This window comes from Gambusia affinis, linkage group LG09 (assembly GCF_019740435.1).
Source record: "Gambusia affinis linkage group LG09, SWU_Gaff_1.0, whole genome shotgun sequence".
Classification (NCBI taxonomy): Eukaryota; Metazoa; Chordata; class Actinopteri; order Cyprinodontiformes; family Poeciliidae; genus Gambusia; species Gambusia affinis.
This window is the reverse complement of record NC_057876.1, coordinates 13,594,984-13,835,431: the sequence shown is the minus strand read 5'-3', so window position 1 is coordinate 13,835,431 and position 240,448 is coordinate 13,594,984. Positions and strand designations below refer to the sequence as shown.

At 39.5% G+C, this 240,448-nt stretch overlaps 23 protein-coding genes across 44 annotated transcripts; 8 read left to right on the top strand and 15 right to left on the bottom strand.

The window, feature by feature from the left end:
* Nucleotides 1-20,131: 20,131 nt before the first annotated feature.
* On the bottom strand, nt 20,132-25,846 carry LOC122837645 (neuronal acetylcholine receptor subunit alpha-9-II). 3 transcript variants are annotated; one of them, XM_044128138.1, is made up of 7 exons: nt 25,653-25,846; nt 25,208-25,353; nt 22,534-22,688; nt 22,178-22,358; nt 21,706-22,057; nt 21,206-21,632; nt 20,132-21,043 (listed from the first exon to the last, which is right to left on the bottom strand). In XM_044128138.1, exons 1-7 carry the CDS (start codon nt 25,699-25,701, stop codon nt 20,839-20,841), a joined length of 1,515 nt encoding a protein of 504 aa, XP_043984073.1. In that variant the 5' UTR covers nt 25,702-25,846; the 3' UTR covers nt 20,132-20,838. The 3 variants fall into 3 exon arrangements, with proteins under 3 accessions (XP_043984073.1, XP_043984072.1, XP_043984074.1); XM_044128137.1 differs by having other exon boundaries at nt 20,132-21,632; XM_044128139.1 differs by lacking the exons at nt 25,208-25,353; nt 25,653-25,846 and having other exon boundaries at nt 20,132-21,632; nt 22,526-22,638.
* A 1,695-nt stretch (nt 25,847-27,541) lies between these two features.
* On the bottom strand, nt 27,542-34,439 carry ube2ka (ubiquitin-conjugating enzyme E2Ka (UBC1 homolog, yeast)). Its single transcript, XM_044128136.1, has 7 exons — nt 34,067-34,439; nt 33,450-33,543; nt 31,361-31,419; nt 31,170-31,252; nt 30,284-30,383; nt 28,863-28,991; nt 27,542-28,760 (listed from the first exon to the last, which is right to left on the bottom strand). Exons 1-7 carry the CDS (start codon nt 34,127-34,129, stop codon nt 28,686-28,688), a joined length of 603 nt encoding a protein of 200 aa, XP_043984071.1. The 5' UTR covers nt 34,130-34,439; the 3' UTR covers nt 27,542-28,685.
* Nucleotides 34,440-34,959: 520 nt separating this feature from the next.
* On the bottom strand, nt 34,960-42,571 carry klb (klotho beta). The gene is made up of 6 exons (XM_044128128.1): nt 41,659-42,571; nt 40,372-40,885; nt 40,010-40,281; nt 39,666-39,922; nt 37,077-38,002; nt 34,960-36,750 (listed from the first exon to the last, which is right to left on the bottom strand). The coding sequence occupies exons 1-6, from the start codon at nt 42,415-42,417 to the stop codon at nt 36,326-36,328; spliced, it is 3,153 nt and encodes a 1,050-aa protein (XP_043984063.1). The 5' UTR covers nt 42,418-42,571; the 3' UTR covers nt 34,960-36,325.
* A 1,257-nt stretch (nt 42,572-43,828) lies between these two features.
* Nucleotides 43,829-48,147, top strand: tlr1 (toll-like receptor 1). The gene is made up of 2 exons (XM_044128129.1): nt 43,829-44,018; nt 45,626-48,147. The coding sequence occupies exon 2, from the start codon at nt 45,633-45,635 to the stop codon at nt 48,039-48,041; it is 2,409 nt and encodes an 802-aa protein (XP_043984064.1). The 5' UTR covers nt 43,829-44,018; nt 45,626-45,632; the 3' UTR covers nt 48,042-48,147.
* A 616-nt stretch (nt 48,148-48,763) lies between these two features.
* Nucleotides 48,764-57,263, bottom strand: ints10 (integrator complex subunit 10). Of its 2 annotated transcripts, XM_044128131.1 has the most exons (18): nt 56,673-57,255; nt 56,526-56,593; nt 56,342-56,445; nt 55,776-55,915; nt 55,607-55,688; nt 55,372-55,512; nt 55,118-55,292; nt 54,769-54,938; nt 54,544-54,683; nt 54,250-54,403; nt 54,039-54,121; nt 53,021-53,176; nt 51,957-52,065; nt 51,110-51,189; nt 50,835-50,997; nt 50,610-50,703; nt 49,702-49,770; nt 48,764-49,210 (listed from the first exon to the last, which is right to left on the bottom strand). In XM_044128131.1, the coding sequence occupies exons 1-18, from the start codon at nt 56,799-56,801 to the stop codon at nt 49,054-49,056; spliced, it is 2,214 nt and encodes a 737-aa protein (XP_043984066.1). In that variant the 5' UTR covers nt 56,802-57,255; the 3' UTR covers nt 48,764-49,053. The 2 variants fall into 2 exon arrangements, with proteins under 2 accessions (XP_043984066.1, XP_043984065.1); XM_044128130.1 differs by lacking the exon at nt 49,702-49,770 and having other exon boundaries at nt 56,673-57,263.
* Nucleotides 56,435-63,001, top strand: slc25a51b (solute carrier family 25 member 51b). Of its 4 annotated transcripts, XR_006371803.1 has the most exons (3): nt 57,677-58,037; nt 60,210-61,259; nt 61,331-63,001. XR_006371803.1 is itself a non-coding variant. In XM_044128135.1 (2 exons), exon 2 carries the CDS (start codon nt 60,264-60,266, stop codon nt 61,197-61,199), a length of 936 nt encoding a protein of 311 aa, XP_043984070.1. In that variant the 5' UTR covers nt 56,435-56,495; nt 60,210-60,263; the 3' UTR covers nt 61,200-63,001. The 4 variants fall into 4 exon arrangements, 3 of the variants coding, with proteins under 3 accessions (XP_043984070.1, XP_043984067.1, XP_043984069.1); XM_044128135.1 differs by lacking the exon at nt 57,677-58,037 and adding an exon at nt 56,435-56,495 and having other exon boundaries at nt 60,210-63,001; XM_044128132.1 differs by having other exon boundaries at nt 60,210-63,001.
* A 2,062-nt stretch (nt 63,002-65,063) lies between these two features.
* On the bottom strand, nt 65,064-95,391 carry frmpd1b (FERM and PDZ domain containing 1b). 2 transcript variants are annotated; one of them, XM_044128126.1, is made up of 17 exons: nt 95,078-95,391; nt 87,034-87,185; nt 82,468-82,584; nt 79,197-79,369; nt 77,948-78,050; nt 76,936-76,981; nt 76,573-76,677; nt 76,295-76,390; nt 75,454-75,579; nt 75,220-75,339; nt 74,379-74,512; nt 73,096-73,222; nt 72,773-72,865; nt 71,887-72,069; nt 71,364-71,565; nt 69,738-70,709; nt 65,064-69,546 (listed from the first exon to the last, which is right to left on the bottom strand). In XM_044128126.1, the coding sequence occupies exons 3-17, from the start codon at nt 82,572-82,574 to the stop codon at nt 67,019-67,021; spliced, it is 5,115 nt and encodes a 1,704-aa protein (XP_043984061.1). In that variant the 5' UTR covers nt 82,575-82,584; nt 87,034-87,185; nt 95,078-95,391; the 3' UTR covers nt 65,064-67,018. The 2 variants fall into 2 exon arrangements, with proteins under 2 accessions (XP_043984061.1, XP_043984062.1); XM_044128127.1 differs by having other exon boundaries at nt 71,418-71,565.
* A 5,304-nt stretch (nt 95,392-100,695) lies between these two features.
* tomm5 (translocase of outer mitochondrial membrane 5 homolog (yeast)) lies at nt 100,696-102,514 on the top strand. The gene is made up of 2 exons (XM_044128125.1): nt 100,696-100,934; nt 102,222-102,514. The coding sequence occupies exons 1-2, from the start codon at nt 100,814-100,816 to the stop codon at nt 102,254-102,256; spliced, it is 156 nt and encodes a 51-aa protein (XP_043984060.1). The 5' UTR covers nt 100,696-100,813; the 3' UTR covers nt 102,257-102,514.
* Nucleotides 102,515-103,554: 1,040 nt separating this feature from the next.
* LOC122837635 (zinc finger and BTB domain-containing protein 5-like) lies at nt 103,555-106,369 on the top strand. Its single transcript, XM_044128123.1, has 2 exons — nt 103,555-103,930; nt 104,063-106,369. The coding sequence occupies exon 2, from the start codon at nt 104,297-104,299 to the stop codon at nt 106,286-106,288; it is 1,992 nt and encodes a 663-aa protein (XP_043984058.1). The 5' UTR covers nt 103,555-103,930; nt 104,063-104,296; the 3' UTR covers nt 106,289-106,369.
* A 147-nt stretch (nt 106,370-106,516) lies between these two features.
* grhpra (glyoxylate reductase/hydroxypyruvate reductase a) lies at nt 106,517-111,263 on the bottom strand. Its single transcript, XM_044128124.1, has 9 exons — nt 111,008-111,263; nt 110,639-110,769; nt 109,475-109,547; nt 109,269-109,385; nt 109,047-109,135; nt 108,817-108,918; nt 108,500-108,635; nt 108,256-108,386; nt 106,517-107,143 (listed from the first exon to the last, which is right to left on the bottom strand). Exons 1-9 carry the CDS (start codon nt 111,094-111,096, stop codon nt 107,022-107,024), a joined length of 990 nt encoding a protein of 329 aa, XP_043984059.1. The 5' UTR covers nt 111,097-111,263; the 3' UTR covers nt 106,517-107,021.
* Nucleotides 111,264-112,376: 1,113 nt separating this feature from the next.
* On the top strand, nt 112,377-129,303 carry si:ch211-203d1.3 (protein phosphatase Slingshot homolog 3). Of its 3 annotated transcripts, none has more exons than XM_044128119.1 (18): nt 112,377-112,533; nt 114,084-114,087; nt 115,980-116,146; nt 119,277-119,314; nt 119,405-119,594; nt 120,446-120,561; nt 120,675-120,743; nt 122,253-122,318; nt 122,968-123,150; nt 123,625-123,718; nt 123,850-123,978; nt 124,215-124,261; nt 124,387-124,533; nt 126,147-126,347; nt 126,462-126,663; nt 126,746-126,838; nt 126,914-127,009; nt 127,996-129,303. In XM_044128119.1, the coding sequence occupies exons 3-18, from the start codon at nt 116,099-116,101 to the stop codon at nt 128,131-128,133; spliced, it is 1,857 nt and encodes a 618-aa protein (XP_043984054.1). In that variant the 5' UTR covers nt 112,377-112,533; nt 114,084-114,087; nt 115,980-116,098; the 3' UTR covers nt 128,134-129,303. The 3 variants fall into 3 exon arrangements, with proteins under 3 accessions (XP_043984054.1, XP_043984053.1, XP_043984055.1); XM_044128118.1 differs by lacking the exon at nt 114,084-114,087 and adding an exon at nt 113,771-113,772; XM_044128120.1 differs by lacking the exon at nt 114,084-114,087 and having other exon boundaries at nt 115,981-116,146.
* mrpl18 (mitochondrial ribosomal protein L18) lies at nt 129,302-132,881 on the bottom strand. The gene is made up of 4 exons (XM_044128122.1): nt 132,563-132,881; nt 132,322-132,490; nt 130,573-130,807; nt 129,302-129,573 (listed from the first exon to the last, which is right to left on the bottom strand). The coding sequence occupies exons 1-4, from the start codon at nt 132,648-132,650 to the stop codon at nt 129,496-129,498; spliced, it is 570 nt and encodes a 189-aa protein (XP_043984057.1). The 5' UTR covers nt 132,651-132,881; the 3' UTR covers nt 129,302-129,495.
* A 527-nt stretch (nt 132,882-133,408) lies between these two features.
* On the bottom strand, nt 133,409-142,055 carry tcirg1b (T cell immune regulator 1, ATPase H+ transporting V0 subunit a3b). The gene is made up of 21 exons (XM_044128117.1): nt 141,841-142,055; nt 140,759-140,877; nt 140,425-140,503; nt 139,546-139,694; nt 139,333-139,428; nt 139,160-139,221; nt 138,537-138,663; nt 138,374-138,456; nt 138,162-138,255; nt 137,772-137,984; nt 137,517-137,667; nt 137,270-137,409; nt 136,601-136,758; nt 136,395-136,485; nt 136,188-136,306; nt 135,830-136,043; nt 134,810-134,929; nt 134,637-134,723; nt 134,427-134,547; nt 134,135-134,306; nt 133,409-134,001 (listed from the first exon to the last, which is right to left on the bottom strand). The coding sequence occupies exons 2-21, from the start codon at nt 140,873-140,875 to the stop codon at nt 133,908-133,910; spliced, it is 2,487 nt and encodes an 828-aa protein (XP_043984052.1). The 5' UTR covers nt 140,876-140,877; nt 141,841-142,055; the 3' UTR covers nt 133,409-133,907.
* A 566-nt stretch (nt 142,056-142,621) lies between these two features.
* prpf19 (pre-mRNA processing factor 19) lies at nt 142,622-148,162 on the bottom strand. Its single transcript, XM_044128116.1, has 16 exons — nt 147,923-148,162; nt 147,589-147,738; nt 147,210-147,286; nt 146,800-146,941; nt 146,577-146,650; nt 146,420-146,485; nt 146,298-146,339; nt 146,115-146,189; nt 145,960-146,035; nt 145,738-145,847; nt 145,416-145,571; nt 145,269-145,338; nt 145,020-145,193; nt 144,415-144,497; nt 143,410-143,515; nt 142,622-143,321 (listed from the first exon to the last, which is right to left on the bottom strand). The coding sequence occupies exons 1-16, from the start codon at nt 147,939-147,941 to the stop codon at nt 143,224-143,226; spliced, it is 1,518 nt and encodes a 505-aa protein (XP_043984051.1). The 5' UTR covers nt 147,942-148,162; the 3' UTR covers nt 142,622-143,223.
* A 689-nt stretch (nt 148,163-148,851) lies between these two features.
* Nucleotides 148,852-155,249, bottom strand: LOC122837630. 2 transcript variants are annotated; one of them, XM_044128114.1, is made up of 11 exons: nt 155,024-155,181; nt 154,584-154,641; nt 153,297-153,311; nt 153,082-153,212; nt 152,498-152,633; nt 151,971-152,255; nt 151,471-151,809; nt 151,208-151,389; nt 150,028-150,129; nt 149,839-149,937; nt 148,852-149,767 (listed from the first exon to the last, which is right to left on the bottom strand). In XM_044128114.1, the coding sequence occupies exons 2-11, from the start codon at nt 154,633-154,635 to the stop codon at nt 149,546-149,548; spliced, it is 1,563 nt and encodes a 520-aa protein (XP_043984049.1). In that variant the 5' UTR covers nt 154,636-154,641; nt 155,024-155,181; the 3' UTR covers nt 148,852-149,545. The 2 variants fall into 2 exon arrangements, with proteins under 2 accessions (XP_043984049.1, XP_043984050.1); XM_044128115.1 differs by lacking the exon at nt 153,297-153,311 and having other exon boundaries at nt 155,024-155,249.
* A 1,413-nt stretch (nt 155,250-156,662) lies between these two features.
* On the top strand, nt 156,663-163,943 carry LOC122837629. Of its 2 annotated transcripts, none has more exons than XM_044128112.1 (11): nt 156,663-156,779; nt 157,358-157,400; nt 158,166-158,311; nt 158,621-158,750; nt 159,660-159,929; nt 160,025-160,315; nt 160,411-160,553; nt 160,637-160,681; nt 160,881-160,997; nt 161,625-161,765; nt 161,854-163,943. In XM_044128112.1, exons 2-11 carry the CDS (start codon nt 157,361-157,363, stop codon nt 162,031-162,033), a joined length of 1,503 nt encoding a protein of 500 aa, XP_043984047.1. In that variant the 5' UTR covers nt 156,663-156,779; nt 157,358-157,360; the 3' UTR covers nt 162,034-163,943. The 2 variants fall into 2 exon arrangements, with proteins under 2 accessions (XP_043984047.1, XP_043984046.1); XM_044128111.1 differs by having other exon boundaries at nt 156,773-157,256.
* Nucleotides 163,944-165,898: 1,955 nt separating this feature from the next.
* LOC122837628 lies at nt 165,899-169,663 on the bottom strand. 2 transcript variants are annotated; one of them, XM_044128109.1, is made up of 4 exons: nt 168,625-169,648; nt 168,241-168,300; nt 166,639-166,741; nt 165,899-166,368 (listed from the first exon to the last, which is right to left on the bottom strand). In XM_044128109.1, the coding sequence occupies exons 1-4, from the start codon at nt 168,814-168,816 to the stop codon at nt 166,016-166,018; spliced, it is 708 nt and encodes a 235-aa protein (XP_043984044.1). In that variant the 5' UTR covers nt 168,817-169,648; the 3' UTR covers nt 165,899-166,015. The 2 variants fall into 2 exon arrangements, with proteins under 2 accessions (XP_043984044.1, XP_043984045.1); XM_044128110.1 differs by lacking the exon at nt 168,241-168,300 and having other exon boundaries at nt 168,625-169,663.
* Nucleotides 169,664-170,458: 795 nt separating this feature from the next.
* Nucleotides 170,459-179,733, bottom strand: rnf20 (ring finger protein 20, E3 ubiquitin protein ligase). Of its 2 annotated transcripts, none has more exons than XM_044128107.1 (22): nt 179,596-179,733; nt 179,121-179,301; nt 178,959-179,027; nt 178,774-178,872; nt 178,533-178,680; nt 178,251-178,436; nt 178,048-178,163; nt 177,718-177,864; nt 177,565-177,639; nt 177,365-177,484; nt 176,280-176,459; nt 176,054-176,189; nt 175,013-175,134; nt 174,779-174,935; nt 174,360-174,684; nt 174,079-174,196; nt 173,808-173,957; nt 173,506-173,718; nt 173,147-173,272; nt 172,873-173,013; nt 171,569-171,673; nt 170,459-171,131 (listed from the first exon to the last, which is right to left on the bottom strand). In XM_044128107.1, exons 2-22 carry the CDS (start codon nt 179,289-179,291, stop codon nt 170,955-170,957), a joined length of 3,081 nt encoding a protein of 1,026 aa, XP_043984042.1. In that variant the 5' UTR covers nt 179,292-179,301; nt 179,596-179,733; the 3' UTR covers nt 170,459-170,954. The 2 variants fall into 2 exon arrangements, with proteins under 2 accessions (XP_043984042.1, XP_043984043.1); XM_044128108.1 differs by having other exon boundaries at nt 179,622-179,705.
* A 2,370-nt stretch (nt 179,734-182,103) lies between these two features.
* On the top strand, nt 182,104-185,197 carry aldob (aldolase b, fructose-bisphosphate). Its single transcript, XM_044128102.1, has 9 exons — nt 182,104-182,255; nt 182,869-182,981; nt 183,070-183,281; nt 183,377-183,431; nt 183,510-183,670; nt 183,753-183,836; nt 183,924-184,098; nt 184,512-184,711; nt 184,947-185,197. Exons 2-9 carry the CDS (start codon nt 182,870-182,872, stop codon nt 185,040-185,042), a joined length of 1,095 nt encoding a protein of 364 aa, XP_043984037.1. The 5' UTR covers nt 182,104-182,255; nt 182,869; the 3' UTR covers nt 185,043-185,197.
* Nucleotides 185,198-193,402: 8,205 nt separating this feature from the next.
* Nucleotides 193,403-197,556, bottom strand: LOC122837626 (membrane-spanning 4-domains subfamily A member 4D-like). Of its 3 annotated transcripts, none has more exons than XM_044128105.1 (7): nt 197,466-197,556; nt 197,136-197,295; nt 196,938-197,048; nt 195,225-195,281; nt 194,965-195,084; nt 194,749-194,862; nt 193,403-193,949 (listed from the first exon to the last, which is right to left on the bottom strand). In XM_044128105.1, exons 2-7 carry the CDS (start codon nt 197,265-197,267, stop codon nt 193,896-193,898), a joined length of 588 nt encoding a protein of 195 aa, XP_043984040.1. In that variant the 5' UTR covers nt 197,268-197,295; nt 197,466-197,556; the 3' UTR covers nt 193,403-193,895. The 3 variants fall into 3 exon arrangements, with proteins under 3 accessions (XP_043984040.1, XP_043984039.1, XP_043984041.1); XM_044128104.1 differs by having other exon boundaries at nt 197,136-197,361; nt 197,466-197,536; XM_044128106.1 differs by lacking the exon at nt 197,466-197,556 and adding an exon at nt 197,396-197,413.
* A 1,981-nt stretch (nt 197,557-199,537) lies between these two features.
* tmco6 (transmembrane and coiled-coil domains 6) lies at nt 199,538-205,655 on the bottom strand. 3 transcript variants are annotated; one of them, XM_044128099.1, is made up of 13 exons: nt 205,425-205,655; nt 204,370-204,470; nt 204,178-204,290; nt 203,901-204,084; nt 203,697-203,801; nt 202,762-202,853; nt 202,537-202,653; nt 202,313-202,430; nt 201,832-202,012; nt 200,530-200,624; nt 200,272-200,439; nt 200,051-200,175; nt 199,538-199,962 (listed from the first exon to the last, which is right to left on the bottom strand). In XM_044128099.1, coding segments are annotated over exons 1-13 (1,491 nt in total). In that variant the 5' UTR covers nt 205,516-205,655; the 3' UTR covers nt 199,538-199,961. The 3 variants fall into 3 exon arrangements, with proteins under 3 accessions (XP_043984034.1, XP_043984036.1, XP_043984035.1); XM_044128101.1 differs by having other exon boundaries at nt 202,313-202,427; XM_044128100.1 differs by lacking the exon at nt 199,538-199,962 and having other exon boundaries at nt 200,050-200,175.
* A 467-nt stretch (nt 205,656-206,122) lies between these two features.
* Nucleotides 206,123-213,763, bottom strand: tcof1 (treacle ribosome biogenesis factor 1). Of its 5 annotated transcripts, none has more exons than XM_044128093.1 (9): nt 213,471-213,763; nt 212,362-212,502; nt 209,514-209,566; nt 209,332-209,405; nt 209,150-209,211; nt 208,917-209,079; nt 207,003-208,364; nt 206,822-206,922; nt 206,123-206,705 (listed from the first exon to the last, which is right to left on the bottom strand). In XM_044128093.1, the coding sequence occupies exons 2-9, from the start codon at nt 212,467-212,469 to the stop codon at nt 206,676-206,678; spliced, it is 1,953 nt and encodes a 650-aa protein (XP_043984028.1). In that variant the 5' UTR covers nt 212,470-212,502; nt 213,471-213,763; the 3' UTR covers nt 206,123-206,675. The 5 variants fall into 5 exon arrangements, with proteins under 5 accessions (XP_043984028.1, XP_043984030.1, XP_043984032.1 ...); XM_044128095.1 differs by having other exon boundaries at nt 213,590-213,745; XM_044128097.1 differs by lacking the exon at nt 212,362-212,502 and having other exon boundaries at nt 213,637-213,756.
* Nucleotides 213,764-219,785: 6,022 nt separating this feature from the next.
* arsia (arylsulfatase family, member Ia) lies at nt 219,786-222,715 on the top strand. The gene is made up of 2 exons (XM_044128092.1): nt 219,786-220,099; nt 221,317-222,715. Exons 1-2 carry the CDS (start codon nt 219,786-219,788, stop codon nt 222,713-222,715), a joined length of 1,713 nt encoding a protein of 570 aa, XP_043984027.1.
* The last annotated feature ends 17,733 nt before the right edge of the window (nt 222,716-240,448 follow it).

Below are 240,448 nucleotides of genomic sequence, written 5' to 3'. Positions count from 1 at the left end.
CAACAGTGAGAGTGAGCTCCGTCACCCCCTCTGGGTGTAAGATGGCTTAATAACTCGCATCAAAGGCATAAGAGCAGACTTCCTATTGTGAGACAGTAACATCATAAACCATGCAGAATATAAGAAAAGATCAGGCATGAAGACTTCCTGAAAATGCTCTGATTAGAGGTTTAAGCAGTCTTGCAGATCTGGTAAAAGCAGACATTGCTCGCAACAAGCTGCTCCTCTTACTTTTCCTCTCGAGAAGAGGATATAAAAATAAAGAGCAGTCTCTTAGTCAGGAAAATGAAAGCTGATTATAGCACCAGTTTCTGTGAAATAAGCAGGGATGCAGGTTTTATAACATGCTAAAACCCTATGAATAGAGAACGCAACAAATCCCAAATAAACTCGAGTTCATAAAAGAGAAAATTCTTACACACTTGAAATTAAAACGGTAAATCCAAATCCTTTCAAACAAATTTACACAGAGTCTAATTCTCAAGACTAAAATGTAAAAAAAAAGTGACACAAAAAGTAAACTAAACAAATTACTGGAGACACAGATAAACTAATCTCAGAAAAGCAGCAAATTAAATATTTTTTCAGCCTCAAGCAAGCAATGAGTATTATTTTTACAATATACAAGTAAATATGTTTAAATTATCCAATAATGGCAAATAATGATGATAATACTTTTGCAAACTAATTTGTTTTTTTCCACATTAAGTGGGCCTTTCACTGTGTGTCTTGTTTATACAGTATTTTTGTGGTTGTGGTTTCAGCTGTATATAAAATAACCATACAGATAGAAAATCAAATACTGACTAGAAATTGTCATTTCCAATGTTTTCCTTATAGTTTTTTGGACGAACACATGCATTATTTTACATCTGAAATGCACACAAGCATCTGTGTGAAGACAGTGGGATCAATACTAATAATAGTACTTGTGTTTTATTTATACTAGCTTGCAGCGTTGCCAGAACTTGCTGCAGAGAGGATTCAGTCTAGTTGCATTTACGTCCACAAAAACGGTTAAAGTAAAGCAAAACCTCAGCACTTCGCATCAAAAAAAAAAAAATACTGACAAAAAAAATATGAACAAAGCAGGAATGCGAACTGCATAACTTCATTACCTTCTCTCATTATTAAAAAAAAACATTAAGTAGAACTTGTGATTGAATTCTTACCCAATCTCCTTCAGTTGTACCCTGAAGAAAATTTCAGTATAAAACTGAAACACACAGCCTGGCAAGGCGAAGGCTGAGAAGGAAGCAGGAAGCCCAGGACAATGAGGCTTACATAAAGTTGGCTGGATTTGGTTCATCCTTCTCATTCAGACAGACTTTGGCATTCTGCATGGCTTTGTTTAGCGCATCCCCATTCTCCTCTGTGTATTATGGACAGATAACTTACACCAACATCAAAACCATGGAAACTATCAACAACAACAAAAAAAACAACATTCAGATGAAAAATGTTTCTTCTATTTAGTTTGTATTTATGAAATGTTACTCTCTCTATGAACTGAAACAGACTCCAGAGCATTCATGTTTATACATGTTTGTTGATTTCCTTATTTTATTGCTTCCAGCAGTTTGGCTTCCATCACTGGAAGTTGGATTTCTCTATTTCTAAAGAACTACGGCCATAAAAGAACAGTTAATACTCAACCAATAACAAATAGAGCCTGTTTAGAAGAGGCAAATTAGCTTGAAACAAATGAGGAATTTGTTTCTTGGGCAAGACAGACTAAGACAAGAATGTGATGGATCTGAGACATGAGGCAAAAACCTTTTGACACCCTCAGACGGGTGAATTACTCCAGCACAGGCAATGAGAGCTACACGTGTGTGTATGTATCTTTACTTGAACATTTGTCAATGCGTGTGCCTACATAAAGACCCTGAAATGAGACCAATGACTCCACTGAGGCACGGTGCTCAATATATGCCTTTCATTAATTACAAGCCCTGTTTGAAATGATCTGTACTGGCTCACAGGTAGACAAGAGCCAATCAATAGCTGTGTGATTAGAGGAGTTGGTTTACATTTTCACCAACCGAGAGACTCCATTTCCATCGGCTTGATGAACAGAGCCCAGCCGACGCTGAGACAGAAAAGCATTCAAGAGCACAAGACGGACTGAGCCTAATGAGTGTGGCTCATGGGTACTAATTAACATTCTACCGATTATTAGAAAAGCAATATGCAGAATAGAAGGAATGATTTGATGATAGAAAATAGCTCTATCCCTAAAATATGTTGTAACTCAACAAAGCAGCGCTTTCTGGTAGGTTTTATTCAGTAAAAAATAACCAAGTTCAACCCTACTCAGTTACACAAAGCAGAGTAGGGTTTTGGTGATCAGAGAACTGTCTCCGATCACCACGCAGAAACGTCTGCATTTCTAATTAAAAATCGGACGATCGCTAAGGAACACAACAGGCTTGAGTGTAATGGTACATCAGATCAGATAATCGGGATCCGTAAAGCCTCATCACGTCAGAGAGCTGGGAGAAGAGACACGCTGGAGACTCCCGCCTGTACAGTGTGGATGTTTGAGTGCGAGTGTGCATGTCTACATCAGAGCAGGTGGTCTAGCAGTCACACTTCAAGGTGGGATCGATATCCTTCCCCCTGCCGCTCAACCAAAGCATCCAGTTTGCTCTGGGCTGTGGAGCCCTGTGAGAGGTCCTGCAACAGGTCTGGAGAGAAGAAATAAATGCTCTGCTGCAGAGCAGAATGAATTTTTATGCTTTCCTTAGTGAAGAGTGTAAACACTTCCAGCATAAAGGACATGCAATCAACGGGCAGGCTTGACTTGAATTGCAAATTATATTGCGGAAATTACAAAAAGTAAGTTTAACTATGTATTTTACAATTATGGTGCTGCAAAGCATTTTGAAAGCTAACAGTATAAAATGTCTCGTGAAAGTATCCATACAACTTGAACTTTTCTGTAATTGATCATGTCACAACCGAAGACTTTACAGATCTTTACAGATCTAATGCAAAGTAATAAAATACTTTAAAATTAACAAGATGTGTGTGTGTGTGGGGGGGGGGGGGGGCGTTTTTTAAGTTTTTGCAAATAAAATTAATCTTCCACCCCCTTGTTGATCCTAAATAAAATGCATTGCCTTCAGAAGGCACTTTATTAGAAAATACAGTTCACCTGTGTGTAATTTAATCCTGGCAGAAATAAGGCCTCCGAGGTTTGTTAGTGAACATTAGCAAACAAACAGCATCATTAGGACCAGGGAACACAGCAGAAAAATGAAATAAAAGTTCATTTTTATTTGTGAAAAAATTTGACCTGTCCAATGTATCCTTCCTCTCACCCAGCGGGTAGAGTAGTTATTTTGCAATCAGAAGGTTGCAGGTTTGATTCCAGCTTCTTCCTGTCACATGTTGAAGCCACTTAAACTGATTTGCATGTATACATTTGTGAGTCCAAAGGGGTGATTGTTGCGTAGCGTAAAGCACTTTGACTGGTCAACATACCTGGAAAGGCTCAGTCCATTTATCTTTCCACTTGAAAAACAACTGCTTTATTTTAATCAAATAAAACCCCTCAAGGTTTGTGGCTGAAGCATGACAAAATGGGAAAGACGTCAAGAGATATCACCCCCTTGGCAAGACACAGCATATTAAGCAGTATGTAAACAATAGAGCGCAGAGTGCTGCCTCCATTTCCTTCCAGTATGAACTCCACAGGGTTGCTGACAGCAGACAGAGAACACCTGGGGATCAACAGGATAAGACACACTTTCTGAAGCCTCTTATCGCCGCTCTCAAAAGACGGCAGGTGTATCAGCTTCGCATCGGAGCAGAGTACAGTGAAAAGTTTACCAGAACTATCAGTGACGCACACTCATAGACACACACACACACATTTCTTTGCTTTCATTCTGTTCAGAATGTAACTCCATATTTCTGTTTAAAATAGCATGCCGAAGGGTATCTTTTCCAGTTATTAAAAAGTCTCACCTTAGACTCCCATCCTCTTTATTAACTGGAGTGCATCCTCAGCCAACAATATTTACATGCAGCTGAGGTTTCAGCAGACTGTCGGGTTTAATGTGTGCTCATACTGTATGATATATACAACACAAAGGTCTCTGGAAATTTACTGCCATCATCCCTTTTTTTTCATTAAAAAAGATCAGATATTCCCTTTGTAGTCGTGTGCTGGGCATACTCCTGTGTTCAAGTAGAAGATAAAGAGAAAGACTGCCAGTAAAGTCATTCAAAAGCCGAAAGAGCGTTCTCCCTCTTCCTAGTTTTTCATACACATCAGAATCTTTGTCTCTTTTTCCAATTTTGTGTCTTACACTCTTTGCAGCCTTTGGAAAAACGAAATTGGCCGGGTGTTTTATGGCTCCCGTTATGTTTCTGTGCAATGACGAAGGCTGTGTGGGTCACAGTGAGGGCAGAGATGCCCTCCGTCATGGAAAGACAACAATTCTCGTTTCAAGAAATTACAACATCATCAAAAAAGTAGCAGTTATCAGTTCACAATCCTTCACAAACAGTAATATATTTCAAGCATGTATTTCTCTTCATTATAATGATCCCGGCTCACAGTTAAGGAAAAGAGAAAATCCAGTTTCTTTGAAAATGTTTATATTAAAGGAGATCACAAATAAGATGTTTAAAACTGAAATGTTATGTTTTGGTCATGTTATGAACTACATCATGGGGAAAATCGCAAGCCACAAAACGTCACGGCTAAAGCAGGAGTTGGCTGTAAACAGAGTTTCATCCAAGCATTTTAATGAGAAGTTAAGTGGACTGAAAACTATGGTTTCAAAAAAAGCCACAGAAAGAACAGAGATAACTGGAGCCTTGAGAGGACAAAGAGACAAACCTCATTAATGGGTTTACTGGAAACTCTTAAGGCAAAGACTCAATGCTCCAAGAGTCACCACACACCAACAGCAGTCTGTGGAGTATTAAAAGGAACATGAGGCTCCAGAGCCAACAGTGAAAATGAGCTACAAGCTGACCGCCTCCACGCGGTGCTGCATCAGTGGAGAAATTCATGCGAAAGGAAACCTGAACAAGTAATGAGTGCATATACTGTGCAGTATGTGGAGTTTTTAGCAGTCAAAAATGCCAGTATTAAAAATTCTTCATCCATTTATATGAACTTTTGATAATATCCTAATTTATTGAGATCCGCATGTAAAGTCTGATTAAAACGCGTAAAATCTGAGATGAGCCTCTAAGAGGGAGAGATGATTAAGGTGGCAGTGGTGTTGAAATTCTTCATGATTTAATCTTGTTTTTCTGACGTGTTGCTCTAAGTTTATGATTAAACTGTCAAATCTTTCCCAGTCAGACAGTTTTTTATGGCTCAAAGTCAAGTACAGACATGTTAGTAGAAAGGACAAATAAATTATTTATGTCTTAGGAAACTAATCTCAGTAGCCAAAGTCTTTTCACCAAGGTGAAATCACAAATACTAAATAAAACTGATAGAAAGCTTTAGAAAAGTCAACAGAGAGAAAACTCTCTCTTGTCCCGAAGGAGCTTGGCGGGAAGCAACTCAGCTTTTAGCTTAGCTTGGAATGCAAGTTTTTCCCAACAGTGGGGTTCCTGGCAGAAGCTCTAACCCTCCAGTAACCTCATTGATTCACTAAACAGAAGCCTGTATTCCCCAGAAAACCTTGGACTTCATCAAGACTGGAGACGAAGGAGAGGAGGAACAAGAAGCGCAGATTAGAGGAGACCGAACCGGAGGGATGGGGAAAAAACAAGGGTAGAGACGGGAGAAAGAGGAAGGCAGCCATCATAGACAATAAAAGTGTGTCAAATTGATTTAATAGAAATAACTGGAACAAAATCAATTTATAAAGCCACTCACACACAGAATGCACACCATTTGTCCCAACCGGTGACCTTTACAGTCCGATCGCTGGATGAGAGGAGTTGCTGATTAAATCTGTACACAGAAGGAGGATTTACACCCAACTGAAGCAGCCTTGTGGTGTTGCACACCCTGCAACCCACGCATGCATACACATACACATAGTGGTCTAATTGGTTGTCAGTGGGGCACCTAGTCCATAAAACATCTGGCAGCACCACAAGGTAAAGCCTTGGCTTTAGAAGTATATCTGGGAAGGGTTTCGGCGCTCTTGGTGTATAAATATATGCTTTAAGTCCAATCTTGTTTACGAACAGAAGTGAAAGAAAAAAATGCTTGTGATTTCTATTTCAAGCATCCTCAGCCCTGCTGCACCTCTGTGTCTGACCTACGCATAAAGGAATAGGTTGACTGATGTTTTCTAGTTGCTTTTTTTTTTTTTCAATATATTATGTTGGTTTTAAACCCATCAATATAACTCTATGAAATATACATGACCTTTTCATTGTTTTTTAAGTGTAATTTTTGTAGCCAAATCTCAAAAAGTCAGTACTATATATGGAAGATGGTGTGTTATTTGGGTCTGCAGAGTCTGGGTCTGTACATAGAAGAAAGACCAGATAAAAAAAAAATCAACCAGATATTTTCAGCTGGATAAGAGGATGATTCTTAGCAACACACAAAAAAAAGAGAGTTGTTTTTTGTACTTTTAAGAATCTAAGCATTATCTAATCATTTTACCGATTTCATTTGTCAGCAAAATTATTGAAAAAGCTGTCAACAGTTAAATGGCAAGTTTAAATCTGTTAGGGGGCCGGTTTGTTAGATCTCCAATTTATTTCTTCATTTAGTGTTTATGCTGACTTTCTCCTCTTCACTTCATAATCTCAAATTTGAGTTGTGTTGCATGCAATTGTTCTCAACTTTGACATTTAAAAACATGCACTCTTCTGTAACTCTGAGCAGGATTTCCGGCTATACGGATTTCTCTGTTCTCGTGCTTTAACTGTTCTAAGGTATCTGTCTGAAACATCTGAAAACCAAAATTTATATAAAAAGTCATGATGCCAACCTTTTAAATAATATTCCCCAGGGCTAACCTTTGCACCACTTTAACTTCTTCTGTGATCTCCTCCTTTCGCTGTCATCTTTTGACATAGCATGGACATCACAGAGTATGACGGAGGGGAGGCACGTTTTATCGTTTGGCGCCACTGTCAAATAAAAGGTACGGCTAATTGGTTTGCTGACATTTTCAGAGCACAATAGAAGAAAAAAAGTGTGTTTTTATATGGCATTGTTTGCAGTAAAATATCTATATTAGAAAAATATAGATATTCATGCTTCCTCAGTTCTTTCAATAATTTTTTTCCAGACTCAAATTTCTTTATTCTGTTTAAATGCTTCAAATAAATGTATTGATATAAATTTATGGACTCTCTTTGGGACATTTGAGAACAAAATATTTACCTTAAATTTGATTGTAATGTAATGTGTTATTTATTGGTTAAATTACAGACAGGTTACTGTACCCCGAATGCACACTCTTCAAAGCAAAGTTTGTGAACCTTTTTTAACTTTATTTTTCTAATATTTCAAAAAAAAAACTCTGCATGCCTTCTGTGTTATCCTATTTTTAAGTCTGCTGAAGGTATAATGCACATCTGGCTGATGAGAAGGCAAGATTTTTCCTTAGCTGCAAAAGATGACACAGATAGTAGCTCAAGGATGCCCTGTCATAACCTCATTGCTGCTACTTAATTAAACCTGGGAGGAAGCTTGAGTTATGTCTGTTCCTCTCCTTTACAATTATCTCTCTCCCTCTTTTTCTCGTCATGTCTGCGCTCTCTCTCTCTCTCCCTCAGCACCGTTCGCTGCAGGAGGGTTGAAGGGCACAAGTCGCATTACAGGCAGATGGTGTTCCATGGCAGCAACAGCTTGCCACATTCTCACCGCTGGGCTAATAGGCTGAAAAGCCAGAATGCTTCAAGGGGTTCGTGCTGCAGCCAAGGAATTAGCAAGCACTTAATATTCATTCCACAAGCCCCAAATTTCATTTTTGCAAAGGTCGATTTCCCAGACAGGTTGTGGCAATCCACTTGTCCTGCCTCTTGCCCCCTTCACAACTTCAAATTCCACTTGCTCTTTTCCAGGGTTTAAACCTTTGAGTGTGGGAAAATTTCCAGTCACCTAGCTGCCAGGCAACAGAGTCCCACCGGGAGGAACATGCCAACTCTGTTTTGTCAGGTTTTTTTTATTCAGGTGTCACGCATCAAAACCAACACAGATTTACTCTCAAAGAAAATGTCTTAACCGTCTAACCAACAAATGGACTTATTCCAGAAGTTAGATACATTTGATCAATAGAATTAAAACTGAAATTCAGCCTGGACTAAAGTAGAGGATTTAAACAAAGACTAAAAGAGAAACATTCATCATTACAGTATGCAAACTTCAACCAAAGTACTAAGGTTTTAAGGACTAGATGACTAAATCTGCATGCTTTATCCACACCCAATTAATTACAACTGAAGATAAACGAGTCTGAATGATCAACAAGTCATATCAAAACCAAATAAATATGCTAGTTTTTGCTGAGGACTTCAATAAACTGTTCCATACAAAAACATTCGGATTGATTTATTTTGAATGCAAAGTGAATATTTATCAAAGGAGAATTTAGTGAACCAGTGTCCACCAAATGCCCCTTTATAGTCGATTTTTAAAAGGACAGAAGCTAGGTGATCCCATATGTCATGTTTTATGTGTTTGCCTTACTAAATTTTACATCATCAGTCCAGATATTTCCACCCTCCCCAAAATTTAGACCTCATTTTCTCTTTTCATTGTGACCAAATGTGCTTGAGGCATCCAAGTCTATATATAGCTTTTTTTTCATCCTACTTCTTTTCCAATATCCCCGGGTGACCCCTTTTTTTATTCTCTACTAAACCTCTCTCTTCTCACCATTCTCTAAAGGAGAATTTAGTGAACCTGTGTCCACCAAATGCATAGTCGATTTTTAAAAGGACAGAAGCTAGGTGATCCCATATGTCATGTTTTATGTGTTTGCCTTACTAAATTTTACATCATCAGTCCAGATATTTCCACCCTCCCCAAAATTTAGACCTCATTTTCTCTTTTCATTGTGACCAAATGTGCTTGAGGCATCCAAGTCTATATATAGCTTTTTTTTCATCCTACTTCTTTTCCAATATCCCCGAGTGACCCCTTTTTTTATTGTCGACCTTTTCTCTCTCACTCACCCCTTCTCTCTCTGTCAAGGTTGAACTTTATAGAAGCCAGAGGTGTAAAAGATGGCGAGTGAGCGTTCTAAAGACCGCCTCATTGTGTTCACGCTTTATTGTCTAGCAAGACGGATGCAGAGTAACGACCTGCCACCAACACATGGGGAGACCTATTCATTCCAACCGAGGCCATATTTCACCAGGCAACAGTGCAAGTGCACATGTCTGTGCATGCAAGAACTGTATGGCCAACGACTACGTGAATGTTAACGTGTCTTTTGTGTTTCGGCCTTCACTGATGATGAAACTATATTTTTTATGGAATATGAGAATAGAATAGAATAGAATAGAATAGAAATATTCTTTATCATCCCACAAGAGCAAGAGCAGCAAAGTAACAGACAATAACAGCAAATAGACTCACACAAAGATAGAATCTAATATGAAAACAGAATAAAGAATAAAATGCAGTGCAGTAAGGGCAAAATTTTAACACAAATCAACTTTTATGTCACCTTTTACAGTCTGCAGGATGCATTAAAAGACTTCACATCATGTTATTGTTTTAGAATCGTTCTTCCAAACATTATTCCTCCCTAACTGTGAATGGAACAGAGAAATAAAGCAGAGCAAAAAAAAAATAATAATAATTGCAAAACAATTGAGGAAATTAGTTTGCTTTGTGAATGTCAAATATTTTTAAGCATTTTGAGATAAACTATGATAGTATAATGAGCACACAGGATTCAGGGATAATATAAAATACACTGAAATACCTTCAAAATATTTTATCACACTTTACAATGATTTGTTTTACGCAAAAGTATTTTATAAACTTGTTTACAACTCCTGAACTTCTGTTGTTTTCTTTTCACGTGGTGCAGCAACAAAATTCACCGTTCACTATTGGCTGAGTCAGACAATCAGCCATAATGTCCTCTAGCAGTTCTTGATTTGTTCAGAAAGAAAATAATTCCTTAACAGAGTAATCTGAGGATTACAAGTACAAATTATTTGTGTGAGTAATGATGCATCTGTATGTCATCATTTCTCAGAATCTAATGATCCAAGCAAAAAAATGTTCTCTTAGTTACAGCCAGGAATGTCACAGAAATTTACTCCTATCTCTTTTTTAATCCATGCTATTAAAAACAATTGATAACACCAAATTGACAAGAGAAGATTGTTAAAACATTTAGTAAGAGAAACAGCAGGAGAGACTCTGAAAGCCATCATAACGGATGGTGATTTAATTTTGTATAGATAATGCGATGAGATCACGGGTTTAATTTCCTCGTGATTAAAAGTTCACATGATCCCTAATTAGAGTTAATCTTCTCCCTCATTTGCCTCCTTCGCTCTGTCATTTGTTGTGTTCGCGCTGGATTGGCGTGAAATCAAAGGGCCGATGACATGAACAACATCAGGCGTAATAAACATGATGCATCAAATAATTATAAGCCACAGCAATTATAACAAGTATGTATGTAATGTATGTCAGTCTAGAATTTATTTTTATCCTGACAAATACTTCTGTGTTATGGTACACATATGCACAAATGGCAGCACTGGCGTTCTTTTATTTCTGTTCATCCTTAGGTTTTGGTATTTAAATTGTCAGAGTCTTTGGTCATTTTTACTGGGTTTTCTTCTTTTCACTGATTCCCTTGTTTCCCTCTGCATTCATCCTGAATCAGTTAGTCTTTTCCCCAAACAGCAGCAGAACATAGAGTTAATTACTCTCACCTGTTCCTCGTTTGATTCATCATGTCTCCTTATTTAAACTGTTTCCATTCAGTCCGTCTCAAACATCTCTGTTGTTTAGCTCCCTATGAAGCAGAACTAGTGGTTTATTGAGGTGACCATAGCTTCATAAACCTCTTCTTATCAGCGTCTGTCACCATGACAACATATGCGCCAGAGCAGAAACAATCCTATTTTGTCCTCTCCACACCAAATAAGATTTTTCACTCCAAATCTTTTGTGTGTCCAAACTGCTGTGTTTGTATGCACTGTATTCAGAAGACCGTTTGAAGTCAAAACCTGTACACTGAGTCTGGACAGCAGAAAACCAATTTCAGCCTGCTGTAGATAATCCTTTTATCTTTGCGTATAATGTTGTACAAAGTGTACTTAAAGCAGTCAAGTTATCTTTATCTGCTGTCCAGCAGGTGATGTTTGCAATATTTTTAAATATAAAATTAGCTCTCATAATAGGTAAAGGCCCTCCCGATCCCACTAGGGACAAGGGTGTTAGAAAATGGATGGATGGATGAATTGGTAAAGGCTTTGGTCTGTTCGCTCAGATACGAATAAGTGGATTCATTTGAGTATTCACTTTGTTATTTTTTTGGCTATTCTGCCTTCATCCTGTTATTGTAGTCCTTTCTCTTAAACATGAAAGGGCAACAGTGTCCAGATTGTGTCCAGCATCAAACTTGTTATTGAGCTGATAACCAGCTGTGTAGTGCAGGTGTTTCCTTTGATGTTAGGGTAGGTTAAGCTGAAGGAAACCCAGTTATATTGAACTTTCACCATATTTTAGGATCCCTTGTCCTCATGTTTTATCGTCATTCCTGTTTTTTCCCCATCATGTTTTGTTTGGGTCCCATCAATGAAACTAGACTTTAAGAACAGAGTTAGGGTTGTTTATTATTTTTTTCTACACGTCAAGATCTTTATGTTTCCAAAATAAATTAAGAATCAAACTAGAAGTGACATTGACCAAAGGAGATACTAAATCAAACTTTGTGTTTTTGATTCAGACAAGGGGCAAGCAATTCATCAACATTCAGTCAGTTTTGTGTTGTGTTAGTAAATCTTAATTGATAGTTGATCTCATACCGCACCAGAGATGGTGTGAATTTTTCTGGTGTATGACTGCTCTGTGGCAGGGAAGTGATACACTGTTCAATAACAAATTGCTTTTGAACTATAGTGAGATTTAGCTGGTAATTACTTCATGACTTTTTGTTTTTATTTTCGAGTCTTTCACAATTGTCTGTATCTTCTTACTTTTAATATAGTTTAAAAGAGCCTGCTTCAGTTCTCTGGTGTTTTAGTTGGCAGTAAGTGTCATGTCCTTCCTGATTACTTAGAGTTTAATCTGTAAAATTATCTGTGGTAAACATTTATTTAAAATAACTGTATTGATTTGATTAATATAGCTGACACCAATTTTAAGCAGTAACTGTTAATATGGTTGTCTATGTTCTAGCGCCCTACTTATGTGTACATATATGCATCAAAATCTGGATATGAAATAAAAATTTAAAATTTTCACAGTAAGTGTCAACATAATAGCAAATAGTTATTCATTATTATAGCAGGATGATAGTTTGACATATATTACCTTAAAACTAAATCAGTTAGATTATACATTTATTTAAGCGCACGAACTAGTATTGTTATTGACAGCTATCATATCAGAATACCATTCCTGTCTTTTTCTAGATACCAGTCACATAAATAGTAATTTTTTATGGATTTTCTTCATTGAAACATTAAACCAGAGCTCTATCCCGTTACCCAACAGTCTTCTGCTTTTATTCTTAAAATACACCTGAAACATATTTCCCGTCCATACAGCTAAAATCTGACTCCATTTTAGGAAACAAAAAATGGAAGAGACTGCAAAAGCATGCAGTGTATCATGTCAGGACGAAAGAGCATCTGCCTTCCCTCTGTGGGTATACTGTTTATTCACTACACAGTGCAAATGCAAAGGAAAAAGGTTTTCCAATGTGTGTGTGTCCAATGGGCACGAAGGGGGAAAAAATCTCTTTACGTTACCGCAGAGCAGCAAACAAAAGGTGGAAATGAGATTCATGCATTTCTGGAAGCGTGAAACCACATTAATTAAATGATTATGTACATGCAGGGAGGCTATTACAAGCGTGGTCACCTCCTGTGTTATTTCCACCAGAAAACTGACTCCGTACTACAACCCTGAAACAGAGACACTGCTGTTCCCTTATCACAACAAATCATGGCAAACTGTTCACTGGGTTCCAGCCAAATGCACACAGTGCATCCCCTAAAGGGCAGGACAAACAGACAGATGTGCTTGCAGGACATTTACATACACACCCCCACACACACACAGGGGGACAGAAATATATGTGTTCATGTGATAGAGCTTATCTTAAATTGAATAAACACAGGCATGTAACATTAGGAGTTGCCTTTATGGCCTCTTAGGTTTACAATTGTAGGCATTTCTGCAGAAGGTCTTCAAGATAAGCCCTTAGGAGACAAACGTTCACTGTACACTGCAAAACAAACCCCAGAGGAGGTCCAGACAGCTGGGTCCATAGAGGCCAAACTGTAGTAGGTCACATGCAATGAATCATAAACAGCCATTTGAATAAAATACAGAGATTTCTTTAGCTACACGCCTTACACCAGATATTTTCACCAAGCAGCCACCCTGCAGGGTTTCACCAGACGGGAGAACAGAAAATTCTCTGAAATGAACAAAACAAAATCTGTCCTCCAACAGCATTGTGTTGGGGCTCATGTTGAGTGTTTTTTTTGTTTTTTGTTTTTTTTTGTTGTTGCTTACATTCAATTCTTCAACAATGAACACTGACTGATGCTGACTCCCGTCAGACAAATTCCTGGTGCTAGAGTGAACCTAGATACAGTTGCCAGGTTACTTTTTTCTTGGTTTCACAATGTTCTGCCTCAGTAAACCCTCTGAACTATAATCTAACACGGACAGGTGAAGAAATAGTCTTTGATTTAGGTAACACATTCTCTTGTCAACTAAAATGCTCAGTCCTTCCAGTAATTAAATATCTGCTGAGGCATACTAGTCGTAGATTTCTTTGCTTCTGGTCAAGGACAAAAGAGTCTATCATGCTATAAACGCCAGCAAAACACAGTGGTCCAAAAAGACTCTCATTACAAAGAGACAGCAGCGGCCACAGTCAGTCTGTAAAGTCTGGCAGTCCAGCTGGACATTTTGAACAATGAAGCAGAAACTCTCTACAGAAACCAAGAAAAGGAAGAGAGAGACAAAAAAAATAGAAATGAATAGAGACTTTCATTGTTTGCTCAATTAAATTTCAAATGGAAAAGACTCATAAAACTGAGTTTACATAGCTGCGTAGAGGAGTACATGCCTTGGGACAAGAACAAGTCCTATAAGCAACTAATGAGATTCAAACCTTGACATTGTCATCGGCCTCTAATTCAGTGATGAAGGACCTTCTTCATCAAGCAGGAAGAAGTGATTCATGTATGGAATAAAAGGTCAAAGAAACATGTCAGGTTAATAAAAAAAAGTCTAATCAAGATCAGAGTCAATATCGTCATTATTTTTGTGTAGATAGATAATAGTAACAGGCCAGTACTTTTAGGCTGCAATATGGCATAAGCAGGAACCTTTGTTATGTGTAGATAGGAGTAATACTCACAAGATCAATAGCAGAGCTCATTAGCATTTGCTCTGTATATTTTCTGCTGCTGAAGCACTTCTTCTTGATCTCAACTCAATTTTGGATCAGTCACTAGAAGCATGACATGTAATGTGTGTGTGTGTGTGTGTGTGTGTGTGTGTGTGTGTGTGTGTGTGTGTGTGTGTGTGTGTGTGTGTGCGTGGGCGTGCGTGTGCGTGTGTGTGTGAGTGTAGCTCAGCATTCCTCACCTGGTGAGGCCCATTTTTCCATCAAATTCTACATTGTGAGGACGCACTGCTCAATCAGGGGCACAAAACTTGAGCCCCATAGAAAGAAGTGCTGTTTTGGGATTAATTTCTTATAGGTTTAAGACTAAGATGTGAATTGAGACTAGGTTAGGGTGTGGCATGTATCGATAATGGTTAGGTTTGGCGTGAGGTACAGAAACGAATAAAAAATGAATGGAAGTCAATGCAAAGTCCTTGTAAAAATACAAAGACATATTATGTGTGTACATGTGTGTAGGTTTACTGCAGTTGTGCCTGCCACTGTGGGTGGATCGTGTCATCACTCAATCAATTTACGCAACAGAAATTTGTAAAGAAAAGAAGTGCAAAGTTAAAAATCTCTCACAAAAAATGATATCAATTTAAAATTTTCCAAGTGAATTCAGAATTGTGTGACACAAGAAACAAAACTTCTTACATACCTCAGATGTGAATGTGAACCTACATAACCTCCAAGTCACTCAAATGTCCATTCAAAGCACACAAACCATCCGTGTTTGTGGTGTCCCAGGATCAGAAGTCATGAGAAGTATTCAACCTTCCTAGGTTGTTATTTTCAAGCTGTTAATCTGAACGACTGACAAAATAAATGGAAGTTTCTTTTGTGAATGGGAAGAAGTATTTTAATAGGATAGTTTTACAACACATATATTTTTGATTTTTTTTTTTATTGTATTTTTGTTAAGTTTAGATATTCAAGAATGTTTTAAATAATTAAGATGTAAGTTTAGCTTGAAATGCCGCTCGATCACTGTCTCAAGCTATTAATCTGAATGCTCTTTGTTAAAATTAAGCGATCAAAACCTTGGGAGTACAGTAACATATTTTTATTCCTTGTTGGTAAATGTGAACTTTACACATTCTATAAATCTACATCTGACTGATTAAGTCATATCTCTCCTCAGTAATGAACTATGAAATTCTTAAACAAAGTTTGAGCAAATGAGTTGGAGAAAGATCACCATCCAGTGAGCATGCCTGTAGACTGGGAACGGGAGGTTGTTGACTTCTAGTCTAGCAATGTGTTGTAAGTTCCACCGATTTAGATTGTGTGAAGTTTCTCCAGTTTTTCCATTTTTCTCTGTCTATAGTGTAAATAGAGAAAAATGAGTGTGTTTCTATTACAGTCCAGTGTTGGGGACCGTTCACAAAGCCAACACCATATGCCACCAGGACCGGGACTGCTTGTCTAGCTTTTCCACTCTCTGATTGGATAGCTGTTTGTGCTGAGGCCAGAACATCGTCCAAGCAGAGATACAGGTTTCAGGACCCCATGTGTCCAGATCAAATCTGGCTCATTTCAACTGAGGAACTCCATTTTGTTCAACACCTGAGGCTGTTGTCAGGTGCTATACCCTCTGCAACTTTTAAACATTTAAGGAGTTTTAATGACTTTAAATTACTTCAGAATCAAATATACCTTCTGTTGTTAGGTGTTTGCTTTTGTTTTGTTTTACCTAATTAGTTCCCATTTTGTTAAGCTTACAATTCTGATAAAGTCCATCCACTATGACAAGATTATGGAGCAGGGAATGAGGAATACTGCATCTGATCTGCATAAACTGAGGAATACGTAGATCAACTTAATCCAAGTTCAGTGGATGAATTTCAAATGTGAAAGAAAACCTTCATGCCTATGAGGGTGTTCCTGCTACCTGACCTCTCTATCCACCGACATCACGTCAAATCGATTTCCTCTCCTCCTGCAGTGGCAGTTGGCTCACTTCCCTCCCCTTATCAACATGATGATTACACACCCCTGTGACTTCAGTCACCCAGGCCCAACCCTAGTGCCAGTAAAGAGATTATGGGCAAAATTGATTTGTAGCTTCACACATTTCCCCCTGGTCAGTCAAGCATTTTTTTTTTTGTCCCTTCCACATGCCCTTCATCAATCTATCCACATTCAATTCAGCCTGTCAAATAACTGCAGCAAAGCAATTAATTATCATTTGAAATGGTGATTCATTCTGTTAGGAATCAAATAGGTTTAACTTGCAAACTGGGGTGTCTGACTAAATCAATAGAAGTAATAAGAGAATTGTTAGTCCCCTCAAATCCAGAACACACAAAATGCACAAAATGGAGATCATTTTTATGCAAACGTAGGTCAAGGATCTTTGTCAAAAATCAAACACAACGCAGATCAAATGCTTCCAACTGCAGACACCCGAGGGAGAAAGATCCAAAGACACCTCCCACCCCCGAGCACAAATCCCCTGGAGCACCACAGGGACAACAATAAGACATGCAGAACAGAGCTGAGCTTCTACAAACTTAAGCTGCATGAAAATATTGCCTTAGCCCATGCACATTCATTTGCTGAAAAACTAGACACTAACTGTGATTTTGATCATTTCTGGCAGGCTGGGCACTGGCTTACTTGAGGCTTACTGCAGTGTGCCCTACAGGTGAGCTATTAGATAATGGATAAGACTCAAAAGATGCTCTGTTTGCATCACTATCTGCTCTTTCACATGTTGATTTTTATATCCATGGGATTTTTAGAAAAGACATATAGCATTTTCTTTTTTTATATAAACTCCAGACTTTCGCAGTAGTTTCAACAGATTTTGTTTCTTAATATTTAATTTTGCATTGCTTCAGTTATTATAAGTTGTAGCACACTAGCTGAGTTGTGTCCTGTCATTCTCGTTTTCACAAAATATGTGAAAACAAGAATGATGTTTTGTTTGTGTGTTTTGTCAAAAACAACATAGGTACATATTCTTCCTGCTATCTCATTGCATTTCTCCTCTTTTATTTATAGGACTCAACATCTAAATGATATAATCTTTACCAGAATTAGTCGAATCTTTCCTCAAATGTAGAAAAAAAAAAACAGACACACTATATTCCATACATTTTTATAGCGAAAATGTAAGATATTGTTAGTAACAAATTTACTCACTATGGCAAATGTAGGAAATAATCTACTTAACTAAAGAAGAGTTTTAAGGTAAAATATCATCCCAGTGATGCTACAGTGCAGTATAAACCTAAATATAAAGACACGATCAAGCTGTGAACATTCATCCCACCAGTCTTTTTCTCAGTGACCTAGCTGCTTTGCTTGTTCAGATTACATAGCTTACACTCCGGCTCAGCATAGTAATAACTTTGTGGGACGGGATGAATAAAACAAACAGCTTCTTCCCATTTCTGCATGCAGACTACTGCCAGGGAAAGACGATCAGCGGAAACACTCAGCAGCACAATAAAACAGCGAACTGCCTGCTCCCCAAGCATGTTCTGTACATGAACTCAGTTTTCATTTGTAGCTTTCAGAGTTTTTGTGAAAGTTTTGAGTGGATGATGTGATGTGATTTGCCCTCATTTAACTTCTTTGGGAAGTGGGGAAGAGACAACTACCATTTTTATTTTTGCCTCTCAATAATAAAATGGCATAAATGGGCCAATTTAGAAGATAAAACAGCATTGGGAACTATTTGAAAATCTGATGCTCCTGTGGTGCCATGTCAAGCTTCTTGCAGTAAACCTCAGGGCGAGAGAGTAATGCCTGAAAAATGAGCGCCCTCTACTGTAAGGTTTGGCTATTGTGACGAAATCTCAAATGAGAGCAGTTGACATTTTTCTTCCTTTGAAATAACTATGAGTTTGTTTTGCTTTTAATTGCATTTCCTGTTTGTTGCTGGGAGTTAAGGCAATAGTGAAACAAGAGAAATGATTAATACTTATGACAGGATCCTAGATCCTTTAGTGAATGTGTCCATATTTTTGAAATTTATCTTTTAGACTTATTTCAAAGATGGAATTTTCACAATTACACTGGCAAAAAATTATATATATTATATAAAATTATATAAGTCACAGCCAAATGCTGCTAATCAAATTACCTCCACAAAAGTATACGTTTTTACAGTTTGCTTTTCTGAAGAATGAGTGTCAACAAAATGTCGAAACGGAAAGGCATCAGCAATAACCTTTGGCACGCAAATTTTGCTGCTCATTAATCTGAAAAGGCTTTTAATTATTGCAAATAATTTTAACTCCCACTGAAAAAGACTGACTGAAAACAGTTAAAATAGTCCCTATTGTGTGGAATAAATTTGACTCAAGGTCAGATTGTAAATTGCTCAGAGAAACTGTCAAAAATGTAAATAGCTGAAGTTAAGACTTTAGAGCCCTCAGTTAGCATTTAAATTGTTGAAGTTCATAAAATATAATTAGAAAAATTCCTGGACAAATCTACTGGTATGATTGCCAGCAGAAAGCCTCTTTAAAAAAGTGGACCCTGGTGGCTTATGGTTATAACATTATAAACCACAAGAGTTCTGGAGCAATGCTCCTTGGACCACTGAAGCCAAGGAAAACATATTTAAAACACACAGAAAACACATTTTATGAAGAAAACCGCAGGAGAATACAAAATCAAAATAGCTATGTTAAGCTTTGGTCTGGTGCCTCCAACTTTTAAAACCTCCTGTGATCTTTATCAAGCTATTTCAACATCCCATCATTCCTTCTGCCCTCAAGCCCTTTATTTTTATTCTTGTCCTGCCTTGGATTCATGTTTGCATACACAGACAAGCACACAAACACCAACACAGTTAAAAGACTCGCAAAGTTTAAGGTGGGGGCTGGGGTGGGTTTAAAGGAAAGGGGTGTAAGAGTGTACACTTTGTGTTGCATAATTGATACTCCCTATTGCCTTACGTCCTCACTGCTGTGCTGGCAGAGCAGCAAACAAAGCTGGCTCATTAACTATTCACTGGATAATTTGAACAGAAAAATGATTCTGTGGATCCGCAGCACCTCGTAGCCCTGAGGCATCTGATTTCAGAGTTGTTAATAAGACATGTGCTGTCTCCACTGGTCATATTTTAACTTGACAGCAGATCCACCCACGTGTTCAGTCAGTGATCAGACGATGACGAATATTCAAATCAAAACTGGGATTGTGTCGACACAGACGCCGCACGGCAAAAAGCCTGCTACATGTGTGGACTCTATTGCTTGGGGAAATAAATGATCAATAAGACTTATATATCAATATATTGATATATAAGGAATATATCAATATATTGTTTTCATAAACAGGCTATATTGTGAAGCTGGTGAAGAATAGCAAAGAATTGAATACCTTTCAAATGCACTAAACAGAGGTTTTACAAAGTCTTTTTTTCCAAATCTGGATATGCATTGACAATGGAAGACAGTTTAAAAAATACATTTGTACCAACATAGATATATAGAAACTGAGATCGACTAAAAATTGCTTAGAAGATTAAAAGCTGATTAATGTCTCAAAATGAGTGGCTTCTTCCCTCAGCATCATTATTGCGACACTCTATGACAGAAATGTATGTTTTCACCCACCTGCCAGCATCACCATCACGTTTTCTGCATTAAAATAAAAACAATCATCCCATAATCCCGGAAAACAGGGCTTTGATGTTTCGAGACAATGAGAAAATTAAGCAGTGATCCTAACATAACAAGTTGAAAAACCAAATTAATAAGATGTTGAAAGTTTATTTGCAACAAAGGGCTTCAGATCACAGTATTCGGAGATGGATATAATTATATAGTTGCAACAGCAAAGTGAACTGAAAATTGTATTTGTGATCCCCTGAAGAGTTTCCTCTTTATTTCAACCTTTTATTTCTGTTAATTCTGATTACTTTTTACAGCTGACCAACAACTCAAAATTTTGCCACCCAGAAAATTTTAATGTGATTTTTTTTTATGCAGAAATATCATGTTATAGGCATCACAGTCATAGAAAGAAATTTGAGTCTTGAACTGCAAAATGAAAATTTTTGCAACCTTGGGTAAATCTAAAATGCCATCACGTTGTTAATTCAACATTTTTCTTGTTGATGTATAGCACACGTTGCTTGTTAGAGACAAGAGAACAAACTTTCTCTGCCATTTTCTATCTTTTTCATCAATATCCCACCCCTATAAATCAACTCCCACACATTCATAACAGCAAATGTTTACCATGATATGGTCTTATCATCAGTTTGCATCAGACCACAGAGCATTCATTGGGTCAGATTTCCAGCCACACTGGTTGGTCATTTAGCCTTGCCAATGACAAGAATGCTCATAAGGAAGACCATGACGAAGAAAATCCACATGAAGAACCTGTCCATCACCTTAGCAATCTTTTTCCACTCTGCCCCCTTGGCACATGTGGCCCTCTGCTCTCGGAAACAATTAGCAATGTACTCTACGTTGCGGACCAGCTTGGTGTCCACGTTAGGAAACCCGCTGCCAAAGCTGCAAAACACACAGGGGCCAAAGGTCACGGTGGGACCCTGAGGTGGAGGCTTTTTGTCTTCAGGACAACATGGAAACTTTTGGTCCTCCAGGTGACCTGGAGGCTTCTGGTCTTCCATGCAGCAGTCGCTCATTGTGATTTTACCATTGGAGCCTTCATACCTTCCAGGTGCGGATCTGGAGAGATGGCTGCTCTCTTCTCTCGTAATGTGGTGCTGCACTTTCACTCTGTGCTGCTGGTGCTGCTTGGAGGGTTGGGGCCGGGGGTCTCTGTGACGCCGCTGGTCCTCTTGGCTGCCGGGACCCCGGGGTTTTCCATTCGCATGAATGTGAGAGTTAACCTGTGGGTGGCAAAAGTCATCCTGGAGGTAGTGAGAAGATGAAGAAGAAGAAGAAGAAGAAGAGCCAGAAGCACAGTTCTCGCCCACTTCGTATACAAAGAAAATCTTGGACATGTAGTCAATGATAAGCACTTTGGCCCAGTGTGGGACTGGTTTGGCCTCTACGCCACAGAAGTGAATGTTCATGATGAAAATGGTGAGCGCTGTGGAGGCTGTGACCATGGTCATGGTGGCAATGTAGTACTTCCCTGTGGAACAAGTACAAACATGAACAGAACGATACTTCATTCAGTGTACACAATAATAAAAAGACACTCTCACCTATGAGAGGCACACTTTCTGATGGTGGCATGCTCTCAGCCACCATGAGCTGGAACACAGTGAGAGCCAAGAGAACCGTCACCCCGAGGGAAACCTTCTCCCCAGAGTCTGCAGGCAAGTAGAATCCCAGAGGAGCCAAGAAGGAGATCAGGAAACATGGCAGGAGGAGGTTAAAGATGTAGAAGGAGGAGCGGCGCTGCAGGAGCACAGTGTAGGTGATGTCTGGGTACGGATCGGAGCAGCAGCCGTACATTATCACGTTCTTCGTGGCCGGCATCCCATGGCATTCCCACTCCACATTTTCAACAAAATCAGAGAGGTCACCACTTTCCATGCCCATAATGATATCCACCTGGACGTGGAGAGATGGATGACAAAGCAGAAGTGGTGCACTGAAATTTGAGAAAATAAATATCTACAAATGTGTCACTACAGAAAATAAATCCCACACAAAATCCCCATATTTCCTTACCTGGTTGCCATTGTACGTCCACGAACCGAAGGTGAGGTTACATTCCTGGCTGTCAAATGGAAAATAAGAGACGTCCACAACACAGGAGCTCTTAGTGATGGCAGGAGCATCCCAAGTTATCTCTCCGTTGTAGCGCAGCCTGACGTTGGTGTCCATTGGTCCTGAGAAATCATCATCAGCTCTGAAGGTAGAAGGAAAAGTTGACTCCCAACAAGGTAACTAAAAATGGATGATGCATTCAATGTGTAATTTTGACGATATTTCATCCAAACGGGCCACCAAGAACATTTTCACAATTTTCTCAGATGGATATCTGGTGTGAACATGTCTTTGCGCTGGACGACGTACTGGCGTACTTGTTATAGAGGACGAGGTCGGGCCGCCAGACCAGACTGCTGGGTATGTGGATGACGTCCAGACCATCGTAGTCTTCTGTGTTCCATCTCAGGTAGGCATCGTGCCATGTCTGCCTAATCCACAGGTAGGCAATCAGCACCTGGTTCCTCTCATCCTTCACACACACAAAGGCACAAAGATGAGAAGCGCTATTTAAAAACACTAACAGTGAAAAAGAACATGGGGAGAGTAAAATATTTAAAGTTAGATCTAATATCTGTGTAATAAGTTATATCTAATCTCAGTGGACGTCACACGGAAGTGGATGTTAGAGAACATAAGTGGAAAAAACTGTGTCATTAAGACCAAGGAACACAACAGACAGATAAGAAATAAAGCTGTGGAGAAGTATAAAGCAACCTTAGGCTATAAAACAGTACCACACATTTTGAGAATCTCAAAAAGAGTTGTTCAATCCATTATTCAAAAGTGTAAAGTGCGTCTTATAATTGCAAACGAACTGAGACAAGCTTTCCCCCCCTAATCTGACAGACCATGTCTCTAAAAGACTTGAGACTGGGGTGAAGTTTCACCTTCCAGCAGGACAGTGACCCTGAACAGCCAGAGTGGCTTAGATAAGCAGATTTGTGTGTTGGAATGGCCCAGTCAAAGTCCACACCTAAATCCAGCTGAGAATGTAAGGAGAGACTTAAAAATCTATGCTCATATTCTCTTCACCCCGTCTGACTCTTGATGTGCAAAGCTGATAGAGAAAAACCTTAAAACAACTCTAGCTGTAAATTGCAATAAATAATAATAAAGGGGATTTTATTTGCAAAGTGTTGACTCAGGAATGGAGTATCAGAATTAGAAATATTGTATACAAATTCAATCCGTATGTTGCAGATTTTATACTTATAAGAAGCAATGAAAGCTAAGCAAATTTTTGCTTCCACTTCCACAAATCCAAGGGCATTAATACTTTATAGTCTGGGGGCTGTTAGGGCAGGACTTGGAATATATTCCCTGCAGCAGCCTGCTGTAGATTCTGCTTTCTATAATCTATTATGATTCAAAGAACTTTTTTTTTTTTTTTTTTTTACATTTATTTCATCTATTTAACCAGGTAAACCCCATTGAGATCTGGATCTCATTTCCAAGAGGGACCTGGGCAGAAGTCTGCAATACACAACAACATGATAATCTAGAATAGAAGTGTCCTAAACATCCTGCAAAAGCTGCAAAAAGACATGAGCCCTTAACTTCTTTCCTTGATGCTCATCAACACAGCTTGGCAAGAGACACTGAAATGTTCAAGACAACAGAAGGCCAGAGTCATTTATCAATATCAGGTGAAAGAGGGCCCATAAGCAAAGAACAGAGAGCCGCATCGAGTAACAAAACACCCTCACTCAGAGTTTTGCACAGCTCTCTTTCATGTGTACTCTGATATAACAAGCCAACAGCAACACACAGCTTGGTAGATAGATTACATTAAGGTGATGCGCAGCCTCGCTAAACGCATTCACAATTCAGCTGGTGATTCACCGAGGAGTGACACGTCACTGAACCTGAACGGGAATCTGAACCAGTTGTATACAAGTAGGCCATACAGGGAGGTTTTAACAGTTACAGGTCTAACTCTCATTTATTACCATCAGCGGTTAAAGCTCCAAGGGATCTGCTGCATCAATGCAGTGACAATAATTCAGGGAGAACTCACACTCTGGAACACTCGGCACAAATAATCCGTTTTTATTTTCATGTGATTCATCTCAGCTCGTGTTTTCTCTGGTTTTAACAAATTAACTTAAGCAGAACTATTTTGTTTTACAGCGATGTGAGTAATATCCTGGCATTGTTATTTTGTCGTGCAACGGAAAAACATTCTGCCCAGAATCATCACGTAACACAATCACATTTTGAATGCAAAACTACGTTTGAAGATAGATCATTTGGGATTTTTAAACACTTTACTTGCTTCAGAATAAAAATGTTTCATATGTTTAGTGTTTTAATATGTGCCAAGGCAGGCAGAGCAGCCAAAAAATATTGCTCACGTAAATGTAGCACAACTTCAGAATATTTTTACTCAAGTAAAAGAAAAAGTAGCCATCCAAAACATCAATCATTTAACATTTAAAACCTACATAATAATCAGATGAACCAAAACATAAAGTTATATGGAAATATTGGTATTTTAAGGGGAAAAATAAAAATAACAAAATTACAAAATCAAGTTAAAAAAAACTCCAAATAAACTTTGCTTTATTTGGAATAAACTTATGAGACTTTCCATATAAAACTTATGAAACTTTCATAAAAACTGGACATGTGTCCTGAATTTTTGGATTGAACAAGCTTGTACTTCATTCAATTAAGTTTACTCACAGAGGGTAAAGTATCCAGAAATGTGTTCTTCATAATAGAATTTCAAGTAAAAGCAAAACGTGCAGCATAGGGCACAGCGGCAGCACAGGGATAAAGCCTGCAATTCATGAACAAAGGCCTCAATCCTTGACCTGGCTGTCCCACTGCAGCACAGTAAAAATACCCCTAAAAGTACATCGTATTTTTTTCCAAAAAGTAACTCAAGTAATGGTGAGTTACTGCAATTAGTTATTACCCAACTCTGAATAAGTGGCATTTTAGTGTACAGTGCATTACGAGACGGGCTTGTAACCCAGTACCCACCATGTCTTTGATCTGAGAGAGGGTGATCTGTAAGGTTACGTTGAGCGCTCTGTCTGTGTCCTCCACAGGCCGCAGGGCACTGGAGTAATTCTCCATCAGGTCGTTCAGCAGCTTCTGGGCATAGTGGCCTTGAGCGCAGTAAACCACTGAAGGGGCAAAATAAGACGAGGTTCTGGTTTAGATGAGATGATTAGAATTGTCTTTTTTCTCCAAGCTGTAGATCATGGGTTATCATTTCAAAATGCTGGAAAATGTATTCTTTATTGTTGCCAGCTTCTATATTCAAATTGCATTTTCAACAACATATTATTGAAACAAATGGTATAAAGGAAGTATGCATCTATTAAACTATACCTATTTGATTATAAAAACAATTTTTTAAAAAAAATAACAATACAATAAGAAAAGCCAAATGTGTAGGAGAAAAACAATGTTCCCAACTCACCTTCAGGGAGCAGCACTGTCAAACAGATTACCTGGATCATCTTGGACATCTTTAGATATCTCCCAGATCAAAGTTAAGGTAACTTAAAGAAGAAATCCAACAGCTTTCTTCCCCTAAAAGGCTTACATGATGCCCGTTCAACCCCAGTTGAACTCAGTTGTAGATAGCAGGGCACCGTTTCATCTGGCCGTCCCTGCAGCTCTCACTGCTTGGCGGGGGAGGCAGCATGTCTGGCTGACAGGGACACGGAAACAAACTCTAGCTATCACATAGCAGCAGCAGAGCGAGGGAAACAGGATGCCCGCGAATCATCGCCTCACTACACATGCAGAATTTTTTCTTCCTTTCAACTATGCTGTCCATCCAGTTGGGCCACCGCTCCGCGCAGGCAGCATTATAACACCCTGCAAGAAAAAGGGCGCGAGAAATGTGAAATACGTTACTTTCAAAGTGATGTCATTTGGTATACTAATTGTTTTCCAGGGGCTTCATCATAAGGCTATTCAATTTAGACCTCAAATTTATCTGAAAGATTGTTTTAAGAGTCATTTGCAGAAGCACTTTTTTCTGAGGCCAGCATAAATGTCATATGGCTGATTTGAGCAGAAGTTAAAGACTTTAGAGGCAGTGTTTCTTCTTTATAATTCCACCTGTAGGTATCATTTGGATCCTGTAGTCACTGGAAAGAATCCACAATAAATTTAAAAATAGAGTAAAAAACAAAGAAAATCATTCTCGCCTGAAAAAAAACAAGAAAAAAAAACAAAAGACAAAATGATCATTAACAATGAATTCAACGCAGCAATGATCAGTGTATGTGAAATTCTAGATCAATTTTTCATGGACAGGATGAATTCAAAAGTAATAGTTGCAATAGAGTAACTTCAAATTTTACAACATAGCAATATCAAGCCTTAAAGCTGAATTTTGTGAACTCATGAGACGCCTACATCTAGTCTGCAACAGAAGAAACCGCCTGGGGGTGGATGAATTTTGCAAAGCAGTAAAAAATTAAATCCAAACATCTCATCACTTTGTAGCGTGGTATTTGGTGCAAGCAAGGTGAAAACTGTTCATTTACCTGGCAGAATTTGTGGATAGATTCAGAGGCACAAGTTGATATTAAGCAAGGCATCTGTTGTACCTACTTTCTGTTTCCAATAAAAGAAAGACAAAACCCTGAAAACTGGATACAGCTCACAAATGTTCTTCTTTATGTTTTTTTAAGATACTGTACGTGAGCTGAATGCAAAAGCAATTTTATGACTCCACACAATTTAGGATATGCTTAGCCACTGGATGTTTTTTTTTAAATTGAGTGGTTCGCACCATTTTCACTGCAAAGTAAACCCCTGCAGGTTGAATCCCTGAGTTAATGTAGTGCGTCAGCCTCGCTTTTTTATTCAAATGCATGCAGAAGTAATTAAATGTATAAAGCAAGGTTGCCTTGAGCATAAATAAATCCTGTTTATCAACAGTTATGGTTAACCTTTTAAGGAAATGCATATATTAGTGCCAAGAATAGGTTCTCGCATACTTTAAATATCTTCCCGTTAAACAGATCAATGACTTTCAAGATATTGAGGTTCACCTTCTAGAATGAATGGGATCTAATGCAGTCAAAATTCCAAATCAGAATCCAAACAACTTGCCGCAAGACTTGAAAACTGTACAGATCTGCCGGAGTTTGAGCCATTTTGCAAAGGGTGCAAAACAATCGAGAAATATCCCAAAAGACTGTTTTTTCTGCAGTTGCAGCAAATAGTCATTCTACACAGTAATGACTCAGGAGACTGAATATACGCAATGTTTGGGGTTTAAATATTGTCGCACAGCGCTGTATAACCAGACAACAAATAGCATTTTGAACAGAAAAAGCAGAGAGCAGGTTAATTTACACAGACTTTAATCTTTTTATTTACAGATGAGTCATTGACATTTATTTGTTGATGCAATTAATTCTAGACTTGTCACAGGTTTTGTTGAACATCAATTTTGTTTGCTTCTCTTTCAGATTAAAAACAAGGAATCAAATGCATCCATGTTCCTAAATAAAAGTGTTTTAAAAAGAAAAGGAGAAGGCCAGATGAAGAAAAGTTATTTCAAGCTATGTGGCAAAAGTGGAGGAGAGGAATCTCCAACGGGAGCTGCCAGATGTTGACTGATGGGGGGATGAGAGGGGGTGGGGACTTGGCATGAGGATGGCTACTGTGAGAACACCTGCAAGACTCTTAATGAGTTGTTTTCAAGAACGCAGAATAAGCCCACCTACACGGTGTACTACAGTCAGTGCTGAACTCCTCTGTGACAGAACAAAAATGTGATTGGGGTTTACTCTGATGCTCATCTTTTCTCCAAATTAAATATACCAGCACTGCAATACATCATTAGCCAGATGTTCTCAGTTTTCTGCAAACTGTTAATGTGAAAAAATTTATTTTGTTTTAATAGTCCGAAGACATTAAACCGAATGAGTTGGGAGCAGGAATTTTTAAAACAGATTTCTTTTCTTTTTTTTTTTTTGAAAACAAGCCAAAAGTTTATTGAATAAGAATCAGGAGCAAAAAAATAAAACAAAGCTGCTTTAAATGGTTTGACCCTCTACAACGAAAAGGTTAGCATGAATGAAAAAATAAATGCACTGCATAGGCAAAGATAAGCCGCTGACAGCCGCTTTTTGGACAGAACCAGAAAACTGGGACAGAGTGACAGATGCGGGTAAAGTTTGGTTTCTATTTCGTTTCAAAGTGGATGTCGGTTGCTGATTGTATCACTAAGTGGAATGTTGGGTGGCCTTAAAAAAACCAGAGGTAAGAGCTGACAGAGCAGATGATTGGAGTGTGATACAGCAGACGGGACAGAGATGTCACACGGTGAGGACAGAGAGGAGGAGAAGGGGAACGCGTCCGATGTAAAAACAGAGGGTGGGATCGAGCAGCATTCGCCTTCAGACAGCAGGAGTTTGGAGGAAAGAGGGTGTGTACGGTTGAAGACAGACGTGTGGATCAGCAGGAACACGAATGGTGTCGAAATTCAGTTACTGAGGAGGAGCTCTGTTGCCGTCTCCACGTCCCAGGATTTTGACGACAACGCCACTATTACTGCATTCTGGAGACAAAAACAGAGATTGGCTTTAATCTGCAGCATCATGCAGCTCTGTGACACAGACAGGTGAAGAGAGAAACTTGACGTTTACTAAAGCATGCTCACTTTTTCAAAGCCCATGGCACAGAGTTTGTCTATTTTGCGTGTGTACTCCGGACTGGAGACGGGAGCTCCTGCGTAGACGTGAGACCAGAGTTTTGCTGTCTGTTTAAACATCTCTGGATTCTGCTTGTACTGAGGGGTGAACAAAACAAACAAACAAAAAAAAGAGTTTATGGAAGGGGTCTCAGCTTGTTAACGACTAAAAGGAATCTTCTTTTGTCTGTTTGAATCATATCAAGCTGGGAAAAAATTGTCCGTTTTCTCATCTTATGCTGCCAAATTCATAAAGTTTACAAACAGATACATGTCATGTTATTTATGTCATACAAAAATAAACACTTTTTATAAACACTTGAGTACTTCTACATTATTGACACATTATTAAAGTAAATGCATCTTGCTCTGGTTCCAAAGGGTAGTGGTTCTTTACATAAATGACCCAGCTAATAGTTTTCAAATATACAAAGGCTAATGTCTTCAGTTCAAAATAATGCAGGCATAAAGCCAGATCTGCTCTTTTAAAGTTTAAATTGCTCTACTGCTGAATCACAGATTAATTTATGTCCTTTACCGACAAAAACAACGACATGTCTACATCTCCAAAGTGCATCAAAGAATTATTTTTATTTCTTTGCAAACTTAGAATCTTTATTGGTGCTGTGAATCCTCAACGTTTATTTGCACCTTAATTAATACAGTGTCATGTTGTAAAAGAAAGCACATGAATAATGTCAGAAATATTGCAAAAAATAAAAACTGCTTATGTGTCGCTCAGATAAAAATACCTGAAAGATGTATTTAAAGTCTGTTGTTTACTCGTAATAAATTTTCAAATAAATCTTTAGTCTATCCATTTGTATCCAATGGCGTGACAGACATATTCAGCCAGAAACCAGTTAAAAGGCAATAAGAGCATCATTAAAGTTGACACTTGATCTCCTAACGCAGCCAAAGAGTCCGGTGAAAAGTTCATATCTTTACCTTTGTCAGAAAGAATTTAAAAAAAAACCTTTAAAAAAATCAAAGTTCAGCTAATACATTTAAAACTCAGACTTTAGTAAAGGAATCCTCAGATTATAGTTTTGTACACCTTACTTGAATAATGTGCTGCATACGTGAACTGATAAACAGGATGTGGCAGCTCAAACTTTATTTATTTATTTTTTTCACATTCTAGCAAAAAAATTTCCAAGTCATTCTGCAAGTAATGAGGTCAAACAAAAAGTTGAAGGTTGAATGGTAAGTTTTAATAGTTTGTGCAGAAAGTAGACACAGAAATAATAAATGAAAAAAAAAAAACTTTGATCTGAAAAAGTTTTCAGTACAAATACAAACAAGGGGTAGTTCATGTTTTAATATGATCAAACAGCGAATTTTAGGCAACTACAGATTCAAACATAACACTGAAAATCAAATGCACACACCTGATTGGCTACCACAGCATCCTGTGGATCATCTGGTTCTGCTGCTGCCAGTAAGGCTTGTAATGACAAGAGGACCGTCCTCAGTGTCATGGCTGCTGCCCTGAAACGTCATCACAATCAGCAACAAACTAAACGAGCTCCGAAACCACAAACTAAACAAGTGCTTATGCACAGTGCACTCAACAGTATGATTAACCATCCATTCAAGCTCCAGTGGTGCATTCAAATCGACACAAGATGAAGCAGAAACTATGACACATTTGAATCAGCTCCATTATTATAGGTTGAGTAACAAAATATTGAAAACTGCCAATACTCGAGCCATTACCAATAGCAACACTTACTTATACAGATCATCTGAGGAGCGTAAGCAAATCAGCAGTGCAAATGCATTAATACACAGAGGAAATAAACACGTCAGGTCGCCGCCCTGTTATTCTGCATGCTGGGGATCGGTTCGCTCTGTTCACTATGGGAAGCATTTTGTTGGCATGGCTCTAGTCCATCTGTTGCCTTAAGGTTTTGATTTACTCCACCAGCGTTAGAAAGTGAGCTGCAATGTATGATGGGAACCTCGGCAAGAACACATAATTCTCCACAAGATATGTTTACTTAAAAGGCGAGCCACAAGTATTGATTGCTGTAAGTTACATGGTACATCCGATCATGTTCACTTTCTAAGATTATGAACAGCTGTTAGAGTCTTTAAATGAAAAATGAGTCAAAGTGTTTCCTTCACTCATAGTTTTACATTTAGGATGCATCTCAGAACTAATGGGTTGAAGATGTGAAATAACCACAATTATCTTATCTAGCCTTAATTCTTTACTCTTACATAGTTGGAAAATTATTTAAAAACTTGAAATCTTGGCAATGATTCACTCACCACTGATCTTTAAGGATGTCCAGACATATTGCACCTGTGACTGAGCTGATATTGGGATGCCAGATCTTTGTGATAAACCGCACCTGAGGTATTGAAAGAAGCAAGGAGACATGCACAGATGAGCAAAGTGACAGGAATTTCTTTATGCATCACAAAGATCATTAGTCGCAACAAAACAAATGAAACCTTACCTTGGGTGGATTGAATGGATACGTCTCTGGAATTTTAATTTCTAGTTGATATCTACCTCCTGTCAAAAATAGACCAGTAACACAATAAAGGAAAGAGGTTTGAATATCTAGGAAATTTAAAACAGAGAAATTTTAAAATTGATTTAGTAAAGAGTAGTGCTACAAAACTGTTTTTTTTTTAAAAAAAAAAAGGTAAGCAATGTTGCAATAGCAATACTGGTTTCAGTAAATCCACATTTCATTCACCAGTCTTTTCTTTTCCATCATCAAAGAATAGTTATTATTTATGGTTCCACAGTGGGAAAATTCAGGTGTCACAGCAGCAAATTAAGTTAAGTGGAGACATGGATAGTCACCCAAAGATAAAAAGTATAAAAACTCTAAAATACTCTACAGTAAGAATATATTCTCAAAACAGAAAAACAATACTGTGTTATTTAAAAAAATACTATATATAAAAGCAATGTGTAGCTTTATAGGTTAATTCAGAGAAGATAAATGTACAACATATCCATGGGTATAAATGAACATAAAAACAACAGCAACGAGAAACATGTCTCCATAACTCTGATCTCGTTATGGATCAAACTGCATTAGGGTCATTAAAGTCTTGTCAACTGCTCAAAATTATAATTGACGTGTACAGCAGTAATGCAATTACTTTTGCATTTCAATTTTACATGCAGATCTTGTAAAGATGCTTGCAATTCAATAAATTCTGCCGTTTTAGTTCATAGTGGAGCTGCACATGCACATTTTTTTAACGCACACATTAACATGACACTGCAATATAACTATCTAATATTCCAAAATGGATTCTGAAAGCAATTAAAGGAAATGTTGCAGAGCAACAATGAAAGTCAATTTTATTGGCCTAATATATTTTTGGCAGTCAGTTTTAATGTGTGGCCCTTGAAATACTGTAGTCTTTCAAAAATGTTATCCAAGCAGTTGCTTGACATCATGATGGTAATCATGATAGGGATTAAATATAGGTCTTTGCACTTTAAATAAAGTGTCCAAAAAATAAAAAATCTTTTTGCTGCATAATTTATTTTGGCACGTCTTCAAGCACGTCAAATTAGAATGTAAAGCAGAACGGTGATTGACAGATGCATCACCCTAGCAGGTTTAAATTCACACAAAGCCTATGCCAACTGAACCCTTCTACCCTTAATACCAACCCTCATTCCAACCGTCCTTCCAACTTTTCTTCCAGCCCTCATTTGAAACCCTAATTCCAACCCCAATACCTACCAACCCTCCTGCCCAAGCTAATTCTAACCCTAATTCCAGCTGCTCTTTGAACTATAGTTAAAACTCTCCTTCTAACCCTCCTACCGACCCTAATCCCAATACTCTTAAGTCCCTACTTCCAACCCTCACACCAACCCTTCTCCAAACCTGCATACTTTTAGAACTTTTCTCTCATTATTTTGTAAGGTATCTGCTGTCCTAAAGGCAAATGTTTCTAAACAGAATAAGAGTGAATCAATGTTGACCAACCTGACAATTACCTGTTGAGGTAACAATAGCATTTTAGTTTACAATCTATAGCTTCCATGCTAGATGGAGCACATTGTCAATATACTAGTGATAGCTCTCTTGCTAATGTTAGCATTTTAGAAAAGTAAAGATTTGCTTTTCATGTACTTTAAGCTGATGTATTCTTACTTGCATATTGCATTAATTAATTTACTTAGTCAACATGCTAGAAGAGTGAAAACCTAATAGATTTAGTCAATGTTAGCATGCTATTGACAGCAATTCATCTAAAAGTAGCTTTTTAGCTAGCATTTTATACATTGCTGCTACCACAATAGTTTGAACAGTTCAATGCCATCAAACATGGAAGTGACCCACAACCATTAGCATAATAAGCTTCAGTTTCTAGTTGCCCGTTACTCTAAACATTAAAACAAAACTTGGAAAATGTTTTATGGCAATACCTAAAAACAATCCATAGATTTTGGCTTTTGCTTAAAAGTAGCTTTACAAAATAATCCATTTGATGTAGCCTTACTGTCAAGAAAGCTGTGCAATGTGATTTTTTTTTATTTATTATTATCATCCCCAAAAAATACCTCACCTTCATATGGCGTGTCAGGAGGCCCTGCTATTTCTCCTTTGAGTTCTGTGAAGTTCTCATCAACCAGGTCTACCTTTATTTGGTTTTTGCTTGTCTGGAAAAGCAAAAAGAGAAAACACTGCCAGTTAACCATCCATGCTATCATAAACACTTCCTCATTAATTGTCAACTCATGCAACATCAGGATTATGAAAGGTTGCCCACAACTTGTTGCATATACAGCTCTATGTGTAAGAGTGATTTCAAATTTATTTCAAATGTTGTATATTGGAGTAAAGATAACACGTGGGTGATGTAAGCTTTAATTACTACAACTCTCAAACATTTGCTTGGATTTCCCCGGCTAGCTTAGCGACCACAGAAGGTACCCTACTTAATAACATCCTCAAGAAACTTTGTAAGCTAAAATATGTTGGGCCATTTTAAAGCAATTTTTACTCTCTACACTTACGACCACAGTGGCACATTATGGTGAGCTGACGTTTGTCGCCACTTATTATCACAGTCAATACAGTTAGCTTACAGCTAGCCACTTTAGTGAGCAAGCGTCACTCATTCAGCCACAGAAAGTGAAATAAATTCAGGTACGACTCAGAGAGGCAAACACGACAACCAACCTCTTCGCTCTTCAGAACCTCCTTGAACTCCCGTTTTATCCTCTGAACAGCAATATTGGCCATGGTTCCCCCAGTGTTCCCGTCCGGTTGGTTGGTTGGGGCCTCGTCGCCAGTCCGACCAGTCAGCTAACGCTAGCTGCTTTTACCGACAACAGCTCCTGACTTTTTTTAAAATACACGGACTCAAAAATAACAGCTGGAACGTTGCTCGCCTCCTGTCTCGTCGGTCCCCGAAGTTGGTGGGAAGCTTAATCTGGGGGAAGTAGCTTAACGTGAGTCTGTCATCTCAAATATGCAGCAACAACACAATGGTTGGTAGAACAGAAAACATTTTAATACCAAAAACTGCATGCAGTCTAGAGGAGACAGGGTCATGTGATCAAAACCATCACAACGCTCTCTTCCATTGGCCGATCAGTTTACAATGAAAACCCATTATTATTATTATTATTATTATTATTATTATTATTATTATTATTATTATTATTATTATTATTATTATTATTATTATTGTCATTGTTGTTGTTGTTGTTTGTTGCTATTTACTTTTCCCAAAATCCTAAATTTAAAAAGCCGTTATATGACATATAATAAAATGAGATAAAAATATAAAATAACGTGTTTAACAGTTTGCAAGTTATTTTTTTGAAAACGCCAAACTGTGGATTTTCTTAAAAATTATTGTTTATTTATTAATAATTAAATTAAATTAGGTAAAGTAACAGGTAGGTAAAATAAAATATTGTAATATAGATTACAATAATCTATATGAAAGGCTAAGTGTTTTTCTACTTTTAGTCCCAAAACCTTTAAAAGAATGTATACCATCTTGTTGGGAAACGTAAGCTATTTTATGTAAATCAAATTTTATTTCATCACATATTTTCCCACTGTACAGTTTAGCAGCACATCATATCCGAAATTTAAAAGTGACAAAAACTGACAAACACTCAACAAACACTACAGGGTTGTGTCTTCCATGCATAGTTTCCTTCTGGCAACTTCTCTGTCAATAAGAAGCCTTAACTCTTGACTGACACCGGTGCAGTTGCATTAAATCTTTCAAAGAGCTGCTGTGGCCTTGCATTTTATGTTTCTTGTTTTTTTCTCAAAGCAGACTTCCAGACTGATTGTTTTATCTCAGAATCACGTAATAACACCAGATGGCACTGTTGTTCCATCCCAGGAGAATTACACAGCTTGACGAACGCTTGACTAAGGACGACCAGACTTCTTCGTATAAAAACTAGAACTACACACAATTAAATTAAAAATTGTCAGAGTAACACAAAAAATAACATTTTTTAATAAATGTACAATTTTCATGAAGCTATTTCATGTTGTTTTCAGTACTGAATGCCTTAGGCAGGTTGAGAAATTGTCAATTTAGTAATCTGTAAAGGTGTAAATAATCACACACTTGAAGTAGACTCATTTTTTTAAGAATCTGGTTAAAAGACAACATTTTTCAGTGATTTCATGTTTGGTCATTTCACAAGCACAAACTTGAATGTACTCTGGATGTGAAGCAGCATGCCAATAAAAACTGACATCTTCATGGTGAAACACGTTGCTGGCATCATAATGTTGTGAGGATACTTTTCCTCACTAGTGACAGTGAAGCTGGCTAGATTTAGTAGGAAGAGGAATTAAGCTAAATTTGGGGCGTTTCTATAAAAAATCTTGACATAGGGCAGGAAGATCACAACTCAAAGTTATAATGAGATGGTCTGGATAAAAACATATTAATGTACTACACTGACTCTCCCTGACACAAAATCCAATTCAGAATTTGTGGAAAGATTTAGAACTCGATATTCACAGGTGCTCTTCATCCAGTTTCCAGACATGTAAAGATACCCTGAATGATATAAACCATTGGCTCAATTGGTTGACTACAAATGCAGGCCACATCTTTTAGGTTTTTGCTTTTAGAAAATAAATAAATAAAAAAAAAACATTTAAAAAAACATTGTCCTCCTTCTTCTTCACCACTATATGCTAGTCTATCAAGTAGAACAATAACAGTACATTGAAGTCTATGTCTGCAAAGTGGTAAAATATGAAAGTTAAAACAGTGTTTACTTTCTGTTTGTTGTGACTATGTAAGGCCAATTGTTTTGACATGTTTTGTGACACACATTGCAAGTGAACTCATTTGTCACTGCAAGAAAAATAGACACTAATGATGGACACACAGGTGGATTCTGTGGTTCTTCTCTACATTTTTTACGGCACAAATTAAGGTCCTTACTACAGCTAGTATCTAACATCAGCACATAAACAATATGCTGATGCTTTATTTCTTCTCCTTTGGTTCTCTCTCCTGTTCTTCCTCCCTCTGCCATGTTTTTTATTCCTCTTGCTGATAACAATGAAGATGATGAGTGCAGCTAGCATGGCAGAGGTTATTAGAAGGCAGCCCCCAAAAACCAGCATTGGTTTGTTCTTCAACATCCACTCACACGTCAAACATTTTTCCTGCTGCTCAGTGAATTTACACAGTTGCGTTGTGCTATTGTTAGAAGAACCACTGTTAGCGATGATTTCTCTGTACAATGCAACAGAGGCCTTGGCTTTGGATTGGTGTTGGGTTGAGGTAAAAAGACCAAACAGAGGGGCATGTCGATCTTGGAGTTTCCACACATAGAAACCCTGTAAGTTGACTCCATCAAGATGGTAAGCTGAGAGTACAGAAAAGAAAAAGTAAAAGTTAGATTTTATTTTAAACTCCGAAGGGTTTCGTCATTATCAAACATGGGAACAAACTACTTAAAACACATAACTGTATGGTTCACTATCAGCAAAATATGGAACAATATTCAGCAATTGCCTCTCCCTTCTTTTGTGGTTTGATTATTTTCATGTCATCTCATTAAGTCTGACTTTTATGGTAGGAACCAACACGGTCATTAAAGCAGTATTGCCTATGGGGATAGATCTCTGTTTCAACATCTGTTCATGTGTTTCTTATAGCCAATAATTCCACAAGACATTCAAGATAGCTTACCTTTGAGAGCCTCCTGTAGATAACTCCTGAGGTAATACTGCCTCAGGTTATCCTCTACTGAAGCTTGGTCATCAATCCCACTGGCTGTGACAATGATAGGAAGAGTTCTGCCATACCTCTGATTCACCCATTTCAGCATCTTCCGTAGACCCCAGGGTACCAGAGCTTGCCCCAAGCTGGAGGACATCCAGGTGGGGTCTGAGAAAGTTACACAATCATGCTCGGGTGCTGGTTTCTTTTGGAGGATGTCCTGTTTGTGAGGATTTGGAGAAACTAAACGTGTTGTAAAATGATTCAAGGCAATAAAACTCAATGCCCCGTTCAGCTCCTGTCTCTCAGTTGTGGTAAAATGAGGAAGAGGTGTTTTGGAAAGTCCAAATACCCTTGCTCTTTCACCCAGGAATTCCCTCATTTCATAGGGTTGTTGCCCCTTTTTCTTCTTATCTCTTGTGTCAAGCAAATTGTCCAAGAAGAATCCAAGTTCAAACAGCAGAAATCTTTCTGTTGCCACCGTATGTGACTCTAGAAAAGGGTTACCAGGGCTGGCCCAATCAGCATGTAGAGCGAGAGATACCAGTGATTTCTGTTCACCAAAATACTCCTTCTCATGTAGCCTCCAGGCTTTGGCATGGGCTATTAGCAGATTATGAGCGGCTTGATGCCTCTCTGTGACATTGGAATAAATATCTATGAGTCTGTTTGGCTCATTGATGGTGATCCAGTAGTGAACCCAGGTACCCAGCTCCTGATAACAAAGTGCTGCATATTCTTGAAAAGCTCCCACTGTAGTGTAATTCAGCCAACCACCAGACACATGCAGTGGCCCTGGCAAACCCAAGTTCGGAGCTCTGTGTGTTGGGTGGTACAGGATGACCATAGCTTCCAGGTGTAGCTTCTTGATCTCTGTCAGCACACAGCGGTAGTACCTTTTGGAAGTATAGAGGAAGATGTTATTTTTTGCACTCTGGATGACAAATCGAGTAAAAGGAAGGTCAATTAATTGTTGGGAAATGCAGTTCCTTACAAAGACTCTCATATCCCTTACAGTGGTTCCCATTTAAACCACACATTTCAATGTATTTCTTGCAAGTTTATGCACTAGACCACATATGTCAAAGTCAAGGCCCGCGGGCCACATCCGGCCCGCGAGAAGATTTTCTACGGCCCCTGGGATGATCTTGATTTATTATTAGAACCGGCCCGCAGACCGCAGCAAGCCGGCACCCCATCTGAAAAAAAATGCGAGATGCACGCACCCCCCCGTTCGATCCTCACAACGCACGCACCCCCCCGTTCGATCCTCTGGCATACGCACCCCGTTCGATCCTCTGGCGCACGCACTTCCCCCGTTCGATCCTCTGCACGCACCCCGTTCGATCCTCTGGCAGCATACGCCCATAACCCCCGTCCGCAGGAAATTTACGTAGGCTTGGGCCGGTCCACTGCACTAGACTATATGCGTCATTTAAAAAAATTTCTATGAACATTCGATCAGTCCGGCCCTCGGCTTGTCGCTAAATTTTTTATTTGGCCCTCCGTCCATTTGACTTTGACACCCCTGCACTAGACTAACATAAGTGTAAATAACATGAGGCAAAACAAACTATTTCCATATTGATATGCAGTTGTGGCAACAATATGTTGTCAGCATGCTCTGCTACAGTGGAAACTGGAAAGTTGTTCAGAATTAATGTGAAGGGACCAGAAAAATTTATATCATTTGTAATTTTGCTCATTTGTATCCTTGACACCTGAGAAAATACTTTGATGAAGCACCTGTTGATGCAAGTATAACTGAAAGTTTTTCAGAGTATGTCTCTACCTTCTGTGGATCTCCAGAGACTGGAATATTTGCCCATTCTTCTAAAAAAAATAACTCAACCTAATAATAGATTGAATGTATCTATGAAGATCAGTTTTCAAGCATAACCAAACATTATCAAATAAACTTAGGTATGGACTTTGGGACGCTCTAACTCATTAATATGCTTTAATCTAAACTATCCAATAGCAGCTCTTTAGGTTGTTGTCCTACAAGGGGGTGAACCAATTTAAGATTGATGTTTAAACGTCTTTAGGGAAATTCTCATGGCATTGATTCCACAAATACTTTCCTACTACTACTCTTCTATAAAGGCCATTTATATGTAACCTTTTTACCTTAGCTGTGGATCTCTGCAGCTTCTCCAGAGTTATAGATTTCCTTTTGACTGGTTACCTGATCAATACCTAGCCTTTATGTGTCCTTACTCTTTCCATTCTTGTTTGTTGGATTGAACAGTGCAACTGGTAACAATGAATTGTACTTTAGGGCATCATAGTAAACAGGATGGAATACAAATACAAGCCATGCAAAACATTTTCTAATTTTAGTTGTTGAAAAAATATGTTGAAAACCATTTATCAGAAAAAAAAGAAATACTCAGGCATTTCAGGTTGTACTGTGACAAAATGTCAAAACTTGATGTAATATTAATATTCTAAGACACTTCAAATTTTAGCAATAAAAATGTTTCCATTAAAATGTATTAAATTAAAGTAAGCTGAATCTTTCCACACTCAGAGGTTTGTGTGTTTGTTGAGCTCTACCTCAGGGCTTCGGTGTTTATGTTTGAGCGGCTTCCCTCGGGTAAAATGAGAGACCAGTTAAGAGCAAAGCGGTAATGAGATGCCCCAGTGGATGCAAACAAGCGGAGATGATTGCGAATAGCCAGATAATCTGTGCACTGGGCAGCTCTGGTGTTCAGCTTCACCCCTGGGAGTGGTTGCAGGGATCCGTCTCCTGTGAGGTTCCAGCTGTATACGTGAGGGTCAGAAAACTGGGGGGAGAAAGGGAGGAACCGGACCTGCAAAACAGCAAACAATTAAGACGAAAAAATAAAAGAATTTGTTTTGCTTTCTTTAATTATAACTCATAAAACGATGCATTTTACCTGCAGTGTAGAGTCTGCTATCCCCCAGTGAAATTTACAAGGAAAGTGGCCTTCAACATCTGTTGATGAGTTTTCATCAGCTGGAAAACCATTGTCATTGACAATTTGCTTGAAGTATTGAGCTGTGGTCTTGGGAACCCTGGTTCCGTTTGGTTGATTGAAGTCAACGTAGAAAAGACCTCTTCTCACACTATAGCCATAATTCCACTCAAATCCATCCAACAATGACCAGGCTGAGTAGCCAAATACCTGCACACCATCAAACTTGATGGCTAAAATAAAAATGAAAAGACTTCAGTATTTATTTTCTAAGAACTAGATGTGCTATTTAAGAGTTTAGATCCAAGAGATTTCCTATTTACCCTGTAGGACTTGGTTAATAAAACTTTTCATCAGATAGATGGCAACTGTGTCTTCTCTTCCAACGCTGGCGTCAGAGAACCACCCCCCTTCTGCCACCAGTACCCTCAGGTTCCCATACTCGAGTTTTATCCAGCCCAGGAGGCGTCGCAGGTCTGGGGTGATGCTCTGCCCATTGTGTAACAGGTTCTGGCCAAGACGGAAATTGTTTGGCCCAAACGACAAAGCAAAGAAGTCAGCTGTTTTCTGCACCCAGAGCTTCTCTTCAGGGGTGAACATGGGCATGAGATCGGCATATTTTATTTTCAGAGAGACTGGATAGTCCCCGGCACCAAAGATGGGATCAGCAAACCATCCAAGAATGGCCTCCATCGACTGCTGACAGAGAGCAACGTTGGCAGCTGTGGGCTGACCTCTGTGGGGTTCAACCCAGTGGGAACCTAAAACAATGGATACTTTACCCCTCTGAGTTGGGCGGAACTGAGTGTTGTATCTCTGCCATGCTTTGGCGTGTGCCTAAAAACAACAATGCAGACTCTGTAAGGATGTTGTTAATTTGTTGGCAAAACAATAAAACAGTACAAAAATAGTTCAACTAATAAAATTCATCTTAGCTGAATCCCTATTACATGTGACATCCTGAATATATTTTATGGTATTTTGTAAAACTCCCACAATATTAAAATATTACGAGCTTTATATATATAGGGCAAAAAAAGAGGTACATTTGTAACAGCATATTAATAGGTATGAGGAAGTGGAAAATCACTATTTACTTAATCTATCTGCTTGGTGTTAGCTGGGAGCAGGCCAGCTGTGCTTGACTGCATAAACGTAAGTGAGTATTAATGAGGCGTATCTCCGTGACTTCCTGACACGCACACGCAGATTCCCTCCACCACGAAAGTGCTGATGTGGTGGACTTTGACCCCAGTGTCTCTTTAAGTGTCCTGTTTACTTATCACAAAACCTGTCAATATGAATATAGCCAACCAATCATCAGGCAGATAAAACCACAAGTGAGTGGGGATGTTTTGTGGATTATTGCCTTAATTAAATGGAGTAGTTATGTTGGATTAAGAGACTTGTAAAAGTCATAAAAAGACAAGTGATCCAGTCTATGTTTGCTACTCAGTCCTGTGACCTAACGGCCATTCTGGAGATATAAACATTCATTGACCATCATAAAATGATAAAGCTGTAGGAGTTCAAAGTTTACTCACAGAATGTGTGTGTGTGATCTTATAAACTGTACAAAGAAAGTTGTTGAGTAACCCTGCACGACTCACCCTGATCAGGTTATGGGCTACCGTGAGAGAGCTGGAGACCCCCCCTTTTTCTCCAGGAGCGTGCACTCCTGTCCCATATCCTTGCACGGCCACCAGGTATGGGTTGTGCATTGTGAGCCAGTATTTCACCCGACTCCCAAAAGTACTGAAACAAAACGTTGCATACTGCTCAAAATGCTCCACTAACGTGCTATTTTTCCAGCCTCCATATTGATCTTGGAACACCTGTGGTAGGTCCCAATGGTAGAGAGTCACAATAGGCTCAATTCTCTTTTCCAGGAGCCTCTCTATGAGGCGACTGTAGTGATCCACAGCAGCTGCATTGGGCTCGCCAGTGGCATTGCCTTCAGGGAAAAGTCTGGGCCAGGAGAGGGAGAAAGTGTATGACTTTACACCGAGATATCCCAGTGCCTCTACATCTTCTTCCCAGCAGTTGTAGCTGTCACTTGTCACATCTGCGGTCTCTCTTGGAAAATAATCACTGGTAGAGGAGTGGGTAAAATGGTCCCAAATGGAGACGCCTTTCCCATCCTGGTTCCAGGCTCCTTCATTTTGGAAGGCCGATGTACCTGAGCCCCAGAAGAAACCTGGGGGGAAGGTGTCCTGAAGAAAAGACTGGTCTTTACTAATGGGGCTTGGTTTAGGTCGCTGCCAGATACTCCTGCCTTCCCCAGGAGAACAGACCGCCCGGTCCCAAGGAAACGTCAACAACAGAAGGGAAACCAAAAGGTGTGTGTGACAGGAAGGATGGTTCAGCATACTGAAGGAGTCCACTTTGTCTTTAAAATCCACTTTGAAGACGGCAGGTGTCAGTCAGTTTTACCATGATAAATCCTTTTCTAGCTGAACGTAGATCCATCGTAAGTGAGAGAAAAACAGAGAAACAAAGAAAGAGAGACATTGGAAGCCTCAAGGTACTGCTGTGTCCATCTGACAACCTGGTTAGCCTGCCCTATCTGTCTCTCCCTCTGTGTACTTCTGCTCCCACTCAGCCCCTCCCTGCAACATAGATTCACACATACAAAGGTTGACTCATACCCAAGCAAGCTGCTATTACTGTCTTTCAACAGATTAATTCTTTCTATTAATTCTCAAAGTAATAGAAAAGTTTGATTATATCATCAAATGTAAAAGCAAAGAGTAAAACCTCATTACACTTAGTGACTGTATCAATGACTTGTTTTTCTTTGGGGTATTTTTCTACGCAGAACATCCTAGTGTCAATAATTAGCTTGTACTCTGATCCTGAAGAAATACTCCTCTGGAAACCCGTCTTAGTTATGAGGTTTTAATTAATAGTTGCCAAATGTTCACGACGAATAAACAAATTAAGTTAATTTTTAGCCAATTTACAAGAGATGATCCAAGTTGTTTTCCTTTTTCATTGTTTTTCTTATTGCAAGAGGTGGTAAGGACATTTCCAGTGTTCCCACCCAGATCTGATCCAATGGTACCAGGTGACAACGAACACACCGCATTATGTGTCTTTATTAAATTTAGCTCTCCTTTCTGTATATGTGCCAGTCAGTCACCCAAGGCAAAAAAAAAACCAAACAAACAAAAAAAACGCACAGGGTGGCAGAGGAAATTGCTGGGATATGTGTGTCTTAAAAATAAAAAAAACCTTTCCATCACAGTTAAAGCACATCAAAGAATTATTTCACCTTGTCCAGAGGAAGAGATTGTAGTAAGGTAAACAACACAGTCACTCTGCTTCAAGGGATAGAGGCGTAAGCTAATTAAAAAGTGACAAATATCTATTTACTATCCCCACTGGCATTATTGGGTCACCATGATGCTAAAGGATGGAAACTGCTGAAACTGAGTTGACCTATCATTTGTGAAACTATGTTGCAACACTTTTCTTGGAAATGAACCAAAGCTTTTAATCTTATACCATTAAAAATTTTGAAAGACGATATCTTAAATGAATTATTTTAATAATTAAAGAAAATAGAACTGAATGTTCAAAAGCACCAAAATAATCAGATTTCAGTATCTCTACTGTCTTGTCAAGAGGCAGAAGTTTCTTTTGTTACTCTGCTCTGTGAATGGAACAGGAAGTGAAAACGGGATGTGGATGTGAGAGAAAAAGCACAACTGGTTAGAGAAGAGCTTTCGTTTCTGTTTCCCATCAATGTGTCTATTTAGTGCAACACTTCTACAAATAAGGAGCAGAAGCTAATCCAACACCGGAGTTGATGCTTGTCTTTTGAGAAAACTTTTTTGTTTCTTCCTTCCATTTTGTGAAAATAATAATAATAATAATATGAGTAAATTACACTTTTTTCCCATCTTGGAGAATTTAATCTTCTGTGACTGAGATTTGGATAAAAAAAAAACATCTGAAGCTATCTGAGGTTTGTGCACGCTGTCCTCTGTTTTTACAATAATATGCTTGTTGAAGCTGTGTAAAGTGCCTTTAATTTGAACTGTTTAGTATATTAGTTTTTTTACCAGGAAGATGATGAAAACGCACAGAAAAGGATTAGGATTATTAAACCACTGTGACTTGCAGAAGTTTTCACATGCTTTGAACATTTTCAAGGAACAAGCAAACTTCATTCTGGTGAAATTTTATGCAACATAAAATTCTAAAAAAAAAAAAAAGGGTGTTATGTATTTGTATTTAATCCTCCAAATGAACACTTTTAACCAAATTAAAATGATATTACAGCTGTAGTTTTTTGTGTTATGTCTACAACGGCTTTATACATTCAAATTGTAGTTTTTACCAAATTTTCTTTGTAAAATAGCTCAAGCTCAGTGAGACAGAACTGGACAGAGAGCTAACACACACCAGGCTATAATCTAAACCATTCCATTATAACTCTTACTGTATATTGTTGTTATCCAAAATTCACTGTATATTCAGCATGAACAAAATCATGAAAAACTGTTATATGGTTACAAATATAGCTACATGGTTTAGATGATTTTGGTCAGTACCAATAATGTTTGCTACAGAAGAACTTACTATGATGTCATAACTGTAGATAAATTACTGTAATGATCATAGTATATAGTCCTGATACAAGTCTATATATAAAAAATTATTTCAAGTCAGTGATTTATTTCTTTGAGTGTATTTGACTGATGTTATGATAGTTTCTTTAAGAACAATTCTGAGTGTTCCTTTTTTATTTATTAATTAGTGTTAGTTTTCTGTGGGTGAGACAATAGCGTCCTCTAGTGTTACTAGATCTTGCTAAAATGAAACTATGCAAGTACCAGTCAGATTTGTGTGCATTAGGTAGCTAGTAACTAGTTACAATTATTTGAGTAACGTTTTGGAGGAAATGTACTAAAGGGTTGTATTACCTGATCCATACCAACTTTAATTTATTTAAAGGTAAAATATTCATCCCATAAAATCTTACATGTTAGGAGAGACACCTCGGCTTGCGTCCCAAAGCAAATAACTTTGACTAAATGTATCATCACAGTATTGTTTTACATTTACTTGAGTAATATTATCACAAAGTATCTGCTCTTACTTGGGTAATATTATGCTGTTTGGTTTTGTGAGTTCTGGTACATAAGCTTGGTATTTTTTCAGTACTGTTAATTTTGATATTGCACATTCACATATCCAACGATATTAGAGAAACACAGACTTCCATAGAGTGAGATGTGTGCACACAATTGTATACAGTATTCCAGTATTTTCTGAAACAAGAAAAATAATAATAATTAAAATCATAAATTACTTTCCTTCCACTTCACATTTAAGAACACCTTTGTTTTGTTCTACAGAACCAATGAGATACACTAATTGTAACATAAAAATATTTTTGAAAAGTTCAAGTTGGGAGTATTTTTTTATTTGTTACAAAAGGGATTAAGTAAAAGCAGGATACATTAAACATTTCTTCTACATTAAAAACTTTAATCAAGGTGAAGTAAGCAGGAGATGTTGCAGGGACACTGTCACAATGGTATTAATCCACATCTCCCATTTATCCAGACAGGCGATGGGGCCCTCGACTGCATTCCTCTGGGTAGCGGCCATATTGGTGGTGCTGCATTTGTGTACTTCATCCCATGACAGCATCATAGACCGATCATCTAGAAACCTCTCTTCTGTTCCGACAGACCTGCCTCTTGCTGCAGAATATATCGACCTGTCATGCAACCACATACATCAGCTCCACAAGGGGGAATTTAAGAACACGACCCTCCTTCGGTTCCTGAACATGTCGTGGAATGGTTTGGAGCACATTGACACAGAGACGTTTCATGACACGCCACTTTTAGAAAATCTGGATCTGTCGCACAACGTGCTGAGGAACCTGTCAGACCAACATTACTTGTCATTTACAGGGAATCTCAGAGTGCTGAACATGGCATGGAACAAAATTGAGAACATGACTTTGGGAGAAGAGTTCAGTTTTCTAAGAAAACTGGAGAGTTTAACACTTGGAGCAAAAGTCATCAGCTTAGGGGATTTCAAGAACATCGCTAACGTGACGTTATACTGCTTGACCCTTTCTCTGGAGGGGGAACTTGATTATGAAGCAAACAGCTTAATGGATATTAGTGCTAAAAAAATTCAAGTAGATCTAAATGGCAGAGAAATAACCCAGAATGAATTGCTTGCTGATGTGTTGTCAATCTTTGAAGAAGTCGAAGTCAGGAATACACGTGGGGGCTACCAATATGTAAAAACGCAGCTTAGCAAAAGAGCCATAATTTCCACTCGCACTCTTTCCATGAACAACATTGTAATTGATTGGAACGATTTAACTCAATTGGTAAATGCTACTCTGTACACATCCATTGCCCACCTGAGCGCCTCTGATGTGGCAATAAAGAACCCCCCATTTATAGACACCCCTCTGACAGAGACATCTTCAATGCAGTCCTTCACAGTCTCACAAGTAGTTGTAACCTCCTTTATATTCTCCCAGGAGGCCTTGTACAACTTTTTCATCAATCTGCCAGTAGAGCACTGTGCAATCGTAGAGACTTCACTGATTCACATGACATGTCCAAAAAAACAGAGCCCCATCCTTGAATTGGACTTTTCTTTCTGCGCGCTGTCTGATTCCGTCTTCTCCAGATATGAAGGTCAAGAAACAGTCGAATGCAAGACTCTGGGCAACATACAAAATCTCTCTCTGGTAGGCAATAATCTTAAGAATCTTCAAGTAGTGAGTAAAAGGTTGCAGTACATGAAATCTCTGCAACACCTGGACCTCAGTATCAACTCCTTTGTGTATGATGGTTCCCTTGAATGTCTGTGGCCACCGAGCATCACTGTTATGAATCTTTCTTCTGGAGGTCTAACAGATAATGTTTTTAACTGTCTACCAAAAGGGGTAGAAACACTGGACCTACAGAACAACCAAATTTCTGTAATACCACAGTTCATCCTCAAAATGCAAAATCTCTCTTCTCTGAATCTGAATGCCAACAGGCTCCGTGACCTGCCGGTATGTGATAACTTCCCAAAAATGACTGAGCTTCTGCTGAAGTCAAACTCCCTCCATGCACCTTCACTGAGAAAGCTGAAAAGCTGCCCTAATCTGAAAATCCTGGATGCAAGTGACAACCCGTTCACCTGCACCTGCCCTCTGAGACACTTCATTCGCCTTGGCATTCAGACTGAATATGAGAGTGGCCACTCAGGTCTTGAACTGTTAAACTGGCCAGAGAGCTACCACTGCATCTACCCTGAAGCAGTCAGGAATTCCACGTTAGAAAGCTTCCAGATTCCTGAGATCTCTTGTAGCGCCAGCCTTCTGGCAGCCACCATCCTGGTTCCTTCAGTGGTACTGATCGTTACAATTTTCTTTCTGTGCCGACGTCTGGATGTGCCTTGGTACGTGGGCATGATCTGGCAGTGGACTAGAGCCAAACATCGAGCAAGAATGCGGCAGCTTCGACCCGAAGACATGGTGGGTATTGAGTTCCATGCGTTTGTGTCCTACAGCCAGCACGACACAGACTGGGTGAAGAATTTTCTGCTTTTGAACCTCGAGGGTCCTGTAGGAGGGCTCAGAATCTGCCACCATGAAAAGGACTTTGTGCCGGGGAAAACAATTATGGAGAACATCATCACATGCGTGGAGAAAAGTCGCCGCTCAGTGTTTGTGCTCTCCGCTCACTTTGTCAAGAGTGAATGGTGCCATTATGAGCTTTACTTTGCCAGCCATCAGCGTCTTTCTCAGGGGTCGGACAGCATTGTGCTGGTGCTGCTTGAGCCTCTGCCCCAGTATCTGATCCCATCCAAGTACTACCAGCTTAAGTCTATGATGAACCGCCACACGTACCTGGAATGGCCTCAGGACAAAGCCAAACATAGGCTGTTCTGGGCTAATCTGAGGGCTGCTCTGCAGACTGACCTGCCAAGTAAACTGATGGCAGAAACAGAAGAGTAACTCCGTAATTACCCAGATGAGTTTAGCTGATTGTTACTGTAAGATACAAAAGACCACAATAAATGTATGGCAAATGTATCCACTTTGGTCAGATTTTACATAAAAAGTTGGACAAACAGAGGGACAAAATGAACAAATTAATAGATGGATGAGCAGATTGATTCAAGGAAAGTGTAAATAATGGGACAGGGAAAAAAAGGGATGGAGCTACAAATGTTTCCCCAAACTATGTTTTCTTTTTCAATAGTAGCCAGTACTACAAAATATATTGCTCAGATTCCGTACTTTTCCAGAGTGCATATGAGCACTAAAGGAAGTGTGAACCGGACAGTGGAATAAAAAAGATTTAGTTAGACCACAACAGTGCTTTCCAAGAAGAACATCAGGACCAAACTTGAAGCCATAAATCAAAACAGCTGTGGGTGTTCAGGTGATAATGGAAAAGCATACTTATCCTAAAAATGTCAGAAGAGATAAAAGAAAAAAAAAGTCCCGTGTTGCCTTCGCACCCCTGTTTAATTGATTTATTAGAAATGCTTGCTGGTTGTGATTGTGAAAAGTATTTTCCTGTTATTTTGTGATAGTAAAAAAGTTTGGGAATGACTATGCTTAAGCATTGTAAAAATGTGCAAGTTTTACTTTCTGCTTTTTTTTTTTTTTTTACATCGAGGAATTACATTTTTATATAGATATGCTTGCACGACGCGAAATAATGTATTATCTGCATTTTAACCACTCAGACATTTAATGGCAACATTAATATAAACATACAATCTGATCAAAACAATAAAGAGTATCAAAAGGCATTTGAGTCTTTACTCGACATCAACACCTACACAAAATGTAGGGAAGGTTGTAAACGTTACGGTTCTCTGAAAATGACAAAAGCACAACGGACACCAAAATTTATCCCAAACTGACTGCGAGAAGAGAACACTTCAATTGTTTGAGTTCTAATATAAGTCCAACTGCACAACATTTGTGCAAATAAAAAAAAGACCCGGGCCAGGTGTTAAGGAAGAGACTGGATGATGATTATTTTCTCATTGATGCAGAAACGGTGAAGCACACTGAGTAGATTTTCTCCACAACGTGACACCTGCCTCTCCATGGCCAGGCGAAAATCCTCCTTCACTCCCTTGGTAATCCCTCGAGTCACAGTGTGGTGTCTGCAGGACGAAAATGATAAAAAAAATAAAAATAAACATACAAATGGTCAAAAATATATCGATGGACAAAACTGGCATTAATATGACAAACACAACAAAAACACAGTCATGGTAACATCATGTTGCTTTTTTTCCCTTCCACACACAGATAAGACAATTTACTTTAAACCACTTATGTTGAGTATTACAAATAAAAACGCTATAAAAACATGTCCACAAATGGGATGAGATTGCTATGAACTGTAAAAAACTAAACTGACTGTGCAAAAACACCGACATCATCCTCAGATAACAACATTGATGACCACAGAAAAGAGGGGAGATGAATTAAATTAACAAACAGCAACAGGAAATCAAAGAACGACCAACTCTTGATGCAAAATGTCCCAAATTAAAACTGGGGAGGGGATGACAAGCCTTAATGCTGGAAATGGAGGAAGGGTGACTGGTGTGGGCGGGATGGGGACTGTGGGAGGAGGGGCCTGGGGTACCTGTCCATTGTCTGCACCCCTTGGAGCAGAAGGGTATTTAACTCCACCCCCAGGGCGGGGCTAGGGTTCCTGAGGGACAGCAACATTCAACAACTCTGTCAGTGAGAGTTAACTTAAGAATCTACAACTGCTACAGCAATGAACCAGAGAGTTTAAATACTGCTTTATAGTTTAGCACACACAGTCACTTACAAAAATATTTACAACAGCTGAACATTTTCATATTTTGTTCGGATACTATTTCAAACATCAATGTATGTTTCTGATAGACCTGAATAATTGTGAAATGTGGGGAAATGATGGAAGTGTGGTGTGCAGATGTATTCAGTCTTCCTGAATCAATCCTTTGGAGCAAATCTTTTGGGGGTAGCTTGGAACAGCTTTGCAGATCTAGAGACTCTGACAGTCTCAAGTCTTTTGCCGACTCTAACAAGGTCTTTTAGGACTTCTTGTACTGAGCTCAATACATCTTCACATTACCTTTGACCAGCTGTCCTTTCACTGCTGGAGAAAAACAGCACGATCACATTTCACTGGGGAAATGGTGTGTGCAGGGTGAGGTGTACTGTTAAGTTTTCTTCCACATATAGCCTTTTGCAAGTAAACCAAAAAGTACAACTTCCTTTAACTCCACTTGTATTTATCAGACTTCTAGTAGAGCATTGTGAAGTTTGTGGTTCTAATGAGAAAAAAAACGTGAAAAGGTTAAACGTGTATGAATATTTTTGCAAGGGACTGTTCTCCTATCTATAAGGTGGCTCCATTAACAGTTCATTTAGTCCAAAGCAACAATTTTCCCCACAGGCCAAGTCTATGTAGCTAATCTGCTTTCTTTAAAAACATCAACAGAAAGGGGAAGTGGAGAGTCACCATGCGAGCTGGAAAACTTCCCTATGGTTGCCCCTTACTTAATCAGCATTCCCTGATTAGGCAGCAGCTCCAGCTGAATTCTCCCTCCCTCTGGAGTCCGCAAGTATGCAAACTCCTCCAGCATGTCGATGTCTGAGTGTTGTAATGAGTTTAAGTAAACCAACACACCGGACATGACAGAAGAGCTGATGAACAAACAGGCCATGCAAACGTGTCCTTATCAACTTTGACAGTATTGTGTTTGCAGTGACAGATAAGGATACTGGTGACATAGTTGAAGAAGTTCTCATATTGGAAACTCCCTTGTTGACAGATTTTATCAACAGCCTTTAAGAATAGCATCTCTCCCTGTGGCCAGTCAAGCTGCAGCAGCACCACCACGTGGCCGAGAGACAGGTCGTCACGGCTGTCTGTGAAGGCTCTGAGCTGGTCGACCAAAGAGAAAGAAGAAAATGGATCAAAGCATCGCATTTGAAAGAAATCGGTGCTTGTCACTGATTTGAAGAATTAATTTTAAAGATTCTACTAATCCAAGTACCTTAAAGCAAGCAAGCATCAGCTGGAGACAGAAAGGTAACACAGCTCTGCTGGTGCAGGGAAGCAACCGTAGGTCATTACCTAGTTTAAGCAGATATAGAAGAATTGTTTGGATGAATAATTAACTCATTAAACATTTTCATCGTACATTTAGCACTTTCTACATTAGAACCATTATTATAATTTACTTATGCGATACAATATTCTACTCCTAAATGTTGTGTTTTCATAAGCTGAAAGAAAGGCTTTAAAACATGAGTGTGTGCAATTAATCTGAACAATCTGTTCCACTAACTCAGTAAATTGAGTTACTGAAATAAATGTACTTTTCTATAATCTAAGTCATCGAATGGTTGTAACAGTACAGAATTTGAACAGAAATTTCAGGACATAAATCCATCTTCAACAAGGAAGTAACCTATGTCGCTTACAAGGCATAAACTGTTCACAACAATGAAAGTATATCAAGGTTCTACAAACATCAGGTTAAAACTTTCTCTAATACCATCCCTTATCCTCTCAGTGCATACTGAAGATTAGCTGAAAAGATTAATTTGTTAGTTTTTCTTTCCATTCTTACAGAAAATAATATTAACAATTGTGAAAACCACTGATATTCATGGTGCGGAAACAAAAAAAAAGCCTTACTCTTTTAAAAATAGTCTTAGTAAGCTACGGAAGTCGTTTTAAACACATTTTTGTTAAAAATATTGGTGGTAATACTGAAAACTTGTGTTATTTTCAGTCAGAAATATTCCAACCAATAAAACGATGGCCTAAACTCCAATAGAAATTCAGATTGGAACCCAGTAATAAACAGAATATGTGGATAAAACTATAATGCTTACCTTTCCTGGTCTTGGATTTGATTCTGCTCAGATCTTCTGGTGCTTTGGTCAGTTCTTGGTTTGGGGGGACCAGCCCACTCACCACATCTAGGAGCTTTTCACAGGCCATCTGATCAACAAAATGCAACCCAATGTACATAAAAGATGCAAAGGCTCATTAAATTAAACAGGAAAAAATATTTTTCATTCATCCATCGATTATATAACACGGTTATCCTTGTGGGATTCGAGGGGGGCTAGTGCCTATCTCCAGCAGTCAACAGGCTATGTAGTATACACAAGTATACACCTTGGACAGGTCGCCAAAATTTATTAATATTATTGCCACCACATACTTTTCTCCTATTGTACAAGCCCAAGTGACATTAACACGTTTAGCACATAAGTAATATAATGAGCCACTTAGGCTACATCCACACAGCAGGGAAATGAGACCTGTACCCGACTTTTTCATGCTCTTTCAATGCTAAAATTGGTTACTTTTTGTGACTGCACTTAAATAGGTCACATAATGTGGACAAATCAAAAACTACTTGAAATATGGTGTCCTATTAATCTCTGAAAAAATTTAAAAAGTGAAGTTTCAAAATGTTGGTTGAAACAGAGATTTTCGTACAAAAAAAAGATACCGAGTGCACCAACAGGAACATTTTTACCAAATGGATGACAATTCCCATTATAATCCCTGACTGTTACACTTGTAATGTAATTGTGTATTATGTTTCTCAATCAAAATTTAATCTGGTAAACATAACCTTAAAGAAGTAGTTTTGACCTCTACTGCCACCTTCAGGTCAAGTGCTGGTTGTTTTCTTTCTAGGACAAAGTACATGGCACTTTGCTGATGAATTATTGTGTCATTAAACCGGTTACATATTAGCTCAATATCCCTAAAACACACAAAGTTACACAATCAGCTAAATACAAATACAATACATCAGATCTTAGAGCTAAACGATGGTAAGTCTGAATGCATTTTCTGTCAAATTTTTGAATTAACCCATGTACGCTTACCAACATGCACCTGAAACACTAGTAGAGTGAAATGGTGTGCATATGTTTACCCTGTACTCTCCCAGTGCATAGTGGCAGGATGCCTGCTGTATCAGGGCCCTGTGGTGCTCCAGGCTGGCCTGGCCTGTGGGGCTCTGCTGTGCAGGCTGAGGCTGCTGCACTGACGCCATCTGATGCAGGCTGGAGACGGCCTTGCGATAATGGCCCTGGGAGCAGCAACCGAACGCAAACAAAATTAGTACAGACAAATAAATCTGGTAAGGCAGACATGGAAAAAGACAAACAGATACATAATGAGGCAAATATGTTTATCTACTTAGTGTAACCAGTCCTCGTAATTTATTACAGACAATAAACAATATTAAGATTTAAATATATGTCTTAGTTGCGAGTTACATTTCCCTTAATTTCAATATGCCAAAGGGCTTCTGCCACAATTGGCAAGCTGAATTCAGAATCTTACGATCTTTTTAAATTGTTATGACTTACATTAAGACCTACAGGAATTTTGAGAAATAATAATAACTTAATCAGCAAATAATTTATTTATTTAACTTGTCACTGATTACTTAAGTTAAATAAGCCCTAATAAAGTTAAATCACTGATTCTTAGGCATGTGTCACAAGTGGGTTTTTTTATTCATGACTTAATGTCTACAGTAGTTAGTAAACTGTTCTTTTACAGGGTTCATTGCTTCCCTATATAGTGGGACTTGTAGTTTTGTCACAGCAAACGACAAATTCTTCAGCAAGAACGAAAAAAATTATACAACAAAACAATGCTACCAGAACATATCTCAACCATCTCCAAAGAATAAACATATCATATATGGAGTATAATGATAAACAAGCACTCACAATTAAGACTTAAATACATTTAATTTAAAAATATTTCATATTCTTGAAGGCCAAAAATATGGATTGAACTATTGAATTAATGACTTTTAGGAGCTTCCAGAAATCTTGATATTAAATATCTCCATTTAAAAGTAACAGGAGATCATAAGCAAATATGATCTTCTGTTCAGAGCAGCTGACAAAGTAAAAGGTTTTGAGCAAGATCCTTGCCTGGTGTATAATCATGTCAGAGAGGAAAATTCTGAACCAGAGCCAGCTTTCTGTCTTCCATGCCATACATATCTTCTTGAACTCTAAAAGACATCAAGAAACAAAGTCAATTTCAACAAATAGCGATTCAACTGACTGATCTTACGAGCCATCTAGGTGAAGAGAATATGGAACCCAAAAAAAACCACAGGAATCCATTAGTGGTGCTTACCAGCTTCCAGACCATCGTGAGAATGGAGCAGGTCCCAACTTTCCCTCGCCGTACGGAAACTCTCCAGTGTTTCTGACCAGTTGGGCATCTCTGTCTTGTTGACCAGAATGTGTCGGCCGCGGCCTTTCCCCAAACCTTCTTCATCATCGGAGCTCTACAATAATATGTACAGAGAAAAAAAAGGACATCACACCATGAGTGTGTTTATGTGCTCCATTTAGTGCTAAGACAGCATTTTAAAGAAATATACCAATCTTTCTTTGTTTTCTAAGAGAATCTCAAATCTGTTCTGACCATTGTTTTCTCTCTCCCGTCAGCCAGTTTCCGTTTCTTATGTGCGTGCTTCAGCATTGCTCTGTCCACCTCCACATCGCTGTACACCGAACTCAAGTCCTCCACCAGGATCCATGGTCCTGAAGTCATTGCACCAACCCCTTCAAAAAAAGACATGCACATTTAAACTTATAAGATGATAAAGAAACACAGCAACCTTTAAGTGCTTTGAGCACAGAGACTGACCCTGGAACAGTGACGGTTGTACAGCAGAGACATAGAGGAAGGCACTGCGGAAAAGGACGAGTGCAGCACAAATGACCACCTGACTGCAGTAGCGGGATCTGGTTTCTCCTTCGAGACCAGGCAGGTAGCGACACAGCTCTTTCACTCTTTGCAGCATGTCAATATAACTCCTAGCGCACACAGACACAAGGACCACATATTTTATCAGTTGCATTAAAACTTTCATCCCAAAATTTGTTTTCTATGCAAACACACCGCAAGAGTCTCGAAAAGAGTAAATAATTTTATAAATCAGACATTTACTGGATATTTTTCAGGATTTTCTATGAGCTAGTCAAAGACAGCCTACCTCTGTCCTTTGTCTCCCTGCCACTCGCAGCGAGCACCAACGACAGCGACGATATCAAGCAGCCTCTCCCAAGGTTCTGCAACTACTGACGATTTCTCAGACAGGCCATCAATCACAAACCGCTGGGAGCCACGAGACACTCCAGGAGACTTTAGAGCTGCACCATCTTGGCTACCTAAAGAATACAAGGCAAATAAAAATGTAAGAACATAGAAACTATGAAAGGCCTGCAAAATTTTGGCAGTACGGTATACCTTGTAACTGCACATCAGACGAAGGTCCACGGGTAACATAACCGATGTAGAATTCAGCTGCTTTCAGGATATATTTCTGCATTAGGCTTGCAGGCAGACGCATGTCCATATTATTTATGACCAAGGGAAGCACATCACATACTACAAAAATAGAAAATTGTGTTAAGAAAAAAAAATTATGCTTCTTTCACAAATGGCTTGGATTAAATGGATTTCAATCATAACTATAGCTGACCAAAAAGTTTTCTGAAGCAGTTCACAGGAGACTCCACATTTTCTGATGCCTCTGCCTCCAACAAAGTCTCTCCTAAATTAACCTAACAACACAGAGCAGACCACTAAACAGGTTACACTGGATTCACATCTCAAAACATCAAGAGTTGCTGGAAGGTGTTATTACACACCCCGTGCTGGACGACAGACTCTGGAAAGCGCTTCAGAAGGAGCAGCAGCATCTCTGCCTTCTCCAAGGTGTTGAAGCACTGCTCTGTGGCTTTCAGCAGCATCTCACACTGTACACGGCCAGGCAGCGTCTCAAAAAGAGCTGGGCGAGGGAAAAAGACAAACACATATGGTTAACAGTGCTATATCTTAAGAAGAATCTGTGAAATAACTTTTTAAAAAATTATGTACACAACGAGCTTAAACAATTTTGCAAAAATCCTCAACTTTCCATAAGTTGGTAGGTACTTACCCCCAAAATACTACAAATGCCGCAAAAGGCAGTTCAATAAAGTACTAATGGAATGTTTAATAGGTTCTTAGGACACTTTTCAGTATTTCAGTGTGAAATATATAAAAAAGGAAAAACTTAAAAGCATCTATTATTTTCCTTCCACTCTTCAATTATCTACTACTTTATGTTAGTGTGTCACAAAAGTCCCAATGAAAGCAGTTTATTGTGGTGGTGTGACAAGCTGTGATAAAAGTTCAATAAGTATTCCTACTTTGCAAGGCATTGTTCTCTCACCTCTTAGAAATTGTGCATGTTTGTCCTGAGAGTCACTGCGGAGGGCAGCTGTGATGACACTGATCTCACGCCACACAATCGGCTGATCTGGAAAGTTTATGAACCTATTGGGGGAACACATGTTTGGCAACTTTTAGCACAGGCTGGACATAAGGTGGGTACTGAATCCCGTGCTGTAACTCACATGTCATACAGCAGTCTCCCAGCCGAAGCTGTCCTCTCTGCATTGCGTTCAATGATGTACATTTCATACTGTAAAAACAGCAAGGGAACTGAGCTTCTTAGCAAATGACAGATGTACGTTTTGTTAGAAATAGATGCTTAATATTACCTGTATGTTGAAATCTGTTGGGTATAGGGTTCTGGCTGTTATTAGCCAGGCTTTGGCCGCGCAGGGATCATCAGAAACCAACTCCCGGGCTCTTTTAACCAAAAACTCACAGTCTTTTTGCGCCGACATTTTATTAATCTATTATTGTTCATTAAATTAGACTAATAAACAAAGAAACCACACCAGCAGTCAAGACTGAGGCGTGAGACAAGAATTCTCCACATGCGCAAACACATTAACGGCTGTATTAAAGACTAATAACGGCAGATAGCCGCTCTCTGCAAAATATAAATAAAATGCTAGCAGAAAAACGTTATTTAGCTAGCTATAGCTACCCGACTGTAAGTTGATATCTAGGCAATAACCAGCCATACAGAAATGCTAAATTACAAATGTCTTGCATAAAGATAGAAAGCAAATACTACACTTAGAAAATAATAAAGCATTAAAAACCACCGTGAGTTAGGCAAACCAAGCTAAGCTAGCTTTGATTTAGCCTAGCTAAATAGAAGAAAGCTAACATCTTCCTCTATTTGTTTAAAGACAGTTGGAATTGATACTGAAGGTGTCCCACCGCCACCTTCTGTCCAATGCGCAATTCGCAGACTGTGGTGACAGTTTTTAATTTGACGTCAAAACGTTCAAGCGATTAAAAAAGGCTTCATTTGAAACATTTACACACATGAATGTAAAATAATTTATAGAGAAATATTTGGAAACAAGTGTAGAAAATTGAGGTATTAATATATAAAGTCACTCAAAGAGTTATTTATAGTGCAAACAACTGAAATAACAAATAGATCTTTAAATTAGGAACTCCAAATCTCCAAGTAAAAATACTTGCAATTGAACTAGAACTACCAATTTAAGCCATTTTCTTTTTCCTTCTGAGGGCACGGACAAAACAATAACAAAGCAAGGCAAATGTGTCTTTTTAAATTACAAACCCATCAGTGCCACGGTTGGAACGTTACTATGGTTACAGTAATCTTGCTTTACGGCACACTGCTGTCAAGCAGATCAAACGAGTTAGCTTGTGTCTCCAAACAGCACGAAAAAATATATATATATATATGTGCGTCGAACTCACGTAGATAAATTGATAAAGCCATACTACTCATTACCTATGTCAAAAAGCTTAATGAAATGAGTTTCAAAAGTATAACATTTTATCTTAAATCTGTGTGAGCCTTAACGGTAGATTCAACTTCGTAGCAATGCGCATGCGCAGAAGCTTTCTTGGTGTCACGACACGTACTTCTGCTGGAACTCCAGACACGACCTACACAGCGTTGGCCTGTTTACCTTGCAAAATCGACCCACCTGTCCAGGTACAGGGCAGCAACCGATCAGCGCACATAGCAGGTAAGCGCTCATCTATGAGCTTAACTGGCAGGAAGAGGCTACTTTTACTGCTTGGCACTTAAAAGCTGTCATTGGGGTCTTCAAAGCAGCCGTCAATTACCACCTGACCATTTGGACTGTGCCAAACCTAACATGCTTAGGAGACAGGTATTTTATCTGTGGATTGTGGTTTGTTTTTTGAGCGTTGTCCCAATATTTTCTGAGTATGTATTTACTGAAAATCAATATATGCGAGGAGCCAAGAAAGACCAGAGTAGAACTAGCTTATGTTGCTAAGTTCTCTAGCCTTCTGTGTGCTTATTGGGATAAGCATGATAGCCGCTTATAATTTTTGTTATTATTATTGGCGTACAGACACACGAAAGTTACTAATGTTTTTGAATTATTGTAACTGAAAAATGTTGTTTAGATAGGCCAGTCTTCTCACTACGTGTGTAAAAGGAAAACAGGCGTGACTGGACATGTTTGTGAACTCGTGAGTAATAATGCTTGCTGCATAGAGTGTAGAATAAAGATCCAAGTGTGACTCAATATCTGAGTGTGAGTTTGTCTCAGTATATTAAACCGGTTTTCTGTGTAATTTTACCACAGTTGGCAAAACGCCTGTAGTTCTATTCTTTAATCAGCAAACATATAAAGAAGCATTTTGCCAATTGTGGCAAAGTTACAGGTCAAGCAAAGTGCAAAACATGATCATTTTCAAAAGCAGCAGAGCAAGAATTGCAGCATCAACAGCTCACATGTAACTATTGGTCTGAAATTCAAATTGGCCTGTATTTATTCATGGAAAGTAGAAATCTTCAGGGCAAAACACCTGCGTGAAAACTACTGTGTCACGGTTACTAGTACCCACATGCTGTTCTCACCTGAAACTGTGTCTAAAGATTTTTGGCTTGATATTTTGGTGTCTTCATAATCTGTTTTTAGATAATGTAAAAACATTTTGCCTCTTGTGCTTTACTACATAAAAAAAAGTGCTTTAAGCAAGTAACTAAATTCACCACTATTCTAGACATTTATTTTCAAATGTGTGGGTTTTTTTGTATTTACTGGAGCTGATTTGTTGCTTCTGGAAGGAGGAAAAGTATGTTTAAAATAGATTTAAATGTTAATTATTCATTTAATACTGTACATATACAGTGCTTTTAGCCCTGCACTTGTGCCGATGCTCTTGCAGTTGCCCTGGCCCTTCCTATGACTTTGGCCCTAACTTATCAGTCCGTTGTGTAATAATCCTTATCAGTGGGCTGTTGAGGCTGCCTGTTTGGACAGGCGTTAGTCTGGTTGTAAGAGTTTAATTTCTGTCTGATGATGGTTGCCATGAAATGATTTTATTATTACCGTGTACGCAAAAAGAAACTCGTGAAATAAATCACCTCAGATATAATGTTGAAATGTTTTTAAAGCAGGTTAGAGAATTTATTTTCCAGAGTTGGTCTATATACTGTCCCAGTTTATGTTGTACAAAAAATGAGCTTTTTAAAAGATTTCTTGCAAATGTGTTGATACTCCTTGCATTTTTGTAATACAACAAACTTGCTTACACAAAATAATGTGCAGCTGTGAAGTGGAAGGAGCAGAATATATGAATTTCAGAAAATGCCGGGTTGTTTTTCCTCTCCCTCTTTTGGTGGAAAAAAAATTGCCACAGCATGATGCTGCCACCGCCATGTTCAATGATTAATGCTGCTCAAAGCTTGGGAAATTGTTTTATAGCAAGACTTTGCTTCCTACAGCTTTATCCCCAATTGTTCCACTGTGCTCCTTGGGTTTCATTATTATTCACTGATGTTCTCTAAAAATCCTCTGATGTTTTCACAGAATAGCTCTACTAACACTATGATCTATTTACAAATTCGATGTCTTGTGAGGGCTGCTGGTTGTCCTGAATTTTATTTATGGGTATGACATTAAATGTAGTGCATTATCTACACTACACTTTTCAGATTTTTATTTAAAAAATAAAATATAAAAGCAATACATCACGATTGTGTGTTTATTTGTTCTGATTAATGACATAAAATCCCAGTAAAATACCTATGTTTGAGGCTATAATGTGTGTAAAAAAAAAAAAAAAAAAAACAATGGTTTAATTAAAATGTTTTAGTTGTTTCACATAAATGTACTTGTTGTAAACATGTTGCGATGTCTGTTTCTGTCATATTGTTTCAGTGCTGTACAGAGTTGATGTGATGCCGGAGGATCAGGCAGTGCACTGAGCCTCTCATGGCTGTCAGCACCATGGACTCCGAGTCGACCCGATCACCTCCACCGGGGGCTGGCCTGACAAAAGGAGGCTCCTCCCTGTTGCCTGATGGGATTCTCGGCGCCAGGTTGGGTTCTCACGGAAAGCACTATGTCTGTGGCTCCATGGCAGCCTTTACCAACATTTTAGTGACCTTCCCAATTCAGAAGGTGTTGTTCCGCCAGCAGCTGCACGGTGTGCTGGTTACCGAGGCGGTGCAGCAGCTGCAGAGGGATGGGCTGAGGAATCTGTACCGGGGCCTGCTGCCCCCACTGCTCCAGAAGAGCACCACAGTGGCCATCATGTTTGGGCTGTATGAGGACTTCTCCAGAGTACTACAAAAGCACGTTTGCGGCAGCGGCGTGCCAGAGCTTGTCACCCGAAGCTTTGCCGCGGCGCTGGCGGGGACCACAGAAGCCATCCTCACGCCGTTTGAGCGCGTTCAGACTCTCCTGCAGGATCATCGGCACCATGCGCGCTTCAACAACACAGCGCACACCTTCCGGACACTCCTGACCGAGTATGGCGTCCGAGAGTGTTACCGCGGCCTCGTGCCCGTACTCCTCCGCAACGGTCCCAGCAATGTGCTGTTCTTCGGCTTGCGGGGGCCCATCAAGGAGCTGTTGCCGCAAGCTAATAACAAGGCGGGTCACTTGGTGAATGATTTTGTGTGTGGAGGGGTGTTGGGAGCAGCTCTTAGCATTATGTTTTACCCACTAAACGTGGTCAAGGCGCGGGCTCAGTCTCAAGTCGGTGGAGCCTTCCAGCCGTGCCGGAAGGTGCTGTTAACGGTGTGGAGGGAGAGGGGGGGCAGCGTAGTCATGCTCTTCAGAGGAGCCCATCTCAACTACCACCGCTCACTGATCTCCTGGGGGATCATCAACGCCACCTACGAGCTGCTCCTGAAGCTCTTATGAAAGTAGGAACCAACGTGGTGAAATAGAAGATGTATCCAAAGGGAACGCCGACGTGAAGAGGTGGGAGGTGTGTGGAAAGAGAATTTACGACGTAAAGTCTGTGTGGTTGATGTCTGACTCTGTTATTCCAGGACTGAGAGAAGAGAGGGGCCAGCTGAGAGTGTAAGATAACCACCTGCCATTGTTACTTTTCAGTGTTGTAATCATAATAAAATCAAGATGCACACTTCAGCCTTCACATAATTGGTGTCAGGGTAAAAATGGTAGGCCCTTGTTTGGTCTGAGGAGTGTTTTTTTACGGCATCACTTGATTTCCTTCACTGTTTTGTAGAAAAAATGTGTTTCTCTGTATGTGCTGTGGAGGTTTGAAAATCATATCCCTCTGTTCTGTCGACCAAAAGCACTTTCTCTGTCAAGCTAAATTTCTGCCACTTAAACACTTTTGTGCTTTTGAACATTGAAATGTCCAGAGTCTATTTGTCAAGAGATTCTTAGACTTTTGCCTGTTTATTTCTCACTTGCCGCTTATTGCAAGCTTATGATGAAAATATTAAATTATTAATGCCTATGAAATTTCTCACTTATTTTTGGAATAAGGCACAAAATATGAAAATGTCAGGGTTACAACTAGGGATGCACCAATTAGTGCAATTGGTTGCTTTCTATTGATCAACTGATCAGTCCTCACCAGGGCAAAATATTCAATTGTTTTTTTTATTAAGTGCATCAAAACTCTAATCAGATTTTTCAGTCTTTAACTAGCAAATTACACTATGATGCACAATTCTGATTAAAGATAACAAATGCTTCAAGGCATTAACGGAAATAATCTTGTAATTCCTTCGTTTTCTGTTGGATTCAAACCTACTTGTGATTCGTCTTGCGGGAAAACAAAATCAAACTCAATGGACAGGTCAGGTCTCAATGATGGAACCGCTAAAGATCAAGTTAAGACTGATTGGTGCGTCTGTAGTTAATCTGCGGTTTGTTTTTACTTGTTTTCTGAAGTGCCACTGGCAAAGGTTCTTTGAATTTAAACAATCCACACCCATATTTGCATTTTTATTTATTTTTTTATTTATTTAAAAGTAATCAAATTATATTTAGACTTTGTGACCAACATGAAAATATACCCCGTAGTAATCTTGATGTGCACATTTTGCTCCTTTCAATAGATTTGGACCCTTTCTGTAATGCAAAAATATTGAAATAAGTGCTATTGAATGTTCATTCTCCCCAACTGGATTCTGAAACCTCTCTTGTTTTGTCCTGCTGATATATTCTCCGATCTCGGTCGCTCTCCTCCCTGTCTGTAACATCTGTTGACATAATGGGCTCAGATTTCAAGCCTGAGTAGTTTCGGCCACCCCACCACGGTTCTGAGCGTGCCCGACAGCCCAAAGAGGAAAGGCACGTTGCTTGGACATTCGAGAGGCTGAAGATTAATGGTGGCGAGTGAAGACAGGGGCAGAGGGTAATGTTCAGTGGCACAAAAAGCTCAAGCTGCCACATAAAGTGGACCGTTTGGCCTAATTTTTCAAATGTTTTGCATCTCCTTTCACTCCTCCCCTCAATGTTCAAGGTTACATGAGGTTTTGGGGGTTTTTTATTCTCCTTTCAAACCAAAGCTTGTGTATTCCAGTTTTACAGAAGAGTTCTTCCTGCTGGTTTTAAATAACTTTGCTTGTAATTGCTCTGAAAGTCAGTACGTTACGTTGAAACTGTAAAGTTATTCACTGCAGCTAAATCAAGTCTTTGATATGAATAAAAACGGATCTGTTGCCTTGGTGTTTCAGGACAAATAGGAAAATTGTCGTATTTTTATGAAAAAAAAAAATGAACATGACAGTGCCTTTCTAAAGTATTCGTGGCTCCTCTTTATTGTTAAAACCATAAACCTATTTTAATGGGACTTAATGTGACGAACATCATAACGGTGAAGTAGAAAGAAAATACATGATTTGAAGAATCTAAAACATGCACTTGTATTCAGGCTTTGTGGGTGTCAATCCTTTGTTGCATCACCTTATGGTTTTACCAGTTTGTCCCATCTAGAGGCTTTTATTCTGTTTGCAAAATAGCTCATTCAGATGGAATGTGAACTTGAACTTTTCATGCCTTGCCACTAATTGTCATTTGGATTTTGACCTGGACTTTCCCTGAGCCATTGTAACACAGTTATTCTATACACAGCATTCAGCTATAGCTTAGGCTATATATTGTCAGTAGTTACCCTGCTGACAATACCCCAATCCTATTTCTTTTGAAGCAGCCCCTAAAAGCTTGTCTTATGGGGTTGCCTGGTATTTTGCTAAATTCGTCTAGCAATTCTGATAAGTCGCTTTAGTTGCAGAAGAAACAGCATTCAAAGAGCATAATGTTGCCACTTTAACACTGTTTGTGGTGGGGCTGTGTGCAGGGTGTGCTGTTATCTAAATATGGGACTTTTTTAAATTTTTTTATAGCTTTTATTCTTTAAACTTTATTTTTGAAACTCTTCCATGAGTGTCATATTTGTAGAGTGCAACACCAGAGGTGGCAGGAGTGTCTTGGTCGCTTGTGTGAGTAACGCTTCCCTGTCAGGTTAGGCGACTTGCCACTTCTTGCCACTACAAATCTACTTCTGGTGTTCCTTTTGGAACATTGGTGAAAACCTCAGAGGGGCCAGCTGTAAATTATAGTAACTAATTAGATGACTTGTGAAGTCTTCTAAAGAATTGTATTGAGAGGAATCAGAGCAAAGTCGACTAAATACAGGAGAGTACCACAGTTTCCTTAATGTTTTGCAAATATTTTTTCAGGAAAACATTTGGTGAAACTATCGTCTGTTGTTTTACCTCACAGTTATGCACCACTTTTTGTTTGCAACAAAATCTTAGCAATACCCATAAAAGATTTCAGTTGCAAGGTGTAAAAGGTCAAAGGGTTTATGAATTCTTTTGCAAGGCACTGTAATGGGCTAGTTATGGAACAAGCATTGTGAAACTAAATGAAAGATTTTTGCTTATTTGTGACATCTATACCAAGTCCTTTGTATCCACTGGTCCTCACTGTACAATACATCACCTGTTTGGCCTGCTCTTTGCGTGAGATACACTCTAATCCCTGCTTTTTGATCACTCACACAACCTGCAACCATGTGCTGTAGAAAAGATGAGACTTGGCTCTCACTCCCGACACAATGACTAAAATAGTGTCACTGTGATAATATATTTTATGTTTTTTTAAGCACTGAAGAAGTTCTGGCAGTGAGTCTACGCTAATGATTGTTACTCTTCAGGTGACTACATCAATGAGTCAGACAACAGATAAAAATCAGATTAAGGACAATCTGATGTGAGGACTTTGGCTCGAGAAGGGTTGAGCTGCTGTAGCTACAAAGCCTTTCAGCTCCTGGTTGCTGTTCACACTGAGATGGTCATCAAGGGGTCATTTGAATTTGAAGGGATAACATTTTTGCCTTCGATGTCATGAGTGTTTTTAATAATAGAGGTTAAAATGCTTGCCTGGATTTCTTAGAATAAAGGAGTGAGAGATGAGAAGGATATCAAGGATAAAGAGAGACGCTTCAGTTCACAGATAAACGCTGCCTTAGCAGACGGGAAAGCGAGTTAACACCGGGAAAGAAATCCAACAGTAATCCTCATTAACTGCATTAGAGGTTCAGACATGTCAGTGCAGATAGTGACGTTCAGGTTCACACTCGCATGCATTCCTCTTTTTATTTTCACTTCAAATGACCGCAGTTTGCTTGTCAATTTAAAGTTCACAATGTCATAAATAAGACGTATAACGAGTAGATTCCGGGCACATGAATTTGCTGATGCACACATCAACAATGACAAACTGAGTAAACAAACAACATTAAGGTCAGTGTGTATTTTATTCCCAAACAGTACAATTCTTGTTACATTGACGTTGTTGGATGTAAATATGGCAAATGGACAGCTTATGTAGAAACACATAAGTGTTTCATATGAAACTGTGCGTACGAACAGAAGAGTGTAGCAGACTCTTCTTGCTCTTTGAGCTGGTCTGATGAACAAAAGAAAAAAAAAAAGACAAAACACATTTGGGGCGTAATAGAATGGTTTGTTTGTGCAGTGATTGATAAAAGTACCAGAAAAAATGGCAGCTGGAAGTCTCAATTAGGAGGTTTGCCTTCATACCCATCACATTTTCCTTTGTCACTTTGTAAAACAGAAATACCTCTCTTCACCAGTGGACTGAATGCTAAAGCAGCCTTCATTTTGTCAAATCCCCTTACCATATTTACAGGAGTGGCTACTGACTGATTAGTCTTAAGTGCCTGCCTGTTGTCAAAAGTGGCTCAAGTAAATCCTTCACGGTGGATGGCTCATCAAGCGAGCTGGCTGCGTCTTGTGAAATGGCGAGCTGATTAGCGAATGCTTCACATCAGCAAACTGATCAGGCAATGTAATCCTTTTAGCGGCGATTCACAAAGAGATCAGTACAAACAGTCTTTACATTGACAATTGCACATGTCATGCAAATCTTGCAAGTTGTTGCAAATCATGATGCAGAAAGTTTCTCCAAAGCAAGACCAAAAGCCAACATTCCAAGCAAAGTAAAACACCCAACATGTTTACACAAGTATAACACATCTGGTATTGGTTTTAATGTTCGAATGGAAAGAAATAAAAATGGCACACATCGTGCAGGGGCAGAGGGGTTTATGTTTGCATAGGCATAAACTAATGTAGGACACAAATGTATGTCTACAATTCTGACCTTAATCAGTTCATCTGTCAGTGTTTTATTGACAAAGTGGTGTACAAAGAAGAGCGACCCAAAGCAAGGAATATTTGTGGCTCAGTGTTTTTTTAAGACTTTGGATCTTTGCTACATCTGGACAGAGTTTAACAGTCACCCTTGTGCCAACTACATAAATAAGGTCCACTGTTTCACTGCCTAAGCCCCCATCCCAACATACCCAGACAACAACATACATAGACGGAGGTGTTTGGATGAAAACAAGAATGTTCTAATACTGCATATATTCGGGTAACGGGAATATTACAAAGAAACTACAGAGCATAATTCTGGATGGGGGGGAAAGACAGGAAAAAGCACTTCATACAAGGTTATGTCTCACAAAAGGTGCAATCTGTAACAGTCAAAAGTGCTCTCCCTGCTGTGTAATAGAGTTTTGTACCCCATCTATTTGTGATTGTGAGTTTTAAAACCAAACCCTTAAAAAGGTGTAAACCTTATACATATAAAAACAAAACAGCCATTTATTGAAGTTCAAAACTGTAATAAAGTACATTTTCTAAGTCTTGTCAGTAACCGCAATGCAATAATAAACTTATTAAAATGACAATTTACAGATTACACCTTGAAGAGTGAAGATTTTGTTCAAAAGCAGCAAAAGATAACATAATACTGTCTCAAAGACGAGGGGGGAAAGAAGAACAAAGAAATCCAGTGACATCCATTTTTTTTTTTTTTTAAGTTTCACTCACCAGAGATCTGTACATGGCAGATAACGGTGCAAACATTGTAAAAATAAATACATAAATACATACATGGATAATCATTACATACATACACATATTGTATCATAAAATAAGAATAAAGTAATTATAAAATTCATATGTACAAATGCATAGTCCATGTGTTACAAAGAGAGGCAGACGTCTCTCGAGCCTTATGTGAGGTGTCAGTGTGTGTATGTAATTTGTTGTGGTGTGCATGGCACTTGTACAAAAATACTGGAGTTGCAAACCAATTTGCTATGTGGAGGTTTCTCTTGTCTCACCTCAGCAGTCCATTGTTTTGGAGTCTGAAGGTTTGGGTCAAAAATTGAGAGGTACACGGCCAGGTGTGTCCGTGGTTTCATGTGTGGATGTCCGGAAGAGTTGTGTGAGTGCAAACACTGATGATATGAGCAAAGTGCAGCGCTTGGCAAGCAACCTCACTCCATCTTCCTCTCCTTGACTCTGTCCAGACCCCACACTCCTACTACCATTCACACCACCAGTCCCAGCTGTTTCAACAGCTCCAACAAACTCTCGGTACAGACCAACTATCTCCTTCAATTTATCCATAGGCTGCTGCCCATCGTCGTCCTCATCCTTGTTGACAAGTCTTGCTTTATGGCAGACATCACAACCAGGACAGGGGTTTGTTTTCAGGCAGGCAGCTGACAGCTGAACCAGTGCGCTGAAGCTAGTGGTTAAAGAACGAAGAGCCTCATCTGGAGCCCAGCCAACACGTGTGGCTCGCTGACATCCAGATGCTAGTCGACGAGCCTCTGCCTGGAGAAGACTCCTTTCAGGCTCTGTCATAATGATAGGACTTATTCCAGTGCAGCCCTGTCCTACAGCAGTATTGTCTTCTGTTCCATTGTGATTTAGGTCTGTGCTCTTCAGTTTTGAGAATTGTTGAGGCTGGTCAAGTGCCCCCCTCTCTAATACAAGTAGAAGTTGATCTATGTCTTCCCGCAGAGAGGCAAAGCCACCCTTTAGTCCTCCATAGTTCTTGTTGGTAAGGGAACGAAGACGACCACTGAGTGAAACTGTAGGTGAAACTGGACATGAAACCAGAGGACTCAGTTCAGAGGATGCAGTAGAGAAAGTCGACAGTGGCCGAGGGTTGTCCCTCAGAAGTGACAGAATGTTGGGTTTTGGAGAGGGTGTTGTTGGAGAAGATGCCTGAGCAGGTTTGGGGCGTATGCGGCGAGAGAACTCATAAACCGTGAGTTCCTCATCAAAGCTAACCCCATCTTCAGTGTCTCCACTGAAACAGTTGGCATAGACAGTGCGACAGCCACAAGACTCCCGATGTTGCTGTGGAGGAGTAGTGTCCGCTCCAGAGGAGGTCGGTGAGTCCCCTCCAATCTGCATGCTTGTCACACCTCCCAGGCCGACAGCTGAATGAGGCCGTGACTGTGGCTGCTCTGAAGAAACACTGCCACTGTGTGGACTGTTATCTCTAAAACTCAGATTAGGATGTGAGCCATTTGTTCCACTGGCCTTTTTCATATGTGAACTTACTTCTGGAGCCTCTTTGATGGTTGCAATGACAACCTCTGCTCCGTCATCTAAGATGCTTCCTTTACTTCCTGATTTTGAGGCTATTGACTCTTTGTCCTTTACAGGGGTTTTGTTTAAGTCTGATAGACCACTTGCTACAGACAAACCGGAACCAAAGCCAGATGTGTCTCCATTGATAGAACTTGTGGAGGGATAGTCCAGATTTCCTAAAATCTCCTGGGAACGAGTCATGTACCATGGTAAAGACTGGATCTTTCCTCTCAGAGCAGAAGCTGGTAGTCTACCTCCAAGGCTGGAGGAGCTAGTTCTCAGATCAGATCCTGAACCAGATCGACCAGGTTCTCTGCTGTCAAGGCCTCCAACACCTTTACAATCAACTGAGGTGGGTGAGGTGGTAATAGTGAGCGGTGGATCTGTATTTTTTGGAGAAAGGCTCTCATGGCTCTGAGAAACCCTCCTAGGTCCTGACTGGATGCTGCCATTGCGATTGTTCCATGGGTGGATCCCATTGGATGTACTGATAGAATCCTTAAACATCCCTTTATTTGGATCAGTGGGAGACACAGGAGAACTAGCAGGTAAAGATAATGGATGAAAACTGATGGAAGAAGTAGGTTTGGGGGGAACCGGTGGAGGAAGAGCTAACTTTGTGCCCGAATTTGAGCGAGGGACAGAGTGTGAGCTTGGTGGACTTTTTGTTAGAATATTAGATCCATTGACTTTCTCATCAGTTCTTGATGTTTCCTTTTTATCCGAAATTAATGTTTTGTCACTAGTAAAAACATGTGATCCATTCTCACGCAGCAGATTTTTGTTTAGTTGCAAGTTGTTTTCCTGTTTGTTAGTCTTTTCCTCTGATTGCAGTGTTGTGTTTGTTACTGTCTGTTTTTTACATCTCACTGCTGTAATCATTGATGAAGGAAGAGGCAATCCACCTAATGTGACAGACTTGAACTCCATTGTATCTGGCTCCATTTCCAAAAGTTCAGAAGACAAATGTCCAGAGGCATCTCCATTGCACTGGGCATATGATCTTCCATGTTGGGGTGACTTGGGAGGCATCATCTGAGGTTTGGGAAGCAACTGGGGTTTAGGTGCCAGTGGTGGTTTGACTTTTGTTTCAGGTTTCTGACATGACTTTGAAGCACTCGGTTGTGGGTGAACAAGTTGGTTTGTGGAATCTTTTACCAATTCGGATTCCTTCTTCATTTTAGGTGATCGGGGTTTACTGGCAAGAGGGGATGATGGTTCTTTTCCTTGGACAGATGGAAGACTATTCCAGGTTCCACTCAAACGATTGGCATTTCGCCGATCAGCCAGTTCAGCATCTGTAAAAGACAGAGAAAAAGAGCAGACAAGATATACAGACTGTTATTGTGTAAAGATGTCTTTGAAAGAAATAATTTTTAGGTGTTTTCAAATATTACAGTCACTTAAAATGACTGTGCCTGTATCAATAGACCTTTGTAAAGAATTACATAAAAATTGTCTTTTGTGAAAAAAAAAATCTAGAACAAACCTGAAAAATCTGGAACTGGTGGGGTAAATCTATCTTGTGCATCAAAAAACTCATCTTCTGATTCTGAGACATTGTCCTTTAACAAAAGAGCTGGTTTTGGATTTGGCGAAGGAGTAAGAAAGAGACTGTCCTCATCTTTAGACAGGCGGTGCTCAACTTGTGCTGATTTACTTCCAGGAATTGAACTTGTTCTTACTGGGACTTTGGGAGGAGTCTTTTTCTTTCTTTTAATGGGCAGTCGTTCAAACGGTGTGCTGTCGATCATTCTCAGATCTCTTGAACTAGGGATCTTAGATATGCGTCTCAGTTTGTGTATACCCAGGTCCTCCTCCTCCTCGTCATCATCATCGTCATCGTCATCACTTGTGGCTCCTGCTGGACTAGGTAAGAAATCATCCTTGGAGAGCTCTGCAAAGCAGAGGAAAGAATTATCATTGCCACGGTAGTTTAGGTTTGTGGGTCGCAGGGGTCCTTGACGCTTTGGCTCAAGGAGGTAAGGGTGGTGCACATCCAGGTTTGAAGGATCTTCACCCGGGCTTGATCCACGAAGAGCGTCCAGGTGAGAAGGGGCTTTGGCTACAGCATTGCTTTCATCCAATGCAGTGCTCAAGGAACTGCTGGACAAGCTGGAGAAGCTGCTGGTAACTCTTGGATCAGTGTGGTACCAGCTGGTCTCCAGGTTCATTTCTTCATCCACAACTTTAAATTTACATAAGCCATTTCCTGTTGCACCTACTTCCTCTTCACTCTCGTTATCCTTGCCTTCTGTTGTAACTATTATTTTTACTTCCTGTTTGCCTTTGTGTTGTTCTCTTTCTTTTCTCTCTTCCTCTTTTCTCTTTTTTTCCTCCCCTCTTCTCCTCTCTTCCCAGTCCGTACTTGCGGGGTCTGAGCCTTTGTAACTCTGCGAATCCATTGGATCATCATCATCTGTGGAGACATCTGACTCGCTGCAGCAGCGGGAGACATAACCTAATGCACAAACCAAAGACAAGCGTAATACAAAGTTTTATGGATGCACACTGTTGAAGAAAATTACGTTCAGTTATAACAGGATATCACAGAGGTTATCTTTATCCATACATGTATTGCCTAATGATATACCCTTCTGAAACCCGGAAGAAATGCTCGTTTATTCTTAAATGTGAGAAATTTATAGCTAAAATATATTTTATTTGTTTCTTGATGATCATGAGGCCTCGTTTGTTCTAAAAATATAATGCTGTGAGATTACTGATTGCTTTGGACTCTGGACAAAATTCACTATGACATCTTTGTTTTTCCTTCAAACAGATTTGTTTCTTCTTAGTTGATTTGGAGGGGATAAATGTCACATTATTTACAAAAAGGTTTGTCTGATTATATTTTTTACGTAACAAACTTCAGCCCTTTTAATATGTGTTTGCAAGCCTTTTATATGATTTTAGAGTTTAGACACATTTATTAAGACACATTGATAAGTTGTACTTCTCAGGATAGTGGCCTCTACAGAGGAGAAAAATAACTCCGTAAACAACTCTGTGGGTCTCAGGAGGCTACAGTATATTTACATCTGATGTGGAAAATGTCAAAAAGGCCAAAGCCAGAAAGTGATAGCTTTAAGTGAAACGGGGGTTTTTTGCTCACTTGTTAGGGATTCATAGCACACTCCCTCTATTACGGCAAACCTCCCACACACACCTTCTTCAGCAGGAACCCGGTGCACCCTGACTTTCGGGCGCCCCAGACGGAAGACATTAACACTTGGATCCACCAGGAGTTTGCAGTAGCCTCCCAGCAAACACCCTAAGTCTTTGGCAGCCATAGAATCCATCAGTAAGGCAAATGGCTGAGAGAGGGGAGGGCATTGGAGAACATTAGGTAACGCAGAGGCGATTAAAGCCAAAGGGTAAGAAAAGAAAGGCGGAGAAGTGGGAGAAAGAAGGAGACAGTGTCACCTTTGTGTTAGAGAATTATTATGTACATTAGCTCCCAAAGGTTACGTATTCCTGAACTTGAGGAAGCATTCTTGACCTATATTTATTCTAGCATGAAATTTGGCACAAAAATAGAACTGTAAGTGCATATGCATGTTTTTATCAATGACAGTGCCAACATGTTTATGAATTATACAGTATCTGGATGAACAGGTCACTGGTGACTTTCCTACCTTCATATCATGCAGTGAAATGCGCAGCAGGCTGACTTTGTCCGACTCGGATAGCAGCTCCACTTTGCTGATGCTGCTGAACTCAACCAATGTGGATATCATGTTGATCTTGTGGTTAATGACTTGACTCAATCCATACTTGGCACCTACTAGCAAGCTGACCATCACTTCCCTGTCCTGAAGCTGAACACAGGTGAGAGCACACAAAAATACAATAAAAGGATATCACAGTTATAAGGCATATCAACAAGCCAGGTGCTTAAAGGTACACCTGTTTACTTGCACATGATAGCAAATCGCTTCATTTAGACATCTAAATGGAATGAGGACTACTTATTGAAGCTTAAACCAAATATCACAATTGGTAAGAAACTGGATTTAAGAGACAGACTGGTTTGAGTACATCAGAAACTGTTGAGCTTCCGGGATCTTCATATAAAACTATCTTTGGCTTTACAGGGCTTTGCTTAACATAAGTGTACAATGGAGTTCAACATAAGTGTTGTTGCTAGCCATGTCTATCCCTTTATGGCCACAGAGTACCCAGCTTCTGTTGAATACTTCCTGTTGCACAGTGTGCCATGTGTCAAATCTCCATAGTCACCAGATGTAAATCATCTAGAGCACATTTTGGTGAAAATGGGAGCTTCTTAGCCTCGATGTGTACTAACAAATCTGTTGCAACTGCATGATGTCACGACGGCAACATAAACCAAAATCTCTGTGATTTGTTTCCCTTACCTTATGCCAAAAATAATTACGATTGTTAAGCGAAAGTCAGAGGCTAAATAAGGGCCTGAAGCAGTACTACCATGATGTACCTAGTAAAGTGTCTAGTGCTTGTATTTTAGCAATTGGACTCACACACCTTAAAAAAGGTTCTTACCATCATTGTGGCCGTGTAAGACCGTCCACCATAAGAAATGAGTTCTCCAAGCTGAGTAAGGTAGGCCAATCTAGCTTGCGTAGCCGTTATTACCTGGAACACAAAAAAAGAGAGAAAATATAGTAAAATCAAATCAGAAATTCTCTGTCTAAGCAGATAAGCTTTTCCTTAATTACTCCGCTGCCCACTATTTATAATTTTCTAACAACTTTAACCGTATAGGACATTAACAGCTGAAATTCTCCCAAAACCTTCAGAATACAGACACTATCTTTAACCGCTTTCTGTCTTTTTCTGTCACTCATCTGTCATTCCTTGTCTACCTTCTGTCGTGGCTCAAGCAGGGACTGGATTTTTTTGAGGTGGTAACTAATTGCCTTCCTCAGGTCCTTCTCCCTCATGTTGCTCAGCAGCGTGGGTGAGATAAAGCTGTCCAGGCCAAACTCCTTCCTGCCAACAACACACACACAGGAATGAAAATCAAACTTAGAAGAAAGTGCTCTGGTTGCCAGCACTATTTGTCTTATTACTAAGAATAAATTATATATATAGAAGGAACTTAAGACAAAGAAGATCTCATTGTAAAGGCAACTGTGAAGAACATTTAGAATTGAAAACAACATCAACATACTAAAATAAAAACTGCAGCTATCTTTTTACATGGGAAAACAAAACTCTTTGTTTCTGAAGCTAACATTACCCTTGTTGGCAATTTAACTGGGTTTTGTTTGACAAGCACAGCCTTAAAGGTGAGAAGGTTTGCATGAATTCCAGTATGCATACCAGTTTGTGCTGCTAAACCTTTCCATGCATGTCAGTAAATGCAAAGCATGTTGTTTTTCTTGCATAAGTGCACGGAAAACTACAAAAATGGACAGAATCCAGGATGTTGTGCAAGCAATTTGTCCAGGTTTCTGAAGTTTCACTGCTGTTAACCACAAAGAGAGAAATTCATTGATGCTATATTGTAAATAATTTTGCCTAAATAATAATTAGAAAGACTACACAAACAAGATGACCAACACAGTGATGCTACTTATAAGAATATTTAAAATTCTGTTTTAATTCTAAATGCAAACATTGTAATACGTAGAGGGTAAAATCCCTGATAAGATAGTTAACAGTAATAATTTAGATTAAATTGACTTTTTTTGGACAGACTTGTCAGATTCTCTTTTATCATTATAACCTCATCACGGTGAAAAAGTTTTGTTTTAAATCTGCACTAGTAATGAAAGAATACACAGATAATACCAGAATTTGTATCAGACATTTAACAATCCCACCTTAACCTCCTGCCCTTTCCTTTAACCTAAAATCAGGCCATAACCTTCTGTACCACTTAAAAACCACAATTGCATCCTCACACTCCAGCTTTAGTGTATTTAGGTTATTGTCCTCAATACACATGCCCAATATGTTCCATCACATTAATAAATGACGTATCAATAAATTAGCATCTTCAGTCTAGACTAATCATAATCCTGAAAGCAGCAGGGCACCTCACTTTCTAGATCATCAAAATCATACATGCGTCAAAAGGACAGCCGGCAGTGACCTTCATGTTGTAACCTTAAACTGACCCAGACGCACACATAAGACTCACGTAATGCTCTTGATAGATGTCCGGGTCTGTCCACAACTATCAAGTCTTTCATGCATGTGCAAGGCAGCCAGACGGAGCGCCGTGTTACACTTCATCTCCACAGCAAAACGCTCCTGTAGCACATCTCCAACACTCTGAAATCATCAACAACCACAGTGAAATGCGTACAGACGCTGCATACACACATCCATGTGAAAGCCTGGCTCATTGCTGTTTCTGCCCTAATGTACCGCCGGCAGAGGCAGAGGTTGAAAACAAAAATAGGCAACTCTAGAAGTCTTTCAAAGTAAAACCGACAGTGGGAACTCCAAACTGTCAGGGAAAACAAACACAGCAAGATGCAAAGACTGTTTTTAAAACATTAAATCAGCATCACATAAGTGGCACTCCTGTGGCTTTTATTGTGCAATGAAAACATGCACAGACTGTGTACGACTTTGCATATGTTGGTTTTACAAAGAAGCCTCAGAGCTACGCATCATCAAAGTGGCAACTGCTTAGAACAGCAAATATGAAGATTAATAGAGATTCAAAGAGGTGCAGGAATAGAGTAAAGCTTTTGTCACACGACAGAAGAGAATCATAAGAGACTGGGACCATCTTGAAATGATCAGAGAGATTCACAGTGCAGCTTCACAGTTCTAATAAATCCTTCAGCTTTGATGATATTATTTCTCAGTTTTGGGGGATTTTTGAAAGAAAGCACATTGATTTAAGTTGTGAACTAAACAAAGTACATACAATCTTTTCCTTAACTTTATGATGTATGGAGGTTTCTCCAAGTTAGTCACTAAAGCTGAATGAAAAAATATAAGTAGTGCTGTTGACAGGTTTCTCTGACCTGCAAAAAGAGATACTCAAAGGCTAAGGAGTCCTCCTGCAGCATGTCTGTGGGGTCTCTGGGAATGAAGCAAACCCTGAACAGACATCTATAATCATGTGAGTCTTTTTTCTGCACCACCTGGTGGAGACAAAACATAGCAGATCCTAAATGCATTATACAGACACTTAGCTAGTGTGAGCATTCTTCCCTGCTTACCCAGGATGCATGTAAGTTTGTCTGCAGATCCCTTACCTTTTGTATGAGCTCATCTTCATGCAGTAGCAATAGTTTTGTGATGCTATACTGCTGCTCTAGTACCAGACCAAAGTACTCAATCACACGGATGGACAGTTTTTCCTTCAGAGTCAGAACAATGTCCTGGAAAAATGGAAAAACAAAATTTCAACCAACTAAAACAAACTTGCTTTTCCCAGTCTGCTGATGCCAGATGGACGATCTCACCCCTCTCCTCAGTTTTTGCCTGGCTGGGAATAAAAAAAAATAAAAACAAGGGAAATCCAAGCAGGAGACGTTGTAAAGTGAAAATAAACTTAATCCCACTGGTGGTGAGTTTTGGAAACAATTATCCTAACATGCAACCTCTTCCGGACACATTTAGTAATTATCATTCCTTAATCAAGAGAGTTTGTGGCAACCGCAGCCAGTGAACATGCTACAAATTACAAAACACGCCCACATTCCCTTATAAACTTGTTCACAGCAGAGACCCACTCATGATGGTTTGCATGCGAAACCCTTCACCGGATTTTCTCAAAAAAAAAAAAAAAAAGAAAGACGTGCTTTTTCAGAAAACCAAAGCTGTGTCATTGGACTTTGAACAGGATAATGATCCAAGCATGTGGCTAAATATTTACAGAATTGATTCCCAAGACTTTGAACCTTTGTATTGGGTTTCATGACGTACAACATGAATGTTCAATATGTCTGACTCGTATTAAGATCGAGATTCATCTTGGTCTCTTGGGTAACAACATGGATCAAATTTTTATTACTAGCTGATGTCTAAATCTTTTATGAAAATGCCTCATTGAGCTCAGAGGGACATAATGAAGGTGAAAACAAAAACCCCTACCTTCACAGAGGTTGTATTGTCAAACTTAAAGGCCTTGGTCTGGCCATTCTCGAGATAGACTTTCAGGACATTAGGAAGGAAGAGAAGAGAGTTTCCCTATTGGAAAAAAGAAAGAGGAAGCTGTTAGACATGTAAATAAACAAATAGTAAAATGTACAGTTGAAAACTAAACGCATTTCAAATGTGAGAATGAACAATTTAGAAAAAAAATTATTCATTAATTCCTTTGTGGTAGGGTTTCTTTCTTCTTTTTTTTTTGTCAGAGAAAATGTTTCTACCTGAGTGTGCCCATTGACCACCACCTCCTCTGCAAAGCGCACTTTGACTGGATTACTCCTCAGACGAGCTCTCTTCTCTGCTGACATTATGGATGACTTCGGATTCTGCAAAACAAGGGCTGTCAATGAACAAGCTTATCTTATAGCCAGCAATAAAATAAGAAAATGCCAGTCTGAGAACGCAAATTGTTTTAAACAAATCATAATTTTCACATTGCAATTCAGTTTAAAGAATGAGGGAACATGCAAAGTGACTGTCACATCTTAGGAAAAAAAAAACTTGTTTCAAATGCCAAATGTGGTCTTTTGACTCTATGAGACCTTGCTAATATTTTTGAGATTGAGATTTTTCTTTGTACTCACTGTCATGTGCCGCAGAATAGTCACATTAATGCAATCCTCCAATTCCCTGTGTGGACAAAACCAACAAATAATAACACAGATGCACATACGTCTTTCTGTACCTTTGTGCACATTTAACTTTTCCACATTTTTGTCAAAGTACAACCACAGGTTTTTAACAAGCTGTTTTTTTTTTTTGTTTACAATTAATAATCTAAAAGTGTATCTTCTGTGTGTGTCTAAAACTACCTTTCAACACCTTGCACATCTTGGGATTGAAATTTATGCTTATTCTTTGCAAAAGAGTTCAAATGCAGTCAGAATGAACTAAGTTTTGAAGGCTCAGCAAAGACTCTCAATCAGACTTAGGCCTGCACTTTGACTGGACTATTCAAACACATGAATATGCTTTGATCCAATCTTAGCTCTGGCTGTATGACTAGTGGTGCTTGAAAAGTCCTGTTTGAAGTTGGACCTCTTTCCCCTTTTTAAAAACGTTTGTATATTTTAACAGGGTTTCCTCCAGAATTGCCCTGCATGTTGCTTCATCCATGTCTTCCACGGAGTTATCTCTGACCTATCTCTTGTGCTCCTTCATGATGCTGTTTGCACTCTAATGTTCTCCAACATTAGAGCCTCTGAGGCCTTCACAGAACCTCTGGATTTATATGAAGGTTAAATGACCAACAAGTGGACTGAATTGACCTTTTAAAGAACTTCTTAAGGCCACCGTTTACGCTGGATTTTATTTATTGGGATTACAGAGTAAAACTTTGAATACAGGTTTCAGATTTTCATCTATAAAAAGAAAACCATGTTTTCTTTGACTTTTCTTGAAGTTGAATATTGGAAAGTGGTGAAATGTTGAAAAGTACAAGGCGTATGAACAATTGCCCAAAGTGCAAGAGCTCTTCCACGCAAACATAAACATGAATGGTACACACACTCTTAGAAAGCGTAACCATAAAACAGCTCAGAAGGTGAATTTAGTCATCGTTCTGCTCTGTCATAAACCTTAGATAGATACTCTCACCTCAAGATGTTCTCCACCAGCTCGGCACTCAAATCCTCCATCACTTTATCATTTATCTGCAGCACCTGGTCTCCTGGGAATAGGATTCCATCTGCAGGGCTCCCTGTGGTACACACACACACACACACATGCACACGCTGAACATAAACCCTGGCTGCACATGCAGCAACATGCACAAGCAGAACACGTCACAGAGCGGCACACATGCTCACTGAACAGGGCTGACTCAACAGTGTTGAGCTGAGCTCTCCAGGACGTGAGGGGTTACAGTTATTCTGGGTTTCTTCCAGTTCGCCTCTGCTCTGCCTACTCTGGTTATTTATACTCATTTGTCTTCAGGCAAGAGAGAGGCACAGCAGTTTCATCTCACTCTGTAGCAAACGCACAGTCACTTGCAAGCCTACAGAACATGTGGGATTGTCGACACACAGGCACATAGCTTCACGTTGCTCTGCCTACCACTCGTTTTTTAGCCACTCAGGGAATGCTGCGAGCTTTCACACAAACACACACTGCAGCTCCACCCTCCTCTCCTGACATCGCAGCCTATATCCTCATTTCTCTGCTTTCTTCCTCTTTATTTTTTAAGTCATTCTTCCTCATAATTTCCTTAGGCCTTCTCTCTTTTTCTGACTCCTCCCATCTCAAAGGCGATAGGCATCTCTCTCCTCTGCCTTCCTTTAGATTTTCGCACACTCTTTTTCATGTCTGTGTCGTGTTTGCACTTAATCCGTTCACTGCTGACAAATCCCACTCTCTGTTGGATGTCCGCTGTTATCACCTCCCTTTCACCTTCTCACCATCTTTCTTTGGCAGCAGACAGCAATTACAGAGTTGAGGGCAGGGTGGGAGTCTCCTCTAGGCTTTTTATCAGATTACTTGACAAGCTCGACGTCAAAGCGATGGATCAGCATCTTTGTGTCTTACCTGCTCCTGATACCTCCAATCAGAGAGGTTTAAGTGAAAAGTGATTGAATTTGGGAAGGATGAGCAGGTGGCTCTGCTGTTTTCGTGGCCAGCTCTGGCACAATGCCGAACACGATGGGTGACGGCCAAGAGAGACTCACCACGTGTGTGTATGTGTGCATTTGAGTGGAGAAACACACAAAAATGTGCAAAAATGTGACTTGCTGCAGGCAGAACACAGTTTCATAAAGCAGGTGGCTATTTGGAGAGAAGAATTAGAAAACAGATTACACTCATCCACATAGACAAACGTGTGACGCACATGCAATCACTCAATGTGTACCTGGGGCAACATCCCTGACCAGCAGGGGGCTGTCCGTGGTGAGAGCGAAGCCATGTCCGGTGCTCCGGTCCAGGACGGGGTCTCTGGTGATCTGCAGCGTCAGTTTAGCCTGGAAGCTCTGACTGGACAGACTGTTGGAGCGCTGCGACCGCCCATCGCCAAGGAGACGCTCTCTGAGGAGGTCAGAAAGGAGGACAGGTGATCTGACTAAAGGTGGCAATACTCATCCACAGATATTAAGCACATTTAGAATTTTTATTAATTTTCTGGTTATTTTGAAAAAAATATGTTGTTTTTTTTATAATGAACCATTTGTATCATATTTTCACTTAACACTTTACACTTTAAGAATTTGGGAATTAATTATGTCACTTATTATTTTTATCTTTTTTTTTTTTTTTTGCTTGAAAGTCAAATTTAAGCATTACAACCATTGGAAAACTAAATTTTAGCCTACATTAATCTTGTAATATCTGTCCATTTGTCCAATCGCAAGATATCCAGAGCATGACTTTATGTTTTGTTTGTTCTCCTTTAGAAAAAGAAAGGAATAAAAGGACAGAAACAGAAGGATAGATAACGTTACTGTAACATGTAATGTGTTCCAGGAAACTAACATTGGTCGTAATCCCAAACACAGGAGAGACATGATGGTAGCAGCATCATGCCATGGGGACAACAAGCTGCATGTGGCTAACACTACAATGGAATGGTTTAGATTCAAGCACATTCATGTGTTGGAAGGGTCCAGTCAAAGTCCAGACTTAAATCCAATTGAAAGTCTGTGGCAAAACTTGGAAAAAGAAAGATCCTGTTCACAATTCACTTGAACCACCCATATAAGTATTCACTCATTTTCTTCCACATCATATGTATTATTAGTGTGCCTGGATGTTCAAGCTGGAAAGTTTAACTCATTTTGTTTTTAAACATTAAAATACTCACGCAAACACTTATTCAGAGTAAGTGTCCGTGGTACTAATATACACATGAATCAACCCCTCATAGATTAAAAACGTAAATATATTTTTGTAAGAAATTATTTAGGCCTTGCTGAATTACTGCAAGTTAAACCTCAAGAACTTTTTTATTCACCGGAAATGAGGATTCCTTCTAAAGCAAATTGCAGAAAGCAGCCTGAGCCTTGGGATGGGTGAATATGTGTTCTGGGAGCTCTTGTTTTAAATTTGATGCCAGCAGCATCTTCCAAAATAACTCATGGAAACATGTGAAGGAAGATATTCTTAGTTACTTTTTTTTTTTTTTTTTAGCAAATCAGTAAAGTCAGAAAATCTAATAGAGGCTATGTATTTAGGAAACAAAAACATGGGAACAAAATACAGGGAAATAACATAAAAACACATCAGTGTGCCCTGCGTTAAAAGATTTTATTGTGATCAGTAGTGCCAATAAAATACAATAAAATGTTACTTTGTACAAAAGCAGTAAATGGACAAAGATTTCATGCCCACAGGTAAAAATAAACATGGCTCTGTGATGTTTATTAATGCTGAGCAACAGAAACAGGACTTTAGAGCAACATGTTGTCAACTAGAAAGGCAAGTCTTGCTTTTTTTTTCTTTGTCAAAATGCTGCTAAACCACATTCTAAATGTGTTACAGCAGAATGACTCCATGCACAAAGACTGTCTCCAATGAGCCGCCTTCTAGTCAATAGATTATCTCACATCAACACTTCAGTCAACAATGGAGAGAAACTTCAGAAGAAGTATTTTGTTACATAGGAAAAGGGAATTTAACTTTCAAGGAAGAAACTCATTGGAGTCTGATGTCTGTTATGCTTTCCATCAAAAAGTTTGAGTTGACTGTTTGTATATTTAAATTTCACAAATTATGCTGCAGTTCACAGAGTCATACGGTCACCTCAGTGGGATGAAGTTCACATTCACATAAAGACAAATAAACACCTTCTTTCAAATCTAACAGTGTCATCCTTTATTTGGTTCTTACTTTTCTCTTCAAATGATCATAACATGGCAAAGTTTTCCCAGGAGCATCTACCAGGAGGAGTTCCTGGTATCTGCTTCCTTCTTCACTGAGAAAGAGAAAGAACTTTGCCGGCTACAAGAGGATGGCGAGCGTTTCAACGCATATTTGTGGTTTACTGAGGGGTGGGGGGTGAAAGGGACAGTCAGAGATTGAATATGTACTCGGCAATGTGGTATGTGTCTTTTTGTATGGGTGTGGGAGGAGATCTACTCTGTGCGTACACCAGATTAAGAAACAAACCTTCAAATTCCCCAGCTTTATATCAACAGTCTCTGCTTTGCTGTGTTATAAGGAAAGTTTAATACTGAATAAGGTTGCGCTTAGAAGCATCTGAAAGCAGCAACAATTTTACAAGTTTTTTTGAGGATAGATTAGTTTGTGATGAATTTCACCTCAGTCTATTTTACATTATTGTTTGGTTAGATTTTGGGGGTTTTGTTCATTATTTATTTGCTTATTTTGTGGCTGCACCACCACCATGTTTGACAGCTGGTGTGTTTGTACTGAAATGTTGAGTTGGTTGTTACCAAACTGCTTTGTGGCCAGGTTAATTAGTCTCTTTACATTGCCCCAATGTAAGAGTGTGTGAGTGCGTCATTGGCAGACACTTTTACTACATCTGTCCAAAGGACATTATTCCAAATGTCTTAACGTTCATTTAGATGCAATCTTGCAAGCCTAAGTCTAGCTCCCATATTAATTAGATAAAAGAGGCTTTCAACAGGCACTCTTCCAAGCAAGCCCTATTTACTCAGTCTTTTTCTAGTTGTACTCACAAACTTGCTAACTAAGCCTCGTGGGGGCTGAGATGTGGCTCAATTCCTGGGTGATTTGAAAGTTTTGAATTTGCTGAGACGTCCACTCCACCGGCCTCTTACTGAAATGTTTTCAGTTTATGGATTCTTTTCCCACAGTGCAATTGGGAAGTTTGATTTGTTTCTGAAACAATTGCCTCTTAAGGGTCACGTCTGTTGTCTTTCATTCATTGCATTGCAACACACACGAAGCAGCAAACTTTCAAAGATAAACATCTGCTAGGACTGGCAATTTGAAGCTCCCATTATTTTTTGAATACATAAAAGATTTCTTTCTTTAACTACAGACGCGCATGATGTGTTGGTGTTTGTTCTTCTGAAAACCCATCATCACACAGTTTGTTCCACAGCTATTTTCTTTTTTTTTCTGGTTTCTAGAAATTTTCTCAAGTTTAAAAAACTTTTTTTTTGTTTACAATCTTCTCTGCCTTCTGTTCTTCCCGTTACCTGCTCAGAGACTCTCGAGTGCGTCGGATTATTGTTCCCACCACCTGCTGCACCCGATTGGTCCTCCGAGCTGGAGACCTGCTCCTGCATCGCTCATTCTCCTCCATTTATCTGAAACTAAAAAGAAAAGAGTGAGGAGAGATGCTTGAGAGTTGCTGACACGACCACAAAGAAGCAAAGCACAAGTGGGAAAAGGATGAAAGAATGTAGAAGGATCAAATCAATTAGGAACCACTCATTGGGTTCATTGTATCTGTTTTTGGAGTCTTGTAGTTAAATTTCAATTTCCGTGCTCCTGTATATGCAGCACATGTTGTCTGGCTTGAAAGCAATAAACAAACAGATATAAAAAAAGAGAGTCCGATCAGGAGAATTGGGTGGAGCTTATTTAGCATGAGCAACAGCACATGACTCGATCAGCAGCAACTGACACGTCACACAATGGTAGGATTTGCATTGGAAATGTCAACAAATATGTCCAACTCTGCATGTTTGCTGCAGCTCAGCAGCTGTGCATTTTTATGCTTAGCTTGCCCTTTGAAGCGGCGAGCTGTGGTGACATGGTGAATGATGCAGGGGCTCGGTTTGGCCCTCAGGGCGGAAAGCTGTTCAGCGCTGACTTCAGTTCAAAAGTCAACTTTGTTTCTTCAACTACTTTTCTCTCCTGTAAGGCATTTGATACACAGCAACAGAGAGGGTAGATAGTTCGTTTGCATTCTTTATTTCTTTAAATTATACTTTACAGAGCAAGTTTCCCAACACATGCTTATGTTCAGCCTTTGTTAGAAAGCAAAACTTTCAGAGCTGTTAAATCAGATTTACAGTGCCATGGAAAACTATTTACACATCTTGAGGTTTTCCACACTTTCTCAAATTAAAACCACAAACTTCAGAGGATCTTATTGATTGACCAACACAAAGTATCAGTGGCTTTTAGAGTGCAAGCAAACAGATACATCATTCCTAGATTTTTATTTGCAAATAAAAATCTGCTGATATGCTTAAGTAAAGTTCACAAATTTCTTTTAGAAGTTGCCTCTTAAGTAAATAAAGTCCACCTGTAATTTAATCTCCTCACAAATCCAGCCATTCCGTGAAACTGACCAAAATGTGGTCACCAACTAAAAGACTGAAAGGATGAACGAGAGAGCAACAATCAGAAAAGAAGGCAAGAGGACAACAGTAACTGGAGAAGCTACAGAGATCCACAGTTCATGTAGAAGAATCTGTTGACAGTATGACTGTCAGTCAAACCAGGGTTTTGCGGAAGAATGGCAAGAACTCAGTCATAAACATTCCAGTTTGTGTTTGACACTAACTATAGGGGACACGGAGAAAACACGTTTAGAGACGGTGTTTTCTCTAATGTGAACTTTATGGCCAGCATGCACAAAAATATGTGTTGCAGAGGACTAACACATCATGCTCAAAGTGAAACCTTCTGATGGCTATATGCTGCTCTGAGGATGTTTTTTTTTTTCTTCAGCAGGAACAGGAACACTGGTCAGAGTTGATGAAAAAATGGGCGGAGTTAATTAAAGGTCAGCGCTGAAGGGAAATCTGTCAAAGGCTGCAAAGCACTTGACACTGGGGCGGAAATTCACCGTTCAGCAGAACAATGATCCGAACCATACAGCCAGAGCAAATTACATTCATGCATTTGACTGACCCAGTCAAAGTCCAGGGCTAAAAACAATTAAGAATCTTTGGCAAGACATTAACGTCCAATTTGATTGAGCTTGAGCTACTTTACAAATTGCCCATATTTTTAGTTTCTCAGTACAAACCCCTGAACATCTAAAGCTTTGGAGCTGCAATTGTAATGGAAGAAGATATTGTCTCTAGAGATATTGATCAACCATGTTCCACACTATATATTCAGATCATTTCAAAGATGTGCATCTTTTCCTTTGAAATTATACCCTAGTTTATGTTGGTCTATCAAATAAAATACCTACAAGATTAATTAATGTTTGGGTTTGCAATGTAACAAAATGTTAAAACTGTTTATGAGGATGGGGGTAAGGGTAATACTAAAACGTGGCTTTGCTCTGGACACCTCATTGATGACTTGTTCTGGGCACGTCCCACCAGGAGGAGACCCAGAGGAAGACCCAGGATACGCTGGAGCTGGCCTGGGAACGCCTTGGGATTTTCTAGGAAGAGCTGGCCCAAGCGACTGGAGAAAAGGATGTCCAGGCCTCTGGATGTATAGATAAATACATGCTATGTTCATTTTCTTTTAATCTTTATCTACTGCTGATGCCTTCACTGCCCTCTTTACACCAATAGATGAAATAAACCCAGAATATTTGGCCAGAATGGTGAGAAACTCAACCCAGACCTGATCAATGTGGCAAACGGTGATGGATGTGTTCCTGAAACCTAACGATCCTTGGAGAAACTCAGCCAAGACATTTTGATCAGCTTTCAGAAATATGCGAGCCAGCTTCTTCAACCAGACCTTTTGTTCAGATCTCGAAAGTCTTACATCAAACTTCTGGCGGCCTGCCGCTTTTGTCCGCACCATTTTAAAAACATGCCTTTTCAAGTAAATGAGTAAAGCTCGGGGTATTTCAGCGAAATTACCCTACTGTGCTTTGAGGTCTAAGAAAAGAGTAGACACTGCAGAGCAGTCAATAGTTGATGCAAAGAAATGCTGCTGTGAGTCCAAACAGCAGGGTCTAAGCTCATTTTGCTGGTTGTAGGCCAATGCTGACTAACTTTTCTCCCTGTGTTAGCAGCAGTTGTAGTCCTGTCCCATAAGAGGATTAAATGCCCTGGGAGGGCACAGGCCTGGACTGGTCAGGGTGTCACTTTAGCACCTCCTGCTTATCCGGACTGAAGCAGATTGATGTGGATGAGGAGGACTGGGTGAGACGGGATGACAAACAGATGGCCATTGAGGACCGAGTGTAATTACGGACACTTGTGCCGGTTTCAATCAGGCAAGAGGCACGAAATAATGGCATCCGCGTCACATGCAGCTGATCACAGAACGTTTTCTGGCTTCTATTGAAGACATTCAGATGGTATGTAACTATTATAAAAACATCGGCACAAAGAGGCTGCAGAAGTATTCTAACATCTTTAAAATAGTACACTCAGGTTTGAGGCAAGACTTTAAGAAGGTGATATTCACAGATACTCTCCATTCAATCTTACTAAGCTTGAGGAATTTTGTAAAAACCTATAGTGTCTAGATGAGCAAACCTAGTAGACTCAAGTGGACTTGGACCTGGAATCCCAGCAAAATGTGATTCTTGGTATTCAAAGTATAGGCACAGAAGGGCTAAGTAGATGCACTCCACTCTTTTCAGCTTTTATTTATTGAAGAAAAACAAATCTTTGACCTTAGAGTCATGCACTTCTTTCTGTTGGTCTTGTTAAATACACTATTGCAGTTTTTACACTTCAAAGTATGAAGAAGTGAACACATAAATATCCAAAATTAATATATACTAATTGATCATGAACAGTTAGTTAGCAGTGACCTAATGGATGCTTCTCTGACTAATTCTTTGGTTCAGTGGCCTGTTTTTTAGGTGGACAACCAAGTTTTGTTTGCATTTGTCCCAGACCTTTTCTATTGTCAGATGATGAACTAAACAGAACAGAACACTGTGAAACTAGCAAAATATTTTTTACAGCCTAACTCTGCTTTAAACTTCTCCACAATTTTGAACCTGGCCTGTCTGGAGTGTTCCTTGGTCTTCATGTTCTCTAAAAAACCCATGAGAACTTCATAGCTCTTCCAGATTTATGCTTAGATTAAATTACACTCAGGCTGATTCGGTTAGCTAGCTAGCTGACTTTGTGTGGCAATTGTTTAGACAGGATTTTTATTTAGGAAAAAGCAGTTGGGACTCAGCAATAGTGACACATTATACATGCAATTTCACACCTACTCTCTTTTTGTAAAAAATAAAATAAAATAAAATTGCACGTGTTTCCTTCCACTTTACACTTATGTGACAAGTTGAGTTTGTCTATCACTTAAAAGTGCTGTAAAATATGTTAAAATGTGCTAAATTCTGAAAATGTTCAAGAAAGAAGTTTCAAAGGTGATCCATAGAAGAGACTTTTTTGTGTTTAAATGCAACAGTCACTGTTGAGCAAGACTATAATTTTTGCTGCTGCTTTTTCACTCACGTCTTTCATTTTCTCCTTTTGCTCTATAACCTTCTCTGTCCTTGCAGAGTCAGGTAGTCGTCTCCGATGTCAGTCTCTGTGGAGCAGCAGCAGCAGCTGAGGCGGCCGTCCTTTTCTTATATGCATGCACTCCAGCAGTGGCTCCATTGCTTTTGTTCTCAGAAACTACCAGCTTCACCAATGCAGCTAGTTAGCACTTGCAGTAATAAGAAATGCATGCTGACCCAGCATTTCAGCCTGCATGTCCCTGGTATTAATTGTGATAAATTACAAGAGCAACCTGAAGGTTATGAAATGTGGTTTGGGAATTTTAATCACAAACATTCTCTCAGAAGCTTCAGATTTTTCTACATATCTCACCAAAGAGATTGATGGTTTACATTCTGAATAAAACATAGTGAAAGCATCACTCACTGAGTTGTAGCTTGCCTCTTCAGGACTCCAAAACATGCATGCCCCCTTGTCTTCTGAGACGTCAGCTCTGTGACCCCTCCGGGACTGGCTGGAAAAGGGTGGACAGGGGTCCTTGCAATCATTGGGGCCCAAGCTTATTCTGGCGCTGCCACCTGTGCAGGACGAAAAGGCTGTCAGGAAAACATGTCAAAGTCAATAAATGGAGAGTGTGTCCAAGCTTATATTTGGAACTAGACACGGTGTGTCTGATTTATATTTGAATCCTATTTATAAGTAACAAAGCTACATTCCAGTTGTTGATGTTTTCAATGGTGAAATGCAAGTATGTCAAGCCAAAGCAGATGTGAGCCCAAAGCAGCTATGTGGCTGTGGTTTTCCAGGAGGCCCCTCCTCTAAGTCCCAAAGGCTTCCTTTGCTTGCTCTCTCTTTCTCTCTCTCTCTTTCTCTCCGTCTCACTCTGTCTTTCTCTGTCTCTCTCTTTCACCCTCCTCTCTGTCTTTCTCTTTGCACGGCGCTGTAGAAACAAGGCACTCCGTCTTACAATGTCTGGATGCTTAAATTAAATTTTCATACAACCCAGTTTAAGCCAACAGTTTTTACTGGGAGTGTTCTGGAAAGCCAAAAAAGATGCAGTTTAGAGAGAAGAAAGCTGCCAGGCATAGAGAAATCTTGGCCAGGAGTGAAAGAAGACAAATCTTTCATATAAGCATCAGAGCAGATATGGCTGAAGCCTTAGCTAGCCTCTGGTTTGGGGAGAAAAACATACCTGGGGAATGCTTTGCACTTGAATAAAGAATAAAAACGCTGAAAATGTTTATTTCTGTCCTTCGATGTTGATCGGTGAAGTCAAAGTCTGGTGCAAAAAGAGGGTGCAAATCAAGAAAATGACTGCCTCATTCATGTAACTATTCAATCAGGCCTACACACAGCTCCTTTAGGAGGCCCATGTGTCCCACTAGAAAAGCCAGTGCAGGACCAAGGCACACAGAGAGCAGAGCACATGAATAATACATGGACCTAATGCAGCTAGCTCAGCCTCCAACTGCCTTCTTCTGCCCCTCTGCCAAGACAGGCAACAAGGACAGTGGCTTGAAGAAGAAGAAGAAAGGCGATGAAGAGGTGGAGACTGTAGAGGGGCTGAGGAAAGGGGCAGCAGCACAGAAAGAAGAATTAGCTGGGGGAACTAAAAGGAGAAAAAGGGCAGGATATCGAGTGAGAAAGCAAAAGAGGGGAGAATTTTAAAGAGGGTGAAAAGGGCAGGGCAAAGAATTGAGAGAGCAAAGCTGCAGGAGATTGTGGGGGAAAGAACAAAAGTTTCTGCAGTTGGAGGCAAAGGAGGACTGGAGGAAAAAAGGGGGTTGTGAAAGGGAGGACTGCTCCAACATCTGTGAACAAACAGCGCCTGTCAAGAGAAACTAATAAATCAGCATCTGGTCAGTAAATAAACATCAGCTGAAACACTGTCACTTTCTTCTTCTGAACTTTCAGAAATGAAAGATATGTTTCCAGTGTAGAGATAGCATTCTAATATTTCAAACCTGACTCATGTATATTTGTGCATCTAGAAAGCATATGATGAGTTTGCTCCTCATCTGAATCAATATGTAATCTTAATGCAGTCCTCTGTTGTCAGGACATAAAGTTCCCAAGCTTGCCGCTCGTAAATCTCTGCGTCAGACTCCCTCAGTCGTTCTCCCTGTAACTTCACGTGGAGGTTAAAAACTGGATCTGCCCTCGGCAATCAGAGCTTGTCTCGGTCCCCTTGTTTCTATGTCTGTGCCTCGTTTCTCTGAGGCAACCAACCCCCCACTCTTACTGCTCGTTTTCCCACACAATATGTCTCTGTCTGTGGCAAAACAGTCTGTGATTCAGCCCCCGGTATGAGCACACATGCGCTTCATAGAAGTAACTCCACTCTCTCCTCGGGGGATTCAGAGGTGGTACTAAAAGTGTAGTTTCTATGGAGCCAGCTGAACAGAAAACTGTTCTAAACCCAATTAGTGCTGCCGGGTCGTTCAGGGTCACAGTGGACTAGAAACTCGTGTATGGATGCAGTCTTTGGAAGGAAAATTAGGCCATTAAAATGAGTAAAAACATTAAGAAATTGCTCTTAAACAAAGCCTTGGCCAACTCCCACAAAAGGCTAAATTAATTTGCTGCAATAAAAGAAATATAGCTAAAAACAACCAGACATGCTTAAAAAAACTTACATGTAGTGTAAAAATGATTGAACAATAAAATCTTTTTGAGATTATATACTTCGGGAATTGTATTACTTCAGATTCAACAGTAAGATTTTTTTCTCTTTTTTAATTTAATTTTCAAATCTTGCTCTTATTGTTGTTTTCATTATTTTTGTAGCTATACAGCATTTTGTAAACTCATGAAATGAACCAGTGTTGGGTTTGTGCATAATAATAACTTATCAATGTCCAATTTTTTACTAGCAAAAAGCCCATTAGTTGTTGTTTGCTCAGGCGAGTCTATTAAAAGCGTTCCTATATGATGATGATGAGGTGACTTTATTCCAAGCAAATTATTCTTGCCAGTTTTACTACTGTAAACAAATGTTGCTATCAGCCAAAGATGTAAATACATATCACGGGCTCTGAATGATTAATTCATTTATCAAAGAAAAAGAGTCATGCAAAACAAACTGGCTCTAGATGAGAATAACATTTCCCATCTTGCTTAATCTGGGATTAATCGGAACTGGCAGTGTTTTGTTAATTTGGGAAAGTTGTGTTCAATTTCACATACGTATTTCCTGCAGATGCTTTTCATCAGATTTCAAAACCTTGCAATCGTTAAGGTTAGTGTTCATGATTCAACAATGAGAAAGAAACTGGGCGTAGAAGGCATCCATGGGAGAGTTTTAAGGTAAAAACCATTGCTAGCAAAAACATTTGACAAAGCATATTTTGGTGAGGCACAAGACTTTTGGAAAATATATCTTGTAGACTGGTTGAGGCAAAAGTGACACTGACTAAAAGTTGTGTTTCTTGATATATCTAGTGTGCAACTATTTCAAAAATGACATCAATACCAGTCAAAGCTGGTGGTGGTAATATTAGTCTTGGTTTGCTTTGTTTCAGGATCTGGAAGTTTTGCTGTAATTACTAAAACCATAAATCTGGCTCTCAACCAGAAAATCCTAAAGGAGAATATCTAGCCACTAGTTTAATCTCAAGCACAATATGGTGGGGAAATAATTCAGAGCACTTCAACAAGTCCACCTCTGAACTGGTAAAAGTAAATAAATAATGCTTTGACAAATGAAGGTTTTGGCCTACTCAAAGCCTGTATTTAAATTTAAGAGCGATATGAGTATTCATGAAAGAAAATCATACCTTTGATACAAACTTCAGAAGTAGTAAAGGTTATTCAAGACTTGGACACATTATTCAAGTATGTGGAGCGCTGCATGGTATTGACAAATTGTTCCTTACAGAAATCCTTGTGTTGGCATGTGTAAGATGACACCCCATTGTATAATCCATTCCTCGTCTCCTTTAACATGAAGACAAATTCACGACCCTCAAAGCCTATTTTAAACTTGCAGGATGTTCTCTTTTTTTTAGGCTCAACAAACCCAATGGTGACATAAAACTTGGACTTCAGGTCCCACAAATCACAAACAAGCATATATATATGTAAACGCCCTCCCTGGTGGAACACAACACACCGGACACAGCTGCACCCCAGGAGGCTCAAGGCTGGAGCAGCAGGGGTTGGTTCAGCAATTCAACATTTTATTTAAGCTCACAGTTGTTGCCAATAAAGTTGGACACAGACTTCTGGGAACACTGAGTCCTGAAGCAGCACACTTGGCCCAGAATATGTGTGAATATGCGTATCGCAAGAGGTGAATTGGGGAATTTGAATTTATGTGAAGCAGCTGAGCTGTTTCAAATCTCATAAGCAGAACAACAAGAAGGCGGCACGGAAAATATCTCATCGAGGAATGAGAAATCCACTCACAGCAATAACTTACTTATTGCTGTGAGTAAGTTAACATTGTGCTGAATAGGTTGCAAAACAAAAAGAAGCACACATATTGTCAATTTGTCCATATGAAATGGTAGTTTAATTACAAAAAAAAAAAAAGGTTTGAGAGTAGATAGGAAAATAGAGGGAGCTAAATGCAGGACAATTACAGAAAAAACTATTAGAGACCACAAAAATCTTGAGACTCAGATCAAACCATGTTCATGTCTTGTAATGGCTCAGTCAAAGTCCAGATCTCATTTCAATTAGGAATGTGTGGCGAGGCTTTAAAATTGATGTCCATTGACTGTCTACAAAAACAAAAAATGTTGCAGAATAGCATAATATTTCACTAAAGATCCACAAAGCTACTGGAGACATACTTGCTGCTTTAACTGCAGTGAAATACTGTATTACAATGTAGTCCATTGTAATACGGACTACAATGACATAAAAAATGATTTACTGCAGTTAAGGGGGTTTTATTACCCCCTTAACAAACAATTAACAAACAGGTTAATTGTTTGTTCCCTTACAAACAATTAACCTAGGGATGCTAAACGTGAATACATGCCACACTTTTCACAATTTGGGTTGTGAAAAACTTTTGATAATATGTTTTTCTTTTCTTTATAGCTCAGTCGCTGCTCTAAATGATGTTGGCATCAATTATCTTTATCAGAAGAACATATTTTTTGCCATTTCCCGGGAAAATGGCTAAATCTACCAAAACTGTCCCAGCCATATTAATCTGCAAAAAGCTCAATTCATTTTATGAGCAATTTATTTTATGTTTTATGTATCGTCACTGAAGAAAAGATTGTCACTGTTGCTTTATTGAATTCTGCAGCTTATTTCCCTGTCTGTTGCTTTCCAGACATAATCGCATCTTCTCCTCTTTGTTCAGTCCGTCAGCTCGCTCCATTAGATTGATGAAGACGGCGAGCTTTCTGTATGCCAGTTGTTTCATTTCCCCTTTTCATTGGCTGCCTGGCAAGACTTGTGCTTCCCCAGCTAACTATTAAATAATGTGTTGTTTAATGAGATGCATATCATTACAGATCCTTGTCAGCAGTTCTGGGTGTTTATGAAAAGAAAAGTAGACAGACCCACACTGAGAACATCTTGATGTCTGAGGAAGGTCTTTGGATACAAGTCTAAGGTATCTGTCTTAATTTTAGTCAGTGTCAATTTCCTTCAAGTCTGGGGATCCTTAAAAAGCTGCACAGTAAAGGCTTATCTTTAAGAAAATAAAATATGAGGGCCATTGAGTTTGCAGGAGGCAGCTTAAGATCTATGGGCCCTGGAACATTATATAAAGTATAAAGACCTGGGGGCAATTTTTAATTTAGACCTTAGCTGTTTGCATGCTGTAATTTATCATCAGTAGGACCAATTACTTTCTGAAAGTGATCCAGAGCTTGTTTTCTGAATCATGCTTTTATGACTTGATCAGTTGCCGGTTTGATTATTGCAAATTATTTCACAATTACAACTACATCAAAACTCAGCAGTGGGAACATTTACAGAAATGAAAAAGAGAAAAAACATGATGATACCTGATAGCAAAGCTCTTTTGGACTCAGTCCATATTATTTGTTAAAGCTGTTTCTGTTGTGCAAACCTTCCAGGAGATTCAAGTCTTATTTCCACTCCCTGAAGAGTGTTCCCATTTTTAAAAGTAAACTGGAGACATGTTTTTCATTCCTACATTTTTTTGTGGATTGTAAATAAAATGGCTTTATTCTAATTCAACTTTTAAATAATTTTTTTGCTTTTATTTAGTAAAATAATTTTAATTGAAATCATTGTTCATTTCTCTGAACCCTTTATGTTTGGTCTACTTTTTTGTCTTTAAGCATTTCTCTTTATTTTGTTACATTCCAATATTGTAATTCCTTTATTTAATAACGGAAGTCTTCATATCCAATTTTACTAATGTGTCTTTCACTAATAGAATTGTTTTCTATCAAATGTTTTGTTCATTGCACTAACACATGTGAATACAGCAGTATGATTTAAACCAGCTTCTTTAGCAATGACCTTTTATTGCTTATTTTGTGGAGGGTGTTGATGACTATCTGTTGGAAAAGTGTCAACTCAGCAATCTTTTCCGTTGTCATAGAGATACCGACATTGTGGTTTTCTTTAAACAATGAGTGTATCTTATCTTACGTAATAACAAAACTTTTTGACTAACTGAATTTTGTTAGCTAAGAGCTAGAGATCAAGATAAACATAAATAAGTCAAAGTCAAGTCAATACTTGAAATATAAGTCTATGTAAAAATATATATCTGATATTAATTTCTTGACTTAAATTAACTTTACATGTTATTCGACTTTATTAATTTTTAAAAAAATTAAATCTTCATTTAGGTATCCTTGTAGCTGTTGGGTATAATATTGACACTTATTTATACTTTGCAATTCATGCATCTAGAATAATTTAGTAAATTAATATTTTTACCCATCTTATCTGAATGTTTACAATGTAAGTGAAAGCTCTTATCTTTCCAAGATGTCATCCGGTCATAGACAGAGTTGGCCTACATTGTGGCACCACTGCTGCCAGTCAACTCAGCAATCACCATGATGCTGGAACATCAATGAGGTCATCTCCCCCTTTTCCTTCACAGGTGTCACACTGCCACAGTTTGTGCTACAGATTAAATACAACGATTTAACCCTGCATAAATTAGATTAACAAATGACTTTAAACAACAACCAGTTCCTATAATGTTTATGACTATGGTGTGTTTATCGTGCTGATCTACCTCTGAGTAGACTGGAGCAGCAATTATCATCCCTGCTTCACAGTCTGGCCTGCAGACATGGAGGGAGACGGAGGGCGGGGGGAGAGCAGAGCTGGCTGCAAAAAGTGGGACAGAGCTGGCGCTCGTAGATTGAGGCATAATGCTGCCGTGAAAGCATCAAGTCTGTCCTGATGTGCAAGTTCTGCCCGTCGTGATTTTCCTTCGGCACAATGACCTCCCATCACATGCTATGTATAGCACACATTCCTGAATGACACCACACAAAGCCTGCAGCAGTTGAAGCGCACACGCGCTCACACACGGGGAACACAAGAACGAAAGCAAAACACCGAGCATCCATTTTTGTGTGTGACAGAACCAAAACAGTATACGGATCTGATTTATTTATTTTAAGAGCACCGATGTACAGATGAGGAGGATGGGGATAGGGATGTGGGGGACGCAGAACTCTGAAACGCTGTGAGCGCTCACATTGTATCATATCATGCATTAAATGAAGGCCCCCAGAACAGCGAAACGCATCGTTCCGGTCTAGTTGTGTTGCACATGAAGAACAAAATGTGACTTGATAGCTAAAGGATACGACTACAAAGACAGAGGGAGAGAAAAGACGGGGACCACCGTCCTACTATGGCTGTACATCGCCTACGCCCATTCAAAAATGTTTTACAACCCAGATCCTGACATCACCCTCCCCTCCGCCCACCTCCAATCCCCCCACAATGTGTGATCCGGCAGGATTTAGTCCGTGCGTTTCCAATGATTTCACTGCGCAGAGCAGAGCGTGTGTTTCCATTCCTGCTGCACCAACCATGTGTTAGCGAATGTGGCGATTTAAATATGGTTGATTGGTCAGCTAAGTGCTGCCCGTAATTCTGACTCATATTTAACACCTAACTGATCCGAGATGTGAGTACGAGTTCACCCATAAATGCTTTATAATGGTCATTATGGTTCCCATCAGACTGACCAAACATTAACTTAGACAGGTGGGCGCAACCGTGGACCCAATGTGGGCAGAACAAAGAGAAAAAAAAGGGGTCAGTGTTTCGTTGGCTCGTTGTAATCTTAATCGGATTTAAATCTCTCGTAACCCTGAGACACACCGGGTGTAACCCGCAGTCGGTGTGGAAGTGACCGTCAGTCGTGATCCGGTTCCTCGCCGTAAACGTTAAAACGAACGGCGAGGATTGGAGGCGATCGGTGCCGCCGGTGCGTCACATCCAGCCGAGCGCTCCCCTCCATCAGACAATAACACCGGGAAATACCGAGAAGACTCACCTCGTGGTCTGAGGAGAACACAGACAGACGGACCGGGGTGTGTGGAGGGGGGGCTTAATCCCCCTCCCGAAAAGATCGGTGATCCGGAGAATTTCAAAAGGGGGGTGAGAGGATGGTGGTTGATTGCGAGAAATCCACGGCGCCCAGCCGGAGCAGAGGATGAGTCTGGTGGTGGTGGTGGTGGCTATACGCTGGATGCTGTCATCGCGCTGGGACTGCTCTCTCGGCTTTAATCCGCGGCCCTGAGCTCAGAAATAACCCACCCCCTCCCTCTGTCAGCGTCTCTCCTCCCTGCCTCCATCCCTGTCTGTCCGGAGGACCCGCGCCCCTCCTTCACTAAAAGTAAAACCCAGAAAATAACAAGATTCATGCTGTTGGGAGAACTCAATACTTTTTAATCTGTAATGCTTATCTATGCAATATTATTCCCTCATATCTCCACCTTTTCATTAGTAAACAGTCTTTAAATATAGCGAAAACATATTCACGAATTAGCTAAGTTACATAATATTGAATAAAAATAAAGGCTTTGTTGAATTTAATAAGCTTTTTCCTGTAACGCGGTATTAATGTGTAATTGATGAATAAATAATGCCCTATTATTTATCAGTTGTATCTCTTACAAGATTAACTAAAATTACTGGAGACTATTTGCTTTTACTGTGCATACTGGAACCAGTTATTTGCATATAATATAAAAACCGCACAGACTTTTTTCTCAATATCAGACTAAACCTCTCATGTTTCAGTTCAGTTAAATTATTTCTATTTGATTAATCTTTTTTTCTCTTTTATGTTGTTTTTTTTCTTTCAAGTCGTTCTGACCATAATTTCCAAATGTCTGGCGATTAATTTGTTCAAGCAACGTGCATTCAAAAAATTCAGAAGTCATACAACTCAAACATGTGGAACAGAGATGAAAGTATTTTTGTGCAAAACAAAACTAAAAGCCTGACTGCAAGAGGAACACAGTTTCATTTGTATGTCTTGTATATTGCAGTTTTTAACACAAAGCTGTTTATATTACTCATTTTTCAGTTTTCACATGCACTCATAATGACACAGAGATATATAAAACTATGACTGAGGTAGGGAGCCACATGGCTCTGTGGTAGAGCAGGCCACAGTCATCAATGCTGTTGTCCTCGGTTGAATTCCCAGCCTCAGGTCATTTTTAGGAAGGCTTTCTATTCTCACTTTGCCTTTCCTACAGCTTCTGTTGAATAAAGGCCCTTGTTGCCATAAAAGCCTTTAAAAAGGTTGTCACTGAGGTGTTTGGTAATAATGATTATCATAATATTATAGGAAATGAGGAAAAACCTTCAAGGTTGCAAACATGTTCCCATCTTTGAAGTACGAAGGTGACTGCAACATGGTATGTTGATTTGCAGGAGGTACTAGAGTTCATTTTCAAATATATGGCATTGTGCAGAAAAAAACATTATGTGGACTTATTGAAGCAACATATCAAGACATTAGCCTGGAGGTTAAAGCTTATGGACAAGTGGGACTTGCATTTAAGCAAAGACCTAAATACACCTCTAAATAAGTTGCAAGTATTGTTTACAGACAACAAGGTCAATGTTTGGGAGTGGTCATAACAAAGCCAGAGATCTCGGTTCTAAAGGCCATTTGTGTAAAGTCTTCAAAAAATGTTGTGTGAGCAAAGTAATCTACAAACCTAAAATGCCACCACAGTATTATTATTATTATTTTTTAATTAATTTTGAAATAGTTTCAGATAAAATTTATTCTATTTTCTAAAAGAAAAATAATAAATTAACAAATTTCATTTTGTTTACAGTTAGGTAAGTTAATTTGTTTACATTTATAATGCTTTCCTGAGGTGGGGACAGGCGGAACCTTCGTTTGGAGGGGGCGTTGCTTCCAGGTTGGTTTTGGGATGGACTTCCGGTCTGCCCCAAAAGCAATCTGGATGCTAAAGGGCAGCGCTACGTTTCATTGCTGACTCCTGTTTATTTGTCCTCCAGGTCAGTATACGGTAAAGAAAAATACCAAAAGTACCTTGTAAAGATGTTTACGTATTAGTTGACCAAAATATATCGTTGAGTCAATGTTTTTAGGCACCATTTTGTTAGTTTTATCAGGTGAGGGTAATTTTGGCAACATGCCAGCTCGCTCTGAGGGCCCTTATATCCTAACTTCTCCATGTTGAGCTGTTATATCTTAAGGTTTCCATCTTGGGCCGTTATATTTTAACTTCTCCGTGTTTAAGAAGTTTAATTTTGCTTTCTTTGAATGATATTCATTTAAAATGCAGTAAAGCTTTGTGACAGTTAATTTGTCCTGTCTCGTGCACGTGGTTGTCTTCATCTGGGTCCCCACCCAGGTGTGAAGGTGTGAGGGGGCTGATGTGTGAGGTTCATTGTTTCCTGAGAAGACAAAGTTTATAAGACAGTGGCAATGTAAAACATTATTATGGTGTAATATAAAAGGTTTGTTTGTTAACAATTTAAATCTGTACTTCTTTCAAAGTACAGTTGGGAACTGAAGCCCCTTAGCTTTTTCTTGAATATGTTACCCTGCAACCTTGGAGGGCTGAGGGTAATGTGTGTGATGATCTTCCCTCAATGTGTGGTGCTGTGGTATAGAAAAGATGAGACACACACGTTGAGCTTCCGTCAGCATAACAGGAAGATTTATTCTTCTTCAGTACGATGAACATATTTTCAAATGTGTTTTTTTTTTTAGCAATTCAAATAAAAGTGCATGAATTAGTTTTTCAATATTGTAACATCCTTCACGACCTATGCTACACAGATAAAATATACTTTTATGTCCAAGCATCTTTCTTACAATAGTACCTTATCTGCCAGATAAATAGATACAGTACTGGAAAAAAAAAAGGTGCATCAAACCAGTTCAACATGAAATCAGTAGTGCTTCAGCCGTTTCTCAGCTAGCTTAATACATAGAAACCAAAGTCCGCTAGCATTAGCATACCCCAGCCTTCAGAACTGTATCCCGTTTTTTACACAATAATAATAATGCGATACACAAACTGGACAAAATGACTCAGTAGTCAACAACCGATTCAATAAACTCTTTAACTCCCAAAGGTCATCAATATGTATGTATAAAAATACATTTTTACTAACCTGTGGTATAGAAAAGATGAGACACACACGTTGAGCTTCCGTCAGCATAACAGGAAGATTTATTCTTCTTGTGTGCTCAGTCCTTTCTGTGTTTTATAAACATTAATGTTGTTTCCACATATCATCTCCAATGTCCGCTGGACTTCGGGTTGCTCCGTGTCAGCTGTTTGGGATTCCCTTCTGTAATTTCCCTTCAGAAAGCACGACGAGAATCCACTTGGCTACCTGTCACATTCAACTGGCTGCGTTAACGCTCCCAGTCGGGGAAAACCCCTGATTTAGATCGGAGCGGCCACAACGATCTACCGTAACACACCACACACTACAGGATGATCACAAGCGACAATGTTAGAACGATCAAAGTTCTAAGATTGTCTTAAATGGAAAATGTAGGTGTGAACTAACGTGTAGTGTGAACTTTTGCATCAGGTAGTAGGATGTGCCCATCTTCTCTATTTAAATCTAATGATTACTGAAGGGCAATATAGTATACAGACTTCATAATCTGCACTCTTTTGGTTGAATGCAGTATTTATTTACACTTTGGTGTTTTTATTCAAGTACATTTTTGTTAGAAGAGACTGAGAATCCATTTTATTTTTGTTTTTGGTTGTTTTGTTTATTTTATCAGTTCCAGTGTTAAGTGTTGTTTTGAAAATAAAGTGTGTCTATCTTTGGCAGGAAATCGCATGCCTTATTATGTCAATTCCATTAAATCAGTGTACAAAGGTCTTCAAACAATACTATCGTCTATCACAATAGCTGAGACAATTAATCGCTTAGCAAAATTTGCTATTGTGACAGGCCTACTTCTGACTATGGACCACTGACAACAAAATCTAGAATGCTAAATAATATTAATAAGAGACTACACATTTTACTCAAACCCACACAAAAGCTACTCTCGAATAGATGACCTATTCATAACTCAGCAGCATATACATAAAGTAGTAAAATGTAACATAGAAAACATAACTATAAGTGACCATGCAACTTTAAGCACAAGTGAGGAACCCTGTTTCAGATACAGGAGAATGAATGTCTCAATCATTTCTGCAACAGACTGGCGACCTGTCCAGGGTGTACCCCGCCTCTCGCCCGGAATGTAGCTGGAGATAGGCACCAGCAACCCTCCCGACCCCACAAGGGACAAGGATGAACAGAAAATGGATGGATGGAAATCAAGGAGTCCCTTAAGGAATACTTTGAAATAAATGATAATGGGGAATCGGCGCCTGTACGTTGGGGTTTACCCTGGTGAACGAGAGGGTAGCCTCCCTCCGCCTACGGATGGGGGGACGGGTCCGGACTGTCGTTTGTGTTTACGGCCGAACAACAGTTCAGATTACCTACCCCTCTTGGAGTCCCCAGAGGGGGTACTGGAGAGTGCTCCTCCTGGGGACTCCCTTGTTCTGCTGGGGGACTTCAACGCTCACGTGGGCAATGACAGTGAGGCCTGGAGGGGCATGGTTGGCAGTGTTTTCTTCATGTATCTGTACTATACTTAAGTATATTTAATAATGGATACTTTCGACTTTTACTCCACTACATTTTACAGTAAGTATCTGTACTTTCTACTTCAACTACATTTCTACAAAACCGTCGCGTTAGTCCTTACATCCAAGTCGCATTGCACTTTTTTTTTCATTAAAATGTGACGTTCAGGCGCTGTAAAATTCAAGCAATAACGTGACCTACTAATTACGTGTGTCGGTTGTCACCCATCACCTCCTCCTTTCACTGGCACGCGGAGCTCCAAGACATTCGCAGTGCTTTCCACTAAGCGGGAGATGATGTCTGTCTAATCGTCAGTAATAGAATTTCGCTGCATAAATAATAAGATTTGGCGACATGTAAAATCAGCAGCGTTTCACTTTCACAGACGGTGGGGACTAAGTCCAACTTTTAGCGTCACTTGGAAAGGAAGCTTAAAGAAAGGTAAGCTATGTGGACGTGATGCTAGCAACAACACTGCTACGTGGCTTCTTGGTTGCATGTCCTCCCTCATCCACCTTCTTTCCATCCCCTTTCTGTTGGATTTCTTTCAAAATAAATGCCATTAGTGGCAAAAAAAAAGAAAAAAAAGTGAAGTTCATGTTATGTTAGGACAGGAGACAAGATGTTTCCATCCCTGAAATTATGATGCATAGAATCACATACCTAAATCTAAACTGTCACAGAGTAAACACAATAAAAACACGCTTTTTCTGTGGTATTGTTAATTAAAATGGCACATATTTCATGTATTAAAATTAAATGTGATAGGTACACTTAATGATGTTTTATTAGAGGTTAAGTAATGCATTCAGGAAGTACTTTTACTTTTAATACTTAAGTATTTTTAAAAGCCAGTACTTTTTTACTTTTACTAGAATACATTTTTGTCTGTGTATTTGCACTTTTACTTAAGTACATTTTTTAGTAGTTAATATACTGTGTGCACCGTAGGAGGGCAGTGACGCTCTCAGAAAAAGAAAATGGGGACAAGTTTGTCCTTCTGTGCGCACCGTACCGCTCGGTGTCCTTGTTTCCGGTTGTGCATTTCCGTTTCACGTGAAGGGAGAAGAAGGTGAAACTTTCAACCAGATAATACATCTGAGGCAAAACCGCAACAAAAATGTTTAAACTTGAAGGACTGGGGCCTAAAATGGACCCAGAGGAGATGAAGAGAAAAATGCGGGAAGACGTCATCTACTCGTTACGAAATTTCCTCATTTACGTCGCTCTGCTCAGAGCCAGTGAGTACAGACAAAAATGGCATTGAAAATCCGCTTATTTAAGTTTCTAAGTAATATTTAATCAAAAAGCAGAGTATTTTACCAGGTTTTGACCTGCATGATATTGGAAAAACATGCGACTGTGACATTATTGTTAAATATTTCGATGAGTTTAAGAATTTGAACCCACATTTTTCTAGCTCTTAACATTTAATGACGTCCCTACCACTCTAGCTACTTAGTAAGATCTACAGACACGACACATACAAGAAATCTGAATATTATTGAAAAGTTAATTTATTTCAGTTACTCAGGTCAATAATTGAAACTGAGTATATGCAGATTAACGACTAATGTTTTCGGCCTTTGTTACTGTTATAATTTTCCTTTCACAGCTAATGAAAACATGACATTTAAGATTAAAATATTACATCAAACCACTGTTAAAAATTATTATAAAAAAAGCAATTTTTAACACAGAAATATGGACTCGGTGAAAAGTATGTCTAGTACCTGTTAAAAGTTATTTTCCAAAAGGCACTTTAAATCTAACAAATGAGCCTCATCAGAACCCATATCCTTGTTTCTTGAATATGACCGTTTGGTGTGGGCATAGAAGAGGAAAAATTAATTTTGTCATGTATACTGTCCGTAAACATAATTCGAATGCATTGCACCAGAAATATAAGTTTCCTAATGTTGCTTTCAAGCAGTCCTTTGCAATTGTGAAATTACACACTTAACTTGTGTTATTTGTTATATTGTGCAGGTGTGTTTCCATCATTCTGATGTTTATAGATTAACACAACTGTAACAAGCTGATATTTTTTCCTTGACTAAAATATGTCAAACAAGGCAAATCTATTGGCCAGCAAAGAAACTGGCTGCCAGTTGGTTGGCAGGGTGCAGCATCGAGTGGGAGAAGGGTAGCCCCACATTACTCTTTGCTGCACAAAGCTGGTAAAACTCCATTCTCTTTCCAGTACGTCTGATATTTCATTACAAAGGTTTTAAGCCACAGGAGCAGCAGTTTTTAAACTAAGATTTTAGTTAGTTTCTGACTAACTAAAATGCTAGTTAGTTTTGAATTAGTTAGTTATGTATTTTTTATATATTAAAATACAAATAGCTTTGTATTTTTTGACGGCAGTAACCATCCCAACCTAAATCCAGGGAAGCTCTATTCCTGCCAGATATCTTTCATTAACGATAGATGGAGTCTGTCTGCTGCGTAGTTCTTCTCCGGCTTATGTCGTGCTTTTATATTTTGTCGTTTTTGTTTATGTCTTATGCTTCTTGTGTTCACAGCCCCATATGTGTTAAAGAAACTGGACAGCATTTGAGTCGAGTTCCCTGGTCCATGCCCCCATCCACAGTTTTCTACATCAGACATGGCGAGGACCTCCTCATGAAGCCAGCTCGGCCCCTTCCTGGATCTCTGGAAAACCACCAATGTTTTTCTTTGGCTTCATCTGAGACTCTTGCTGTTCTCATGTTCAGTTTGTGAACTTTAGTCTTATTTTTTTAAGTTTAAACAATATGTAAGCTTTGTCTTTTAGTAATGTGTGATTATTCAACAAATAAACTATTTGTTTATTTGATTTTGTCAATTTAAAAGTGTGAAATTAATTATTGCAGTTATGTAATACTGAATAGAAGTTATGAATTTATATTGTGCTTCCCTTGTTTTACTGACCAGTCATACATTTTCATAATGTCCCTTAGGAAGTTGCATCTGCAGTGCACACTAAATAGCCATCTACATGATCCTAGTATAATTCTGGTTGGATATTAAACACTGTTTCTGTTAGGTTTAGTAGAGTTCATTTAAATTTGTTTTTTCCCACACACCCAGTTTCCAAGCATAGATCATGAAGTAAGGATCATTCTACAAGCTCAGTTTAACGTAATCCTTTTCATAAACCTCTTGTGATGTGTGTTTGCAATCAGATAAAAACGGCCATTTGTGTGAAAGGTTCACCAGTCTGACCCAAATTGTCATCCTCATAAGAAAGAGCCTTGTTTAGGATGGTCAGAAACTACCAGAGCTCAAGTCTGACCAACTGGAAGATCCCAAAATATTGGCATCCGCAGTTAACTAACCCAGTTTATTAGTAACATGGATTGAGAAGGTGCCAAACAAGAAGAAAGTCACAGCCATCAAGATTCAAATTTGCTGATGCTCTCGTGGACAACCAAATATCTGCTGATAAAGTTTTATAGTTGAATTATTCTTTCATTTATTTGATAGCAAAACTAGTTTTATGGTTCTACCATTTCTGATAAAGAATCCATTTATGGTCAGATTTACTCCAGGAGTTTGCCTGCTATTTTCTTTGAAACTTAAGGGACAGAGGGCTGCACAGTGGCGCAATTGGTAGAGCTGTTGCCTTGCAGAAAGAAGGTCCTGGGTTCGATTCCCGGCCCGGTGTCTTTCTGCATGGAGTTTGCATGTTCTCCCTGTGCATGCATGGGTTCTCTCTGGTTTCTCTGGCTTCCTCCCACAGTCCAGAAACGTGACTGTCAGGTTAATTGGTCTCTCTAAATTCTCCCTAGGTGTGTCCTGTATGTCTCTGTGTTGCCCTGACTGGCGACCTGTCCAGGGTGTACCCCGCCTCTCGCCTGGAATGTAGCTGGAGATAGGCACCAGCAACCCTCCTGACCCCACTAAGGGACAAGGGTGAACAGAAAATGGATGGATGGACTTAAGGGACATATTAAAATATTACTGTAGATTTCTGCAAATATATTGCGCTTGACCACACAAGTGTAAAAATTTCACATTTTCATCATTGCATATTTCTTGAGTTAGATCTTTTTTTCTTCTATTTTTAGAATTTTAATTTTGTTTATTTAATCTTTTTTTTTTTTACCTTTTTTGCCATTTGAAAGTAGATTTTTTTTCTACCCGATGTTGTACTTCCCCAAGTTTACCACTTGGGGGCGGTGGTGTTGCTGGAAGAGTCAATGAATGAGACTGCAAAAGGACGGGAGGCTCAGACAATGGATGCGATTATGTGAGTGCTCTGGATTAAGTAGCGATGTTATCACAAAGAGGCATGGGACTTGACATAAACCGAATGTTTCAGCAGCAGCAGCGGAGAGAAATGTGCTGACACTGACTTTTTTTCTATTTTTTGGTGGTAAAGCTCGCGTCTGCACCACATCCCTCCGTGTTATTGTTGATCCAGGCCCGCCCATACTCCACAGCATCTCCGGGAAAGCCGAGGACAATACTTATCTATTCATTACAAGATAGGAAGGTGAGTCTGCTGAGGAAGAAGGAAGAGATGTGGACAATATTAGTAACCTGCGTATAAATATTGTTTCTATAAAGCAACGGATGCTCGAATATTCTTAATTAAGAAGCTCCATTTGCTGTGATGGACTTTCCAGGACATTTCCAGCATATTTTCAAACAGCTCAACCACCAGCGCCTGCATGGCCAACTATGTGACTGTGTGGTGGTGGTTGGTGGTCAGAGCTTCCAGGCCCACTGCTCCATCCTGGCTGCCAGCAGCTCTCACTTCAGGGCTCTCCTCAGCTCCATTGATGAGGGCTCAGGAGCTCAAGGAGAAGGAGCCCGCCATGTGTTGGAGCTGGATCCGGAGGTTGTGACACCAGAGGCCTTCTCCACCCTCCTGGACATGATCTACACCTCCTCCCTTTCCTTAGGGGCCTCCAATGACATGGACGTGTTGTTGGCTGCATCCCATCTCCACCTCAATGCCGTGGTCAAAGCCTGCAAACTGCACTTGTCCAGGAAAAACTTTCCTGCCTCAGCACCTAAAGGCTGGAGGTCAGTGCAGCATCACCAGCTGCAGCAAAGTCTGTGCTCTCAGGGGAAAACCGTTCCACAGCATCTGGTAACCTCAGCCACAGAGGAAGACTCTGAGATAGAAGATATGGGAATGGAGGTGAGTCAATCTGGAGAGGATGAAAGCCAAGGCATGGAGAGGAATGAACAATTCACAGCACAATTTTTGAGACAAAAACGAAAGTCAGATGAGGAGCTCCTTGGTGACAAGAAGAGGATGTTTAACTACAAAGAGTGTTCACCCACTGTGACCAGGAGCACAGAGGAAAGAGGAGAACATCTTTCATCATCAGGCTGCCTGAAGACGACTGGCAGGCAATGGGACAACCGAGGTGACGATGAAGATGAGGAGGAAGAAAAATATGAGGCAACCAAGGGAGAGTTGGAAGAAATCCAGCTGCCGTCTCAGTCAGACAGCAGCACAGGAGGGGCCGGAGTGTGGAAAAAGGCTGATGATACAGATGGAGACACTGGGGTTAAAGTTCAAGTTGGAGAAGAGGAGCAGGATGAACCAAAGATACTGATTGAGGTGAAAATGGAAAATATGAGCTCCTACTCCAATGATTTAGACACAATACCAAACAACTCTCCTCCATCACCACTAGAGGCGCAAATTGGTGATGAAAAAATGAACATGGCTCACCCAGCAGAGGCTGATGGTGTAACGTTATCATCACAGCTGTGCACAGATGTTCACACAGATACGTTGACAGGCTCTGGAGATCTTGGTGGGGACACAGTGGACGGTGAAGGCCTGGACAGCTTCTCTGAACTTGCCTTTTCCTGCTTTCTCAATCCCAGCAGTGAAAGTGTAATGGGAGCTTTGGGGGAAGAAGATACTCTAGCTAGTTTGACAGCTGCTGCTACTGCTGCTGCTGCCGCCAGTGATGCTCCTACAGTTCCTGGAGATGCAACGACACGGAGTCAAATGGCAGAAGAAGCAAGTACGTCTTCTGTCCAGCCTTCCGACTCTTCATCATCTCTTGTTTTTCCAGTAACCCCTGTCCCTTTGCAGCAGATTCTCCCAACTCAGAGCTCTGGATTCAGTGATACAATCATCCTCCAACCCAATCAGAACTCCTTGGCAGGGTTCTTGAGCGGCATCAGACCAAGTCTCAGCCTGGACGCCTCGCTCGTCCAACCCTCGAGGGCCGGAAAAAGCTCTGGGGCTCCGACTTTCCGTCGCATCGCCCCCAAAGTATTGCCTGGATCAGAAACTTGCACAGACACTCCCTCTGGAACAGCAGGTGATGGTACAGATAGGCCAAGCCTGACTAGAGCTTCTGAGGATGTACTCTCAAAGTGCAAGAAAGCTGCTGCTGAGGACCACGTGCTGCTGGTGGAAGGGGAAAAGAAATACGCCTGCAAGATCTGCTGCAAGACCTTCATGAACCTGACGGACTGTAAGAAGCACATTCGCGTCCACACTGGAGAGAAGCCCTATCCTTGTCCAAAGTGCGGCAAGCGCTTCAGCCAGTCCTCCCACCTCTATAAACACTCAAAAAACACCTGCATGAATTTTAAAGATGATCAGGCCTTCTCAGACTCTCTGCTTTAATCTGTGCAAAAAACACAATTTGGTCAAAGTCATGAACGTTTATCATACTGAACTCGTAAAATTCTTAACTTTATCTGATATGAAATAAAATAAATTCATGTCTTTTCCTGTTCTACACTGTATGATTTCCTGTTGTGGTTCTTATAAATTAAGGCAATGATGTAAAGATGCTATGAAGACACCATGACTCAGACCAGAAGAAGTGAAAAAAAAAACTGAAAGTAGAAATGTTGTATTTGGTCATCTTTTAATTTTATGACTTAATTAGATGGTAAAGCACCAATTTTGTACATTTAAATGACAGTTAAGTTCTTTTCTTCAAAAAATGATCTCTTTATGCAGAGCAGGAGTGTTTTTATGTTTAGTAAGTGCCGATCTGCAACATCAATGTCTGAATAAAGTACTGATCACCATGTACATGCTCATTTTTATAAGAAACACATTCTTAACAAGATAGTAAAACATTACTTCTATATTATTTCAGATGGTGTGATGAAAGATCTGTACTATCTTTAAAAAAATAATAGTAAGATTCTGATTAGACACAGAGGGTGTACTTAACCTTCTTTCGAAGAACTTTACTACATGTATTAGTGTGACAAAATCCAATTCTTAAGGTGCTAGAACATGTCTAGACTGTATTAGTTCTCCCACGACTATTTTCTACCTCACTGTACAGTTTTCATTTTATCTTCATGAAGCAGCAGTAGGCACGGCGGTTCCTTTTCACTGTCTACAAGCGGAGTTCGCTCGGCATGTCCAAGCCCTGCAAACCTCCCAGCAGGTTCTGAACAGTCAGTGCTGACATGACGCCTCTGGTGGAGTAAGTGGCACTGCCTATGTGAGGTAACACAACTGCACAAGGAAAAGGGGACAGAAGGAAAAGGCCAATCATTTACATTTTTGCTTATAAAAGTGGAATACAACTGCCTTTGCAAACCATAAACTTCAGTGCATTTTGTGGAGATTTTATTTGACTGACCGACACCAAGTAGTGCAGAATTGTAAAGTGGAAATAATATTATTTATTTATGCTGTTTTTAAAATTCTTTACAAATAAAAACCTGAAAAGTGTAGCATGTATGTATTCAGCCTGCCTGATTCAATACCTAAATAGAAGCGCCTTTGCTGCAATTACAGCTGCAGGCCTCAAGCTTACAGCACAAACTCAGGCAGACTGAACAAAGAGCATTTGTGCAAATCGATTTTTAAATAAGATAGATTTAGATTTAGGTCTGACTGAACCATTTTAATACATGAAGATGTGGTCTCAAGATCTGCCTTGAGACCACATTTTCAAAGTCTCGATTTAGCTGTTTTTTCTGTGTTGTCTCAGATGTTTTGGTTTCTGAATTTTTCTCAAGACAAGAAAAGCCCACAGTAACACGAGCCTTTTTTGCTGCAACTTAGTGTGAAACTACTAGCTGTGTTGTGAGAAGATAAAAGGAATGAGAAAACAAGAGGGAGAAATATTTTCCAGTGCAACTGTACAGATATTTTTCTGTCTATTCCACTAATCTGGAGCTTGCTTGTAGGTTACCTTGATACTGAGCTGCCACTGGCAGATTTTCTTCAAATGTTTTCTGCAACACCTACAACAGTTTTCTAAATGGTCTCTAATTGGTTTAGTTTTGGTCTCTATCCCCTGTGTTCTTGTCTTGACTCCAGCTCCAGACTAGGGTCATTGTGCTTCCCTCTCCAAAGTCTTATACAGTCTCTTCCAGACATTCATCTTTCAGGATTTCTCTGTATTTATCTCCATTCATAAACTCTGATCAGCCTCCCAACAGTATGATGCTGCCACCACCATATTTCTCCTTAAGGGTGATGTGGAGTGTTAATTTGTCCCACATTTAGTGTGCAATCCCTTGTGTTGCTGTGTTACCTTAAATCCCACAAAAATGCAATGAAATTTGTGGTGACAAAATGTGAAAAACTTCACGGGGTATAAATGCTTTTGTACTTACCACAGTTTTTCAGGGTAAGAAGCGGGTGGTTTGTTGGGAGAGGCTCAGGTGTTGTAACATCCAGTCCGGCTGCAGCTATCTGTCCGCTTTTAAGAACCTCATACAAATCTTCCTGGTTCACCACAGCTCCTCTAAAACAAAGAACTACTTACATCGCCATCCCCATGTAGTGCAGCAGCAAAGATACCAGAGGGCGGCCTGCATCTGCATGCCTGGCTCTCATGTGCAATCTTTGAGTGTCTACCTGCTTGAGTTGATGAACACTGCAGTTTTTTTCATCTTGCTGAAAAATGCCTTGTCACATAGGCCCTGAGTTTCTGGTGTCAGTGAGCAGGAAACCACAACGAAATCACTCTCTGACACAAGCGTATCCAGGGGAACTGCTCAACAAAAAGGAGACGGAAATAAATGTGAAACGCAGATGATCGAATGCACAAATTAATTTTTAAACTAATCCTTTGTACTATAGTTAAAAGTTTAACTTTGCGCTGCCATTTCCTCCTCACCAGACTTTCCAGAATTCCCACTTTCACTTTGTATCATTTCCAATGGTTTTCTTACCAAACTCTCCGTTCACCTTTGCAGCGTGGGCTTTAGCAGTCCTTCCAGTATACAACAGTCTCTTAACCCCAAAAGGAAGGAGTCTCTGAGCTATGGCCATACCTGATCACAAATATTCAACCAAACATATCATGTTTTACAAGGTCAAGTCATATAACACCGTGTTGTTTGAATGACACAGAATCTGTCACGTAGATCTTGAGTTTCCAAGCAGCAACAGAAAAACAAACCAATGCGTCCCAGTCCAATGACTCCCACAGTGCTGCCCGACAGGCCGTAACCGCACAACCAGAGAGGTTTCCATGAGCTCCAGCCACCACTAAGACAAAGAAAAACACCTTTATCTAATAAGAATGTAAATTCAAGCAGTTGCTGCCATTTTGGGTTAAAAAGTAACAGAAACACTAATAAGAAAAGTAATTAGTATAAATGAGTAACTCAATGAGTCTAACTTTTTGACCTCCTCCACTCCCTCTGGTAACCGGCGAGCAGTGGCCAGGAGCAGAGCCACGGTCAGCTCTGCGGTGGCGTCAGTCAGGACATCCGGAGTGTATCCGACACGTATGCCGCTGTTAAAAGGGGCAAACAAAAGTTTTTATAGCTGAGAAAGCATGAAGCATTTCCTTTCAGTGTATTGGTTTCATTTACTGAAGCTCACCGCTTTTTGATCTCGTCTAGAGCCAAGTGGTCGAATCCCACAGACATGGTGCTGATTACTTTAAGGTTTGGCCCTAAAATCAGACAGGGAGCAGCTGAAATGTTGTGCAGACTTTGTTTTAAGACTGGATCAGAGAAAAAAAAATGACTCAATTCTTCAATAAGTTACAGTGCCTTGTGAGTGTACTCATAGCCCTATATGGGTGTTTTGGGGGAAGTCTGAAATGAAGCAGCACACAAATGTGAAGTGGAAGGAAGAGAAAACATGATTTCAAAAGTTGTTGTTTTTTCTTATCTAAAAATGTGTCATACATTTGCATAGATCTACTCTGATACCGCTGAATAAAACACAGTGCAACCAGTTCTCTCCAGTTGTTACCTAACTAGTCAACAGAGCTTGAAATTTCCTAACACTGGAAACTAACACTGCAGGTCGCTGTGAAAAGATCATCCACACTGTGAAACGTAGAAGTGGCAGAATCATGCAACGGGAATGTTTTTCTGAAACATTCACACCACCTTTTCGCTTGGAAATCCTTTTTAAAAACAAGGTTTTTTTTCCTACCACTTTGTGTTGCTCAGTCACATATAATTTATTTAAGTACATTGGGGTTTGTGGCTGTAACATGGTGAATAGTTTGAACTGTATGGACACTTCTTCAAGGCAATGCAAATGAAACAGAGTTACTGACATCTGGCACCATGATAAACTAACCCACTTAGTTCAAGGAAATGAACAATGCAGTTCTATTTTTGAAGAAAAAATAATCTGTAAACATAAAAAGGGTCCCACTTGTTTGCATTTCTAAAAGAAATTCAAACAATTACTCTTTTGTTTTGCATTGATTGTTCTTTTAATGCTTTAGTTAGATTTTTCAACCAATTCTCAGCAACAACCATATGGGTCAGTCTAACTTGTAAGTTTAGCTATATTTAGCTATGTTTAGGTGCACTAATTTTGCTTTTGAGTAATAGCAAAAACCATATAATATTAATAAAAGACATCATTTGTGGTTAACAAACATTTAAAGAGCTACAAAGGATCCATGGGATGTACTGTGGGTATCATGTCACACAAATGTATTATTCTAAGATGCATTTGGATAGTTGCTTAGATTAGTTAAGTAGGATGACTGCATGGTCTTGCTATCAGAGCGATGCCTACCTGCAGCATCCAGAACTTCAGCATCGATCTTGTCTGACAGCAAACACAGAAGACCATGAGCTCCCTGGACTCCTTTGAGAAGCTCTGCCCTCGGGACAGGCTCATCTGAGTCCCACTGAGACACCTCACATCTGTTTGAGTGGAGACAGAAATGAACGAAAAAATGACAATGGGATTTATTTGCCGCTACTACAAACTAAATGAACACAGACAATGAGTTGACAATCATCTCGTATGAAAGCATTGCAAACATGTTGAAGTTTTATGTAACTTAGGGTCAAATGATCTCAATAAACATGAGCGCTAACTAGCAGGTTTTTAGTTTATTATGCTGTTTATTCATTGAGACTGCTATAAAACTCTTCTTACACTCCAGTCGCTCCTGAAAGGATCTTCATTCCCTCTTCAGGGATGCGCCTCGTTATGAAAACCTTCATCAGTTCTCTCACTACTTTCATTACAGTTCAACAACACAGATTATCTGAACTCTCTTTCGGGTAGAAAACGACCTATTGTTGCAGCTTTAAAACTGTCTAACCTTGAGTCAGCTGCACCACTTCTTCGGTAGGCGGGCACGACACAGGAAGTGCCCGATTTTATGCTTAGTGCGCATGCGCAGAGTCCCGTGGCAGCAAATCGCTTCCCCTTTAGTTCAGTGTGTGAAGTGTGTGAGAAGAAAAAGAGAACCTCTTGATTATTACAGAAAACGCTGTATTAATGCAAAGCACAACACAGTGTCAGGCGGAAAACGACCTGTACTTGAGCTCATGAGAGTAGAAAACGCTTGCGCAATTTCCGAAACATAATATTCAGACAGAAATCAAACTACCTTAATCAGTGTGGCATAGATATCCAGTAGCCTACATGTAGATTACAGCAAGTTAGTTAACGACGTTCTTTTACATAAACATAATTGGCTATTTTGTACTTATAGATAGTTGTAATGACAAGTACATATTTATGTCTTTCTTACGTTTAAATATGTTTTCGATTGTTTGATCGTTTATGTTTTTTTATTATTTCATATTGAAGATTTCTTTATTAGTTCTAATGGGTCTCCAGGCCATTATGTTAGACGTTTTCAATAATTATGTACTTTTTATTGTATTTTTGTAGCAATAATAATAATAATAATAATAATAATAATAATAATAATAATAATAATAATAATAATAATAATAATAATAATAATAATAAACATGGGTCATCTGCGTTAATATAAATGTTATATTATATTGTTAAACTCAATCATTCTTGTGGACTTTTGCTGTTAGTAAGTTCCTTATCATTCACGCCTTTCCCTATATGAAACACGATGGTGGCAGCATCGTGCTGAGGATATATTTTGTCTTGAGCACAGGGTGAAATTCCTGAACTGAATCCAATATGTGACTGGTGCTCGCTATCAAATCTGGCAGATGGCAAAGCACCGACACAAAGCAGTCAGAGAGACACTCCAAAATATTTGCATCTATAAAAGATGGTTCATTAATCTAAATCACATTAGATTTTTATTTCCAAGAAAGACACTTTGAAAACAATTTTTTTTTTCTCCCAATGTCCGAAACATAAAAATGCCATTAAGATACATGAAAGTTTGTTCATGAACACTTGAAAGATTCCTTCCACTCAACATTCTGAATCGTCTATCTGATAAAAGTGAGTAAAGTGACTGTTAAAAGGGTTAATTATTTTTAAAGGCTTCCTGTGAGTCGCGTCACCGCCACCTCCTCCTCCTCCTCCTCCTCCTGCCCTGCCCGACGGAGCAGCGGCCGCTCGCTCGGCTGTAAATGGTCTGTTGACAGCACCAGAGGGCGGAATAAGGAGCTCTGGGTACGGAAGACTTACCCAGACGCCAAAACAGGAAATTAGAGCGGAGGACCCCGCCTGGAAAGGTAGGATATCGATTTATTTCTAGTTACGGATTCTCCTTTCTGCTGTCTTTGGAGAGTGCAGCCCCAGCAGCAGTAAAGCCTGGCTGGTTTAGCTCGGTCTGCTTGCAGCTGGTTCACAGATTCCGCTGCTGATTTGTTGCGTGTTTGTTCTGCTGCTGTGACGAACCCCAGAGTTACTTTTAGCGCACTTGTTAATCAAATTGTTTATTTACGAAACAGCGAAATGTCAACAATACAAAATTAGTATATTTATCAGCAGAGCTGGGGCTTAAGAAACGTAATTTCTGCCGTATATTGCAGGCGCCGCTCCGCTGTTCCTACAGTGATGGGCAGCAGACCACAGTACACACTGTGCTTTGCATGAATAACGGGGAAAGCTGGCCAGGAAATTCTGTATTTATTGCCATCTGTTGATATAGCTGCCCAGTTATTGTCTTCCTCCGATGTTACTCACTCCTCTGCTTAACCAGTCTACTTTAAGTAAACTTATCGATGCGTAAGTCGATAAGTTTTATCCAATTTTAACTTCCCTTTACTTGTAAAATGTTATTTTTGGGCTATTATAAACTGAGTCAATTTAAGCTCAGAAATTTTGCCTAATGGTTTAAAAGTTGTTTAAATATATAGGAATTGGTCGCATTGCAATCACCATTGTACTCAGTGTGCGCAATAAAATACTGGACTGCAGTATTTGCAGTGCATTATACTAGGCATAAATATTATGACTTAGTGGCAAATGCAACTGGTAGAATTTCAAATGTTTAACAATACTATAGCAATTATTTGGTTTTCCAAAGGTGCAGCTCTAAATTGCTGAAACTATTCATTATCTTATTTAAAAGCTGGTCCTAAAGCCTTCAAACCTTTCTGGACACTCAGTCAGAAAGGTCCAGTGAGCATGAAGGGGTTTTTTTCTCGCTGATACCGACTTCTGATTTTCTTTGACTTGCTAATTCTGATTTTGACTGATTCTGATTTCTTTAAATACTCCAAATAAATCAGTATTTAAGCTATAAAGAAGCTATTCTCTTGATAGCTTCTCTATTTAGAGAAACTACCTTTTCTTGATAGAAAAGGTAGCTTTAAATCTAACACAAATGTAAAGATTCACAAGATTATCCCCATTTGTGAGTCAAAGCTATAAAAAAAAGAGTTCTAATCATATCTCTAAAATGATTTTTGTTGAAGGAAAAAAGTGCAAAACAATGAACCAATTATTGTTGCCACTTTAGATCAGAAGTGATAGGATATGTTTCGTTTGCTTTCAATAAGTAAGTTAGGAAAAAAGTTCTTCAGTATTTCACCTGCTGATCAGCGTTCAGTCAGTCATTCACTGACTGATTGGTTGCATCTTCATTATCCTCTCTTAGCAATTGATGCAAAAGGTAAATTGAATCCCAAATATTAGAGTGCAAAAGATGACAAACTATTTGTAGAATATTTAAAGGAATAACCCATTTTTACATTTTCCTTATTTCTTTCTAGAAACTTTTTCATTTAGGATGCTGTGCGGGTTGCATTGTCAATCACATTTTGAAAACTCCAAAAAGAAAAGTGGCAAGTAAGCTCTTTTCAGAAAGAAACCTTTGGATTTTCTTTTACACAAAAGGTTTTGTGGTAGGAGTATGTTGTTGTAAAGATAAGATTTCCCCCACAAAATGTGCTAAGCCCGGTGTTTGGGTGCTTGGCCAGTCATTTATCCAGCGCCCATTGTGTTTTTGAGCTAAAAAATGTTTCAAATGACAAGAAATTTTACAATATCACTTGATAATTATGTGTTATTAAAATATTGGAAGATTGAGCGTGCTGTGGTGGCGTAGGGGATAGCGCAACCCACATTTGATTCCTTGAGTCCTCGACCCGGCCGTCGCGGGTTCGATTCCCGGACCCGACTGACATTTGCCACATGTCTTCCCCCCTTTTCTTCCCCCTTTCCTGTCAGCCTACTGTCATATAAGGGACACTAGAGCCCATATATATATTGGAAGATTAATACCTGAACACCAACTATTAAGTTTAAAAAAATGCAAGTATTTTAAAAAGACTTAACAAAATAAGCAATGCTTAGCCTGTTGAGGGCACAAGTAAAGCCTGGTGGCCCGCCAGACTTATAATACACTAAACCCTGAAAGATCATCCTCAGATCTGTTCTGCCAACCTATAATGTTCCTTCTGTCACAGCTGTTACACAACCCCAAAGCATCATAGAACCAACACCATGCTTGTGCAATCAGGGTTGTCAAATGGGCAGTTTTTATTTCTCATAATATCTAAATTCTTATTTAACCCTTTTGATATATTAATCTGCAATCATCTGTAGTATTTGGGAAATAGCTCTGTAGCAGAAAGGTGCTCCAACATTTCCAGAGTCTGATAAATCAGCCAGAAATCACAGTCTGGAAATTTTCCCTTGATCAGAGGATTTGCATATAAAATATTGACAAGCTGAATTTTTTAGTAAGAACTTCCACCATTATCAGTTCAGAAAAACAACATGTACTTTACTGCACTTTTTTCTGAGCTTAGAAAAGCTCAGAAAAACATTAGGACATCGGCTCTTTGCATAAATGGGAATGATTTTATAATTTCTTGAATTTCTGTTGGATTTATAGTCCTTGCCTGTATCAAACACACTATAGCATGTTCAATTGTTTCTTTGTTCTAGTCAAAAAAATTCACAGGTCAGGCGTCAAAGAAAATGTACAATCTGGTTCAGCCCAGATTCAGCGCATTTCTGGTTATAGCATCTTACAGATGATACTCATGGCTGCTTATTATGAAAGGAGGTTTTAAGAGTAAGAGATGTGTGGAGCAAATTTGCATCATCTGATCTTTCAAAATAATGTTCCATAGCCTTACCACATTAATTACTCTGGATTATTTTTTCGCCTTGCATGAAATCACTTCTGACAACTCATGTTATGTACTGGCATTTAGTACATGTTGACCCAAAAGGTATTTCGTACGGCTGTTTAGTTGTTGTTATCGCTCGTACATATTTCATTGCACCACTGCCAAGTATTTTATCCTTAGTTGCATCTAACTTGTGAAGTACTTTGTGCACCAGGAGCTGTTTGAAATGTCCTATATGAATAAATTTGACATTGCCATTAAAAGCTGTATAATTCCAATTGCTCTCATTTTACTTGCAGTAGTTTTTTTTTTTCATGAGCAGCTTTGCGCATTTTTTTCGACATCAGTTCTTCAAAAACGGCTTCCTCTTTACAGTGACAGAAGTGTTGTTGCCCAGACATTTTTGTTCCACCATTTCTTATAAGGTTAGACCTTTGGCCATGTTGAAAGATAAAAAGATATAACTCCTTTTTAAGCTCTGGATAGTGTAATATTATCATCAAAAACACAGTAAACAAAAGCATACTGTATGTATGAGCAAGAATGTTATTTAATGTATCCAATCTAATCTTATTATCTGCTTGCAATTTCAGAAAAAAAAAAAAAAAAAGTGCCCTCGCACCAACGGCTTGCTGTTGGCTGAGGAACCTGCAGAACCTGTCTGGGCCTGCCAGAAACCACTGGCCTGCTGGAGTAAGACTTGTACTGTGCAATGGCTCTGTTGACCTTGCACAGGATCCCGTCCATCTCCACCTCCCCCGTGAGTCTCTACCCATCTCCATGTTTACTGTCTCCTCAGATATTCAGTTGTTTACTTTGCATGTAGATCAATCAGAGCATCTGTTTGTGCACAGACCTGTTAGGTCTTCTTTGTGTGTGTGTGCGCGTGTGTGTGTGTGTGTGTGTGTGTGAGGGGGGGAAAACGAAAGAAAAAACAACCCCCTGACTGTGTCCCTTTGTGAATACCCGCACAAAGTTTGCCTAGAGGACGATGAGTCTTTTGTTTATTAATTAACCAAGGATTTGATTTCGCTGATAGATCTTACCGCAGAAACCATTAATAGAAGCAAATGAATAGTGTTATTTCTGTCTGAGTGCTTTTTGAAGCTGTTAAACACATACACATTATCATTGACAATTGTTTTTTTCCCTTTTTATCTTTTCTCTTTCACTCTCTGTCACACAGTCATGGAAATAATGTCAAAAGTCTGACTGTTCTGTTCTTTATCATCGCCCACTAATCCATAAATGACTTAACTCTGACTCCAAGTCTCATTCTTTGCATATTTTATCACAGAATCTAATCACCAATTATCTTAACTTGTTTTCTCCTTTTTTTTTTCTTTTTCTTCAACCACTCCTCATCGTTCCTCTCCTGGCTCCTGCCCACTTCTCTTTAATTTTCTTTTCTTGACTCTGTCTGGACTTGTCAGTTGCGTAAAAGGTAACGTTACTGTCTCATGTTTCTTTCCATGTAAACTCGTTTTCTCCAGTGCTACTGCTACTTCTCTCGTTTCTCACCCCTTCTCTTTTCTTGCTACATGTTTCATCTTTATATTTCTTCTTCTTCTCCTCCTCCTTCTTCTTCTATAATTTTGGCTGTTTAGTTAAACCCCACCTCCAGCTTCCATTTTAACAATGTTTACATGTAAGTAACATGTTTCTCTTTAGTGTTCACAATGAAAAACAACAACAACAACAACAACATTAGTGTGCCATTTGTTTGTCTTTAATCAGAAAAGTATGATGGGAGGCCACTTGAAGCAGTGTGTATCAATGTGTAATGTTTTTATATACGCTAACTATAAAAATGAGAATGCAGTATATGAAAATATGTATTGCAAGAACTAGGATCTGTAAAAGACAGAAAAATGTTTGTGCATTCAATGCAATGGGCTCTGTTCTTAAAATATACAAATTACCAGATAGGATTAGAAAAAAGGATTTGACATTATTTTTATTTCATGAATCCTTTTATTCTGACTGAATAACTGAATTCTACTTTCTTCAAAGTCAAACGTTTACACTCACTAAGATTTGCTTCGTTTTAGCAATTTTGGAAGGCTTTGTCTGCTTTTGATAACTTAATTTACATTTGTATTAATTGTGGCAGACCTGTGGATGTGTGTTAAGGCATGACTCAGACTATTTCCCTGTGAGGCAGCATGGGAAATTCAAAATCAATCAATAAAAGACACGGGCCTCCACAAATCTGGTTTCCAGATTCCTTAAGGTGCCACATCAATCTGTTCAGACAAGAATAAACTTGTCTGAACAAGGAAACAGGTTTTGTGCAGAGACCTGTTAGATTTGTGTGCGCGTGTGTGTGTGTGGGGTGGGGGAAGACGAAAGAAAAGACAACCAGCTGGGGTGTGAATCAACCCCAGCTGGTAATAGTGTCTTTACCCACAGCGAAGCAAGTCCTGTACCAGCATGCGCTGAAAGGCCTCCCTATGAGGAAGAGGCCATCACTCCAAAAGCAAGATTTTTAAAATCCAGATTACAGTTTGCAAATGCAAGTGCTCCTTTTTGGAGACATGTCCTTTGGTTTGTTGAAACCAAATGAAAGTGTTTGTCCATTATGCCCATTGTTACATTTGGAGGAATTAGAGAGAAGCTTGGAAGCCTGAGAAGTACAGAGGTGGCAGAATCATGATGGATGGGCAATTAGCTGCAGGATGAACTGGCACACTTCACAAAATAGACTGAATCATGAAGAAATCAAATTAAGTGGAAATATTAAGGTGGTATCAAAAGCATCATTCATGAAGTTAAAACATGGGCACAAACAGGTCTTGTGTGCCCTTGTGGGAGATTGGCAATATCAGTGTGCACAGCATGTTTATCCCAAAGAACTGACTCATTTGTTTAATGCAGCGTTAAAAGGTTTTGGAAGGTGGCAAAGTGGTTGTGTCATGAAAAAACTAAGTTGTTTTAGTTCCCAAATCGGCCAGAAGCAACTTTTTCAGTAAAATCTTGTTTAAGAGATAGAAATATTAAACTTTTTTAATTAAGTATCGTTTTAGGCTGCTCATTATCTCGCATCTATGTCTGCTATAAACCCAAAACAGAAAGACGTAAACTCTGTTGAATTGCTTAATTGTTATATTGAATTCACCAGTAGCATTCCATATTGCATGTCTACAGTCATGCAGCTCCGGTGAAGGACAAAAAAATTTCTTGGTGTGGCCATCACAAAGCCCTGACCTATAATAGAAAATGTCTTGGCAGAGCTGAATGAAGGTGTGTGCAAATGAGGCGGCCTACAGACCTCACTCAGTTACAGCAGGTCTGTCAGGACAAATGGGGAAAAACTACAGTGAAGTATAATATATTGCACACTACACTTAGTCATACAGATTAAAGGTAATCAAATCAAATACTGTAAAACTTTGAGTTTGAAGGAAGAAATTTGAAAAAACTTCAAAAGAAAAGTATTATTCCTGGATTTTGTCATGATTAAATGAAGGAGGGGAAGGCTTACCACACATGTACACTCATCCACGAACCTTGGCTGAAAATAACTCCAGCATGTACAAGCATAATAAATGCTATATACATACAAATCCATTCACTAAATTAGAATATTACTGAAAAGCTCATTTATTTCATGGTCAACACTTTATATAGATTAATTACACACAAATGCATGTTTGAAGCCTTTCTTCCTGTTAATTATAATGATTTTCCACTTGCAATTAAAATATTACATCAAAGCAACAGGCTATTTTAAAACACTATTTTATATCTGCCTAGAGGTTATTTTCAAAAGGCGCTTTTAATCTGACAAACGAGTCTCATCGTAATATAGTCTAATTTGTTGAATTTGACTGTATCTCATTCTGTCACCTTTCTTATGAGATTTTCTTTCGAATGTATTCACTTTGAAGGATGAAAGCTTCCAAAGGAGAGGACAACTTCAGAAGAGGTAAATATCTACTCATTTTCCAATAACCCTAACATGGTTGTTTGAACATAGTCATATAAAACTGATCACTCTGTGTCCGTCTGTTTCCAGAGAGAGCTTTGCTCTCATTAAAGGAGCCGCCCTTCTGCTGGAAGATGACAATGCTCGGGGTCTCAAAGATGACACTTCTTCCCACGACGTGACTTCTCCTGTGAAAAAAGGCGGTGGAGCGTCAGAGACGCAACACAGACACCTCCATGCCATGCTTGAACAGCTCAGACCGGAAGACACCATCAAGCTGGTGAGCCCCGATGTTGAAATGCACGTTACGTACAGCTCTGGAAAAATTACCAGACCACTTAAAATGATCAGTTTCTCTGATTTTACTCTTTATAGGTATAAGTTTGAGTAAAATGAACATTGTTCTTTTATTTTATGACCGGCTGACAACATGCCTCTGAAATTCCAAGCAAAAGCAAAATGTAGTGTTCATAATAAGAAATGGTCAGAATGATTAAAAAAAAGACGCAGTGTTTCCAGACCTCAAATAATGCAAAGAGAACATGTTCATATTCATTTAGAAACAACAGTATTAATATTTTAACTCTGGAATGGTTCAGAAATCAATATTTGGTAGAGTAACCAGGAGGTTTTCAAACGGGTTCAGTGCAGTGGTCTCTTATTTTGTTTTCCCAGAATTATATATGTAATTAGTAAGGCCTAAAACTTGAAGTATGGGAAGAATTTGGCTTACAATCACTCCTTAAAAATTCAATTTTTAGGCTTATTTCTTTGTATTAAACCAGCTACAAGGTTGGGGTTTTGATAAAAGAAAAATGTAATTTGCTGATGCTAATTTGTTATTACTATTGTGGAAAATGGCTAGATTATTTTTAGCTATGTTTCAGACAGCCTCACACTGTGGATATGAAAGATACGGTTCATCCTCTTCCTTTTTCCTTAAGCCTAGTGTTTTCCTACCTTATCTCACAGTTTTTCAAGGTGAGAAGTCAGCTTATGATACTTTGTACCATGTAGAGCCAGATAAATATTTTTGGTTCCGTCAGGCGTCATGTTGCCTAGAAAGCATGTTTATTTTTCTGCATTGACTAGTCCTGTGGCTCTGTCCTCCTGACTCCTCTTGTCACCCAGGCGGTGGAGCTGGAGTCGGTCAGCCCGGTCAGAGTCAGGTATCTGATCGTTGTCTCCACGCTGGCAAGCAAACAGGAGAGCATTCTGCTGGGCATGGATTTCCCCAGCTCAGAGAGGTGAGAGAATCTTAGATGATGGTGTACTGTTCCACAGGCAGTGCACAGGCTAACAAAGTTTGCTTTAACCCTATCAAACCCAAATTCCTTACCTGCACTGTGTCTCGTTGCAGCACTCATTGCACTATCGGCTTGGTCCTGCCAGTTTGGAGCGACACACAAGTGTATCTGGACGGAGATGGGTAAGAGACATTTTAGACATTTTTGGACCTAAAGAGGAACGATCTAGATTCAGTGCACAGCTTCAGTTATTACAACTAAAAACCAGTGATCAGGCCCGAAACCTGGGAGTAGTGATGGACTCTGACCTGAACATTCAGAGCCACGTAAAGACAGTCACAAAGACGGCTTTCTATCACCTGAAGAACATTTCCAGGATTAAAGGACTAATGTCTCAGCCAGATCTAGAGAAACTCATCCATGCGTTTATCTTCAGTCGTATTGATTATTGTAACGGCGTCTTCACAGGTCTGTCCAACAAATCAATCAAACAGCTGCAGCTGATCCAAAATGCTGCTGCTCGCGTTCTCACTAAAACCAGGAAGATAGAGCACATAACACCAGTTTTAAAGTCTCTCCACTGGCTCCCTGTCGCTCAAAGAATAGACTTTAAAATACTGCTGTTAGTTTATAAATCACTGAATGGTTTAGCACCACAATACATTAAAGATCTGCTGCTGTTGTATCAACCTTCCAGAACCTCTCAGGTCTTCTGGTTCTGGTCTGCTCTGCATCCCCAGAACCAGAACCAAACGAGGAGAAGCAGCATTTATCATCTATGCACCAAAAATCTGGAACAAACTTCCAGAAAACTGTAAAACAGCTGAAACACTGACTTCCTTTAAATCTCAACTAAAAACCCACTTGTTTAGAGTTGTATTCGATACGTAATCAATTGCAAATTTATTGACGGAATCTGACTTGATATTGTTTTTATTGTTGATTCTATGTTGCATTGTATTTTTGTGTTTGATTTGATGTAAAGCACTTTGAAATGCCTTGCTGCTGAAATGTGCTATACAAATAAAGTTTGATTGATTGATTGATAAAAAATGTAGGATTAAGGATTTGAAGTGAAACCAGTCTGCAGTCTGGTATTTGGGATTCCTTCCAGAGACGTGTTATTTATAGAGTTGACTCATTTTGCTATAAACTACACATGCTCACTCTCTCAAAATCTCTTACATAAACATGAAGCTCATGTGTTCACGGAGAGTTCAGCAGCTGAAAGCTTTAGTAGTTCTGCCATTTGTATTAAAAGCATCAAGTGTTCAAATGTCTGTAGAGGAGCGTTGTGAAACATCCAGGCTCACATGGTGTGAGAACTGTCTGCTGTGTATTAACTGATCCACCATCACATGCTGAGCGTCACACAAGACGCTTTGATCGGTTGCCATGTCTCACCAGCGTGTTCACCCCTTATAAGGCCCTATCACACCTCTCGCTGTGACGGGTTGTTTTCTTCTTTCTCGCTGCCTTCACATTTTTATTTTTCAGTTTGTTCACCAGATATGTCACTAATTTGCACTGAAAACGTCTTTCTGCCCTTTCTAGCTGCCTGTGTTTTGCCAGTATTTGTTTCCTATCAGATTTTCCTTCCTCCTTATCTGTGTCTTCACTGGAGTTTATCAAGAGTTCATATCTTTTTTTTTGTTTGTTTGTTTTGTTGTTGTTGTTTTGTTTTTTTGCAGTGGTTTTAGTGTGACGTCAGCAGAGGACACCAGAAATTTTAAACCAGTTTCAATGCAGACCATGTGGTGAGTTCTCATGCTGATACAGCAGAAGTAAAAACTACATTAACAAGGAGTTTTAGGGAGAGGCCAGGATGAGCTCAAATTTCATTTTTAACCCCCAGGCACTTTAGTGCTTTTTATTTCTTGCCAGTTCTCAGTCAAACTGGAATAACAAAAACATATGGAAAAAGAGGCATCAAGTGCCAACCTATTACCCCAACTACACCTCTTTCAGAGGTGTTTTCACACCTTGCTGTGGCCTTTGGTCTGTGGTAACAACACATTGGTCTCACGCTACCACATTCCAGAGAAGAAAAAAATTTGTTTTGATCTATGTCATTTCTTTGAAGAAATTAAACGTTTGGTTAAGCGCCACTTTTGCCAATTGTTTCTGCAATCTTTTCGATCGCTCGCAGCCCAATGAGCAATTTTCCTGCTCTTCTGAGGATTAGCTGTTCAGTTCCAGCATCCCAATCCTCGCTTGGACCTGACCAAATGTGAAAAACTTTAATGGTGTGAATGCATTTGCAGCAAAGGGACAGTAACGAACAGACACAACCATGCAATCTTAGATTGTACTATAGTCTTTTTTTTAGATTATTATCTGTATTTAGAGCTATCTGCTTGCACCAACCAGTGATTTAAATTCTCCATCCGTTTCTTCTCGTTTAAGGTCAATCCTGCAGGTGCTGCACGGCTGCTGCGAGCGGGCAGTCAAAGCAGCCTTGATCCCAGGCTGTGGCCTAGAGTGGGCCCAGCACTACTCCCGGCACATTGAGTCCGATCGGTTCTGCCTGAACGAGTGGGAGGCTATGAACGACCTGGAGTCAGTCCGCAGGGACAGTAACAGACCGAGGTTAGAGGGCTGTTTGTTTTTTTTACTTTCATTTTATATTAAATTAGTGATCTGAAACACTCCAGCCAGAGGTGGAACGGGAAGCTATCTTCATGTTATTTACTTAGTTAAAGGTTGAAATGCAGCCGTTTTAAACAGCTCCACAACAAGTAGGTCATGCATGAAAGATCTTATCTCAATAGAAAGTGCATTTAGACACAAAGAGGCCTTTATAAACGGTTCTTACTCTGCAGATACAGTAAATAATGATTACATTTGCAACCGTTCTTAAATATATCTGAACTGATCTATTTGCATAGAAGTTGATTAACGTTTAGTTGTAGTTGTGCTTTGTAGCTGATTTCTAGTTTGTCAGGTTTCACATCTCCATGCGGCTGTAAATTTGAAATGAGTTATACTGTTTGTCATCTGTTCCTGTTGTTCAATGCAAATATGTCACAGTGTGTTAAAGCTTGTATTTCCTTGTTTGAAAAGCTCTGAAGACAGAGTTTCCAATGAAAGGCTCATCAAAGAGCACCTGAGAGACATCATGAGAACCGAAGACCTGGACAACCTCACGTCTAAAATGGTAAGACATGTGGGCGGAGGACCGAGAAGATGTTTGTCTAAAACGGCAGGTTCTCAGACCAGCAGGAGGTTTAAATAATTAATGAATGTGCACATTTTTGTTTTCTTTTTTTTTTAAATTTGTTTCTGCAGGTGCACACTGCTTTGGAGTCCAGGATAGGGTTTGATATGAGAATCTACAAGGAGTACATTGACAATGAGATCTTGGTTACCATGGCTCAGATGGACAAACCCTCAAAAATATTTGATTACCTTTACCTGGTAAGTGTTTGTGTTCCATAAGGCTGTAGTAAAACTTACTGCCATAAAGAGGGCTTTCCCTGCTACAGAGATCAACAAACTGACAGAAATAAGCTTTCGCCAGGATGTTGTCACATGACCTCAACTTCCCCTTTGTGAGAGATTGTGTGTCAATAGCGATAGGGAAGACAGCTCCGCAGGCCCTTTCCGCCTTCTTGTCTGTTTCACTAACTTTCTTTGTTAAATCGTTGTTTCAGGGCTCTGAGTGGAACGCTGCTAACTTTGAGGAGCTACAGAAAAACAAGTTGGTGTTTGTTCTTGCTTCCAACTGTCCCTACAGATCTGTCTAAATGTCTCTGTGTCAGATTGTTTAATGAGGTGCATTTCGTTTCGCTGAGTCACTAATCTGCTCCTGCTTGTTTTTCCCAGCGTCGGCTACATTCTGAATGTCACAAGGGAGATTGACAACTTTTTCCCAGAATCCTTCACGTACATGAACATCAGAGTGTACGATGTGGAGGCTACTGACCTGCTCGCTCATTGGCCGGACACATACAACTTCATCAACTCTGCGAGGTGGAGCTCGTTCACCAAACACAGTTTAAAACTCTCCAGGGTGCACAGTTTAAAATCAAGCACTAAGAGTTCACAGTTAAGGCTGCATGATAGTGAGGAGGTTATTTCCACCACGCTCCATGATGGTCATAGTGCACCCATCAGTTAGGATTTTCAACACTTTAAATCAAACTTTTCTTGATGCATTTATGCTGTTTTTTTATTTTTATTTTAAGGGTGAAATAATTATACAACAAAAAATTTTTTTAAAGTTGTTTTCTTCAATCCTGCTCTGAAAATGCATGTAGAACTGATGGTTTGGATAAATGCCACCAAACACCATATGTTCAACAAACAGTTGGAATCAACACATTAACCAGGATACAAGAATATGTGAGAAAACTAATTTATCTGCTCATAAATCATTGTGAAATGTGATCTTCTGTGTTGACGCACTTTCACTTCTTCCTTTTCTGTTATTTTAGGTAGTTGGAAGTCGCACTAAAATGTGAACAGTAGGTCTGAAAGGACTACTAGGCAGAATTTTGTCATCTTTAAACAAATTTAATTAATATTTATAACATTGGGCTACATTTTTAACTTGCTTGTTGCTGTCTTGAAACCTGATAAGTCATTAGGATAGCTTGACTGTTGCCACAAATATGGTGGAAAAACAAAGTGCTACCTCAAAATACAAACCAAAGACAACTATTTAGCAAAAAATAAAAACTATTAATGCTTTAAAATGGTAGGTACAAAACCTAATTATATGTTCTAGCTACCCAGTATATCTGGCCATTATTTATACTTCAATGAATTTCCAAAGCCCTTTGATCATTCTCATTGAGAAGCTCCATAACAGATAAAACTTCTCCAGTCAGGCGACAAGTCGGCCAGTTTGATGCTTATAACATTTAGGTGAGATATGTTGCAATTTGGACTTTGTCCTGGGTTTGTTTGAACCCTCGGCACAAGTAGATAATCTCTGAGACAAACTTTGACATAAGTACGGTGAAGATATGAAGTAAATTTTTTTTATGTAGGCCACCTCTGCAATTTGAAATGAACATAACTCTCTGTAGTTTGATCTGAAATTTCACCTGACTGACACATCAGAAAGTCTGTCGCAATAAGCAATAAATCAGTTAATCATCTGATCAATTAAAATGAGCTCAATAATTTCCATTCTGATAGAAGTTAGAAAACAAAATTAAAGGGTCATAGTCCATTTAATTTATTGTTTATACTGTGTGTGCTTTTTATTTTTTGTTTAATTTATAGTTTTTCTTTGCTGTGTTTTATTTTCAGTATTTAAAATATCTTCCAGTTCCAGAAAGTGGCATCACTGTTTTTCCAAATAATTTCTGAGATCATTTATTGTTCAGTAAAATTTGTTGTCACAACAGGCCCACGCATCAACACTAAAAGAGACAATGACAACTTCTCTATTTTTTAGGTTTATTCAATTTTAGAGTGTCTGATTTTTGAAACTCTGAGTTCTCTTTAGCAGACTCGTCAGAAGTTTCCCCCTGTATGCAGCATCTCTCTTCGGAACGTGTTAAATTGCAGTTATGCCTCAGTTCCTGCAGCACTCTCAGCCTCTTGATTGATTGTCCCTCCTCTGTGTGTCACAGGAAGAGCGGACAGGCGGTGTTGGTGCACTGTAAGATGGGAGTGTCTCGTTCTGCATCCACGGTGATCGCCTACGCCATGAAGCAGCAGCACTGGTCTCTGGATGAGGCGCTTTCTTACGTTAGGGACCGGCGGTCCATCGTCAAGCCCAATGACGGTTTTCTGAAGCAGCTGCAGACCTACAGCGGTATCCTCAGCGCAAGGTGGGATCCGACGCTGCATGAAACGCCATGTTCTGTCAAAAGAAGGGCTGATGTAAATATTTGTCCGTTCTGATTTAATGAGAGTGAGGAGCTGTGATGTGTTCATCTTCGCAGCCAGCAGCGTCACAGCGCTCTCTGGAAGCCAAGACAGAAGTCAGTCCGAAAGGACAAGGGAGAGCAGGTCGACAAACCAGGAGGGGAGGACAATGATGAGGAGGATGATGAGGATGAAGACGAGGAGGATGTTGTAGACAGTCCAGATGAGAAAGATTCAGTCAGCCCAGATGAGGAAAGTAATTCAGAGGAAGAACAAGAGGTAATTTTATAATTTATTTTTAAAAAAAATGATTCAGCATTTTAAAACCGACTGATCTCTTTTGATTCTCAAATCCGTTCAGGTGTTTGAAGGACCAAGTCCACAATCTGACAACCTCCAGCTTCTCAGGCAGGAAGGAGCAAGTCCCATTATCACTATAAACGAACCAGACAAGGTGAGCCGATTGGGGTTTTTCACTTACGGCGCAGCTGCAGACATCGATGGTTTACTACGTCTCTTCATTCCAAAGGTTGTTCCATGTGTGAACCGCAGTGGCAGGATGAACCTCTTCTCCCTCATGCAGTCCATAAGCGAACTAGATGACATGGATAATGGACACGAACCGGTAAACAAGATGCTTATTCTCATCCTGATTACAGTTTAGTTTCAGTAAAATAATTTTCTAAAATACAGTGATTTTTGGGCCAAATTTTGTCTGAATTTTCTGCAAACATACAGTCAGTTTGTCTACTGACAGGTCAATTTTATCAGATATGGCATCATGTCTCTTATGTCAAATTATTGTTAAAGGGAACCTACAATGCTTGAAGTTTGTGCAAGAACAAGGCAAAAGGAAAGTTGTTTTAGTATTTAATTAGAGACACGTTTCTGTTTTAAATTCAGAAACAGAAGTAAGAACTTTCAGCATCAGCTCTGGAAATGTCACTTGGTGACATTTCTGGGTGAGAGCTTTCCTGTGATTCATCTTCAGAGAAATGCCCCCCAAAATAGTGTGACTAAATATTATTATGTTCCTCATACTTACCAGAGCTTGTCTGGTATAAATATTTTTAATTTGGAAAAAAATTTTCACTTGAAAATCGCACCACTATATATTAGGAACTACTTAAATAGACCAACACAAAATATCTTATCATTCTCAAAGGGGAAAGAAAATACACAGTTTTTATTTTTTGTAAGTAAAGGGGCTCCTTTCCTCCAATACCCCTAAATGAAATCCAGTGCAACCCATTACCTTGAAAATAATAAATAGTCTTTGTGTAATGAAATCTCATCGTAGATAAATCTGTCCTATGAAGGCCCCAGAAGTTGTTGGAGAATATTAGTGATCATGAAGATTAACAAAAACAACAGAGAGGTCAGGGATGAAATTGTGGTGAAGTTTAAAGCAGGATTAGTTTATAAAACATTAAACGTTTCTGCCTCCATATATATATATATATATATATATATATATATATATATATATATATATATATATATATAATTTTTTTTTTCTTTTAGTACATTGACCTCCACAGGTTTGAGCCACTAGATTTCCCACATGATTAAATATAGACGTTCACAACAAACTGTTTATTCTGTCCAAAGCTTCCTGGGAGTCCGAGACGCTCTCCGAAGCAGCGGAGGCGCAGCCACGGCCGAAGGGGCCTCACACACCAAAGAGCATGCGTTGATGTGTCACCAGAGCCGCGGTCTCTGCCAGACAGCGGTCAGAGCAAGGACTAAAGCGACCAAGGAGGGGGATTATCAGGAGGGACAGGGACCAATAACGGAAATCCCAACAGTGATGAACCCAGGAAACATGCCAAGGAAGTTCTGTTGAAGCTATAATTTACGTTTCACCAGTCCTTCATTGCACATCTGAGCTCCTACTAATACCTGGTTTGTTTTGATGAGGTTCTCTCTGCAGTATTGCTGCACCTGTGGCAGGCAGGATTTTATATAGAGATGTCACTGTGTAAGTGGTATTACGATTATAAAATGCTGTCATTATGACTCACCAGAGCCTCCTTCTGCCCTAATGGAGCTCTTCCCTTCCAACACTCCGGAGAGATCTATGCAAGTCCTGTAATCTCTCGTTCTCTGGCAAACACCAGGTTTCAAACTGCCACCTGTTCACATCTTTTTCTTTCCTGAAGATATTTCTTCATCTCTGATGTAAAGATTTGACTGTATCCAAGCTGTGCATTACGGACCATGTTAAAAGGCCAGTTTTATGGCGCATGCCTGATTGCCAAACTGTTTTTTCTACATGCCAGTGAATATATTTAAATAAGAAGCTAATGTAAGGAACAATTGCAGACCATTTTATTTTTATTCTAATGTGTACACCAGGACTGCATGAGTGCCTTCGACCTGAGAATGACATATTTGCTGGTGTTTTTATGGTTTTACTATGAGGAAATTGTCCCATCTTGTATTTGTCCTACAGTCTCACTTGGCTTCATCAATGCGACTACCAGAGATTGTGTTTATTTACAATGCATAGATATCCATGTATAATTGCTGGTGATCTGGGTGCATGTTTTTGTGATTATATACCAGCCTGTGAGACCAAATTGTTCAGGGTTTCTTTTTTTTGTGTGTGTATTTATATGAACTTTATTATCCACCAGATGCTGATATGGAATATTATTTCATGCTGGTGTTATTCTTTGAGTACAACCAAGCTAAGGCTTATTTCATTAAACCTGCATGTGCACAAATTCAAAGCATTTACATGCACTTTATAATCCCACACTGTTCACACTGCCTGAGGCAACCCTGCACTGCACCGTGATTGGAAACTTTTTAAGTTGCGCCCAAAGCTGGTTCTGTTGTAAGCTCTTGGCTTTCTCCACCTCACTCTCGTTTACAAAACATTCAGAGTGACAAATAAAGAAATCACACTCCAAACATTTAGTCTCTTTATTAAACCACAAGATCTCAGGTAAAAGGCATTATTATTCAAATTCTCATAATATTGCCATTTACTGTCATCTCTCTAATGTAGCTATTTGTACAGAAACAACAGAACTTGTTTTAGATACAGTGATATATCGTCACATATACAAATGAAGATATACATCATTTGTATATGTGACAAATTTAGGTCCCAACATATTTCCTTCTGGGTTCACTGAGGATGACTCCTCCCTGCTTCATTGCAGCTCTGAAGGCTTGAACCTGCAAGAAGAAGGAGATTGAAATATATTTAAAAAAAATATGCATTTACTTTGAAACGGTGTGAATCGGTGATTGGTTAATGAGGAGTCCTGAAACGTTTGGACACTTTGAAAAAACTGTCACTGAATACTGACACCTGCTGGACCATAAAAATACCTGCAGGCAAATTAGTTGACACTGATTTGATGACCTGGTATATCCAATAATATAATTTAAGTCATTGTGTTTTAGATTGTATTATATCTTCATTTAAATTTGAAATATCTATTTTTAGATGCAGGCAAATAATGTGAACATCATGTGAAAATTTAAGCAAGCATGTTGCAAATACGGATGCATGCAGACAGATTTTATTTCCTACAAAACTTATTTTAAAAATACATTTTTTCCAACGTTTTGAAATCGAGTCCGTTGCGTTTTTTTTTTTTGTTTTTTTGTTTTTTTTTATACAACTTCTCCAGCTGCAGAAAACATTCGCTCACACGGCACAGATGAGGCTGGACTCTAAAGTGCAAAGAAACTGTAAGGAAAGGAGGAAGAGGTTTGGACAAATTGTCTTTTGGTTGCAAGTGAGTGATTCCATGAGCTTTAGATGGCAAAATAGCTTTTCAACAAAAAGTTTGGAGGAAAAAAGAACTTAAAAGCTGGTGCATTTATTTGCTGTCCTATGTATTAGAAGAACTAGAATAATGATTACTCCTCAGTTGGGAAATTCAGGTTTTAGTAATTTAAAGTTATCTTATTCCTAGAAAATATGGATCGCTACTTAGGATCTGAAAGTTTGACCCATCTATTTTCAATTAGAATTCATTTTTACAAAAAAAAAAAACAACACAATTGTCTTTAGAACCAAAGGTATCCAACTCCTAGAAGCAGTAAAATTCATTGCACAATGTCAGTGGAAGTAGTTAGTACACAAAGAAATGCAGAAAAAAACAAAAACAAAGCATGAGGCCTTCAACGCAAAGTAATCCATCAGATTCTGCAACCAATACTCACTCCCTGGGATCGGTACGTCCAGGGAATGGCCCGGTACACCATCCTCATGATGCCCGCCTGCTGGCATCGATGCGCCAGCACCTCGCCCACAGCCTGACACGCCGCCACGCAGTTTGTGGAAGCCAGCTCCTTCTTCACGGCCCACTCTTTGGTCGAACAGGTCAGCACTGGGACGGGTGAAGTGTAGGAGAACACTTCTGCTGTGACGTGATGTTGACTGCGAGAAAACATCAACCTGAGAAGAAGAACAAAACAGAAGTAGATGGTGTAAAGATTATTATTATTTTTTTTATTTAAAATGTTGTTCTCACAAGATGAAAAAACATACTTTGTTCATTGAAAAAAAAGAATTTGGGTACACAAGTATACTTTTATTACAGGTGTTTCTAATCCACACACAAACAAAATATCCAATCCTTCGCCTGGACAATGAACAGGTCAGCTAAATCGGGGGGAATCCAAAATTAATATTACACTTGTTAAAATAAAAGTATTTTGTAATCTATCCTGAAAAAAGTAAATATTGTCTAGTTTGTCTTCTTTCCAGAGCAAATATCTTAGAACACTTGAAATATAAGACAAAACTAACAAGATAGAGAACCTTACTTTAAGTCACTAATTCCTTAATATTGATGGAAAAAGTCTTAGTTCCACTGGTAGATTATTTCATGTACAACAAGATATTTTTCCCATATTAAAAGTGAAATAATCTGCCAGTAAAATTACAACTTTTTATTTGATGTTAAGGAATTATGTACTTAAAACAAGCTGAAAAGTGTGTGTGTGTACTCATTATGTGTGTGGGGGGATGTTTGTATAAGCAACAGAATCAATTGGAAAGAAAAAAAAAAGGGAGAAAAATTCCCCATGTTGCCAAGTATGAAATGAGGGAATTAAAGTTGAGGAACCGGTCAAACCAACGTCTCCTTGGCAGGAATCAGACAGTCAGCAGCAGAGTGAAGGGCTTTTAAAAGGTAAAACATTTAAAAAATCACGCTGCACCCTTGCTTGCCTGAGGCGTGCGCTAACATACATGCAAAACAAATGTATTTTTTTGCATTTTTTTTCCCAAAAGTGATTTTTGTGAAAAAATATTAATAAATGAAATAATAATCAAATAAAACAAAGAAAAAAATAATTTTTTAACAGTATTAATAATAATATCACCAGTCAGGAATCAAAATTACCTAACTATCTCACAATCAGCAAGTCAAATACTGACGAATATTTTCTTTCCTCTGTTATGAATATTAGTTGTTGACATTTCACACTATAGCTGGATCACTTTACATAAATTGTAAGGAATAAGGTGTATCCAATATACGCCTTATTGACCAATTTCAAAACAAGTCCTATTTCTAGGCTCCTATAACTTCCACCTTTTGATTCTTGGGAAGATTATAACTCAAATAATCCCCAAACTTTGTTTTCATCTTTTCAGTTTTCAGGCCTTTGTTCTTTTCAGAGATGGTTCCCTCTATCTTCTATATAAATATCTAATATTTTATTTAAAAGTCGCGTCTAATGTCATTCAGGTAGTTAATGTCTCATTTCAAGGCCTTTATTTTTTTCAGCTACTGAGAGGAGACAAAAGTCCCTTGAGATTGTTTTTGAGTTAAAATACATTAGTATTTTATCGTGAAAATTTTGAGAAATATTAAGGCAAAGTAGATTCAAGTAGCATTTTGCATTGAAATAGCCTCGACATCACACCACTTTGAAAGTGGGGATCCAAAGATCTCTTTCTACCTGTGGTAGAACTGCTGGTGAGGCCAGGTGGTCTTCCAGCCCCGGTCCTTCACAGCCAGGGCCATCTGCTCCAGGTTCCGCGGATTTCTGTTCACGAAGGTCGGGTTGACGGCTTCGTTTTCATTCGGGGTGGGCTCGGGCCGAGGTGCAGCCTGACTCAAACACCGAGCTGGTACCAGGAACAGCTAACCAGTTAGTAACAGCAGCGACTCAACGACCGCAGCACTGTTTGTTTACTTACCTGAGTGCTTTGAAGCAACACCAGAATCACACCGCTGAATTTGACCCATCAACAGCCGAACACTTCGATTAATTTCCCTCAAAGCCATCTCTGTTTGACCTCTGTTCCACTTAGACAGTCAAATTCAGTTTATCCGTGAACATCCAGGCACACTTTGTGCCCTTAGATAGGTTCAAACCAACTCCCCTTTTCCTACACACTACTTTATAAGGTTTCACCGTGACAGAGGGAGCGCCATCTTTGAGACTCCAATAATATCCGGTTCACTTGACTGGGTGTTACTTGAAAAGAAGCACGGATAGAAACAGTTGATTATTCCGAAAAATAGAAACTTGGGAGGGATTACTTTGTGTAGCATATGTATATTTTTATGCTTAATTGTCTATAAACAAGTGAAAAAGACATTTCAATTTGCTCTTTCTTAAAACTTTTCTTCAGACAATAAGGAAGCCCTTTTAGTTAGATTAACACCAAATTTATTTATTTGGATGCAAGATGCTGTCACCTTGAACACCGTTATATACTTGAGTAAAAAAAAGTGAAATTTAAAGTATTTAAGAAATAACAGGAAAGGCAACATGGATAACTGCTAATAATTTGCTAAGATTTAACCTCTAACTTTGTCAACCTCGATGAAACCTTTAAGAAATAGCTTTAAATGTTTGCAGTGCATTTCATTTAGGAACAATAGGATTTTCAATGCCGACTTATTTGTTTTAATGGTTACAGTTACCAGACTTGCGTACTTCCCACATTTTTGATCACTTTATAAAACCAACATTTTACAACAGAAAGTGTAGATTAAGAGCAAGTCCACAGGTTGGAAAAAAATACCCCACAAAAAAGTAATCAAAAAGCAAACTTTATTTAATTTTCAATTTATTTAAATGTATACAGTTAAACGGCAAAAAAAAAATAAAAAAAAAATTGGACATTGTTGGGACATGATCATGAGGGAAGGAGTCTTTGGTTTATGAATATCATTCAGACTGAAACATTCATCAAGTCATCAGTGTCAGATTCCCTTAAACAGCAAAACAGACTCATTTGCAGACGTGCTTTCCCTTTTCATAATTCATGTTTGTTATTAATTCAATTAGAGCGCGTATGTGTAACACTGTTTAAATTATTACAAAGGGGAGACGAAAGAATATTTTCATACAATAATGTCATAATCGAGTGGACACATGTTTTTGTTTCTATTGATGTAAAAATAACAGTCAGTATTATTCATCATGATTATTGTGCAAATTAATTTAACCATTTCATGGCATACAGGCAAAAGAAGACCATCAAGATTCACTTATACTTCTGTTAATTGAACTGATTTGTACTTTTTGGCCCATCATACAGCAGCTGAAGCATGGATCAGAGAGTGGAAAGAGAATGGACTGAGTTTATAGCCCGTTCCACTGTAGAACTTGTTCTGAAACTCCACCCTGCAAAAGAGACGATGTAAGAATTAAAAAGAACGAAGCATGGCTCTGATTTCACTGGTAAATCATCACCAGGACAATCTGCGAAAAATAAATTCTCTGAAACATTTTTCCTCTTCCTTCCTCGCATCCTTACCAGTGCAGACGGAGCGCGTGCAGGAAAGCCGAGAGCCCCTCCATGACCAGGAGGATGGAGACGGTCAACACGGCGAAGGCGGCGAAAATTACAAAAAGCAGAGCCGATCCGACGTAGCCCTCCCACTTCAGCGCCAGACGCATGACCATGACCCACAGCACCTCTGACAGCTCTGTGGAGACAACACCAGTGACTCACAGTCACAGAGCAACGACTGGTTGGAAAAACAGATGAATACCAGACTGGGCAGGTTTGACTCCAAAGAGGAAGTCATGTGTGTGTTAGCACTAACGTGCATGAGCCAAGCTAAGGGCCCAGAGCCGTAGGTAGGAAGCCGTGTTGGAGATGCAGCCCAAGCAATACTCGATGGTGTGGATGGCCTGATGCATGAACACATCCGCAGCATCAAACTCCTGCAGGCGACACGGTTCGGATCGTCAAATTAGAAGCATGAGTGCAGCAAAGAAAATTGAATCTGCTTCATAAATTCAATCACAGTTACCTCCTCGTCAGCCGGTCCGCCCTCCACCTCCCCCTGCCGAGTGTTGACCGAGCCCTCGTCGGTCACCAATGGCTGTCGTTCCTCGTCCTGATATCACAAAGAGGCTAAATCTAGCAAACGATGCACTTCACAGTCTAAAAATAGATAAAGCTCGCTGAACCCTTAAGACTTACAGTGCGTCGCCGTCGTCGTCGTCTGGATTTGAATGCGACATATTCACACAGGGGTTTCCCCAGCAGGAGGACAGGGACTGAACACAGGGCCAGCACCACCAGGACCTTCTGAACTATAAGCTGCACAGGGAGAACAAAAACATGTTCAACAACAACCACACAGCAGCCAATGCAAGAAATCTGCTCATATTGGTTTATTCAAATACCTTGGAAAAGTAGTCAACATGTTCTCTCTAATTAACTGAGCAACAACTGCAGCACTGTTTGCTATTATGGATGAGTGTATAACTGGATTCATGTGTTTGCAATAAACTTGGAATCTGATCTCTGACAGCAATCTGATTAACAGGATCACGTTTACAGAAAAAAAAAACCCAACCTCAAGCACATAAGTGAAAAAAGCATGAAGGACATTATAGTTACTCTGTGCACTGAAACAAGCAATTTTGTACATTTTCAGCAAAACAATCCAAATTTGTTAATAATTTCATCACATTACAACCTCAAACTGCAATGATTCTTTTGGGTTTTAAGCAACTAAACAGAACAAAGAAATGCACAAAGTGGAATGACAATGATAAACATCCAAGACAATCGATGAAAAATTTAATTAAATGTTCAAGCGTGAAGACACAGCCTAGATGCACAATGGTTCTACAACATATTGACTCCAGCCAGCAGGATATGAATCCACCGAATGGTAAAAAATGTTGAAAAACGTATATTATTTTTGCTTCATTTTCAAAATGATGTACCTTGTTGTGTTAATCTGTCACATATAGCCTCAATACATTGTAGTTTGTGGTTGCAAAGTGATGCAAATAGTTTTTGGAAAGCAGAGTAAATATCAAAAAAAATATCGAAAAACATAGGTAATAGTGTCACTTTAAAGATCACAAGCAGAACCTTTAGGAAAACAAATAAATTCAGCATCTTCCTGAGTGTTGAGTAAATGAGTGCACGTCTATGAAAACATTGGCCTCCATTACATATGTGGCTGTGTTGTGATGGAGCACACACCTGACCCGTGTACAACTGGGGGTTCTCCGGGTTGTCTGTGAACAGGAACATGTCTATGAAGTGGATCAGTATGCTGGGAGCGATTCTGGACTGAGCGGGCGTGTAGACGATCCATTTAAAGACCACCATGAAGATGAGGTACCCGAAGAGGCACAGCATGAAGAACAGCTCCGGGATCAGCACAAAGAAGATGCTGCTGATCTTGCCAAAGTGCCTGAAGAGAAACACCAAGACGGAAGTGAAAACCAACTCTGCAAGAAACAAAAACCAGACCAGACGGATGTGGGAGGAGGAGACAGATTTTTTTTTTTTTTTTTTTTTTTTTTAGAACAACAGAGAAAGAACCCAGATGACTAACCAGTAGTTGAAGAACGACAAGCAGACTCCAAATGTCATGTGAATGACGCCAATGATGACAGACATCTTCATCTTGTACGAGTTTAGGAAGGTTAGCTTGTTGTTAGCCAGGCCCCAGACCTGACAACAATAACCAAAAGGCAAAATAAGATTGGCTTCAATTAGGTATTTAATTAAAAAGAAACGATGAAGGATCTGACGGCTGTACCGGGTCGATCCCAAAGGGATATGGGCTGATGAAAACCCCGGTCACGTTAGGATCCATGGACAAGAACTGGTTCCCCTGCAGCACCGCCGAGCTGAAGCAGATAACATAAATGTAATAATTAGAGTGGGTCAGAGAGAAAACAAAGAAAAACTGGGTGATTAAACAATATTTATACATTGTTGAGAAATTTAATGACTTGTCCTCACTTCCAGATGTTCTTCTCAAACATTGGGCCGACGTGCCACCCGGAGCTGAAAGTTTTCATGCCTCGGCTGAAACACTCGTTGTAAATGGCTCCCGTGTAAATGGAGAAGAGGCCCATCAGCAGAATCAGATAACGTCCTCCAAACATCATCCTCCAGATCTGGAAACAGAAACGCGTTTCACTTACAGCCAAAACCCTGGAATGCCCCACTCCAAATGCCTTAAACTAATTAAAACCACTTTCAGAAGAGCAATGTTTCATTGGATGCATGTGTCACTTGGCTAATTTCCAATTCATTAGGAAATATGACTAAAACACAGACAGGATATAAGCTTTGACTAGAGATGAACTCAGAAAAAAAATGTTTCTTTGAAATACTGAATTCAATAGCTGTAGCTTAGCAATGATTTTTTATTTTTTGTTCTAGTTTCTATGAAAAGAAAAACAACTAAATCATTTAGTCTGATTTTCAGATCAAATCTAAAACTGTTTAAGAACCTATTAAAGCAGAAACAGACTTGGCTAATATACATTCATATCTCGTTTTCCAACTATGACTCTACGACGATCAATTAAAAAATGTAATTGCTGAACTAAGAGTTGAATTATGCTCTGAATGCATACGTTTAAGCAGAGACGAAGGAGAGCTCATCTAAAGGATGGAGTGTACCTCATTGCTGTTGTTTTTGAGTTTGGGGTCTTTCTCCTCAAGGACCATCCAGAGGGCAGCCAAAGACATGAGTAATCCATGACCCACATCCCCGAACATCACAGCGAACAGGAAGGGGAACGTGATTATGGTGTACACCGCTGCAGAGGCACGGGGAGGGGGTGGAAAGAAAACGGTTGAACAAATTGGCTGCTTTTGATCTCTGCTTTAACAGAGCCATCTGATGGATAAAATGACAGAGACAAACCTGGATTGACCTCCCGGTAACTGGCCACTCCGTAAGCATCAACAATGTTCTGGAAACCCGTTGTGAAGGAGTTGAGGGGGAACAGAGTGGGAGGAGGGGTGGAGCAGGGCAGGCGGTTGTAGAAGGAGTCCACGCCGCTGCCACTCTTCCTCTGAAAACAGAAGGAGAAACAGAGCATCGGTTAGTTTTTTTTTTTACTAAATCTAATCTCCAGCAGCATTGCACGTCTCTGATTTGCTGCTGCGTCCATCTCACCCCTCCTTCTCTGAGGGCGCTCTGCAGCTCCGGCAGCTTGGCGGTGGGACACCAGGCCTCGGCGATCAGGCACTTATCGGTCACAGAGGGGCTGCAGAGGTTCAGCACCAGCTGGATGGCCTTGCACTTCTGGACCCGGACCTTCCACTGAGGCAGGAGAGCCACGGCTCGCTGCAGCAGCTGCTGCAGAAAGGCTTCGGTCTGAGACAACACCTGTGAAAACGCGACGAGGAAGTGAAAACAGGGAGTTTAGCGACACACTGCCCAGAGAAGACAGAAAAAAAAAGGAACATTCTAAACACATTTGGTACTTTTGGGGTTTCCAAAAAGAGGAAATGCTGGTATTGATGCCGAAACAAAAAAAAAAAAAAAAAAATAAAGGATACTCACTGATTTGATGTCTTCAATCCGACCTTGAAGGCCCTCCAGAATTTCTTCTCTCTCAGTTGTACTCTCTGGGTATGCAAATGTCTGCGTGTGGAAGCTGCTCGACGTAAAAGAAAAAAGAAAAAAAAATAGATAAATCAGCCTGATCAGGAATGAGAGAATACTTTAACTAGAAAGTAAATAAATAATCTGATAGATGCACAGGTTTCACCCACCAATCACAAATCTTCTTCACTTTCTGTCCGATCTGATCTCCCCAAAAGGAGATCAGGAAAACGGTCCACTGCACCATTTCCCCCTGAAGACCGACGGGCAGAAAACAGAAACATGTTACATTTAAATGAAACTGAATTAGAGATCCTGCCTCCGAGCTCTTACCGTGTCCGGGTGCTCAAGTCGGTCAGCCATTTCTCTAAAATCCACGATAATGTAACCGCGACATGCCCGCCATAGCAACCGTTCAAACGAGGGGACCTTCCAAGGATGGACCACTCCTGCAACAAAGCTGAGGCGGAGAGGAAGATGGGATTTAAAAAAAAAAATCTAAATCTTTGAGGAAAAACTAGAGAGGAACCAGTCAAGGTTTTCTTGGTTGACGTTAATATCCAAATTTCTTTAATCTTGCTGATTCGTTTTTTTCAAAAACAACAACACATAAAGCAGGAGAAAATATCTTGTGTGTTCTTCGTCAGAGCAGCAGCTTTCAATCCAACGTTATATGAAGAAACTACAAAACTACCCCCATCATACATCAAATGTTTCTGTAATCCATTTCCGATTTTTATTTAACTCAAACCCAAAGCACGTGCTGTTGAATGATTTATTTATTGCCTGAAAATGGACAGAGTTCTTAATTTTATTGCATTTACAAAGTAGGAAAGTAGATCAAAGATCAGATAAAATACATGGAAAAATTGGTTGAACTTGAAGTCTGGCTGATTGATCTGTGCATCGTTAAAGAAGAAGAAGAAGAAGAAGAAGAAGAAAAAGCAGACATCTACCTAAGGCGGACATCTTGGCGGTGATCAAACAGGCCTTGGCTTTCCAACACAGGTGGTGGTCCCTGTCAACGGAAGGTGGAAATTGTTTTTTATCGGTCTGTTTTTTTTTTTTTTGCTCCATCAGTTTTGAAGAAACTCTAACAGCAATGTCGAGATATCGCGTGTGTAAAGACCTGCGTGGCTGTGAGCGAGTGCGTTTGGGTCAGGACTCCTTTGTACTGGCAGAGCTGCGTGAGCTGAGCCCGGAGGCTGTCTCTGTTCCTGGACACCTGGAGGCAAACAAACGGGACACGCCCCATCAAACGTTACATAACAACGCCGCTAAAAGACGCAACAGAAGCCCGTCAGCACCGACTCGCAGTTGTGTTTCTTTTATTTTTTTTTACCTCTCTGAGCTCTCTCGCCAGCCTCTCACTTTCCTCCTCTATGGTGATGAGTTCACGCGGCTGAGGGGCCGAAGGCACCGGGCTCGGAGGGGCCAGGGGGCGCTGCAGGGGCGGTTTCAGGGAGCGATTGATCTCCTGCTCCAGAAAGGCTGAGGAACAATGTCAAAACAGAAAATGATGGAAATAGATTAAAACATACAACTCCCAAAACATAAGAGTCACGCTACATCTTTTCAGGATTCCTATCTGAGGGCTGAGACAGCCACTGAGGAACATTGGTCTTGCGGTAGGTGAAGTATTTTTGCCTTAGCATGGCCAATATCCAACTGCTGTGGGACCATTATCCTGCTGAAGGACCCTGTGATCAGTGTTTTTGGAATTCACTACTCGAGCCCAACATGTTTTCATTTAAAAAGTCAGCATACTTCAAAGATTTCATGATTTCTTGCACACGCCTGAGCCTTTGGAGAAGGACCAGATCCTGACATTTTGTTACAGAAAAGCAAAGTTAACTTTTAATCTGACCAAAGAACACATTTCCACTTAAAGTCCCAGTAGATTTTTACTTCCTGTTCACTATGAGTGGTGGCAAGACAGACTTAGGTCCTCATCCGGCGATCTCACAGTCCCAGTTGTTTTAAAAGTATTGATTATTACTCTGACTGTATGTGTATCCACAGGTCAGTAGTACTTTCTTGTGGCCTTATTTTATTTTCTAACATGGCATTTTTTCCCCCCTCACTCAGTGACTGTCCTCAGACTATTTTTCAGTGAGATTATGTTCCCGTTGTAATATATGAATCTATTTTAAGACTTCTGACGCATCTCTATCACGGTGTGCCTGTAATTGTTTAGGGTGCTGAATGAGTCGGTTCTTACAAAAAGTCTTCTCGAGCTCTTCACATCGCCTGACCTCGCTGACAAACTTCCTCTGGAAGGCATTCACGTTAGGATTTAACTAGAAAGATACAAAAAATGAGGAAGATGGCACGAGGGGTTATTTGTGTTCAACTTATTGCAAAAGAAGGAAGGAAAATGTTTGGTGTGTCTAGCAAACCATTCAACTTAAAGTAATTGAAAGGGAGAAACTTATTTTAATGGTATCATGAAAATAAAGATAGAATTAATCAGCAACTTGCAGAAAAAAATTTAAAAAATGAGCTCAGATCCTATATCGACGCAAAAGTACAAATGATCACTGTAATTGACTTACATCTCTAAACTCCACCAATCCCAGCTCTCCCAGTTCGCTCACACAATTGTAAGCCGAGTCGGACTGGAGGAAGAGCTGCACCAGGCACACCTCCTCACTTCGAAACAGGGACCCCATAACTGCAAACAGAAGGAAAACCAATAATACTTCCACTTTCAAATCGCAACACAAAACCAAACACTGTTGTTTGGGCAAAAAAATATAAAGACTTCTTATTTAGTAAAGGACAGAAAGGCATTGATTTGTCAAAAAGAAAGTCCACAAAGAGGATGTGGCTTTGGTTGGTGCACTAAAAAAATCAACTGACAAAGCAGCGATTTATGTGTGGACGCTTACAAACGGGAAGTAGCAGGTTCTGCTGTGGCGATCATCAGGTGGAATTTCCATTTTTGCAAATGTATGTTAATAATATGACGTGTGTAATTCCTCTATATATTTATTCTCCAAAAATGAAAAAAAAAAAAAACCCAACAACAATCATGTACTTGATTGATTGATAATAAAGTATATTATTCTATCTCAATTGGATTTAGATGTTTGAAAAACTTTTTGTTACCAAGAGATATGTGGTCTCTTTAATTATATTTTATTTTTTTTGTGGATTTTTTGAAGGGTCTGGTCTGTTCTGCTCGACTAAAGTCGGTAACAGAAATCATCTGACAGAAATCGATTTAACAAACAACTCTGTGTGATAGCCAATAAATGTATTAAGGGTGCATGACAAGACAAAAAAAGTAAATTAATCTTAAAAGTAACTTTTCCTGGGGATAAAGACTTTGTCGATAGTTTTTTCCCCCACATTTTCTTTCACAATTAACAGTTTTTTTGTTTCGTTTTTGTCACAGTTCCGTTCCAGGGAAACAAAAGCTTCAAATTAATAAACCTACCGCATTCTTAACGTACTGAGAAAAATGGGAATAAAAATCTACAGTACGTTGATTTTAAATATGATAATAACACCAGTTAAGGTGGGAAATGGAATTCTACAGTACGTTGATTTTAAATATGATAATAACACCAGTTAAGGTGGGAAAAGTAGCTCCCGGTTAGCAGTAAACAAAGCTAAATCAGAGCTGTCTCACCTGTCTTTCGCCTGGACCCCTCTGTGTCTCCTGTGGACACTCTCTGTGGCTGTCCTGGACGGTACCGATGGACAAACCTGGACAAAGTGGAGACGTGTTTCTAGGTTCCGAGGTGAGTTATGATCTCTTGGCTCCCATTTCCCGTTCATGAGAGTCACGTTACCCCAGGACTCACGTGACCCAGGACTTTCCTGATCTTCCCTAGTTTCACCATTAGGGGGCGACGTTTTCTGCCGCAGTGATATAACCTGTCCTGTTGTGATGGCGCCAACGCCATACTTCATCCTGTACTTTTATGTAGATACTGAAAACACACTTAAGATCAGATCATTTTAGACCAATAACATTTTTTTAATGCAGGAATATGGGCTCGAATTCCTGCTTAAAACCTGCTATTTTCAAAAGCTCAATTTTAATGGAATATAGTAACTCCTCTCATTTAATTAACTAAACAGACATATTCATCAAACTCCTGGTCGCTTTAATTTTTCATGTAATGAGCTTTTGTTTTTTCCCTTTAATCTCATCTATACTTATTTTTAACACCACATGGAATGTGTAGATATTCAGCATTATAGATTTTTTGTTTTGTCTTTTTGTGTAACAATTTGTTTCAGATCAGCAAGACAAAAATATCATAATAATTTCAAAATGTATTTTCAAATGATTTATTAACAGGAGAAAAAAACCTATCCAAACCAATTTCCCCCAATTTGAAAAAGTACACTTACAAGTAATAAAGTCACTGATTTATGTACATCAAATTAAAATGTGGACAACATAACTTGAAAAAGATATTTTATTTTATCATCAAAGGCAGAGGTGTATCAGGTACAATAGTAGGTAATGGCAAATGTACAACTGAAAAACATGTCAAAAATGGAACAAAAAATTTATGACAACTCAAACAAGGTGGAAGGCTAAAACAAATAAATCTTCTACATCTGTTGGTTTTACTGTAGGATCACTACAGATTTAATTTGATCATTCCCTACAGATCCAGTAATGAAGCTGGTCTACATTAAAAAGCAAAGCTGATCATCACCAGATATAGTTGTTGAAAGAGCAAACTGAACTGTTTCACAATCAAATTAAAACCTCCCTAAAAACAAAAAGAAATAATAAAATCAATAAAACCAACTGGGAAATAGGACAGAAATTTCCTGTTTGTTATTGTTCTCAAAACCAACAAACAAGTTATGTTATGCTCATACTGCTGTATTTCTATGTGCTTGCTTTCCTGGATATGAAGACAAACACAACATCAGAAGTATAGTTAACATTGACTTTTTTTTTTTTTTTTAAATGACTGTGCTTGGAAATGTTACTCAGTTACATGTCTCTCAACTGTCCTCCCCTGTTCATCCTGAAATTCTTTTCTTTCTACAAACTGTAAAATCGGAGACTTCTGTCCATTCCTGCAGATGTCAGGAACTTGGCATTTTCTCCGAAGGAAACTCCAGTCACCAAACCAGTATGATCTGAAAGGTAAAAAGAAAAATCAATGGCCATTCGAATGTACAGATTTACTGCCACAAACAACAGATGATTGGCATTTCGTCTCCTCACCTGTGAAGTTGAGCACCTCAGACCACTGCTTGCAGATGTAGACACGGATGTCAGACCCGCCTACAGCCAGGTAGGTCCCGCTCTGATCAAAGACCAGAGACTTCACCTGAAAGAGAAATAAATACTAATCAGTTTCAAGAAAAAGTCCAGAAAAGAAAACTACAAAAAGTCGAGTGCTGCAGCGCCGAAATGAGTTTTCACTTGGTTACTGGCAGCTGATGGAGAGGACAGAGGTTTTTCTAGCATTTTTATAGTAAACACTGAGCAGAAGTTTTTACTGAAATAAGTAAACTAAACAAAGAAAAAACTTTCACAATGCATCACCTCTAACAATAAATGCATCCATTAATAAACAGTCATGAGAAAAACATAATGTTTAATGTTTAGGCTCCTCAGTATTTAGAGATCTTCTACTTGCTTAGAATCAGGTTTAAACTATCTTTCTACAACATGTGAAACTATTCACCCCCCTTGAGTTTCTCCTCATTTGGTCACATTACATTGGAAAGAAGGGTTTCCACTGCAACACTGACTGTGTGTTCAGGGTGCCAAGAGAACCTCTGCTCCAGTTCAATGCAGCCTCACAGATTCTCAATAAATGCATCCATTAATAAACAGTCTCCACCACCGTGAGAAAACATAATGTTTAATGTTTAGTTGCAAACCAACAGCTCCTTGCTAATATCTTCTACTCTCTATTTTACTTGGGACTTAGAATCAGGTTTAAGGTTTATTACAAATGTTTTGAAATTAGGTTAGTTTCAAGGAGTGAAAACTGATAATACCCAACTTAAAGACTTCATTTCTAATTTAGAAATCCCACACGATTTTTCTTCCAAGTCACAATTATGAAGGATGAGGACTTTTGTAAGCAACCAAGATATCAGACTTTGTGGATGAGAAATGAATACTGCTCCAGACAAAGTCTAGAAATACATCACGTCAAAAAAAGCAACTTCTCAACACTGACATGTTTAAGAAAAGAGAAATATCAGTTATTTTTACCTCATAGTTGTTGTCCAGAGATATAGTCTTAAAGTTCTTCAGTTTCCTCAGATCCCACAGTTTCACAGAGCTATCCTGGGCACCTGAATAAAAGAAAGAAAAAAAATATCTTTTTCAAATAAAAAGTGCAAAAATTCAGAGAGCACTCAAAGATATACGGGTACTTTGTTACAATGTATGGGAGTGAACATTCACTGTGTAACTTGTGTTCTTTTCCTAAAACAGACGTAGGTAAACTTTACATAAAAATGAATCACAAAGTACACACTCAGCAAGATTTTAGCCATATACTCGATAGGGTGGACATGGCATAGTTATGTTACTTTAAAGGAGATTTATCAAAAGCAGATACACTTACAGCTAGATTGTTTATATTTTGATCTCTGCATTTAATCTTTTTAAACTAAAGATCAAATGTCAAGCAGACAGTTTTCAACTGTTCACTGCTAAGCTATTAGACTAAAGATGCTGCATCCAGGGTATTGTGTAGTGTGGAGTGTGTTCTGATATCTAGAAATGTGTCTGAAACTTTCCAGTTCTAATGCAGAGTCAAAACAAACAAACAAACAAAAAAGAATAAGATCAATAAAGTGTAAAGTGCAAACCTGTGGCCAGATAGTATCCGTTCTCAGAGAAAGCGATGGAGGTCACAGGTCCGGAGTGGCCAGGGAAGTTGGCCACGTTGGTGCGCTCCTTCAGATCCCAAATCTTGATCTGGGAGTCGGCCGTACCGGTGCCAAAAATGAGACCATCAGGGTGGAACTGGGCACAGGTGAGAGCTGTGGAACCAAGAGCAGAATAATCAGTGCCCACCTGGAGACTTGACACATACAACCATCCACAGAGACACTTACCACAGCCAGCACTCTCATCAGTGACTTTGGTGAGAACGCGACCAGTTTGGATGTCAGAAAAGGCCCAGTACTGAAACGGAAAAACACAACCAGGTCAATACAGTGAAGCAGTAGAACTTTGAAATCTGTTCATGCAGCAAAACCCACCTGATCCTCAGAGGAGCTGAGCAGGTAGTCTCCTGTAGCATGCAGAGACAGCCCGGTGACTCCGGCTTCGTGGGCTCGCACCACCTGAATGCAGTTGCCGCCGGTAACGGACCACACACGGATGGTGGCGTCAGGAGAGGCAGAGAAGACCACAGACTGGAGAGGAAAACAGGTTTGAATAAAATTCTCATCAGACATCTCTGAAGATCCAACTTTAGATCTTTTAAATAAAATACAAACTTTTATTTATGACTTTAAAAGAAAATCAGAAACTCTTTATTCTTTTAAATAAAAGTCATAAACTCGTAAAGAAGAAAGTCACCTGGGATGGATGGTAAATGACCGAGGTGACCTTTTTGGCATGACCTTTCAGAGTTGCCACAATCTGCTCTTCGTTCTTGTCAAACACAACCACGTTCTTATCAGCGCCACCTGGAAACAAAATAGGTTTACGTCAGAGTCTTCAGGGAATTAAAAATGTGCCCTAAAATTACTGGTTGAATAATAAATGCAAGCAAAACAACGGCAGAGGTTTTCAGCGTACCAGTGAGCACTTTGTTGGTGTCCGAGGGACACACATCCAGGGACAGGATACCAGGAACGCTGGCGCTGTGAAGGCCCTGCAGTAGAACCAGAAGGAGATTGTAAATAATCCAGAGAGAGCGCCAAGCTTCATGACGAGACCGAATCCACACTTACAGCATGTGAGGCCACTTGGCGGTACTTGCTGAGGTCTTCAGCTCTGACCAGCTCTTCTGGGACCGTTTTTCCTCTCTAGTGAAATAGAAGGAAATAAAAAGGTAAAGTATAGAGCTTAGACTGCATGGAGCGCTGACTGCACCTCCACTGGATACAAAAATGCTACATAAGAAGCAAAACTACCTTCTTTCTCTCTGTGGTGAGAATAGTAGCTTTGTCTTGAAGCTGTGAATGGAAACACGATTAAAACATCAGAAAAATTTAAAACTGTAATGAACTCTGAACTGCAGCGTGAAAGATCTTACCTTCTGGATGATCTCTGGGGTCATTCCCACCTGTTCGCTGATCTCCATTGGCTCTCCACCACCACCCTAAAAATGGAAGGAATAATTCAACCTCATTAAAAGAAATAAAAATCATAAATTATTAAGACCCTTTACTAGTAAACTCCAAGCTACTCACAGCAGCAGCTGGCTGGGAGGTCTGCACAGCCTGAGGAGCCACCAGTCCAGCTTGTGGTTTAAGCGTAGCAAGAGCTGGAAATTAGAAAAGAAAAAAAGTTTCTAAGAGAACCTTTATAAGCAAAACAAGAAGTTTATCACATTTATCAAACACATATTGTCACAAAATACAAATCTGGTAAAAAAAAAAAAAACAACATCCCTGCTGCCAACTAAAAGCAGACCTTCTCTTGCAGCAGTGACCTCTTTGTTAAGCCGAGCGATGACTCTGCAGGCTGCATCGTGCTGATATAGGGCATGTGAGAGTTCCTGACGAGTCGTCTGCAGCTGCTGCCGCAGAGTGAAGCTATGCAGCATCACAGCATCCTACAACACAACACAAGGCAGGATCGAGTCAGTTTTTACTTTGGTTCTGAAAATACTAGTTAGTATAAGCTGCTGATAAACAGGAAATGCTAACATGACTTTCAGAAATGACTCAAGTAACATGTACTGTTTACAAAGGGCGTGTATTAAATTGCTTGTATTTACTGTTCCATTTAAAACTTTATAGATGCAAAACAATTATTGGTGATGAAAAGCAATATCTGAAACATAAGTAAGTATAAGTAGATTTTCTGACTGCAGCACTCACCCACTCATCTTGAAGTGACTTCAGAATGGCAGGGATGCTTGTAGCTGATGGAGCCTTTGGTCTAATTGGATGAGTCACTGAAACAAAAAAAACAACAAACAAAAAAATAACAGTTTTCAGTTGTATTTGCTTATATACAATTTTAGACATTTAACATTATTCAATAATCATTAGTTAATTTAACTATTTTTTAAAAACATTATGCAGTATTTTGATTCATCGTGGTACATTGATTGGATGAATAGGATTGATTTGATCATATATTTCCATATAACTTAAAATTAATTCAACGTGCTTTTCGTGTAAAATGCCTTAACATTACATTTGTTATGAGATTATCGGAACCCTCCAAACCCAAACTATGGCTCTGTTTTTTTACCTTTGATGTCCACCAGCTGCTCCTCGGACAGCGGCTGTCCGTTCATCGGGTCCGTCCCATTCTCAGCGATGTACTTCTCGATTAGCCTTCGCTCGAACACATGATTGGACACCGGGGAGATGCACGGGTGCTCCGGTACCTCATTGCAGACTGGGGGGGAAAGTGTAATTACTTATTATGACTCAAACTACAGCAATAATAAGGCATAAAACGCGTCTGAGAAAACTCTCTGAGGTAGAAGGCGGTCTGCATGGCGGCTAACGTTAGCCACATTAGCTATTAGCATAAGCTAACATACTGAATCCGTCTCACGAACTGATACAGTTTTACTTACTTGCACAAACCAGAGACATCTTCTCAACACAGCACTGATACTCTCCTCCTAATAGTGAAATATACTTGCTGCGAACCTAATAGCTTTAATTCGGTAATGTATGCCTAAGTTATGTTTTGTTAAAATCGTAAGTGGCACGCTGTACTTTCATTGCCGCTATAAAAGGAACTGATGTTAAGTCTTCTACGCCGTTTTCCTCATACGTCAAAACTCAAACCTCTGCTTCTGCACTGCCCTCTACTGTCAGCTAAATGTAATTGTTACGACACTTTTAGAGTGAATCAACATAAACCAGGATACCTGGAATTTATTTAACTCAGTTAAGATGCGACTATAACCGGGATTTATTTAACTCAGTTAAAGTGTGAAATATTGTATTATATTAGATCCATAGCATACAGGTTGACATATTTAGCATAAATATTTTTGCTAGCCTTAATGATTATAGAAAACCACTAACTCAGTTTCTCAGAAAATTAAAATATACAGTAGACTGATAAAAAGGATTGCTTCACACAGATGTGTAAGCAATATATGCACTCATCAATCTATGTGCAGTGGGAATAAAGTTGGGCATAAAAATTTGGATCAAAAGCAACATGGGTCTCTGCATCTTCATTTTTTTCTAAATTTTAAAAATTAAGTGCAAAATTTATTTCAGTCTGGGCTTCAAACTTCGAAAGACTGAGCAACAATTCAGGGCTTTTTTCATTTGGCCCTCAGATGCTTCTGATGTTTCTGGACTTTAAGGTTCAAGGAATGGTTCAAAAGACAAGTCAAAAGTGCTTCCCAGGATTGTGTAGGCCACAAAATTTTGTATTTTCATTAGTTGTAGACCGTAGTCATCATAATGTGCAGAAATAAACACCCTAACCCTCATACATCACTTTCCACCATAGATCCCTAGTTAAATAAATTATAGCAATACATTTACCATTCCATTAAAGAATTTATTGAAATACACATGCAGAAAAATAACTGAATATCTTTAGATATGTTTGTTAAAGATACATTTGATTTTAGAGATAAGACTTTATTAGATAAAGGATTACTTAAAGACTTAGTCATTTTTCCAGTATACAAGGTTCAAAGATTAACTGCTTGATTTGCCGTTACAATATTTGGAGATACATGCCATATGTCTATACTACAGTTTTCTCAAAGGTAAAACCACTACACCTGCAAGCATACATAAACTGCAGGACATACGGGATATCTATAATGACGGTTACTGTAGCAACAATAGGGAAGGAGTCAGTATAATGGGCAAGCACTTCAGTTCATACTATATTGATGTGAAGTGATATGAATTCTCTCTTGCAACTTTAGAGTTACACTTTTGATATTATAGCCCTAGAGATGAGAGAACACAAACACTCAGTAAATACAGTGCAGATCATATCTGTCCTGAGGATTTAGAGGTAGATAACAGTAGGATATTTTAAGAGCACCATTAACCAGTGCAAAGTGAGACAGGAAACTCAACACTTCCCTCATGATTCAGAAATCAGTACAAACCAAAGAATTAAAACTGTGCAAATAGTGCCATGATGTCTTCTTAGAATCAATTAATGGAATTTCATCTTTACTTTGCATCTTTAACTCCTGGTCTTTGTCCCCGTTTTATAAAAAGTCCAATTTCTTCGAGGTGTAAACACTGCAGGATTCTGAGCTGTCCTCGTCTAGTGGCAACGTGGAAAAGAAGTCTTTTGATTTGCTCCTTCTTTGCTCATCTCTGTCTTTGTTAATCTGGAACTGGACGCAGTCCTCAGATGAGTGGAGGCAGTCTGAGCCCCCAGGCATAGAAAAGTAAACTTTCTCGTCTTCTTCACTGAATTTATCCAACTAGGGAAGAATAAAGACATGTTTTTAAAAAATAATATCATGTAGAAGACACAACTAAAGCTTATCTTTACCTCAGTGGTCAAATTATGATGGGGTGAGCTTCCAGGTGTTTGCCTTTGTACATCCTGGTTGTCTGCTCTAGGACTCCCTGACCCAACAGGAGTATAACCCTGTAAGTACAAACATTTAATGGTCAGATTAAATGTTTAATCTCAATATTCATTCAGATTCAACAGTTTCAATAATATTATTTGCCTTACAGCATGAACCGGACTGGGCCTAGGGGTCCATTTTCTTGGTGTTGGAGGCTGTTCGCAGTGACTATAGTAGGATGGGGGTTGTGGAAGAGGCTGACTGTACTCCTGCCATAAGAAACACAGACAAGTATGAACTCATGACATTTAAATTGACCAGACAAAAGAACTGCTTCTCTTCTTTTTTTAAAAGATTTTTTGGCCTTAGTGGCCTCTATTTGACAGTTAGTCAACAGGAAAGTGGGCAATGAGAGTAGAGGAAGACATGCAGCAAAGGCCAGCAGGCCGGGAATCAAACTTGCAACAAGGACTAAGGCCTCCACACGTGGGCCGTGCCCAACACCTACACCAGCACAGCACACCCCTCTCTTCTCTCTTCAGTTTTAGTTTAGATCTGATTTCACTTTGTAGCAATTTCAAAAACTTTGTCCAGATCATCAGTTCATCCCACATTTTAATTAGCTGTGTTGGTTGTTTTACAGCTTTATCGCAAGAGCAAATTTGAAAACAGCATTTTTGATTCTCTCTAGGATTAATATGATATTTAAGTCTCACTGATAATCAAGTAGTAAATACTTGAGAAGTGAGTGAGTGAGCAAATGAAGTAAAGAAAGAAAATAAAGAAGAAAGGAAGGAAAAAATGATGGCTAGAAATTGGGAATGTGTGCCATGCGTTTGAATTCAAACCACTTTACACAGATACCTGTAAATAAAATCCAGTAGAATCATTCAGTTTCAGTAGTTAACTATTGAATCCTGTGTATAATTTAATGTCAGCATAAAGCCAGCTGCTCTGTGAAGGCCTCAAATTTATGAGGGAAAAGGAACGCAGCACACGAGTCATTGATAATGCTGTGGAGAGGTTCAAAGCAGTAAACAATTCCCCAAGCTCAATGTTAAAATAGGTTGGTGAGGCATCTAATGCAGAGAATGTCAAGGATGAACACAAAATGTTGGCATGACTCCATAGTAATACCAACATTTGAGATTATCTGAGAAGCTTAATAAACCATATGCTATTTGAAAAGTACATCACTAAATATATCCTTACACCATAAATCGAGAACATGCATGTTCCATAAAGATGTAGGGATGGGGTGTCAGTGTGGTCACAGTGATAATAAGCAGATTATCGTCCCCAGTCGTCCTCGTCCTGCGTTCAACGTGTTGGGTCTGAATCTCCTACCTGGATGTTAACTCTTGGCGCACTAGCTGGAGGTGTGCGGTTTGTCCTGATGCCGGTAATGATCTGTGAGACGCTGCAGTTTGGGTAGCGTTTCATGAACAAGATGAAACCAGCCAGAGTCACAAACATGCCAGAAGGGACACTGATGGACTTGAAGAGAGCTCGCCAAGTGGCCCTTTTTTCTGGAAGAATCACAGAAATAGGAAAATCAGGAGAAAAGCTTAAACTCAAATATCTAAATGGGGGAAACACACAATGCTCACCGATGATATGCAAGTAGGTGGAGGACACAATGTTTCCGTCCCCATCTCTGATTTCATACAGCCCATCATTCCTTGGCGTAAGTCTGGTGATAACGACATCGTGTACTGATCCGTTCCGGACGAGAGAGATGATACCTCTGTAACGCAGGTCGTGGTCCATTATCTGGCCCTCACGAAGCAGCTGGATGGGCCCGCGAGGAGGTTTGGGGTCAAAGGGACCCAGAGAGGATTCATCTGGAATTCGACTTGGGGTAAAAATGAGATGGACTTGATGGACAGGGAGAAACAGGGGTAGGTTTAGAGACTCCTTGGTGAAACGTGTAATGTTGAAGGAGTACCCTGGAAAGGTATGCAGAGTAAAAGGAGAATGGATGACAAGTGAATAGATGGGAGAATATTAGGGTTAGGATGGAAGAACAAAGACAAAACATGATTATTACCACACACAAAAAAAAAACAAGGAAAACAACAAAAACAAATCATGTTTGGTTTCCTCTCACCGCGAACAGAGAGGGTGCTGCGAGACAGCACGTTCCCGTCATCGTCTTTTATGGTGTAGTTGCCTTGATCTGCTTGCGTCACTCTCTCTGCCACCCAGACCTTGCCTCCACGCAGCAGTCGTCCCCGTCCCGCGTTCAACGTTTCAGGGTTTGTTCGGTTCCATAGCACGATGGGCCTGGCCTCAGGCGGCGCACCCCGAGGAGAGAACTCCAACACAGAGCCGTTTTCAGGGATGCTGTGCTCAAAGGTCTCCCCATAGTTCTTGCGGTACGGCTTAATGCATTCTGAAGATATAAGGTAGAAAGCAAGTCAGCTTAATGGAGAACTGTAGCTCAGTGTCGCAGAAAAAAAAACATTTGTTTTACTAAAATAAAGGAATACAAATAGATCTGATAAGTATATCACACCAAATCAATCCAACATTTTAATATATCAATCCAAAGAACTAGTGATTGATAATTAATGAGTATTGTACCAGATGAAATATATATGAATTAATTTAGCCCGAGGCTAAGAGTTGTCGCACCTGAAACAATCAGGTGAACGGTCTCATAGGTGAAGCCAACAGACAGTTTATTGGCATAAAGTCCCTGATCTCTGAGAGTCGCTTCTTTCAGGACTAACGTCTTATCTCTGGTCCACTCAAAGCGTGGATCCCTCACCTGAAGATAAAGAGAGGAGAAAACAGTCCTAGTCAAAACACTCTGCTCCTCTACATCTCTCTGAAGCAAAAGTAAATAAACAAGATGTACATCATCTGAGTAATTAATATTTGATTTAGTTGAATAATTAATATAAATAATGGACTATATTAACTTTGATTGTTGGATAAATTGAAGAGTTCATTAAAATTAATTTGTAAACTGGCTTTACTGTTTGGGAATGGAGTCCCTCTGTTTGTTTAGAAATTACAAAATCTCCGCAGTAAGGAGAAGAACTGCAGAGGATTATTAACCATGTAAGATAGACCGGCAGAATATAGCAACAAGTACGAGTAAAGCACAGCTCTGATATGGAGAAAAATCAATCTACTTTTTGGCTGTACTTTAACCTGTTTGTATCTTAAGAACAGGGAAAAGCAGCGACACACTTCCACACACTTCCACTCACTGTGGTTTTTTCAAGCAGGACTTGTCTCGGCCCCTCAGAGTCCGGTGTAAACGTCACAATTCTGGATGTGGAGTCCACCGGCAGTCGAAACTCCTTCCCAACACACACAGTCTGAACTTTCTCCCTTTCACCTGTGAAAGACCAAAAAAAAAAACTATAGGAATGAGAATACATTCAGTAGGTGACAATTTTCATCAACAAAAATACTCACTTACCTAATAAATCCCAACCTGTAGGGAGTATTATTAACACTATTAGTTATGTTATCGAGCACAAAGTGAAGACGTCATACAAAACACTTAGATGTGATATTTATAGGCATAATTTGGCCCTGAGGCCAGAAGCAATTCTTAGACATTCTTTATTTTCCAAGATCTGGTTTTGGAAAAGACCAAAGTTATCTTTTAGATCAGGCTAAATAAATTTATTAAAACATTTAATTAAAAATTCGCTTTAACTATGTTAAACTGCAACTTAAAGGTTTTGGACTAAACTTGGAAACACAATAAAAATGACTCCATGTGTAGAATAATAAGTTGTCATTTCATCTGTTTTATATAACGATTCAGAAAAAAAAAGTCTCTTTCATATGACAATTTGAATTATATATTTTTTTCATTTTCCAAAATACCACCATCTACAGTGACTATTTTATCAATAATGCACACTGACTGGGAAGATAAAGTCACTTTGAAGAATAATTGTTAGTTGGCTACTTAGTTCGTTCTAAAACATAATATCCTAAATGCACAGCATGCAGCATTATGGTGAGATTAGCCAAAAACATCCCTTCTAATCCTGACAACACTCTGAATCATTAATACACTCTGTTACCATCAAGTTAAATACACAGAGTTCTACACTTTAATATAGTTAAGTTGCGAAATGCTTTTGTACATCAGTCAATCCTGAAAATAAGCCTGTAACATTAATCATTAAGGGATCTGGTCATCTGATTATCTTACCTGTACAATGTGTACTTGTTTGATTCTGCTTATTTGTGTTTGCGTATTGATGTTTGTCAACATTAGTGCTATGATACAGGACAAATTTCAGACTCGTCCTGACAATAAAGAAATATATTATTGTAACATAATTAAGTAGTATGGAGGGAAGGCCTGACTGCAGAGGATGTTGTTGTTGATGCTGTTTCTACATTGTCTGTGGTTAAGTGTATTGTCCAGACTGTCATAATCATTTTTTGTTTTGTTTGTTTGTCATGTGTTCACCCACTGAGCAAAATTTCACTATGCAACAATAAAATATCTATTCTTTTCATTTACACATGGTAGATTTGTGGAGGCTTTAAATCAGGTTCTGATTTGGGCCCCATTCACCTTGAGCCAGCCCTGCATTTCAAATAAAAATTCCAATCGGTCAAAATAAAAGCAATTTACACCGACATAGTAAATGGACAACAATTATTCTTTATCTTATTTTAAAAGGTCAAATTGAAAACTGGTCTTCAAATGAGTGTAACCACAACTAAAACGCAACGTTACCTGAAGATAGAGGAAGGGCAAATAGCAGGATCGAGAAGACGTAAGGGTGCATTTTGTCCTGTAAAACACAGCAAAAGGCAGGTTGTTCCGTTGGTAAACATAATTGTCATTCATGCCCATGCACTCTCCGCTCTGAAAACAAGTGACCAGTCTGAACACCGCATGCTTTCATCAATCAACAAGCTGCCTAAGGAGGGGGCTGACTAACAAGCTATGTGAATTTCTCCGCACTGACAATCTCCCCCGTTAAACAAACAAACAAGAAAAATTCACAGAGCATCTGCCTGCTCTGTCACTCATTAGGTTCCATCATCTGTTAGGAGACACGGGCACTCAGGTCTCAAACATGTCCCCTCCCCCCTCATTCAAACATCACTCACAGGGAGGCAACACACCGATTACTGACGGTCAACAAATGATCTCTCTGTCTCAGAACTCACCTGCAGCCTGGATGCAAACACCTACGCAGAAATATTCCAGCGTTAATATGGATGAGGATAAGAGGATGATATAGCCTCGTCTGCAGAAAGCGCATGCGCACTGACCACCCTTCCCTGATGGCGATCGACTCCGCCGTTCAGTGTGATTCTCAGCAGCGCTGCCACACAAAGGCACCACGTGATCCCGTTTCATGCGTCACCGCCAGCGTAAAAAGTGTGTGCGTTCAACGCGCTGCACATGTTGAACTTAATTTACACGGGTTGAATTCGAGGTGCAAGGGGATTTTATAGAACATATAAATCAAAAGATTCAGCGCTGAACGAAAATATAACCACTGAGAACAGTGATGAACACAGCATTTCCCAAACGACGCATTTTATTATCCAGAAAACTCCACAGAATATTAAAATTAGATACAAATGAAGATTAACATTAAAAGCCTAGAAAAGTCAGAGTACTGCGCAAAATGAAGCACCTGCAAGAGAATATTTAAAATAATTTACAAAACAAAAAACACCTGTGTCTGTTCAATCTGTATTGAATAATAAACATGTATAAATTTAGCAAAAGTAGACAGCCAACGAATATATATAAATAAATCCGATAAAAGTCAATAATAAATCAATCTAATCTAATCTAGAAAAATAAATCAATTAATGTAACTTTTTATCTATTTTCAGAAAATTACACAGTCACCGCCTTGAATCAAATCATATTTTTATATTCCCAGACAGGAATCTGATTTTGTCATGGTGAACACTACCAGAGTTATTCTGCCATAAATATTGTCCCACATTCTTTCTTGACAATTAATGGAAAGAGATTCATACATAACCCACTATAGGTGATTGTAGATTTTGAATAAATTTAGTTTGCACCATTTTTTTGTACATTTGTACTGGTTCATATTTACATTACCTTGTCCTCTTTCAAAACAGGTGTTATGCCGAGAAGCTCATGCCTGCCGAGAATTGCATGCCCTGTCGCGGGAGCGCGCATCGCTCTAAACCCTCGCATATTGATGATAAAACGGACTGAAATATGACCGAAGAGGAAACTTTTAAAGATATTCGTAAAATAATCACGTTTCTTAACCATGTAAGCCCTAAACGGTGGGTCTTAGTTTGCAGACTAATTGAAATAAATACGGTTTTTACATCTTTATTGAGACATGAGTTGAACTTTAGGGACGATACATTTTAATTTCTGAGCCTGCCAATATCCCCCTGTCTATTGTCCTGTTGATATGAAACTTATAGCATTAGCTCAGAGGACAAGTGTCATTAAGCAGAAAAGGTGAAATCCCTCTTAACTCTTTATACCTCCATGCTAGCAGGGGATGCATCTTAGGGAAAAGCCTATTATTAGCCTGCTGATATCTGCATGCCCTCTTTATTTTCCTAAAATATTATTTTATTGACATAAAACTTATACCAGCAGTTCATGGAACAAGTGTAATCATGCAGAAAAATTGTGTTTCCTTTTAGGTCATATTTCAGTCCGTTTTCTCATCAATATGCGAGGGTTTAGAGCGATGCGCGCTCCCGCGACAGGGCATGCAATTCTCCGCAGGCATGGGTTTCTCTGGCCGCCCGCATCACATCATCCCTCCGCCCTCACCAGCTCCACGGCTCGCTGCCTTGCTGGCGGCCGAGCTGTGCGCTCTCTCTGTGCGCCAGATGATCCCCGGACCTGCGCGGCGTGGTGCTGTGGAGCCCTCTCTGTCACTCCGCGCAATCTTCCAGGTTGACGAAAGTAAGGGACGTAAATGCTACCGCAGGGCGTGGTCGCGTCTAAAAGTGGACATTTGACGTTTAGTCTTTTTATTTTTAATTTTTTTTAAGTTGAACTGTTTCCATTTTAGTTTGATATTAGAGAGGGCATGGGTGGTGGCAGACTTAAAAGTCTTCCACCATATGAAGGTTGGCTAAAATAACTATGTCCAATTTAGGCATTATGTTTACCTGAAAAGGGGAGATTCTTTATTTTCATGTTTTACATTACTTATGTTGACCCTGACATGAATACCATTCGATTGTGCGCTAATTATAAATGGATTGTTCTTCTTCTAAGAAATTGAGCTCAAAATTGGGACTAGTTCCATACGGATGAGTTTTGGCGGAGGGATATGTGTTCGCGTGACATGATCTTTGACGTATTCGTTCGTCTGTCTAGCTCGGTGTTTTGGACTCCTTTTGAAGAGCTGGCTATCTGAAAAGATTGCACAAAATGGTTGTTAAGACTTATTTATTGTGTTACAAAACTTGCCTTGGGGAATGTAAATAAAGTAGTTTAGTGCACTCTAAATCTCGTTTTTCCGTCTTTCTCTCCAGGACATGTTGATACTGTTGGTTACAGTCTTCTGCGCGCTCTGGGGTGAGAAAAATTTACTTATCAAGCTACATTGTTATGTAGTTTTATTTAAGATAAACTTAATTTACTGTCCAAGAGTTATTCATGCAAAGGACTTTGAACAGTTAATAATAATTCTGACCATCATCAATTTAAAGTTTTAAAAAGTATTTAGATCAGGACATTGTGTCCTGCTACCTGTCTGTGCGCCATCTAGTGGTAGAAAATAAGACAATTATTGGTGGAACTTCCAAGCTACAGAAAAACGATACATTCTGGATAAACTGTGTGCTTCATATTTTTGTGAACATATTGAACGATGCTTAAGTGGCTTCTTTCAAAAGCTATAAGCCAGCGTACTTCTCTTTAGTACGTCTGCAGAAACAAAATAATCAAAATAACATCATACTCGACTGTGATAGGGGAATTTATAATTAGTAAAGACATTAGTAAAGATATTATGTAGTGTCATTGTAGGAGCTATTTACCAATTTTAAGATAATTTTTAAGAATATTTTGAGATTTAAAAAAAAAATCCTCTGATGACTCAGCAAAAATGTCTTTACTGCCCTACTGGGTGTGTCAGGAAGGTTGTGTATAATCATTGTTATGATAAATAAATAAAAACAATTATTGTGTTTTAGTTTACAATGTCTTCAGGAAAATGTATCAAACATTCTTGAAATAATTCTCATAATTGTCTTTGTTTTTTGTTTTATCAACCCTATTTATTTTTTTTTACCATGAGACTCATAATTTCCTCTCTGTTCACTTTTTTTCCTTCATCAGGTCCCTCTGCTACTTTAGAGCGGAAAGAAGTTTGTTATGGCCAGGACCTTACACTTCCCATGCACATTCAGCTAAATATTGGAGAACGCCTGTATTTTACTCCAAGTAATGGAGGCAAGACGAAACTACTGATAGAAAATGATAAGGTGAACCACCTGTTGCTGTTCTGGTGTAGGCTGGGAATAATTGTGCATGCAGATGGTGATGTTGTCAAGTGAACTCAAAACTCACATTATCTTTAGGTGTATTAAAAGATCAAGACCATTGCTGCTTGATTGTGTAGTCTGACTGAGCCTGAGCTATTTAACAATGAAAGAATGTGGGCAAATGGGAAAAATTCTTGTTGTAGCATGACAAGATGGAAAAGATTTAGGGGCTATGAATACTTTGAATGGCAGTGTAGATGTTTGTGTTTTCTCTCACAAATTAACATGTTTGTGTTTTCTGTCTTTCAGGTAAATGAGCCACGATTGAAAGTTGGCAGGTTTGCCACCAGGCTTACAGTTTTAACCAGAAAGGATGAAGGATATTATTCAGTGCCATATAAAACTTCACAAATTACTCTGTTGGAGTTGAAAATAAAAGGTGAGAACCTCATACTATTCTTTGCATTATCAAATGATGACTCAACATGTGATTTTATTATTCTGCTGTGTTTTTAAAAAAATATAAACTAGATAAAAACAAAAACTGGTTAGTTGCTTTGATCACCAAGAATCATTTCAAAAACGTTCTGCCTCTTTGTATATAAGGAATTACCTGGTGTCTTCTATTCATTTGCAATCTCTACACTGGTGGTAGCCTGATCCCGTTAGCTCAGTATATTAGACTCAATGGACTTTTTGGAATCTCAAAGTTTTATTTGATGTAATTTAGCCTCTCAGGTCATTTCGTGGCAGGCCTAGTTTTTAATTACATTTCATCTAGAAGTTTATCAAACAGTCAATAGAAACTGCCACCACACAAACCTCATCATGTTATTGTCCTGTTTATGATTAGCTTTCAGTTGCAATAAAACCTAAATCTGAGTTGACAGTTGGCCAGTTGGGTTAATGTACCTAACCAGTCAAAAACTATCCGGTCATGAGATCTGATTATTTAGGACTGAATGTCGTTTCAGGTGTGAAGGAGGTGCTTGTATAATGTTGTCTGTTTATTAATGAATCAGTTGTGATGCTTGTTACTGTTGGGTTTTAACCGGAAATGGACATTTGCTCGAATCCATTTGCAGTTTTGCATTGAATTAGTCCTTTTTTGATTATCATTCTGTCTGACTAGATTTTGCACACAGTCTTGTGCCAGTTGCTCATTCATTGTGGTCCTTCTGTAGCACAAGTTTGAAACCGTTTTCTGTCACCAAATGCTTTTTAACAAGGTCATTTAAATTCAATTCACTGATTGAGATTTTCAAACAGAATAACCTTTTAAAAAGCTCACAGCATTCTAGAAAGGTTTTTTGTATGTTTGGTTGAACTTCTTAATTTTTATTTTCAGACTGTGCTGAAGAGATCGTCAAGGATTACATGGATGAATGGTCTTATCGGCTACCTAGCCAGACTCACTATGTGGAATACACTTCGCCTCACAATGAAGATGAGACATTGATTCTGTGGAATTTAACCAATCCTCAGAGTGAGAAAAGAAAAGGAGACGTCAAGAACAATTTCTGGACAATCTCTGGTGTCACTCAGGCAGACAACGGCTACTACAACTTCAGAAAAAAAGAAGGCACTCTTCCTTCAAGGGTACTTCTCACCGTAAAAGGTAAAACTAGAAGCTTTGTTGCAGAATCCTGAAAGATTTTTTCCATCTTACTTGCACAAATTACATACTACTCTTCACTCTAATCTGTCAAACAGAGAAAACTCGTAACTATGATTCAAAAGCGAACGAGGATCTTCTTATCATGAACCCATGGACCGGAGGATCCTGGACCGTGACGTTTAAAGAAGATATAGGAACTAAACAAGAAACAATAATAGAAAATGGCTATTTGGTCCGGGGTGTTAGCAGGTTCTCTGGGAGAATTGGTATTCAAAGTGATGGCATTGAAATAAGGTCTGTAGAAGCTAAGGATTCTGGTACTTATGAGTTCAGAGACCCACAAGGCAACCTGGCGTTATCTGCTCGTGTGTACGTCGACGACCATGGTGAGGCATAACACACTTACATTTTTCATATTGAAAACAAGAAATCAGTGATCATTCAAACTAATGTCTACCTTCATATCTCTATGTTCCTATAGTCTCGCATCACCTGGTCACATATGTTGTTGTTGCCGTCGTCGTCATCGTTTTGGGGATGTGTTGCTGTTTCTGTTGCAAAAGGAAATGCTGCTGTAAAAAGAACAAATCTGCAGCTACAGCAGGATCTGCTGCTACTTATCATGTATGTATTTATTTATCTAAATTGACTCTAAAGTCAGGTGTTTTACTTCATGATTACAACTCTTCTACAATTTCCCTAAAAAGGACAAGTCTGATTCAGCTGCCCCATCACCTGCCGTGTATTATCATGTAAGCATTTCTTTTTTTTTTTGCTTAAATAGCTTTATTTTAAGATATTTTTTTGAAAATAACATAAATGCGTAAAATCTAACGCCCACTCCCTTTCACTATAAAGCAGAACTTTGTAACACAAATAGAAAACACAGCAGGGGGAGTGAATTTACAAAAAAGGCTTAGTTTTATTTTAATATTCTCCTTTCAATTGCAGGGTACAAGTCAACCAACAGGACCAAGTTACCCAATTCAAGCATCTTCGATTTACACTCCTCATCCAGCAAACCCTCCAGCCTACACAGGGACTGTAGCTGCTTCCATTGAACAACCGGTAGGTTTGATACTGAAGGGCTTCTGATGAGCTTCCACGTTTAAAAACCCTAATTAATGAATGTCCGTTTCCGCTGCAGTTTGTAAACTTAAAACAACCTCTAGTTGTAGTTGAAACATGATTTAAAAAAATTAAAAAAGAGCAACCACCTACAATCCAGCAACTTTTCAGAGAATGATTGCTGAGTTCATTCAAAGAGAATGGACTTTCTTGATGTGAGCTTATAGAGAGGAGCTAAGGTAAAACATGGTAGAAGTTAACTGATTATTATAACTATAAATTATTGCCAATAAATTACAGCAGCATCATGTAAAATTCTGAAATATTAAAGTGACTCAAATTCTCAAATATCATAGCATACTTGTTACAAGCATTGTGCTTCTCCATTTTGAGACAATAAATTCTATTCTATTCTGACAATGGTTACGTTGTCTTCCTTTTCATTAACATCCAAAAGATTGGTGCCATTTTCAGTAGTTCTGCATTATTACCATTGGTCTAATTAATTTAATTAATTGAAAATGGACAAAAATTTCTGCTGCTGTTTATAAATATTTATTTTATTTTTTCATATTTTTCGTATCTTTGCAGTAGTGACTTACTATTTCTTTTTTTTTTGTTCTACAGCCTTCGCAGCCTAACACCGCTGTGTACCCTCCACAACCAGCCAATGTCTATCCTCCACAACCAGCCAATGTCTATCCTCCACAACCAGCCAGTGTAAACCCACCACAGCCTGAACCTAGTCTATATCCTCCTCTTTCTGAGGTACATATACACATTTATGGTTAATTTTTGGCATTTCACATTTAATTGTTTTCCTGCTTCATCTTTTCTGTGAAACTGCTGTTTTCAGTTTGGACCTCCAGCTTCTCAGGGATCTGCAGCAGCTCCTACGTTCGGCTCAGACCTGTTCTTTCCTGATGCTGAGCAGAGATTTCAGCTAAAAGGATTGGCTTCTCTCTCAGCTCCCCCTCTCAGTTCAGATGCACCGACCTGTGATGTCTACAACTCGGATAAGCTGAACTTTTTGTGAACGCTCTCCTGAACACTGTGTTGATGGAGCTGTTTCAGCCTTTGCTGGACTTTCATGCTTTATTTCTCCAGAGGCCTTCTACAAATCCCGGGACCACGCTGCCTACAATAAAAAGACATAAATCACATATAATCAGGGATAGGCAGGGGCGGACATACCAGGAATTTGGTACGATCGCAGTCCACCACTAAGACTACATTAAATTTAATCAAGACTGAGACAAACCACTATTGGTCTAGACTAGCAATGGAGTTTACACTGAAGCAAGTCAAAATATTTCATGTACATTTTAGAAAGATGTCATATGGAATAATCCTCATATATAGATCTAACAAAGTTTAAGATGGGTTAAGGAGCTACATTGTGTCAAGTTTTTGAATAAAATTAAGCAGAGAAAGACAGCAGCTAAAAAAAAAACAATGGGAACATTTTTCCAAATTTAGTAGTTTAACCATTTAACCTCTACAATTTTACAGCTGCAACACATGGTGCCACCAAGACTGCATCAAGAACCCACCAATTGATCCAGAACTTTCTTTTGTTGTGCATTTAGTTTTTGCATTTGAAAGCTAAAAGTTAACAGGGAGAAGGTGTCCTGATCAAAGTGTAGTCAGATTTTAGTAAAATGATTTGTGATTTCTTCCTGTATGTTGTTAACGTGATGAATGTATGAGATTACATAATACGCTTAAGCAGGACTGGGAAGGTAAATATCGGCACCATCCATTTCTCTCTTGTCAGAAAATGCATGTCGTGCAATCTCACAGCACGGCATGCATTCTGATGTCACCCAAAGATGGCACCAGATTTTGTTTACATGTCGTTATTTTACATGACATAACATGTTTTGCAGAATAACACAGGTCTCCCAGTGCGACTGTCATACCTGTGACATCTATTTTAGGGTAAAAGGAGATGGGACTCTATAAGTCAATTTAGAGTTTTTGGAGTGGGTTGCATACACAAACACATCCGGGGTGGCATTATTTTTGTTCCCTATTGAGAATTAATTTAATGTAAGAGGAAAAAAAGGCAACCAGAAAATGTTTTGGTGCCCGATGGACCCGATGGACCCGATGGACAGTCCGCCCCTGTAGTATGCACTGACACCAGATTCTGTTTACATATCGTTTTTTTTTTTAGTAGAGATCTCATCAGGCCAAGTCCAAAGAATTTTAAAAAATGTAATCAACTTCATATCATCTGTAAACTGTTTCAAGTGCAAATCCGATTCACTGCGAACACAATGACTCGCTACAATTAGGGTAGCCAGTAGACGCAGCATCATAATCACTGTGTGCTGGAAAAACGCAATCAGAGAAAATGTCAAACATGGAGCTTTTTACATTAGATTAGAAAAGATCTGCTAGCACTGGGTATTATCTTTAGGGACAAGAACAGGACTGTCAGAAAAAAAAGTTGTAAATCGCTAAGATAATTGATGCATGAGCTATAAAATAGTTTAGATATTTATATATACTAATATATATGCACTGATTAATGTAATGAGATTGCATTGAATTTTTACTTTTAGATTGTGTTTTCTCAGGTAAAAAAACACCCATTGTTTTTAAACTACCATATTGACAGTTATATAAATGCATCTCAAAGTATATTTAAAAGAAATCACTATATCAGAAATGCCTCCAAAGAAGGGTAGATGTAGATTTTTACCCTTGTTACAGTTTTTCTATTTGTTTTTTGCTGAAGACACCACTTTCTCTGAGACTTTTTGATGTTAGGATTAATTGGTGCTGTTTCTTCTTTTTTTTTATATATATACCACACTCTGTTTTTTTGTACAACATTGGTATGTAATTTGTGTCTGTACATTACTGTTCTTTGAAACTTGTTGCGACATTAAAGGACTTAATTTTCACTTTCAATAAAGTGAAAATGACCATTAAGGATTTTAGAGTTTGTGTGAATATAGAAATGTATCTACTTATAAAATTAGTATAAAATTATTGAGTGGTTCAACTTAAAAACTGAAGTGATTCAATTGCTGCCTTAAAAAACATAAGTATCGGAACTTAGGAAAGAAAGTTATACTTTAGGCACTTTTAAAATTGTCTTAAATTGTCCTAATTTTTTTTCTTGCTTAAAAGCTTTGATGGAAATCTCACATATGTTTTATTTGTTCTGGTCTCAAACAGTCAACTTGGACATAAATGTAAATATTCAATTTTGACTTTCAATAATAAACTTTAACCGTTTGGTAAAAAGGTTTTATGGTGAGATGAAATAAAAGATAATTTAACGCGGTGGCAAGAAAACCTTTTTTAAACCTAAGAACATTGTAGCAACAGATAAGCATGAGGGGTAGGAGCATCAAGCTGTGAGACTGGTTTCAGAGCAGTGGCTCTTCCTCATTTCACAAAGCTGAGAACTGCATTCTTCAGCTTTATTTCAACACAACTACAAGGAAGTTAAACGTGACATAACTGGAGCCAACTGGATTTTTGCCCAGTTAGATTTTGTCCCAACTGGGCAAAAATCCAAAGCAAGTCAAAACTTTGATTTGATTAAAAAGGTAAGCATTAAGCTTTTGAAAGAGAAAACCTTAAGGAAGTTGTAGACGTCTAGCGGAAACTACGCAGTTTGAGTTTCTCTTGCGCTTTCTTGTAGTTCTTTATATCTGTACATATTTTCAACAAACTGTGGAGTTGGAACACAGCAGTACCTTTTTGCTGCACTCCTTGTTAAAGCCGTGTCATGAGTGCATTAATGAAGATTAAAAGGTCTTTGCAACACTTCCAGAGCAGAGTGCAGTATTTAAAGCCACAATCAGGTTATTTTAAGACATTTTAGTTCCATCCATCCATTTTCTATACACCCTTCGTCCCTAATGGAGTCGGGAGGGTTGCTGGTGTCTATCTCCAGCTGCGTTCCGGGCGAGAGGCGGGGTACACCCTGGACAGGTCGCCAGTCTGTCGCAGCATTTTAGTTGCATTTGCAGATATTTAAATTTGTCAGTTTATAGTGTAAAAAAAAATAAAAAATCTTCTAAAACTAGAAGATGTATGCAGACTTTTCTTCAGGCCAAATGAAGTCCTGAGAAGTTTTTATTTGATCCATTGTGTCTATTCCTCGCAATACTGTTAAAGCAAATGTAATGACATCTATGAAATAACTTATGTTTTATTTTAGTTTGCTAATTTAATCTAAAAAATACATTTTAAACATCATTCTGGTGGCAGCCAAGAAAGATGTAGCGGGGAAGGGTAAGCTGTTGATGTTGCTGTCCAGCTCAACTGACTGCTTTGCGTGCATCACATTTCACTCTGAGACAGGCATGAGCATAATTAAAGTTTGACATTTAATGTATATTAATAAATCAGCACACCACTTCCTTGAAAATATTTCCAGACACATTTCTCCCTTAATCTGCTGGAGCTAATTGTGGAATGAACTTCCTGAAAAGCTGAATGGTCTCTTAAGTTTTGATTGCATACATTTCTGTTTACTGCAGGTTTCTGCTAAAAGTCAAAGATTTCCATATTATTATTATATTTTATATTATTTCATTCTTTTATCTTTATTTCTTTGTAGTTTGCATTTTACCATATTTCTAAAATGCACAATTATGTTTTTAATGTTTAAGTTATATTTTTCTTTTTAACTCGTGTAGCACTTTGAATCATGGTTTATGAATTGACCTTAAGTCAACTTTAAAATATACTCAATAACATACAAAGTACTTTAATCCCTGACTCTATCATTGCTGCACTTCACTTGTAGCTCATCTTTAAGTTACCTGTTGCATTCCAAGTTTGCTTCCTGCTGACTTTGAGACATGGATAAGTTCTATAATGTATATATTTCTAATATTTCTATGTCCTGTCTGAAAGTAGAAAAAGGGGCATTTTTTGATTAAAAATCTCAGAGATAACTTTATTTTTCAAAGTTGTCACAAATGTAGAAATCATTAAATGTTGCCACTTCTCCCCACCAGCAGGAACGCCAACCTTCGCCCCCCACTCTACTCCTCTTTCCTCCTCTCTACTGCCCTCAGCCGGTTCTCCAGTTTGTTAAGCCGGCCCTCCAAACTGGAAGTCTTCTCGGAGCTTGAAGTGAACAGAGTCAGCAGGGCGACCACCAGCACCAGGACTCCCACTCGAATCGCTGTCGTCTCTGCGGAGGCGTGCTTGTCGGTCACGATCAGTCCGAAAAGCCAGAGAGCCAAAACCGTTTTCACAACCCAGAACAGCTGCTTGAAGACGCCAATCAGCAAACGGAGAAGGATGGTCAGAGTCCAGTAGGCGATGAGGCCCACCAGACCCCACTGGGCAACGGCGGTCACGCCCTCCGGGGTGAAGCGTGGCAACGTTGCAACTGTGAAGACAAGAACTCCGGTTTAGGGTTTGCTATTTATTTGTTCTGGAGAACACAAGACAGAACCCACACTCACACCTAAAAACGTGTGGCAGCCAGACTGCCCACGGGTCCAGCTGCATATTTTCTCTTAAGCTCTACTCTGATTGGCGCAGAAACTTATCACACTGCAGCATGCAAAATGTAATCAGCGACACACCAATGCTGAGAAAGCAGCAAAGTCTAAACACAGACCCAGTGTCTCAGCTGCAAAACAATCCTGGTACCCACCATCAAATCCTGTGACTCGGAGGATCTCAGTGACGTAAACGGCGATGACGTTCAGGCCGCTGGCTGCTCCCTCAGCAAAGAATCGGATTGCGGTCGACAGAAACTATGGCGGAGAAGGGGAAAGAGAGAGAAGGGAAACAGTGAGAGGCATGATTTTGGAGCAAAGACGATGGACAACATTCTGATCAAGTAGGGGCAAAACAAAGAGAAGATACAGCCAGCCACAGAGTCGTTTATCATGCCGAAACAGAGATTTACAGCAGGAGTTGGCACGAGCCCATAAAGCAAGAGGCCTTGAGGTGCTGCTCCTCATGATAGGAGAGACAGCTGGGAGGAATCCCTCTCTATTCATATACAGTGACTCCTCACAACACCAGAATCAGATGCAGCACAGTCTTATTCCGTAAGCTCAAGGGTATCCCGGTCAGATGGACTGAGGTCTTATCTGCACCTGTTGCACTGCACAGTAACACACGGACCGTCCACAGTGTTAGAACAAGTCCTAACATCTGACACTTAATATCAGAATGTGGCTTTACAGTGGTCTGCATGAGAGGACAGATGACACTGTAGCTGTACAAGCTGTCTGAGGAATGCTTGTGCAAACTCCAGAGGAAGGTTTTATATCAACAAAAGGACACAATGTATGATATTAATAATATATCAAAAGCGGATGTGCGGCGGAACAGAAAGGCTTGAATTAAATACACTAACTTCATCTGTCAGACCTTGAAGTTTCTCTGCTACATTATGTTTACTTGCGCTGAGTCAGAGCTGCATGTAGAGCTGTTGTGTTTGCTATTACCCAAAACCCTCGCTTGTCCAGGTTCAGTTGGAGAGATGTTGTTTTGCTTCTTTTTTTGTTTTTTTGTTCTTGGTTGCATAACGAGGCAATTTCCATGCCAGGGATTGTGAGCGTGTTCACCCTCGATTTTTACATTCTGAGATCTGCCAACTGAGTCACAGTGAGCAATTTATTATCTAGCGACACAAAAACTAAAATCTTATCTTCACAAGCTCACAGCGGGGAGAGAGGCTGCAGGCTCGCATGCAAATATCGCAAATGAGGCAGTGATGACTTCACAGAGGCCATTTTGCTTCAACCGCAGGTGTTGCATGCATGGCTAAGCTGAACTGGTCAGCTCCAAAGTTTCAGCGGCGGCCCCAGAGTCTTGTGAAAGGTTGCAGTGGACTTAAATTCCCTGGCAGAGTTTTTGTTGCTTTATTAAAACAGATTGCTGTTTGCAGAACTTGAAATTTAGAGAAAAACTAAAATCTCAAGTCCCCCAAACGTATGTGTGGCTAAATACTCCAAATCTTCCCATTTCAAACCCTAACTATGAGATCATATTTCATTTGAAAGCGCAGCCAGAAGTAAGTAGTAGACATTTAAAAATATGCTCCAAAAAATAATAATTATTGAAAGTTAGCAAAGGTTACACTTCCCTCTCTTAAATACGTGCTTGACAAATATTTAGTCAATATGGCGTCCAGACAACCAGCAAATTCACAGGATTGACCTTTGCCACCTGAGCCCCCCTTGGTGGCGCCACTTACAAAGTTGGTACCATGCCAAGGTAGAGTGTTTAGGAGTTTTCTTACCATAACCAAGGTTTGGACGTTCTCCTGACCCATCATTGATTCAAGATACAACACAGCACTCTGAAGAGAAGGGAGCCACAGCATGGTGGGGGTAGGGTCATGATGTGGGAGTTTATGTGTGTGCACGGGTAAATGGGTCATATGGAGGTTGAGGGGATCAGGAGAAGGATTAGGAAGTTGAGGGAGCATGGAGAGAGGGATGAGCGTGAAGGATGAAGAGAAAAAGTGACAGCTGAAAATTAGTAAATCAGGGTTTTGTTTTGTTTTTAGAAAAAAATCAAGAATATTACAGCTGCGTTATTAAGAATGAAAGAAAAACACAAGCATTTGCAAATAGAGAAAAAAAAGAGAGCGTATAATGGTGTGTTGCGGCTCCTCCTGTACCTCAGCAGCGGAGCGGATCACTCCTGCTCCCACCAGCGACTCCGCGTACCGCTGGATCTCCTGGCAGGTTCCCGTGATGACGGTGCGCAGGGTGACCACCGGCGGGCTCTCCGCCTTGGCCTGCTGGCCCCCGGCCCAGCACAGCGACACGCCGAGAACCAGCGTAGCAACAGAAAACCAAACCCGAGCCATGGCCCTATCGGAGAACAATGGGGATGGGTGTGGAAACGGCGTGCCAAGATGTGCGCGCACAGGTTTTGCGCTGCAGCCCGGAGCAGCTCGGGGAGCTTTAGGCAGGCTCGGAAATCAAAAAAGCTTAATTAAAAATGGCTTCTGTGGCAGTCTGAGCGGGCTTCAAACGTGCATCTCGAGCGGGAAAACGTGAAAATACCCGGTCCTTTTCATCAAGTGTTCAGCAAAATTTGACGAAATCCCCTCAGGATCACAAATTATCCAGCCAATTGTGTTTGGCGGCGCTGCCAGAATCGGATCCAGAGCGATCCTGCATTAACAGTGGCTATATTTGGTGTTGAAAGGCTTCCAGCGGGGTGTCCGAGCACACGATCTGCAGTCAGGACGCAGCGGTTCATACAGGGGAAAAAATACAGCGGAAATACGTGAAAAGGCTTCCTTTCGTTGGGAGATTTATGAGAAAACGGGAGTGACGCGGCGAACCCGAGTGAACCTAAAGCTTCTTATTTCGGCTCCAGCGAGTCTCCGCGGCTCCTTGTGTCCCTGTTCCTGCAATAAACGGTGAACTGTGATGGATTATGTTGCTCAAACCTTCATGGATAAAAAACCCCCCACCTTCCTGAGCTCCACTCCCTTCCTTCAAGCGATTCTAACGACTGTTTCCAACGAGAAAACACGGCTGGATCTTCAGGGAGGAGGAGGAAGAGGGGGAGGAGAGCTCTGCAGCACAGGGATAAATAGAGATTTGCACACTGGGACTTGTGGTTTAACACACAACAAAGTCAAATGTGAGGACTGCTCAAAGATTTAGGCTCCAGCTCTTTCTTGTGTGACCAGGAAGTGTCAGTGCCACTATCTTCCTTTGAAGTCTTTTTGCCACGTGCTGCACTTCTAACGTCACGATAGACTATTTATTCATTCACAAACAGGGATGTTTTTGGGTACAAAGTAGTCATAACATATAATAAACGTTTTAACTTGTTAAATAACTGTATTAATTTAACCACTAACTCATTACAGGATTGATCATTTTGCGACCCTACACTGATTGGCCAGTAGGTGACAGTGCCCATCTTCCAGACATATGGTGCAATTTTCCAGGACAATCAAGTAACTACTTTACCTTCAGTTCTTATAAAAATCCAGTCTGTTTTAAACATAGCTTAGAAGAAAATTGACACCTTAAAATTGGGCCTCTGTCTCTTTAAGAAGCTCCTACTCTTGTATCCTCACAACAAGGCTTCTCATTATGCTGCTTACAACCGTTCTTCTTAGCTTTGCACTGAGAAGTAGTTCACATGATGACATCACCAGATGTGCAGTTCCACCAGGTGTTTGCTAACTGCTGCTAGTCTGGAGGAGCTGAGCGGGAGAGTCCCGGGGAAAGAGGCGCTCTGTGAGATTAGCAGGGCATTTAGGCACCCCCAGATGGCTGCAGTGGTAGATGTGAGAAGCATGCAGGAATACTATCATAACATATACAACTCAAAAACGATTTTACATAATACCCCGTCTCCCATCCCCCTTTGATGAAGTGGCTTCTATGCCAGTGTACATCAACACCTACACTCTGCTTTGGATAAGCTGCCCACTGTGGAGTGTAAGCTACGCTGTGGAAGGTTAGGAGCTGGAATCAGAAGCACACATTTGATATCAGTTTAATAACTAGCTGAACATCAAAATACACCACAGCAACACGGGGAAATGTTAAAGAATTCAGAGGCAAGAAAATGATCATTTCTAATTAAAAAAAAAGAAGAAATGTACAATAAGCAGAGATACTTCATATAAACAACACTAAGAGAAATGTTCTTTTTTTTTCACTGCAGTTTTTCATCCACTGCTTTCACATGCCGTTTTTAAAAGCAAGCAGACAAACATACAACACTCAGTATAAAAACCATTCTTTCTGCACCAGAGAACATCAGCGTAGTAGTGGATATTGGATGGGAATGTTTCAGTCATTGTGGGGGAATAAAACCTTTCAATAAAGTCTTCCACTTGGAGCGTCACTGAAATCATCCTGTGGCTGCACTTAATACCCTGTGAAAGGATGGACCACATGATTGCAGTGCTGACTCTTGCTTCAGGCATCGGCTCCTATTCATCCCGACTGGAGGAGGGCAGAGTTGGCGGATTTAGCCGATGTAAATGCGATGGAAGTCATTCGCCCCGAAGGCGGCGTTGCACTTGGGGCACTTCCTCTGCCGAGTGTCGTAGCGCGTCTTGACGCACTCGAAGCAGAAGACGTGGAAGCATTTTGTCAGGACGGCGTCCTTCACCCGGGAGTTGCAGCACGGGCAAGTTAGACGAGCCTGGAGGAGGAAAGGGAAGAAGAGGAGGAAACGTCTTCAACAATGAACATGGAGGTCATTAAGGTTCTTGGCTGAGCGGTTTAAAAATGAAGGCATGCAAATTTGGAAACCAGCTAGGGCTTTGATGTTTTAGCTGACTCATAAATCTTGTAAACAAGGCTTTCACAAATCATTCATACTTGTTATAATTACACAAAACTACTGACTCATTTACAGACAAATGTTAGGAAAATCTGACCATGACGCTGCTGTTAGAGTCAAAATATTAAAACATTTCAAAATGTGGCTGGTGTTATGGAAAAAAAAAAACAAGTTAAATTAGCAACTTCAGAAATTTTACTTGAAGGCTATTCTTCTGTTTTTATGTCACATGTTTTATTCAAGCACACGACTATAATAAATGTAAGCTTTCTAATTTTTAAGCCTCTTGTACGTACCTTGTACTCATTAATTTCTTCGTTCAGGATTTCGTCTCCGTTGCTGATCTTCTCAGCTGGTTTCTTGGCTTTTTCAATCTTTCTCCTTAGCTTGGAGATGTCCTCCTGAAAAACAATCGACTGTGAGGGGAAAAAAAAGAAAAAAAATCTACCACAAAGTGAGGCGCTGAATGACCTTCATTTTCTGGTGTAAAAGAAGAGCTTACGCACCTAGCAGTACAAATACAAATCTGTTTAATCACTGATTAAATGATAAAATAATAGGATGAGATGTCATGATGGAGCAATAAATTATGATAAAATATTTAAATTGAATAAATAATTAAATGAAATAGACATGATCAGAACTTGGGACATTTAGGATTAAATCATTTGAATAAAAAATTATTATAAATCATTTCAGATGTTATAAAAAAAAACGTAAATCATATTATTGCACTGTAGCAAAAAATGATTGTGACTAATAATTTAATTAAAAATAATAATAACTTGCCAAGAAAGGTGGAAGACATGCATCAAAAAGGTCCAGGGCTGCATGTCCAACACCAAAACACAGGCGACTGCTCCTCATCTGGAGCCCCCCACCCCCAAGTGTCTCATTTTATAAACAGATATTATAAAGCCCCTCGCTCCTCGACGTGTTAGTATTTCGGTTTTGAGCAAAACGGAGAAAATTTAGACAGCAAGGAATCTGCAGAACAGTCTTCCCAAAACTGAAAAGGATTTTACGTTTGACACATAAAATACTGTATATGCGTCTTCCTGGACAACAGTTCACGCGATGTCTTCATTCAAGCTGAAAGGTTAAAGAGCAGTTATCCAGTAATGATGATAACCTCTGATGATGTTTGCAAACTCTACAGACACACAGTACACCAGGGACTGTTGCGCTGAGAGCATCAGAAACAGCTGTGTTTACATTTCAGAAGCTGATTGCACCAATTAACTCAGCTGGTGCAGTGAAGTAGCTCCTTTCATCATTTGTCATTTTCAGGCTCAACTTGAAACAGACTTAGATATATAGTCAAATATAGGGATTTTTTTATCCTATTTTTTTTTTTTACATTATTGAATTAAATAGTAGATACTTGGATCAGTTTTAAAAACATTTAATCCTACCCCAACGAAAGCTTCTCATTATAATCAGCAACAGTAAATTAATCTACAGTTACTTGTCATCATTCAGTTCAAGCAGTAACAATGTTAAAATAAAAAAAACTTCATGTTATCATCATTAATTTCATAATTTTTAATAACGACAATGACAGACTGAGTGCAGGTTTAGCCTCTGTGTGTGTTGCTACCTGCGCCCGCCGGGCGTTGAAGGACTCTTTCTCTCTGGAGATGCTGTTCTCGACCACCTCCTCTCTGACCAGCTTCAGCTTCTGCTGAACCTGCTCCAGCTGCGCTCGCAGCTCCTCTGACAGCAGCGCAGACTCCTGAGCCTGCGGCCCCGGCAGACGTCATTCAACTTAAATTTGTGCTTTTTTTTTTGTTTTGTTTTTTAAAACCAGGATTTATTAAAACGTTTAATTTCTCCACAGTTTTAAAGGATTAAGTCTCTGATCAGCATGTTACCTTTCGTTTGTTCATGTCCAAAGCTTGCGTTCGAAGCGTCAGCTCCCTCTCCGCAGTACTAATTGTGCCCTGCAGGAGGCGCTCCTTCTCCTCCAGCTTCCTGACCACCTGCAGCTGTGCATCCACCTGTCAATCACAACCATAACAAATAAGTCCGAAAGAATCTAATAATCCTCAAACATGATTTAAGTTCAAACCAAATAACAAAAGGCAACAGTAAATTTATCTCACAATAATTTGTCAATAGTAGACTATTAGGGACTAACAAGACCTTTACTGCCTTACAATAAAGATGAATATAATTAAAAGCATCTTTTTTTATTTGAAATGAGATATTGAGGCGTGGCCTCATGTTCCACCTGAGTTTTTAAGGTGAGGAGTTGGTCGGCAAGCTCTTCCTTTTCCTCCTTCAGAAGCTTGTGGATCTGGTTGGACTTGATCCGCTCGCTCATCAGCTTGAAGTTGGCGTCGTCTTTCTCTCGGAGCTGCTGCATGAGGCGGATATTTTGTTCCTGCATGTCCTCGAAGGCCTGGCCCGTCACGTCCATCTCGCTCAGCAGCGCGTCTTCCTCCTGGAGGGTTTCGCAGGGAGAAGTGAGACAGACAGAAAGAGAACCGGCCAGAAAGCTCGTGAATGTAAACGCCCTGGTGGAGCTCAGACCTGTTTGGCGATGGACAGCTTCTTGTTGAGGATGTCTATCTGTTCTTCTACTGAACGGATTTTTCTCAGAGCTTCTTCGTCCGCCATTTTCTTGCCCTCTCTTCTCTCCCTCTCCTCCAGCTCCCGCAGCCTCTGCCGAAGCTCCTCTGCCTGCATCGTCGCATCACATTCAACAAACGCTTCTTTTTTTTTTGTAAAACTCAGAAAAATATCCAGACTAACTGGTAAAAATGTTTTACAACAATTAAGACAGATCAAGGCTCATGATCACCTCTGATTTGGTCTTTTTCTCTGCAGCCATGAGCTGGACTTTGTCTCTCTGCTCCTTCGGTGCCGATCGATACATGTCCAACAGCAGCTTCATCTCTCTCTGGGACTCCTGGGCTTTCCTACAAAGTTACAGATGCATATTGGGAAGAAATTTTATGTTTCACAAAAAAATCCAGCTACAGTCGGAATTCTGCATAAAACAAAGCCTTTCTAGATGCTGATTTACAAGGTCATTAAAAGATCCAGACTATACATACGACACAAGACGGATGGTAAACGTACTTTAGTTCTGCCCGGACGATCTTCAGCTGCTCCATCTCTTTCCTCTTGGATCCTCCGATCACAGCGAGCCGATCTCCGCCCGTCTCCTCCAGCTGGCTGCTGACGCCCGGCTTCTCCCTTTCCTCCTTCACCCCACTGCTGCTGCTGCTGCTGCTGCTCCGGGTCGGCCGCTCTCTCTCCTTCTCCTTTTCTCTCTCTCTGTCCTTCTCCTCTTTCTTTATGGTGTCTTTTTCTTTCTTTTCCTCCTTCTCTTTTTTCTCATCTTTTTCTTCTTCCTTTATGTTTGCATCCGGTTCAATGCCGGGCTCTGTTTTCAGTGAAATTCCTTTCAGGGGGACAAAGTGGATCCAGATGATCGACAATCCAGTGAAATGAAACTACTGCGATCGTAAAAAAAAAAATAAACTAAGGTTATTTACCAGTGCTGCTGGGTGTGGACGAGCCGTTATCTGGCTCTGTTTTGACCACTGGTTCTCCAGAAACAGCCGGGGTCGGAGGAGAGGTCATCTCGTCCTTCACGTCCATCTCTGTGCTCGACTGCGACTGGAGGATGGCGCTGCCCTTTGAGGCGCGGATCTACACAACAAGGAGACATCTGTGGTTTGGCTGTTTCACCTGGTAGCTTCGGACTCTCTGTCCCGATCTGACCCTACCTGGTGGAGCTCAGCTTGCGTCTCTCTCAGTCTCAACTTGTACTTCACCACCTCTCCTTTCAGCTGCTGGTTGTGTGTTTGCAGCGTGCTTATAAGGTGACGCATCTCCCTGTTGATGGGACCTAAGAGAGAAGGTGAGATTTAAAATGAGAAGATGAACCGGTAAAAAAAAAAAGAAAAAAAGTAGAGCTGAAACAATTAATCAGATTAATCATGATGAATCGATTATTGAAAGAATCGTCAAATAATTTAGTAGTCAGTTAATCGTTAACTGGAGAATGCAGAATTACAAAAGACAATTTGCTGAAAGAACGACACACCACTCCTGGCTCTGATTGGTTGTTTCTGACCGGGAGCAGAGCATTTCTTCAGATGGCAGTAGGATCACATGGAGGATGTGATCTTACAGATCATCTGTCTCATATTACACCGTCATGGTGACACTTTTAAAGAAATATGTAAAAAACAGATTTTTGTAAAAGTTAAATACTGCAGCAAGTATTTATTTATTTATTTTTTTTAAACTTCTAATCGAAAAAGTATTTTTCTAGATTTCATCATCAGCTGCTTCATAGTTATCCCACAACAGGATCTGCTTCTGTGCCTCTATTCAGATTTTTTTAAAACAGGAAAATTAGGGCTGAAAACATCTTGCTCACCTCACCTATTAATTGATGACTTAAATCAACACTTTACTCCAACTTTTCAGCTGTTAAGAGCTTGTTGTAGTTTGTTGTTTTCACCTTTATTTATAAATTTTAATGGGAAAACAATAGCTTTAAACACTCAATCTGTGAGTCTTTGTCCTTTAGGTCCAGAAATGATTGCTTATCTTTGTAACTACCACCGGCACACCATCATCAGTCTTTAGCCACCTTTGAATTGTCTTTGCTGTCTCCAAATGAGCGTTATGTATTTATTTAATAAAACCAGGCCATTAACTGTCTATAGTGTTTGCGGAACACCAATATATTGTTCAGGGGTGCATAGTGACTTAATCTTGGATTTAAAACTTGAGGTCCATTTGTTGAGGTGGATTACCTGCTTGCTCATTGGCTGCTAGAGTCTGTTCAAATTCGATGCGCAGCATCTCGTACTCCTTCTTGACCTGAGCCAACGTGTCTTCCAGCTGAAACACTTCAGTACGGACCTTCCTCTGCAGGGCCACCTCATCATTCTGCACAAACACACGATGACAGTGAGCAGAGGTTAAGACAGAGATGCATTTAAACCCCGACATGAGCACACACACGCCAACCTAACCCACCTCCATGTGCTCCAGCTGTCGAAGGCGCGCCGTCCTGGTAGTGTTGAGGCGAGCCCGGGTTTCGTCTAACTGGGCCTTGAGGGTCAGGGACTCGTTGTAGAGCACAGAGAACTGAGACTGCAGACAGCGGTACTCTGAGGACTCTTTGACCAAACCTTCAGCTCGACTCAGCAGCTCCGTCTGGCAACAAAACAAACAATTGATAAGCAACAAAGACAAAGAAAATAAGTTGAAATGACATAGAAAAAATTTAAGTTCTTTGAATATCTTGTCAGGCTACAAATTTAAACAAAATAATGCAAAACTGAAGTGAAAGGAACAAGTTTTAATGGGTTTTGTAACAATATCTCAAGGCTTGAAAGTCTCCCAGGACACTTCTCAGTCTTACAGTGACACATGGTGGCAGCATCATGTTGTCAGAACAAATGTGAGATCTAATACCGGAAGTAACCCTGTAAGAATCAGTAATAAACTTGAGATTCAGGAAAAGGTTTACCAATCCCAAACATGCAGCCAGAGCTACACTCATAGGGTTTAAATCAGGGGTGTCAAACTCCAGTCCTCACAATTAAACCCCACAACCTTTAGATGTGCCTCTGCTGCACCACACCTGAATAGAATAATTAGGTCATTAGCAAGGCTCTGGAGAACTGATCTACACAAGGAGGAGGTAATTAAGCCATTTCATTCCAGTGTTTTGTACCTGTGGCACATCTAAAAACTGCAGCACAAAAACTCGAGGACTGGAGTTTGAGACCCCTGGTTTAAATCGAAGCATATTCATGTGTTAGCTTGGTATAGTCCAGGGGTGGCCAACTCCAGGCTGCGACGGCCGGTCTCCTGCAACTTTTAGATGCGTCTCTACTTCAACACACCTGAGTCAAATAATGAGGTCATTAGATAAAAATGGATAAAAATGTCCCCCAGCAGAGGTCCATTTAGTATCTTGAGCATCATAACAAAGTGCCTTTAAGCTCGAGTTGATGCAGTCGCTGAGTTTTGTTCAGCTTTAAATTTGGAGCCAAAGGTCTGATGCTGAAACGCAGAAGTCTGACTTGAAAACGTTGCTGCATCAATGGAAATACCTTCATGCTGTTGTTCTCCTGCTGGACGTTTTGCAGGTCCTGCTGGAGCTTCTGCAGCTCAACGAGGCGATTTTCTGCAAGCTCTGTGTTCTCCTCCAACTCACTGTTCATCTCCTCAAACTATTCAAAGAAATTAAATGTGAACCCATCTGAGAAGCTAAATAAATGAAAAAATAAATGAAAGAGGAAAAGAAACCGACCTTTCTTTTGTTAATAGTGATTGTTCCACACACGCTGCTGGCCTCACCACACACTTTGTAGCCTTTGCTGTTAACCTGGACAGCACAGGTGTTGTAGTTTAACACAAACCACAACACACATCTTAATCCGATTACTGACAAATTCAGTCTCACCCTCTCCAGTATTTCGCTCAGGTGGGCATTCAGCCTGTTCTCTCGACGCCGGATCTTCTCCATGTCCCACTGGAGCTCTTCAATCCGAGCCTGCAGCTCGCTGACGCGCTGGTCCGCCTTGTTAGCTGCACGACCCAAAGACCGAGACTGCAAAGGACAAGGAGAGGAAAGACTGATGAGGAGATCCCACAGGACTCTCCGTACAACACAGGCTTCAAGCTCCAGTCATCAGGAACCAGCGTCCAACTTTTCCACGTGTTTGTGCTTTCACATACACAAATTAAATGATCAGTTTCTCAGTAGGCCAACCACTGAGAAGGAAGTTTGTACCTCGCTGGTCATGTGACTGTGTTTCTGTTTCAGGTTCTCGGTCAGCTGCTGAAGCAGCTCGTTCTCCCTGCTCAGGAGGGAGTTCAGCTTGATTGCGACTTGCTTCAGACCACTGTCTGCAAAAACACAATTTTTCTCAGATTAAGTTTCATTCTGTTGCAGTACCATCACTGCCTCTTTTTTTCCTGCATGTTTTCCCTCACCGCCCCCAGAGTCGAGCTCTGTTTTCAGTTGGTCCAAGGTGCTCTTCAGGTTCTTGTAGATCTCCACCAAACGACTGGCCTGCTTCTGGCTCGACTCCACCCTCTCCTGGAGCTCAGCCTCCATTTCCTCACTGGTGCTGCTTGCCAGCGTCGCCAAAAAGGAGTTAGACGTCTCTCCTTGATGCCCTGGGTGAAAAACAGGGAAAGAAATTGTTGGTTTAGTATTTGTTTAATATATTTGTGCTGTGCCTCTTTCTGTTCCTGTGCCCGATCCATCACTACCTCTGTCTTTGGCCCGCTCCTGGTTTGAATCTCCATCAGGTTCTGGAGTTTCCGGCTTCAGGCTCCGTCCCTCGCCTGTTGGAGACTTCTCCGGTTCGCTGCTTGTTTGGTCATAGCGCCTGATGAGGAGTCGGATGTTCTCATCAAACTGAAAGAGGGTAAGTTGTGACATGTTTTTACTAGATGTTAAAGAAATTAACCCAAGCCATTCCTTTTTAATGTTCCTTCTCTGAATGTTCACCTGGTTCCAATATCTGTTGAGAATCAGCAAACTGGCATCATCTGTGGCCTGCCGAGTCTCCAGTCTCTCAATTCGCTCTCGCAGCTCGTCCTCAATCACCTGCAAGCCAATGGGCCAACAGATGAAGCACAGTGTAGCTTTCTGTGTCTAGAGTTGTAAATGTTCACTTAAGTAAATGACTGTACCTGTCTTTGATCGAGAGATTCTCCCAACTTTCGATTCTTAGCTTGGAGAGCTTTAATGTCTTGTTCCTCCTGGAAAACATTTCATTCAGATCGGAAAATAATGAAAGCTTCACACGTTTCTGATGCATCTTATCTGCAGATGAAGATAAAAGAGAGGCTCACAGAGTTGGACACTCCTCCCAGTTTGATGACCGTCTCCACCGCGGTGCTCCCTCCGGCTCCGGCGCTCACACCGGGACCTCCGTCCTCTCCATCCCGCTCCCTCCGCTTCTCCGGGGGGGCACCGGAGGAAGAGGGCCCGCTGGGGTCAGCAGGTCGCTTCTGCCCTGACATCTTCTAGCTCCTGCAACAACAAAAAAAGAAGAAGCAAACACTTACCGGAGATGCAATTTAACAATACTGCTTTACTTTATATTTTTAAGCCAAATATTCCACAGTGGTAATTATCTATATTTAAAAAATGCAATGCTGTTTTAACATTCAGACTCTGGAGAATCTGCCTGAAACTCTCCCTGCATGTTAGCTAGCTGCTAACGGCAGATGGAATAGAAACTGAAGAGATTTAAAGCGGCACAGACGATTTGCTGGGATCGTCTGATGACACGTTCTGTATCAAATGTTATAACTAAACCCTTACCAATTTAAATGTTAACAGGTACTAACTGAATCTGTTTGGAAATGTTGATGTTACGATTCCTTCCCTCACGGAAACGGAAGTGTTAACGTTCTAGAGGGAGGGCGGGGCCACCTTCACCTGACATCAGCGCTCTAGCGCCATCTGCAGTAAAGGAGGGCGCTCTAAATGAATTCAATCCCAACGCCTCCTGTCCTGCAACACAGTTCATTAAAAGGGGGTTTAACGATAAGGATTTATTGTAAAGGAGAAAAAAACGTTTACATTTTTCTACCTGTCAAGTTCTTTACAATTACTGATTGATCCACCCACCCGGTGCCTCAAGGACCGGGTGGGTGCATATTTTACTTGGACCTATTTTCTTTTTTTTTATATATATTTCTTTGGTCATAGTGATATCACCAAAGCTATCACTATATCTGTGATTTGGTGATATCACAGTCTTTTTGTGACTGTAATTGGAACTTATTATTATTAGTTCTATTACAATCTTTTTCATTTACAATTGGTTCAAAACATTACAGTGCAGCAAGACGGCTCACTACATAATTTCAGTTTTTCAGGTACCTTGGTATATTACAAGAGTTCTTATGTTAAACTTTTGGTTTCCAGAGGACACTTTTTGCTCTGGTTATTTATGTATACATAGCATTAAAATACCATGGAAAATTGTAAGGAATATTATGTCAGTTCATCAGGGATCCATACTTGGACCGGTTTACTTTTTATATCCATCTTCAGTAAAGATTAAACTATTTATTTTTTTTAGCTTGAGCAAGGTTAAAAATAAAACTAATCAGTCTGCCCCTTTGCACAACAAACTCACTGATGCTTCTTTCACACCATAATCCTTTTTAATGAACATCTAATTAAAAACGTTAAAATTTAGCAAATTGTTTTCAATTTTCTTAAAATAAATATTTTATGTTTGATTTCTCCAAGCAGATATTTTTCACAATATATTTGCTTTTGTGTCAGATTGAGTCCAAAACATATTTGCCAAACATTTCCGACGGCCCAGACAGAAGGCCCATGACACAGTACATGACGAAATTGTTCTGTTTTTGAAACACACTCAGATAACAATCTCTACCTCACTAGTTAGTTTATCTAAAGCCTTTGCTTGTTTCAAAGTCTACCAAAGTTCAGAATGCTTCAGCTAGATCAGACCAGCAGAGCACATGACATAACTTAAGGCATTTTGAGCCTCAGTGGCAGGGATTCCTGAAATAATTTGGAATTTTTTCTTTTATCCAGATTTTTTTAAGATATGTTGTTGCGCTGCAGTTTTAATAGTTTTCCCTGGTGAAAACAACATTATTCTGGTTATGTGTACATATTATACAAATAATGTACATATTACACATTATACATATATGCCGTAACACAAAAAATATGCAGTTTTTCACTTTTGAAAGGCATATTCAGAATTTCCCACAAGTTGTATGACACACTACAGAAATGATTTATAACAAAACATTCAAACCAGAAATTCCCCTGCAATCTATTTTAATTACCATCTTATGTACACCCACTGGGACAAGGAAGATTCTTTGGATGTTTTTGCAGAACTACAAAGTATGAGAAAACAAAATCGCCCACAAAGGCTGAACTCTGAACTGGAATAAGAAAGAGGACATTGCACATGGTACAGAGTCCAGGTTGTGTAAAAGCTGTCTCGTCAATCTCAGTCTCTGGGTGCCAATGTCCCCATCTTTTGGGATTAGATAAAAGTTATTTTTAAAAAAAAACAGGGGTGTAAAAAGTCATGCATGCAATGTACAGCAAACTGCATGGAGATGCAAGTTTTAAAAAGCTGTTTTTCTTGGAATGTGACAACAAGTATACTTTTTGTGTGTGCAGAAAAAGTGACCTCTGATTATGGATTGGATATTTGAAGTGAAATTTCAACCTATATCAAAATATAACATGCAAAAGAAAATAGTAATGCTAAACAAAGATTTAAAACCGATCTATGCATTGACTTTAAGGAAATAGATTTTTCAATGGTGAGAAGAGATCTGTCTGTCTGATTGGTTTTCTGTACAGTAATGAAAACAAAATTTGACAAGCAGCTCCTGACTGTCCTTCGTCTTTATTATAACAAACTTCTTCTCAGAATCCTTAAAATACATCTACAAGATACAAATCTTTGCTTGTGACTGTTTACAATTCCCACCTGAAGGGATGCAAAACCTGAATTGCAACATTGCAGCAGCTCTCTCCAGTTACATTTCTGCACAGCTAAAGAAGGAGGAGCTCTCCCTGCTCTGTTTGATTTCTTCGCTCATGCAGACTTTGACTTAACACTCACACAATGGTCTTTTTCATGCTTTCCTCCAAACTCAATCCCAGGCCCTGTGATGAACAGGGCAGACTTCACAGATCTGCTTCTGTGAAGTCCACAGAAGCAGATCGACATCATCATAAAGCCCGCCCTTGTGGGTTTTGGCAGGGGCCAATGCCGTCTACATTGTGACACCCTCCTCCCTCGGCCCGCCCCCCGCCACATCATGAGCACCTCCCCCCACCACCCTCAACAGGAATAAATACAACTCTTCACCCACTTTCTGCCTTCTTCATCACCATTGCGATCAGTCCTGCGAGGAAAAAGGAGGCCGTCTGTCACTTCACCTGTCGTCGCAGTTTGACAAAACACTCAAGTGAGATTCGTTTTTATTTGGTCAATTGAGAAATTTGTGAGGATTGTTCAGAACGTGACTAGTTTCTGCAGCAGTGCTACATATAAGTGGGTTTGGACTGCATGCGACTATGTACATGTTTACAGGCTGGTAGAAGTGGTTTGTTAACTATTTTCAACTGCCAATAATCAGAAATGTTTACATTTCTTTTCAAATATGAATTTGCATTGATGTTTTCTTTCTGACATGGTGGTAGATGAAAAGAAATCAAGTGCAAAAGTATTCGCGCAAATATCATTTGGCGGAAGTTATTGTATTTCACGTAAATTATTATCAAGATCATAGTTGTTGTGCCTTGTTTTTCTTTCATTGTCCTGCAGAAAAAAAAAACGTTGTTCATCCTGTTGCACTGTGGAACTATGAACTCAGGTTGCACATCTGAACAGAATAACGTATCTATTTTGAAGGCCAAAGTTCAACTATTAAGACCTAATATTTAACTGGAGAGGTGGTGCAAGAAAAGCAGGATGTGTAATAGCAGACATTCGCCATAAGATGTGGAAATGCAATGCATTTTCCTCTATCATTGCAAAATGTGAAGTTGATTTTTAATAATCCGATATGGTTCTCCAAGGATGACTCATCAGTTCCCAGCCCTCTCTCCGGAGCAGAAGAAGGAGCTCTCTGACATTGCTCAGAGGATCGTCGCTCCAGGAAAGGGAATCCTGGCTGCGGATGAATCGACAGGTTAGTCTCGGTCTTGGTTGTTGTTCTGCCACAGGGAGCGACTGCAAGTTGGTCATGTGCGACTGAACATATACGCTGTTCCCTCAAGGCACCATGGCGAAGAGGCTGCAGAAAATCAATGTGGAGAACACAGAGGAGAACCGGCGCAGCTTCCGGGAGATTCTTTTCTCATCCGACCCCTCCATTGCCAACAGCATCGGTGGGGTCATCTTCTTCCACGAGACGCTCTACCAGAAGTCAGACAGCGGCAAACTCTTCCCCCAGGTTATCAAGGAGAAGGGGATTGTTGTTGGGATCAAGGTGAAGAGATCTTCATGGAAACTTCTAAGACTGTTAATAAAAGAGTATTGACAATTTTTAGATTTTACTTACTCTTTGGTGATTAATTGGCATAGGTAGACAAAGGCACAGCTGGTCTGAATGGAACAGATGGAGAGACCACCACCCAAGGTAACTTCCATTAACACATACTTTTCTTTGCATATTTATAAAAAGCGATTCAGAGTGAGATGTTTTGTGTCTTTTTAGGTCTTGATGGCCTCTCGGAGCGGTGCGCCCAGTACAAGAAGGACGGCTGTGACTTTGTCAAGTGGAGGTGTGTGCTCAAGATCTCAGATAGCTGCCCATCAGCTCTCGCCATCGCAGAGAACGCCAACGTTCTTGCCAGATATGCCAGCATAAGCCAACAGGTCTGTGTCACAGTTTTAGCTGCAGTAACGGACAGCAGACGAAGAAACTAGATGTCATTAGTTTTAACCCCGTCTTCTCCAGAATGGCCTGGTGCCCATCGTGGAGCCAGAGATCCTGCCTGATGGTAACCATGACCTGCAACGCTGCCAGTATGCCACAGAGAAGGTTAGTATAATACAAACCACATCAACTCCATAATAATTACATGATATTAATGCCCATTCATGTTTATGTGTATGCATTTATCTGCAGGTCCTGGCTGCTGTGTACAAGGCTCTGAATGACCACCATGTGTACTTGGAAGGAACTCTGCTGAAACCCAACATGGTCACCGCTGGACACTCCTGCACTAAGAAATACACCCCCCAGGATGTCGCCTTGGCAACAGTAACCACCCTGAGGCGCACTGTACCCGCTGCTGTGCCAGGTAAGCCTAAAGGAGCTGATTCCTCCAACCACAAGGAATTGGGTTAAAGGAATATTTTAGGATTTATAAAGTGAGGTTCTAGTAAAATGTTAAAAGCAACAGATGTCTCTCTCTCTCTCTCTCTCTCTTTCTCTGATTTAGTCTAAATCCAGATTAGTTTAAACTAGTTGTGAGGTTTTGATTACATTTTTATTAATAGAGAAGAAAAATACTATTTTCACCATGTAGGTAGATAGAATTAGGTGCATCACCAAAGACATTCTCATAAAAATAACTGATGAAAGTTAAACAACAGGCTCCTGACGGAGAGTTTCCTTCTCCTGGAAAAATATTAACTGTTTGTAACATTTAAATAAAAACTTACTTTAACATTTTAACTGTAAATTGTGCTTCTTTTTTTGCCACCTTTTCAGGCATCTGCTTCCTTTCTGGAGGCCAGAGTGAGGAGGAGGCCTCCCTCAACCTGAACGCAATCAACCAAGTTCCCCTGCACCGTCCCTGGAAGTTGACCTTCTCTTACGGCCGAGCACTCCAGGCCTCTGCCCTTGCAGCCTGGGTGGGCAAAGATGCCAACAAGAAAGCTGCGCAGGACGCTTTCTTCACCAGGGCCAAGGTGAGCCTCAGACAGACAGGAAGCCATTAATGAGTTCCCAAATCATCACTTAGCCATTCTGGACTTTAAATATTTCTTATCTGGAATTACTCAATTTTACGCAGTTTTGTAAATGATTGATTTCTTGAAGCTTTTTGTCTGTTCAGTCTTGCACTCAGGCGACGCATGCAACTTGGCTGATCATTAACGCTACCATTTGACTTTGCCCTTTTCTCCTCTCATCTGCTCCCATTAGATCAACAGCCTGGCCTCCAAAGGAGAGTACAAGCCTGCCACCCCGGCCAGCCAGGCTGCTATGCAGTCCCTTTACACCTCCAGCTACGTCTATTGAAATACTGTGAACACTAAAAAAAAAATACATGTGGACCAAATGTTGATGTCCCCCTGCATCACCAATAATATGAGAGGATTTCCAGCATCATGTGGAGCTACTGTTGATAAAAGTTGAAAGCATCAAAGGAAAATAAACTGAAAATTCCAAAAATATGTGACTTTTTGACTTTCTTTTTGGTTGTCCAAATTTTAGAGCCATAACTATTACTAGATAAAGTTAGATACTATTATATCTCTTTTATTTCCGAAGGTATGACGAGTGTTAGGGCATCTACTGTAAATTTACATTGTACAATACGGATACAAAAATGATGCAAAGACATGCTGATGCATATTTTATTATTTTTTTTATACACCTGTGTATTTGTAAGCCAAATTTATTTAAGCAAACATTTTAAAATCAGTTAATGCAATAATGTTAATTCACATTTATAACAAAAATAAAGTAATTTGATTAACAATGTGAAGCTGATCACCATGAAAGCTGTTAAAATTTTTTACATGATTAAAAACTAAAGCAAGTGGTTAACAGCAGTGAATAAACACTTAACTAATAATATTAAATAAAAAATATATTGTTAATCTAATATTACTGATGTGATATAAGTGGTAAATTTGCAGGTTAAATTTAGATACAATGAAAAAGTTTAATTTTTTCTAACATGGTGCAGATGTTGTAAACATCTTTCTCATCTGGGATTAACTGGATAGAGCCTCTTCCAAGAGTATTTATACCCCTTAAACCTTCTGAGGTTTTTGCCATGTGTAGGAGCCATATGTACATTTTTGAAAAAGATAAGCATGTTGTTAAGCTTATGACGTGGTGCCTTTTGATTGGTTTTCGAATATTTGGTTTATGAAAGAAAAAAGGACTTGCTCTTTGTAGAAGTTTGGCACCTTAGGAGAAACACAGTCTTTTGACCGTCACTTTATTTGTTTTGAATCTGTTTGTTATTTTTATTTCTTTTAAGTTCAGTAAAGACCTAGAAAATACCGTCGGATTCAAGACCTCCTTTTTTAAGAAGAAAGTGTCGCGTTCGAAAGAGCTTTAAGGGGCTAAACTAGTGAGGCTTGCCGCACTTACATCAAGTCAAAAGACTTTCTCATGGAAGGACTCTTTCAAGACTAAGTAAAAACGAAAAGAGGACTTAAAGACGAACGGAGATTCAATTCAGCTGAAGGAAACGACGGAGTTGAAGTGGTAAAATCCGTAAGTACCACGTCAAGGGCCACAGAAGCTACCCCGCATCAGCTCGGTTGCTAAGCTAACTTGCTAACTAAGCCAGCACGTGTCGACTAGAAAAGCCCGGTGAACTACACATAGAAATCCTGCACATAAAGGAACTCTTGTCACACATGTTTGTGAACGTTTTAGAAGAGTAAGAAGCTGTTTGGAGGCTCACAGTTTATGTGTAAGAATTAAAAGAAAATTAAAACGGGACTAAATGGCGGACGACGGTGAAGTTGCGCAGGTTGGACAGAAGAGGGAGCCAAAGCCCACAGAACGAGCTCGAGATGACAAAATCACCAGACTAAAAGGAGAAAGAAGAGGAAAGCTGTCACAGTTGACAAAAGAGAAGAATAACATTGAAAGATTGAAACAGAATGAATGCAATGCTGATTTCATAAATGAAGAATCTTTTCCATTGTTTGTCAAATGCCTGAGAGAGTATGAACGCATTAATGACGAACTATGTGAACTGATAAGTGAAGAAGATAAACGTGAAGACCAAGATGTGTTCGAGGGTAGACATTCTGAGTTTAAACTTTTCTTACAAAGCGTTAAAGAATGGATAAAAGATGCAAAATGCTCTCCAGAGGAAGATGTGCACCCACATGACAGTGTTTCAAAGGCTACCTCGGTTGCAAGCTGTACATCCCAAGGATCAAGTACAAGTTCAATGCGGCTAAAAATTAAAGCAGAACGTGAAGCGCTTTTAGCAAGAGCAGCAGCAATGAAAAAGAAAGAAGCAATTGAATTGGAAGAAGCCCGTCTTAAGTTCAGAAAAGAGCAACTAGAAATTGAAAGCAGCTTGCCATTTCAGATGCAAAATTAAAGGTGTATGAAAATGAAGATGCTCAGAAGTCTGAGATTAATTCCTTACAAGCTATTTCAAGACTTAAAGTTGAATCTGTTCATTCTGCAAGCAAATCAGAAAGGCAAGAAATGTTCTCAGATGATGAACAACAGGCAAATATTGATCCTCCAGTATCAAGGAAGTCTCGCTTAAAAGGGATTTCAACACAAGCTCAATGTCCTGATTCTTTTTCAGATGATCTGTACCGGGTTCTACAGCAACAAAATCAACATACTGAGATGCTCATAAAACAACATAGTATATCTCGACTTCCTCACAGAGAAATTCCTGTATTTACAGGTGACCCACTTTCATATAGATCATTCATAAGAGCTTTTGAACATGCTATTGAGAACCAAACTGACAGCCAACAAGATCGGCTATACTATCTAGAACAGTTCACGGGTGGAGAACCACTAGATCTTGTACGCAGCTGTGAGCACATGAAGCCAGACAGAGCTTACAGAGAAGCAAGGGCTTTGCTTGATCAACACTATGGAGATGAGTTGACCATTGCCACAGCATATATTAAAAAGGCTATGGAATGGCCTCAGATAAAACCAGATGACAGAAAAGGACTGAATGCATTTGCACTATTTCTGATTGGATGTTCCAACACAGTGAATGATGTCGACTACATGAGTGAGATGAACAATCCAACCAACATGAAAAGCATTTTGTACAAACTACCATATAAACTGAAAGAAAAGTGGAGAAACCATGCTTACAGCATTCAAGAAAGAAAAGGAACGCGAGCCAAATTTCCTGATCTTGTAGAGTTCATCTACCAACAAGCAAAGGTTGCTAATGATCCGCTTTTTGGAGATATTCTGGATGTCACACCAGCTAATCAGAGCAGCTTGAAGAAAAAATCTGACCAACTAAAAGGCCTTTCAAAGAGAAGCAGTTTTGCTGTGAATACATCTTGCACCGAAAAGGATACCACCAAGAGCCAGCGTGATGTAACAACTTCTTCAGTCAAGACCATCAGCGCTTTTCAAAGTCCATGTCTTTATTGTAAGAACAGCCATGCTTTGAGTGTTTGTAACAAAATTAAAGAAAAGCCTTCGAAAGACAGAATACAGTTTCTGAAGTCACATGGTCTTTGTTTTGGATGTCTAACAGCAGGTCATCTATATAAAGCTTGTAGGAAAAAGGCCTCATGTTCCGACTGTTTTCTTAAGCACCCAACTATTCTACATGTGGTGAAGCAGAATGTTGTGTCAGAAGAAAACAAGGATGACAACCCACAAAACACAAGTGAAGTAACAAGTGCTCTTGTGTCCACTGGATATAAAAAAGGTGAAGTCACTGGGGCCGGAGAAAATGAATGCATACTTCCTATTGTGCCTGTGCAGATAAGACACAAGAAAAACAGAACCATCATCAAGACATATGCATTCCTGGATCAAGGCAGCACAGCAACTTTTTGCACCGAGGATCTCGCCAGAAAGTTGAATGTACATGGAAAAAAGAAAGAAATCCTTCTTCGAACCATGACGCAGGAACAGAAAGTCTGTAGTTATGTCCTTACAGATTTAGAGGTTTGTGGACTTGATGAACAAGACTTCATTATGTTGCCAGATGTGTACACGCAACCAGACATTCCTGCAACAAAGGGTAATATACCAAAGGAAGAAGATTTGGAGAGATGGCCTTACCTGAAACAAGTTCATCTTCCAAGTTTAGAGTCAGATATTGGACTTCTCATTGGTGCTAATGCGCACAAGGCTATGGAGCCATGGAAGATTGTCAACAGCCAGAATGACGGACCATACGCCGTGAAAACAGCCCTGGGTTGGGTGGTAAATGGACCAGTCAGCAGATGTCAAGATAGTGAATCACGTCTCACTGAAAAACAAGATTTTCTTGTCAATCGAATATCTGTATTGAACATTGAAGACATGCTGGAGAAGCAATATAATGCAGATTTCCCAGAGCGACAGTATGAGGACAAGAACTGTCTCAGCAGGATAAGCAGTTCATGCATGCTGTAACTACATCAGCACAGCTCATCGATGGTCATTATTGCATCAAGTTGCCTCTGAAAAATGACAGTGTGATAATGCCACACAACCGTGGTATTGCTGAACAAAGGCTTAACTCTTTGAAGAGGAAGCTAAGTAGAAATTCAGACTTTTGTCAAGACTACAAAGCTTTCATGGACAACATATTGAAAAAAGGTTATGCTGTAAGAGTCCCTGAAGAACAACTGAGTCGCAGTGATGGTCGAGTATGGTTCATTCCACACCATGGAGTGTACCACCCAAAAAAGAAAAAACTGCGAGTTGTGTTTGACTGTACCGCATCTTATCAGGGCGTTTCATTGAACGATCAATTACTGCAAGGACCTGATCTCACGAATACTCTTATTGGAGTTTTGCTCAGATTTAGACAGGAGCCTGTTGCCATGATGGCAGATATTGAATCTATGTTCTATCAAGTCAGAGTCCCAGATGAAGATGCAGACTTGCTGCGATTCCTTTGGTGGCCAGATGGTGACGAAACTAAAGAAGCAGCAGAATACAGAATGTGCGTGCATCTGTTTGGAGCCACATCATCACCCAGTTGTGCTTCATATGCACTGAGAAGAACTGCTGAAGATGGAGCCACAAATACATCAGCAGAAGCGACACAGACAGTTCTGAAGAACTTCTACATAGATGACTGTCTAAAGTCAGTGCCAACAGAAAAAGAAGCAGTTAAACTGGCAAAAGAACTGATGACATTGTGTGAAAGTGGTGGGTTCCATTTGACTAAGTGGATGAGCAATAATAAAGCTCTGTTGTACTCCATTCCTGACAGTGAAAGAGCACCTGTTGTTAAAGACTTGGATTTGCAACCCAATGAGCTTCCTGTAGAACGAGCTTTGGGCGTTCAGTGGTGCACAAGTTCTGACAGCTTCAAGTTCAAAGTGCAGCTGCCAGACAAGCCATGCACAAGAAGAGGTATTTTATCTGTTGCCAGCTCTGTGTATGATCCTTTAGGATTTTTGGCACCACTTCTACTACCTGTTAAGCTTATTCTGAGAGAACTTTGTAAAGAGAAGCGAGGATGGGATGAAGAAATCTCAGAACAGTCACGCCGGACATGGCTAAGGTGGTTGTCAGATCTCGACAAGCTTTCTGAACTCAGTGTAAGCAGATGTGTTAAGCCTGCTTCATTCGGACCCACAGAGTCTGCACAAATTCATCTCTTTTCCGGCGCTAGCCAGGATGGATATGGAGTTGTGTCATATCTTTGTTGACTAATGAACGAGGTGAAACACAAGTGTCATTTCTGATAGGAAAATCCAGGGTAGCACCTCTTAAACAAATGACAATTCCCAGAATGGAATTAACAGCAGCAGTGGTTGCAGTCAAAGTGGATCGGATGCTGAGAGAAGAACTTCAACTACCACTGAAGAAATCAGTCTTCTGGACCGACAGTACCACAGTACTGAGCTACATTGAAAGTGACAGCATTCGCTTTAAAACATTTGTGGCAAACCGAATCTCTTTGATCAGGGAACTGACAGACCGATCTCAGTGGAAATATGTGAGCAGTTCACAAAATCCAGCGGATCTGGCATCAAGAGGTTTGAAAATTGAAAACTTCATCAAAAGTGTAATTTGGTTTCAGGGACCAAGTTTCCTGTTAAATGAAGAGCATTGGCCAAAACAACCTAAACATTCTAGGTTAATGGAACAGAATGAAGTAAGGACAACAGTTGCAACGACGTGTGCAAAACCATGGAGAAATGATGAGACAATGAGCCAACTTATTGACCATTACTCCAGCTGGCATAAGCTTAAAAAGGCCGTTGCCTGGATTCTGCGCCTCAAAGAGACTCTGAGACATCTGAGTAAAAAGAGAAAAGAAACTGTACTAAAAGTGCAACAGTCTGAAAATGAACCAAAGAAAGTTGAGACTTTTGTTAAACAACAGATGATCACATTTAGAAGAAAGTTGGAAAAGAAAATGCTCACTGTTGAAGATTTGTCCAACGCCGAAACAGAGCTGATCAAGTTCAGTCAGAGACAAGCTTATGCAGCTGAAATCAAAGCTTTGCAGCACGGAAGCACACATGTGGGCAGAACCAGTTCAATCTCCAGATTAGATCCATACCTACAAGATGGTGTTTTGAGAGTAGGGGGACGTCTGAATAGATTGAAAATGCCAGAAGAGGTCAAGCATCCTGCCATTCTGCATAAACATCACAGAATAGCCAACCTCATTCTGCATCATATCCATCAAGTGGCAGGACATGGTGGCAGAAATTATGTTCTGGCCAGAATGCGACAAAAATATTGGATACCAGCAGCCAATGCAGCTGTTAGAAAGGTAATCTCAGAGTGCAATCTCTGTAGGAGACTGCATGCAAGACCAGGGCAACAGAAAATGGCAGATCTGCCACATGACCGCCTGCTTCCTGATAAACCACCTTTTACCAACACAGGTGTGGATTATTTTGGCCCTTTTGAGGTCAAAAGAGGGCGTGTCAAGGTCAAACGTTACGGAGTGCTTTTCACATGTCTAACTGTCAGAGCTGTGCATATTGAAGTTGCTCAGTCTCTTGATACAGATTCATGTATTAACGCTCTGCGTCGTTTTCAAAGCAGAAGAGGACAAGTTTCCATCATTCGTTCTGACAATGGCACAAATTTTGTTGGTGCAGAGAGAGAGTTAAGGGAGGCATTGAAAGAGCTGGACCACTCTCGCATTAATGACGCCATGATGCAAAAAGGAGTACAGTGGATTTTCAATTCACCTGCTGCATCTCATCATGGAGGAGTCTGGGAACGCCAGATACGCACCGTTAGAAAAGTCATAAGTTCCGTTGTTAAGCAACAGATACTGGATGATGAAGGACTGCAGACTCTTTTATGTGAAGTCGAGAGCATCATTAATGGAAGACCGTTAACTATGAACACAGACGATCCTAATGATCTTGAGCCTCTTACGCCGAACCATCTGCTTCTGCTGAAGGGACAACCTACCCTTTCTCCTGGTACGTTTATCAAGGAGGATATCTATTCTCGCCGTCGATGGAGACAAGTCCAGTACATGGCAGATCTGTTCTGGCGAAGATGGTCACAGGAGTACCTGCCTCTACTGCAGGAGCGACAAAAATGGCTTGACCTAAGAAGAAACTTCAAGGTCGGAGATGTCGTCCTGATTGCTGATTCATCATCTCCGAGAAATTCTTGGATGTTGGGGAGAATCGTCAACGTCATGCCAGACTCCAAAGGGACAGTCCGGAGTGCAGAAGTCAAGACGAAGACGAGCATCATCCAAAGGCCGATTACAAAATTGTGCTTATTACAAGGAGAATGAAACAATAGAGGACTTTTTAGTAGATTGTTTTGTAACCAAGTTACAACAAAAGTTTTTTGTTAAGTTATTTGAATATTTATGGCTCCAGTTTAAGTTGAGTTTGTAATTGATATGCTAATACATAGTCAATTAGGGGCCGGAAAATGTAGGAGCCATATGTACATTTTTGAAAAAGATAAGCATGTTGTTAAGCTTATGACGTGGTGCCTTTTGATTGGTTTTCGAATATTTGGTTTATGAAAGAAAAAAGGACTTGCTCTTTGTAGAAGTTTGGCACCTTAGGAGAAACACAGTCTTTTGACCGTCACTTTATTTGTTTTGAATCTGTTTGTTATTTTTATTTCTTTTAAGTTCAGTAAAGACCTAGAAAATACCGTCGGATTCAAGACCTCCTTTTTTAAGAAGAAAGTGTCGCGTTCGAAAAGAGCTTTAAGGGGCTAAACTAGTGAGGCTTGCCGCACTTACACCATGTTACAACCATAAGCCTCTGTTTATTTTGTATTATTTGTTATATATCAACATAACACAATGCTATGCATAATTATAATGTGGAAGAAACATACCTGGCTTTCAAACCTTCAGTAAAATCCAAAAGAACTAGCTTTTTTCAAAAATTACCTCATTTTTAACGAGTCCACCTTTATATAATTTAAACTCAGCACAAATACAGTTTTTCTGTGAAACAATATCCCTGAAAATTGAAAGAAAGCAACCAAAATATGGCTGCCCATCTAAACTGACAGGCCGGGACAGGAGAGCATTCCTCAGTGAAACAACCAGGAGTTCCATGGTAACTGTGAAGGAGATTCAGATATCTACAGACCAAGTTCAAAACACAGCTAGTAGTCAAGGAAGATGATAAAAGTTGATTGTAATATCGATAGAATTAAATACGAAGCCTTCTTGGAGATCCACCTTCCCTTCGAACACCCACTCCAAACACACAGCTGTGGCTACAACAGAATGGATTTTACCAAAGGATATTTATGTGCAAGAATGGCCATTTGTTCCGACCTAATCCAACTAAGAATCTGTGGTAAAGCTTGACAATCTATGTCAGTCAGTTAGTTCACATACTTCATAGATTGAGATGAAGAATGGGTACACAACCCTGGCTCTAAATGTAATTCTAAATGTGTTATTTTGTTTATGTTAATTTAAAAAAAACCTATTCAATACATTTCATGTTGAATTTTTAGTGTGACTTTTTACAGAAATGTTTAAGGGGTATGACTACTGTTACGTCTCACTATATGAGGAATAAAGAGTTGGTTGCTTTTTATTTGAAAACTGATCTGCACCATGTGACCCCTTCAACAATTAAAATAAGATATTTATCTCATATTGCCTAGAAATACATGTTAGACATATACAGTATATGACATAATTGATAAAAACACCTGAAGTGAACAAAACAGTGTTATGTAAGTGCAGAACAGTACTGAGGAACATTGGTCCTAGTTTGTTTTCTCTTCATTCGGAGGATGCATCACAAAGTGCTGGACAGTAATCTGAAAACAAAAAACAGGAATAAAGGATAAAAACTCAGTGGCTGACAGGCAGCATTGTGACAAACTGCTTTTTTATTACAATAATGTTAGTTTCTTCTATCATTCATTTATTTGCTATAATCTAATAGATGTCAGTTTAAGGTGTTTTTTGGCAAATTGTTTACCTCATTGTGTGTGTAATAAAAGCAAATTCCCTGTTAATCGAGATCAAAATGTATATAATTTTCCAAAATGTAGACTGCGGTCTCAAAAGAAATTTAGACCTTTGGCAGATTTAAACGTCATTTTAGAGTTTATTATAGAAAATGAAGTTTATGAAATACAACATTCTATAAGATGCCACTGAAGAAATAAAAATCAATCTTTTGCAAAAATGCACACTGTTTCTTATTTGTGAATTGATTAATTATTGTCATGTAGATTGTTTACTGATAAAAAAGAGATGTATAACTTTTTCATATTAAGTCGCACAGGATGAATGTACATAATTGCACAGATAAATAAACCCATTGTATTAAAATGTATTTTTATAAACCAAACCATCTGTCATGTTAAAGCATTTTATTTAAATTTTGATTAGAGTCAAATTCTCTCTTTTATATTAACTCCCAGTTTAAATCTGAAGTCTGGCCATAGTGCTTCTTTATGACTAATTTTCAGTTTTCTAAAGGTTATCATCTTTTTGAAACTTTATACTCCACTCATTGTTAGTTACTCTGCAGAGGCTCAGCATTAAAAGGTAGAACATGAATTTCAACTTTTCATTTTTTGAATAACACAACGTTGAAGAACACATTACCTGTTTTCTCGTAGATCTTAATGCATAACCTGCGATGGTGCTCAAGAAGATAAGAAACGCTGATACAAGCAGAGAAGATGCCAACAAGATTCCTTCCACGCAAAGAAATTCGATCTACAGTTAAAAAAATAGCTGTAAAATACTAAATGGGGGTTTTATACACACAGAAACATTATAGCAAAAAGAAAGGAGGAAGGGAGTAATCATGAAGCTCACCGCATGGTAGTGGGAGTACCTAAACTTCCAAATGTAGAAACTGATTAAGCCTATCCTTCGTGCAATGGTGACAATAATGCCCAACAGAGAGACCACATACATGGCCAGGGATGCGGTCACCTGTGCAGTCAGATTACAAAGACAATATAGATAAGATAACTTTGATTAAGAAAGATTGTATGGTCAGTAATAAAGTTGGACGAAGGGGTGTATAAATCATAAAACTAGGGATAAAAAAAAAAAACAATCCACAGACTTACCATCTTCTTGGATGGATGTAACTCAGTGTAGATAGATAGGACTCCACATGTAATGAACTTCAAATACAAACATCCACATTAATCAAAAGATCCAATCTTTTTCAGCTCATATGTACTAATACAGAATTACTTATCCAGTTACATCCATAACCATATCATGTAAAGATAGCTGCCTTTGCACTGAACAAGTGAGTTACATCTATTGTTTCCTGAAGCAGTTGGGTCAGGCAGCAGCTGTTCTGTGCACAAATACTTTAGCTGGATAAGAGGTTTCTTTCTTGATTTGCATCTCAACGAGGAAATTTTGATTTAATTAGGTTTTTCTTTTGTGTTTTTTCAAGGTATGTGGTAATGATAAGGTAGTTTGAATGATTCGGCAATTGATGTACTTGTATTGTATCATGGGAGATAATTCAGTATTAAAGAGTAACGTGTCTGTTTATTTGTCAAGGGCGCCATCTGCTGGATCAAAAGTTGCCATGAGCCCTTAAAATAAATAAATAAATAAATAAATAAATAAATAAATAAATAAATAAATAAATAAATAAATAAATAAATAAATAAATAAATAAATAAATAATAATAAAAAAACATTTTTAAAAGAAATCTAATAATTAATTGTAATGATCTGCAGGTAGAGCTGCAGATAATAATAATAATAATAATAATAATAATAATAATAATAATAATAATAATAATAATATATATATATATATATATATATATATATATATATATATATATATATATATATATATATATATATATATATATATATATATATTGTTTTTAACACTTTAAGAACTTCATTTGAGAACCTTTGTAACTGATGCTGCTGTTACACTTGAATTTCCCCTTTGCTGGACAATAAGGGCTGTTTCTACTTTCTACTGTATTCTATTAATTCAATCAAATAATATTTGAATACAAAGGGACTAAAATTACAAATGTACAAAATGTTGAAGGCACTAAATAGTAAGTAGCGTTTCTAGACACATATTTGTCTTAAAAGAACATTTCTGAAAAGCTTGCATGAAGGCTTAAGCCACCTTGAATGTCCAATTCAGAAGTCAGATGCCATTTACTTTGCGTGCCACAATGTTATGGCTGAAATTTGTACATCCATTAAGCATCTACTTCAATAAAAAAATGTACTCAAAATTTTTTTGTTTAAAAATAAGCTGCACAATTTGTGCTTTGATTTCTGATTTCTCCAAGCTCCACTCCAAAATGGGCAACCCAGTATTACAGTGGACTTTATGTGTACCACGGAGAATGTTAACAGTGTCAACCTGTTTGACCATGACACAAAAAATATTTGTGAACGGATTATTAAATGCTTCAAACAAAACAAAGAAAGCATTTCAATACAATGCCAGATTTTGTTGCATCATATTTGATATATTACACTTTTGCTGTCATGTAACTATTAGAACAAAAATAAAAACATTTCCCCCGTTTTGTATTCTATGAAAAATGCTTAAAATAGAAGTAACAACGTTAATTGCTCAATACATGAGGTCAAAAATGATATGTTCGAAATTGCTGAGTTAGCAGTGAATAAGCTTGGTCAGGAGTTTGCTACTATTTTCTTTGTCTATGGTAAGTTAAACTAAAAACAGGGAAATAGTTGTTTTTTATTTTTTAAATTGAATATTCTAGAAAACAATTAAACGTCTGTTCTTGAGTTTTAGCATTTAAAAACATACATACCAGAGTTCCTTGCCAGAAGGGAATATATATTATGAATGAGGTTTCCATGTCATTATTAGCCATTGCACATCCCATCACAACCTCAGCACAACCAAACATCAGAATCACAATCTGAAAAATCCAAAACAAAAATATATTCAGCGTGTACAGTTGTATATGAATTTACACCCTCCCTGTTTCCCCACGAGTTGAATTTACCCCAAAGCTTCTGGGTTGTTTTTGGACAAAACGGTGCAGAGGTTTGCTGGACAACAACAGAGTCTCATCTAACTTCTGATTCTCATTTTCTCCTGTTGGTTTCTCCACCATCGTTGACTTGGTTTCCTCCATTGCCAAGTTGTTACACAACTATGTTGCACTGTAGCGGAAAGAGAGCCAGAATTTGTTGAACCGGTCTTGTTCGTACTCTCCCAGCATGGAAATACTGTAAAGGCAGGAAAACGAAATCCGACACCTACTACGCACAGAACAGCAATAAACAGCCACAAACAATGCATTGATTGTGATACAAAACACGAAGTAACTCACCAAGAGTTCCATATAAGATGTGTTGCGTAAGACGACAGGAAGGGGATGTTGTTGATCACCAGAGGAAATCAAGAAATTTGATTTATTCTCCTTTTTTTCCCTCCAACAAGAGGAGGGGCTTATTACCGTTCACTGCTATGGGAGTTGCACAGCCTGAACAGTATGTAAGACCAAAATTACAACCCAATAAATAAATACATTTAGTTTGATTTCTATATAATTTTCATGTATTAAACAAATAAAACAAAAGCTTTATTTCGTGACAGATTAAAAACAACATGCTTGCAACATTACAGAATGGTGACTGCCAGATAATCTATGGTATCTTACTTTTGTTATTTTTGTTAACTATTAATTTTACACTGCAACTATCCTTTGAACAGATAATTGCAGCGGATTTGTTTTAGCTGTGAAGAAAAACATACTGTACACCAAAAGGGGGGGCGGAAGAATAAATATTTTCCTTTTACTTGAGAAAAAAACATTTTGTGCTTGCTGGAATGGAGAGAAAGAAACTATTGCAAAATAAAATTAAGACAGAATGAAAGGGAAAACACAAGTTACTGTAACAAATAAATTACTAACTATACCTGCTGCAAAAAAAGTAACATATCCTGACTATGCCATAGCTTGTTAAGGCTTTTATCCAGTAAACCTGGTAATTTCTAATATGAATAACATGGCTCACTACCTGGGTGGCAAAAAAAAAAAAAAAAAACTTGAGGAAAACCCCCAAAGGTATTATTATAGTTGAGCCCAAATTAAGTTTGTAGATAATTTACATGTGAAGTCAATGTTTTTGAGCACTCCAAGAAAACATGGCTACATTGCACATGGTTTATTGCTCTGAAATTGGTTTCTGATGCACACTACACTAAATTACAAGATTTGTGTAGAAATTGCCTTCATACAGTTTTTTTACTCTTACTCATTTTTCTGGTATTTAGAAAATATAAATAAGTCAAGATTTTCTAATTGTCAGACAGTGGAAAAAAAGTTACATGTATTTTAAGTAGTTTATGGTTTCTGCTACTGGGAAAGATTGAAAACTATCTCATAGAACAGAGCAATGCAGATACTAGTACAAAGTTTTTTTGTGTGAGTTAGTAATGTGAAACTGCAAGAAGGAACTCTTCTGAATAAAAAGAGGAATAGTGAAATTCTGGCGTATTTTCCTGTAAGGCAGGGGTGTCAAACTCCAGGCCTTAAAGGCCGCTGTCCTGCAACTTTTAGATGTGCCTCTGCTGCACCACAGCTGAATAGAATAATTAGGTCATTAGCAAGACTCTGGAGAACTGATCTACACAAGAAGGAGGTAATTAAGTCATTTCATTCCAGTGTTTTGTACCTGTGGCACTTCTAAAAACTGCAGGACAGCGGCCCTCGAGGACTGGAGTTTGACACTTGTGCTCTAAGGGCTAACTATGTAATCATTTGTTTTGTTTTTTTAGTTTTAAGTCCTTAATGATGTGCTTAAAGCACAGTTTTTGTAGTTTCCCCTTACACAAATCACGTAAAATGGAAGATAATTTAAATGCTTTCCAGAAATTTCTTGAGATCACTCAACAGTTCAGTCCCTCTTCTCCTTTGGCCAGCTCATGTCATTTTGTAATCCGGAGTGGAACAACAGAAAGAATAACGCAGTTGTATCTGTGTGGTGGTGCTTAAAGATCTGATTTGTGTCGTACACACCGTGTGAATTTCCCTCAAAATTCTTTGCTCATTAAACCCCTAAAAGCTCTTTATAGCCCAGTTGTCTGCCCACCTCTTTCTACCACACTTTTACCTTCCACTCAATTTTCCAAGCTTCTTAAATAATGCACTTTTGTGGCTTGACTGCCTGATGGAGGGAGTCAATGCTTGCTCGCAGTGTCCCAGCAGCCATTTTCCTCCAGGAGCATGAAGACAGTAATATAACCATCACAAAACATTTTGATATTAAAAATCGTTGGTTTTGTGTAATATTCTGAGAAAACGGATTTGGGGTTTTTATAAATTGTAAGTCACAGTTATCAAAAATGAACAGATATAATTTATAGAAACATCAGTTTGGGAGCAATAAATCAATAGAATAAGTTTAGTTTCACTTTTATTACAATTTACTTAAATAAATTAACTTTTTATTACATAAAAATGTATTGACTAATACATTGCTAACTGGGGATGTAGACACATTACACTCAATATGCTATACCAGCACAGAAACCCATTGTAGAAAAATCAAATTTTATGAACTGCATATCAGATTTTGTCAAATCTTCATGGATTTGACTAATTGTGCAGAACAAAAAGGTAAGTGTGTACAATTCATTATTTAGAAAAAAAAATATTAAAAATATACACTTAAAAAGTAAGTGTAGCCATTCGATAGCATTATAGAGGCTGTAGAACATAAAACAAGACAACTGTTAAAACAAATTACTCAACATCCTTAAAATCCTTTCTTTTCTTTTAGTTGTCCTGGGATTGGGTCGGGTGAAGCAGCAACATTTTCCATCTACAACACAAAAGCTTATATTGTTATGCTGTAGCCCCTAAAGTCAACAAACATAAGCACGTCAAAGTAAATAAAGGTTATTTCATACTATTTTTCGCTGAGTATGTGCTGCTCCAGGAGGTATGTTGCCCTTCGCCTCACCTCTCCATCGCTGTTGTACTGAATGGCTTCTAAAACTGAAAGTCCACCTTGGCTGACAAACTGCTCTGCTATCTGGAGGTAATAACAGGCTTATTTAACAAAGGCAAACACTGTTATAACAGCTTAGCAAAAGTGAATTGTTTTAGCATTTTATTAGTCCCTGCATACCTGCGGAGAGCTAACGATCAGCATAAACAGGACCTCCAGACTCAGCGTCACCATGTCTTGGTCGGCCATTTTTAGAGTAGCAGTGAGGGCAGAGAGCAGTCCAAGCTCTGCCAGCTGGATGCAGAACTCCTTTTTCTTGTGGGCAACGTTTGCTAAAACCCTTAGAACCTAAATGTAACACACACAATGTCTGTTATGTGTTAGGCATAAAGGTCAAGGCACAATAAGTATCAGCTGTAGGCTTTAGTTTTTGCTGACCATAGTATTAATGCCTTGAGAAAAAGGAAGAAGCTCCAACAGTCTCGGCACCAAGTTTAAAGTTAAGAGAGCAGAACAAGATTCTGTGGAGTGGGCTGGAACAGAGAGGTGAGAAAAACACAGATTAAAACTGACCAACACTTACAGGATTTAATGCTTCTGAATTATTCCAAACATTTATAGTAATCTCTTGCTAAACTGTTAGCAACATTGCAAGTGATTAAATACATTCAGATGTGTAAAGAATAATAGGACACATTTCTTCTCTTGCACAATAACAACCGCTGCTTGGGCATTTCCGGCTGCTTATGTCTTAGGAAATAGAGCTTTTTTTTGCTTAGTCTGCTGTTCTGGCAAAGGTACACATAGTCACATTACATCTACAAGCTCTGATATATTTTATATGGATGTTAACTAGACAACTAAGAAAACAACATCATGATAAAGGCATTTAATTTTTTTCACAATTAAAAATCTGTAAAGTGTGGCATGCATGATAAGAATAATTAATTTTGTGTAAAATAATTCAATGGCAAAAGGTTGCTTTGGTGCAAAGCTTAGTAAGCTATATTGCAAATAATATATTTAATCAATTTTAAGGACTTCGGTGGACCCTGACCATGACTCCTGTCCCTTGTGATAAAAATTTCCTCACCGCATGATGTTGACACCCTCATGTTTCCACATTGGGGATGGTACATTAAGGGGTTAGTGTTATTTTTTTTTGTGTCAAACAGAATATTGAACTTTCTGTGGCTTTTTAAACAACAGATTTCTTCTTTCCATACTCTTGTAAAGGCCAGACTTGTGGTGTGCACAATTAATAGATGTCAAATCAACAAACTCTCCTACATGACCTGTAGAGCTGGGCAGCTTCTTTACATCTTCTTTACTGCAACTCTAATCTTCTCCCTGTCAGGCTTGTCATTTTATGAGGATGACCATGTCTTAATAAGATCACAGTCAGGCCATTCTCCTTCCATTTTTGCAGATGATTAATTAAACAATGCTCCCAGAGATGTTAAAAGCTTAGAAAAAAGTAAAATAGCCAACCCATGCATTAAAGTTCCCCACAACTTTATCTCCGACCTGTTACTTTGTCTTAGTGAAGCTGTTTATTCACTGATCTCCTCTAGCCAACATCAGAAGCCTGCTGTAGTTATATTGTGATATTAACCTCAGGAGAACTTAGAAATTAGCAGAAGACATTTCATTAAAGACAATTTTCTCCTGCTCAAAACCCAACCAGTTACAAAAACTTAACTTGTAGTCATAGTGATTGAGACTGGAGGCGACTCACACCTGTGAGGTTGTTGAGGACCCAGGCTGTCTCTCTGGCTAGGGCTGGCAGAGTGTGAATAAGGGCAACAATAAGTTCACACAGCGGTACCACCAGATCAACACCAGCCAGCTGAGAGTGGAGAGCGTCTGCAGGGCAGGACGACAAGAGGTTTCCAACGCACCTCAGCAGGGGACACATAAGCTACAAAGGGTATTTTTGACTCATCGGTTATAATGCCACAAACTTAAATACACTTGAATATTCTGAAAAAATAAAAATCACAAATTACTACTTTAAATCTGTTTTTTAACTGACATACAAGAAAGGATATAATGCACGTTTTCAATTAAACTAAAAGTGATTTCCAGTTTGCCTTGAGAAAGATTTCAAATATTAAAAAATGTACAGTGCAATAGCACTAAAGGTAAAAAAATTATCATTAAAAGAAACCAGTATAAAGTGACATTAAGCATAAAAGCCTAAAAGTAAGAATTTACACACCAGCTCCACGCCTTGGTCAGTGTTTCCATCAGCCACAGCACCACCTAGTGACACTAATAAGGAACTACACTGCCTCAAGGCCCCTCGCGCCAACAGCTCTCTGTGATCCTCAGAGCTGCTAAATGCAAGTTTGAGAAAAGATAGAAAACAAATATTATCACAAGTAAGAACAAATGACCAAAGATGAAAAAATAAAAACAGTGTCTGAATATCAAAGTTTTCACCTGGATGTGAGGGAGTGCAGACACCATGCACACTCTATAGCTGGAGCCAGACCAAAATCAGGGTCAGGAGTCAGAACTGATAGCAGCTGTGAAGGTAAGCTGGAGGCCAGGACTGTCCTGTATGCACACAGTAAAGTTACTCAGAACTAACAGATGTGTTAAAGAGTAATGTTGTTCAGAACATGTAATTTTCCAAGAGGAAACTGATGCCCTGAGGATACTGACGGGATAACTTTCTGCACTGCATCTTTGCTCTGCAGAAGCTGAAAGAGGGCGAAGCCTGCAGCTTCCACCACTGCCAGGTTATGTCTGTGGTTCTGAAATGCCAAATAAAAACAGATTTTTTTAATTACACATTCAAATTCAGAGATTTTACAGACCCTTAAATATTAAAACATTTCTCTATTAAATTTGAAACAGCGTGATTCATCAGTTTGGCAAAGAAAACTGGTTTATTTATGGCAACATTAAAATATATAACGCTTCTATTTGTCTACTCTAGACTAAATTACCAAACTCTAAATGCTTATTCTTTAAATCTCACACTGCAATTTTTTACACTTTAACTCTGTTTAAAAAAACAAAACAAAACAAAAAACATTATTATTACTTTTACAGGTTTTTTAAAACCTATTTTCTTCTTCATTACAGAAAAATATATTGTTATTTCTAAATCAATTTGCAAGTCATATAATTAAGAAAAAAAATGAATGAAAGATAATTTACAGAAAAAAACTATATGTGAAGAAAAATAATAATGGATGTAACTCAGTATGTAAACCCAAAAAGAATTTTCTCCTTTAAGAAAATTTTAAAGAAAAAGTAATTTTTGCCTTGCTTATCCATACTTGGAAAGTTAAATGATAAAAGCAAGTTCCAGACTTTTCCAAACTCTCTAATTCTCTCACTGATCCAAAATACAATAAAAATAACAACTGAATAATTATTGATACAAAGCAATAACTATCAATTTCAAAATTATGTGTAAAGCTCTTTTGAGATTTTTTGCAGGTCATTTTTTGTTCAAACGCAGATAGAATTTTTCATATCGTTCTTTTCTTTTTTCAAATGTGGTTTGAAGCACTTAAAGATTTTGCAAAAGCATACAAACGGAAATCACTCCAGATACAGTTACTTTTCCATCACAACTTTTAGTTTACCTGCATACAGCCGGCCAGTGCCGGGATGATTCCCTGGGCCAGAAGCCTCTCTTTTACCCGCTCGCTGTCCGGGCATATATTCCCCAGTGTGTACAGACACAGCTCCTGTGCAGACAGAAACGTGCACAAACTCTAAGCTAAAAACTGTCTCTTTAATAACATGATGGTGCTAATAATGAACATGTGAGATGGGTGAAGACCCACTGTGAACTTGGTGCTCTGGCCTGACAGGTATGTGAGCAGATAGGGAGTAGCGGGCAGACAGGCGGACGCAACGCTGGTGTGGGTGGAGTGAGAGAGCTCATGAAGACAGCGAACAGCCTGCAGACGGCAGCGAGCATCAGAGCCGGTGAGGAGGCCGACCAGCATGTGCATGCTGTTCTCCAGCCTGATAGGACACGTCCACAAACACACACACAGTTCATCAGAGGTTAAATTGACTGAACTCCCTTTTTATGGTGATGGATGTTAAAAACCATACTTAATGAAGGTGAGTTGAGCTGATGGGTTACGCAGAGCTTTACTCAAGGGTCTTAAGAAGGCCTCTTTTTCTGTGCCGCCATGCTGAAGGTTTTGGAACAAAGTGACCACATCCTGGGGAGAAAGAAAATCAGTATATCCTTATATTGTCAAACTAGGGGAAAAATAATCAATCAGATCTAATGAATCCTACCTGTTCCCCAGGTGTAACCTCCATGGTGTCCTGTTCTTCATCTTCATTAAGAAGGAGCCTCTTGCTCACGAGTTGTCTGTCTCTGCGGGCTTGCCTCAGTGCTGAAGCAGAAAGGACAATAAGACCCCCACAATACTTTAAAACTCAAGTCATTCGAAAGTAGCCTATGAGTTTTCAGATGCGTAGGTACCACATTTTACATGAATTAAAACAAAAGCTAAAAAACATTTAGCTTCACAACATTTTTAATGTAGTTTATGTTTGGACTTTGATTAAGCCACTGCAACACCTTCGTTATTTTCTGTTCAGCACTTATCTTGTATGTGTGCTGCTGTGTTAATGATTTTAGTCCAGTGTAGGGGCAAGTTTGTGACAATATTTATCTTTCACAGCATCTTTCGATTATTGCGAGGTGCGAGAGATAACGAAGCCGTATGGAGCCTGAAAATGAGCTCTTAGGCTTTTTGTAATTTCTCAACATTGCTTTGATATTAGTAGGATGTAATTTACTTGGAGTGGCAAGATTAGCAACTGTTCAAATATTGCTACTTGTAAGCAATTTTCCCCACTGAGGAATTATGGACTCGTTTGAAAATTGGTTCAAACCCTCCTCAGGTCAATCAATCTTTAGTTATTATGTACCACAGAAGGAAGTACATCGCTTTACTGAAGATAGCAACAGTAGTCAATAAAGAACAAACCAATGAGCTACACTAGACTGAAGATGCATGGAAACAAATACAGAAAAGAGAAGTTAAAGTGGTGTTGTTTTTATATGAAGAACTGTAGAAACGCATTTGTGTTAATGACATAATCATGACGAGCAACACGAGTTATCTTTAATGCTACTGATAGCTTTCCTTCCTGACATCTAATAGCCTCCTGAGATCAGCAAGCCCTCCAAACATCTCCATTAATTAAGTGTCGAAACCTGCTGACGATCAGTTTGTTAGGTGTAGTGGCTTTCCTTCTTAAATCAAATAAAATAAGCTTGGTTATACTGAGTTCTCCATACACCCACTGACAGCTGAGTTACCCACTACCAAAAGTGTTACCTCTTTCTTTTTCTCTCCTCTTCGTCCTGAGCTCCTCCAGATTGTTAGCATGCCCACCAGCTTTATGGCGAACCTTATTTAATCTCCACATTTCACAGGCAGCAAAACACAATTTAGCATAAAACTACAAAAACAAACTTTCCGTCAGATGCTCAGTTCATATCGTATTTCAGGGTTCATGATGCTATGCACCCCGACAGTAACTGTAACCATGGCAGTCATGACATCCGGTGTTCTGTCAGATAGCCATACATGTCAGAATAGCATACATATGGTAAGAGCGCATGCGCACGCATGCGCATTCTGCAGGAGGTCCGCCATATTGAGAGGAGTCGTCAGCTTGTCATACGCGAGAAGAGACACAATAAAAAGTAACTAAATAAATTAAATTTAATGCTGCTGCAGCCCCAGTAAACTACAAAACACGTCCTAAAACACGCCCTGTTTAAATTCATTTTCATGGCTCATTGGATATTTATGAATGCGGTAGTATTTCAGGGTTCATGATGCTATGCACCCCGACAGTTGCCAGGGCCTTTGGCAGAAAAACAGACATACAGAGTCACAAATGTATACATTCTTGACATACCAGAACCAAATACAGGATAATTTTCACTTATATTGTAGCAATTAAATGTTAAAACAATTTACTATGTGCACGCTCTACATGGGACACCAGAAGAAAGAGGAGTACAGTCTAATAAAAAACTATAATGTTTATTTTGCATTAAACATTTATGTACAACAAAACTTGCAACAAAATAATCTTTCTTGACAAAGTTTTTAAAAACACCCTAAACACTGAAATGTTTTATGAATACAAAAATTGTAAAAAAAAAAAGAAAAAAAAAAAAAAAAGAAAAAAAAGAATGCCAGATGTTTTCTTGGCCACAAAATCCTAGTGGCAGAGGAGTGAATAAATATCAACAGATGAGTAAAAAAAAGTACAGGGACATTTTTTTCCAATTGCAGTCCTTGAACCAACATATGAAGTTAATTCTGAGATCAGTAATTTAATGTAGAAGTCTCCCAGGTGAAATATCGGACACAAAATATGACGTAGGAAATACACAAGTTTGTGTAATACAGAGTGCCTAAAAATAATTTTTAAAAAGTACAAATAGTACCAAAATTAAAATGTCCATTTTATTTACATGTTTTTTATGCTGACTTTCTAATCTGTGCAGTTCTGTTTAGAAATGAAACAAAGCTTCATTCTTGGCTTCCACTGTGTGAAGGAGTCAATTCTTCTCACCCCTCTGTCCTCTTGGATTTCTTTTTCTGTGGAAGTTTAATATCAAGAGTTAGTTGAAGTTACTGTACATGTATGATTGAACAGTAAAGAAACGGACCATTTTAGGGTTCATTAATCTGCTAATCCCGAGTGCTTTTTGTACCTTTTTGTGGACGTCAGCTGAGTTAGATTGTGTTGTCGAGGTATTTTGTGTAGAAATTTCAGCTTCCTCTGAAGCCTCGTCTGATTTTAATTTGTTTTTCTCTGAAAGAAAACGAAGATTAAGGTAAACAAACTCAGAAAAAACTGCACACCGCCATAATCAGATTCTGCTTATGACTCACTCTTCTTTTTTTTCAGAGGACTTGTGATTTCCAGACTCCCCTCGTCGGTCTCTAAAGTAGATTTATCGTTCGTATGATCATCGTCATCTTTTGGCTTCTCTTTTTCAACTAAATCATTTTCATCAGACTTCTCACTCTTCTTTTTTGCTTTCTTTTCTTGAACTACTTCCTCTTTGCAGCCAAGAGACTCTCTTTTCTTCTTTGATTTCTTCTTCCCACCCATTTGCTCTGAATTGTATTCATCTTCAACATTTTCTTCTATTGCCATAGTTCCATGCTCTAAATTTTCCTCCATAATGCTTTTGTCTTTCCTTTTCTTTGGTTTCTTTCCCTGATCGTTTTGCTCGCATTTCGTGTTGCCTCCAGTTTCATCTGTACTTGTTATGATTTGCTCTGGATTTGCTTTTAAATCATCTTCTACCCATTCTGAATTCCCTTCATTAAGCATCTTTTTCTTCTTCTTTTCTTTCTTTTTATGCCTTTCAGTCGAATATTCCTCACTACTGGTTTTCTCTTTTGTTACCATTTCTTCAATGTTTTGCTCGCCACTTTCTTCCTCCCCAACACTTACATGTTCTAAATTACCCTCCATATTGTTATTGTCTTTCATTTTCTTTGGTTTTGGTGTACGAGGTGTAATATTTTTATCTGGCTGTTTCAAATTTTCTTCACCAACAACCATCCTTTTCTTCTTTTCGTCTATTTGAGCTAAACCTTCCTCGCTGCTGGATTTGTCTTTCTCCTTCTTTTTTGCTTTTTTTTTCTGTAAACGTAACTCAGAAATGTTCTCATTGTCACTGCCTCTCTCTTCCATCTTTCCTTCTTTAGTCGTTCTCTTTGCTCCTTCTGTCTTACCAGCGTCCTCCTGATCGGTGATTTCACTCATTTTTTCTTTGCCGTCTTTTCCATCACGATTTGTCTCATTTGCACTCCCCTCTATCTTGTCCTCATTTTCCTCTTTTTTCTTTTTCCTCTTTTTTTTGGTTTCTTGTGCCATTTCATCTTTGGCATTCACAGGGACCAACATTTCTTGTAATTCTGTTTGTTTTTCAAATTTCCCAGGGAGTTCGGACGAAGCCTGCTGGTCCTCTACACTTTTTACACTTTTATTCGGGCTCTGCTTGCTCGGGGAGGACACATGCGCTGGATTTTCTTTCTTGCTCCTTTTAGCTGCATTCTTCTTTGCTGGAGTCCCAACTTTCTCTTTGCCCTGCTCATTCTGTCCAATTGTCTCACCATTTTGCTGGACGGGCGCGTCAGCTTTGGACAGAGGTTTGGCTTGCGGCTTTCTGCCCCTCTTTTTCTTGGGTTGCGATTCAGAGGCCAGAGCGTCGATGGTTTCCATCTTGGCAACGTCGGCCTCTGCAGAGACACAGCAAACACAAATTTGGCTGAATGATTCAAACACCAGCGGGAACTGCATTTACTTTTCAGATTTTGTTGTTACAACCACAAACTTTAATATGCCTTTTGACATTTTATGACACAACAAGATTAAGATTCACACATTCATGCCTTTAAATGGCTCAGGCAAAGGCCACACCTATTCTCTTCATCCAATCTGACTGAAGTTCAATCTGACCGAGTTATTTTGCAGAAAAGAAACTGATAAATTTATCTCCAGAAGCTCAAAGCTGGTAGTAGCACACCAAAATAAAATCTACAGTTGCAATCACCGCATGTTGTCTTTCTACAATGTATTGACTCAGAGAGGCTGAACATAAATGCATGCCACACTTTTCACATTCTCACTTGTAAAAAGTTTTACTCCGCCCATTTCACAATTTAATTAAAGTGAAGTTTGTGGCTGTGACGAGACAAAATGTAAAACATTTCAACAAGTAGGAATACTTTTGCACAGCAGACATATTCACATTGCCAAAAACTTACTAATCTTCACAAACACTCTCCCACCTGTCAACCGGTCGAGTAATTTCTTCCACTTCTCTATATCCAGACTGCTGTCAGAGTCCGATCCGTCAACGGAGGCTTTCTCCGTTGTGTTAGGCTTGGATTTCTTTGCTTTAACACTTTGACTTGGCTCTTCGTCACTTTTTTTTCTTTTCGCTGGAACAGACTAAAAAAAGAAAGAAAAAAAAAGATTGAAAATATTGAAGAGGTGACACAGAAGGAGATGAAAGGTTTACCTTTGGTGAAGCTGGGATTTTAGCTGGTTTATCCGTCTTCTTCCTTGGTGAGACAGACTTGGCTTAAGACAAGCAGACAAAATATGTTAAAACGGATCTGAATACTTACTAATAGTATTAATACTAGCCACATTAATTTCCAAAATATGAATGCCAGTAAGAGAGAAAAATAAAAGCTGCACCTTTAGAGCGAGTCTTTCGTTCTCCTGATTTTGAGCATTTTTCTGATTTCGGACGCATTTTCTTTTTTGGGTCCCTATCAGGAGTAAAAGCAACAGTTTGAGTTCATGGCAAAGCAGGAAAAATCCCCAGAGATAAACGTTATGTTTTTTTTTTTTTTTTTTTTTTTATTAAAAAGGCTCACTTTAACCATGATTTGTAGATGTCCAATAAAGAGACTGATGGTTTTGACTCCCCCTGTAGGAAATAAAAAAACAAAGTTAAAACACTGTATTTCAAGACTGTATTTCAAACTTGGTATTATTAAAACAGTTCTTGCAGTACTCTGATGTTTTCTTAATTATATGTAATATAATGTTCTAACCCCCCCAGGCTCAACTGCATCTCCATTTTGACAAAATTAATCTTTCAAATTGGCTTTACTGTATTTAATAGATTAAAAATCGAAACCAATACTAGAAGATCTGAAATAACCAAGAAATATATTTTTTAATCTTATTGCACATGACAGACACCGTGTCAAAATATTACAATTATGGTCTTTTAAGTAACACCTTCTCAGTTTTGGTATGATCTTTACCTAATTTAGAGAACATTCACTGGCATATTTGTTAAGCTTTTTTTTTTTGCCTTTTAAGTTCATCAGATTGTCTGGGAAATAATTCATGACATCCATTCTTTCCGGGTAATGAATGAATATTTCTCAACATGAGAAAGAGAAAATAACATTTCATTCAAGCGAGGCATGTGGTTGAAAGTCAGGAAATAGAAAAATAGCCACTCGTCTCGGATTTTCAATGTTAACGGTCAGAGTAATCATGAATTATAAATCCTGAACAAAAGAGCTGAACAAGACCACCAAGTTTCCTTCATGAGGAAGATGATGATGACGGTAAAAGACTCCTCATAACTGCAGCGTTATTATTTTAGCGTGTGACAATGGCATTTCATCAACAAGTACAGTTTCAAATATATTTTCCTAGGGTACCAAAAATTAGGGTCAGGCACTGTATGCCAATAACTTCACTGTAAATGCACACAACTATTTAACATTAGTAGGAGGCCGCCCAAACATGTACACAGTACAGATCTGATTGAAACAAGATTATATGAAGGATTTTCTTTGCTTCCACGTCTTACACAACTGTAAGTACCCTTTTATCCGAAGAAAAATATTGGATAAAAGGGACCTTTAAAAATTTAACTGAAGCTTTCATGATAATCAGTTTTAAGAACAACTTTCAACTCGCTGTAATTTATCTCTTTTCTTTTAAGCAACTGACCCAAAATGACCCAATTTCAACTACTTAATTATAAAACCCTAGAGGAAATTATAAGTCAACTCAGCTCCAGTTCCTGCTGTCTGGATGTCCTACCCACACATTTCTTTAAGAAAATCCTGCCTGTTGTTGCTATTGATCTGATCCAAATAGTAAATTCATCGCTCTCATCAGGCGTTTTCCCCCAGGCTTTGAAAACAGCAGTAATCAAACCACTGATAAAAAAGAAAAATCTGGACAAATCACTACTGCAGAATTACAGGCCGACCTCTGACCTCCCATTCATCAGCAAAGTTATTGAAAAGGCTGTGAGTAAACAGTTAAATAGCTTCCTAACGATAACCAACTGCTTTGACTCCTTCCAATCTGGTTTCCGGTCTCACCACAGCACAGAAACTGCCCTCGTAAAAGTGTTCAATGACATCCATATAAATACGGACTGTGGGAGAACCACAGTGCTGGTTCTGTTGGACCTCAGTGCAGCTTTTGACACTGTTGACCATGACATATTACTGAATCGACTGGAGAATTGGGTCGGACTCTCCGATCCAGCGTTGAACTGGTTGAATCTTACATAAAAAGCAGGAATTTCTTTATTTCAATTGGAAACTTCTCATTCAAAGAGGTCAAAGGTCACATGTGGGGTACCCCAAGGTTCAATCCTAGGACCCTTCTTATTAAATATTATATGCTCCCACTGGCTCAGGTTATAACAGGAAATGATATTAGCTGCCATAACTATGCAGATAACACAGCTCTACATTACAATGTCACCAGGTGATTCAGAACCCATCCAATCACTGAACAGATGCTTAGAACAGGTAAATGTGTGGATGTGCCAAAACTTCCTCCAGCTGAACAGAAACAAAACTGAAGTTATTATTTTTGGACCTAAAGAGGAACGATCTAGAGTCAGTGCACAGCTTCAGTTATTACAACTAAAAACTAGCGATCAGGCCCAAAACCTGGGAGTAGTGATGGACTCTGACCTGAACATTCACAGCCACATAAAGACAGTTACAAAGTCGGCCTTCTATCACACGAATAACATTTTAAGGATTGAAGGACTAATGTCTCAGCCAGATCTAGAGAAACTCATCCATGCGTTTATCTTCAGTCGCATTGATTATTGCAACAGCGTCTTCACAGGTCTGTCCAACAAATCAATCACACAGCTGCAGCTGATCCAGAATGCTGCTGCTGGCGTTCTCACTAAAACCAGGAAGATAGAGCACATAACACCAGTTTTAAAGTCCCTCCATTGGCTACCTGTAGCTCAAAGAATAGACTTTAAAATACTGTTGCTAGTTTATAAATCACTGAATGGTTTAGCACCACAATACATTAAAGATCTGCTGTTGTTGTATCAACCTACCAGACCTCTCAGGTCTTCTGGTTCTGGTCTGCTCTGCATCCCCAGAACCAGAACCAAACGAGGAGAAGCGGGAGGAGAAGAATAATGTACAGCTTGTGTGAACTGGTGTTGAACTGGCACGATATTATTACAATAACTGCTAATGCAAGAAAGCATTTTTTAAGCAAAGTAACTATTTGGTCTGAAATACCCGAGGGTTAAGTTGGAACCAGCATAAGTTTTGTCACTGCAAAGCGCCAAATGACAAAACATACTGACGAATCATCTTCTGATTAGCGTTTCATAAGTTCGTAGCATTTTGCGGAGTTTGGCGCATTTTTTGCAAATACTAACGATACTAATCCACGTAACATTATGTCTGTGTGCACTGTGTTGACCTGTGGGCTCTGCCTCTGAAGCTCCTCTGCAGCTGAAAGGAAACCATGCTCCTTCAAATGGCGGTAGATGAGCTGGTTCAGCTCCAGTTGTGATGCGTTCACAGACATGATCAAAACGAAAAGGGACAAACAAACAGAGAGCTACAGAAATGAGGATTTTTTCGTTAAAACTAGCCACATGGTACACGGACTTGTTTAAACTGAAACCCGCATGTTGAACTCTAACACAGGATGTATTTCCCGTAACCGCTACAGTGCATCATGGGAGATGTAGTTCGTAGTGTTGGCGTTTCCTCCTTTTAGTTTTCATTATTTCACGGATTGTTCAATCACATTTTAAACGAAACTAAATTCCTTTAAGTTTGGATCTGAATTAATGAGTTTTAGTTTTATTTCAAATTCAGATAAAAACTGAATTACCTGATTAATTGTAACACGTTTTTTCTAACTCAAGTTATCATTTTTAAATCAATTTTAAACAATCTTCAGTCCGTGTTTAGGAATCACCAGAACACTGCTATTTAGTCTGTGCCTGCTATTTGTGTGTTTTGGTGTTGGCCTTTGTATTCTCCAGGATGTATCCTGCCTTTAGGCCAATGACTGCTCAAAACATATAGTTCCCAGCCTCTCCACAATTCTGCAAGAATAGCTGGGTATAGACAATGGAGGAATGCACTTAAGTCTGAGGGAAGGTTTGGGACAGAGTGAGAAATTAAATAGAGGAAGAGCTAGAGTACCACCACAAAATATCCAAATCATAGAGCTTGAGAAGGATTATCTCTGGCTTGGTCAAACCCTAAACATTTATTATCTCAGAATGATTTTGACTTCTGTTCTGGGTACCATCAGCTTTCTCTCTTGGCTGAAAAAAATAATCAACTTTGGTTAAAAAACATTGGTACTTTGATCCTGGAAAATTGTAAACATAAAAATTTAGCTTTCTGGAAGAGAGCATTGCAGTAACAAACACAAGGCAAAAGAATTTCAAAATGTTGTGCTGAACTTTAGAAAAGAATTGGCTCAACATTTGAAGTCAGAGAAGTTTGTTGCCACATGCAATTAGCTAGCCATTAGGGGGGAAAAAATACTCTTCAAAACCCATTACTTACTTTTCAGAAGAGAGTACATTGCAAAATTAACAATATAAACATCTTGAAGTTAATGTCAAGCTCTCAGGGGGGACTGAGGTCAAGTCCACAGACTGATTAATGCCACCTGGAGTAGTTACTCTTGTTATCCTTTAGATACATTTTCAGCTGTGTGGAGTTTGTTCACCTTTTCTGCTCTTGCTAAAAAGAAGAAGAAAAAAAAATCTCCTTCTCCTGAGCCAGACAATCAACAAACCACCCAGTCAAACAATCCAATCAGAGAGCTGCTGAGAAAGCTGGTCTCCTCTCTCTCAGGTGTGTTTGGATAAACATGTGACCCTTACTTCTCTGATTAGTTTGGGGAGAAAATAAAGCCAGCTGGGCAGAGGACATGCCAGGCTGGGAGAAATGGTTGTGAGTCCTTAGGTCAACTTAAAGGGGAGAATGCAGAAGGCTGCAAACTGAAAGAGCCACATTCATCAGAAAGGCAGGAAAGGCAAACAGACTGGATTCCAAATTCAGTGTCAGTGCTCAGTGGGTCTCACCAAGTTTGATTTCAACACCTTCCACAATCCTTTTTATTATTATTATTTTTTACCTCACTAACACATATAATTATACTTGGCTCAGCCAGACAAGACAGCTGAATTGGCTCCTATTTTCAGTGTCTAAAGGATAGACTGAGGAACAACTGCTTATACAAATAAATTGCTGTGTCACATTTTTATAGCTCAATTTTATTCAAGCACAGATGCAAAACAGTTAGTAAGTCTAGTGAAGCAGAAACAACAAAAAAGAAGTTGAAAATTTCCCAATGCTTTAATAGCAAGAGGCCACAAAATAACAGATACATTTATACAGGTTAGCCCAGGAAATAAATCTGCATTCCAGGTGTTTAGCGTCGCTCATCTGCGGTCTCTTTGCAGGTAATTACCTGCTATTTCCACCGGTGAAATCTGCTTACCGCAGCCTGCCATTCCTGCCACCTGAGTAAATTTATAAAACAGGTTTAAGTAAAGCACTTGCACAGATGTGTGAACACTTAGATAATTCCATAACAGAACCATGTGGACAAAAAGCATGCAAACTCCTTCACAGTCTGATTTCACTGTGGGGTCCTTGTGGTATTTAATCCAGATGACTGGAAAGAAGGTTGTAATGAAGTGCTGCCACTGGCCTCGCTGGCCAGGTGCTGCTTCAACTCCATGAGAGCCAAGTTAAACATATGCATGGAGTGCTCGAGGTCTGGATCTGAGAGAGCATCACCACTGAGCTCCAACCCGGAAGCAGCTGATGAGTGGATGTTGAAATTCCTAGAAAGGGTAAACTATTTATGATCTTTCAACTCTGATTAAAAGATAAGCACGAATGCAAATTTTCTGACATTAAATGATGCATTTATATAGTAAATCACACACTATTGTCTCATAACCGCACAAACTTTACAAGGCTTTTTGCTAATTAAACTCCAAGAATACATTCTATTATTTTTATCCAGATGTTAGGAGAATACACTTTTCTCAACTACAGAGTCAATTAGCACTTGCCAGAAAATCCAACATCTAGTTCACTGAGCTGTCAGGATGCTAGAAGCTACCATGTCCAGTTTCCATCTGGTCTTGTCAGAGGGTTTTAAGAAATTTGCATTTTTCTCACTTGAATGGGTTCTATTTTTTTCAGTTTTTTTTTCTTGACTGCCCTTAGGCATTTTGCCACATTGCAAATTTACAGAGGAGTCGAGTCAATGAGTCTGTTTGCCCTTTGTACATAGCATCCATCATTACTATTGATTGGACAGTTTAATGAGTTTTCAACATATACTTACTGGTAAGTGAAATTCTTAAGGTTTCCTTGAGCTGGAACTTGGGTCAGGGGGAAATGTCTCTACAATGCCTCAGGTTTGCTGGTTTCTCACCCCATTCATGGGAGGAGAACTGTGCCCTTCACACAGTAGGGGTACTCCAACCTCTATTCCTCTATCTCTGCTGCAGGTCTGGCATCACCTGCTTTCCTCTGCTCCAAAACATGCAGTCCCTCACCTGCTTGGAGGGACTTGATGTTGAGTTGAGATGCGGCGCCATATGCACGGTGATTCCTTGTTTAGGCCGAAACCCAGGAGCTCACACCTCTTGCAGTGGTATTTACAACAAAGTGCACAACAAAGGCACAATTTTGAAAAAGAAATTAAATTTTTCATTAGATTTTTCTGTAGTAGGCTTGACAAAAAAGAAGAAATAACTGCCAACAATTGAAACAAGACTGTACATAACATGGAGACAACAAGTCAAACAGAAATGAGGGAAAGCTTTTGATTCTATGCTGAGAAGTAAAAATGAAAAAGAAGCACTTCCATCTAGACTCACTCTCAGATTAGTAGAGAGGGAGTAATGTCCAGGCTTACGGGCAGGGCCCTCTTGATTAGAAAGGGGTTAGTGTTCACAGTGTAGGGGAGCAGCCGTATTCAGTAACACTAATGATTCCTTTTGCCAAAACTAACATCTGGTGAAGACTAACACAGAGCAGCAGCAGGAGCTGCAGGCAGATATAAAGATTATATTAGAAACATGTTGACTTTATGAAGTATGTCTAAGTTCATTTGAGTCTTTAGAGGAAGGTTTTTGAACTAAACATGGAGAAAGGAGCTTTCTTCACCTTTAATGTAAAATATATTTTTTTACATTTTGACTCTAAACCAGTTAAAGCTGTTTAGAGCAAAATGCATATTTACTCGCTCAATTTTACCAACATTCTCTAGCTACTTAAAAAGACATTGCTTGTAGTAAGTATCTTTACATGTGAAATGAGGTTGTCAAGAATATCTGTCACTTACCACATTTTAGTCTTGCATCAGGCAAACAACTATTTATTGAAATAAATGACATAAAAAAACCCTGAACATTTTATATATTTAGCATTAGTTTTTTTCAGAAGTCTCCTAGAAGGTTTTAGAATAAGGTTGTTTATTTCTAAAAATACTTTTATTACAACATTCTCGGTAAAGGCTAGAGTTCTTAGTAGGCCAAGGCTATTTTGGAGATATGTTAATGTGCAACAGGACAAGAAAATAGTGAATGTGAGTGAGTACATGCTTGAGGTCAGTATTTTTGCCTTTGTGGTGTTAGAGCTGAGTGATGTTCTTGCTAACATACCAGAAACAGATACAGCTGCTAAAGACTGAGAGATCATTTCTTACTTCAAAACTTTCCACATCACATTTTCAGGTCATCATATATTTAGGTAAAGAAAAATGAAATTAAAATCTAGAAGGAATGAACCAAAAAGGTTTACTTTGAAACAAACCTTTTTGGCACAAATGCATGTTTGAGTCACATCTTCCAAAACAAGAAGCACTTCCATATATGTACAATGATTAGTGTGTGAATATGTGTGTGTGTGAATGCGTGTAAAGCTCTATGGACTTGATAAATAATTATACAGGTACAAGTCATTTACCATTTTATGAATGATAAACAGTCTGAAGCAATACATAAATCTCATAGTAATCACAAATTATTTTTCTAAAAAATCCAAATCATTTTTGTGGAGTATGTCAGATTGATGTGTGGCTGCTTTCTGCTTAACACAGAAACTACTGCAAAGATGGGTTATATAAGAACCATAATGTTAAGTTGACATAAAATGCAAATGCTGTGCTTTTGCCTTGATTTTTGATTTTTCAGAGTGTCTCAGTCTAAAAAAAAGCATAAATAAACATAATGGTATAAAACTTAAAGTGCACAACTATGATTTTGTTTTGCTCTATTCTGGTTTGACATGCCTCAGACTTGGACACTCCACACCAAAGATGCCGCCTCAACTGCTAAAAAACATGACCAACCGCAGCTGTGCTCTCTTTGGGACATGGGCCCATACCTCCTCTGGTTTCCAAACAACCTCCATACCCACAGGTCCTAACATCAACATTTGCAGGGGATAATGTTTTACCTTCCAGTGTGTTTACCAAATGCTATCTTCAACAGATCAATCATTATGCGGGCATAAGCTATGTATCAGTTCAGTGATCCTGAGGTGCTAGAAAGGTTTTAGAAAGTATAAGTGGTAGAACATATCAAAACAGAAATATGCCAAAATGCAGGTCTTATGCAAATTTTAAATATGCATTGAACTTAAGATATGGGGCTCTGTACCATACATGCCCAAATATTTGAGGTTGAGGTTTTCCAAAAACGCTTTAAATTTTCAATGCATTTTAGTGTATTTCATTTATCTTTATATTACCTATTAGCCACACCTTGTGCACTCTGAGAAATAAGCCTTTTCACATCAGTTAAATTTTATATATTTTGTAAAATAGCAACAGTGATAAGATAAAGTGGGCCATAAATGTCTCACAGTGTAACAGATGTCAAGCTAAAGACTATATTCACTTTTTTAAGTTCATACGAAGGTCGTATGAGGTTAAGTTTAAATGTGACCATAAGCTGCATCCATCAAACATTACAAAAATTTGTTTTGCTCAGGCTTTTGAAGGCAAATGTTAGAAAACAATGCCATAATGTTTATTTTAACAATTGCTTCATTATTAATTACCTTGTAACTTTCATATACAACTGCAATGACAGTCTGTAGTGTTGTTACAGACATTCTTTCAAAATGCTCCAGAGGGTCATCTAACTTTAAGATATGTAGTTTTAATTCTCTTCAAATACTCAAGGCTTTTCCTATCATAGTTCAAACATGATCACTGCTGAACCTACATCAAGGTAGAAAGTTTGAAGCATTGTCAACAGGATGTGCTTCCTTTAACTTTAGTTCGTATGAGATACAGGATGTTTTATCTCAGTAGAAATTAATTGGCTACATGAGTACCAGCAAGAAAGCTCTAAAAACATATTTTTAAAGCTTTGATCGTAGCAGAAATAGTTAAACAAAGATAAATAAAAGCACCTATGAAATGTTTATTAATGTAATGAACAAATTGCAAAGTGTAGTTACAATAAATCCAACACTAATTCTTCAAAGTGTTGGATTTACGTATAATCCATATAAATTTCCTTCCATGTTTTATGTATTTAAAGCAATGTGTGCATTCTTGCTTGCTATTATTTTTACATTCGGATGTTTTTTCTAGTTTTGTTTACTCTTTATGTCAGTTACCTTGACAGGAACTGCTGTGTGTGAGGCTCTTGTGAGTAATGATTTTCCTCAGTTCCTTTCTGGGTTTGATCACCGTCTCATTTCATGCAGAACCTAAAACCGGTCCAGAAATGTCTTGCTTCCTTTGTTTTTTTCTATTTATTTGCTTTATGTCAAATGTCTCATAACAAATTCATTATAAATTCAAGAACACATTAAAATACAATAGATTGGTCTCTCAAAGTGTGGTGTGTGAGACATATCAAAATGAACACAATAAAAAGGGTATAAAACCTAAAAAGCTTTACTGGAACAAATTCCCTCCTTCCCAGTCAAAATCAATCTGCAGCACTACGAAGGGCTTCACAGAGGAGATGTTGTGGAGCAATAACTCAACTCATGAGCTGCAGCTGAAGCTCTGCAGTCCCGCTGCTCTGTGGACCCTCAGGGTGATTTGTAAAGTGCTTCTTTTATGCCTGCTGAGAGATGTTATCAAAGGCCGGGGAGTCTGCTCTGTCTCTATGCTCAGGTCTGCCACCCCCGTAAAACAGCAGGAATAGTAGGAACGGGTTTGTGACTGCTATGGAGCAAAGTGGGGAACAGTGTTCGGGATTGTGGCTTTGGGGCCCAACAGCCACCCGGGGAACCAACTTTCCCCCAGCAGGTATTTCGTGAGTGGAGGTCTTTTTCTGTAGATTCTCTGTCCGACACGGTTACACCCAAGAGGGAAACATTTCTAATGTAATTTGTGAAGATTGGACTGGAGAGCATAGGTGGAAGAAAATGTTTAAATGCTCAAATTCGAAAGGCAATAAAAACAGTTTTTACATGGAACAGAGCAAAATGTTGAAATATCCACGTTGCCTAATTGTGCATAACTTTAAACACTTGATGTAAAGTCTGAATGAACACCTGGATACAGCAGCAATACCTCTATGTGTGTTGTGTGATTTTTTTGAGCCAGGGGGGCCTCATGTTTTTTCAGTGGGCCAGCCAGGCAAATGGGCGGGGTTGATTGGTCCTCTAGGAAAGTGAAATGCTTTCATTTAGGCTGGCACAGTTTGGAGTGCCAGCGAGGATGAAGGTGTATTTTTGTCTTTAGGAAGGTTATGAATTACTCAGCCCCAACTCAAGTGTAACAAGAGACGATTGCAGCATCTAATGAGAGGATATTTTCTTACGGCAAAAATGATTTACTGACGACAAACAAAATATCGGCAAGCTTCATTGACTTAAACCATGGCAACAACAACCCTGACTGGTTTCTCAGTGATGAGCCTGCTGAGCCTTGGCTACCTGAGCTGGGATCTGATGAGCCCCAATCAGGTGGAAAACGAGCCTGACCAAACTTTCAATGACAGGTCTCCTGTCCAGCAACCTCCTCATATAATCTTTATCATGACAGATGACCAGGGCTTCAACGACATTGGCTATCACAGCTCTGACATTAGGACACCTGTACTGGATAAACTGGCTGCAGATGGTGTGAAGCTGGAGAATTATTATGTTCAGCCCATCTGTACACCGTCCCGAAGTCAACTCATCACCGGCAGGTAGAGTATTTAGTCTATTAGTTCTTTAACTTTTATTCACCTGAAGCAAACAGTGATATTTATCTAACATGTAAACATCTGGCAGATGTTTCTATTTACTTTCAAATGTCATTCTAAAATATAAAATGGTTCAAATTGATATTAAAATATATGAATGTGTGCTTCAAATAGAATGCATAGATTTGCAATTGCATGTTTTTCTATACGAGTAAAAGCAGTTTTTATTGACGACAAGGATAACCTCAATTCTTGTCAACTGCAGCTCAGTGATGTCTTCGATGTACTGTCATGGTTTCAACAAATGTCCACTGAGCAGAGATTTCCTCACAACTATAAATTATTAATGTCTATCCACTAGTTGATAAATCTTTCAAAAATTATTATCTTCTTTTCTTAAAATGCTAAAATGGCAGCTGTATTTGTAAAATACCACTAAATTTATCATTTCTGTGGAGCTCTCTATGGTCTTTCTCTGCCAAGGGAAGCAATGATTATGTCAGTTTATCAGCTCTGATCTGTTTCCATTTTGATTTTTACAGTCAGATAAAAAGTTTGTTTTATTGTTTTTGTGTAGATCTTAAAGACTGCATCTTAAAGATTCTGTAGGGTTGTAAACAGATTATATTGGTTTAAAATGCAGAAAAAGAAAAAGAAAACAAAAAACAAGGAAAATCAAGAACCTTTTCACATGTTTTCTTGAAGTGAAAAGATAAAGTCCAGTAGCTTTGTGAAGTGACAGAGCAAGACACAATTCACAAAATAGTTTCTGTAACATTTCTGACCAACTGTTAAACCTATCAGAATATCATTATCAGTTTCTTGAAAATATGGAGCATACTGTATTTACCTCTTTCAGTCCCTCAAAAGAAAACTATGCTAAAAATGAGAGTTAATTTCTTTGTGTTTTTGATTGCTATGGCGCAAACAAAGCATCTGCTGCACCTACAGGAAAGCAAAACGTGCTTAGTGTATTTCTTACACCTTATGTATGTGAGCTGCAAGTTCTTATAACTCTCTCCCTAAGAACTTGGCCTGAACCTTGTTACTTATTTCATCCTGATGTACCAACATAAAATGGTCGAGGTTGGAATCTGGGAGCTCTGAACTTTATTTTCTATCTCCTTCCATCACTATCATTTTACAGTGTTTTGGATTTCCTTGACATTGATAACAAACTTCTTCCTTTCTGATTGCCTTCTTATTGTCTATCTCTACAGGTATCAAATTCATACTGGCCTTCAGCACTCCATCATCCGCCCACGCCAACCCAACTGCCTGCCCTTTGACCAGGTCACCCTCCCTCAGAGACTTCAGCAGCTCGGCTACTCAACCCACATGGTTGGCAAGTGGCACCTGGGCTTCTACAAGAAGGAGTGCTTGCCCACTAGACGAGGCTTTGACACATATTTGGGCTCTCTGACAGGCAGCATGAACTATTACACATATGAGTCCTGTGATGGCCCTGAACTTTGTGGTTTTGATCTCCATGAGGGTGAATTGGTTGCCTGGAGACACAGGGGTAAATACTCCACACATCTGTACACTCAGAGAGTTCGCAAGATCCTAGCGGCCCATGATCCTTTGTCCCAGCCACTCTTCATCTTCCTGTCCTTTCAAGCTGTTCACACACCTTTGCAGTGTCCCCAGGAGTACATCCACCCGTATAAGGAGCTGGAGAATGTTGCACGTAGGAAGTATGCCGCAATGGTCTCCATTGTAGATGAAGCTGTTCGCAACATAACGTATGCTCTCCGCAAGTATGGATTCTATCAAAACAGCGTCCTAATTTTCTCCACTGATAATGGTGGCCAGCCTTTGTCTGGAGGCAGCAATTGGCCACTTCGAGGACGTAAAGGTACTTACTGGGAGGGTGGTGTCCGAGGTTTAGGGTTTGTCCATAGCCCTCTCTTGAGGAGGAAAAGGAGGGTTAGTAAAGCACTGGTACACATTACTGACTGGTATCCCACATTGGTTGGGTTGGCAGGTGGCAATGAGTCCCTGACTGAGGGAGTTGATGGGTACAATGTCTGGGAGGCCATCAGTGAAGGAAAAGAGTCACCCAGATTTGAGATACTCCACAATATCGACCCTTTGTACAACTATGCACGCACTGGATCCCTGCAGAAAGGATTTGGGATTTGGAATACCGCAATTCAGGCCTCCATACGAACAGGAGACTGGAAACTTCTGACCGGAGATCCTGGTTATGGAGATTGGATCCCACCTCCTATTCTTCCAGGTTTTCCTAGGGAATATTGGAACCTGGAGAGACACATTAAACCTCGTAAATCTGTGTGGCTCTTTAATGTTTCCGGAGATCCCTATGAACGTTTTGACCTGTCTGAACAGAGGCCAGATGTTGTGAAGGAGCTCTTAGCCAGACTGGTGTACTACAACAGGACGGCAGTACCTGTAAGGTATCCCTCAGAGGACCCACAGGCAGATCCCCAACTAAATGGGGGAGCCTGGGGTCCCTGGATGGGAGATGAAGAGGAGGAGAACTTAGATACTGTTTACAAGAAAGAAAACATGGAATGGAAAAGAAAGTTTAAGACGTTCAAAAGTAGGTCATTTTTTAGAAGACTCAACACAAGGATGATGTCCAACAAAATATAGAAGCATAAAAACTGAAAATATAACGGAAATCATCAAGGATGATGTCTAATAAAGTATAATAAAGTAGGTCAAGATCAAGACATTTTAAATGTGGATTTATAATAAGAGAGAAGATACTGCTGCAGTGGACCAAATCCTCTGATCCAGATAAATACGTTTGGGTTTAAACATAAACCTACAATATGCACTTAATCATAAGACACTAAGACTTAAAACTGAGGTATGAAGCTTTTATAAAAAAAATGTTTAATACATATTTATTAAAATTGTCACCATGTGCTGACAGTATGAGAGATAAGCCAGGAAAGAAACAAGTTCTTCCACCTCCTAGAGCTATTATTTCCACTCTTATTCAGAAACAACCAATCAAAGCAAGGAGAAGCATCTTAGTGCTGCCAGTCATCCTTGTGTATGCGCTGCTTAATATGCTAACGGCATCAGCAGTAGCCATGCTAAGGGCATGTGCATTTGTGGAATGCTCTGCTGATGGGGAGGAGCTGTCACATAGCAGAGAGGAAGGGGGAGACTGTGAGCAGCACATACACAAGCATGATTGACAGTGCTAAGACTCTCTTCCAAGCTGTTATTGGTTGTTTCAAGCTGTTATTGAGGGGTGTATTTCTATAGTTAGTACTAGAAGCTATGGTAGAAGGAAGAGGAGCTAGATTATTCCCCCACATATTATCGATCTCCTACGACATACGACAACTTTACAGCTTTAACAAATGTGAAAAACTTTTTTTAAAGTAAAATTTACATTCCCCAGCTTCAAGTCAGTGTTTCAGTGAGCCAAAATGTAAAGAAGGAGCTATGTGCAATATGATTTTTATTATATGTAAGAGAGTTCTGCTACAATCTCCACATAGTGCCAGTTATTGTTTTTAAAATAACCTGAACACCTCTTTGTCCATATTGTGCCTAAATGACAATCATATAATGTGGATATTACCGATGTAGGCAGGTTCTGTATGTAATCTGAAACATTACATTCTCATTTGATAAAACAATTGTTTTAATTAGCTTAGACATTGACAGAAAACCTTTCATTTCAATTTAAGTATTTAATATTAAAACCTTATTTCATCCAAAAATGGTTGATTATTATTTTCTTTTTCTTTTTCTAAAAGAACAACAAACATAGTGGCTAGTGATGACTTTGAGGAGTTTTGTTGTAGCAATTTGCTTTTTATACCTTTTTAAAAATATTTAACCACTTATTCAATTTTCCTGAACCTCAAAAGGCTGCAAGCTGATAAGTTTATAAGTTTCTAATTCAGGGAATTAGAAACTATCACTTCTTTACTGAATCAGAAGTGAAAACTCTTCTGATTCAGTTAAGATACTTGTCTTCTCATTTACAGCGTGTACTTTTTAAGGTATACAAAAAAGTACTATTTTTGAGGTAATATTAAATTTTAACCAGTTGTTTTTATGTTACACAATGCATGTCATGATGGGTCCTAGTTTCTTTACCCACATACAGTCCAGGAGAACAGATAATCAGATGAATAAAGTTTATTTTAACAATGATGAAAGAGTGAGATTGTGTGATTCTTGTCCTTGTGGATGGAAAACAGGGTCATCTGTACTCTGAAGAGCAGTGTGTCATGAAATGTGTGGTGTGAGGTGAGGTAGACGCCGTAGACCCAGGTGAGTGGAGGAAAGGCAAATTTAATAAATAATTTCAGCTTCAAAATAAATCTACAAAATTCTGGCGGCACGGCTGAGCGGAAGCCAGGGCTCACACCGGTAGCAACAGAATTAGCAGCGGCAAACAAAACAGGCAGACTCAGGGACGCAACAATCAACGAGGACCCGACAACACAGACAGACACAGGTGACTCTAAATACACATGAGGTAATCAGGGACGACACACCTGGGAACTAATCAAGGGGATAGACAGGACAACACAGAGACTCAGGGACACAGGAAACTAGAAATAAATACACAGAAAAACATGGAACCTAACAGTACCCCCCCCTCAAAGGGCGGCTCCAAGACGCCCAAAAACAGTCCAAAACTCAAACACAACAAGGGTGGGCGGAGGGGCGCTGGAAGGAGGGCCAGAGTCCAAACAACGAAAAACTACCCACAGGGTGGGCGGAGGCAAAAAAGGCGGAGCCCACGGGGCAGGTCCGGGGGCCGTCCGCGGCGCTGAAGGCGGAGCCCACGGGGCAGGTCCGGGGGCCGTCCGCGGCGCTGAAGGCGGAGCCCCCGGGCAGGTCCGGGGCCGCCCGCGGGCGCTGAAGGCGGAGCCCACGGGCAGGTCCGGGGCCGCCCGCGCGCTGAAGGCGGAGCCCACGGGGGCCGTCCGCGGCGCTGAAGGCGGAGCCCACGGGGCAGGTCCGGGGGCCGTCCGCGGCGCTGAAGGCGGAGCCCACGGGGCAGGTCCGGGGGCCGTCCGCGGCGCTGAAGGCGGAGCCCACGGGGCAGGTCCGGGGGCCGTCCGCGGCGCTGAAGGCGGAGTGGAGGCTCGGGGGACTGGCTAGGAGGCTCGGGGGACTGGCTAGGAGGCTCGGGGGACTGGCTAGGAGGCTCGGGGGACTGGCTAGGAGGCTCGGGGGACTGGCTAGGAGGCTCGGGGGACTGGCTAGGAGGCTCGGGGGACTGGCTAGGAGGCTCGGGGGACTGGCTAGGAGGCTCGGGGGACTGACTAGGAGGCTCGGGGGACTGACTAGGAGGCTCGGGGGACTGGCTAGGAGGCTCGGGGGACTGGCTAGGAGGCTCGGGGGACTGACTAGGAGGCTCGGGGGACTGACTAGGAGGCTCGGGGGACTGACTAGGAGGCTCGGATGATGAATGTTCGGGCGCGCCGGCTGGAACGCCGGCCTCGGGCGCGCCGGCTGGAACGCCGGCCTCGGGCGCGCCGGCTGGAACGCCGGCCTCGGGCGCGCCGGCTGGAACGCCGGCCTCGGAAGCGCCGGCTGGACGTGCCGGTTCCGGAGACACAGGAGCTGGGTTGGTGGAGCGGAAGAATGTAATGTCCGACTTACGAGGCAGAGGGTGTCCGTCCATGATGGCCAGAGCAGTCTGGCGTTCCCACTCTGCCTCCTGCCATAACTCCACCAACCCCAGGTGCGGAAGACGCGGAATCCAGTATTCCAGCGCCAGAACCATGCGAATGGCAAACCCGAGCCGTCTGCAGGCGGCGTAAGGTTTAGCCATCGCATCCACATAGTCCTTAATAGTTAAAGTAAGATCCTCCAAGCCTTCTGGGTCCATGATGGTGCGCTACCTCACCTTGTCGTTGGTCGGGTCCTTCTGTCATAAAATGTGTGGTGTGAGGTGAGGTAGACGCCGTAGACCCAGGTGAGTGGAGGAAAGGCAAATTTAATAAATAATTTCAGCTTCAAAATAAATCTACAAAATTCTGGCGGCACGGCTGAGCGGAAGCCAGGGCTCACACCGGTAGCAACAGAATTAGCAGCGGCAAACAAAACAGGCAGACTCAGGGACGCAACAATCAACGAGGACCCGACAACACAGACAGACACAGGTGACTCTAAATACACATGAGGTAATCAGGGGACGAGACACACCTGGGAACTAATCAAGGGGATAGACAGGACAACACAGAGACTCAGGGACACAGGAAACTAGAAATAAATACACAGAAAAACATGGAACCTAACACAGTGAGAAAGATGGTGAGTTTGAGGTTGTTGGAAAATGGAACTTCAGGAAAAATTCGACTGGTCTTACTTGAAATGAAGAATAACTTCCGCCAGGGCGTAGTACAGTGGGTTCTGGGGTATGGTCTCTTTGTAGGTTTCCTTGAAGTGATCCTGGTTCCAGTGTAAGGTCTTGACAGAGCACAATCGTGGGAGGTAGGTGTAGAGGCTGCGGTGGAGGGCAGGCAGGTAAAAAGGTGAGGAGGAACGAGGAGCGCACCGACTGCCAGCTGAGAATCCAGGAACGGTTCATGGTTAATCTGCAGAGGCAAAGAAGGGACTCGGGCAACCAGTGGGTAACAATCCACGGCGTCACGAGGGAAGAAATCCAGAAAGCCAGGAACTCAGGCTTCACAGGGGTATTGCAAAGGCGTCGCAAGGAAACACCTGAGAGAGAGGCAACCAGAATAAAATAAAATAACACTTCTGCATAATTGGCCTTAATTAACTACAAAATAGTTACATTTGCAAGAAGTTTGATTGCTCAGGTTAAACATTCAGGTTAAACATTTAGAGTACTATTACCTGTACAGAGAGACCAAGGTTCTGCTTATTCTCTACAGGGATGAAAATGTTGAACAGGCCATGTTTTTGCTACCGCCTCCTATATTGAAGTTACAACACGCAATGAAGCACAGCAGACTAACCCCACACCTAAGAGTACTTCCACTGATCTCCGTATACTGGCGGTATTGATTGTAATTCTCACTTCCATTATTTTCTGGGATTAAATGTGCATGAAATGAAAATCCTAGTTGGTTGGCATTTAGTGGCTGGAACATTTTGTGAAATCATGGTCACGCTATGTTTTGATTCATAAATAGTAGAGATCTCCTAAAAAGAGCGTAAAGCCAAGCAGAACTGAAAACTAAGTTACTTCCTTTTTTGGAAATATAAAAATGCTCCTGGATATTTGTTGGTGCCTGTCAGTGTCCAGCACAAGTAAACATTTCAAATGTGTTACTGTGTTTATCTTGATTTTTCTAGTTCTTTGTATTTCTGAAGCTAAACTAGCACTATGGAAAAAACTTGTCTTCTTCTGATGTTAGTTGGAGGAACTTATGGTAAGATCATTTTCACACTAACGAATTAACTTTGGGAATAAGTCATTTTTGTCTTTACCTGTGTATTTTCTTCAGCTCTGGCCACAGTTTCTAAGACAAAATGTGATGCCAGGCTGATCATGGTCCCCTGCAGTCCTGTTCCTGGAGGAACTGTGTACATCAAACTGATGAACAACGCCACCGGCTACATGCTGATGCTTTTCAAGGATAAAAATCTGGTGTTTACAGTGAAGAAAGGGAAGGTAGAAATACAGCAGGAATATAGAACGAGGACAGAATTTGCCATCAACATGGGGACAATGAGGATCACTGATGTGGGGGAGGACGATGCAGGACAGTACACTCTAGATATCTACACTCCGAGGAAAACCTTTGTGAAAACTCTCACTTTCACAATTCAAATAAAAGGTGAATATAATGGCACTCCTCTTTCTTTTCTGTTTTTCATCTTATTCAGTTTCTCTTGTCCCGTTTCCTTGTTGCTGAAGTTCAAAAGGTAATTATTATGTGTAAGTAAGAGGAGAGATGACACACTGACAACCTTATCCCTGCTTATCAATACAAATAAGCAATAGTGGATTTACAGTATCTACCTAATTTGTGTTATCTTCAGAAAGAAAAGTTTACTTCAGGACCACCTTGACTGCTTCAGGGTTTGTTCTACTTGTGATTATAGTCTGCATAGTGACTTGGATGTGTAAGCCCTGCAAAAGGAGAGGTAATTCTTTCATTATTTGCTTCTGATTACAAAGAAAACTCACAAATAAGGATTAGATAATTTTCTATTGTTAAATGTAAAATGATGTGTTAAGGCTTATGTCTTAGTAATTAGTTGTTGTGTTTCTTTATTTACTTATCCAGGTTATGTGATTGTTACCTGACAGTAAAGATCTTCACAAAGCGTCTGGACAGGCAAACTGAATTTAGAAAAACCCTTTGCAGTGGATCCAGACAAATTAGCAGCAAACACTTTTTTATTTCCTTTTAGGGAAGCTCATTTCTAATTTTTACTATAATAATTTTATTGCTATCTATTGTTTTTTTCTTTTACCTTAATATCATTTTGATTTGACATCAATAATGAAAATGTTTTTGTGTTAATCTTTGTCCATGCGCTGCTCCTCCTGAAACAAAGATTTTTTGCATATCAAAATGTTTGTGCTATCAAGTAGATTTTAAATTAACTTTTTATATAGCATACTATTTGAAATAAAATAACTTCTTGTAAACAGTTGTAAGGTGACATGTGTGTGCTGCACTTCTGAAGATGAATTAATAAAATCATAAAACAATCTCCAGTGGTGGTTTGGTGGTTTTAATAAAACACGACATTGTGCTTGTTGATCCACAACAGAAAAGGAATTGTCTCATTTTCTATTGTTAAAAATATGGACCCCTGTCAGGAATATGCGTAAGTTTTTTTTTTTTTTTTGAAAACTAAGCAAAATAGCAACATTAAAAGTTGATTTAATGAATTTAGATAACTTAGTGGCCAAAAATAAAGCTGTTTGACTAGCAAAAACAACTTTCTTTGTTTTAAACAATGAGTTTATATGTGAAGATCTGCTAGCTGTATATTTTCAGAAAAATAAATGTATTTTTCAAATTCTTCACATTAAGTTCAAATTGCTTAAATTTTTTTAAAAGCAAATTCTTAGTTTGCAATTACTTTGAAGTGATCCAAAGTAAATGCGAACATTTACTTTAAATGTAAAGTAAATGTAAAGCCTTGCAGACGACCTGTGACAGGAGGTGCTTATTTCTGTGTCGTTAAGCTGCTGATGTTACTCAAGCATGATGAGATGACAAATGAGCTGGGGTGTGTGTTTCAATTCAATTCAAAAATACAGTTTTTAATCCAACGGAAAAAATATTTTCATAACTTAGATCACCTAAGTGATTTTAAAGACACGTCATGGCATCCTCCATGACGTGTGGTGCATTTCTATATATAGGTCAATTCTCTTCTCCATTTCCACTTTTTCTTGTCCTTTGTACCAAAGCCTTATAGAGACGTAATCATACAGGTCTTGTTACCAAAATTCTCTGTGTAGTCCTTTTCATTCAGCAAGTTCATGAAAGCCGTTTTTTAAAATAGTCTACATGTGTAGACTATTTATGAGCTCAATAATACGCTCCGCCATAAAATAACAAATAAAAAAACAGAACCAATCCCGCAGCTACTGCTAATTTCTCCTGTTTGAGAACATGAAGGTTGAAGAAAGGTTGACTGATTCAAGCTAAGTTGAACTCAGTTACCTAATTAGTCCAAATATTTTCACTTGTGTTCACCACGGCCTGAACTTTGATTCATTGAAAGGAGAAGAGAGACTGTGGACTTTATTTCCTTCCTTTATATGCATGCCATAGTATCAGATTAGGTGGATCCTTTGCATTTCACAGCCAAACTTTCTGACAGATTACTGCCTGAAGCTTGTTTGCAATTTCTTAGATGCTTTAGAGGTTAAACCACATAACAAAGGAGTATGGAGCATTTTCTTCTTCTTCTTGTGTTGGCTGGAGAAACTCATGGTAAGATCCTGATCTTATTCAGACAAATACGATAGCATTGTAATGTTACTGTTACCATACAACTCAAGTGTTATTTAAATGTTTCCAGCATTTTTTCAGGTTGCTGCTGAAACAGAATGTAATTTCACTCAAGCTACAGCCCCATGCTTTCCTACAGTCGGAGGATCAGCCTACATCATTCTACTGAGGAACGCAACTGGATATAAGCTACGTTGTTACAAATATGATCTTAAAGTGTTTTCCTTGAAGAGAGGAAAACTGAGAATTGAAGAGGAATATAGAAACAAAGTTGAGTTCTTGATCGACACAGGGACGCTCAAGATCAGCAATGTGGAGAGGACTGATACAGGTCAATACAGAGTGGAGAGTTTTGATCCTGATGGAATATATAAAGGCATCTACTTTAACCTCCAAGTTAAAGGCAAGTTCAGATTTGTGCATGGTAATCTGTGTGCTGACTCAATTTGTTAGAGTGCATATTTTCTTCTGCATGTACTTTACCAACAAGATTTTAGTTACCAATTTTTAGACTTTTACTGGAGGTCTATCTGTCTCTGTTAACAGATGGCCATTGTAAAATTGAGTGGTAGATGTGGTCCAGTAACAAAAACTGGCTGTGGTTCAAAAGATCCTTTTTGCAAATGTCACTTTCAATTCAAACTAATCTATTTTCAAAATTTACCACTTGTATTTTCTGAACTAAATAGTTACATCAATAACAACAAATATTCACAAATACATTCTAGCTGAGAGATTTGGGAGATTTTCTTCCATCTTTGTGCCAATGATTGTGAAGTCTACAGTCCTCTGATAAAAATGATGCTCATTCTGTTTATCTTCTCTTGGATTGCCCTGAATGTTTTTAGGTTAATGTAAAAAAATGTTTAGGGTTATATTAGTCCACCCAAGTGGACCTTGTCACATCGAATATGTGAATCATCAGAGGTGATATTATACAGGACGTACTAATTATATCTTGATTTCTTTCCTCAGAAAATATTTTGCTTATCCTGAATTCAGTGTGATTTGCAGTGGTCGCCCTGCTGACTGTGGTCTTACTTTCCTGCATGTGCAGCAAATGGAAGCCATGTAGGGCTTCAGGTGGAAGTCAGGTACTTAAGCATCATGACGAACAGCTATTGGTTCCCAATAAAAATTTAGGAAAATCTCAGAGTAATATTTCTATTGTTAAAATGATATCTGTATTTCTCTTTTTGTAGGTTAATGAACAAAACCTATTGAAGATGGAGAAAACTGCACAAAGGGAGTAATCTGACGTGCTGATTGGCATCACAATAGAAGAAATGCTGCCAAATTTAAAAGGAGGACTCTAAATAAGAGGAGTTACAAAACAACAAAGACCTGACACTGATTGGATGGTGTTGGATGTTAATGAATATGTTTGACTATTGGTTGTTACTCCAGGACATTTGCTTTACCCAAGGTTTGCTGTGATTGTCAAAGATTTGGTCATCCTACCTGCTAAAAGGCTGCAACTATAGAATATAGTTGATGCTGTTTTAATTATATTATATATTCACCATAGAATATATAAGCATCAACATAGAATATAAGTAGGAGAAAGGAGGATGTGGAGGACGTGAAACAATGATAATATGATTTTAAGATTGTTTTTGTATTTGTATAATGCTGTCAGAGAGGGTTTCACTGAGGTTATAACTCATTGTCACAGTCTCATTGGTTGTTGTTCAGTGAATGGTTTAATGGTCTGGAAACTTTGTCACAGCCCAAATGTCTTTGAATTAACCATATTTACCTCTTCACTTCCGCAATTGATTAGCTGAGCAGGAACAAAAAGACGTCAACCAAAGCTTACATCCTCCTCCCTAAATCTACCAGCCTGCCACACAAAAACATTCACCACACGGTGAACCGTGTGGTTGAATTCACTATTATTATCAAGCTTTGCTGGTAGGGTGTAGCACTTACATTCTGATATAATATATATACTAATTATTAATATATATATATATATATATATATATATATATATATATATATATATATATATATATATATATATATATATATATATATATATATATATATATATATATATATATATATATTATATTATATAAATAAATATATAATATAATTGAAACAGCATCAACTCTCTAGGATTCTGTTTTAGCTGCCAGGGTGAAAGAAGTGCAGCTGGTGTTAATGTGTCTGTGCTCTGTCCCAAAGTGAGAATTAGTGGAGTTATTTTTAGATCTGTTCCTGATATATACGCTTCCCTAACATTTTGAGTACCATTTTGACCATTATTGCCACAAAACAGTATGAGATTAATGCCATATTAGTTTGATTTTACTGGTTTTATCCACTAAAATATTTTAGGTATATCTTCTGTTGGCCATATAAAGCATAGATAATAACTCTCAACTGCTTTATTTTAGTAGATCTTCTTTTTGTGGGCTGTATTACTGTGACTTTTGAAACATTTGTACTTTATGTATCAAAGTAACAGGTGAAAAATATTTATTTTAAAGTTTGTTGTCCTTCTACAAGAAACATTGAACAATACTTATGTAAAACATAATAATTAACATGATTAAAATATTTTTGGTTAATTATTTTGTATTCATGTGAACTTTTTAGATGTTCTATGTAAAATTATGTCAACACATAATTTTACATAATCAAAAATAAAAATATGTTCTGATTTAAATGTCTTGGTTCAGAGGACAGTGTTTTAGTTCTCTTTTTTTTCTATTTTGAAGACGAGAACTTCGTTATTCAAGTGGGTTTGCTGAAGACAGGATGATTTTAGAGTGTTTTAACTGTTTAAAAAGGCATTATTGAAAGATTAGGAGTTAAATTTTAATGATTGAAAGGAAAATTAACCAGAATATTTGACCACTTATTGTGAGAAAGGATTTAGTAATGTTGCTTAGTTGAGTAAAAAATTATAATCTCTTTGCAGCAATTTATAATTCTACTTTCTGGTTCTGCGCTGGGCAAAATTGTCTATCGATTTAGTTTCTGTCATTTTTAATCAACAAAATGGGACAAAGTTACTTCACATGTAATAGAGTAGATCCACCAACAGCATCCACATACTGAGTTTAAAAGAAGAAGTGCGTTAAATTAATTCACTTCCTGCTTGTACATATATGAGTCCTCCCTATAGTTAATGCTGCCTGTCAGCATCTGGTGGGACAGCAGAGATTGTTGCTGATCTGTTTCAGTAGTTTACTGTGACTTACACAGGAAGATGGAGCAGTTACTTCTTCTCATGATATTAGCCGGAGCAACCCATGGTAAGTTAACCAACATCACAAAGACTAAAGAATAGAATCAGAACTATATGTGTAATAAATTGAGACCGTTTTGCTAGCTCCTCATCTACAGTGAGACTCCGGTTAAAGAGGTGACGTGGAAGCAGAGCTCTTGATTCAGCAGAGTTTATTGATGGTTTGAATTTCCATCCTAAACACAGAACTAGTAGTATGGTATCTGCAACACAACAACAAACATAATTATACATATGTCTACATCTTATATGTGACATTCAGCTCACTAATTTAGCTTATTATCAGAAACAATGACAAATTACACTGCAAACTTACAGTAAACAAAGTAATAACAATTACATCCTAACATGACTATGAAACCATATCAACATCAAATGAAACAGTATAAAACTCACATTTTCAGTCACGCATACGAAGTTCCTTGTTTACTGAGCTGCTATCAAGAAAGAAATGAACTCTACACAAGTAGCACACGTTAAGGACCCCGATGTACAATTAGCTGTCTTAGCAGTTGCCTGACCCAAATGTTATTAAATCAACTATGTGCTCTAGTGGGGATTCAGAACAGCCGCCCCCATAACAGTCCCAGCTGTTATGTTACTCCGGTGAATTCCCACAGCCCGGAGATGTTGTCTCTGGATCATCATCATCAGGTATCCCTGGTAATCGGACCAACTTGGTGACAGGTCGAACATAAATTTTTCCTTTCACCTTTATGTCAACTGACCTAACAAACCCATCTGCACTATGGTGTAGCTTGATGACTTTGCCAATAGGCCAGTGTGCACGAGGTAGTTGGGAGTCAACAATCATGACGATGGTATCCAGACTTATATCTTCCGTTCTCCGAGTCCATTTATGACGGATTTGCATAGTAGGTAGATAATGTCTGATAAACTGTTTCCAAAAGTGGTCAGCCATCATCTGGCTATGTCGCCACCGCCGTTTGGTGAGCAGGTGCGAGTCACTTGGGGAAGAGAAGCATCCCCGCCCCATGAGGAGCATGTGGGGTGTGACAGGATCGGGGTCCTTGATATCAGAAGTTACATAACCAAGGGGTTTGGCATTCAAAATGCCTTCCACTTCACATAGCAAAGTAAGAAGAACCTCTTCAGTTACAACTTGGGTTCCCAAAACCACTTGCAATGCTGTCTTCACCGATCTTATCTCTCTCTCCCATGTCCCACCAAAGTGTGGTGCTGCTGGTGGATTGAATTTGAACTCAATTTGCTGAGATACAAGGCTTGCCCGTATTTCAGGCTCCATTGCCTGGAACGCCTCTTTGAGCTCACGATTAGCTCCTCGGAAGTTAGTTCCCTGATCAGATAATATTTCTGAAGGGGTTCCCCGTCGAGCAATGAATCGTCTAAGAGCAAGGAGGAAGGTGTCAGTGTCCAGACTACTGAGTAGATCCAGATGAATGCAACGTGTTGTGAGGCACTTAAATATGACCCCCCAACGTTTCTCATGGCGACGTCCAATTTTCACATTATAAGGCCCGAAACAATCAACACCAGTGGAATAAAATGGTGGTTTCAAAAGTCTAAGCCGTGCTGGTGGTAAATCAGACATAATGGGAGTGCTGGGTTGTCCCCTCCACCGTTTGCATCCTACACAGGTACTTTGGTGCCGTTTGACAGCTTGTCTTCCTCTTAATATCCAATACTGGCGTCTGAGTTCTGCGAAAACCCTCTCCGGACCAGGATGAAGCAGACGTTCATCGATGTGACTGATAAGTAGTTTTGTCACAGGATGACAGGGATCCAGCACAATTGGATGTATGTCAACCTCCATGGAACTTGAGCCAGTCAGGTTTCGAAGGCGTCCACCGACCCGGATGAGACCAAGATCCTTGTCCCATTCTGGTGCTAGACAGTTCAGTCTACTACTTGAAGTCACTTGTTTGCCAGATCTCAGTGCTCTCACTTCATCAGGGAAGCTTTCCCTCTGACAGGTTCTCAAAATATGGAGCTCAGTATCATGTATACTCATGGCTCTTGATGTATTTGGGTCTGAGGTAGCCGCCCCATGGAGAGACTGATGTGTGGCTTCCCGTAGTCCTACCCATGTTGTATACTGTGTAGCATCTGCAGTTAGAGTTACCAAATACTGCTGGATGGGTTCACAGGAGGTACCTTTCTTTAGCTCTTCTACATCTTCTGGGAGATCTGAAGCTGGTGCCACGGGCCAATACTCGGGAGGTTTCTGCAGAAAGGCAGGGCCATTGAGCCATCGACTTGGAGATAAGAGATCAGTTATTGTTTTTCCACGACTGATGTCATCGGCAGGATTGCTTGCAGAGTCAACATAACGCCACTCCTGGTTTGGAGTGAGTTCTTGAATCTCGGATACTCTAGTGCCGACAAACACTTTGAAACGACAGGAGTCACTCTTGAGCCAGGTCAGGACTGTTGTAGAGTCTGACCAGAGAAATGTGTTTGAAATGTGCACATTGAGCTCACGATGAATAAGGGCTGAAAGCTGTGCTCCGGTCAATGCACCACACAGCTCCAGTCGTGGGATGGATAACTGACGTCGTGGAGCCACCCTTGATCTCGCCATCACAAAAGACACACATGTCTTATCTCCATCCTGCATTGTAAAGTAGGCTACTGAGCCATAGGCTAGCTCAGAAGCATCACAGAATATATGTAGAATATATTCCACACCTTCAACAGCCTTTTCTGCTGGTGCATAGGTCCTAGGTATGGAGATATTTTCTAATTGGGGAAGTTCATTCTCCCACCTAATCCAGTCTTGCTGAAGATCAGGGGGCAGATTAGGATCGTCCCAGTCTCTTTTCTTTGCCCACAAATTCCGCACTATGACCTTTGCTCTTGTGGTGAATGGAATGATCAGACCCAATGGATCATACTGAGTCGCTAACACCTTATAGATGTTCCTCAATGTTGGCAGTTTTCTCTCCAGTGGTCTCAGTCTGTAGCAGAGGGTATCTGTACCCCAGTTCCAAATCATGCCTAGTGCCATTTCCTGAAAGTTAGTGGGTTTCTCCATTAGCCATAGCTCTGTGCTCTGTGATTTGGCTTCTGGTGGTAAATGAGCAATAGTGTTTGGTTTATTGCTGGCCCACTGACGGATATCAAATCCACCTTCAGCTAGCACTTGACGCATTTTATCCACTAAAAACTTAGCAGATTCTATTGTAGGTAGGCTCTGAAGGCAGTTATCTACATAGAATGCTTGGTTCAGAGACTGCCAGATGTCCTTATTTTCCTCTCCTGAGTTTTTCACATGGGTCTGCAGCGCAAATGTGGCGCAACAAGGACTGCTTGTGGTTCCAAATGGCAAAACTCTCCACTGATAAACATCTGGTTCCTTCTCCCTCTGAAGATTTCGCCAGATGAACCTTAGCAGGGGCTGATCCTTGGGAAGAAGACAGACCTGGTGAAACATGGCTCGAATATCACCACTTACTGCGACCGAATACTCCCTAAAGCGGAGGAGAACACCGATGAGTGTGGGTCCAAGGGTAGGACCTGGGAGGAGCTGATCATTCAACGATAAACCATTAAAGTTAAAGGAACAGTTGAAAACCAGTCTCTGCTTCCCATTGTGTTCAACTAGATGATGGGGTATGAACCATGATTCAAGGGATTCGTTCACCTGATCAGGGTGGAGTTTCACCACATATCCAGCATCAAGTAGTTTCTTAATCTCAGCTTCATATCTCTGGGCTTTACATGGCTCTCGTAGTAAACGGCGCTCAGTACTTCGCAGTAGTGGCATTACTGCTTCTGCAGAGGCACGTAGCAGTGGTGAATCCCTTCGTCTTGGCAATGGAGTAGCGTAGCGTAGCTTGTCTGCTACATTGACTCTCACTGTGTGAGATTCCAGAATGGCTATAGCTTCGTCGTCTTGACGTGAACGCACTGCCAGTTTCTCACTGCGATAAGGCAATATATCTATCTTCCACAGACGCTCCACATGCTGATAAACGTCATCAGGCATCGGCCTCAGTGTTGTAAAGTAACACGCCTTTGTCTGTGACTCAGTTGGAATATAGTCATCTGGACCTTGTAAAGCCCACCCTAACTCGGTCAGAATTGCGATTGGTCCACCAGACGGATTTATCAGCACGGGCTCCTTAGCAATGATCAAGTGAGTGTTATCCGCTCCAATAAGAAGCAGAGGACATACATTTTTGAAGGATTTGATGGGGATTCCTTGCAAATGCTGATAACGCCTTTGCAAAATGTCAGTTGGATATGATTGCTCAGCTAGAGCTAACTGCTGCGCTGTAAAGGCTCCTTTGATTAAATGTTTTCTTTGAGGTTGTTCTCCGGGGGAAACATAGAAATCCACAGATGAGCCAGTCACATGAGCGATGTCCTGACGTATGGTCCGTAATGCCATGGACTCCAGACTTCCCTTGAGGTCCAGGTAAGAGGTTGCTTCAGAGAGGATGATGGTCCTCTCTGCTCCATCATCCAGGATTGCATGAGTGTGTAAAGTCTTTGTCCCATAACTGATCACAACTGGCACAACCTTCAAGTACACTTTACCACCTTGCTTAAGGGGACTAGCAGTAGCTTCATGACTGGGAGTAAGAAAATAAACTCCAGATTCTGGCTTGGAAATAATGTGAAGAACCTTCAGATGAATATTCTGACATTCCCCACAAACCTTTTTCAATGTACATTGTTCTGCTACGTGGCTGAAAGCGACCACACTTTCTGCATCTTTTACCATCTGAGATCCACTTCTCTATGGTGTCAGCAGAACAGGTAGCAATAGTGGTACATTGAGACAAATAGTGTTCTGTACTCTTACAGAATAAACACAAACGTTTGGGTTTCTTCACCACGGCACTATTGTGACTGTTTTGCTGTGTTCTGTCATCCATCTTAGTTTTCTCACTGCTGTAGTAGACGATGGACTGACTTTTCGACCTAGGCAAAACTAATTTGTCCCTCCTGTTTACCTGAATTCTTTCAGCTTGATGTCGCTGTGCCATCTTTGATGATAATCTCTGAGCTTCTGCTTTGACTTTAAGCCATTCAGATAAATCCCTGAGATTGTAGGGGTTTAAACTGCTTGTTTGAAGTCTACCCCTTATTTGGAGATGCTCCACAAAGTTATCTCTGTATTGTCTTGGCAACTTACTCAGTAGACGGTCAACATGTCCAGTGGACATCAACTCCATCCCATATGGGCCCTCAAGTGCAATTAGCAGCCCTACCAGTAGATCCACATTAAGAGCAAAACTTTGGAATGCTCTGAAGTCACCTGGCTTAACATCGGGGGCATTCAGAATTGCAGCGATTTCTGCCTGGGCAAGCTGATGCGGCTGACCGTACTGTCGTTGCAACGCCTGCATTGCCATGGTGTAAGGTTGTGAATAATGTCTACATGCTTGGGCAATTAGCCGTGCTTCATCCAAAACTAACTGCTCCATAAGCACACGATATTTGTAATGCTCTGAAAGTTCAGGATGTGGCTGGAGCAGGTGATCGAGAGCCATTTTTAAATCGGCAAACTCCCTCTCGCTGTCATGCTCTAATGTAGGGAGCTTAGGAACTGGGACTGGTTGTGATGGAACTGGGAAGGGAATTTGTCGTTCGGTTGGTCTTATCCCGAGATCAGGCTGAATTGCTCTAACACCTGTAACAGTAGGTGGGTATGACCATGGAGCTTGTGCTGAAACAGGCTGAGTCACATGTGGGCCCTGAGTAGGATGATATGTTGGGACAGGCTGATAATGTGAATAGTTGGTGACACCATAATTAGGCTGTCCCATAGCTAAGACAGAAGGTGGTTGACCTGGCTGTGATGCTACACCATAAGGCTGTGGATGCGTCGGGTACATTGTTTGATTTAAGTTTGGAGGCCCTAATTGTGTGAGGACTGGTGAATTACCAGGTTGTATGGGTAATGTAACCATACTTTCATGATGATACATTGAGGGACTCGATGCAGCTGGAACATATGGAAATGGCGTACTTAACTGTGCATAAAGATTTTTATTATGCATTGGAACAGTGCTTTGCTGCTGCTCTTGGAATGCATATGTTGGAGAAGGCCAGTATCCTGTTGGAGGCTGTACATAGGTTGTTGGCTGAGATGTCGGAAAAGTATGAGCTTCAGGTCCTGAAACTGACTTGGGTTGCATCATGCGTTGATAACTTACTGGTGCAATGGCTTGTTGTGCAGACAAAGCAGCTGTTATTGATGTTGTTGGTATAGTAGACGGCAAAGCCTGTGTTAGAGTATATATAGATGACTGAGAAGCAGCTGCATGGCCACTGACATATGTAACGTTCGGGGAAGATATAGGTCTTCTCGTACACTCAGCTTGTTTTAATGAAGCTGTTTTGACAGGTAATAAGTCGTGAAACGACTGAGCTGAAGTCACTGAACCACTGATAACAGAACTCCCTTCTGATTCAACGTCTTCTGATGCAGAATTACTGCTGGTGTCAGTTCCAACATCTAATATAGTCTTTGGTGTCAGAAGTAATCTACTGCTGAGTTCACAGGCTAAATCATCAGGTTGGACTAAATGCTCCCCTCTACCTGCCATGTAATGCAAATCCTGCTGTGATAACATTGATGAGGGCCCGAACACAGAACCCGACTGGTCCATGTTGGTAGTAGGCTCGGCGTACATACCTAAAGACTGCAGTCGTGGTGATGTGTTGACACTCTGAGATGTGTTACTCACAGCCAGCATTTCGTCAACCATAGTAGAAGGTCTCAGTGTAGGCGGTAGGGTCACATGATAGTCCGACAAATGTGATGGCAGGCTCCTCAGCCTTCTCTGCTCTGTTAATCTGCTCTGCTCGTCCATATTCTTCACTGTGGTGACTAGAATCCGGCTCGAAGGACCATGTAATAAATTGAGACCGTTTTGCTAGCTCCTCATCTACAGTGAGACTCCGGTTAAAGAGGTGACGTGGAAGCAGAGCTCTTGATTTAGCAGAGTTTATTGATGGTTTGAATTTCCATCCTAATCACAGAACTAGTAGTATGGTATCTGCAACACAACAACAAACATAATTATACATATGTCTACATCTTATATGTGACATTCAGCTCACTAATTTAGCTTATTATCAGAAACAATGACAAATTACACTGCAAACTTACAGTAAACAAAGTAATAACAATTACATCCTAACATGACTATGAAACCATATCAACATCAAATGAAACAGTATAAAACT

Excerpts from the sequence above, each read along its gene's own strand:
- klb (XM_044128128.1), bottom strand. The coding sequence starts at position 42,417 with ATGCTGAACCATCCTTCCTGTCACACACACCTTTTGGTTTCCCTTCTG. Across the intron at positions 39,923-40,009 it reads TAGCAGACTCTACACTGCAG|GTCCGGTTCCTCCCTTTCTC; the intron begins GTAAAATGCATC and ends GCTGTTTTGCAG. Across the intron at positions 38,003-39,665 it reads ATAAACACCGAAGCCCTGAG|GTACTACCGCTGTGTGCTGA; the intron begins GTAGAGCTCAAC and ends TACTTCCAAAAG.
- slc25a51b (XM_044128135.1), top strand. The coding sequence starts at position 60,264 with ATGGCTGTCAGCACCATGGACTCCGAGTCGACCCGATCACCTCCACCG.
- LOC122837635 (XM_044128123.1), top strand. The coding sequence starts at position 104,297 with ATGGACTTTCCAGGACATTTCCAGCATATTTTCAAACAGCTCAACCAC.
- arsia (XM_044128092.1), top strand. The coding sequence starts at position 219,786 with ATGGCAACAACAACCCTGACTGGTTTCTCAGTGATGAGCCTGCTGAGC. Across the intron at positions 220,100-221,316 it reads AGTCAACTCATCACCGGCAG|GTATCAAATTCATACTGGCC; the intron begins GTAGAGTATTTA and ends CTATCTCTACAG.
- rnf20 (XM_044128107.1), bottom strand. The coding sequence starts at position 179,291 with ATGTCAGGGCAGAAGCGACCTGCTGACCCCAGCGGGCCCTCTTCCTCC. Across the intron at positions 177,865-178,047 it reads ACAGTCACATGACCAGCGAG|TCTCGGTCTTTGGGTCGTGC; the intron begins GTACAAACTTCC and ends TGTCCTTTGCAG. Across the intron at positions 174,197-174,359 it reads ATCGTCCGGGCAGAACTAAA|GAAAGCCCAGGAGTCCCAGA; the intron begins GTACGTTTACCA and ends GTAACTTTGTAG.
- LOC122837628 (XM_044128109.1), bottom strand. The coding sequence starts at position 168,816 with ATGGCTCGGGTTTGGTTTTCTGTTGCTACGCTGGTTCTCGGCGTGTCG. Across the intron at positions 166,742-168,240 it reads ACGTCCAAACCTTGGTTATG|TTTCTGTCGACCGCAATCCG; the intron begins GTAAGAAAACTC and ends TCTCCGCCATAG. Across the intron at positions 166,369-166,638 it reads CCGAGTCACAGGATTTGATG|TTGCAACGTTGCCACGCTTC; the intron begins GTGGGTACCAGG and ends TTGTCTTCACAG.
- tcof1 (XM_044128093.1), bottom strand. The coding sequence starts at position 212,469 with ATGTCTGTGAACGCATCACAACTGGAGCTGAACCAGCTCATCTACCGC. Across the intron at positions 209,080-209,149 it reads AAATCCCAGCTTCACCAAAG|TCTGTTCCAGCGAAAAGAAA; the intron begins GTAAACCTTTCA and ends TTCTTTTTTTAG. Across the intron at positions 208,365-208,916 it reads ATTACTCGACCGGTTGACAG|AGGCCGACGTTGCCAAGATG; the intron begins GTGGGAGAGTGT and ends GTGTCTCTGCAG.
- si:ch211-203d1.3 (XM_044128120.1), top strand. The coding sequence starts at position 116,099 with ATGGCTCTGTTGACCTTGCACAGGATCCCGTCCATCTCCACCTCCCCC. Across the intron at positions 116,147-119,276 it reads CGTCCATCTCCACCTCCCCC|GATGAAAGCTTCCAAAGGAG; the intron begins GTGAGTCTCTAC and ends TTCACTTTGAAG. Across the intron at positions 120,744-122,252 it reads GTGTATCTGGACGGAGATGG|TGGTTTTAGTGTGACGTCAG; the intron begins GTAAGAGACATT and ends GTTTTTTTGCAG.
- prpf19 (XM_044128116.1), bottom strand. Across the intron at positions 146,651-146,799 it reads GGTCACTGCTGCAAGAGAAG|CTCTTGCTACGCTTAAACCA; the intron begins GTCTGCTTTTAG and ends TCTAATTTCCAG. Across the intron at positions 145,339-145,415 it reads TCAGCTCCTCTGAGGATCAG|TACTGGGCCTTTTCTGACAT; the intron begins GTGGGTTTTGCT and ends TTTCCGTTTCAG.
- tomm5 (XM_044128125.1), top strand. The coding sequence starts at position 100,814 with ATGTTTAAACTTGAAGGACTGGGGCCTAAAATGGACCCAGAGGAGATG. Across the intron at positions 100,935-102,221 it reads CGTCGCTCTGCTCAGAGCCA|CCCCATATGTGTTAAAGAAA; the intron begins GTGAGTACAGAC and ends TTGTGTTCACAG.
- ints10 (XM_044128131.1), bottom strand. The coding sequence starts at position 56,801 with ATGTCGGCGCAAAAAGACTGTGAGTTTTTGGTTAAAAGAGCCCGGGAG. Across the intron at positions 55,513-55,606 it reads CTGCTTCAGAAAACTTTTTG|TATGTGATGTGCTTCCCTTG; the intron begins GTCAGCTATAGT and ends CTATTTTTGTAG. Across the intron at positions 49,211-49,701 it reads GGGGTGCAGACAATGGACAG|ACACCACACTGTGACTCGAG; the intron begins GTACCCCAGGCC and ends TTCGTCCTGCAG.
- LOC122837645 (XM_044128137.1), bottom strand. The coding sequence starts at position 25,701 with ATGTCCAAGATGATCCAGGTAATCTGTTTGACAGTGCTGCTCCCTGAA. Across the intron at positions 22,058-22,177 it reads GGACGTACAATGGCAACCAG|GTGGATATCATTATGGGCAT; the intron begins GTAAGGAAATAT and ends CTCCACGTCCAG. Across the intron at positions 21,633-21,705 it reads AGAAAGTGTGCCTCTCATAG|GGAAGTACTACATTGCCACC; the intron begins GTGAGAGTGTCT and ends CTTGTTCCACAG.
- mrpl18 (XM_044128122.1), bottom strand. The coding sequence starts at position 132,650 with ATGGCTTTGAGGGAAATTAATCGAAGTGTTCGGCTGTTGATGGGTCAA. Across the intron at positions 132,491-132,562 it reads TGTTGCTTCAAAGCACTCAG|CTCGGTGTTTGAGTCAGGCT; the intron begins GTAAGTAAACAA and ends TCCTGGTACCAG. Across the intron at positions 129,574-130,572 it reads GGACGTACCGATCCCAGGGA|GTTCAAGCCTTCAGAGCTGC; the intron begins GTGAGTATTGGT and ends TTCTTCTTGCAG.
- tmco6 (XM_044128099.1), bottom strand. The coding sequence starts at position 205,515 with ATGTGGAGATTAAATAAGGTTCGCCATAAAGCTGGTGGGCATGCTAAC. Across the intron at positions 202,013-202,312 it reads CTGACCAAGGCGTGGAGCTG|CTTATGTGTCCCCTGCTGAG; the intron begins GTGTGTAAATTC and ends TACCCTTTGTAG. Across the intron at positions 200,625-201,831 it reads GGTCCTCAACAACCTCACAG|CCCACTCCACAGAATCTTGT; the intron begins GTGTGAGTCGCC and ends TCTCTGTTCCAG.
- LOC122837630 (XM_044128114.1), bottom strand. The coding sequence starts at position 154,635 with ATGCACCCTTACGTCTTCTCGATCCTGCTATTTGCCCTTCCTCTATCT. Across the intron at positions 152,634-153,081 it reads TCCTGCTTGAAAAAACCACA|GTGAGGGATCCACGCTTTGA; the intron begins GTGAGTGGAAGT and ends CTTTATCTTCAG. Across the intron at positions 151,810-151,970 it reads CAGCACCCTCTCTGTTCGCG|GGTACTCCTTCAACATTACA; the intron begins GTGAGAGGAAAC and ends ATACCTTTCCAG.
- LOC122837626 (XM_044128105.1), bottom strand. The coding sequence starts at position 197,267 with ATGGAGGAAACCAAGTCAACGATGGTGGAGAAACCAACAGGAGAAAAT. Across the intron at positions 197,049-197,135 it reads AACAACCCAGAAGCTTTGGG|ATTGTGATTCTGATGTTTGG; the intron begins GTAAATTCAACT and ends TGGATTTTTCAG. Across the intron at positions 194,863-194,964 it reads GGTACTCCCACTACCATGCG|ATCGAATTTCTTTGCGTGGA; the intron begins GTGAGCTTCATG and ends TTTTAACTGTAG.
- aldob (XM_044128102.1), top strand. The coding sequence starts at position 182,870 with ATGACTCATCAGTTCCCAGCCCTCTCTCCGGAGCAGAAGAAGGAGCTC. Across the intron at positions 183,671-183,752 it reads ATGCCAGCATAAGCCAACAG|AATGGCCTGGTGCCCATCGT; the intron begins GTCTGTGTCACA and ends CGTCTTCTCCAG. Across the intron at positions 183,837-183,923 it reads GCCAGTATGCCACAGAGAAG|GTCCTGGCTGCTGTGTACAA; the intron begins GTTAGTATAATA and ends ATTTATCTGCAG.
- tcirg1b (XM_044128117.1), bottom strand. The coding sequence starts at position 140,875 with ATGGGGTCCCTGTTTCGAAGTGAGGAGGTGTGCCTGGTGCAGCTCTTC. Across the intron at positions 139,429-139,545 it reads TGGCGAGAGAGCTCAGAGAG|GTGTCCAGGAACAGAGACAG; the intron begins GTAAAAAAAAAT and ends GTTTGCCTCCAG. Across the intron at positions 137,410-137,516 it reads TTACCGGGAGGTCAATCCAG|CGGTGTACACCATAATCACG; the intron begins GTTTGTCTCTGT and ends GTGCCTCTGCAG.
- tlr1 (XM_044128129.1), top strand. The coding sequence starts at position 45,633 with ATGGGGCCCTCGACTGCATTCCTCTGGGTAGCGGCCATATTGGTGGTG.
- grhpra (XM_044128124.1), bottom strand. The coding sequence starts at position 111,096 with ATGAAAGTAGTGAGAGAACTGATGAAGGTTTTCATAACGAGGCGCATC. Across the intron at positions 108,919-109,046 it reads CATTGGACTGGGACGCATTG|GTATGGCCATAGCTCAGAGA; the intron begins GTTTGTTTTTCT and ends ATTTGTGATCAG. Across the intron at positions 108,387-108,499 it reads GTGTTCATCAACTCAAGCAG|AGGAGCTGTGGTGAACCAGG; the intron begins GTAGACACTCAA and ends TCTTTGTTTTAG.
- frmpd1b (XM_044128126.1), bottom strand. The coding sequence starts at position 82,574 with ATGGAGGAGAATGAGCGATGCAGGAGCAGGTCTCCAGCTCGGAGGACC. Across the intron at positions 76,982-77,947 it reads CTGGTGGAGAACATCTTGAG|GGAATTGGAGGATTGCATTA; the intron begins GTGAGAGTATCT and ends TTGTCCACACAG. Across the intron at positions 71,566-71,886 it reads TTTCACTGCATGATATGAAG|CCATTTGCCTTACTGATGGA; the intron begins GTAGGAAAGTCA and ends CCCCTCTCTCAG.
- ube2ka (XM_044128136.1), bottom strand. The coding sequence starts at position 34,129 with ATGGCCAATATTGCTGTTCAGAGGATAAAACGGGAGTTCAAGGAGGTT. Across the intron at positions 31,253-31,360 it reads ATCCATTCAATCCACCCAAG|GTGCGGTTTATCACAAAGAT; the intron begins GTAAGGTTTCAT and ends TCAATACCTCAG. Across the intron at positions 28,992-30,283 it reads ATGCTGTGGTAGCCAATCAG|TACAAGCAGAATCCAGAGAT; the intron begins GTGTGTGCATTT and ends TTCACCCCTCAG.
- LOC122837629 (XM_044128111.1), top strand. Across the intron at positions 157,401-158,165 it reads AGTCTTCTGCGCGCTCTGGG|GTCCCTCTGCTACTTTAGAG; the intron begins GTGAGAAAAATT and ends TTCCTTCATCAG. Across the intron at positions 159,930-160,024 it reads GGTACTTCTCACCGTAAAAG|AGAAAACTCGTAACTATGAT; the intron begins GTAAAACTAGAA and ends TCTGTCAAACAG.